Raw genomic sequence first — 234,554 nt, forward strand, 5'->3', positions numbered from 1 at the left:
AGAGTACATCCATATACAAGCAGCAATACTCCTGTATTAGCAAAACCCTATTAAATGTTTAGGCTTAAGCTATCAAGTTTCCCTGTCAGTGTTTATCTGACTTCTGAAGTTATCTTTACCAAAAAAAAAAAAAAAAATCATAAATAAGCCTTCGCACTTACCTTTGCAAAGAGCTCAAATGTGCTGCACACTCAGTACAGGCAGTGCTTTCTTCACCGTATGGAGAGCCTGACCAGAAAAGTACGTCTCCTAGAGATTGCTAGTGTCACTCAGAAGCTCAAGCACTTTTCAGAACAAGGTAATCAACATTCTTTCTACACACTGACTTTCTGGTCACTGATCTCACCTGTTGATTTAGGTGTAATTCCCCATCTCCAGAGGCATTACTCCAGGTTTACACCAAGATAACAGATGAGAGTATGCACACCTTCCCTGACCAGAGCGCAAAACAACATGTAAATCCAGAATTTGTCCAGGTTTGTGGAGATGCTCTACCTCAATACCAATGCAGTCCTAAGCAGAACATGATGCATTTCACAGTCATTCCCCATCACCTCAATTTCCCGTTACCTCCTCACAGCAGAACCCAGTCCTCTGTTTATGCATGTGCAAGCATGGATGGCCATAGGGGAGCTAAGGAGACAGCACATCCTCTCCCCAACTGCTGGAGCAGGAGTCTCCAACACATTCCCACGGGATCCATGACCATGGTCGAGGTGGGGCTGTGCCCACCCCTGCTTACGTGACCAGCAAGAGAGAGGAGGCTGCAGGGCCCTCCAGCTCCTAGGGCCAGCAAAGCAGGGATGGGGGCACAGACAGTGCAATTCAGGTCTAGGTTTTGACTCTGAACAGAATCACACAGAATCTAGGTTGGAAAAGACCTTGAAGATCATCCAGTCCAACCATCAACCTCACACTGACCTTTCTCAACTCCACCAGATCCCTCAGCGCTGGGTCAACCCGACTCTTAAACCCCTCCAGGGATGGGGACTCCACCCCTGCCCTGGGCAGCCCATTCCAACGCCCAACAACCCCTTCTGCAAAGAAATGCTTCCTAATATCCAGTCTAAACCTTCCCTGGCACAACTTGAGGCCATTCCCTCTTGTCCTATCGCCTGTTCCTTGGTTCAAGAGGCTCATCCCCAGCTCTTCAGGTAGCTGTAGAGGGCGATGAGGTCTCCCCTCAGCCTCCTCTTCTCCAGACTAAACAACCCCAGTTCCCTCAGCTGCTCCTTGTATGTGTGCTCCAGACCCTGCACCAGATTCGTTGCCTTTCTTTGTCTCTTTTGTAGTGAGGGGCCCAAAACTGAACCCAGTCATCGAGGTGCGGCCTCACCAGTGCTGAGTACAGGGGTGAGATCCCTTCCCTGTCCCTGCTGGCCACGCTATTGCTGACACAAACCAGGATGTCATTGGCCTTCTTGGCCACCCGGGCACACTGCTGGCTCCTGTTCAGCTGGCTGTCAATCAACACCCCCAGGTCCCTCTCTGACTGGCAGCTCTCCAGCCACTCCTCCCCAAGCCTGGAGCCCTGCTGGGGGTTGTTGTGGCCCAAGTGCAGAACCCTCCCAAGTTGGGACATGTTTGGATCTGGGGCTTTGGACCAGGCTGTTCTAGGGACTGGAGAAACCTCTGAGTGTCTGAGCAATATTCAGACTTCTCCAGGAGATGCTGGAGTCATTCAGAGGAGGGAATCAGTCCAAGATAATTAGTACCAGTCAAGATGAGAAAGGATCAGCACTGATCCATATGCACCAGTGATTAATATTTAACAGCAGTGAATGATGCATAGGTTGGAATGTGATCAGATAAAAAATGTCCCAGAGTGAGTAAGTTTTGCGGAAAACCATGTGGAAATTTCTCATTAACATATTATCCAAAAGAGAGGAGGAAATACCTTTGAAGTTTTTTTTCTGACTGATTGTGCAGCTTGACTCTGAACCTCTACTATGAAGTATTTAGGTAGCATCCAAGCTTCTTGAAAGCATCCTACCAGTTATTTTGCTCTTCTTCCTCCCTCTTACCTTGTTTTCTTGTATTTACAGAACTATCTTTCTTAGAGTTAAAATTTATTACACTGAATGGTGGGGCTGTTTTTGTCATTCTCATTCCTACAGAGCGGTTAGCTTGAGCATATTATAGGCACTAAGAGGCTTTTCAGCAGTTACATTGTATGCCAGATCATGCACAGCTCTCAGGACTTACCAAGAGTGACTTCTCTTGTGGCTTTGCCAGCTACTTGCTCTAAGTAGTGCTTATGGTATTATAAAAGGCTATACCGTGCCCCGCTCCAGCACTTTTCAGGCTGCACAGGGGTAATTCAGGTCTTCCATTACCGTTCAGCTTTTCTGTCTTTATTTCTCAGTCACTGTCACTGTCCTGGTTTGTTGATGGCTGGTTTTGCTGAAATGCTGTTTTCTTTCCATTTAGTCAAAGAATTTGAAGCCATGGACTGTCTCTGGTACCACATCTAGAATCAACCTAAGACTCTAGGATATAACAGTTTATTTTTAAACCTCCTCACAGTCATAACAGCTCTCCGAAATCTGGTGTTTGGGGTTTGTTCTCCCCCCACCTCACTCCCCATCCTGAGATTAAGCAAACTGTTTGAATACCTCTGAAATGAATGGTGAACTAAAAGACTGTAATGATTGACTCTCAAAAGCTTATAAAAGGCAAGATCAAATCCTAGCACTTCCTCTGCGAAGGAATAGCTGATTGATTTCTACAACTGACTTTGGCTTTTTCCTCAGCCAGGACATGGAAAAGAACTTTCAGTGGTTGAAGAGTTTTACAGAGAGAGAAATTGAGTATTCCCTTTGCTTTAATATAAAATGCTTTCTAAATATTATTCAAAGACATATATTTTTCTGATGTATAATAAAATGTGATGCTGCTTTCTTAACCTTTTGAATGACTTTTTTTAAGTCACACTTCAGTATTGCACCACAGCATAAGCATGCTTCATAAATAGAAAAGATTAAGCAATTTTGAAAATAATCTTTAAGCAATAAGAATGGATTATTTGGAAGGAGAATAGAGAGGACTTGTTTTAGAGATCACTTCATTGGCCATTCCCTGTATATTGGTCTCAAAAGCTACACGAATTAATTCTCTTAAATAAAGCCTTGAACCAAAAGAGCAGAAAACCTAAGAGCATAAATGGCTCCAGTGAAAGCTGAAGAGAATACTCTGCAGTTGCAGTGTGTAACAAAACTCATACTATCCATGTGCAGACACATGGAGGGAGACCTGCAATGAATATCCTATATCTCACTACAGTGGCATGATCTTCCTGGCTGGCAGGAAGAGGAAACATTGTACAACTGTAGAAAGTGAAGCCAGGACATGTGATGAGATAGATGAAAGTAAGTACCTCTGGGGAAAAAAAAAAAAAAAAAAGCAGTGAGTCAAAGTTTTTAAAGACCAGGTACAAGATAGTGATTTTGATTATTTAAGCCAGAAATTTCTCATGCAGAGACTCTGATCTTTCCTGCACAGCAGCTGTGAAGCACAATAGATTGGGAAGGGTCATTTCGTACACCATGGCATGGACACTATGGCAGGCAGAGGTGCCGCCGCAGCCATGATGAACGTTGCTCTCCAAAACCCAGCAGCAGTAGGAGGAGGACTAAGCAGGAATATGTTATTCCTCCTATGCTATGCATTTCATTATTTTGTCTTCCCTAATAGAAACTGTTATGTGGCAGTATTTGTTGTGCATGATTTCGATAATTTGCTGAAAGTCAGCCAATCTAAATGTTCCTATGTGCCTAATTGTTTAAAAGATTAGGCACATCTGAAATGGATGGAAAAAAGATCTGCTCGAGTCTATATTATTTTTTTTACAGAGAATTTATAGTAGATTTCTCTTTGCTTTGTTTAGGCAGCATTGGGACTAAATCGAAAAAATATTTGGATTTTTGCTGTTTGGAGCTTCCTGTGCTCTGGAGTAGTTGGGCATAATCATATTAAACACAAAGAAGAAATAATGCTATCAGGCTGCAGGAAGAATGAGAATGAGATATTTCTTGCTTCTAAAAGAACAGCAAGATAATTGCTTTTCTGTAAAAAACATGCTTATCCAGAGCCGTATATGCTGTCTTTGGAAGAGGAAGGTCAGCCTGCTCTTCCCATTGCACAGCCCTTCTCCCCAGAAGTGGAATTTCTGGGGCAGCACAGCGGGGTTCAGCTACCAACTCTGGCAGCACAGGACCACTAGAGAGTTGCATTCCCTCATCCCTGCTGCACAGGAGAGCAGCAGAAATTGCACATTACTGGCACAATTCCTGTTGCGTGACATAAGCTCATTTTCCTTTAATTTACAAGCTGCTTAGCATGCCCTTTTTTTCCTCTGGTGCTGTGGCTCCGAAGGGATGTGGATCTGCTCAGCAACAGGGAGGCAATACCCAAGCCAGGCTGAAGTGCTCCCCTCAGAGCTGGAACCGACCAAGGCTACAAGTGGCCCCAGAGCCTGGGCTGTAGCTGGGAAGGGACGCCCGTGTTTCTGAACTCTTGGACGTCACTGCTGTTTGCAAAGTAGGTTGCTCCATATGTGCCTTAGCTAGGATGCAACTATTCCCCCATCACACTTGCACTCACATTTTTACATTTTTTTTAGCCCCTCCAGGTGGAGAGGATCTCAAGTTTCTAAATCTTCAAAGACTTGAAATAGCAATGATTGTTTATGAGCTAAATAGACAGTTACTAGGTTTTCTTGACAGAAACCAATCTCATTCTCCACCTTTCTGAATAAAGTGGCTGCAACTTAGGATTTGAAGATTCAGAGGACATAGCAAGTTTTCAGAAGCTGGTTTCAACCTCACGCCCAAGCATTTTATTTCAGGATCTGTATCCCAAAGGAGGATCGAGAGGTGTCTCCTGGGAGCCTGGCAGCAGCATGCTGACACTGACAATCTCAGACGCTGCCAGGCTGCTCTTTGCAAGCGTGTGAATCTCAGCTACGTGCTGCAGAGACTCCTGGGTTGTGACTCTGTCCCAGCTGTGCCATACGTGTCACCTCAGGCCATGGGGCCAACAGCCTGCTACATTCACCTGTTCCCTGATTTTCTGAGTTCTGGAGTTAGAGGCTGGCAGCTGGAACTGAAAAGCCTTTCCCTTTTATGGAGAAATTTGTCTTTGATTTTCATCCAAAATCTGAACAAACTCAGTTTTGAAATATTAAAAGCATCACAGAATGAGATGACTATTCTCTGCTAGGCTCCAGCCCGATCTCTGACCTGTCAGAGTCTATCCAGATTTGGATCAGATCCACAAAATGCCATCAAGCAGATTCTTCCTATTAAGTTTTGGATCAGATCTTTTGCAAAAATCTAGATTTTACCCATAGTAAAGCACTGGAGTTGTAGAAATCACAGAACATTTCTATAACAGTAATGATAAAATATGAGCATGTTGTTTGTCTTCCATAGATACCTTAAACAAATTTAAAAAGGAGGAGATTTTTTCACATCTTCATTACTGTTTGTAGTCTTAATTCAGATTGGTCAATGTTATGAAAAGGATACAGAGCCATTTATCTGTTTTTGCTAAGAAACTCTTGCAGAAGAATAAGCAATCTTTAAGGAATCATCTTTGAAAAGAAGCAAGCAGATGAAGAAAACATGTAAAGGAATGCCATTAAATACTAATATTGTGTCGGTGGAACTGTCAGACACCCTGAAACTTCAAATCTTTTAGCTCTGTTGCCCTCAATATAACCATCAAGAAAATCATATATTTCACAAGGGCCTGATTCTCCATTCATGCAGTCTGTTGCAGAGCAGGATGCCTTCCTCTTCAGTGACTGGAATTGCAAGTAGCTTTAGTGAAAAAAGAGCCAAGCCCCATGAACAGAAACAGACGCCTGATAAATGTGCATTCCTATAAAATATTGAGGCAGTCAACATAGTCACTTGGAGTATTCCTGCTTTTAAGAAGCTGAGCAGATAGCCAACATGTATGGCATCCATCAGGTCCTGGCAAGTAGTTACGCATATGGATGCCAGTAGGTAGGTAGAATAAATTCACAGCTCGCATCGTCACCATATTTTTCCTTCAAAATCTTCTGCTTCCAATTGCCAAGGCACTGTCTGCCCTTCTCAAAGCGCTGCGGCTGGAAAGGGAAAACAGCTCAGAAAGAAAGCTGTGCTGCCAAAAGGGAAAGGTGGCTGCAGGTGAGCCCTGGCTGTCTCCCAGCACGCCTGGCAGCCCACAGCCAGTCTGCCCGGCTGCATCACCCAGCACACCATATGCTCATTAACAGGGCAACCACAGAGAACAAAACACCAGCCATACGGATGTCCTGCCCTTCTCCTCCCTCCATGCAAGGTCCCAGGTAACTGCAATGAGCACTAATGCACACTGAGAGGCAGGTAAAGAGGCTAAGCAGACACAGGTCCTAGTTCCCCTTTCATCTACAGCTGGCATCAGCAGCTTGTTGCGTATTTATACAGTCTTCTGAGATACAAGCCAGAGCCTCAGCAGGGCCAGAGATCTGTTTTGCACAGTACAGGAAGGCCGTGGGAGAAAACTGGGTTCAAGGTTTCCACAAGCCAACTTCTTGCTGTGTTTTAAACAACCACTACTGGCACATGTGGTCTTTAACATACATAAATAGGAATTCTTCTCAATGCAGTTTTCATATTGTTCCTTAAAAGCTTTTTTCTTCCATTTGCCCATGTTTAATTGAACTAAAACCAATTTAAGAGGCAGTTGGACTAGATGATCATTGTAGGTTCCTTATGGCTGAAAATATTCTAGTCTAGTCTAGTCTAAACCAGTTCTTAGTTCATCTTAGACTAGAGTGTATGGATATCACATCATATCTGTTTTGGGAGAAAAATACTTCTCTCCTCCCATTCCTTACCTCCCTGTCTGCTTCCTCTGGTGATTGCACACAAGATGTCTTTTACATTATTTCCACTGAAACCTGCACTGATTTAGGAGCTGGTCCCCTATTACAGTGGAGAGGATGCCTGGAGCTGATAAACCTCTCCATCTTCTTCTGCAGGGGATGAAGAATAATCCAATGTCTAAGACACAGACTTGGAGTTCAGGGAAGATATTAAGTTCCTTGATCCTCTGCACATTCCCATTCTGACCTTGGCCAAGTGATTTCCTTTCCCATGGGGAAGGACTTTAAAAAGTGAAGGTGTGGCACAAATTCACACCCTTCTGGCTGTCATTCCTCATCCACCTGGAGTCTGCCATCTGCATAGCTGTCCCTGACACAGGGCATACAGAGCACTTGGAGTATCCAGCTAAACATTCAACTATAAGTGTTGTCAGAGCCTCTATGAATAGCGACCTAATCCTCTGTTTAAAGAAGGGTGCACCCTTGCAGCACCACAGTTGTTGAGTGCCAAATCTGAACCAATGAAGTCAGCAGTGAGCTAAAACTGTACCGAGCCTCCCCTGCAAAGCAGGGGTAGGCAAACTCATGATAAGTGAGCTGCTCGTTTCACAGCAAACTGAATTTTTGCTATGAATTTCTGTTGGGCAGAAGATTGAAAAAATACAATTCTAGGTAAAGTTTAAAATTAAAGTTCAAAACATGGTATAACCCAATAATTAATACATTAGAACATGTTTTAAGACTATATGACCAGCATTAGTCTCCAATCAAATGGTACTTCAGATGCTACAGAGAGAGAAGAGGGTCTAATCTGTCCACACTAAAAGCTTTGGAAAATACCAACACAAACCACAATGTAGGTCAAAAAAATGGAGGAACTCTCTGCCCACAGGGAGGTAGGAGAATAAAAGAAAGTATGGGAAGAAAGAACTTAAAATGCCTGCATCCCTGTTCTCTTTTCTATGGAAGAAGTTGTATCTCAAGTAATGAATACACTCTGTCTTTTGGCGATGAGCAGCAGAGTGGAAGTACAGATTTACAACAGAGGTGGAAAGCCATTAGATGAATTGCAGGACTTTTTATTGCCAATTACAATTTCGTGGCAGGGTTATTATTTATTAAATATAGAAGCAGCCAGTTGAATTCTAACTGCTCTTAGGCTTAATTCTACTTATAAAAAGGCTGAAGAAATACAGAAGTAGAGGAAAAATCCTTTGCAGTAGCAGCCGTGCTTCTGACTGCTTGCACATGGACACACACACACAGGCATATAGAGAAATAAAAAAAAGCCACTGTATGGAGGGGAACGAGTTACAATTTCCCTTTAATAAAGCCTAAGGTAGAGTAAAATAAATGTACTGCACTGCTACCACTAACAAGCACCCAAAGAACAGTTTGAAGAGTGTAACTTCCTCAATTATTGAAGCTCAGAAAAAGACACACTTCACCCACTGCTCTCTCCTCCAAAAGCAGCGTGCAGACAGAAAAAAAAAAAACATTAGCAGGTGAAACGTGTCCCAGATGTGTGGGGGGTCAGAAGATAGTATTGGTCATAATAGGCAATTGTGTCCCAGGTCATTTCCCTAAAGGAGGATGATGTATATTTTCAGACAGCAAGAGGGATGAGTTATTCAAATCCCAGCAGCTTTGTGCCAGCATTTACTTTGAATTCACTGGATTGCAGAGCAGGGAAAAAGGAGACAGACCAGAGAGAAGTGAAAAAATACTCACCAAAGAAACTGTCAGCTTCATCAGAGAGCTGGTGTGGATAAAGTCTTTATTCCTTTGTTCATGCTGATACATGTCACTGCATATTGCCACAAGCGGTGTGTTTAATAAAATACATTGGCCAGAACAGCAATCCAGATCTGGTACACTATACAACAATTTATTTTTTTTTTTCCAGTGGTAGACAAATAATACAGAAAAATACTCTCCTGCAAGCCAGTTCTTGCTAGACTAGAATACAGACATAAATTACTTAATCTGGTGTCATTCAAATCTTCATTTCCAAAATACCATAGTCTTTTGCCCAATACATTTTTCAGGTATAATTTTTTTTTTATATTATCTGGAATTCTTTAAAATATCAAAGGCAGCACATCATTGCTCCTGATCACATTATGAAACATATTTTCATTAAAATATGGGGAAATTGACTGCTATCATTTCAATTTCTGCACAAATAAAACCATTTGATTATGGTTCTGATTCAGTGAAGTAAGACGAGTAAAACAGAACTGCTCCACATGTTGACTTGGAAGCAGAAGCGGTAGTTCAAAGAAATAGTGTTGTCTAAAGAAAAATAAAAAATTTAGCAACTGACATCAGGGTTTGGATACACTTGATGTAATTCACATACCCTGTCGACTGAACATACAGAAAATTGTAACTAGGCAAATCAACTCAGTCCAGTATTTTTGTGTTCTGACATTTTAATAGAGTTTTGTGGCTCTTAGACCACCAGTATTTCAATAAGATGTGCACAATGATTTGGATATTTTATGTTAATGCTTCTTTGCTCACCATTGTAAAGGTATTATGATACAAATTCTCCGAAAAATGTGAAAGCTTGTTGTTTTCAGCACGGGTGTAATTAATTACACAGCTGATCACGTTACACTTAGGCAGTCTTTGCTACCTAGCTGGGGACGACTGCTCTGGCTGCAGCAAGTTATGGACAGGCTGTGCCAGATCTTCATGAAAATAAGTAAACTCATCTCTCTTCAGCTCACAGGTTGTGCCCAAGCTGATGATCTGGCTTGATGACTCTGCTTGGGAGTAAGTTATTAATTTCTTCTCATTAGTGATTATATGCTTATATGTATAAGCAGAGCTGATTTACTGTTTATACAGATGAAACATCTCCATTAGGTAGGAGAAAAATTTCCAGTCCTTGTCCAAACATACCTCTGAAACAGGTCATGTTCTTGTAATAAAGTTATACAGGAGTGCAAACAGCTTCCAGTGCATAACAGTGGTGTGGGCGGAATTCATAAGATAGCTAATACAATACCTAATTTGTAAAGTCGTTAGAAAAAATTAGAAACAAAGCTGTGGGAGATATTTTTTGCCCCTGCTGCCCAGAGTCAAGTTTTCAGAACTTTTAAAAAGACCAAAATTGTTGAAGTGTTCCTTAGTTTTTCTCTTTGGAAGAGAAAGAAAATTTGAAGGCAAAAAAAAAAAAATGTTATGCATCCACATGTGCATAAAATAAGGGAGAGATCAGAGGAAGGAAAAGCAAAACTTCTATACACTTGAAGCATTCATAGTTTTTGTAGCACAGTTTGCTTTAGGAGAAAATAATGTTTTCTGTGGTTATGAACATGCAAACTGATTCTAGACTTTATATGAACTGCTGCTTGGGGATTAGATGAGGATTTAATATCTCAGGAAAAGGATTAATTAAAGTCTCTCTTCTTTGGGAAGGTGATGAGCAAAATAATTTCATATGTATACAGAGCTTTTGATTTATTTCTCTACAGAAATAAAACGAATATGATGATTTCTCCTTTCATATCTTTTTTCTTTTAAAAGAATTAATCATTTTAGAATTTTTTCATAGCAGTTGCTGCAGGGATTTTAACATGCTTTCGAAATGTCAAAAGGAGTTGCATCATGGGAGCCTCCTTTAGAAAACTTTGAAAATCTATTTTTAGGAGCTAAGCAAATACTGCTTAAACATCATTAAGAATTGTGCTTTTGTTTCATTTTTTCCCATGCTTAACAGTGAAATTGGTTAGGAAGTTTACTGTCTAGCTGATAGACCTAACTGCACTTTCCATTTCCATGATTGTCTCCTGAAAGGTGTTACCACTCTTCATGAAAGGTCTTGATTATCATCAAAAACCTGAAGAGTACATATACATGACCCTTTTTTTGGTAACATTTTTCTGGATTTGACTTTTGTGATCTAATTTTTTTCTAATGCAAGCAGACATTTACCATGAAAAATACGTTTTTTCAAAAAAAATCCAACGATACATCAAATATATTTTCAGTAGGTTTTTTCTTTTGTCCATCTTTACTGGTTAATTCTAGGAATTCCCTGCTAGATTCTTTCAGACTCAAGTGCAATTTGGATTGTTTCATTGTTAATGCACAGCTGTTATTACCCGATCAGATTATTTGCTGAATCTAGTAAGAATGATGATATAAGAACAATGTGATGTTTTTGGACATGGCTGTAATTTCATTTCACCTGTAATAATGTGTGGGATTGACAATGTCCTATATTTTAAAAACTCTGGAACAAGATTAGTGCCTAACTTTATTTAACTTATTTATGTGCCCTGCACCTTTATTGTCTTCAGCAAACCAAAACCAACAGAAGCTCCTGTTATTTGCATTGCAACATTTGCCAAAAAAATATTGAAATTTATCCAAAAGCAAGTATATTATTAGTGTCTGCTTTAAAGCATGGCTCACGGGTGAACTGGTATCTCCCTTGTTTGATAATTCAAGTTTTTGTGCTTACTTTTTAAGCAAAGACCCTGGAAAGATCATCCAAAGTCAGATATTCTAGATAGTTAGAGCTCATTTTCTGATGCTCGGATTTGGTCCACATATTGAAATTCCACTGTGATGACAACGTATTTACCATCAGTCAAAGTCCTGAGCAATTACAAGAAGAATATCTACCTCTCATTTTCACAGTAGGATTTGTTTTAGGAAAGTACTGTTTACACACTCTATCTAGCTGAATTATATGCCCATTTGCAGGTTAAGTGGAACACTTTTATATGAATTGCTGTGGCTGCTCTGAATGCACAGCTGCAATGTGCAAGTGTCCAACATGTTTCAGTTAACTGAAGGCATATGCAAAAGATTTTTATCCTGCAATACTTACAATTTAAGGGAATGCTAAAAGTAGGGATAGACACTGATAGGCTGCTGAGAAGGATGTGTTTACTAATTTGCACTGATTTCTAATATATGTTGACTGGTTTTGTGGCACTCATGAAATAAAAAAGCAAGAATTTATTTCTGTGTTTATTCACTGCCCCTCTGTGCAGTTTCAGCTGTCCACACTGCTGATGTTTAAATGACTGAATGAATGAAAGAATGAAAGAAAATCAGTCTTTTTAGTAATAACAGAGAAATAATACAGAAAATCTTCTTTCATTAATCTGCATTTTCCATTCTGAAGATCTTAATACATGGTTTTCTAAGATGCATTTCCTGTTATCAGTCATCTTGCTATCAACCATCTGTCACCACAGCTAGCAGCAGGCACTACAAATAGCATCTGACCTTTAGTGAAATCTGTTCAGGTAAAATGCCTTTCACCAACTTCTGTTTAATTTACACGAAGATGTGAATATAAGAATCTATGCTAAATCAGAGAAGAGTATGAAATTATATTTGCAGACCTTAGCAGCTGGTGTTTTTGAGAACTCAGATGAAAATCCAACTAATCTGGCCCTGCCTCAGGGTCTGAAAGTCTGGAAATGGCTTTCACCACATTGTATCAGGAATGACACAAATTAGAGCATCTCATGGGAAACCTGCTGGTGCCTGGCTCCCTCTATTCTCTTTCTCCACAAAGCACCAATCCATGACAGTTTCTGTGGAAAAAAAATAATAAAATCCATTATTTGTTTCATGATAAAAATGACAGCAGACATATCTGTATTCCCTCCAGCACTGATATGAAAGTCTAAAAGAAATATTTTACTGAGCAAATGGCATTAAAAAAAAAAAAATCCATTTTAACCATCCAGAAAAAAATTACAATTCTTAACATTTTTGTCAAAATTATTTGACTACAAACTAATTAGTTTTACTCTAAACAAGCAATTTTGTTTCAAGAATAACTTTTATTACACTTGTGAATATTATACTCTTGTAATACCTTCCCTTTTATGAGGATTTCAATACCAGCAATCCTTAAATTGCACCCATTTTTTGGATTAAATATCTGGCACATTTTATACATAAATTTATATTATGCATATATATATACACATACATCTCTCTCTCTCTCTCTCTCTCTTTCTCAAATGAGTAGACTTTTAAATTGCTCAGGCCAAATTTCAGAGCTTCCCACATATTCTTTGACACCCAAGAAATAGATAAGGGAACGCAGAGTTAGTTTGCAATAAAAAAAGAAATAGTCCATGCAATCAATGCATATCCCATACCAGAAGGTAAGAAGTAATGGATGGCAAACTGGGAGTAGTATCTAGATAAAGCAATCAAGAATGAAGGCTCTAATGAAGAACTTTACAACCTTTCCTGTACAGCCTCTCCCCATAAAAGCCTGGGACCTCAATTGGAGTTTCATGCCTTCCATCTGGCTCATTTCTTCAGTCCCCAAAAGCAAGATGTCTAAGGCAAAGGCTTTTCAACTTCTGCTACTCTTTTTGATGAACATCTCTGTCCCTTGCTCAGGTGGCTGAGATCTCTGTCCTGAAGCACAGCACAGGTAAGAACAAAAAAAGCAGGTAGTATTCCTACTGATAAGCACACTCAAGGCACTAGGAAATAGCATAACAGGGACCAACACCTCTTGGATTGAGTGGAGCACAATATTGGGCTATCTGGTCTACTGATTTAAGCACCACTCAACTTTAAGTATTTGCCTGAACTTTATAAGGCAATCTTAGCCCGTAAGTTTATTATAGATCTTTTCCAAGGAGTTCAAGAAAGGATCGATGGCCTCCAATTTTACAGTCACTGCCATGGTCCTGTAAAATAAATATGGATTAACTGTCCCAGATTAAATATTTAATGTAATAAAATGCTTTTTTAAAGGTATGGAAGTGTGACTTGGTCATGCATTTTAATGATACTTTAAAAAAGTCATGTCAGCATCTAATTTGTTCTGTTCAAATCCTAACATTCTCCAAAGATAAATCTCTTCTGTTTGAAGAAGGTTAAGGTAGTCAAGGGAGGAGATCAAATAATTAGGAATAGGTGAATTTAAAATCACTGTTTCAGGCTGTCAAATAGATTAGAGTTCAAAGACTGAACAGTAAATTCTACAGACATATATAATATATATGTACAATTTCTCATTCCATTTTTGTAAATGAGGGAAAAAAAAAAGAAGAATGTATGTTTTATTAATTCATCCCAGACTCTCTAGATACTCAGTATTAGGTCAGCAATTACATTAAATAAATTATAGTAGATCTTTGGGGTACCTGTACGAAACTAACAGGAGACTGTATTGCATCACAGCATACCCATAGCGTAGTCTAGCTGAGACTGGGTACATGTATCACCTTTTATACCTCTTCACCTACGCTACTTTTTGGACCTATGACAAAAAACAATGGGGAGAGGAGCTGTGAGCTCGCTGATGCAGTGAAATGAAAATTGAAAATTTCAGCTTTGTTGCTTCAGGTCAGGTAAGAGTTTTTTTAGTTTAATTAAGCGTAGATGTATCTGTAATGTTTCAACACTTGCAAAATTATGAAAATTAAATCTTCCACGGGGAAAGTGCTGAAGTTGTAATTTCTCTGACTTTTTATTTCAGTGGAAACTCTTTACTAAGTAGAATACTACTTGTGAAAGCAAAAAGACATAAGGCTTTAAAGCACCGGCCTCTTACTCATTCTTAGTGGTTTGCCTGCAGTTGAACCCGGATTTCAATTGCATGGCATCTTTTAGGAGCACCACCCTTCAGCTCAGGACAGAGGCAGAATATTTTTTCTCCTCCTCTCTGTTCCTGGTAGCAGCCAAGCTGGTGGGTAAGAGCTGGATAACGAAGAAGGGAGCATCCTCCTGCCTTCCTCACCTGGGCTCAGCTCCTTTGCTCACAGTGTAGAAGGGTTCACCTTCAGTCCTGGGTGTCCCCTGAGAGGTTCATGTTTTCCAGATAAGGGAACAGAGTGGTGTAGGGTTAGGAGCATACTTTGAGTGGCAGGTAGGTTAAAGCTTTGACCACCATCTGTGGCATAAACATAGTGTCTGGGATTTTAAACACTTTTTTACAGCATAGACCATTAAACCACATTGGGCTGTCCCTCCTGAATGCTATAAAGAGGATAAATAATGTGTTTGGCTATCTGTGGTTTCTGTGCCTTTATTGCCATCTTTCAAATGGAAGAGTTAACCTGACAATTTAACACCAACAATTAAAATGAAAGAGGTGAGCAACAGTTAAGTTCACAGCATGGACCACCTTGAAGACCACCCAAGGTAATACATGCTAGAGCTTATGAAGTGACCACGCCGCCGGAGTGGCCATGTCCTGACGATGTACTTACCTCCATAACAACACCTCACTAATGAATGCATTGCATCTGATTGTTGCTGAAAGGGTTTCAGTTACAGCATGGCAGACTCTCTTGGGATGTGAAACTTGCTTGTGAGTCTGAGCAAACCAAATCCTCTTGAGGAGGTGTATAGCCAGGCTTGTCCTGGTGTATCCCATGTATCTGTGCAGTGGGGAAAAGGCAGCACTGTGTGACTTTAAAATGAAACATCACACCCCTTGGCACCTAACTTTCTTCCAGAGACAAAACCAAATGTGAATTTTATCCCCAGCTCACAGTGAAAGCTCAATTTGATCCCCAGCCTGAAGAGACAAGACTAAATTTCATTTGCACACAATCATTGTCCCATAACTGCATTAAAAAAATCAATAACACAGCTGTTCTGCGGTGTGCCTTTTTTGCAAGGTACATCGATGCTACCAAAACCAATGGCTTTCCCAGAAGCACACTGCCACAGTCAGGTATAAGAAACCTTGAATAAGGCAGCTTGTGAGCGGTTGATCAGATTCTAGCATTTTGCAGTATTGTAACACTTTTTTCCTCAAATAGCTTTTCAAAGATGACTTTAACTCCATGCATTCTCTGAAAATAAAGCACACAGTACAAGGCCTAGGCTTTAAAAGGCCTATGTGTGAGGCATCATGCTTGTTTCCAAACTCAGGTGGAAGTTTGAGGACAAAGAGATTTTAAAATCCAGCTAAACTTTTATGGGTTGCCTTGCAGAGATAATAGGGGCTTGACAGAGCATCAGTGACAGCAGGGAGGATCCTGAGGAAGAGCTGGTATTCCATGACTCTTACCACAAGAACCTGCGAAAAAGAGAAATTAAAAGTAACTGTGCTGATGTTTAAAAATCAGCAACAGCACTTGTCTAGGCAAACTCCAGTGTCCCTAGCAGGAGCCCCACATGTTGCACGTTGGAACCAGCAGAAAATTCCCTACAGATGTAGGAGGCAGCACGGTGGGTTTCTCAAGGTGATTACAGGTGACTGACACACCAGTTCTGCCCACATGTTTCTGGCAAAAAGTTGGAGGAAGGACACAACTGACAAATTACATAAAGCTCACCACAATATTAGTCACACTACTGCACAGTTCTCCCATATCATTGAATTTTCCACTGTCTCATAACCATGAGCATACCTACACCTTCAAGTATTCCCAGCTGCTGCACAGACACATTTCATGAGCTTACCTTGAAATGGAGAAAGCTAAAAAGCAGGATTTCTAGCTGACAGTCTTTCTTCCCTTCACTCCCACAATCCCTATCCTTCCACTTCGCCTTTCTAAACTTTTGTACAAACTGACAAGCTAAAGTTCTGAAAGGTCTCTTCTCTGAGCAGCTGTCTGTTGAGAGCCAAAAATTCATGAGCTTTCGGTTTCCTAACCTCAGAGATGCTGCCAGCTCTGGTGTGGTTCTGCAGGAACTGCCTGGGATTCAGAAAAAACACACCAAGCATGATGTGTGTGAGATCCAGTACTTCAAATAAATAACTGCCTTTTGATAAAAGAGAACCCTGTCTCCTACTTTACCAGCAGCTGTTTTTTCAATTTCTGCCTCTCAGTTAGTAATGATCCTTTTTATGGTCCATAACATGTCAATGCCATAAAAGGCAGCGTCTCCTAAATCAGGGGTTTACTGGCAACATCAGCTCATCTATAGATCCTTCTCAGTGCAGTGATAAACCAACTTTGTCAGTGCAGTTATGAATTCACAGGAGGACTTAAGCTTTGCACCTCTATTCTCCACCACCCTGTGTGACACCCAGGCAGGTAGGCTCCATATGTAGTCAGAAGAGTTAGGTGCTTAGAGCAAAGATCCTGGAAGTTGACAAGTAGAATGAGGGGAACACTGGAACTAAAAGGAAACAGTGTTGCTTAAACCCCAGCTACATTTACAAATACAGATTTCTCAGCTGCAAGAACCTTAACCTTTACAGCCTCTCCTTTAGCTGTAGGTAGGCATCACAGCATTTCTACCTACCAAGATGAGTTCTCCATTTACAGAAGCTGTGTAATACACAGGAGCAAAGCAAGACAAGCCCATCATGTCATCAGTAAAAGGTCCAAACTTTTAAAGTCTGAAGCATTTGAAGCTATAAAGCAGCTGTCCTCTTCAGTGTTTTCAAATAGCTATTGCATCCATTCTTACTCAATAACACCTCTTCCCTTAGCAAAGGAGGAAAAAATAATGCCAGTGAATAGAAGTTATATGATATATAACGTGAACGTTATTAAGTACCTTATTTAAGCATTAATTTTTAACCTTCGCAAACATAGTGACAACATACAATGATATTTTCTGCAGGCAGCTGTTCTTTCATACTCACACCACAGCATTATTTATAGCAACAGTGCACATCTGAACAACAAAGGAGCATGAAAGGTAGCGATGAAGGATGCATTGTAACAAGTAATAAATCAGACAACCTTGAATTGTTGAATGGTAAAGAAAAGGAAGCCGACTGAAAATAACATTGTGGTTTAGTAAAAACCCTTTAAAATGTGCTTAGCATTAAGCACATATTTGTATCTTCCTTAAGTAGTTAAATCAAAGTTTTTATTCAGAATTAAGTATGTTTTTAACTGCTCTGCTGAGTCAGGATCTAAAGGAGAATGACCTTTATGATGATTTCCATCCAAGTCTACAGGATAAACAGTTTTCAGGGAAATTGATAAAGCCATCAAAACACATAGGTGCATCTCAGTTGATAACAAATATCACTGACAGAATAAACTCTATTAGCATTCATTTCAGACTGAATTAGTGGCATTCCTGTAAGCATTCATTTTTCACCTTCCACTAAAGTGTTTGTGCTCATGAAAAACTACTTTAGGAGGCTTGAATACATCTAGGAGTTGTTACAGGTAAACCTTCCTTCTTTACCCATAATTTTCATGCAACACTAGGGCAACAACTCGGGAAACTTAGGAATGAAACACTGAATTCATAATTTTCATATATGTGGGATTATTTAATACCTGTGTGTGAATGCATATGTATTACCTTAAATAACAATTTAAACATTTATGTAAAGAAATCTCCACATTCAGCACTTTAATTTAAAAAGTGCTGTTCATCAGGACATTAAGATTTGCTTTTTCCAATATTTATAATAATTATTTTATTCAAATAATTGATTTTTCACTGATTTAATATAAAAAACTGTTTTTATTTTAAATAAAAGTGAGTAAAAGTGACCAAAAGCTTAGGGTATGTGGCCTACACAAAGACATGAAAGAACTGTTTAATCCAGAGAGGAAATGCGTGAAGAAAGACATGGAACTAGTCTTCAAATCCATCTACATGGGATGGGACAAGACATGATGGACATAAACTGCAGTAAGGATTTTAAGGTAGACATTAGGAATAAAAATAATCTCTAATTGTAAGGCAAGAGAAATCTCTGAGACAATTTGTCTGGGGATATAATGGAAGACCATCCCGGGGACTCTTCTAGTTTGGTTAATGAAACATCCATCAAGAAGGGTTTAGAAATAAATTTCTCTTGCTACGTGGGTAGAAGACAGATGTCTTGACATGCAGTTCATCTGTATTTTTTCTAATTCTAGGATAAAAGCTAAGTAGAAAGTATTAGAGAAAAAGAGAATGGAATAGAAATCATTGTAGCTTCCCCATGCCAGACTGAAGTGTTAGATGCTACATTGTTCTTGTACAGTCGTACAGTTCCCCTCCATGATGCACACATTTTTATCACCTTGGCAGTAGCAATCAGCTGCCTAGATGCCCTAATGTCTACAAAACCCCCCACAGGGCTGGCACAGCCTGAGGCGTTTCCCACAGATAACAGACATCTACAGCCACTAGGTAATTTCCATTTATTAAGATAAATGCAAACACACCTTCTCTCTCTTAGTGGAAGTTTGACCTTTGCTCAAGAGGGACCATAGATTTCATTCCCATTTTCATATACATACATGCTTCGCCTTAGCAAAACTAGCTCCTGATATTAGTCTTTGGTGATGTAAGGTAATGTATCTGACCATGGCAAGCAATCTTTGATAAAAGCAGAGAGCACTAAATTTGTTTCAGCCCGAGTCTATAATAATGTCACAGTGTCGTTGCAATGAAAGCCATTTGACTCATGGTCTCTCTTTAAATACTGAGAATCTGAGCAGCTGCAGAGGTCAGCATCGAAGTTAGTCATAAAATGAGTTTCAAACTCAGTTATGCAATGAATGTGAGCATATAGCCTTCTTTGCACAGAAATAAAGCAGAACTTTATGAATCAAATGAGAAATGGCCAGAAGGGGAAAACCGTTTTCTAGTCTTTGATGTAAGTCACTGGTCTTTTTCAGTTTGAAGACTCCATAAAAGTTTTCCAGTGAAGCTGTGTATTGTCTTCAGTGAATTTAAGCCTCTGCTGATGGTTTTGCTTTGCTTAGTACTCCCACTGATCCCTTAGAAGTTGAAAAATACAGACATACGTGAATTCCCTTATCCCAGTGAAGTTTAAAAGGGAATAAAAATGATGTTATTCACAAGCCTGCCTGAAAACTTTTGTAATGGCTTAACTATTCTGGTTGCAATTAAGGAAACTGCATCCTGCTTTGTGTAAATAATCATAGCGAACAATCTTTTCCCCTCAAAGACATGACACCAAAGGATGTAAGAACATGAGTATTGCAGAGAAGATGAGATTTCTGTTAATGGTTTCTCCACTGTCTTCATACTAAATTAATTTCAGAAGGCTTTTACCCTACCATTCCAATATTAACTGAAGTCAATGATATTGATACAAGCAAGGAATAAAAACCAACTAGTTGCGGTTTTAGCATGTTTTCAGTGTTCTGTGAACAAATAGCTGAAGACCAATAAATACTGGCCAGTTTTGCACATCTGCTCTATACTAGGTACTTCTCTAGTTAACTCATTAGAACTGCAATTCCAACTAGCTCAATTTTAAAAATATGTCAACAAAGTTTGCTTAATTCAGTGTGTGAATCTGTAGGATTTTGGCCACCAATGCCTGGAACCTTGTCTGGAAATAATCCAGTGCAGCATTCAGAAGGGCTTTTGCAACAACCAGTAAAGCCCACAGTTCAAGTATCAGACATTATCTCTCCGCCAGTTGGTGCTTTGATCAGTCCATTACACTGAAGCTACAGAAGTGATGTAAAACACAGCCAGGACTGCATGGTAGCTATTTTAACAGCTGCACAAAACAACACACTGCAAAGAGAAGACAATGAGATTTGCTGTATCCTCATCTGGGGTTTTTAACAACCCATTTACTATTTATGCCAGGCTGTAAAAATTATCTGTGCTTGGCAGTCCTAACAAGATTGAAATTATCTAGGTAAAGTGACACTGTTCTCAGCAGTTGACCTTCCTGCAAGTATGGCATACCTGATGCATCCTGATTCTAATTTAATAAATAGTGGTTTATTTTCCACTAGGAAAAATGTTACAATAACTCTCTCCAAATATATCTCAGGATACATTTTATATATGGTGCTATTTTATTTAAATGTCACAACCTATGTACATATATGATTTTTTTCATCCAGAATCAGCACAGAAATATTAGAGATTGTTATAGAAGTATTTCATTTTTAGAGGGAATATTGTTGATAGCAAAAATATGATGGGCTACTAATCCTTATTTATTGAATTTCTCTGTCTTGCACTGAAGGGGACACGCTTTCCTAACCTCTCTTCCCTCTTCAGGGATTCATTTCAAATTTACTTAGTTTAGAGCTTTTCCATTCACATAGTGGGTCGGAATCTCAATTGAACAAACCTCCAGGTTCATATCCAAGCCATAAATTCTACTGTTAAATCCTCCATCTTCCAATCTGTGTTTTATGCTACAGCAAATCATCTTCATAACCACTTTCTTTCCTCCTTTGAAAAAAAAAAAAAAAATAAAATAAAAGCAGCTATTTTAATCCATGGCACCATCTAGGTCTTTTCTGTTTAAGTAAACTGCCCCATTCTTCTTCTGGGTCTTTTCATGAGTAGGATGTGGGGACTCTTTTTTTCTTACTTACAGCTCGTGGGAGATCTAGGATGAAAACATGAATTATCTTCTAACAACAAAAAAAAATTAAATGGCCTTCTGAAATCTACGGAAAACCTCCCACAAATTCAGTAGGGTGACAATTTCATCCACTAAAGAACAGCAGGTTTTCTAGTACTGGCTCATATCCATGAACAGTCATGGGTTTTAGACATTCATATGCTTCTTCACATCTCCATGTACATATTATTTTAACTTAAATCAGTAACAGGAACTGGTCAGGGAAATATTAATTTTCCATGCCAGAAACCAAAAAAACCCACCATTAAAATATTTGGAAGCAACATTTATACTAGTTAATGCACTTTTTATGGCAATGACTGTGCATGTCACAGCTTCCCTCTGCTACCTTCACCTGGTACAGTTACTGCACAGGAATAATATAATGCCTGCTCTGATGATACAGGGAATCCATTCTGTCTATACTTAGACAATTGTAAAAGGCATCCTTGTTGAATGACCTGCTGTCTCACTTGTTTTTTTGTAAGATTGCATACTCTGAAGCCCATTAAAGACCTTTATATACTGCTGCATTGGCATCCATTATCCTTAGTGTGGGCACATCCCACACAGAAACATCTTGGCATGGATATCACACAGTCCTAACTTCTAACCCTTGTCCTGCCATAATGTAATTCTCACACTGTACTGGGTCTGGCTGAGCCAGAATTGTTGTTCCCCTATAGCAGCCCCCACGGTGCTGTGTTTTATGCTGGGAGCTGGCAGGGTGTTGGCAGCACCCTGGTGTTGTGGCTGCTGCTGAGCAGTGCTTACACAGCACCAAGGATCTTTCCAACATTTTCCCCCTGCAGTGGGACGGGGTGGGCAAGATCTTGGGAGGGGACGCAACCAGGACAGCTGACCCCAACTGACCAAAGGATATTCCAGACCATAGGACGTCTGCTCAGTATAAAGCTGGGAGAAAGGAGGAAGGGAATGGGGTCACCCTTGGTCCTCTGAGGCAACCACTACATGTGTTGGAGCCCTGCTGCCTGAGGAGGCCCGACATCACATCTTCATGAGAAGCAGAGAATAAATCTGTTTGCTTTTTTTTTTGCTTCCGCGCGCAGACCTTTGCTTCACTTTGCTTATATTAAAACTGCTTTTATTTTACCCACAAGGGTCAGTCTATCTTATTTTCTTTCCCCTCTTTGCCCTGTTGAGAAAACAAGGGGAAAGGAGAGGAAGTGATAGAGCGACTTGGTGGATACCTGACATTTAGTCAAAGTCAAACCACTACAACACAGTTGCTAGTGGTGAAAGACAGTTTTCCAGGAGAGCAGTACAAGCAAGCAGGTACAGGTTTTTGACTGGGGAAACACAATTTCAGTAGCATTTTGGTTTCCCCAGAACTCACATCAATAGTAGAGATCTTCATTCAAGAACTTACATTTGCCATGAAACTCAATAACAGTGCTGTTACATCACCAATATATTGTGCAGTTTTCTGTCAGTGTGTAATTGCCATCATAATAAGCAATCATCTGATTACAAAATATCACATACTGTCAATTAAAAAAAAAAATCCAACCTTTTGAGATATTTTCGTAGCATTTTTAAAATTGGTTTTATTTTGCAATAGATTTTTACACATTCCTGAGATTTTTTCTCTGCCTATATGTGTAGTCAGTGTGAAACTTTTCACACCTTTCCCAAAGAACAAAATGTATTGTTATTCAGCTTCCATTTGCTATTTTGTTTGCCTTTCCTTTCTGAATAGGCAGAGAGAGAGTAAGAAAGAGCACAATGAAAACAATATTGACAGAAAAAGCACTATATTTTCAAAATAGAACTGCATTTCTGCCATTTAAAAAAATACATAGTCATAATTTTAAAATTTAATCTAAATCTGACATCACAAAACACTATCTTTTAAGTAGTCTTCCTGACCGATTCTTTTTAATGAGTTTCTTCAGAAGCTTGTAACTGGAAAACTGTTTTAAAGTAAACCTGTATAGGAACACTCTCCTGCAGCGGAGAAACAAAAAATACCCACATGGATTTTGTATAATTACATTACATTTTCAGTATTTTTTCAAACAAAGGCTTGTTCCACCAGCTCTGTTGGGTTAAGAACATATTCAAGAAGCATCTTTTACTTTCAGGTTTTTACTGTTGACTTAGTTTTGGAGGCATTTTAGTTTCCCATTCTTTTTCTCATGTCATTCCTAGTTCAGTTGGGCGGGGTGGGGGGGTGGAAACACATTTCTTTAAACTACTGTTTCACAGCAATTGTCCTTTTTCCATTATTTTATTTACCGAGTATCTTCATAAAGTCAAGCACTCAGAAGTTAATTGCAGATATTAATTCTTTAAAAAAAAAAAAAAAAAAAAAAAGCAACTCTATTTTCTAAGTTAAGCTGACATACCCAACTTACCTTGGGGTAAACCAAGCAAAACTCAGGAAATTCTGAGACTTCAGTCCCTCAGACTGAACCATCAGATTTCCAGTTCCCTAAGTGCTTTGCTCAATCCTGCTTCTAATACAAGGCAACGTTTTTTAATGAATGAGTAATAGGAATGACTTTCAGAAAACTTCAACTCAGTAGCCTTGTCATTGTGACTTTGGCTTCATGTAGTTGTAGAGCTTTAGACTTAGCTGCTTAAAAGTTGATATTCTCATTAAATGTTTAAGGTACATGCAGAGCATTCAAGCCGCACCATATTGTCATGCAGCTTTAGCTTAGTTAATTGTAACTGAAACAATGTTTTATTAAACTCTTATATAGTTTTCCCATTTGGTAAATCAAATGCAATAATAAATGTTTTGTCATTATTCTCTCCTTTTCCACTTCCTCCAAATTCACTGAAATAAATTAAACAGTCAGTAGGTACTTTATTTATATGTTCATCCAATGGCACAAGAAAGAAATGTTAACACTCCGCACTCCTTGATACATTTCAACTTCAGGTCTCCTCTTTTAGCTCTCAACTCTACTAAATGGTTTTCAAACGTTTTCAAATGAGGATTGATTGAGAGGCAAGGGACCCCTTCTCTTCCTCTCATGGAAGGTGTTGGGTATTTCGTTCCTCTGCCCATTTATTTTAAATCTCTGACATGGACACCCTCAGCTGCTGAAACTGTCACCACTTAAAGTTCCTGGGTTTTATCTCCTCTTTTGTTCAAGAAGACATGTTTTTAGTAAAGCCCCAAATGCCACACTGATCCAACCTGAAGTGACACATGTAACTCATTTGTCCTTTCAAAAAGCTCATTCCCTCCAACAGCAGAGAGACAGAAGGGTGCATCGTTCCAACAGCCTTCCCAGGGCTGTTTCTATATACTCTGCCCAGAGAGTATTCTGACAGGACTTGTGGCCCATGGTGGTCCCACCATACAGGAACAATCCATTCCTGAAGGAATGGACCCTGTGTAAAGGATCCATGCTGGAGCAGTTCCTGACAAACTACAGCCTGTGAGAAGGACCCACATTGGAACAGTTCATGAAGGACGGTGTCCTGTAGGTGGGACCCCATGCTGGAGCAGGTGAAACATTTGAGGAGGAAGACACAGTAGACGGAAGAGTTAGCAACTGACCACAATTCCCATTCCCCATCCACATGTGCCACTTGGGGAATGGGGGCAGAGGGAAGTGGAAGAGTCAGGAATAAAGTTGACCCTGGGAAGAATGGCATGGGGAGTGGGGGGATGGTGGTTGTAGTTTATTTCTCACTATCCTCCTCTGTTATTAATTGGCAATAAATTAAATTACTACTCCAAAAGTCAAGTCTGGTTTACCCATGACAGTAATCCTTGTCCTTATCTTGCCCTATGAGCATTTTAATCATATTCTCTCCTGTTCTGCTCAGGATGGGGAATAAGGAAGCATCTTGGTGGGCAACTGGCAGCCAGTCAAGGTCAATCCACCACAGGTAGAGAGAGATGTGGAGGGGTAGTGGAGGGATCCTGCTTTACCTGGAAAGTCACCTAGAGATGCATGGGACTCCTTTTGTACTTTTTGCTCTGAGCAGTGTCTGGCAAAGCTGCAATGTGCTGGTGGGTCTTTTAAGACTTAGCTTGCTTGCTGTTCATTTCTTTTAAAAAGATATAATCTAAGCAAACTGGTCTGAAACAAAAATGGGCAAGTTAATTGAACAAGCTTTTGGAACAAACAGGTAAAGATCATCTATTCCTGGTCAGCATTCTTTTTTTTTTTTTCTTTTCAATTTCTTTATTCATCTATGAGTGTCCCTTAACACCAAGAGAAATATTTGGCTCCCCACCTGTGATGGAAAGGAAAAATTCCTGGAAGGCAGCAAAAGCACCAGCTCCTTCCTGACAGAGTTTGTGTAATACAGTGCCTTGTGCACTGCAGAGAGGCATAATAAACCCAGATGTACTAAGAATTTCATGGCCTTGAAAGAGAAGCAAGAGTCCTCCCTGTGTTATGACAAGTATTTTTGGAAAAGAAATATAGTAAAATAGCCTTTAATTTTGTGAGAAGCAGCTGCACTTAAATTTTACAAGGAATTTGGTAGAGGCCACAGATATGATCTCTGTCTCACACATTGGTCGGCATGATTGAAGGGATGCAGGCTGGACTAGCCAGAAGGTGTGCTGCACTCTTACTTAATGTGTGTTCCTGTTGCCAAGCAACATAAATTCAGTGCAATAGTAAAATACAGTCATAAGTCAACAGCTCCCCTCTAGCTAGCCATCAATCTTGAAATAAGTTGCTGAGATGCAAACACAACCTTTTCATCATTTCTCTACAATGGAATATGACTTTATTCCTCCTATTTTCCTCTCCTTCTCTTCCCACCCTACTATGGACAGAAGAGTGTGACAAAAACGTCTGCTCGTCTGTCATCATTTCTTTAACACTAGATGGTCTGACATCTTTTCTTTAACACTAAGTCAACAGCTACTACTCTCAGTCCAATGTTTTAGCATGTTGCTCCCTAAGGAGCTGGGAGAACCTGGAGCCAAGCCTTCCAAGAGAGCTGGATGTGTCCAAGACATTAAGACCCTACAACTTCATTAATATCAGCTGTGGAAAGCACTGGTGTCACTACAGAGGACCCACAAAGGAGAATGCTGTTTTCTGCTGGAATGATTCTCTTTTCCTGGGCAACACCAGGCCACCCCACATATACACAAAGGCATCCACACTCAGAAGCTACCAAAATGCCTCGTACAGCCACTAAAATGCATGAACAATCTATTGCACATGATTACTTCTGCCTGGCCAAAGACAAAAGGGAACACAGGAGAACACTATAGCAAATACAGTATGGTATTTAGCAATTATTTTTTAAGGAGACATACATATCATGCCTTAAGATTTATAGAAAAGATTGCACTAATTTTAACTTTGAAAAATAAAGGAATAACATCTCCCTCTTATTTTAAATGCATCATTTTTAGGGGCAAGAGAACACTCTGCAACAACACATTTATGCCTTCTGGTCTTGAGGAAAAATGTTCAATCAGTAAAATTTGTCTTCCCTTAATTTTTGTTGGTGGTAATGACTGTTGTCACTGTTTTTATACATCTCGAGACTTAGTAATTTCAGCATTTAGTCAAAGTTTAAAGTCCTAATAGTATAGGGTAACTTATCTTGCATGATACTGATTTGTAAACACTTAGAGTGACTGAATCTAGGAGAGGACACAGGAGGTCATTTGCTGCACTTTTTGTAGTAATGACTATGAAATACAAAGAAGTGACCATGAAATACAAAGCTTGTAGTAGCCTTCTAGCATATGGATTTAACCAAGAATGTGTTGTTCAAGGAAGAAGTTACTTAGAATTTGAAAGAAAGACAAGTGCAGCAGATTTCCTAGGTTGATGTATTTGAGCATCTTCACACGGGGCAGACTGCTGCCCTGGTACCCTCACTAAATTTATTTCTTTACTTTGGCACCGTCATATCTCAAAAAACATTCCTGGGGAATGTTTTTTTTTCTATTCTCTCCCTGACTGCAGCTCAACTATTGCTGTAACATACACTGCAAGTATAATTTTATGAATTAACTAGAGGCAGGAGAGATGCCTGCTTACATTTTCACAGAACTGAATTAAGTGTAGCAATGTGTTTTTTGAAAAATAACGGTAAGAGGTCTGAGATGCTGCACAGTAGTCTTGATCTGTGCATGGTCCTTCCACTTCAAGACCCAGTGCTCTACCCAAGATTTCTCCTACCCTTGCATAGCCAAGGAAGTGGATTGAGCAAAAAATGCTCTCCATGCCCTCCTCACTGCCCCCCAAATGGCAAAGGATGGCCATGTGCTTTCTTACATCACCCCTATTCCGTTTGTCATTTCTAGCATAACTATATAAAGTACTCTTAACCAGGTGTTATTAAAGAAAAAACAAAAAGCAAATAAAACGAAGAAAAAAAAACCCCAAACACTAAAAGCCACTTTCAAGCTTAAAATAGCTTTGAGGGGGTTTTTTAATGTATCTTAGAAGTTCTTCCCTACACACGCACACAGTTTCTTTCTAGTTTGAATTTGGTAGATCTGCTGTGGCTCAAACAAAAACATGCATTCCCACTGATTTTCTGCTTTAACTCCTTGCTGGATAGTAAGCTCAGGAGCATTTGATAGCAACTTCTAATGCCATGACACACTGAGCCCAGGATAAAGAGTTAGTCTTTAATTTCAGCAGCCTTACCAAGGTTATCTCAGGTGAGCAACCACCTCCTCTCTAGGCATGTGGGAGCCCTGCAGTCAGCTTGCTCAGTGCCGTGTAAAACTGAGGCGCTCCAAACTCACCACTTACTCAGCCATGCAGAATCCTACCTGCTATGTTAGTAGCATATATCCAGGTTTGCTGCCTAAATAGCCCTCATTTTCACCTTCCTCAAAGGGCAGTCTAAACTCACTCCAACAGCCTGCTCACAGAGGTGTCTATAGCTGTACAGCACATCAATACCTGAAATGCTGGGGTTTCAACCCCAAGCCCCAAATTAAGGTTGTCATAGGGGTGATTCCCACAGCCCTTCCCAAAGGGGGGGTGAGTTTGCCTTTAGGCTTCCCTCCAGGGTGCAGCCGGCCTAGCAGACAGAGCCATTGGGTAAAAGAGCCCCAGGTGTCTGCGTTCAGTAACCAAGGGTCAGGTGTCCCACTGAGGGATAAAAGCTGGGACCACTTGCAGGCAGGGGCAGTGTCTGTCTGTGAGGTGGATGCCCTGTGCAGAGTTCCCTGTTGGGGAAGGACCTCCTGCCTCCCTGGGACTGGGCTCCAGTCAGGTCTGGCCTTTGTAAACCCAGGCTGTGTAGAGATTCGGTATGTGGCTTCCTTGGTCTTATGTGTTTGGCTTGTTGACTCGGTTGTCTCCCGTCCCTTCTATGGGAGACTGCATTTCACCATTTATTCCACCCATTGTTGGTCGTGCGGTGTCGTTGTTGGGGTCAGTGGGATTGATGTCAATTATGTATATTCTGACTTGTTTGTACCCTCAGTGCTCACCCATGTACTGACCCTTTTGTATCAAATACAATTTGGTTACTGGTTCATCTTTATGCTGGTTGTGTCTTTTATGCTAGGCCTGATAATTGGCAAAACAAAGCCCCAAAGGGACCTGGGGTCCCATGAGCACAGAGGATGGAAAGAGAGGGAGCACACAGCATTTGACCTGCTGAGTACCCACAAACACTCACCCTTATCTGTCCCCCTGGCCTTGGCAAGCCTGCATGCCCTTGTTGTTGGGACACCTTGCAGAAGCTTCCCTAGGCAATGCACTTGACAACTCTGCTGCAATATTCTTCCTGGCCCAAAGGTGCTTGGCATAGCCCCCACCTTTTCCCAGATGGATTTTCCTCCAGCTGTTCCCTCCTCTCTCTGGCTCCTCCAGCAACCTTCTGGGAATACACTCTCTCAGGGCACTTCTGCCCTCCTGCCTCAGGGCATGTCACCCAGACACAAGACCACTGCAATATAACACTAATATTGACAAAGTTCAACAGCTGCATTGGCTCTACTGGGACCTGCTGAAGTCCTGCACTATACTCCCCTGGACCAATACTAGACAAAACTTTGCGTGTTTTTGTTTGGTTTTTTTACAAGGCGTGCTGCTCATTAAAATTTCCACATGATCACTTTACTGAGCAATTTTAATCAAAGGAGTGCTTTCATTAGCAAGTTTACTGAATTGGTATGTGTTGTGCTTAATTCATTCAAATCTTATCTGTGAGCAATGTAACATGTTAGACTGTATTTCCTCTAGTGTCAGAGGTAAAGGCTATTACCCTGCTTCAAATAGTTATTTATCAACCCTTTCCATGTACTGATCATGGAAAGACCTCTCCAATATAGATTAATATTGTACAGCCTTCTCTACACTGTACCTGTGTTTTGAGTTATTCTTCCCTTAAGGCACTTAGAGTGCAAGACACTGCAGATATCCTGGGGGGCAAGGAAAGCCATCTTTTACAGTAGTCTACTTTTATTAAACTAAATGGGTGTGAAGTTCTCCTTTTTAATGTATGTCTCTTCCACACTGCCTCTTGGTGCTCTGAAGTCCTTGGAGTCATGGAAACTGCCTAACGGGGGCTGTTCCACAAGTGCTTACCCACTAGCCACAATTAGTAGACTAATTATCTGTTTCTCTCTCACTGGCAAGGGATCTCACATCCTCAATTCCCCTTTAACCACAGTCTTCCCTCAAGACTATCTTCACCTGTAAGACCTTTTCTGGACAACGTCTAGCATGTTTAGTTGATCAAACAACACCTAGGAGGGTCCAGCTGTAGCCACCCAAGAGAGAAGCCAGATCACAACTCCTGTCTGCATATACTTAGTCAAATCTTCAAACACTGCATCCTATACTTTCCCATTAGTTAAAAAGTTTTGTTTTATTAAACACACCATCAAGCCTCAGCCATTACTACCAGCATGTGTTCAACTTAAACCATGTGTCTTCAATTGCTATATTTGGCCATTTCCAGCCTTCACATCCACAGTGCACAATACTGCAGGCATCTCGCATAGAATGCTTGCTTTTCTGACAGGCTGCAAAACCTCGGTTGTTAGTCTATCTGCCTGTTCACCAGTTGCACTCCTGACAGTCATGCTCCATTACCTCATCCATATTGCTATAATAATTAGCCTTCCTGTTTACAGGCACACGTAGCATTGTTACAGCATGTACATATCTCAAGCAAAATTCCAGGCAAGTAAAAACGGGTGCAATATATCCAAACCTAATGTACAGGCAAGAGCATAATAATCATTTGACCTCTGTATCGGATAATGTGCTTCTATCAGTAAAGAATACAACACTGCCTTTAAATCGATGGTATTTGACATTTACATGATCCTAAGGAATAAGCCAAATTTATTTACTTATTTATTTATAAAAATACCTGCTTTTACATGAGTTGAACTTTCCCTTTGTTTTCTTTAGCATGTTTCAATAGCTCTGTATCAGAACATAGTACTTGAAGAGACATCCTGAAGGATCATTGTACCCTGTTCCCTCCTCCTGCAGGCACAACACCATTCCTTTCATGAAACGTTTTCCAGTTCTGATTTAGACATGGGATTTTTGCCCCCACTACTATCAGAAAACTGATCCAGAACCTCATGCTTCTGATTGTTGGGAAATAAGTTTATTCATGGATTTTAAATTTTCATTTGTTCATGTGCCACTATTGTCACTTCTCTTAGATTTGTCCTTCTGACTGGGAAGTTAGGACTCTCAAGTATTTAGAGCCATCATGTTGCCCCAAGTTTTTGTCTCATTTAGCTAACCAAACAATGCTCTTTTAACGTTCTCTACACGGACATTAGGCTCCCTGTTCCCCTCATCACCTTTATGACTGTCCCACTCTGACTTTGTCTTTCAAGAGGAAAGACTGGAAGTTTACACGGTTGTCCAGATAAGGTCTTACATTGTCTCATCCCGTTTACTCAAGCTCCTTTCCTGTCTTTGCTGAAAAGCGATCCCTGAAACTACATTAATTATCTTAGTTGCTTTTTTCCCCAGCTAACTTCACCTTTTTCAAGTCACCATAGGATGACTGAACCACGAAAATTTTCTGCATGAGATCCTGGCTTCACAGGTGTCATTAGCAAACCCCTGCTGAATTTACAGTAGGGAAATTATTTCACATTCTGAATCCTGATTGGTGGCTTCAGCTTCCTTCTACCACCTGGACCACAACACACAAGGATCACATCTTCCGTAATCATGCACAAAACTCCATCAAGCTTAGCACAAAAACATTCATCCACCTTTGCATCCCATTCACCTCCCTCAGCTCTTACATGTTTGAAAGATTATTCTTCACATCTATTCACATTCAGCTGGGGAAAAAACCCTACAGTATAAAACAGATGAAAGCTTCTGTCAAGAAATGCTGGTAGGTGTTTGAGCTTGTGCTTCTGCTCCACAGGAAAAGACAATTAATGCTGATCCATTTTCTTCTGGATCACCGTTCCATAAGGCCCCCTTGGCAATTTCATTTCAGAAACAGCATCACAGAAAACATAAGCCCTAATTTTCTTCCTCTGGCAAATTTCATTAAATGCAGATTCTCTTTCCCATGTGTCTTAAGAAATTCCTTCAGTTTTCACATGCCCTTAATGATACTTGAATAAAAACTGTAAGTGTGCTTTCAAGCAACCCATCTGTGTGGGCTGCTAGACTGCAGCAGATCGGCCTTTTTAGAAACCCCAATACACACAGTGGGTTTTACCACCAGTTAAATAAACTACTTGAGCCATAACTGGACATTCAGCTTGGGAAAAATATTACCTTTGTCAGCACTGTGTTAAGAAATAAATGTGAGTCCTCTGTAGTGCTTTCAGATTTGTGGAGCATCTCCCTACTTACTAGAAATCCAGGACAGACTGGGAAACATTACAAGTGTGTCTATGTTAGCCCTTCAGTTTAGATCAAGAATGCCCTTTTGAAGTGAACCTCCCGAATGTCTCCACTTACCATGTTTTGGTCCACATGGCTGAGAGTCCTGGGGAACACAAACTAGATGTCTTTGAAATGAAATTTATCTGAAAGAAGCTTTCCGTGACTGCCCCTATGGCACTCCAGTCGCTGATGGACATGGACTCCACAGGACTAGACTAGACTAATCCAAAGCAAATCCCCCTGAAATGTGTGCATCTTGGATGTGTGGTCTGCAGTGCCAGCGGTTTTGCTCTACAGATCTACTCATACCGGTCCACTGTACTTACTGATGCAGGCGGACAGCCCAGGTCAACGCAGCTGTCACGCTTCTCAGGCTCCTCCTTCTACTGCTTAGTTTCATTGCTGTGAACTTTCAGAAGTTTCAGGGTTGGAATTCAGCTATACCTCAAAACATTAGGATATTTCTTCAAACACACCTAAGCCTCTCAAGGCAGCAAAACAAGGCTAAAAATATTGTATATATTTACTCACTTCCCAGAAATGTGGTGTTTCTGCTGGAGGTAACATAATGCAGACTCTCCTGCAGTTTGAGTAATTCTTCTTCCATGCCTGGCCGGAAACCAGTGAGGAAAATGAATAAACACAAGGCAATAAACCAGAAATAACTAACATCCCTCAATCATCTAAAACATGACTCTTTGACTAGAATGAATCATAATACCCAGTGAAGTTAGAGATGCATAAGCCCACTCATGTTCTGGCCTAGTTGAAAAATACACGGCCGTGAACTGTTAAAGATCAGCCTGAAGTCTTCAAATGCTGAGAAGACTGTGTCTATTTAAGTCAGCCAATTCACTTATAGATAACTCTGAGCATCCTTTTGGGTAGTGCTGTGTCACTTTTTGGATTGCAAGGCACTGAAGGATGAATGTATGGTCTGGTAGGTGTAACATCATGGCAGAGATCAATGAGCAGCAATTTCTGGGGTGAAGCAGTACAGCAGTTTAGCAGTATACAGCAAAAAGGAACAGCTGGGAGCAAGCAGTACAGACTGATAATCCTTAGAAGAAAGACTCAGACAGGCAGCATTGTAAGGCACTTTTAATACCAACAATGTGCCAAATTCAAAACAGAAGTAAGGGCTTATTCATTTAAGCAAGGGAATACAAATATAACCACATAGAAGCAGCTCACCAGTATTATTTCATCCTGTCCTGTCACATATACACAGACAGACTATGGCTACGTGCATCTATTCCCTGCCAAGAATGGTCTCCAAGGAGAGATTACCATGTGCTATCATCATGAAATGCATTAATTTGATCAAGGGAAGTTATTAATAGTGGCCAACATCTTTAGCAAATTTCAGCCTTGTTTACTGCCAGTATGTTATCCACAAACATACATAAAGTCCAAACTACTGGTGGCTCTGTGAGTCTTGCTAACATTAGAGCTGCTGCCAGGACCTTGAAGGTATGGACAGGCCTTTGTGTCCCTGCCCAGCCTCTCCTAGGGAAAGCTCTGCCCCTACCTATGGCCCTGGACCCCATTTTACCCCATGCCCCAGCGTGCAACAGTGCCATCCTCCAGGTCCCCACAGCCATGCCCTGCCTGGCCATGGGACCTGCCAATCCTGTTCCCCAGCCATGGGCTGATGTCCTAGCCTGACCTCAGCCCATCCGCAGCCCCACAGAAGTGCCTGATGCCCCAGGCTGGAACCCCTGTGATGCCCCAGCCCTGGTGAGCAGCTGCCCTGGCAGCACATTGGGACCACTGCTGCATCCAGCACTCGTCACTCACAGCCGGGGACTCGCTCCAGATGGCTCATACAGACAACTTCTTCTCCCTCTCAGGGTCGTCCATGAATACTGCTGCTATAAATGCATTGCTAGCATCTTTGCAAGATTACTTGCACAGCAGGGCATGTGTCCCTTTGTGCAGCATGTGATAAACTTTCCTAAAATAGCTGCGCTAAAAATAAATGCATGGATTTATTTACAAAACAATGAAGACAGAAATAAAAACATAACAAGTCAAATTCAAGGCACTGGGTCCAACCAAATATCATCCAGCTAAAAATAAATATCCAAAAGACTGAAAAAATAAAAATGTCTCTTTCACATCTCAGAAGCCACTGTATAAAGACAAGGGAGAGAGGAAAGCTTTCCACAAATGAAATTTGGATTTCAGCCTGAGGAACCTGTAGGAAACTAGATACTTCTGTTTTCCCTGTTCGGCCTGAGCTACCTGGGAACAATCTAATTCTCCAAGAAGCACTGCCAAATGTTGAGAATTAGGTCCTTCTAAAATGTCATTCTAAATGCAACCCACATCATTCAGAAAGCACTCATCAGTTCTGAAAATCCTAGTTTTTATCCGTGAACTTAACAACAGTAACACCTAGGGGACTCAAGCAAAGTTTCCCTCTGGATGGCAGAGCTATTAATTTAGTGATTTTTTTAATGGATGCCTAATCTTTTTTCAACTAATAACATAAGAGTGGCCATGAGTAGTTCCAGGACATGGTGAGACACAGTGGACACCAAATAACACTACTAAAATGGTGGCTCAGTAAAAGCTGTCCATTTGTATTTATTTTGAATAAAAGGAAGGATGTCTACCAGAATGCTGCACATGAGCTTTGCTACAAAGTCTGCAGTAGGACACACTCCAAGAAAACATATATGTTAGGATCAAATTATCAGGTTCAGTAAGTGGTGAAACAGATTGAACACATTAAAAGACTTTTAGGGAATCAAAGCCCAGCTAGCCTGCATTCAGTTCCCTCTCAAAATTCATATTTAGCCAATGCTCTTCACAATTCTGCTGTCATAATTGGTATATATAACCAGGGAAAAAAAATTATAGGTAGGTCTTTATGAGAAGATATTTCTAAACTGCCTAGTATCAAATTACAGTGTTTGTGTGAAAGAAACAAGGAGACTTTCCCCATGCCAGGTCAGCAACGTCAGCACAGAGGTGGCGGAATGTCCATGGACAACTAGGATCTGTTGGAGACACCATCTTTGACGTGTCGCTTGGCTTTCTCCTCCACCACCCCGCCTCCTGCCTGCTTTTCTCAGGGAGTTCCTAGCAGTATCCCCAAATGATATATCCATCAGCCTGTTTTGAAGGCAAGAATATAAGCTGTTCTTTGAACTGACACTATCTGGCAGCATTATAGTAACTGAAAAGGAGTCTTTAAATGGAAAGAGGAGAAACATTTTATGAAAGACTTGTCTCCAAATTAATAATGTCTGCACTAAAAAGCATACAAAAAAGAGAGAAAGTTAGCTTAAACCAGAACTGTATCCTGGGGAAAGTGTGCCAGTCTGCCTTAACAACCCTGTGCAGCTCCTGTGAAGCCATTCCCAACTGGATAAGAACCAGGCACAAGCAACAAGAGAAAACGTTCTTTTCCCATATCCCTCCTTGTCCCTCTCCAACCTCCAAGCCAACCCATAGGAGTGCAGAGAGACCTGCATAGCACCCAGCAGCCTGGCCTCCTCCTGCCTGGGGGATGAGGAGGGAGCAGTGTCATACCAATTCCCTCTTCCCCTTGCCTTCCCTTTGGCAGGGAGTACCGATGCTCTGGTGCTCTGGAGCGGTAGGAGGCGGGAGGTTCCCAAGTCGCAGTGCCAGCTAGCACTGCCTTTCATATGGGCCCTGTCCTACGGGCTCAGGGTGTCGGCGGGGTGTGCAAACTGGTGCTTGGGAAAGAGTACATCGGTCAAGCAAGGAGAACTGGCCCTATGGCATACTGGCCCTATGGCATTTAGTGCACTCACATTCACATCAAATTTTACAAATGTTTCAGGATTTAGAGAAGGAGAATTCACTCACCCAAGGCAGGATATCACAGACTCCATACCTAAGCTTTGGATCAAGTAGTGGAAAGAAACAGTTTCTCAGAGATTACCAATCTCTCTGTGTTTGATTCATTATTTTTTAAACCCACATTGAGGAGAGCTCTTAAAAATGTATGTCTCAGTCTTTGTCACAAGCCCCCACAATGAACATGACGAGAGTGATTTCCTCTTCCTATACAAAGTGTCATTAACAATGAAGAAAAATCTGCAAAGATTTAGTGTGCCAAACACAACATATTCTGTCCAAGAACAGAGTTGTATAAGAGTACAAATTAACTTTGATGTTACCTTGGGCAATAATAGTAAGATACTTTATAGAAAGCCATACGATCATACAGTTTATGTTCTCTGCATGCAAGGATCAATTACATTTGCAGAAGTTACGTGAACAGGGGAATACATGGAGGTATACAACTTCCTTGTTCATATTCTCCATAATCACTCATGCCCCTGTCATAACCCAGTCCATGAAATTAATAAACTGAAAGAAAGAAGGACTGATTTAGCATTATATAATTTTACAGTCAACCAACAATATACTGCACTTGGGATTCATCTTCACTGGAAGTGGCGGACATTCCACAATGAAGCTAGATTAAGGAAAATATAAAATGTTATTGCTTCAGGCTTGTCTTCACTGTTCTATTAACACCAGGAACAATCCTGCCACTACTGCTACAGTAACTACAACTCATGCCTATCCACCAAGATCCAAATCTCCATTTAAACTCTGCCTTGCAAATCCTTCAGACAGGTACAGGAAAAGCAAGCTGATAAACTTGCAGGACCAGAGGAACAGCCCATGGCTTGTGTTAGATCAGCTGCTGATTCAAGTATTCTGTCTTTTAAATATTCCTTCAAAATGTAGCCCTTCCTCACAAGTCAGAGCATCTCAAGTACAGTAAGTGCAGGATCAGGTGCAGTCAGATGAGCCCTGTTCAGCATCCCTCCAAGCACTGGGACTGCAAGCAAAGCTCACCTTGAATGAGATGAACAACCATCAAAAAAACTACTTATTCCTACTCTAAGCTCTGGTAAAAGTATCTGACTAGAAGGCAGATAACCAGTTTGTATGTTATTCTTTCTGTTAAAAGACATCATTTTTAAGCTAATAGGCAAGAGTTAAAGACAAATCTTTAGGCTTATAGCCCCAATGAAAGAAAAGTCAATACATGCAAATACAGGATTTAAATCTGCCATATTAACTGAAGACTTTAAATATTAATCCACCTATCTCAGTGTAGTTTTTACTAGTACAATAGTCTTCTCTATCCCCAAACTGGTATTTATGAGTCAGTAGGTAACCAAGGGATACCATTCAAAGGAATCTGTTCCAAGGAGATGAATACATTGTTGGTTCCTAATCTTGATTACCAGTGATGCGCTTCTGTGAGACTGCATTCATACATGGGAGAAACAGTTGGTTTGCTCTCCTCTGGGTAGTTTTGTCTGTTTGCCCAAAGGTAGGATACACACTCCGTAGAAGATTAAAAGTGATACAGATGAATGCAAAGATATTATAAGGGTAGAGGTAAAGCTTCAGGCAGGTATGACCTACCTAAATCACCCCCTCAGACAGCCAGGAAAGAGGGGCAGAAGGCTAAACGTACATCTGCAACAGCAAGTAATGTGAACCATGGGGGTGGACCTGTGCAGTGAAACACTTGGTGCTGAGAACCTGATTTCCAGCTTCACTGTAGTGGCTGAAGTGCTACACTCCAGCACATCTTCCACCTTATTTTCCTCTTAAAACAGTACATCTCATGAGCTGAGACCACTCCATGGTACAAAACAAAGCACAGTAAGTATGGGCAACCAGAAGGTTCATTTCAAACCCGCATTCTGATCCAAACAAAAGCATTAATCTAAGTACGTGTTCTGTGTTTAATTGATGTTACCAAAATGCAGCTTTAGTCCATGATACACAGTGTGACTGGGAAGAAAGTGTAGAGGAGAGAGAGGATGAAAAAGAGGAATCCACTTAAAAGTCTGGCCAACTTGAAATCTTTCTGCCAAGAACTGAAGAACTAATCAAACAGGTCGTAATGGTACCATATATCTTTTCTTCCACTGAGCTGACCAACATTTGTTTCTTGTCATTTATTACATTGACTATTGGTTATGCTTTATATAGAAAAATCACACCTGATTTCAAGCATTTGAATACTGTTGGGGCATATCTGGCAAGGAATAAGATTACTTTTGGTAATCACACTACAGAAAAGGGACATCTAATTCTCCACCAGGAAGAAGAGCTTTTAAATTTCAAGATGACATTGGAATGAGAGCAAAAGGACACAAAATGGCAGCAAGTAAGCAGAGTCTGGAAAAACAAGAGATTTTTAATTTTGGGGGTATTGGAAATGCAAAACTAGTTTCCAGCAGAAATCAGGAGACAGATTTTCGGGAGGAAATTGCTAGATGTTGCTGCCTACAATGCTGGACTACCACCAGAAAGTCCCTCTCAATTCCATAAAGACCGCATCAAATCCTAAAGTTGGTAGAAGCCACGAGGGACCATTCACCCCCTGTGCAGAAGGAAGCGAACTTTCTGCTCTCACAGCACAAGGGTGGTAGGTTTGCATCCTGTCTGGATGAGCATTAGGGACACTCAAAGCAGCAGCACTAGACAGAAGTAAGGCTCCACATCTCAAAAGTCATTGCCTGCACTCTTCTTTGGCATCTAGATAGAGGATCATGTGCTCAACTCTAATTTTGGATATACATCTCTTACTACACAGTTTATTGCTCCAGCTTGCCAAGCAGCAAAGATTACAGTCTTTGGGAATGATGCTATTACCCTGTGAACATGCAAATGCCTTTTCTTATAAACTGTAAACTACCTGCTTGATTTTAGACCAGCTTCCTCTTAATGTGAGAACATACCAGATCAGTGTTCTGCACTATTTCACAGTGTGTTCAAGCAATACTGTCTGAAAATTAATTCATCTCCAGTGTCCCACTTGTTTTCATATGCACAGATTCTCAAGTTTTAACTGTATGGAAAGCTACTAACTACTGCATATGTATACATAAAAAACCTACCTGTTATTAATGATCTGTTGCAGTGTTGCTTTGGAAATAGAAAGAGATGCCCTTGTGCTTGGAATTAAGGAGAGGCTCTGGACTGTTGTTATGGAAATGTGTTGCACTTCTTGTAAATGCCAATTATATAAAAACAAAAAGAAAGCCAAAAAAGTAGAAAAATGTTTTCTGCATTGTAGTATTTCAAAGGGATATACTGACAGTCCCTGTGAGATAACAGATAAAAAGAGCAAGCCAAGAATAGCTAATTGCTACATTTGGTCTGTAGTAAATGTCAGAAAGGAATCAAAACACAAAAGGCATCAGCAAAACCATCACAAGCTTCTACTCTTGCTACCTTTCTTTTCAAAACTGCTCCTTTTTTCTTAAAATCTTGGTTTAATTCAACTATTGCATACACACACACACTGGCACATGGAGGCCAGATTTCTGTGCTTTGGTCAAGACAAAAACTGTAAAATTTTATTAATATTACTCATATTTTGTTTTATTTAAAACCAATTTTTTTCCTTAGCAATAAATGGGTCTTGTATTATTTTTCAAGTGCATACTAGGACAGGCTTTGAAGAATTACACAATTTTGAAACAAAATATTGCAATGCTTTGATTTAAAAAGATCTACAGTTCTTCTGCTTTCATTTTTCTTTTTGCTTATGGCTAAAAGTATTCATTGACTTCTGCACAAATGCTTTCAGACAGCCTGAAAGTACATTTCTTTTAAAAAGAAAAGGCTATTTGTTCCAAAATTTTCACCAAACTCCATACAGATACATTCAGTGCTAATACAACTAATACAACAGACCTTGCCACCCCTTTGGGAACACATCTTGCACCCATGGCAACCTAGCAACTAAGTTATTAGCTACAGTGATAACAATATTTCAGTCCCTCTCTTCTCTATTTTAGAGAAGAAGGAAATTTTTGAGATCAAAATCTGGCATGTGGCTTCAGAGTCACATCAGAACAACATAAGTAATCAAAGAAATCATTACCATCATGGTTATGATCTCATTAGTTACCATTATCAACATGCTGTTTGTAACTATTTACATTATTATTCAGCTATATGTTGATGCTTGTCTCAATTTCAGATTTCAGTATTTTTCTGCATCTCCTGTTTTGAAAAGAATTAAAACTGACATAATGCACATAATTTCCTATGTATGCTCACGTTTTAGTCTTTCAGTACAGTTTGCTTTTAACTACCTTTCCTCCCCACTTCCGTAACTGCTTATAATTTATCATTTGAAAAAACACTTATGCTTTTAAGAAGACATAGCGTTTACTGGCATCATTATCAGCACAGCTTTTTGTCTAGCATTAAAATTCATATTTACAGCCCAACATTTGTTTTACTCTCTGCAGTAGCGGAAATACCATATGCAAGGGAGCTCCCCGGGGAGCAAAAAGGATGTGTCTGTGTTGTTGTGTGTGAGCGTAAAATGAACCGTGAATATGGGTGAGCACAGGCAAACTTCTCCTGGTCTCTGTTACAGGGATATCCAGCCCTCTCTACCCGCTTTGGCTGGCAATGTGTCTCTTTCCACTGATTACCTATTCTTGCTCCTGATCCATACACAGCTGGGCCCATATATTTGTGGCACAGAGCTCACCATGTAATGGTGACTCTTTGCTAGTAGCTTCATGCACTGGGGAATCTCAAAATACCCTCCAAGGAGGAGATGTTGGACCAGCAAAGAGGGGTAAGGTGCCTACAGTCTTGTGCCAGCTCAGGTGCTTGGGCAGAACCCTGGTGCCACGTCCTGTGCCCCATGTGCTGGGCCACATTACCCAGTGTTCCCTTCAGGCCACTGAGAGGAGACTTTTCAAACCGGAGGTTCACTCCTCCTCTGACAGCAGCCCTAAAGCTCGGGTGCTCCTTGCAGTGGTCTCAGAATGAACTCTGGTGTTTGGTGTTTAGTGCTATGATACACACTTCCCTGCCTCCTCCCTCACACTTATGCATTTGCATAATTCCAGCCTTTATCTCTAAAACAGTTATTCTTTTGATGAACTAGAAAATCCTACTTTTCCAGATTGGCTACTCAATGTGAATGCCATAAGACCAGTAAAAGGTCAAAGGCATCAATACAATCTACAGATCATTTTAATGTCAAATCAGTCTTGTAATGCTTAAATAATGAAGCCTCATTTTCAATAGTGACATTGTAGCAGATGTGTAAAGGCCCTCCTGTGCCTCACATATGTTTCTATCAGGTGTCTTCGAAATAAGGAGTCACATAAGACTCATTAAAAATAATTGGAGTTGAACATATAACTAATTTTGAAAAAATTTCCAGGTACCTACCTGTATCTTTAAGCACCTAAATACCTTTAAAATCTGGGCTGAAGTGAACACAAGCCAGTCACATTTCCTGCCAAGCACCATTTTTATTTTTAATTAAAGTGATGCTATTTCTGTTGATACCATCGGTCCTTTCAGTGACCAAATGCCAGGAACAGCAAGTTCTAAATTAGTGCTGTGAAGTGTGATGGAGCAGCACCAAAAACTTGCCTAATGAAAACTCACCCCAACCCAATGCCTTCGGGTCATACTGCAAGCAGTAAAGAAGGCAGAGATATCAGACCTTTCCCCCCACCTCATTACCCTTCCTGCAGCGGTCCTGCAATATTCTGGGGTGTCATCTGAACCCAAACCCACAGCCCACTGTCTTATAAGCTACTGATTGTCTACTTCTAATGTCTGAAGTGGGGCAGATTGCCTGGATTCCACTGACAATCTTATTAATTGTGTCTGTGCATCTAGTTATCATCACTGACACACACCTTAAGGTTTTTGGATCAAATTACAGAAGGATGATTTGAGAAAGGCAGTTTACTTCTAATTTGCCTACGCTCAATTACACCAGCATATAGCCTTGACAAAGGAAGAGGAAAATCTTTTTTGGGAGGCAGATTTGCATTTATTTCTAAAGATCAAAAACCACCTTGCTGCAACAAGGTTTCAGTGAGGTTGCTTGTAACACCTGAGTGACGGTAACACGTCCCCAGGGCTATACTAATTTCTAGAGGCCCATCTTTCTAGGTAGACCCAGAAGCATGCAGACAGCGCACAATGCTCTTATTACTTCACTTTAAAAGATCCTGAATACAAATTAATTAAGAGAAAGAAATAATAATTGGTTGCTTGAAACTAGTAGGCTAATCACATTGTTTAGGAAGGAAAGAGAAGAAAGTTTTAATTTTCCTTTAAGAAGGAGCCAAGAGCTCAGCTTGTAGGTATCTTCTGCCCATGGCAGCTACTGCTCCCAAAAAGTTGTCACTCTCCTCCCCATCCCTGACACCAAGCGAACACTACTATTTTTCATAAGCAAAGAGTTCAACACCAAACAATTCCATGTGGCTCAAAAACTTGGCAAATGCAAGAACAAAAATGACCACAATATTCTTACTTCAGGACAGTTACCAACAATATGGTGCTGTGGGGGTTAGATGCACACACCCAGGTTAAAGCTTAGCTTTCTCACTGCAGAACTGTTGAGGATAGTCTAGCTGGGAAAGGATCAGCCCAGTGAGTCCTGCCTAAGAAGTATTAAGAGTCTCCAGTATTTGCAAAGCTCTACTAGCTAATAAAAAGCTTTGAGGCTGTACTCTTAAAAAAAAAATAAATCTCAGCCTTTGGAAGTGGATTTGCTAATAAGTAGGTTCAGATTTATTCTCTGAACTTCCCAATCAACTTCATCTTCTTGCAGTGAGAAAAATTCAAAACTAACCCAGTATCTATCCCTTGACCCTAGTTTTCTTACCTTTGCTGTGAATAGCCTTCCCTGGTTAGGCCATGAATTTTGTGATCAGTAAAGCATATACCACAGTGTAAGCTGCAATGCAAAACAAAGCATGAATTCACCATATTCAGAAAAAGAAACATATAAACTGAACATATGTTTCCTTTCAAAGACTTAGCAGTTTATTTGACTACCTCTGCATTTACCTTGGCTTTTACAAATCATCTGTCCAAGACATTCCAGTGCACATAGCTCACAGCCTTTAGCTCACACTTCTTGGAGAGATGTATAAACTATCTCCCTTTCACAAGCGGGAGAGCAACATACAGACAACGTATTCTTGTGCTGCACAACAGAAACCTGCAGCATATCAGGGAACCAAATGAAGATCTTCATTGTGCCGTGTAACTACACTATGGCACATCCACACCTCTGCTTGTACAGATTTCCTGCTTGTACAGATCTATGCTTAAAAACTCTTAGTCTCTTCTTTTACCCCACAGGCCTCAAGACTTCCCCTCTTCCACTGCTGACACTCCTGCTTTACACCAGTGATAGGTATGTTCACAACTCTCCTGTCATAACTAAATTATTCCCAAAGAAACTTCTCCTATAATATTTTAGCTTGAAATTTGTTGCTTTGAGAGTGAAAGAAGGGCCTATGTACTCCAAAGTCCTTTCCACTTTTTTTTCTCTTCACCTGTTCATACCTAACTTTCTTAGGGCCTTCAGGACTGCAATGTAACCACTACTCGCTACAGTGTCTTCTATTGGGAGAAAAAGTTTGACCTGAAACAAATGTTGAGATACAGAAAGTGAACTGCAGAAAGAAAAATAAGTCTGGAGTTGAACTCAATGTTTGTTCCTTCACATCTAAGGTGGCCTGAACCCAAATTTCCACATGAAAACACATGGAGAGAGCACCACTTAGCTGACAGAGACATGAGGGCTGAGTAAGCACTCTTTCCACGTCAGTTCTATATTTTAAATCCATCCCTGTTTTCCTGTCTGATAGCCCTGCTTCATCGTGTGGAAGTCTGCCGATTTGACCGAACTACTTATTTTGTGTCTTCATAGCCAAGGCCTTTTTGTGTCAGGATGACATTATCTCCAGAATTCTGTAAAGCAGCCTATCAGATTTACTGCTTTCAACTCTTATGTATTGTTGTTTAATATTTTCTCAGCCAAACAATCGAGCTACTTTCTTGCAGATATCCCAGCCAGGAAATCCAGACCTTACACTGTGATAAACTAGCACTTTAATGTATCAATAATACCTTAAAATGTTTTTTATTGTACAGTAAGAAAACTTTTGGAAAAAAGAAAATCTTACCCAGTGGAGTTCTCATCTCTGATAGTCTGCATTTGAAAGTACAGACTTTGCTGAATTGTATTAACCCCAAAAAATGGTGGTAATAATTGAATACTAATACCTCCGTTTAGATAAAGAGAGGGCAAGGCAAGAGCATTGAGCTGCAGGTATTTTTGTGATGGTGTTGCTGATGAGTTTATACAAACTCCTGTTTTGATTGCACTGATGAAAGTAGTGGTGTGAGTTCAAGAGAAACCCAAACAGAAAATCGTAAACATTCTTTTGTTGTATCATTCTTTGATGTAATATTGATTTTTTTCCACTAATGAGCTAAATGAAGTAGTTTCACTTGTTTCTCTTTTACTTTCAGCTAGGACAGATCTAGCCTAACAAGGCTTCACTTGAGGACAGAAGGAACTGAATAGGATAACATTTCCATTTCTAGGAAATGCTGGCTCCTGAGCAGAACAAATATTCATCCCGCTTAATTCTAGCCTGATAAGAAATTAAACCTCTAGATGAATAAAACCAGTCATTCAGCTGGTTTTCAGTAGAGAAAAAGTGAGTTTTATAGAAAATTTTTCCTCCTCTTCTAGGATGTATTGGATCACCCTTGAAATTGCCTTTCTCTGCCTAGACAAGGGAGAGAGTCTAGATGACACTCCAAACTGGACATATAGCTTTTAAGTGCTAAGGTGAAGATTAGTCTGTTCCTTGGATTCACAGTAACTCATTCCTGCCAGAACTGCTAAAGAAAGGAAAAACTATTGGGCATATGTCTCAGCAGCAGTGGTGGAAAAAAATGCGAGTGAAGATACCTACTAGAAGGAAGGCCACTTGACAGCTTGGCTACTTTCTTGTTTCATGACAATATTGATAGAGGGAGAGAAAAGAAAAATACTGTGGTCTGCTAAGCCAGAGAAAGAGCAGATATCTTGCTGTTGTCAAAAAGGAGAGCGTGAGATAAAGAGAGGGAGTGCTGAAATAAAGAGAGGAATCTGATGACAACATGCAAGCAGGGTTCGTAAAAAATACACATTTAAAAAACTTTAAAATTAATTCTAAACATTAAATACACGCACATTTCTGTTAATCTTTTCTTTTGCCCACAATGATGCAGCTGTTCCACTGAAGCAAATCATCTGTCAAAGAAAACAGGCTGTGGAAACCCTCTCCCAAAAGGCACATTTACATTCAGAAAAAAAGAGCTGAAGTCTAGCTGAAGTCTCCGACTAGGGGTCTGCCTCCCTAGTCTGAAGCAGCCATGGAGATCCAAGCGCTAAACCCAGACACTACGGGTGCCCACAAAGGCTGTCAGCATTTCTTAACTGCTCTGACAGCATGACTCCTTTCCCCTCATGCTTACAGCAAGAACAACTGCCACCAGAGAGGAGCTGCGCCAAAAAAATCCTGGGTTGACTGGCTCAGTCAACCTTACCTCCTCCTGTGATTTTAATCTCACACTTTTGCAAATTAAGCAGAATCCTCTTGATTTCAGCAGGGACCAGATGAACCCTATTTGAGAGAACAGTATCTGAGTGTTAAACATCTGCCTTTCCCAAGTTAGCTTGATAAAATATAAAAGACCGTATGGGCCATTTATTCAAGTAAAAAGTGTTTCTTTGGTTATAGATGTTGCAGCTGCCTCAAGACTACCTAGAAATTAACTGTTCAGAATTTCGATGACACTAATTAGCCCTCCAGAAAGAAAATGTGTAATCTACCACCATGACCATGAATGGGAGGCTTCAAGAAACAGCAATTTACACAGGGCTGCAGCTGCAAACATAAAAGCATGAGCTTATGTACAACACATGCGCTTCCCTACAACAAACAAACATTTGGGTTTTATATTTTAAGCCTTTGAACCTCGTGAAGACAAGAAGCAGAGAGAAACATCAAAACACCTTAGATAGCTCAAATTGTTGCAGCTAAATTGATTTCAAGCATCTGTTAAATTTGCTCTGAAATTACCTAATAATACATTGCATACTTAAAAATCGCAGCTGAAGTTTGGTCATCTCCTTCTCCTGATCTACATGGAGCCACTGAGCTATTTTTAAAAGCCCCTGTAGACTTTCAGAAGAGAATCGTGGCAAGTAGAGACAGGGAAGACCAGGACAGGAGTTCCCAGGGACTGTGACACAGCTGGGCCATGGACAGGTTTGTTCCACCGTTTTGTTTCCTTTTGGAAGTTCAAAGTTTCTGATCTTTTAGGCAGGTAGACATTTCAGTGAAAATATCTTTGTGCAATAATAAACAAGGCAGGGGTGGGGACCCCATAACCCTACATAATTTTGGAAGCCAGAACTCTGTCCACTGAATTGGGTGCTACAAAATCAGTAGTAGTGCTAAACCCTCATTATTTTTCAAGACATGATTTTTTTTTTTTTTTCACACAGAGCTCTGTAAAGTGGGAACATTTGGAAATGGTAAAATCTAGGAAAGGAGTGCAGTTGTTAGCCTCTGGTTCAGGTAATGATTTTAGGTCCTGCTCCCATTTTCAGACTTCAAATTTTAGCATAATTTTAAAAATTGGCATTTTACTTCACCTGTAATTGTGACTTTCATGTAATAACATGAATCCAGCTGCTAGAACTTTAAAAATAACATCAAGAAATACTACACCCAATACCACAAGACTAAATATTTTTTTAAAAGAGACCTAAATCAGTTTACCTTAGGCTACATCAGTTGGGTTCCTGATGCAGCACTGTACACAGCCCTATACACAGCACAGCTACTCTATCAATAGACTCCTCTGACCTTCAATCCCCAATCCTGGCCGAGTGGAGAAGCTGCTTGGTAAGAGTGCCCCAGACAAAATTTCCTCTTCAAAAGAAATGTCTTTTCTGGATATTAGCAACTTCATGACTGATCTACCTAGAAAACCTGCTTAATTAAGTTCCTGTGGCAAACACTGTATTGTTATCTAGTCCAGGAGGGACATTAAGATTGGATTATAATAAGCTGTCACAAAATCCTTTTTCCTGAACTCAGAAACTCCTGGCAGTTCTAGATCTTAAATCTAGTTTTACAAAGGAGTTTAAGAACATCTATATTTGAGTTAGTGTTCAACACACAAAATCCTCACCACTAGCATTTCAAATAAATTTAATGTAAAAATTAATTAAATCTGGCACCTTTATCTTCTTCATATAGAAGCCAAGCTAAGGAAGGTATTTAAATCAGCACGAATGCATCCGTTTAGGACTGATCCTTCCCATTATGTTATTGTTGCACCTAGGCAAACTGTTGGACTTCAGCAGAGTTAAATTAGTCTATGACTGATAATGCAAATTCCTTTCCAGAAGCTTCCAATACAAACAGTCTGGTGCTTGCCTTCCTATTCTCTACAGGTCTGTGTCATTCCTTGTCAGGGATTGCTACCCTGAATTGCTTTACTGCAAGGATTCAAAGTTCAAAGTGATAACGCTGAGCACAGGCAGATTTTCAAAACATGTAAAATCCACCTGAGAACTCAGTGTTTGACTCCTGTTAGTTCATTTGCTTCCTCAAACATTCAGGGCTGCATTTCCTTCTTTTCAGAGTTCAAGGCAGAAGTTAATTTAGCAAGAAATCAAGGCATTGCATTTCCTAGCTACTGCAAGCTAGAGTGGTGCCAGGCTGCTCTGAGTTGCACCAGAGGCAAGCACTGCTGGCCCCTCCTAGCAGCAGGGAGCTTGTCAAAAGTGATGAGAGCCACTTCTACATCGCTGCCCATCATGTGCAACATGTGTGTGCTGGCGTGTCTCCATCACAGTCCCTGGGTGATCCTCTGGTGATTATTGCTCACTCAGATGCTAGAGTTGCTCATACCACGTTTTCAGTCGAAGATGATTCAAGAGGAGGGGGCCTTAATCCTGCAATGCATTTCCCTGTAAGGTAGCAAAGGCCGCTTGCACTTTCATGCCATCTGGAAAAGGCTTCTGGAGAATGAGCATGACCTTGTACATTAATGATGGTTTGTAAGAACACTGAGCTGAGAAGTGTGAAAAGCACAGACACACGTGCATGTAAAACCATGCCTGCACTTCAGGCTTCAAAAAGATGGAGAGCATTTGATGTTTAACACAGGAAACTTCTAAGATTAAACAGCATTTCTTTAAAGAATGACCAAAAGAAGGAAGTAACAGATAGTAATGAAATGTTTCCAACTGTCTAAATAGTCTCCAGTATCCTCTCTTTGCACAACACTGTACAACGTGATATTTGCAAGCACTTCTAAAAACCTGAAGACACAGATTTTGAGACAGCAAACCTGGAAATACTAACAAACACTGTTAACTCCCCATTTTTCCCCTAGTTCATTCTGGTCAATTTTCTGATTACCCAAACCATATTTGGGGTTTGATGCATTTTGCATGCAAAGAAAGTCTCAATGGAGCTGGAAGCATGTTCACTTAATTGAATATGCCTAACAGATGTGACGCAGTGAGATAATGAATACACAATTGACAGATGTCTACGTTATGTACATACACATATTAGGAACCAGGGACACAGATTTCCTGCTATGGAAAACAGAAAGCTAGCTGCTCATTGGAGTTGCACTCAGTGTTGTTGCTGATCTGTTTTATTTAAGCTAATGACATAATCTGAGCCTAGGGAGAATTTGGGGGAAGTTCTAGACCACCAGCTGAACAAATTAATGCCATTAGGTACTCACTGCCACAGAAAAGGGCCTTTGCTTCCCTCTTTGGCCACACTGCTCTCCTGTTTCCCTTGCAGTGGTTCAGGGGCTCGCTGCACTCCTCCAGGCCAGGGTTCAGCAGGCAGCAGAGCAAGGGCAGGGGCTCCCTGATGCCAAAAAGGGAACAATGCTGCACCCCTTTATCACGCTGCAGCTCATCACCTCCTGTGCCTGCCCATATGGTCCCGCTTCATCCCTAGCCTCAACTCTGCCACTCCTCAGGCCCTTCCAAGAGCAAAATCAGCTCTTTACAATGGTGTGGCACATGGAACATGCCAGTCTGGCTGCAAACAGCAGTGATCACTTTTTATCACTCTTATTGTGTGCCAGTGAGCACTGATGGGGTGTTCTGCAATTAATGCCAGAAACAAAAGAACAGCACAAAGAGGGACTGACGGGGTGTCATTACAGGTGATGTTGGGAATAGAGTTTTGTCTGACAAGTGTTGCAAACCCAGCATTCCAGTCCCATATATCATTGTGCAAATTCAAATGCCATAGGAACCAGTCTCAGGCAATAACTGTAGATGAAAGTAGCATTTTAAACATCACCAACAATGCTGCAGGGTCCCGGCTAATTTCATACAAATTTAAAAGCTTAGATGAAAACTACCAAAGGGACTATGACTATCACAGTACCTGGTACTTACTTACTTCCCTACCAATTTCTAAACAATAGTGTTTTGATTCTTGCTGTGCAAAAATTATGTCCACAGACTGGTAGTCTGCACATCCTTTGGCTGTGTGCCAGTCTGGAACTTCCTCTGGGACTCATTGCAGGATTCAGAGCCTACACCAGTTAATTATGCCAATGTCAAAGGCATGAGAAACTTGGAGCTTCTCCTGAAGCACTGAATTTCAATTGAAATAAGAAACTAGCAAGAAATTCAATGTGGGAAAATAAAATTTAGTTCTGCATCTGTAGCAATCAAAGCTGAAGACTATGTGAACAGGGGCTGTGATGGGCTGGTCTCTTTCCCATATGCTTCATGAAGTGAATCTAACTTGATGCCACCCATGTCTGTCTCAGTACTCCCAAGTGCTCACAGCATCTATCAGCCTCACGAGGACCAGGTGCTCATCACCTTGCAGGACTGGATAGCCCCTATTTGAGAAGACACCTGAGAAAATGGGTGGCATGTTTCCTTTCATCTCAGACTGGATGCTTTCCATGTGCCTCGCAGAAGCCATGTAGAAAGAAGCACAGGAGATTCTGGAGCCATTTGTCATGTGGTTTCCAGTCCCCCAGCAGTGAAGGCAGTGAGGTGATATGCAGCCCTGGAAGAGCAAAACAGCGACTTCAGGGACTTCTTTGAGTCATATAGCCAACCCTACCACATCCAGGAAGGTAGCTCTGTGTTTCTCAAATAATAAAAACCAGGCACAGAATTCTGTAAGGATATATATAATCCCCCTAAACCAAGCAAAAAAACAAAAGAGCAGAAGCCAGAGGAAAAACACAGCCTCCTTTATCTTCAGGTGGGAAACTGCAGCAGAAAGTTATTAGACCTGTACCAGGACTTTCTCTGTTCAAAACTAAATCCGTAGCTTAGCTTCCTTCATGATGCAATCCTTCCCCACACCTGTCTGACTTGGAAGCCATGAATCCCAAGGAAAACCAAAACTAGCCAAAGGAAAGAGCTGTCAGTGGGTGAGTGAGAGGTACAGCAGGAATCCACGGATTTTAGTGCTTTCCCCATCTGGAGCACAAACGGAAGTTGCTATTACATGGCCCCATGGGAGGTAGGTGAGAAATGCAGTCTGTTCTTGATAACTCTGCTTCTGCCTCATGTCTGTGTCTTTTTGTCCTTTTACATCTGTGAGTTAGAGGGAGACATTGCTTTGTGGGTTTGTGGTCTTGGAAGATCCATCTCTGTAGAACATTCCTGTGGGACATCATGTTATCTGAAGGACCCACACTATCTAGGCATGGACAATACACTTACTCCACAGATTTACAGTGCTAAAGTGCCTGACATGCCAAACTGAGATTTTGGGGGATTGATGTCCTGTTTAATGACAGCATCACAGAGTGATTTAATGATATTAACTCTTGTGTTCCTACTGTGGTACTGTTTAATGTTCATCCATCCCCAAAGATCTCAGTCTGGCTTGTCAGGCACTGTAACATTGTAAATATGAGTAAGGCAATAATGACAGTAAAATACACAGACCCTGACTGTAGTAGTTAATCAACATTTGCATACATAACTGTCGTCTAAAATGTTTTTTGGATGTGTTCTGAGATTAGTAGAATGGAAAGATATAAACTTGCACTTTGTATAATTGTTTTCAAAGTTTGGTAGCATCAGGAATTAACATTCTGCAAAACTGCATATTAGTAACGGTTTCTCAAGTTAAAATTTGATGGTAAAACAATACTGCGTGTTAAAATGTAGATGCTGCAATAAAACATACATCAGCCTTCCCTGTTGCATTTCTAGAAGGGACTTCAACCATATTGCCATATTTGCAATATGTAATAGGGTTTCTCTAGTTAGCCAAGGATCATTAGAATTCTTTCTATAAGCAAAGGATTTGAACTAAAACAGTTCTAATTAGATGTTTGGTGAATGTGTGCAGTGTTAGAACAGTTACTGAGTATTAAAAACCTTATAATTAGGATTTTGCAGGTGATAAGCAAACATGCCTTAGGGCTTTCTGGAAAAGTCAAATGATAGTGAAGCATAGATAGATGACATTTTCTCTCTCAAAACTGTCCCAGTCTGACAAGAACCTGAGTCTTTAAAAGGTGTAGCCTAACTCATCTCCCGTTGAATTTGACAGGCAATAGGCAATCAAGACACCACCACAGAGAAAAAAAAAAGGTAAACTGGTAGCAGTCAGACTCACAAACAGTGAGATGCCACCCAGAAGTTGCCTGTAGTGGCTAGCAGTAAATAATGAGTGAGCTCAGAAACAATAATTTCCAAAACCCATCTGGTTTTGCACATGCAGCGCTGTAACAGCAGGTACCTTCCAGCTGTATTTCTTGGCAACCATTCAACTTGTCAACTGGAGGCTGTGGACCTGGTGCTAGAAGATCAATTAAAAAATACCGGCATGCTGTCAACTGCCAAATTTCTGTTGTCCGTTGTAAAAATCCACTCAACACAACTGTTTTTTCTATTTAAAATTCTATGTATTTTTTTAAAATCTACAGTAGCAGTGATTGGAAGGGAAGGAAGTGTAATTCAACAGCTACAGCATCCTTCCTCCTCACCCAATTCCTGCCTCTCCAATAAGCACAGACTTTCTACAGTTTAGGGTTTCTTATATTTCAGATTAAATATCCAATTACAGAAATCACAGATCTATGAAAGCAATAATTATCGTTACAGTTTTGCTACTGAGAGTACACGTTTATATGCGCTGATCACCCACTTCATAGATAATAATATAAAACACTCAAGTAGCTGATTGAAGGATACTACTTCTATATGAGCCAGATGCTGCTGGGCTTGCTGGTCCCACAGCCTGTGAGATGCTTTGAGACAGCTGCCTCTTTCATATAAGCCAAATGGCCTCATGTATTTGTGGACACACAGTGAAATGACCTTGCTAATCATCCCTGGCATCCTGCCCTTTCAGTACCCCGTGTTAGCCCTTTGGCATATAACACCATAGATATGACAGATATCTAATTTCTATGTCCCAGAACCAACAGAGGAAGGAATATATGCATTTTTAGTTGATGGCATGAGAGTTTAACTAAGATTATGGATGAGAGGAAAAGTCAGAAAAAGGGATTTTATACAAAGTTCTCACAATAAGAAGAGCAGTAGGGAGAATGCTTTTGCTGTAAAAATGCTACAGCTCTGATAAGCAATACTTTCCCACCTAAAAAGATGCATTCAATGCATACATCCTTTCTGCCTAGATATTATTATTGTTTCTTTCTCTTTCTCAGATATTAGGCTGCACAAAAATTAAAAGACATGGAAACTATGAAGACAAACTTTCACATCATACGTTGCTCCAAAGAACATCAGTCAGTCATATTAACCTAGTCAGACACACTAGAAGTTACCACCCCATTAACTGCCAATTAATAATCATCTGCATGACATTTTCATTGTGAAGGCAGGCTACAATCTATTTAATCCTCGCAAATATCAGAAAAAATAAAACACACCAAAAAAGTTTGTTTGAAGAGCAAGGAAATTGCAGGAAGAATAAAGAATTCACTCAAAAGTCAGAAGGAAATCCACATAGAATTACTTATAAGTGCCCTCCATTAAACTGATTTCTGGATATGAAAAGTTGGTACATGACAGACAACTTGGCTACTGAAAGTTTAGCAAAACACACAGAATTTTTTAACAGCTTAAGAACCAAGAGATGCTTAAAGTGATCAGTATTTCAGAACATTCAGATTTCCTTTTTCAACAAATCTCTTCTAGCTGGTGAACGAAAACCAGGAAAAAAAAAATGCATACGCTACAATGATTCACAAGGGTACAAGAAGGGCACCTGATTTACATCTCTTGTCTCCAGAAGCACTGAATGAAGCCTTGGCACCAAAGTCAAGAATAAAAATAGTGAAAAAGGTCGAGGGCAAAAGCAGACAGAGTATTCACTTTTCTTCGGAATTTTTATGTGTCAAATCACATGCACGATCTCTATTAACAAAAAGAAATCAAGCTCTGTTCATGAAGCATGTTAATACTTTAACCCTGTGAAACAGCTGTCAGTGAATGGGACAACAAATCACTGCAACTCACTGGTAGCAAAATTATTTCCTGATAAGATATATTTTTCACCCACATACTGCAATATTTTGGAAGCCACAACACAGCATTTCAATAAGCTGCTTGAGGGGAGGAAGCAATTCCCTAAAGATTGAAGTGCAGGTGTAATGCCAGAACAAAGAAATGAGCAAAAGAACATGGACTGGTTTGTGATTAGAAACAGCATTTCTTGAAGGATGTATAATAGAAAACCCTGAATGAATGTAATGAAAATTTGCATTATGGTTTATCATATTGATTCTTAATAATAATAATAGTAGTAGTAGTAGTAGTAGTAGTAGCAGTAGTAGTAGAAGTATCCAAGATAGAAGTGAATATATATTTGGCTCCAAGATCTTGTCAGAAGAGACACTTGTCTCTTCCCAGGTTTGCAAAATCCAGTGAAGCCTGTGGTGTTGCACAAGGAAAACTGTTAAAAAGTCAGCTTTTTTCAAGTATTATTAGATTAAATGTGCACAGGAGCACCCTCTGGCAATAAGGTCAATTCATGCAGAGCAGTCTGCATTTATACCCTTGATCTCTCCAATGCTCCAAAGCCAGGTAGCCCCATCTAACTGCCTAGTGAGAGCTAGCCTCTGGCCCTTGCTCAGAAATTGTTTGGGAGATCACTACTTGTCAACCATAGCTGTCAAGGATGTTCCTAATAATTTAACAGTACCACAGACAACCTACAGTGCCCAGGACTAATACCTGCCACTTTTCACTGGTAACCATCATCCTTCCTGCATAATCAGTGTCTGATTATGAAATAAATCTGCAACTTCTTGGTTAGATGGTATTTTTCTTAGAAGAGATGATCAGCAGTTTTAGAAGTATTAGTATAAACTCTATCACTGCTTTCACTAAAGGTCTCTTGTAGTTAATTTATGTCTCCAAAATTATGTTCATGATGCCTTTGAATACAGGGTAAAAATGCCTTCCATGGGCATTTTATCAATGTTTTAATAAATAGACTTTACATTATATAAAATAAACTTTACCTTATTTCTTCAATAAGATTTAATAATAAAGATGAAGTTTCAGCCCCTCTTCTTAAAGCGAATCTTGTGGATCTGCTTTGTTAATAAGGGATCAGCTAAGTTGACAGGAAATTCATAGCTTGCTCTGGAGAGGGGTTCTCCCATGGTTTGATGGCTAAGTTGGGCTAACCATTCCGCTGGTGAAGGGGGCTATCCAACCTGTCAACACCTTTAAAAGTCCCCATCACAATAACTCCTTCCTAACATAAATCACAGATGTTAGCAGCTACAAAGTCCTTAGATAGTAGATGGCTCTCACACTGAGAACTGCCCTTCCATGTCCAGCAGGTCTCATCCTCTCTGATCCTCATCCAGTTTTCTACATAGGGAACAAACAGCTGTGCTTACATACAGCATAACACAGTGCCTCTTCCGGGTGATATTTAACAGACATGTAATGAGAACCTCAACTTCAGTTCACGGGGGTGAGGGGAGTAATCCTGGGGCATGTCTTTACCTTCTATGAGAGGAGGTACTCATTCCTTTAATTGCCAAAGGTCCATATTAAAATTAATCATCCTCTGATCTGTTAACATCTTTCCCTCTTCAAACATGTCTAACAGAAAACAGGAGATGTAGTGCAGTAGTAATTTTTTTTCCTCCTTTAATAGTGATTTCTTTTATTCCAGACACTATTAGGGCAAGATGACAGTAATGGATTAGTTCAGTGAACACAGACAAGATTTTTATGTTTCCAATCAGTACATGGCAATACCCCAGTTTAACTATATGTTGCCTATTAAGTCACTGGTAAGCCATTTAGTCTTCTGGACAGACTCCAGAATTATTCTGCACTTAACATCTAAAACCACACCAATCAAAAATCTTCATTTTCCATCCCCTCTTAGTCTGAGCTCATTAACAGCCTTGTAGGATCGAGCTATCTCTGCTCCCATGATGAGCGAACACAGTCCTAACAGAATGATAAACTATACACCCTCCACATCTGGCATAATAAGCTGATCTAGCCCCAAGTACTGCCAGCAAACTCCTCCTAGGTAACTGAATTTGTTTTTGCAGCCAAGTTATCCATCATAAACTAAAACGTATTAGCTGGGGGCAGCGTTGTGCAGCACAATTCAATTGTGTTTTCTTACAGTCTCAGTGCTAATTGTACCTCAAGTCCTTGCAAGTAGTGAGCTTGAGCCAGACATGCTGGTGCTATGGACAAAACCCTTTCCAAGTGTAATGAAGAAAGAAAGACAGTCTGCTTCCACTTACTTCTCTTTGCATTCAAGTTTATATTACTAGCTCATAGAAACCCTTGAGCAAGAACTATTGCATTAGCTATCTTCTAATTAACACTTGCACGTGTCAAGAGTAACCATCAAAACCACTTAAGTTGCACATGCACGAACTTTGCGTTAGGCAAAAGGTAACTGTTCTTTTTCAGCTTTAGAGATTTCATGGAGACATCAAGTTGTGGAGCATGTGGCCCGCAAAATCCTATTTGTACACAGAAAAAAAGTGAAATGCCCTTTCCCCTTTCCTTTCAGCATGGTTACTTATACTGCCTTTCGGGTGCTTTACTAGCCTATTACTCTGCCCAAAAGAAAAAAAAAAAACCAACAACATCTAGACCTGATCACATATACATCCAGTTTATATGGCAATTCCTTTATTCTAGTAAATGTTCTACAAAGCAGCAGGGACTGAGCTATTGCCAGTAAACACAGAGGAAAGCTGCATGTCTCCCCTGTGTTATATATAATTATTCACTGCAAGAGGATCAGGCAGTAAAGACAGACTGGAGTACACCTAATCCTCATCTCATTGGTGTTAAATCTGCATCAACAAAGAAAAAAAATTGCAATTACAAATGACATAATAATTTCTTTACCTCTTGAGATAGGGAATTTGAGAATATAAATGCATGACCTTAATGGCCTTTCTGGTCTTGTATTGGGGCTGGGAGATTAGAAAGTACTTTTTCTCTCATTGTGCAAGAATACTCTTCCCTGTGTTGTTCAGGATGTGTCAGACACCTGTGAATGTTGCAGTTCTGTGCAAGACTTACAAATGCAGCACAGACAACACTGCCATCACCCTCTTCCTCCACTAGAAACAAGGGAAAACAACCTGAAACTGTTTGAAAAGCAGTGCGAATGTGTGCTTGAGAAATGTGCTCCTTCAGCACACCTGTTCATATTCTTCAGGGTTATCTTCTGAGATCCAAAGTCAGACAAGAAATGTTATTCAGAAGCAACATAAATTGGGAGTCTTAAGCCTGAGATTTCTTCTTTCGCATGAAAGGCAATGGTAATTTGATATATCTGTAGATTTTTTTTAGTACTCCTCTGGGAAAATTAATTTTTGTCACTTTGTTGCCATTATTTAAAGTACTGTTGGAGACCAAAGGAGATAGAGGAAAGGATCTAATGTGTATCTAAGATACATTTGCTGCTCCATCACCACACACAGCACAGATTATGCCTTTCACTACTGTCTATGGGGTATTTTACTATGCCTTAACTTTGTAAATTAAGACTGTCAGCTTGGTATTTGGCAGAATTTTACTGTTGTATTCTGTAAACTCCAAACTAAAGTGTCATGCCATAACAGACATCAGTCACCTTAAAAGGTTTATTTTAAACATATTAGCTTGTATGAGGTGAGAAGCAGGCCTCTGAGGTTCTCTACAAAGAAACTGCAGTGTGAGGGACAACATAATTGTGTGACAAAGGCAAACACATTATGCATGTTTCCAAGCAGCGATACCACAGTGTATCTGTGCCACACAGGTCCTCTGGCTGGGCAGGAGACTGCTTTGGCAGGAAGGCTTTGAAAAGTCTTTACAAAGATCAGCCAATGAAGAGAAGCATTTATGAAGGGCTACAGAGAATTCTGGTGGAGAGAAAAGAGCAGTCACTTGAATGTCTATGAGGCTGAAAGAAGAAAATTTTGCAAGCTGCTGGACTATTCAAACATTCACTAATACATACAATAATTGAGACTGCAATTTTTCTTCATCAAAATCATTACATTTAGAAAGAGTTTTTCATCCCATACCGGCTTCAAATCCATTTTTATTCAAAAGCATTCAAAACTTCAAGAAGACCATGACCAACAAATTATTGTTAGAACAGCAAGTCTCTTAAAGCAACCAAAAACCTTTAAAACATTCCTCCAGAAGGAAAGGTGGAAAACAGCAATGAAATCTGCTGGGAAAGAAGAAAGCAACAACAGCAGGAATTTTTAGTTTAAGCACAAAGCATCAGTGTTAAACATTTGATAAGTCTCATGGTTTTGTTCTGAAAATAGATGAGAGGGAGTGTTTTCGTGCATGACTAGTCCCACAGCAAATAAATTCATGCTTAAAAATATAGCTTATGCACAGATGGCTGCAGAACAATTACAACATATTAGTGCTTCTCATTGCGTATTAAAATTCTGACGTACTAGGAACTCCCTCTTCTCCCACTCTGAAGATTTCTGAGAGATTTTATTGCATCATTAGTTCCATAATTATGACATGGCTGTATTGTATTTAACCTCGTTTTATTTCTCCAAATACATAATAATTCTCTTTCTTTTTAACCAGTTTCTTTCATCTAACAAAGTTAGTCTTCTTGTACTGATAAGAAACTAAGGAGTCAGATGCCATCTGGCAATACAAGAGCCTGCTTGCTGTCCACATACATGATTCAGAATAAAAAAATAATTAAAAAAAAAAAAATTGAGAATAGCCAGGCTATTTATCTGCAATTTAAATGTCAGATATTTCAAGATGCCATACATTAATAGCAGCCTGTGGTTTTGGTACCATTCACTCAGCTTGACAAGGTATGCTCAGTCTGTAATGAGGACACACCAGATGCACTCCAAAAAGGATTCCACTCCTGAAAACAGATACGGTAATTCTGACAAAACACAGACCTGACACTCAGATTACAGTCCCTTCATCTCACATTGGATTTACAATCGGGCAACAATTACTGCCACAAGCAGGCTTGAATATATAGACTCATTTTCTCTTGTTCCCTTCTAGAACTGTGTGAAAAATAACACATTTCTTTTAATGCTATTATGCCGTTTAATTCTAGAATGCCTCACTTTTTGTGTCAAAATTTAGATTTAGTTACAAAAACATATGTTCAGTTATGGAATCCTTTTTTAAACCCAGTTTTCACTTATCAGGACTGTTCTGGGCACACAATCAATTTATGTCAGTGACTTTTTTACCATGTCTTGAAATTATAACTATGCCTAAGTGCTGGTTTCTCCACCTATCATGTTCTCTCCTTTTATGATTATAAGTCTTTGACATAGGAAAGATGTTATGAACATTTACAAAGTCACCTGGAAAATGGCATCCACTTCTACTTTTTTTGAAAGCTATGCTAATACAGTTTATTCTCCAAGACAGCATTATCAAATGGTGGTATGGTTTTGTAAAATTGAGTCATTTTAGATCAGATTTGGAAAAAAAAACACATTATTTGGCTATTTATACCCTCACCACAATACTGTATTCCTTCTCCCATTTCTCACGGAAGTTGAGCATTAAACTCACACTTGCATACCACTTGATACAGCTCTTTTCTAACCAAACTGGGTGTTGCCTGTTCACTCAGTCAGCTGAACCTGTGAGCAACCCAAACACCCCCTGCTAAGGTCTATATTCATATACCAGACTGTGATGTGCAACTTGTACATTGCAAAGTGCACAAATGAAACCACACTCTGAGGAGGCAGATCTGCCAGAGGAAAGACATAGACACCTCGTCAGCCTGAAAGAGCAGGCCAACAAGATCTGCAGGAGGTTTAACAAAGATAATTGCTAAATCCTGCACCTGGGATGCAGTAATTACACACAGCAGCAGAGGGGATGTCTGACTGCCTGGGGTGCAGCCTGGGAGGTGCTGATGGATGGCAACCTGAAAGCATTCCAGCAGTGCACCCTTGCAACAATGAAGGCATACCTTATCATGAGCTGCATCAATAAGGCTACAGCCAGCTAATCCAGGGCTGTGATTATTCCAGTCCATTTAACACCTGTTAGGGCATACCTCTAATACTGGGTCTAGGTTTGGTCTCCCCAATCAAGCAAGACACTAAAAAATTGGAGAGGGTCCACTGAAGGGCCACCGAGATGATGAGAGAGTTGGAGAACTTGACAGATGAAGAAAGATTGAAGAAACTTAGTTTGTTCAGCCTAGAGAAGGATCAGGGGGGATCTAATCACACTTTTCCAATACCTGAAACATAATTACAGAGGAGAGCTAGGAACTCCCTCCGCAAGGATGCACAGTGACAGAAAAGAAGCAATGGGTACAGATGGCTTTAGAAGAAATTCCATATGGATAAAGGAAAAAAAAAAATGTACCATGAAAAAAAAAACCCAACATTGGAATAGGTAGCCCTATGGGATCTCCCTTACTGGAAATACCAATAATTGACAAGGTCCTGGATAACTCAATTTAAGGCTCTGCCTTCAACATGAGGTTGTGCCATACAGTCCCCAGAGGTCCCTGCCAACCTGGACTTTTATATGTTCCTGCGATGCTATACATGTCTGCTGACTGGTCCATGTTCAACCCTGACAGAAGTAAACTTGAGGGATTAAAACTCTGCAAAGAAACAAGTGTCAGAAGCAAGAAGATGGTGCTCCCATCTCTAACCAGGAAGGTTAAGTTCTTTGGTATGAAGAAATGCTTATTGTTGCTATCTACAGAATTCAGTACCAGTAATTTGTGATACGGGTTTAGAAATGGACCACTAACTGTGTAAAAGTTGCCCACTTTCTCCCTTTCACAGCCTGTGAAAATCTGTGTCATGTCTACTGCTTTTGTGACTGCCATCTTCAAATTTTAGAGGTTTAGGATTGTTCTGAAACCAGTACAGGGTATGACATTTGGGGCCCCATCACCACCAGCAACAGAATGGCCACCCTGTCTGCCAGGCTGAGCATCGCACGAGTAGTACCACATTCCCTTCACCCTGCCTGCGTACTGCCAGAGACAGAAATCCTAAGAGAGAAAGAGAAGTTGGGGAGAGGTGAAGGGAAATAATTTAAACAGGTTAAAGAGATAGTTCCATACTAGTAAATCACTACTTACAGTTTCCCCTCTCTGCTAGGTGTAGAATAGTGGTCCAAAAAGTATAGAAGTCTGTCCTGTGAAATAATTTATTGCTGTTACTCAGGCTCAGCATTATACTAATAAAATTGTATTTCTGAGGCAGGGATTATAAAAAGAGAGAAAAAGAAAGAACAGAAAACACTCAAATTGGCACTATAGCTGTGGGCATGTAAGATTCACACTTCACACAACTAGCAAAAGAGGGAGGGTGGGGAAAGAAGTTGAAGGAGTGAAATAAAAATTGATTCACAAGAATAGCTCTTCCCAAATATGTTTACTATGACGTTTTCAACCAAGTGAAAAAAGAAGTATTGTGACAGCTACGCATATGCCTTCTCAACAGCGCTGCCCAGATGACTACCTGTACTAAGTTGTTCCTATTCAGTGCTCAAATTTTTACAGATCCTGTTTGGATGCATCACTTCTTCCCCTGACTGTATCTAGAGTGTAGGTACCCCACAGTGGATTGTTAGTTTTACCACAGGGGTGGATGCATATGTAACCATCGTAAATACTCAGGCATTACAGCCCCTGGATCTCTTCATAAATCTAGGCACTCTTTGGAAGCTGCCTAGTTTTTTCATCAACAGCATAGTAATATTTAGATGTTTGCTAAAAAAAAGAAAAAAAAAGAAAAAAATCAAAAGAAAATAAAGATTTCACCTGAGATATATTTTCTCCCTTCCAATTACAAGTTATTTCAAATCTAGAGAGAAGAAGAACCAAACATCTAACTGCCAACTGTTAATTCTAAATTCAGCTTAAAAAATCTGCTTCTGAAGATCAGGACAACACTTTTACAAACGAATCATATCCATGAAGAAAAAACCCTTACATCCCATCCCTAAGTTATTCCTGAGAGCAACTAAAGCTCATTTTATCATTGAAAATTCTGTTCAGTACAGTCTTTCAACAATGCAGTTATGTAAGTTACAAAGGAAACATCAGCTTTTCTTCAAAACCATTTTATCCAGAGTGTTTCCAGATCACGGAGAAACCCCCTGATTCCTGATTTAGTACATAACAGGGCTTTTGGAAGAGGCAGGAACCCAAACCTTTTCTTAGTGCCCAGATTTACATGAATGGTACTAATGCAATTTGTTCAGCATCTTCAGCGTTAAAACATTATCACTACTCCCTCTAGTGGGCGTCCTAAATATAGCAAATAATGTCTGCTGACTTCCAAAGAAAATATTTTATTATCGATAAAGTTACTCTGAATGTAAGCATGTAAGCATTGTCAGCCATCAGAAAACAGGGTGTTACTGAGCATCTTGGCACTTTTGAATTCCTTACAAGTTGCAGAGGACCAGCAACAACCAATACCAGACTTTTCCTGGAACTGGTAGGAGCAAGCCAGATACAGACAAACACTGTTCAATAAGAAACAGAACTTGCAGATTGCTGGTTTCCTTTGGATGTGCATCCATCCTGCATCCTGCACAGCCCTTCAGAAAGCCGTCAGTGCTCCTCTCCCTCGTGTGTCTGCACACACACACTCACTCCTCGCTGCCTTGGTCCCTCCCCAAAACCAGAGGCTGGGCTGCAGGAAGCATGTGCTTTGGCTTGCCTTTTGGTTTATTTTCTATTTTATTGGCATAACATGAAAAACAAAGAGAAGGATGGATAATATTAGAAGACCTCCAGTGCCAAAATCTGGGGGGTGGGAGATTTTAGGGGAAAAAATAGCCTTCTCCTACCCCCCAGATGAGTAGCAGGCACGATTCTTTGACCAGATTTACTATCATGGATGAAATTCTGACTGATTTAACTGACCAAAGTAAATAACAATATTCTTGCTGAAATCTTTGCTTTCTTGTTAAGAGCAAAAAATGAGGAAAGTGATGCAAAATTAGAATCATTACTTGGAAGCACAGTGTTGGTTTGTGTGATCATTTCACACACTGAGTCAAAAATTAGCTTCTTTTTCCTCCTCTAACAGGAAAAGAATCAGAAAAGTGTGCCGTGAACACAGAGAGGCCTTTTGCATATAAATCACTAACAGCTGAAGCAATGGCAGCAGTTATTTATGAATGCATTGCATTGTTCCTGTGCTTTGTAAAACTATGTCTTAGACCAGAGTTCTGTTGAAAACATCTTCCCAGCTGTTTGAATCGTTTGAAATGTCATCTCTAAAAGATGTTCAGTTTAAGAGGGTTTAATACATGCTTTTAGAATAGGAAAAATTATAGGCTACTTTTAAAAAAATAGCTATATCAAGAACATACTCATGTTCTTCTGTTTCGGGGGTAGCACGGCACTATCTCATTATAGAAAAACCACTTAAAACTAAAGCAGCATATTCAAGAAACTTACATGTCTGTGTGATCTTAGTATTCTAGATCCCTTTCAAAATTTTTTGGAAAAAAAAAAAGTCTAAATTTAGCGATCAGGAAACAATGTTGTTTCCTCTGGGCTGCTACTAGTCCCTTTTTTGCTTACCTTGCACCCATGTGCTCACCTTAAGGACTCTGCCTGTAGTAGTATTGTTTGCACAGCCATAGGCCCATTACAGATAAGATCGTAGGAGGGCACTGGTACTGGAACCTCTCTCATATTTCCTTTTTCTAAAAATGAGATGACAAAACTCTAAATATAGATATTATCTTCATTCCAGGTGAGCTGATAATGTGGCTGCCTCAGCCACAATTGCAAATATAAATGTAATCTTTTCCAGCGATCCTTAAGGAAAAAACAGCAGAATCTATCTGACCATGTAAAATGGGATGACACCAAAATTAAAATGTAAAACCAAAACACTTTGAAAGCTGATGAGCTTACACAGCAAATAATCAGGCATACAGGAGGAAGGGAAGATCTACCATGAACTGTTGAAGAAAACTGCTGTGTTTGTTTAGATTATATATAAATTGTAGGTAAAATGGCAAAACAGGAGATTAAAACCTTTAAGATAAACTGAGTAAGTAAACAGAAGAAAAAAAAAATCATAGGAACGAATGATTTTGAATGTGAATTATTTCTAAAATCAAATCCGGAGTCTTGCACTCTTTAATTATCCTAATTATCTAAGTATTTATCTTTCATTAGGTTTCAGACCATTACCATAACACCTAGATCTTATACTACAATTTATTGCTAAAAAGCATGTAAACTATCACCCTTTTGTACTAGTGCTTCTCACCTTCTGTTATGCAGGTACCTGCATATGTTGAGCTAGGAACAAGAAAACAGATGGGTTTTGAAAACCAGCCTTTTTAGTTCTGGCACGGTTCACTCTCCAGAGGATACAAGACCTGCTGCACCTCCAGCCTGCCAGGGGAAGGCACTGCTGCGTCCATGGCCAAAACTGGAGAGAGGACTTGGTATGATCATTTTCATGGTGTTCCAGCAACTGTGACACCAGAAGAGGGATATATTTAAACTTCCAACCAACGTGACTAAAAAATTCACCATAATCTAATAACAAAGATAATGGGATAGACCATTGAGAACCTTTTTCTAAACTGCATTTGTCCAAGCCATGAAAAGGTATTTGCCATTTAGCCTGCGCAGTCAAGATGCTAAGTTAGTGAAATGTTGTAAAACACATGTCAGCATGCTAACAAGTCTGAATGTCAAGAATCAAATAAAAATAGAACTGTTTCACGAGCAAAGTGGTGACATTTATAGCATATCTCACTAATTGCAGGCCATGGGGCTCTTTCATGAAGCTAAGTGTGGGAAATGCTAAGATAAATTTGAGGTCTTCAGTCACAGAAAACAAACTAAACAATCGTTAAGATATAAAGAAAAGTTTTATATATATATATATATATATATATGTGTGTGTGTGTATAGATTTTTACCTTTCCAAATGGATATTCTTCTTACTTTTTAAAGACACTGTAGTGGTTTGACCTTGGCTAAATGCCAGGTACCCACCAAGTCACTCTATCACTTCCCACCCTTCCCCCTTTTTTTCTCAACAGGGCAAAGAGGGGAAAGAAAATAAGACAGGGAAAAAAACAACCCTTGTGGGTAAGACAAAAACAGTTTTAATGTAAGCAAAGCAAAGAAAAGGTCTGCACAAGGAAGCAAAACAGATTTATTCTCTACTTCCCATTAACAGGCAATTTTAGGCTTTCTGAGGCAGCAGGGCTCCAATACGTGTGGTGGTTGCATCAGAGGACCAAGGGTGACACCTCCCCACTCTCCCACCTCCCCCCCCCTTCCTCCTCTTTTCCCAACTTTATACTGAGCAGACGTCATAGGATATGGAATATCCTTTGGTCAGTTGGGGTCAGCTGTCCTGGTTGTGTCCCCTCCCAAGATCTTGCCCACCCTGTCCCACTGTGGGGGGAAAATGTTGGAAAGAGCCTTGGTAAGCACTACTCAGCAGTAGCCACAACACCAGGATGCTATCAACACCCTGCCAGCTCCCAACATAAAACACAGCACCATGGGGGCTGCTATAGAGGAAAACCAATTCCAGCTCAGCCAGACCCAGTACAGACACCTATGCAGTTAAATTAAAGACTGAAATAATAATTAAAGCAACAAAACAGGGCACGGTCTCCATCAGGTTTTTTTAATTATTTTTTAAAATTCTTCTTCATGATCCAGGAATTCACAGTGAGGTGCAATCCAACCATATGCTGACGTCTGAAAAAGATGCCCTGGAAGGATTTCCCAACAAGCAGGACAAAAGGGTGGCTGGATATCAAGAACTGTGAGACAGTGTGCAGGTATCCAGGTCTCTGAAGCCCACAAGTAACAAATCACAGTCACTCAGAATTAACTCTGCACAAAAATGTGAAGCCACCATTAATTTCTTCTTCAGACAGTAACTGAGAAAAACACTCCATGAAATCAGTAGGAAACTGTCCTAAATTAAAGGGCTGAGTAATAAACTCAGGATTGAAAACCTGATCCACTAAAGAAAAGAATATCATGACCTGCCACTTACACAGAAATATGTAGAAAATACATATGTATATATATGTGTACACACACACACATATATATACGCTCACTCATAGCATTGGTCCTGGATGGAGACACTCCAGCGTAACCAGCATATATGCGTATATTGTGAAGGAATTAGCCAGCTTAATAACAGGCGAAAATAAAGCCTTTAAACCAGTATTTCTAAATGCTTTGTGCATTCTGCCGTAAAAGCTAGACGACTGTGTGTCAAAAAAATTTTCACGTTTAGGGATTTTTTTTAAAAACAGAAGATAATTCCCTTTATCAAAAAGGAGCATTTAATTTTGAAGAGATCTGCTTTTGGAAAGAGTATGTTGTTACAATGCTTTGCATATATTAATGCAAATCACAGATGCTAGTGAGAATTAAAGAACCTATTCCCAGAGAGATTAATCCAAAATGAAAATTTATTCTTCACTGTTAAATAGGCCATACTGGGTCCTTCTTTGTTGATCACAAATAAACTGTAACTCCAGTCTGTGAATTTCTTGTGTTCTTGTAACAGTGATGAGTGGTTTAATATTTAGGTGCTCTAGTTCTTCTAGGGAACACTTGTTATGTTTTCCTATGTACTACATATGTACACACCAACTGTACATATTCTAACAGCTTTATATCAAACAAGAACAACTTATAAGGAATGTTTTGTTTACAAGTGCAAGGAAGTCAGCCAAAACTTGAAAGACCAAGCTAACTAACTACAGCAGAGTTTAGCTAGTTACCGGTGTCATTCTTTTAGTTATTCTTCATGAGTTTAGTTGCCACTTCAGGCTATAATTTCTGGGACACCACTTTTCTCCACTGGTGGAGAGGGTCACTGTGTTGCTAAATGAGAGAAAACCTAAGCTAGCTCTGTAGGAGACTTTGCTGGAAGCATCATTACAGCTGAAGAAAAAAATGTGTAGCACAATGGTAAGAAGTACTGGAACATGATTTAGAGAAGTCATCCCTAACAGAGTCCCTTGACACTATCTTTATGCACATGCCTTTGGCAAAATAAGCAAACACAAAAATAAATGCATACATCATAACCATTTCATTCTGGAAAGCATTTTTTTTCTTCCATTTCAGCCATTTTATTGTTCATAGCAGTCCACCCTGCTGGAGGCTTTTAACTGACAATCAAATCAGTCCCATTTAAATGCTGCAGCATCCCTCCATCTCTACAGAAGCACTTACGCAAAATCTGTGCATCTGTATGACACAAACTTTTCCCCCTTCAGGAGAAGAAAATCCAGCAACTCACATCATGATATATATTCACAGTGACCCTGAGCTGAAAGAAAATGAGCACGTGTTGCAGCAGGTAGGTTTACAACTGCCAGTCAAAACACTCCAAAATTAAAACTGCATGTATACTATCTGTCTAGAAAGAGGATCAGACTTCTCCCCTGTGAGGCATCTGCCCAAACTCCAAATTTCAAATCTTCCAGCAGCAGAAACCCACAGAGATAGCTGGAAAAGCAGACTACAAGGCCTCTGAATACATGGGGAAATAAAATCTTACCAACCAAGAAAGAAGACTGAGTGTTATTCAACATAAGCAGAAATTTTTTAATATTAATTCCAGCTGAAAATTTGGGTAAAGGAGGCTTTGTTATAATTTCTTGCCAGGGCCTTCAGATAAAAACAGTTGAGCTCAACACGACAGAGGAATCCTAAGCAAGCTGGGAGAAACCGCTTGTATTTTCAGACCAGCAGGTGAAGATGAGCCCAGTAATTATTTTGCATGCCCTGATGGAGATTGCAGTAAAGCAGATCGCAATAATCAAGAGAGAAGATGATGAATTTTAGCTCTGAGGACAGGTGGGGAGAAAAAAGAAAAGCATTATTAGCACAGCAGGAAGAAGCAGTTTGTACGAAGAGACAGTGGAAATACAAAGTGCTTTGTACAGAGATACCAGTAAAACCAGCCCCCGTTGTTTCTCTGGGTGGATGTTCCTGCCAGCCTCAGAGGCCGCCACCCCAGAGCCCCCCACGTACCCTACCCACACCGCCACCCACTGAGGTGAGGGAGGCCTCCGCCTCCCTGGTGCAACAAGAGGTCCCACAATGGCCACGGCCCGGCAGGCAGGCCCCGACCGCCCTGGCCCTGGCCCCATGGGTGGCGTGAAACTCCTTACCTGGCACCCCGCGGTACCAGGGAACGCTCCATGGAGTGAGGAGGTGCTCAGCCAGCCGGAGGCTGTCAGGCTGCGCAGCCTTGATGCCATCTCCGAGCAGATGGTGGTGGGGCAGCTGCCACGCTGGAGCGACTCGCTGCGGATGTTGGAGTGCTCGGCCTTCCGCCAGGTGGTGGGGCCAGGGCCGGTGCAGGCCTGGCGGGCCACCGCCATGTGCCAGCCAATGTTGTGCACCGTCCCTGTGCTCTGCGCCATGTACCTGCGGTGCACCTTCGTCCTCCAGCGCTCCCGCTAAGGCAGGTCTGGGCCTCGCACCGCTGTGGGGGGAACTCCATGCCCTTGGTGTGTGGATGGGCACCATCACTGGTTACAGACAAGGGGAAACGGGTGTGCGCCTTGCCTGGGATGGCAGAGACACAAACTCCCCAGTCCATAGTGGGTCTAAACCACACTGACAACTCCTACCTTAAGATCACGATGAGAAGGGTGTTTCTGATTTACTGTGCTGTGTGTAGTATCCAGCGGCCCTTCAGCAGTCTTGCTGTGCTATGTGTATCATCCCTTCCTCTGCTGAAAGAATCCCTGGTGTGAAATGCTCACTGAATTGGGAGCTGCTTCTTCTTGAGATGTGGCCATCAGACAGTCCTCAAAGAAGACTTACAAGCTTGGTGTATAGCTGAGGATACAAACTTCAAAGTAGATTCCCTCAGCTTACCACCTTCAAAGCAAAATCCTTTTATGTATTCACCTCTTGTGAATGAGGACATTCACTAAAAAACCCTGCAAGAGTTAGGCCTTAATCTGTTAGTAGGTATTACTATTTTCCCCCTTTGGCTATTACCACTTGTTGAGAACTAATTGGTTTACAAAGAATTTAAATTGTCTGTTAGTATTCCGAGCAAAATCTCTTGATAGTTTACAGTTAATAAAGGCCGTTTGCATAGATACAGCCTTCAAAGTCCGCCATCTAAAATTTTATTTCTGTTGGGTTTTCTATCTAATAAGTAGAGGAATCCTTAAAACCAAATTCATGGAGGAACTGTCCTCTAAAAAACGCACTTTTACCCTACCCTAGTCAAACTTTCTGTACAATTATATGCATGGGTATGAAATTCTATGTGACTTGTTTACAGCTAATTAAAACAATTTGCAAAGAGTAATTTGCAAAGTTGTCACTTGCCTTCAAAATAAGCAAAAAAATTTAGTTTTTGTTTTAAATGCTATAAACAAACTATATACCTTTTTAGAAATGCACTATTTGTGTCCAACTAAAAAATGTTCTGGTTTATTTCCTGCTAGCGTAGGTAATTTATTAAAAGTATATACTATAGAGTACAAAATATACTGAAGAGTATATTTTGAAATTCTTTCCAAAAAATGTAGCTGCTGTTTAGTTTTAGTTAAACCTGACCATGCAGTTACAGGAGGAAATACATTTGTAGTCAATATTTCACATCACTCTGATAACATAATCATTATTCATTCTACTATGGAAATGAATATTCAGCGTTGCCTTAGCTTTTAGTCATTACTTGTAATAAACTTCAGAAAGCTCTTCTCAGGGTTTTACCCCAAATTGTGAAAAGCCTTTTGTCATGGTGTAGACCCAGCTGGCAACAAAGTACCATGCAGCCATCCACTCATTCCTTTCCCTACAGCGCTGGGAAGGAGAAAATTAATTAAAAGGATTTAGAATGGAGTTAAGGATACATTCCCCCATTATGGTCACAGGCAAAAGACAGACTCCTTGGGGGAAGAAAAAACCCCACTTTAATTCAAGACACTAACAACAACAACACTTAACAGACAGAATGGGACAGTGAGAAGCATTACCACATCTTAGAAACACCTCCCCTCATCCTCCCTACTTCCTGGGCTCAGTTTTGTTCCCGATCGCTCTACCTCCTCCCACAGCAGTGCAGGGGTAGGGGATGTGGTGTGCAGTCAGTCAGCTGCTTTCTTCCTCCAAGGTAGGGGGATTTCACTCTTCTGCATTCTTCCCCCTGCTCTATGTGGCGTCCCTTTCATGGGAGACAGTCCTCCATGTAGTCTCTCCACTGTGAGTCCTGCCCATGGGATACATTCTTGAGATGCTCCAGTGTGGGTCACCCCCACATGTTGCAGCCCTCCCAGCACCAAACTACAACCGTGGGGGCTGCTTCTTCCCACAGAGTCCTGGGGACCCTCCACAGGCTGCAGGTGAATCTCTGCTCTGATGGTGCCCTTCGGGGGGGGGGGGGCGGGGGGGGGCGGAGGAGCTGATATCTCACCACGGGATACAGGGCGACTCTGCTCCACCACACCTGCCCCACTTCCTCCTCCTTTCTTCCACTTACCTTGGTATTCACATAGATGTCCTTCTTGTAACTCCTCCTCACAACTCCAACTCTTTCTCCCAAGTTCCCCTTCTTAAAAACATTAGCGCACAGGTGCAGCCACAATCACTAATTGGCTCAGCCTTGGTGCAGAGATGGGTCTGACTTGAAGCTGGGGGAACTTTCGAGAAGTTTTTCACAGGGGCTTCCACTGTAGCCCCCTCCCCTGCTACCAAAACCCTGCCCCACAAACCCAGAACACCTTGTGTCCCTTCTTTCGGTAAGGGTTGATTTTCTAGACCATCTAGAACTAGACTTTCTAGACTGTCTGGTATAGGGTCAGGAGCTAAAATAGCTGAGTGTGGCTGCTGGGAAGTACTGCAATACAAGAATGAAAGAACTTGCTGTAGAATATATTTTTTATGGCTAATAAGCTAATATTTTTAATAAAAATATCATCTTTAGGAAGAATCTGTGGTTTGTGTTTTGCTTGTCCATGGTATAGCAGCAGGGTATTAAAAAGCAAATGGACATGTTAAAGAGAGTGACTTTGGAGCTGGATCTAAATGTCCTGATTCTGATTCAGGGCTGCTTATGGAAGCTGTGTGAAGTCAGTCCCACAGCCGTATAAGCTGAATCTGTCTATTAAGTTCTCATTAGACCAGTGTCCAGATCTGGCTCTCTTGAGCTACTTTAAAGGCAAATTCCTATCTGCTTTCCATCCAAATGGAATGCTGATCCTTAAACTAGGAAATGTCAGGAGTAAGTCAATGCTGCTTCAAGACTAGTCAATACTGCTTTACAGAAGTAATACTGATTTATGCAAATAGGTTATTTGACGCATAACTGATTTTTCTCAAAACCAGAAGCCTTCTCTTTTTGAGAAGTAATCTTGAAGACTGTTGATTTCTCTGCTGATAAATAATCACAAAGGAAGGGTCTGGAAAAGTTTCTTCTTAGTCTTTTCAGAAAGTACTGATACAAAGCTGTCATGTCTGTCTCACAGCGGACGCTACCATAGCATTGATCCAAGGCAGAACTGTGAGTTAGCTAGCTAGTCTTCCATCTTCCTACTCTCAGACTGAGTCACAGCCAGTAAACCCAAACCACAAAGTCACAGCGGTGGCAGCGGATGAGAGACCATGCAAAAGAAGGTGACAGATTGGGGCCTGGGGAAGCTAACCCTGTGCTTGGGAGGGTTGCAGGAGGCACAGGTGGAACATCAGAGCTCTGAAAATGTTGTTCTAATGATTCCTGAGAATAATGTACCTCTTTCAGGGAGAAGATCATTGTTTTGACAGATCAGGTCCATTTATGAGGTGTAGACAAGGCCCTACATGGTTTGTTGGTCAGCAATGAATGGAGCTGAAAGGCTATGTCAGGTCATGCGGGCTGGTAGGGTTTCCAGTGTTTCACTGGAGCTATGCTAGAAACACATTATGCAAACTTGTGCTACTAAGTGTCTAGTCTAAACACCTGATTTTTTTTTAGTTTAAGTATTAGTCCTTAAGCAGTTAGCCACAACAAGAAGCCTTTCTTCTTAGAAATTGGTTGTGTAGGTCACGTTTGACTGACCGGAGTAAGGAGTTACTGTTGATACTGTAGTCTTGTTTACACACAAATACAGCAGAAAGTAGTTTTTCTAAACACAATTCAGTGTGGACAAAGTCTTCCAGGAAGTCCCTGAGCACCACAAGCTTTTCCAACCTCTCTTCAATCTCACTCTGCCTTCTCTTGCTGTTCGCCCACTTTTGGACTCCTGTCACACACCACCGCAATGAAACCGGGTCCCCAGCCCCTGTCCTTGCTGCCAGTTTGCAAGGACCCATGACAGAGTTCCTTCTCAGACCTTAGTCATGCTACTCCATGCCTTAGGACAGTGATTTCTGTTGATCCAATTAACATTAAACAAAGATGTGTAATTGCCTTCCTGTTTTCTCTGAATAAGAAGTACATGGCATACCTGTTAGTGTCAGTGAGAGCTGAGCTTGGACGTAGATTGGATGGCAACCACCCACAGCCTTACAGGACACCTCAAGAGCCAGTTAAGTGTTCAAAGCAGTAGATGCAAGAATTTGTTTCTATATTATGTCTCCAAGTCCGCTGGAGTTTACACTTACTTTACTGATGTAAATCGCTTTCTTACAGTTTGATTATTGCAGTTCACAGTGGTAGAGATAAACCCAAAGATGAGAAATGGCAACTCTCAAGTCTTTAAAAGATACAGCACAGTATTGTCTGCTCCTGGGGACACTGTTATTATACCCAACTCCAAGTTACCATTTTCACTTTTGAGAAAATAGGGTAAACTTGTGAAATCTAACTATGTTTAGGCAAACATAACTGAGACCTACCTTCTAAATAACAAAACTCCTTTTATTCCTCCTTTCTAAATTTCACCTGCAGCCAAGCAGTTTTCCCTCTCACAGTGTCTGAACATACCTTTCCCTGGCTAAGGGGACAAGTTTTAGACTAGAAGTGGTGCTGCAACCTACCTTGGTTTCATCTTCCATATTTTTTTCACTGGAAACTTTGGCGCTCAATATACCTCCATTTAGATGGATGGCAGCTTTGAAATTTCCTAAATATGAAATTTTATAGCGCAAGTTCTGATCAGGTACTTGTAGATACAGCAGTAAAATTTGCTTCTTTCAGCTCCATTGGAGATTTGCTCAGTGTTTCTTCTAATGTTATTTTAGTCTTAACCACCCCTGAAGCAGGTCTGTGGAGGGCCAGATCTGCATTTCTCTTCAGCTTGCAGTAAGACATTACTTCCTGCCAGAAGTAGGCTGGAGGACTTTGGCTCGAGGTGTGACTCTCTCCTGATTACCTTGGGAAGACTCAAGGTAGAGAAACTGTCATTCTCCACACCAGAAAGGGATATTCTGATTTTGGGAGGAAAGGAGAAATTGCCTTCACCATTAAAGTGGACAATGCATTCTGCATCGTATGGTACAGTCATAATGATCCTACAGCTTCTGTACCTTCCCCCCATCATGCCTGCATACATATGTGACAAACATGTGCACACACATTTGGACTGATCTGTCCCTGTGCCCAAGAGCACACCCGTTTCAGGACTGGGTAAATCATGCTTTCTTACTGCATCCCATAAAAGATTTTTTTTCAGCCTGCTTTGGCATTTGCCCAGTACTCTGCAAAACAGGACTGATGAAAGGGGAGTAGGCATTTGTTACAGATTAATATATCAATGAATCTTTTTCCTACAGCTTTAGAATTGTAATGAAGTTGCAACTTAAGTGACACTCTGTCGCCCGAGTTTGTTTTAAAAAACTTTGAGATTAAACTTCACTTTCTCAGTGGCAAGCGAGTTAAAATGAGAGCAGTATTGATTATTGCCTCAGCAGTGCTGTGATCTGTTTGCCATGGCTTGTGGAGAATAGAAATTTAAACAAAGGGAGAAGGTGGGCCAACAGCTGCAGATGGTGGTTAAACAGACACTCAGTTGCACACAGGCTCCCAATGATCTTGGCTGCAATCGCTTGCTCCTCGGACTGTTCTTAGGATCATTAAACAGAGGCTCCTTTAATTGTCTGCTATAATGGTTTCAGAGAGAATTTGGCCATGTCTGTTTGTCTATACCTCAGATAAATTCAGATAATTTCCCACTGTCTGTAAACAATCGTGCTGTCATATGCCAGAGAGATGCATTCTTATTCCCTCTTCAGCTCCAGAGCAAGGAACAAGGGCCCTTTCACACAGCTTGCACATGTAAGGTCCTGGTAGATCTTCAGCCTCTTTGCTGAACTGGTGGCAGTTTTTTCACTCAGGTCTCGGGGGGTCTGAATTATTAATGGACCCCTCACCTTTGCTTTAAAAACTGGGCTCTGTCTTGGTTTAATCAGCAAAGCTGATGTTTTTTTTTTTCTCTATCTGGACTAGTAGGTCTGATTCATAACGCCTCATGGCACCATGTATTTTCAAAGTTAATCTGCTGAGGACCGTATTTGAAATCACTCTGGTTTTGAATCCTAGTAAATCTACTGCAGATGTGAGACTTCTATATCCAACTCCAACTGGCAGGTCATCGTGTGCATCCCTATGCAGATGTGGTGGAAAAGCATCCAATTCATGCGCTCAGGCTCTTAAAGGAGTCTTAACACCGGCACCAGGCCTGCAGCTGCATTAACTTGACTTAAAGGCTGGCTTGCCTTTAAAACTGCTGCAGGCAAGGATGAGGACTGCATCCCTCCCAGCTTCCCATAAGATGTATGGGTTCCCCATCCTATTCCACAGTGGCCAGTTGACTCAGTTCTAATAGGGAATCAAGTTTTGACACTAAATTAGAGAAACTGGGGCAGCATTGTGGCATGACTGGCTATTTAGCAGGCAAGCAGAGCATCTAAAAATGCTCCATTCTTTTTACATTCGTGCAACTCCAGAGATTTTTGGCCAATAGTGTGGGCATGAAAAGGTCTTCCCAGTGGGTTTTGCATGGTTGTCGCTACAGTTTACAGTCTGTGGATAAGCACCCTGCAGGGTTAAGGAGAGATCCAACAAGGCTGGGGTTGATATACCACTCCTGGTGTAAATGTTTGTATTCCTGCTGTTCATACCTTATCAATGTTTGTGCAGGAGGAATTTCCCTCTCTGAGATGTTCAGTGTGAGCCTTTTCATCAGTCATGAAATAAATGCGTTTCTATATAAAAAGAATTTATGCTTTTTGGAAAAAAAACCAGACCTCAGAATAAAGCTTAGTTAAAACTTTACTAAGAATGTCAGTAAAATCTCTTTAGCTTTCTGACTCATTGCCCCCCTTTCATATTATTCCCTTGGTTCACAGCAGCTTATGGTTCTATATAATGACAGCTACCTTATTAGAGATAAATCCTGAGGTTTTAACACTGCAGAATGTAAATAGCACCTCCGAGTCACAGCACCTTTCTTATCTTGCTAATAAGATACCAAGAGGGGAAACAGTGACGCAAGTTGTGGTTTAGTCCTGAGACCGGTCCCACCCACACTGGGAACCCGTCTCCCAGAGTCACGGCGCAGGCTCGTCTGTTGGTGCCAGCAGAAAAAAACCTTCTTTCACTGACAGTTCAGGAACATCAAACTAGGTCTCATCACACCACTTTCTTTGTATTCTTTTGTCCATGTGGAAAGTAGTACTTAGGACCTTGGATCTTTCCAATTACTTAAGTAAACCCTGATGAGGCTGGAAGGAAAGGGCAACAATCGAGAGAAACTATCCTGCTAGTGCCTAATTCCTTTCCAAATGTATAGTTCCTTATAACACACAGAGAGGCTGTTTTCAAAGAACTGTTGTTGTATTCCCATCCTTCAAACATTGTGCACATTGTGTATATTGAAGTAAGTCAGTCTGTTGGGGGCCTTCCATTCAAATTGCTGTTTTTTCAATTAGAAAAGAGCAGGAAGCATGATTAAAATTCAAATTGCCAGGCTTTTCTGTTTCACACATTGGTTATAAAGCATATTTGTTAAGCACCATCTGCTGTACATCCAGAAAATAGCAACCAAAATTGTTATTCTCTTTCCAGCTTTTAAATCAAATTAGAATTATTTAAATTCTGTCTACTATCAAATACATTATTTCAGCTCTGCAATGTTAAAACTGCATTTATATGGTCCTCCAATTGCATTATCTCTCTACATAGTTATATAGAGACCACAGACTGGGACAGACACTTTGGAGATAAACTGTGTTACAAAACACCATGTCCTAGAACAGAACAGTGGAAGAAGATGGGGAAATAATAGCGGTGTTGAGCCTGATTTCCAGATGTACCAAAGAAAACAGGATGACTACAGCCGAAGACAAAGCATTGTCTTTCAAGGGCAAATTTAAAGTGTTGTAACTGCAGAACACAATGATAAAAACAGAAGCTATGCATCAGTTAAAAATCCTAAATGGGGTTTATTAGCTTTACAGTATGGTTTAATTAGCAGAACAGTTACTACCAATACTCTGAAACATCACAACTCTGCTGATGGTGAACTGTAAGTGATGAAGAAAAGTACTCCAATTATTAGTCTGAATTAAGTGAATAGCCTGAAAGGCATAAATAAACCTAGAGATTGTTCAAAAGAAAACCAGACTTTTTCTCAGTCTCCATGTAAGGACTTTCTTCTATATTTCTCTTAAAGATTTTTCTCTTTGAGCATTTAAATGAAAAAAAAGTAGTATCAGAAGATGTCTAGCTCAGAACAGGGTGCTCAGGAGTGGGGAGGGACAGATTGCTGCTGTGATGCGCAAGCTACCAGCTGCCCAAATTAACAAGGTATCAGAAGTGGAGGAGCCTGAGCCTCAGAGGTGCTCTGCTGGAGCAACTTCTTCTCTTTTCCGTTCCTTCCTGAAGCCTTCCTTATTGTCATTGCAGCACATCTGCCCATCATTCCTTAAGAGAGCTTTGCATTTTGTACCTCTGCTTCCATCTCTGGATATTTATGGCCCAGCTGGATCTACCCAGCAGTGAATGTGGGTCTTGTAGGTTGGAGGCCATCACTAGCAGGACCCAGAAACCACATGTTGGAGAGGGCAGTGGGTGAGGCAGGGACTGCAGGAGGTGTTGTTTCAGGGGTTGAGACTGAATGTCATCCTGAAGGTGTGGATTGTAGCCTGGCCTTTTCCAAGGGCTTCCGGTGTAAAGTGGTACATCTTCATTATTTGTGTTGTTCACCTTTTGGTACTATGTCCTAGACACTTGGGGTCAGAGCACCCCAACTGTTCTGCTAGAGGTGCTCTTGGGACCTATACTCTGCTGCCATGCACAGTGCAAGTGCTCAGTCAGTCTGTAAAGCCCTTATGTTGGGCAAACAAAATGTTGACTGTTTTTGACCTTCATCTCACCAAGGGCCAAATGAAGTCTGGCAAGAGAGAAGTGAGGGTAAAGTCCATAACTGCACACTGCTTTGGAGAAGAATTAATATTGCAGCATTCTTGGTGAGGAGGGTGCATCCAAAATGAGTAGGAAAAATAATACAAAATAATTGTGACCACTGAGAGGTTATTTGGGATGAAAGTTATGTGTGACCATGTAAGTAGTCACCAGGTACACTAGCATGCAGGGCCTGATCACCCAGCCTTTGAAACACAGACTTTATCACCTCTGCATTGCTCTCACATCTCAGTAAGAGAACAAAGTCTGGTGAGACAACACGAACATTCAGTGTCTCACAATATTGAAGCAGCCTGTCACTGCGGGCTTCACATCAATATACTCAGTACAAACCAAGCAAAGAGTCCCACAGCTACAGAGCATGCAGAAACAGTCTTATGAATTTAAAGCAAAGTCCTGAATCTCTTACCTTCTGTGCTCTCCTCATGTCGGTCCAGGAAAGAGAAGTCCTCCAAACAAGGTCATCTTCTCGCTCAGTGCAGAGCAAGGCCTGCTCTCATCCCTGGCCTTTTGGGTTCAGGATCTACTTACCCTTTCAGAAGCAGGGCAGGTTCTTCTTTGCAAAAAAATAAAAATACTTGGCAATTGTGAGGTCTGATCTGCAGCCCAATGGACACTAACAGGAGCCTCACCCAAACACAGATCAGTGGATTTCTAACAAATTCATTGTTCCTAGTTTCTCTGATTTTTTTTAAAGCATTACCATTTCTGTTCCACCAGCGGGATAACTAAGGCAAATAGCAGTGAAGTGACTTGGTACAACATAAAGCAAGTCACTAGCTGAACAAAGGATCCCAAAATCCCAGCTCCCAAATCACAGGTAAATGTAAACAGTTTGCATGACTCCTCTCTTCCCTCCCAAGAAATAAAAGTATTTAATATCAGTTCTTAGGAGAACACAGCATCAATCATTGCATGAGAGACAGTCCTTTTCTGAGTCAGATCTTGCAGATCAGAACAGCAGTTTTCACTGATAGCTATGAAATGATCAGGCATCAATATTTATCTGCATGAAGATAATAAATATTAAGTTTATAAGGGAATAAATACTGTCTTTACAAACATACTCATCACAATCCTACTTTTACAAAATTATATTGGTACAATACTCTTGAGAAAACTGCATAGACACTCAAAGACATCATATGAAAGTTACTTCACAGTAACTGCAGTTCTGCAAGATACATTAAGCTACATAATAATTTTAAATTCAATAGCGGTATAAACTGAGACATACTGAAGGCAGAAATTTAGTAAAATTTTAAATAGATTTCATATCTACATGAAAGCATCTCAGGTGAAATCTGTTAAAACTTTAGCATGAGTAAGCAAAGCAGTTCTAAACATTAAAATGTAAACATTCTGCAGTGATGCTCTTGACACTACAGAGCATTCTCGTCAAATTGCATATAAAATATTTCAAGAAACCCACCCATACATTAATGGCTTCATATATGTGATACACACTCTAATTTTACCTCCAGCTTCTCTTCCTCTTGATCATTTGAAGGGTAACAGCTAATTATAATAATAATAATAAAAAAAATAGCACATCTTGTCTTTTAACACAAGTATTATTTTATGGGTTCCTCTAGAGTTATTCTTGATGCACACCAATATGAAGAAATATTGGGCTGTATATCAGATATGGTGGGGTTCAAACATCTGCATATTTACACCCCAAACTAGCAAACATTCAGATGCCTAAGATGGGGGAAATAATTTCCTTCAAACTCTACTGATTTATTTTGCTTCCTTCAAGACACAGTGAAACTTTAACTATAGAACTGCATCAACACATACACATTTCTGGGTTTGAATCTATATTCTGTAGAACCCGAACAGATTTTTTCTATGGGTTTTGAATCCCACTTAGCGATATTCATTAAAGAAGTTGAATACTGGCACTGAATATTAAAAAAAAATCTTTAGCTTCTAAATTCTCTTTTCTACATTGGTTTCTAAATTCACTCCTTTTTCCTTATTAATACAATTTATAAAAATTATTGTGAAAGTAACTTAAGTATAACAAATTACTTTTTTCCCCCCCTTCATTTATAAACTGTGATCTCTTGTAGCAAATTATTTATACTGATTTGGGCTGCAGATGCTTTTATTCTAATACAGTATTATCAAAGTTTTATAATGAACTATAGCTAGAAGCAATTAGAAGTCTAATAATTGAGGGCAGCCCACTGGGATTGTGGATTACTTACTTCCAAAACTATAAAGCGGGGATGGTCTCAGTACAATCTCAAACTGGTTTAAAGTTGGATAGCTAGCAACAGTTAACTCACTGAAATTGTTCCCTGCTTTTACCAGTGCAAAACATAAAAAATCAAGTCTAGTATGTCCTTTTCTTTTAACAATAACAAGAAATAAAATAGGGTAGGGAATTACAATGTAATGTAAGAAATTATTATGTTGACATTGAAAATCAATAGAAAAAATTTCTCCAATCTTCTACAGTCTTAAAACAAAAGGTTTCAAAAAGCCTTGACTTCCATGATGTTCTAGCAGTAGATAGCAGCATGATCATAAAATAGATCTATATATAGAAATCATGAATACGAAATATCATGAGGTTTAATATTGGATCCTGCCAGACGCTGAACTCTCTGGCCCTGACCCAGCAAACCATTTAAGCATGTGGTTAGAAGTCAGCATGTATGTTGCCCCATTGAAGCAAATGAGGTTATTCAAAGTTTGAGCACATAGTTAAGTGCTTTGAATGATTGGGTTATTAAAGTACCAACCACTTACTGCCAGAGTATAAGGCTAAATTACTGCTATGAGCAGGTTGTTGCATAGCTGTCCATTATGAGGCTTACATACCAGTCTTTGAAGCATGCTTTGAAGCATTTCATCACCACTGGATAAGAAAAAAATGTGGGTCTGTCTGGGCAGGAAATTCCTACATTCCCATCATTTCACTTTCATGTGCAAAACCAAATTATATTGATGCCCAGGTATAAGGATCACTTAGGGAAATACAAAGCACTCTCAATGATAATGGTTATTATACAATGCCACCCACCCCTCTCCCACCACACATACACACTCCATTAGAGCCAAATTCCTCCTGTTTGAAGGGCTAGCATTAACTCATCACTCACAACGAAAAGGGTAAAGTCATGCAAATAGCAAATGCTACATGTCATATTTAACATTGCTTAGAGTTTCTAAGATGCTAGTTGATGCTGAACAATGTTGCTGCCTGGTAAAAGTGGTGTTGTCAAAAAGAAAACTTGTGCCCTCTCAGTAGTAAGTAAAACTTGCAATTTTACCTCAAAGACAGGAACAAGGCTAGTTATAAAAGTGACAGGTGTAGACTGAGAAATTATGTGTGTTCACTGAAACACACATCCTGGACAAAACCAAACCAGGTTTGTTGTGTTAGCGGAAGCACGAGAACCAAATTCTGCAGACGTTTGCCACATCTCAGCCCGGGGAATGAGATCTCTTTCCTTAACTTTGGTGACTTCTACTGTGATTTAAGGGTTGTGAGAAAAGTAGGAATAGAAGATCATCACTTTAATTCTGGATTTCTATACTTACCAATATATACACCTGTTCTATTCAGATCTCAACATATGATTCTGCTGTGGTTGGTTTGGGTTTTTTTGGGTCGTTGGTGTTGGTTTTTTTTCTCAGGGAGTATAGAGGTACTTTGGCTTTGTCAGAGAACACCTTCAGTTTAGATCTTACCATTTAGATGGAAAATATCCACATAGAAAAAAAATCCTGTTACTACTTTCTCCTTTCTCATTTGCCTCTTATCTTTATTCTGCCATCCTGCCTCTGTTTCCTGACATCATTGTACCATCTTCATTCAAACACAGTGCCATGGCCATCTGAGGTATCCAAAACTACCTCGTGTTCGTAGGAGATCCTTATTTTGTTGTTATAGACTCTGGTGCTCAGTGTCATGGTGATTATTGCACTAGAAATACTAATCTGTGCAACAGCCTTTACACAGAGAGAGAAAAGGAATTCTGCAATGGCAGCACAGTTAGGCCTTTGTACTGAAAAACTTGCAGTTGTAGACTGAAAACGTTTCTATAAGGAAGCAGAAACATCTCTCTTGCCATGGGGCCTTCTAAAATGGTTAAACCAAGGACAGCAGAATAAGCATTTAATCAAAAATTGATTTACTTTATGTAAAGCTCCTGTTTGTCAAATCCTGAGACCTTGGCATAACACCCCCTTAGTCAGGACTGTTTCTGAAATACCTGAAACCTCACCATTTCAGTGCTAAATGCTGTTAACTGCCTCTCTTTCCAGCCTATCCGGCTGCAAATGCATGGGCTGCTATTCTCATATCCATTAGTTCTGATGTAATCTTGTCCACTTTTGACGAAGGCAAAAAAAAAGTATCCCTGTACGGTCACTCAAGATCGGTCCAGCTATTGCAAATGTCAGGTTCTGTCAGCAGGAAGCCAAGCAGTGTCAAACTGTATTTGAATCCTGTGTTCAAAAAAAGCAGAAAAGCCTCTGATGAGAAGAACTTTCTAAAGTTATCTACTGGAAACTACTTATGTGATGCAAGGAGAGGGTCAAATTTAGGTAGGATATTAAGAATCTTTTCTTTTTGCTTCAAGTGCATACCTTACTCTACAGAATAAAGGTGTTCTTGGAAGATGTGGGAGCACCTACAGAGTCTTGGGCTACAACTCAAACTGCTCTGGCTGTGGCCTGTCTCCATGGTTTATAAAACTCCATGTATATGACAAAAATAGACACAATTGAAAGTAAATGAGAGGAAAGTAAATGTATTTGACCTCCATGTCTGCCAACTAAAAGCTGACTTTGAAGCAATGATGATATGGGAGATATGGGACAGCCTGATGCAAAGCAGACTTGAGTAGACTGGTAAAATACCAGCTGACATTCCCCTGGTGATGTTCAGCATTTTAGAACATTTTCTATCTGCAAACTTAAAAAAGATGAATAAACCCAGGGCCTCATTTCCCCAGTGAAGTGCAGAATATTAAATGACTTGCCAGGGAATAAATAGCAGGTTAATGGCACAGCTATTGATCCAACTCTTTCCTTGATTCCATGATTTGGATTACAGGGCTGTTTCTCAGACTTTCCTTTTGGACCATTCTTTGGTTGGAACCTCTGCTCGTTCAAACATATTTCACCTTACAAATTGGCACGAAGTTCTATGCACAGATTGACATAAGCATAATCAAGACCAAAATTTACACCACCATCAGTTTTGCATGGTGAATATAGCATATTGATTATCAAACTTACGCTATTATTAAAAACACATTATTGCATACTAAACACAGTTAGCGTGCTAAAATTGGATTATCCATGAATTTTGTCAAAAATAAATCTCCAGTGATACACAGGAGGTTTCCAGCTCTAGTATCCTAGGGGTAATATTTCATGAGCCCTAGCATCCTAGGGGTAATATTTCATGAGCCAGGACAGCAGAATTAGAAAGAATGTTGCACTAAGGAGGAAGATGGGCTGCAACCCAAACTCTGTGAGGCCAGGGATAATGCTGTTATTGATGTTATTGGACTAGACTTTCAACTTTCGAATAGCCAGGAAGAAGAAAGGCAAACAGGAGGGTGGAGTGAGACAGTCCCAGCTGGGACTGATCTGGTCTGAATAGCTCAGCTGGGTGCAGGGTAACCACAGATGTAAAACCTGTGCCAAGTTGAAACTTAGGGGCAATTTCTAGAAGTTCTTTACCTTAGACTGTGCATGTGAACTGAGCAGATGATAGCCCTTACTGCTGCCTTGAAAACTGCAGAGTTTGGAGGAAAAAGCTCTACAGCACCGTAAGGGCACAATCACGCAGCTTATAGGTAAAACCGCCTTCCTTTCTTCCTCAGTCTACATCACTAAAGCAAAAAGCAGGGGTCTACTGTTAATTAGGCAGATGTGAAAAAGCTAAACTGAGGAATGAGTCCTCATTTTGAGATGACCTGTAGGTCAGGTTTCAAACTGAACCATTTTAAGTTGTAAAAATAGAGTTTGTCCTACAGATAGACTGAATCACCTCTTCACCTGGCATCAATTAAGCATTGCTTGAATGCGATCGGTGGACCGAGAGAGCTGGAGGTCTCTCACTTCACCTTTCACTCACCTTCATCAGCCAGAAGAAGCAAAGGGAAGACCAGTTTTATACACCGTTCATGTATGCAATTCGCTTTGTCTGTATTTTTCTTTTGGAAACACTGAGCGGTAAGATATGAAAAAAACTATCAGTAATGAAAACCTATCCTAATCTAGAGCTAGGCAAATAACCTTTTTAATGGTTTAGACCCCATATCCCAGCATTGAAATCTCACAGGCTGAAATGTTCTTCAGTCTAACTGATTCTTTAAATTATTTTAATGACTGTCATTTTGTATTTTAACTCCTTAGACCAATTGCAATTGTTCTAAACTTCAGCTTTCCCATACAATTATCACATGAGCCACATAAAACTCTTCTAGTTTCCTGCTCTGATGGGATCTGCACATTTGCAATTCTGCTTCCCAGTACACTTGTGTATGCAGCTTTGAAACCCTCTGCCAGTAAAACCAAATTATTTGATTGTTCCAAGAAAATGAACACAAAGGGGACATAAAAAGATCAAGCTGAGTTTATTTAAGATTCAGATGAATGTCCATGGAACACTCCTGGCATTATTTGCCCAGCTCTTTGTAACATTGTGGTGGTGCAGCATTTTGGATAGTGTGGTGCCTAAGACAACCAGGCTCACTCAGCATCCATCAATCCAGGATGGGATTGCAGAGGTTGTATAACCCAAGTGTGTTGCACCCACCCATTCACTGTAAACTCAGACCCTGTGAAACTTGCCGGAGAGTGCAGTATTAAAGGAGAAAATTGTTTAAATCATTACAATGTGCAATTTCGATGCAAGGCATAATGGAAGTAGCTGTGTGGGAGGATATTACTTCATTACAAACCTAAATCAGATGCCCAAAGATTTCTGTCATCTCCAGAGACCATTCCATCAGGCTCTACAAGAGGTTTTCCAGTGGAAGAAAAATAGCCCCCTCTCTCTTCAGGCTTGAGAAAGTCGTATGGCTTTTTTAACAGTTTCTAATGAAATCCTGTATTATTGCTTCTCCCCTGGGAGACTTCAAAAGTCATGCAAACTTCACAGAGCCCATATGTTCGTAAACCTCAAGAAAAGGACCAGTAAGGAAATAAATTGCAGTTCTCCAATTAGTATTTGACATTCTCTACTGTTTTTTTGGTGTGGTGAATTTGTCTTTCTTCTAAACCATGCTGATAAATTAAATGAGTTACTAAAACAGGCATTATTTCATGTTTTAAGGCACACTGAAATCAAACACTCCAATTCACAGTGGGATTTGCTTTCTGCATAATATTGGGGGAAATATGAAACAAATCCAGCAGTTTCGAACATGTTAAAGGGGCTAATATGTACATCAATATTTTCTTCAAGCTCCTTATTGTGTATTCACAGCTACTGCCAAACACAACAACAGAGACAGGGCATTAGGATATGAAATGGGAAGTGGTCAAATTTTCAAAGTGAGCTGCTGGGTGCCAAACACTTTTGAAAATCTGGCCCTTGACTCTTTGGTGCCGTTCCAGAAAGAAATATCTCTATGCTGGCAGTTGGCCAACCAGCTTTGGAAATCATTTTGCACAGTTATTTCAGTAAAGCATAAAAGCCGATCCCCAGCTTTCTCTGCCTGATTAAGCACTGTCACCAATCACTATGCAGCTCTAAGGTACGCATGAAATATTCCTAGATAAATCCTCCATCTCCAGAGAAATGTATTTCCTGTACAACTGTAAATCCAGGTTCTGTGTTGAAACTAATCCAGTCTGGCAGTGCTATGGCCCTAGAAAAGTTTCCTTGGAAACGACAAACTTATGCAATGGCGAAAGTCATCCAATCTTTTCATGCCACTATATTATATTAAAAACACCTGGTTTATTTATACAATGACTTACAGATCAGGGTCCTAGAAATAATAATACATAAACTTTATAGCAAAAAATATACATATAATAATTCATCCTTCTATGATATATAGAAATGATGTATATTTGTGTGTGTGAACATATATATAAATATATGGGTTGTACTTATGTTTAGGGCACTTGTGTATAGATATGTGTATCTACATACACACAGTATATATTTATATGTCTTTCTAGGTGCCATGTGTGTATACATAAATACACACATAAATACACACGCAGGAGCATATTTACACTCTGTGAGCAGACATGTACTTTGCAGAATCTTCACACAATCAGCTGGAGTCCTTCACTGGCTGTGAGCATCAAAGGGATCAGCGACCACCCACATTAGTGTCCGCAGGGAGAGAACGAATGTCATCGCTGTGGGCACAGGACTGGCTTGATGCATCTTCCTTTGTGAAGAACTAAATTTGCCGGACAGTGGCACCCTGCAACGCAGGGCTTGTTGCATGGGCCAATCTCATTCCAGTTGTCACATGTTTTGATGCACCCCGGACCACAGGTATCATAAACTGCACCGTGTTTACACTGGGTTGCTGAAAGAAAGTTAAAAGGAACAAAATATGCATATTACACAGAGTCTCACAGGGAAAGTTACATGTCTGTTTGCCTGCTTTCTACTAAAATATATCAAAAAGCACATTACCGTATGACGATCATCTAGAGGAAAAAATGCCTTGTAAAGAGATTCTACTACATTAAATGCAACACTACATCACAAATACAAAGGTAGCAAAGCCCCTAGCAGTCTTGAACTTCTCGAGAATTTTAACACAGTTGACGGTATACAAAGCTTTGGCAAGGTTTCTACCTATTAGCAGACCTATGCTTTATACTTAAGGCTTAACATTGTTTATTTGCTTGTTACAATGCCTTTTATCAAAGATTCCTGAAACATTTACAAGGACAGACAGTTAATACCAGTTCCACTCCTACAGAAAGAAGAAGAGTCATTCATCATGTCAGACTTTCTATTCCTAAGATTATACTTTCAATATTGCGTATTGCAACAAATCAAAACAATGCTGTTAATCCAGCAGCACAATTTTTAAAACAAACAAACAAAAAATTAATTATTTCCATGCTTTATGCTATTTTACCAAGAGATCACTGAGAATGAGGATTCTTGTACTTAATGATTCCAGTATCTGGTCATTGATTTATGTAGTTGACAGTTCAGTGCATTTCCAACATAAGAGACCACTGAGGGCTCAGCTAAAAGCACTATACCCCCTTCAGATCAATATTTACACTCTTTACATTTTATATTGTGCCTCTTTAGTATGGAGAATAATACATGGTTTGATAGCAAATACGAGTCTGTTATTCCTTCTAACGGCTGCACTGATGGCAAAAACAAATACTGCTAAAATAGTTTATAGATGGTAAGGGACTCTCAAGCATCCAGAATCATCTCTTGCCATTTACAGAGAGGTGGTTACATTAGGATTTCTTCCATTTTGAGAGAGGCTGAAGATCTAAATTTTTTAAAGAACCGTTCTGTTATGGACAGAAAAATGCTGGGTTTTTGTGAGGATTGGCCTTAGAGTGCCATTACAGTACTGTTATTATTCACAAAGAGAAAACAGGCAGAAATAAACTGATTAAATATGTATGAATGTATCACAGAGGATGGAAGTCTTAGTGCTAAGGCATCAGAAATTTACGGGGTTCCTCTTCACCAGTAACAAAGTGATCTTCAAAACAGCATCAGCTTCTTGCAGGTTTTACTCCTTATGCATTTTATGGCATTTATAATTATGTGAAAAGCAGCTCTCAAGAAGGAATTCTGGCAAGAATGCATACAAAGTTCTCAGGACACAGATATTAAATAAGCAAACAAAAAATGAGAAAAAATTGGATAGTACAGCAGCAAATGACCCTGAGGTTACAGAGAATAAACAGCTGAATATTAGATAGATATTAGATATTAGGTAGATATTATAGGGAAAAAGCTTTTTAGCTTTAAGCATGAGAAAGCACCGTAGCAAGCTACCTAAAAACTCTGTGAGACATCATTTTAGAACAGGCTGGAAAAAACATCTTTCAGCAATGTTCAAGATGATAGGCTTATTCTGCTTGTGGGCATAGATCTTTTGAGAACTTTTTTGCAGCTTTACATTTCTGTCTTGCTCTGCATGATAACTTTCATGCACATTGAAGAAGGAACAAACAAAAAGAATAACTAAAATGAAATTTAAATGGGAAATTTAGAAGGTGGGAAAAACTTGTAAGCAATATTGAACATACAGTAAAACGTTAGATTCACAACAAACTGCGCACTTACGTAGTGTGTTAAGAATAGAGATTGAATAAGAGGGGAAATGAAAATGTGCAGAGCTCCCAGGAGCTTTGCAAACAATGTATTAACTGTCTAGAAAAGTAGACCAAAATGTTCAAAGGCGGATAGTGATTGTCCACACACGACGTGAATTATCTTAAGGGGGCTGTTTACTAGAAGCTTCTGTCCCTCCTCTCTGAAAATGTTTCCCTTCAAAAGATCTCTAATTGACCAACCACAAACTGAAACATTAGACTTCAGTACATGCAATTTCCATATAGAAAGGTCTGTGAGCTTCAGTTTGTAGGCTGCACAGGTTTCATCCCACAAAGCTTTACTGTAGTAACAGCTGGACTGTTCATACCACCTGAGCTGTTTGGTGCCTCAGGTGGTGGGTTTGAGGAAAGTTGGCCAAGGTCTCCTTTTCACTTCCTCATCTCTGCCCCAGAGCAAATGAGAATATATTACAGCCTGTCCTCAGCAGCCATGGCATCTGTAAGTAGTCCCCAGCCCTGCTCTACCACACATGGATGTGGTATGTCAAAATACCTCCTTGTCCTTCAGCTGATGCCATGTAGAAGGTATAATGACTTTATTTTTTGCTGTAGGCAGTCTATAATGGCATTGTTAACTTGCTGTCAAGGGAAAAGTCGGGAAAGTACAATGGCTGGTGTTTAAGTTCCCTGGATGGCTTTTATTGTTAAGTGCTTCAGTTGTTAACATGTGGTGTGATTGATCCAGAACATTCCACTTCATCAACAGTTTAAAAAATAAAAATAAAGACATTCTGCAGTAGGCTTCCCAGGGACTGCTGAAATGAATCAGTACCATGTAAACATGGAAAACAGAAGTGATGCCTTTGCACCCGTCTTTTAAGGCAAATTCCTCTCTTAAAGAACTGAGCTCTGTTAGTAATAACTTCCTTAGTGCACTAGCAAAAAAAAAGTCAAAAACCCAACCCCAAAGTACAAAAGTTACTAATAATACTGCATTTTGCAACGTAACCAGTCCCAACAGGATTTTTCCACTCTTATTCTAGAACATGTGTTTGGCATGACAGATGTGAGCTTCCTCAGAACGCTTTCTGAGCTGGCAGGATGATAGCCAGCTCCAGTCCAGAAGCCATATAGTCACATAAATACAGCACTGTGCCTGAGCTAATAAACCCTGCCTAATAAGGCTATACAGTTTTCAGACCAGAGCTGGTTTATTCCAGCCAGTTTGGCAGTTTCACAGAGAAGGCTTGTATCTGTCTGCGCCTGTCTTTGTGGACATGGCCGTAATTATTTAGGAGAAATTTTTGTTCCCCAACACAAAAGCCAAAATACCTAACATGGAACTGCTGAATGATTCCCTTGGTGGATGATATCTGGTAAAACTGATTCCACAGAAATTTTTGAGCTAATATTTGTGCATCCGTGAATCATACTGCTGCTTCTGTTGGTGTTGGACAGTTTGAGCTTTCGAGGTGTTCTGTAGGACTTTCAAACTGAACATCACTCGTGCTGCTTGTAATTCGCATCTCCTTCTAACACAGTAGAAGGCAATAGATCCGGGCACTGACCTTCTAATGCTACATTTGTGTTAATCTTTTCAACTTTCAGTTTTTAATGAGTTTCCACTGAAAAGTCAGAATTGCCTTCTGGTATATATTCACACACAATAAAGCAATTAAAGAAAACCAACATATAACAGGGAAAAAGAGTAACTTTGGCCAGAAAATTCCACAGCAGAGAAGAGGGTACCAAGGCAAAAAGAGTCAAATCAGATATTTACTCATCCTCCTCTAGTTCAACCGATCACATAAGAAAGAAGAGAAAATTGTTCTGTTTTTATAAGGCTGTTGAAGCATGTCAGCACATCAGCGCTACCATGTGCACTTTGCACTTTATTATAGTCCATATCTGCTTTTTCTTCTTGCCTGTGTAGTCATGCCCATGGCAGGGAGTTATTGCCACCTGCCATCCTTGAGTCTTCTTTCTCTCAGTGCCCTCAGAAATTCAGTGTTAAATTACTATGGCCCAAGGCCTTTCACCACTTCAGTTTACTTAATTGCACTTTATAAACTGCTTGCTCAGCTTTGGGCTAAAAAAAAGTATCTTTTTTTTCTATCTCCTTTTCAAGCCTCTTCCTTCCATTTGTATCCTTTCTTTTCCCTCTCACATGTATCATTCTCTTTCTTCTTTCCCTCATGCTGGCTCTCCTGGTACTTTTTCTTCTCCTTCACACATGACATTTTTTCCTGTGCCCATGCTAATAGGTTACACTCCACACTACCTCCCATGGAAACCCATACTCCTTGCCAAACCCTCTCAGTTCCCGTGCAGGTCTCACCAATGCTTTCCTACCCTAACCATTTTCCTTACTCATTAGTGTCTTCTCGTCACCCCTCTGGTTAAATAACAGCTGACATTCCCCTTACCAAGCCAACCTCAAAGGAGAGCAAATCTTGAGCAGCAGTATTTTGTGGAAGACTTAGAAGAGGATATGCTGCTGCACTGGGGGAGGAGGAAGAGTATGTAGAGAACAGGACATGAAATTCAGCCTCCTGAGCATTCTGTTTGGCTGGCCCTCCAGACAACACAAGCTTTCTAAACATTATAAAAATGAGCTAAGCGTACAGCAGTCAGGGTAGAGGAACTGGCAACCACACAAGATCTGGTTTTATAACACACAAAAGAATAATTAAAACCTGACTTTACTAATAAGTATACTCCATTTTCATCAGAACACAGCTCTTCCAAGTATCCCACCAGCTATGAAATGTCAAGCAGGAAATGAAAGTCACAGAACGCTAAAGTTTTATTACAGATATATTGTTTCATATGCAGGAACTTTTATCCGTAATTAGGACACAATAATTGTAATTACAAGTTTTGGGGAGAAAAAAGTAAGTTAGAGATTAAACTTTTGATGTTGGCCACTGCTAACTTATGGAGCGCAGTTGATGCACTTTAATGCTTACTGTACGATTTACTGTAGAAGATGGTGCTACTTGTTTGACATTGGATCCTTAAGTAGGTGTTTTGAGGGTACTTGACCATATATAGGTTAACTATATTTTTTGCTTAACAAGATTTCCCTTTTCTGTCTAGAAGTCTGCACTGAGATTAAAAAACTCAGGTGGATTTGTACACTTCTTTCATTAGCTTTAATGGAAGATGTGTGTTTAAATTCCTTCATAATGTTCTCTCAAGGACTGTTTTTGCCTTAGAAATTTTTTCTTGTCTTTGGTAAAATGCCAGAAAAAATTGTGAAAAGAAGCCTCAATTAGTTAAGTCGTGATATGCCAACACTTGCATAAACTCCTTAAGGCAGGGACTGGAGTTTTTATTCTTTTTACAGCATCTGCCACAGCGAGGTCTCAGTCTGAAGTGCTTTGGTCAAAAAAAAAAAAAAAAAGTTAGGATACTTGTTTCATGGATCTGCTACCAGCTCAGTAGATTAAAATTACATATGTTTTTAGTGCTAAGACCACATCCCTGAATAGGGCTTTCACTTAGTGACACCCTGTTTACGTTGTTCTGTTCCTTTGTAAGAAAAAAAATGAGCCTTTTGGGAACAGTCAATCAAATGTAATTTGCTCTGTCACTCACCCATCCCTGCTATCATGCCTTCAACAGAAAAGGAAATTGAAGTTGAGAGAGGAGACCCTGAGCCGCGCACAACCACCAAAATGGACCACAGAGTAATAGTATCTCTTTGACCAGCACTGAGTATTCTTCTCTCATTTTTTTTCCCCAACTATTTTCGATTGCTTTACGTAAATCTGAATACATTTCCAGGAAAACCAATGCCATTATATAATGTCCTAAATTAATGAGACCATCACCAGGGGAAATATTCATCTGCAGTATTGTGTTTTACTTCAAGTGCCCATGACCACAGACCACCACTTCTCATGGAAACAATTACTCACAATTACTTGCAATTAATGTAATCCTGATCACACGAGGAATCTGGTCTGAGTACCAAAATTAATGCAGGTTTGAATTTTAATATTCCCATTAAACACATTCTATCTTCTTCCCATGTTGAACCTACAGTAATCATATAGGCATGTTGTCTCTGGAAGTATAACTGTGCTTTAACAGGAGGTCCAAGGAGTTTAAACTTTATCTGTAATCAACCGTTTACATATTCTGAAAGAAAAAGACATGTACTTCTTCCTGGAAGTACATAAAATTAAGACAGGTGGCATTAGAGGTGAAAACTTTTGCAGCAAAATAAGCATTTATAGTATCTAATAGTTGAAAATATTTCCTGGCAAGTTCTTTCTCCATAACTCAGAAAGCAATTTCCCTGCTGGTGCAGTCCCAGTCCTTTCTAGCTGGTTCATTTTTGATCCTCCTCCACCAGTTAATGTATAGTAGCCTATGCACAGACTTAAAAAGAAACAGTCCCAAAACGCTTACCTGCACAGTTCTGCTCCGGTACCCACTGGACTTTCAGCCCTTCCCTCTGACAGGCTCGGGTGTATGCAAGGAATGACTCGCAGTAGCAGTTTTTATGGACCGGGCACTCACACATATCTGTCACACAGGACCTGCAGAACAAAGCCCCAAAACAGATAAGCAAAGAAAGCTTTGGCAGGTATCTGTCTAAAGTTTGGAGTTGTTTACGTCCCAGTCACGTGGAGTTCAATGCCACAGAACTTAGCTAAATGGCAAGAAAGTTAAAGGCATCTCTGCTGTCACATCACAAGGGCTCATCTTTTTTGATGTGTTGTTCTGATGTAGAGAAGTCTCAAGAGCACCAGCGAGAGAACCATGAAGAAACAGGAAAGAAGATCCAAGAAACATCAGGCAGAGAAGACTGAGACCACAGTGGGAGATGGCAAACTCCATTTTTGCAATGATTTTGTAAGATAAAGGCTTCATTTGTATTCCCTGGAAAGTAGTAATTTAACAATTTTGCCAGTAATAATGGCAGCAGAGTTAAGTGGATGGCTTCTGCAGGTGATGAGCACATGCCTTTCCATGCAGTGGATAAGAAATGAAGTCTTCTCTCCAGGTTACCTCCAGCCTTTCCCTGCTTTGAAGGCCACAAAATAGCTATATGCCTGTTTTCTCAGCAGCATCACTACTAAATGCCAGACTTCAAGAGACTCCAAAGAAGCAGGGGTGATGCAGCATAACTGAGCAGTTCTCATGCTAGGAATCCCCCAGGCACTTGTTAATACCACCATCTTCTTCCATTGCATAAGATGGAATCATCACAAAACATGGCAGGGAGCAAAGCTGCTAACACAGCCCTAAGTGAAGCTGCTACTGCGTATGTCACCACTATATTTCAAGTTAGCTCATCCAGAATGTGTGCCCATTTGGCACAGACCTAAAATATAACTGGCAAGAGCTGGCGGATTTGCAGTCAGCAGTTTCTGCATATGCAAAATGTTTAGACACTTCTGCAAATGCAGCAATGCAAATTCAGAAATGTCGAGTATCTGCTGCTCCAAGTGGAATTATTAGAGGGCAGGGACAGGGTACAGGAAAGACATACTCTGCTCTCTGAAAATGATGCCCTCAGTTCCTCTGCTTTCCACTGGGGGTGCTTTGTGCATGTACCTTTGTGTCAATGGGCACAAGCCCCCTGCTCCATGAACATTCAGGGACTTCTCTGTTCCTGAGAGGACAAGGCAACATTTGTGAGAGGCACAAATCCTTCAGAAAGATCAAGGGCTGAAGTAAAAAATGACCTCTCCACATTAATTGCTCTTGTTGTCGATCAAAAATTCAATTGTCTGTATGAAAATGTTGGATATAGGCTTAATTTTCCAGAAACTTTCCCATAGCTGACTAGGTAATAGCTTGGATAAGGTGCAAGCACCTCAAATTACTCAGGAGCCGTAATGTCCTCACAATGGTTTAGAGTCACTTGGAACCCTTTATTCAAAACTTTCGAACACCGACAAGCTTGTTTCTGCATATCCAACAATGCCCCTTAAAGAGGAGTATTTCCTCTTGCCAAAGTCACTGGCTATTTCAATGACCATTTACACAGTTCTGCCCGACATTTTCATGAGCTTTTAATCATTTTACTCTCAGTGGACCCCCAACTTAAAACTACCTAAAAATTCACTGTGACAAAGAAGCAACGTAAGTGCTAATGTAAAAAGGTTACCTGTCCTGCATTTACCAATATATATGTACTGTGGAAAAAAAGAATTGCTTTGGATCAAATATATAACATGTTGGTATTTGCAGACCAGCAGTTTTCATTTGAAATAACTTTACCTTCTAGGGACAATGTAATTTTATTTCACTTAGTTCTGCGGTAGGTCCCTTTACATCTTTTCCAGTAACAGATGTTGCTGTACGGGTATCACAGCTGATAAGCCGCAAGGAACAGATTAGCACAACATCCTTGGCACTGTTTGATTTTGTTAGCTGATAAAAGACCGTGTATAAGCACAAAGGGTCACCTTTTTACGTGCCACACTAAATAACTTTACACTGCTTCCTTTGGACACAACATGTTGATCTTTTGCTGGCATCCCTGCTGCAGGCGCTGCTCTGTATACCCCACACCATTTGGGAGGTGTAGGTCTCATTTTACAGTGAAGTAAATGCTTGTTTGCTACTGTAGCAAATTATCACAAAGAGAGTCTGTAACAATCTCCACAGATAGAGTCCATGATCAAGAAAACATTTCATCATCTTTTTATTTCTGTTCTAGGCTCCTTTATCAATCACATTTTACGGCTCTCCACTCAGGTTTAGTTACTATTAATGCCCGTGGTGTTTAGAGATGCTTGCCAGTGCCAGGTTGGCTACATGTTCATCAACTCCCCGAGAAATTATAAAATCCTACATTTCCTTAGAAATTATAAAATCCTAAATCTGAGGTACTTCCTCTGCTTTTTAAAACATAAATACATTTTTTTACCGTTACTCAGAGCGGTATGTCACCTCCTGCACTGAGTCAATGCACCTACAGCTACCTCAGGTGTTGCAGCGTGTCAGCAAATATCCAGGCTCATAGCCATTCACCCAGTCTTTTTAATAATTACCATGTTTGTGGCAAGGCTAGCACTCACCCTGACAAAGCCTGAGCATGGTCTGGAGGATTAGGGAGGCCAGGGGACTGTTCCCAGGCAGCAGGAGGGCAGCCATGCTCTTTGAGGACGCGGAGAGTTTAGCCCCTACATACACGCAAGCGACGTTATGCCACTAACCCTTAGCACTGAAATGCTCTTGGACATCCAGACAGGCTCCAGAGTGAAACAGCTCCACTTTGGCTGGGATCAACACTATTTGCTACAGTGTCCAGCACGGGAGTCCACTAAAGGTAGCATGCCACGTGCAACGCAGACAATCCTCTGATTCATTACACACCTAATTGCTTGTGTAATTTTTATTTTCCTGGACTGTTTAATCCTGGTGACAGCTGCTGGGCTCAAGCCCTAGGCTTGTCTGAGGAGCAATCACCAGATTGTGGTGGTTTTATTAATGAATTACAATTGCTAATTATTTGTAAGGTTTAATTAATTCATTAATTAAGGTTAAATGAAAAATGAGAGTAAAGAAAACTGTCCACAGCTGCCAAGTCTGGTCAATCAAAATAAAACCTTTTTTTTTTTTTTTTCCTAAAGAAATCTCTTGCTGGCAAGTTTAATACATTAATATTAATTGTAGTTAGATGGATTGGCAGTCAGAGGAGAGGGGTCTTTTTATATCACTTCTGAAATCAGCAGGGAGCAGGTACATGGTTTGTTTGACAGCCACTGTGAGAATCAAAAGGCAGTTCTGGGAAAGGATGTGGAAGCAAAAGATGTCTGTCCTCCAGGGTCTGGCTAGTGAGGAGGAGCTGCCAATGGCCCACGGGCAAGCTTTGACTTTGGGTCTGTATATTTTTTTTCAAAATGTGTTTACTTCTTGCATTTAATTTCATTTCTTACAGCTACTGTTGTTACAGTTGTATTAGGGGGCTATTAAGAGATGCTTCACTAGGTAAATTTAGAAACTGATTCTTGTGTGCTGTCCTAATTCTTTCCCCTTGAAGAAATCTTTGGTATGCCCATAGCTTCTACTGATACATGAAAAAAATTACTCTCTGTTACCCCAGATTCTGCCTCCTCTTCATTCCTCCTTTGAGGAAAATAGATTCGGTGACACTAACTGCATGTATGCAGAGGTTTATCTGTAGTCTGATCAAACAACTGAAAAATACGCTTTTAGTAAAACTTTGGAATTATGCTGATATTGAAGTCATACTGACTCATTACCATACTGCACACTGAGACTTTGGGTCTTCCAAGGTATTGTGACTCTTTACCAAGACCAGAACATTTTCTTAAATGAAGTAAAAACATCACAAGCTTAAACATCAAAACATTTAGTCATACAGAAATAATTCCACAGTCATATAGAAATAATTCCACAGGAAGACTGCAGTGCAAGTTACTTATAAAATGAAGCCATTTTACCAGCTATGGAAATACACACAAGATACTTCAGGCAGCCTTAGCTCTGCCCTCAGTGAAATCATACAGAGATGCAATAATGTTGTGGTCCAAAAGAAAATTACATTTCTTTTAAGGACATATTTACATTTCTAAAAAATACTTGGCTGTGATAGTGCACTTTATCTGGAGTGCCTGATCCAAATAAGCACCAGAGCACAGCCAACCTCTCAGTCCTCAACTGGTACCGAGTGTCTCTCTCTGTGATTCCTTTTGATGTTGTCGATGCTGCCTGCAGGGTGTGTGTCAGAGATGGCGCTAATTGGGTGTGTATAATCACAAGCTATTGCAAGGGGAAATCCATGAAAGTGAAGGCATCCGGCAGCTGTGGGACACACCCTTGAAGGAGACAAATGCACACACACACTCTGCTGCCACATCTTCAAAGTGAACTGGATGAGTACACTCCTTCAGCAACAGCCCTTTTTCACATTAAACCATGGAAAGTCTCCAAGTCCCACAAAGGGCAAAGAACCGAGTCCTGTGCTACATGCACTATTAAAAAGAAGATGAAGAAAAGATCACAGCAACGAAGCCTACAGCCTTAGTCTGTGCCACGCGGGATTGAAATTGCAGATGTTCACTTGCTGAACATGAGCAGTTCCTTTTCCTCTGCAGTATGCACAAATCCAAAACTAGAACCAGTCATTTTACGAGGGACTATTTCTTTTTGCAATTTTTTTTTTTTTTCACATTTCATAACAGGAGTGTGAGACAGTGCATTTTTCAAACCTTTGGTACCTTCAAGAAGTGGTTCTATGCAGATGGAAAACACTAACATCTTCATCTTTCCACCAGTAGGTCTCAACAGACTTTAAAAAAACAATTAGAGATAGTGCATCACTACTACCCATTTTATGTATGTGAAGAAGCATGAGGCAGTGAAAGGGTTTGTCCTCTATACCTGGGATAAGCTGTATGCTTGTAAACTCTGAAGTCCGAAGGGTCATCTGCCCAGAGAGGAGGATTAATTTCCAGCTCCATCATCCTGTGAGACAGACTTCTTGGGATAAGTTCTTATTGCCAAATCAGCTTGTCCTAATTTAGCACTGGTGATGAAAATATCCGTAGTCTACACAACAGCCAGTTTGGATTCCCATAATCACACCAGAGTGCTCACAATTCAGCAGCAACCCTCAGGATTTATTTTTCCTGATCCAAATTAGACCTCCTTTCTCTTCCTTTACAGGAAAAATAAAAGCCAATGGCTTTTGTCAGTAGTTATGTTGTTACACAAGAGTTTGTTTGGGCTGTTTTTCCTACAGAGTTTCAGTGAGTTGCCATTATTTATGGCCCCAGCTAGAGAAGTCCAATGTATATATTCCAGTGTATAATGGAAAGGCTCATGCTATCACTATCACAAGCTCTCTCTTGTCTGCATGTGCATGTTTAATCTTACTGAAGTATTGAAGCATGGTATGTAGAGCTGGATGGCTTTTAATGGATTTGAGGTTTGAGATCAGAGGCTTGAGATCATTCTCTCTTTCTTCAGAATTTACAAACAGTAAAGCAAAAGCAGCAAATAACTCATGAGGAAGGTAATTTTGGAAGCTGCTGAAAATACAGAAGCTCTTACTTCCATTGAGTATTCGTTCAAAGCACTTGCCTGGGGAACAGATTGTTTCATCCAGCAGGCAGTCATTTTCAAGGATCATTTCTTCCAAGACCAGGTAACTATATCTGCACTCCCTCTGTGCTTTGCCCACACATTATAACAATGGTAACATTGCCTTAAATTGGGGATCTGATAAAGGCATTCATAAGGAAGTTAAATCATCAATGCCCTGACCGTTTTTTCTGGTAAGTGGGAAAAAGCCCAGAAAAAGTGGCAGGCAGCATACATGCACTTTGTACTGGAGACTCCCCCATGGTACAAGAACTCCCAGACTGCTGAACTGGCTCCAAAAAAAATCTAAAAATGTGGGAGCAGAAAGGGAACTCACAGCTCATCTTTGGTGAGCAGTGCATAGCAAATCTACTGCAGGCATATGCTTTCCATGGGGAAATCTCATTCCTATAAAGAGAGCATTGGCCATAATGCTTGAGAATATCACAGTTGTTTTTGGCAGATTGCAGAGGAGGAGTTTGCAGTAGTAGGCATTTGAATCACGCGTTCAAATTTCATCCTGATCCCTGATTTTTGTGCAACTTTGAGTCAGTCATGGACTGCATTGCCACACGGAGCCAAGCAGAAAGAAATTATAAAATATGCAACTCCACCAAAAGGCAGGAGCTGCAAGCAATCTAAGATTTCTAGGGCATAGCAGTCACGTTACGCACACATTGAAGAGTCCTAATTTAACTCTGAGTCCCATTGTTCCTGCTCCAGATATAGACTTGGCACTCAGAGATAATTAAACAGAATCACATAAGATATCCACATCCATCCCTGTCTTGCCAAGGCACCCTTCCAAAGCAGTTATTTAGAGGAGTTCAGTCAACTTGCAAAAAGGATGCTTTAAATGCAAGTGGTAATTATTGTTAGCAATTTCCAACATAGCAGAGACATACAGCAGTTCAATTTTGATTTCTTTGCATATCCAGATCCTTTAAAGAGTCACAACCCATATTTTTTTCTCACAGAGAGTAAGTAAAAATGGTATTTTCCAGACACTGAATAAATGAAGGTCTATGTAGACCTTTGAAAAAGCATACTGTGCTGCACAATATCACCACAAGCCTATACTACGTGCTGCTAAAAGTATTATCCAAAAGCCTTTGGATAAAGCCAGAAAGAGTGTTCTATATGTATTTTTAACCTTTATATAAGAGCATGCTGTGCCAGAATTGTGTTTTATTGCCTTAACCAACATTACCCACAAGAATATGGTAGAATGAACAATGAAAATTTCTGGAACATTTTCCAAAACTGCATAAAATTCAAGTTCTCAGGACAGCACTACCCTGACACCTATTTATAATCTCTCTGAATATGTAGTAGCAGTGGTAAAGGCACTTAAAAGGAGGGAAGGAGGAAGAACCAAATAAAGAATGAAACAGTACATCAACCTTCCCTATGTCTTTCTTCGGGATAATTCTCCTACTAATGTGTCAAGTAGGCTTTTTGTATCTTGTGCTTGGATCCTTACAAGCGTCTGTGGCTTTAAATGTTCGTTCTGGTCCTGAGAATGGAAAGGTTGGCTAAAATCCCTCCGTGGGGAAATAGCTGAACCATGACCATGAGGAAGACAATGAAGTCCCATGCTGGGCTCCAAGAAGCATCTGGTATGACTCAGAATATTTCCTAGAGCTGAAGGTTACAGTACAGTTGAGCAGCTGACTTGCCACCTTTAGAGAGAGTGGATTTTTGTTCAAGAAATTCCAGCGTAATAAGGAAATGCCACCCACAGCCCTGGAAGAGCTGACCCCTTGCACTCCCACTCACTTTCAGAAAGAGTTTTCACCTCCTCTTCTGTTTCACTTGTGCTGGGCCATGCAGAGTTTAATCTTTAAAGTCCTGGCATTTGAAATAAATATCTGTATACATGAGAAATCAAGTGGTTTGAGTTTGAGTTCATACGTAGCATACACCTTGAAGTGAAGTTAAAATACACTGTGCACATTACATACAAATTTGTATACGGAATTATTGGAATAAAGACAACATACAGCAAAGCTGCTTAACCCATTTCAAACAAGGGCCCAAACAAGGTACTGAAATATACCCACAAGAAAATGTTCTCTTTTACTTGCTTATCTGAGCAGTATACATACAATTTACTCCACCCTCTTTGGTGAGATTACTGCAAAAAGGATTTGGCTGCCTGTATGTTGTATGATCTGTGGTTTATATATCTGGCTGGAAAATGCAAGGGCCATAATAACTCTGATGTAGAACAGAGTTTCCAAACTCATTATAAAGAGTGCAATAAAAAGTTTGTACCAACAAAAAGATACAGAGGCAAAATTAGGGATATCACCTGGAACCTGGCACTGAAGGTTCAAAAGCTAGAACCTGGTTTCTGAAGACATATATTTCTTCAGTTAATTAATATCCACAGTCATCCACTTGCAAACATTTTTCACATAATTGGCAAAGATTACAGTAGTGGTATGTCTAATGCTACCTGATATGGCTTACCATGCATTTATGAAAAAAACTCTAGGTGCTCTATGGGTTTAATGTTCAGAAAGTCAACTCCTAAGGGATTTTCTACCAAAAATCTCATCTTTCATAGGCTCAGTAGCCTGAGGTCTACAGCCTATGTGCTCATCACTGATTTTCTATGGCAGAGAGTTTTGGCCAGATTGACCTACTTCATGTCTCCAGAACCCCATCATTTCCCCTCAGAAGATACAACGTAGAAAATTTCCTAAATTTCATAATTCCCTATTTAGAATTTCTTAAGGCAATAAGATTCCTTATTACAGACCCTGTTCTGGCATAATGCAGCTGTATTCAAACTAATTCAACTGACCACATTAGATCAAGTCTTTCTTATGAGAGGAAAAGAAATGGAGACTGTCTTAGTTGACCTTCTCAATATCCATACTAGTAGTCTACGTTTCCATTCACTGCATGTACTTGTTTAGCTTAGCACTTGCACTGCTAATGTGAATTTGCCTTACAACAGAGACTCTCCATTGTAATGGAATTTTCAGTGTTCTCTGGCAGAGTTACCATGGAAAATCCATCATTGTTTTGAGATTTTACATTATGCAATCAATATAAAATTTTATCTTTTTCCCCACATCTAGACTTGATTTTTAAAGAATCCACCCAGTCTCCAGTTCTTCAGGCACAAGTGGAGACTGAACTGTCATATCTTATCTAGAGAGAGGAAAAAACAGTCATTTCAGTTCAATTTCAGAAAGACAGACCTGTTTTAATATCAAACTTTATACCATTCAAGTGGCACTTTCAATCACCAGTTAAACTTTGTTATGTTTCACCCAGTGCAAATGAACATAGCATAGACTAAATGAATCTAATATGATAGCATCAACTTTCACTACAGTAGACAGAGAGCCCATTAGTGTAATCTGTGTGACAGTCCTCATCTGAGAAAATCCAGAGGTTTTTCAGGAGCTTATAAACATCCTAGATAGAACTTCAAAAATTATTGAGAGATCTTAAAGTCATGGCCCTATAGAAACATAAACCATGTAGATATACCAACAGCATACTGCCATAGTCATGAGGTAGACATATAAAATAGTACAAGATTTAAATCTTCTAAAATTAAAACGGATCACCTCATTCTGTCCACTGACAAAACATACGGTGGCCCTGCTATGCTATCTGTCATAGAAATATGTCATGTCCAATAACAAGCACAATGAGAACAGAAAGCAGGAAATATTTCCAAAGTGTAAATATAAACTGAAGTTATCTTCAGCTTTTGATGATGATTCACTGTATATATTTCCAAGGAGGTCTTGTGATATAATAATAAACAGGCTGGCTAGTTCAGAAACTCACATTCTTAAACTCTGCAGAGCCCACTCCCTGGCTTAACCCATATAAAATTAACTTCAATCAAGCATATTTTTCCTCTAGGTGGCTGCAGAGCATTTTAAAAGTTGCTGGCTTCAGATGGAATACGAAAGAGAGCAAGAGAAAGAGCAGACACAAGACTGCTACTTAGAAAACAGCTCTCTTCTTCATCTTCCTCCCTTTACAAACCAAGAGCCAAAATCTCATTTCAGCAAAGTCAGGTTCACTGACCATAGCATCTTCCAGCCTGTCACATGCTCACAGCACATTTCATCTCAGAGGTCTCTGCATTTGCTCTTCATCAGAGATAACTGTTAAAAATAAGACTTGCAAGGAATGGCATAAGAGCCAGATTACCTGAATTGAAAAATTAAAAAAACCACTCTGTTCCTGGTTATATGGCTTCCCGTGTGGTCCTGGCCCTGACGCAAACAAAGACACAGGCACCTAAAGCATGATTTAGGCAGGATTCAAACACCCAAATGCAAAACTGTGGTCTTGGCTTGGTTGCCCTGACCCCGAAGGCTGACCTTCTCATGCTGGGATACTTAGTTCCCAGCTTTACATTTCCTCGGGCACCTCTGCTTTTCCTCTGCACATTCTCAAGACCACGTGGGCATTGGTGGGCATAAGCCCAACTGGCACCCTGACAGTGAGGTCCTCCCCACCGAGGACGGCTGTCTTAAAACAGCAGCAGTGCTGCTGTCGCCAAGATTCAATAGACCAGGGGGAGAGGGTAAGCATAACAATTTGATAGTGATACAGGACTCAGCCAGGAGACAGAGACCTGGTTTCTGGTCTCTGGTCAGTTTAATTTAGCCTGCTACTTCACATGCAGAAAGCTTTGGATAAGAGATGCTCTGCATACTACCACAGTTCTTTAACATTCCTAAAGGCAAGATCTCAATTGCAAAACACTGTACAGAGCCTGAAAATACAGTGGATGAAATTCTGGCTCCAGTAAAATGGATGGGGATTTTCCTACTGACAACACAGGAGCCAAGACTCAGAACTGTCATCAGCCTTTTTTTGCAGTTCTGTACTTAAAGACTTTGAAGAATCCAGACTCTTTCAGGACACAACTAAACATTAAATTCAAGCTTCCTGAATTAAAATGCTGTGAATTAAAATTTCCTGTACTAGACATAGTGACTCCAGAACATATCAGCCTGGCCTGGGAGCCATAGGAATCCACATGGATGTTATAAAGTCAGAATGACCTAATTCTGGGTGAGGTGGGATGAGATGATATGAGCATACAGAGCCATGGTTTGTTCTTCGTGACAAACTTACCTTTCAGTGTATTGGTTTGGGCACGGTCATTTATCTGGCTAGATACAAAGACAGATCTGATGTGGATCAGCAGTCTTTAAAGAGAAATGCCGGTCACAAGCATGAGGAAATGCTCCCTATCACAGAATGATCATGAATTCTCCTGCTCATCTGTGGGTGATGCCCAATGGCAAAATTGCTAAGATAAATTCTGGGTTTTGTCTTGTATACAAAATCCTCAACATCTGAATTTGACTTTGCCTCTTTTTAATGGCTACACACACACACTCTATGGAGCAGATCAGTGACCAATGTTAGTCACACTGAGCACGCTGCCTGATGGAGCCACAAAGACATTCATTCTCTCTCCACCACTTTTCACTCCATAAAATCTTCCCTGACCTCCTCACAGAGGGAGCGGAGAGATATCAGAGCTGTACCAGTTTGTTAGGAAGCTTGCTGTCAAACTTGGCAATGGTTGCAAGCTACTTTAAACCTTTCTCACCAGCAAAGTTTGAGGGTAGAAATTGTCAGCACTGTGTGTGCCTTTCAGTGGTCAGGAAGAGGGAGGTGGCACAGCTGTGGTGAAGCAGCCCATACAGCACGTCTCCTGAAGAAGCCCAGCTGACGGGAGAGAGAAATCCCAAAGGCAATATGGAAGGAAAAGCTGTTGCTGGAGGTTACACAGGATTCATAGTCCATGTTCTCCATAGGTCTTTGGGAACCACAATGTTTACAATCCGTACCTCTGGGAGGCCACTGATCTCTTCTCTTTGAGGCGAGCATGTGGCACCCGCTCAGTAGTTTTTTGCTCCCATGGATCTTTCCACAGGTGGGGAGCCCAAGGGCCCATATGAAAGCATGAGCAGATTAGCTCTGTCAAAATAAAGATCCTGTTTTCATGCCAGTAAGAAAAAAAGGGAGGGAGCAGGGAAAGCATAAAATATAGCACATGATATACAGAAGGAAAATTGTTTTTTAATAGAATCTTTTCAAAGTTTTCCATTAAAATCTGGTCGCTTGCAGTGCAAGTTTTGGAATGCAACTCCCTCATCCCCTTAGGATGGTCTGCATTTTATTACGTTAGTAAGGAAGCCCAGCTTACTTCTAGCAGAGCTACTGTATGAAACGTTTCAATCTCAAGCCAAAGTGGCAGGAGTAAAAACCCCTCCTGATTGATTTTCAGCCGCTATTCTGGGGCCAGTGATTTAATGTGATTTTTATCTTGTGCAGAAGAAATTTTTGTTACCAAGCAATAATAAATCACAAACGATCACATCATAATGAACAAGATGATATGCACCCAAATGTTACCCATATGATGACTAGATTTCAGCTGACATACCTAACCAGAATGAGCAAACCAATATATCAGAAGAGGGGAGGAGGTATTGGTCATGAATCAGGGCAGATGAACTGAGTAATGAGAGAAGCTCTTCCTTCCCTCCCTCTTTCCTCCCTTCCCTCCCTGATCCCTCTCCCATTTCAGTGATGCAGAGCACATGAATATTAGAAATAGCTGCACTGAAATAAGAGGAATAACTGCAGTACCAGCAGTCCGGGATAAAAAAAGATGGGGATCTGGACAAGTGGCAGTACCGTAAATCTGTCCCCTCAGAACAGGTAACGCTGGGGAAGTAAGGTGGAGTAAATGCTGTTACACAGTATCTGTAGCAATTCTTACAGTTCAGAGACATTAGGGAGGCAGAATGAAAGCTATGCCTGCCAAGATGAACCCAGAGAAAGGATGAGACACTTTAGTAGTACCACAGGAGTGTAAAGAAACTTGTATATATCTGCACAAACTGTATCAGTTCTGCATATTAGAAGTAGCTATGGTCTCCAGGAATGGCATATAGAAGATTTCATGAGCACCGGCAAATTGTTACACACTTAAAACTCAGGGGAAATGACCAAGTCTTTAAGGTGCAATACACATCACAATGTAGCCAGGGTCTAGTCTTCTCAAGGTGTCTTACCTTCAGATCTGACTTTCCTGGGTAAGGACTGAGCTTTCTGCTTTGATTCATGATGAATTCTGCCAAAAGTGCTACAGAAGGTGATGTGATTTCTCCTTGCTCTCCTAAGTTATTTGTCTGGATGCAGTCAGCTTTAGGCCTCTGCTTTCTACAGTCTCTCCCACAGATATGTAGTCAGCACTCATTCCTATGAGTTGCAAGACGGTGGCTCTTGAACATGCTGTCGAGAGAGGCCTATTCTTCAAAATACTGCAGAAAAAACACTCCAGTATATTGTACCAAATTCCCTCTGTCTTCCATGTGAATCTTGTAAATATCTCTGTTAACCAGAACTGATATCATTCTGCTGTACTTTCCTATTTCTGTGTGTGTGCACATACAGATTTGCTCCTTTTCTACTCCTAGGTCAGTAATGCAATAGGCCACACATTGCACTTCAGGTTAGACAAAAGTCTTTTTTACTCAGTTGCCCTTGTATTGCATTGGATATCTTGCCATTTGCTGGAATTACAGAAAAGAAAAAAAAAAAAAAAGAGGAACTTAAATTTTAGCATTAGTTCAACAGGTTGATGAAATTGTATAGCACCTCCATGAAGATTTGAGCATGTTCAGCACATTCTATGCGGATGTCAGCTGCAGTCTCTCCACTTGTAAGGAAAGAATAGCACCATACATGCAGAAATTAGAATTTCATCTTGAAATCTTCTCAGATAGATTATATTATTGTGAATGGCAAGCCCAGCAGTTCTTAGAGATCATTTTATATAACAGTAGCAGCAGACGTGGAAAGGAAGAATCAAGACGCAACGAAGTTCTTGATCCCATCTGGGCAAAGAGTACAAAGGGAATCATCACGTCTGCATGAAGAGAGTGATGGTGATGGAGTATTAACAGAAGAGGCAGAGTCCCCAGAGTCAAACACTGTGGGAATGAGTAAAAGCCACAGAAGGAAATGGAAGCTAAAGAGAAAGGCCCACAGTAAATATCTGCAGATGCTGTTGTTTGCAATGAGGGCTGAACCAACAGGGACGTAGTCACACGCTCACATAGCATCTACTGCCCTTAAGAAAAAGAGAAAAAAACCCACCCAGCCTCACCGGTGGACGAATTTTCTTTTCAAGATCAAAAGTCAAGAAGCAATAAAATCTGTGTCAAAAAACATAGGCAGAGGAGGTTGTGCATGCTCACTCATGAACATCTGCACTAAGAAGCCACTTAAGTAACCATGCAACAGCATGGATGAAACATCTGCAGTGTGTAGACCACCAGCTGTGCAGTAATAATACTTTGAATATCCAGAGTGCCTTTCATCTGAATACTGCAAAGCATTTTCCAAACAAATTAAGCTTCACAACACCACTGTGAGCTTCTTATTTAATGGTAGGATTATTTCATCCTGCACCAAAATGCTGTTGCTGCCAGAATGAAAAGTAACACCTGTTTATCATCTCACAGAACTGTTGTACAATTTTCATGATGGGAAGTGACAAAAAAGGCTGTAGTTAAAGTGCAGGAAGACTCGAGGTGACAGAATTAAATGTTTAGAAATGAAACTCAGAAAAACAGAGTATTACCCCCTCTTTTTATGCAAACTGTCACATTAATTTTTATGCCCACATGCTGTTACTCTTTGGTCTTTATTTCACATTGGGAAGAAAGAACTTCCTCGGGTATATACTTGTAGGGATGTCTACAGATGTGCTCAGAAGTACAGAAAAATACCTTCTTGATTGTGTACACTCAATAAAATGTATTGCTGTGCACTGCAAATAGCTTTCCTTTGTACTCCTTCAGATCTGTTTTTATAAGACATCCTGATGATTATACTATAGCACTGCCTTCCAAGGCAGCATGCCATCTACTAAGTCCTAAAACAAATTTCTTGCTGTGTGTGCTTTCAACCCCACGGGGTACTCCATGTAAGCAGCATTCTGACCTGACTGTACTGAGTTAGTGAGATCCGACTGTACGTTTCTCAAGAGTAAGGAGAAAGGCTGGAGAACATAGCACTTGAAGATAGGAAATACTACATACTCCCCACAATGACTTAATTTCTCTGCTTCTTAATGCACCCACTTTTCAATCCCATTGAAATGTTAGTGGAGGAAGCAGTTTGATGGGGAATCTGTGCCAGCGAAGCAGGCTGGTGTTTTATAAAATGAAGCTTAGTACTAGCAGAACAATGTATGGTACTGTATGGGACAGCTAGGCAAACGTACATCTTTAAAACTTGAACTTTTTGAGGGCAGCAATGAGATTCTGATCTGTGCTTGACACTAGCATCCTAGGATCTTAACCTTTGAGTAAGGCTTTTGATGTTATGGTTAAATAAAAAACATATCTTGGACTTGGAAATGACTAATTGTATTTCTGAGAAATTGTTAAGGGTGTTTGGATATTAAGCAAATAGCTCTGGCTTTGGCTAAGAACTATATTTTAAGCATTTCTGCATTCACCATCTCTGAGCTGGTCACAGCTGGGCATGTGGTGGTTAACCTCAGGCCAACTTCTCCCTTCTCCCGAAAAGCTGGTTACAGGAGGACACAGCCTGGCTTGAGAAAAGAAGGCTCTTTCATGGTTAAGATTTTCCAGAAACACTTGGTGTTGGTATAACTCCAACCCTGTTGAAGCCCAGGGTAAAATTCTGTTTGTCTGTAATGCCAGGTATGGTTGGCCAGCACCAGCTGCTTTTGACGTCTCATCCTACACGACCAGCTCTGAAAAAGTTCCCTCATACTTACATACTGACTTTTCTCCAGAAAGAGCTGTTTCTTTTCTCCATGGATGCAACCAAACACATGTGCCAAGTTGCTCACTATCCCGCCAGGACTGACTACTTCATTTCAAATAAACCATAAAATGGCATGAATTACTTGGGGAGAATAAAATGTTCCCTTTCAGTACGTATGTTCATTAGTTTTTCTCTTGTACGCTGGTTTTGTCTGTTTGTTTCATATAGGATTTTCTTTAGCTATATTTCAAAATAGTGAATAGGAGGATTAAGTCTTAAAAAACAGAAGATCTCATTTTCAGTTCTATCACACATAGTATAAGCAGTACATCTACTTTTTGATATATGACCTTGAGCTGCCCACGCAGTCTGACCCATTTAGAACAACAGTAGTAAAGTGTGAGGAACTTTGACAGGTTTCTGTCCATAGAAGTGTCAACATTTGTTACCAACATCTATTTCCATTTTGATTTTCTGAGATCTTAACATTTGAATTGTACTGTGCGTTTCAGTTTGGATAAACCTCAGAGGGTAACAAAGCTGAGACCCAAGCTGCACACCAGCTCCAACTCATCAGTTGAAATGATAGCATTGCATTGTTTCCACAAGACAAGGAGAAGAACCGAAATCTCCATTTCCAGATCTGACATCTGTTCCAATTTAGTAACAAACTAACCTCACTCTCCATCCCCCATACGCATATCCACACATATGCACAATGGAACACTCAATTTTAAGGACATTTGCTTCTGGATCTGGATTCATGTTGGGCCACTTCTAGTTTCCAGACACAACCATAAATCAGTCTAGTTTCACTAGAAAGAGTGGAGATTCACAGAGAGCCCCAGGCAAGGATCTCTACCCAACTTTCCTAGCCCCAAATCTGGCTCTACGGTAATACATTATATTTGTTTTCAGCAGTGGAATAGTATCACACACAATCATAGCCTCACCAGTAACAATTTATGAGATTGTTCTCCCCAACCCTCCTACATCTGGTTCTTCACAGAGCTTGTACGCATCTCCAGAAATCACAAGAAAATCATGTCTTTTCCCAACTCTGCTTTGAACCCCCACTGTTTTAAAAATATGGTAGCAAGAGGAACAAGAAAAGCTGTGAAGGACAGCAAGGTTGAACCTCTGCTCTGGGGACACTGGAGCCCATGAGCCTGCCTGATCATGTGGCCCAACTCAGTCCCTTGGTGCTCAGCTGTGGAGCAGCTTAGCCCAGCAGCACCAAGGAGCTGGAGTCAAACTATCTTCCAGATAGGCAGCCAGTCCGTCGGTTTGGGAGGCTCGGCAGGGAGCCACAGTGGTCATAGTTAACTAACCTCAGGCCTTAACTCGACTGCTTTTGCGGTGATACCAAATAAAGGACTCCCCCTGCCCCCTTCTTGCCTCAGCTACCCCATACACTTCAGAAAGTGCTCTTCTCCCTTCTCTTTACATTCACGTAGAATCCAAAAGTTGAGGAAAACAGAAACACATTGCTGCTGTGCTCCAAAGATTGCAAACTGCAAGGCAGGGAGGGAGATGGTCACCCACAGACACATTGCTGTTTTGCACCATGAACTCCATGAGGGTGACAGCCAACCCACCACTTGGTCGTTTTTATGCCAGTCAGAAGCTGCAATGATAGCAAGCAGCCCTGAATGCCTGAGATCAGCAGGTAAGCCTCAGAAGCATCTCATTTTCCCATGGTCTGTTTTCATACTTCATTTCACACACAAGTACATGGGCAATTTAGAGCCTTGAAAGTGAATTCATAGCACAAATCAATGCACTGTAAAAAATATTTACAGCCCCAAAGCATAACTACATTCATGTGCTAATATAGTAAATGTTTTTAAAGTCAAAGTAGCTTGAAATGCCATTTTTCCCTATATGTTTCCTCCTAAGCTTGTGCAGTTTGTGTGCTTTTTAACTTGAAAAAAATCTGAAATTTTGCATTTGCAAAACATTGGCAGGGTGAGAGCCCTGGTATTAAAATCTCCTATTTAATAAGAAATGATTTGAAGCAATGTATTTCCAGAGTATTGACAATGATCCTGCTGTACGTGTGGAAAGACTCCAGCATCTTCACATAGCCTCTGTTGAGGATACTGCTTTGCTGCTAATTGTTTATTTAAATGTCTAATAACAGAGGGAAGTCACCATCTCATTGAATGCAACTTGTGTACTGCTCACTGAATGCAAACGGCTTTCAACCCCAGGCTCGATTCAAAACAGAGGCAGTTGTTAAATTATTTGCATTGATGGTCAGATCTCACATCTGTAGGGATGGAGGAATGAAATGATGCCAAGTCTTAGGTTTGTTCTTTGCAAGTTCAAGGCAGTGGGTAGATTCAACGAAGGAACCTCTACCTTCCCCTCAGGAAGTTACGGGGAGGCACAGAATGGTGACAATTTGGGAAGTGATTTGTCCCACCTAATACACAAGTCAGGTCTTCAGCAGGGGGAGGATGGCAGAGCTGGCTCTGACCCCATCTGCCGCCCTCCCCATCACTCTGCCTCACAAGGCACTTCTTCGCTATCGAGCCTATGCCTCACGCCGTCTCTGCGTGGTAGGCAAAGTCTCCCTCTCATTTTTTATTTTTACTTCCAGTATGTTCCTGAGGATGAACAAAATGTACAAATTTCATCCTGTGACCACAAAGTGATATATAAATCGTGTTTCTGGGATACACATGCTTTCTAGCGCTTCCTCTGATGCTGCCTGGAGCACTGCAGACATGTGCTATCTGGCCTTTCCAAATCCCAACCCTTCACAAGGGCAAGCGTAGGGCACAGTCTGCTGCATCTGACTTCCAAAAGCAGTGGGGAATATGGCTGCTATCATATTACTTGTCTAGTATTTACCAGATTTTCTAGACATACACTCTCCTGGCCCAAGGTCTTGGCTGTGTCATTTTAGATTAATCAGGCCTGAGCTATCCAGGTCAAAAATGGGGTCATGAGGGGTGACATTCAAAATTGAGAGTTTGTCTTGACAACAGAAGAAACAAGTGCTGTCCCATACTATAATCTGAAATAAAACGGCAGCATTTTTCCAGCAACTTTGTGAAAAATCTGTTAAACTGACTAGACTCCATCAGTCATGATGACAATCCCAGCACGTATTTTCTTTTTCCTGTTTTCTGTGCAATGAAGTGACCCAGAGATGTTTTTCCATTCATGAAACAAATAGGGAAATGTCAGGTTAAAGGCTGAAAAGAAGAACTTGGCTAGGAGCAACACTTCTTTAATGTTATAATTATTTCTAATTTCTGTTAATATTATTGTATTACCAAATGAAACAACTCTACTGTTTTACACATGCCCTGTGGTTCATTGCACGCAGTTGCACATTACTCTAGGGTAGACTTAAAACACACTTCTCTATTAATCCTGAATAGACACGTGAACCTGCACATACAATTTCCTGGGGTGGCCTCAAGCAAATCATCTCACCTGTAGTGAGACAGATGAAAACTCTGCCATTAAGGTCTGACCCTGAGCTGATGTAAAGTGGAGTAGAGCTATAGAAATTGCCATGCCACAGGGTTGTACTGACAGCACCCCCTGGAGCCAGCAACAACCAGCGATGTGTGGTCCTAGCTCTCTGCATGTACTGCACCACAAAGGGACAGTCCCTGTAAAGACATCCATTTACACAGTAACAGTCAAATTTCTCCATTTACATATCCCATTTGCATTGTCAGTCACACTCATCGTCTTATCTCCAGGGAACTTCCAACTCCTTCATATTCTGGTTGGAGTGCAAATTCCTACGACATGAAGCAAACACCTCTGGCCCCTGGAGCAGCCCTCTTCCCAGAAACCTACGTAGGAAAACCCATGGCACTCTAAAAGACCACATGGCAGAACTCAACCTGTTCATTCTAAATCCACTTTTATTACTGTTTCCAACCATCACGGAAATCACACAGCATGCAAGGCAGAAAATGCAGACACCAGAGATCAGCTAAGGGGCAAATACCTTTCACTTGTGAGTTGCAGATCAAGCACCCAGCTGCTGCCCTCAGCAGTGGACTCTCTCTGCAGATCACAGGGACTCTGAAATCTGGTGCTAACCTCACCGCTCCAGTAATCAAACTGAAAAAGGTGCCAAATCTAACCTCTACAGCCTGCTTCTCCAACTTGTCTTCCATAAAACACACTCCACAGCAACACTGCCATAAGCTCAACAGAGAACACTGCCATTAGAAAAGCGGCTGGGTTCATTGGAGACCTAAACCCAGCAGAGCAAGTCCCTTCACAAGCACATTTCTGCTCTCTGCCCACTAATTGGGCAACGAAGGCAAAGTGAAAACCCCAGCGCCGAGCCAATGGATAAGCCGCCAGGAAATTTCAAACTGCTCCAAGCATGACGGCCAACAGAAACCATGACGTAAAGTTCAGAAGAAGGTCACTGCTTCAAAATCTCTTTCTAAAGAGAGATTTTGTTATGTTTTTACTTCTGCAAGCATGCATCAATAAAGCTAGAGTACCAGAGGGAGGCAAAGAAGGGTGAATGTATAAAAAAGAGATGCAAAATAAATTTTAAAGTACTTTTTGCCTGGGTGGTTCAGGTGCATGTTTTCAGCCTTTGGTACAATGTGTGCATCTGCAAAACTCTGCACTGATGGGTATGGAAGTGATTTAAATGGCTGCCCATGTCCTGCACAGCTGATAACTCACCTGTACCTTAAGGTCCGTGGAGTTGGACCGACTCTATAGAAGCATCTGACAACCATTGAAAGGGTTCTCTCTGAATTTGGAGGCTTTACCTTGCATACTTACATATTAAGACTTTGGCTGACATTAAGACTATGACCCGGACGGGTTCATATGTGACACAGGGCAGAGCTGGGATGAAACCTCACACCTCCCATCCACCCAGCTCCAAAACACCAGCCACATCCTGGAGGTGTCAAAAATTTTTTATGCTTACTAAAAAACTTTGGAGATTCAAAATGAAAACCCTTGGCCTCCTGAAGAAAAGGGATTACTTCCTTGCAATGGGACTCTGGTGTCCTCCTGTGTCTGTGCTACAGCTGAGTATATCATCTCACTGCTTGCAGTTTTTCTATTTAATGTCATCATAACACAGAGAGATATTACATTAAAGTGGGTACTGCTCTCCTTCATTGGGACTGGATCACCTTTGTATTAAACAAGGAAAAAAAAAAACGAACACCTCCAGGTTTTCTGCCAAAAGCTGTGTACTCTGCCTTGACTCTAAGGTCCTCTAGGAGCTCTGCACAAGCTAAGACAACAGATTTAAGGTATTTTATCTTATGCAATTTGGATATAGACTTAGGTTTTTCAGAAATAAAATAGAAACATGACACCAGCTCCAGGTGTTTTCCTCTCTCCTCATGTTGTGTTTCATGGCAGCTTTCCATATTTGAAGGCTATCACACATGGAAACCCATATCTTATAACAACCCACAACCATTTATGTGACTTTCCAAATCAAGCCAACATAAGAACCGTGTGGACTCACAGAGACAGAAAGCAGGTTCAGAGATGATCCAAACAACCAGCGTGGCTACACTGCTGAGAGAGCTATCAGTCTAAAGGTCAATTCTAATCCCACTAGTTGTAAACACATAATCTGCTAACTGTGCTAAAGAGTTCTTGCTAGGCTGTCAAAATATTTGCCTATAATCTGTTGTGTAGTCCCCAGTGTGGACCACAGTAGGGTCCACTTCTCATGAGGTGATCGTGTGAAGCTTCTCTAAAGTATAGAGCAAAAACGTGCCACTGAGTGATTTCAGAAAAACCAACTCTCAATGGAAACCTAAGAGGAGAGACAGCAGATCTTCTCTCCCTCACGCCCACTACATGTGCACCTCCAATGTGAAGTCCTCTGATAAAGAATTAAATGACTTGTGGGTAGGAAATGACAAAGGGCAATTAAAATTATATTAAACTTTTTCATGGCTTCTCTCTGGTGTTTTCTGCAACACAAATGTCAGAAAATTAATTTGTTTACTGCCCACAGATGCAATGATAACCACAATTGCTTCCCAAGGAACATTCAGTACAGCAGAACTCCAGGTCCCTCTCTGCCACCACAGCATTTTTCCACAGAATCTACTGGGGACTGCACAAAGTGCCCTGCCTGAGCTCAGAGAGCCAGGCCTGCTATTAGTAGATGCGGAGAGAATCCACGCTATCTGCTAGAAAGAGACCAAGAGAGACATCATGCAAGCATGGGCTACAGCGCACCCTATGCCACTAAAGGCAAAACTCTTGCTTCTTCAATTAAATCAGTATTAAACTCATGATACTATTCCTGACTCAGAAATACTGCTGAAAGGAGCAGCAGGTTAACGAGATTAGCCATAGAGATGTTCCCACACACTGAACTACATGACTACGTCCTTACACGCATGTAAAAAAACTCGCACGAGGATTTTCACTGAAGCCCATCAGCCCATTCACACAAGCAGCTGCCTGTTGCTACAGATAAAATGCTTACCACATCGCAGCCTGGCCCACCGCGTGTTGAGCACATTCAAGTGAGAAGGCGAGTGATTTGTTCAGGCTACTTCCATTTTAGGGACAGGACTTTAACCTCAGTCATTTGCCTGGGCTGCTTCCATTACGTTTCCCTTTTCTGAGTGACTATCAAAGTTCTCAGAATAGCGGAAGATCTCCTCCTGGGCATCGCAGGAGCTTAGGATGTGTCAGATAAATGCATCAAAGAGGAGATTATTCCTGAATGCTAAAAACCCACTGGAAATATATATGACAGCCCCAAGGCAGTCTGACACTAGCATCCCTCAGCTGGGGCTGTTAGACAAACAGCTCATATTTTACTCCAAGTGAAAAAATCACACACATTATGGTTCTCTGACACTCTTTAATCTTAACACAGCTGTGAGCTTCTTTCAGCAGAGAAACCTTCTGGGTGAATGTGACCTTTGGATAAATCCTTGCATGTTCTCTGTGGTGGTATTTATTGTTACAGTCAGGCTAATGATTCACTTTGTGTACAGCCCTGGGAGGGATCTTTTTTCCAGCAGCCCCACAGACCTGTAAATGTATTCCTCCATCACTGTCACACCTGTACTGCAAAAGGGGAAAACAAAGGGTCAAGCAAAAAGAGAAGGTATTCTTTCACACTTCCACTTGGATTACTGCACAGAAAGACAGCATTCACGTTTAGAAGATATATAAGGGAACACTAAAAGTTTTTAATGTTGAGGCAACTGGCTTCTGGTAGACTCTGTAAGAAGTTATTACTGTTTTCTGGAAACACTAGCTACCAGGACATAATGCATTTTCCTGAGCCAAAAGGACAAGGCGTCACTGCGCTTGCAGAACATTCCCATTCAAAACAGGCAGTGGACGCTACAAGAGAGGAGGACAAAGCCAATACAAGCCTTGAAAACTAAACCACGCATGTCTTTGCCAGCTTTCAGAAATGCCATCAATCTTAAGATAAAGCTGGTTTGCTTGCAGTTGACACTCAGTATTACAAAATTGTTACTGCTTTTACTGCACGTAAGCACAGTAATCCTCTCTTGGTCATTCCACACTCAACTCACAACACAGTCCTTGTGCTGAGCCACTAAGAAGCCTGAATTTGGTCTGACCATGTAATCTGACAGGCTCCAAGCTGCCAAGGAAGAGAGGCGTTAAAAACTCCAGGGTGAGGAGCTCTCTGGGTCTGTTGAGTGTGTTATTGGGCTACTTCGTGAAATAAAATTTTGTCTAGAGACCTGAGAGCCGAACTAGCTCCACTCTCACCACCAACAAAAGGTGAATCAAAGAGTTGGTTCATGTTGAACTGGAAGACTTTCTCACATCTGAATGAAAAGCAGACTGAAGAATTTTATTAGTACCTTAAGCTTGAAAATGAAGGATGCTGCCAGCCTCGAGCCAGCATCTGCAAGAGATTAATTTCATAGAGACTGTTAAAAAAAGAGCAGTGTTCAGATCTTTAGCAATGTATATAATTCAGGCAACAGTCAGAAGCAGACAAAAATACACATGCTGTATATGTAGGAGGGATAGTCATGTAATATGTTGGTTTATGAGATCAGGCTCTGATCTCTGACTTTCCTAGCTCAAACTCTCTTCTTTCAGGCACCTGACGTTTTTAAATGATATAACTTTAAACACAAAATCAAGAGTAGTGGTGACATGGAATGAATTCAGCTACATTTTCTTGCTTCCCAGAAGCAGTCCACGTCACAGAAGTCACCAGATTGTTTGCAGTCATTCTGATACAGTCAAGGACTGGATAGATACAGGGATGATACCAACTCTGGACTTCAGCAAGCTGGAAACATAACAGTAGGACACTGCCAGAAGCTCCTGTTGCTGTGGTTCATATTGTACCCACTCAACACACAATGATCCCTCCCTTAGGCTACCAAACCAGCATATTCATTCACTCTTCATAACCCCAACAATTGTATGTCAAAAGGGCATACCCACAATTAAAAGGCCCTTTAAAGCAACACTGTAATGCTAATTTCTGTAGAGTATTGTAACAAACATTGTAACAAACATTGGAGTCACTCTGAAAGTCAAAGAAACGAGTGCCTATCCCTGGAAAAGGTTGCTATTGGATGTCTATACCATGCAACCTTCTGTTTTCAGTAAACACCCAGACTTGGTAGGCCTTAGGGGAAAAAAATCAAACTTAGTTTCCCCTCAGTCAGTATTGGTTCTCAAGTCAATAAATCTTAATATCGACCACAACATAGAAACCAGTAACTGTTTAATATCTTCTTCTGGGTTTTAATTATAAACACTGAGGAAATGTCAACTCCTGACTTCCTAGTCATATGGAAAAGCTTTTAAACATTCTGTATAGACCGCTGTCAATCAGGCCCATCACAGTTATGGAACTAAAACATATTCTACCAACAATTCTCTGAGCAAGTACACAGGATCTTTAACCTTGGCATGACTTTGAACCCAGTGCCTGCATCTGCTGCAAGGATGGTGAAGATAATAAATAGCATCTTTTTATTCTGCAAGAGTTATTATTTCCAGTGCCACAGTTAAATTTCCTCTGTCCATATAAAACTCTAACTTCCATAGATGGGGAATGTTGACAAAAATCCCTGTGGTATTGCATAACTGAAAAGCATTCCTGGCCAAGTATACTTTATCATTCGGAAAGAAATATGAACAGCACTGTGAGACAAAGAGAAACAAAACAGACAGGTGAAGAAAATTCCGGGGGGTACGAGACAGCACACTGTTTGCATGCAGCTGATAAAGAGAGCCACGCAGTGTGAATTTCTCATCTCAAAAACCAGATGGGAATCCTGGCCAGGGATATTGCCTGGCTACCCGGTAACACAGGCTATGGCTATGGCATAGATTATGCCAAGTCAGGCAGCAGTCTAGACATCTTGGGAGAAAGCACAGGCTCATGAGAGACTTATCCTGCCAGAGAAGTTTGTTCTCTCATTGCCTCTTTGCCACCGTGTTTTGTGTGATCTCACCCAGCTGTGCAGAGTATTCGTTTCACAGGTGCCTGCTAACTGTGTTCTTCATCTGCAGGGGATGGATGGACACCAGTTTGAAATTACTGTCTTAGAGGTCAAACTAACCAGAGGGACAAACTATCTGGAAATCCATACAGGTGAGTTAAAGGGGAGCTGGAAGATGAGCCAAATATCCCTTACTAATGGGCTGAAATATCTGGGTGCTGCATTTCAATTTTGTGCTTGTGGGTATTTTTGAAATCAGATATTCTCTGCCAATGGTTGCAGTGAAGATCTGGGCCTTCTGTATAGTGAGGAATCATGATGCAAATAGGGGGAATTACATATTTCAGATGCTGACAAAACACAGCTTAATTAATATATAGAATCTGAGGGCATGTTTACAATCTCAGTGGCAGATAAAATAGCCGCTTGTTTGTGGGATGTGTAGCTCTCTGATTACAGAACAACCTTCAACCTCTCCGAGTGATATATCGGTGATCCTTCTCTATATTGTCAGCAAATCATTTTTGCCTTTGGAAACAAGGCCAAGAAGTGTATTCCTCATGCCATGCAGTCTATAAGCCTTTTTTGAAAAAGTTTTCTGTACCCACAGCAAATCTTTAAATACTGAAAGTTTATGTCACCCTCTGAGGACACCTAGGACATCTATGATCTATGTCATCACCTTGCCATGATGAAAAATATCCCCCCGGAGAGTATGGATATTTTTTTCATGAATGATGGGATGAGAAAACTGTACAACAGAAGAGGACCATATAGACAGACAGATGAGCAGAATGACAAAAAAGGACTTTCAAGCCTCAATCAAATCCTTGATATCTGAAAACAGAGTATGGGGGCTTTCTTGCATATCAACTCTTCCCACTCCAAAAGCAAGTCCTTTATAATCTGTGCCTCAATCCATTACTATGTTTTGACTTGTTTTAAGGTTCTTACTTGCCAAATACACATTTCTGCATGGAGTATTAATGAGCTTGTCATCTAACTGGGCCTTACAGGAGCAGAGAAGATTTAGTACCTTCTTAAAAAGACCAGCAATGATTTCTTCTGAAAGTTTGAGAAGAATTTGTGCTTTGACAAGAATAAGACAATACACTTCTTGTGCATGTGAAACCTCTTAAATCCCATCAGAAGGACTTGAGCTTAAAGCCAGGAGCCAGGCACTTTCACATTTTAATCTCAAATCTGCTCTTGGCTTCCTGCGCAGCAAAGAACTCTTTCTTCATTTCAACAACTTTAAACCAGGGTGCAGTGAGAATTAAATGTTTACACTGCAATTTGAAAATTTAAAGTGCTAAGAAGGAGCACTTAGGAAATGAACTTTGTAAACTTTTTCCTTGCTGCCATAGTATCACCATCCTCAACAGCCTCTTACTTCATGTACTCATAGACTACATAACCTTAAGCACTCACTCTCTGTAAACTACATACCTCACTTGAGAGCTGATGTACAAAAATCAGCTGTCTGAATACCTTAACACTTACGACAGCTTCCTCTGGACTGATCATAAGAGAAATGACTTGTTATTAATTTTCACATGCTGGATTTATTTTAGCTTTTATGTTTCAGGAATATTATATAAACAGAATGTTAGTTGTAGGAGTACCCAGGAATGCAAGAAAACATATGGCTCCAACTCCCTTCAGTATTCCCAGCACATTCCCCACCAATTTTAATTTCAACTGGCTTAAGTGGGGGAGTCAGGGAGAGGCTTAAATGCTCTCATCCTCTGCATATCATGATGAAGAGGTGAAATCACAGCACCTGCTTTCACATTTCCAGAGCTCTCCATGTGGGTGAAACTATAACCCTACCACTCCCTTCGGGTGAGGAAGGCACTGTTTATGGTGTATTTTGGATACAGTGGCATTTTAGTTCTACCCCTGCCCCAGGATGGTACTGGTAATATCCAGCCTTGAGACCTCACCATATTTAGCCTAAGTCTAGGCCTGCTCTGACAAGTCCACCAGAGACAGAGTTAATTACAAGAGCAGAGCCACACACGTCTGTTGCTAAGAGGCATCTCAACAGTTTAAAGGGTGGGTGAACCTGACACACATACCCATGCATCCAGCCTGTGCCGTTCACCTTACCCAAGATTAGGTATTGTGATGGTAAATATTTGAGATGGGTAAATACATATTCCTGTGTAAACACAAGTACCTCCACCTATTCTTGCCTTAATTCCCATGAGTCTGCTCTTTGCTCTGCTGTTGCGATGCCCTAGTGTACAATAATCCTCAGGTGCCAAGATTTGCCATGGGGGAGGTGTGTGTGTGTGTGGGGGGGGGGGGTGTCAAGAGCTTTTGCTGTCATGTCCCAAGACCACATCAGCACTGGTCCTGCCACACATGGCTGTGTAGGACACATGTGCTCACAGTTTAAATTAGGGCTGTGCCTGCCTCTCATCATGCTGCCAGTGCCTGGTGCTCACTCTGCTGTTGCTCTTAGTTCTCTGCTGCCCAGGGAGTGAACATTTTGCAGGTTGAATGGCAGCAGTAGAGATCTTCCAAAATGGCCTGTATTGAGTAATTAACAGAAGTTAATTGCTTTACACACTAGCACTTTGCACATTTGAGAGAGCAAGTGTGGAGTATGGGACCTTCACATGCCTATTGACACATCAAGTCCTTATGAGGATGGACAGGAGAGCAGCAGATTTGCCTTTACCCCAGATTGCTACTTTATACTACAGACAGCTACTGAAAAACTGACATGATACAAAAGTCCCTGGAGATCTTGAAGACTAGGAACACCCCAGATTTTTTGGATGCCCTGTAAGATTTAGAAAATAACAACAAAACTGAAGGAAAAACCTTCAGCTATTAAAAAAACCACAAGAAAGCTTTCACAGTTAAATCTAACCCATATAAAGTCTCCAGGATGGACCCCTCACATGCAGCAAGTCAGCCCTCTGAACAACAGCGAGAGCAAGCTCGATAAGCTGCTCAGAGCTGTCAAAACCTTCCTAAGGCAAACTTTCTACAGAAAAGTTTTTTGTGCTGGTCACAGCTCACGTCCCGCTTTGTCTGGTTATCCTGCCAGAAGCATAAATGAACTCATAAGAATAACAGGAGGATTAGGTTAAGCTTATTTTTAAAACGTTTCCCACAAATTCGTCTCATTTGCCTGCTTATAAACACCCTCGTTCATCTTTGCTGTGTGTCTAATTAGGCAGGATATACTGCAGGTGGCTTAAAATAGGAGCTGAAATATAGTAGCTTTGCAGTTATGCATGTTAAAGGAAAGGTAATTAAAATTTCATGCTATGAGATGTAAACTGATCATCTCAGGGGCCTGAAAGGGATTTCTCCACCATATATGACATGGCACAGTTGGCCAGATACAGTCTGGGTGGGTTTCCTCTTCCTTGTAACACTTACTAGCTTCTGCCCAAGGCAGAATACGAGATCTGATGGGTTGGTTTCTTGAATTATTTATTCACGGAAATAGACGTATTACCATCAGCTAAGCATCTCTGGATTTTATTTAAAATCAATACTGCAATAAAGCTTAAAACATGAAAAGCTAAAATTAAATTAAAACAAACTAGCAAAGAAAGCCCTGCTGTGAACATGTCTTAGAGGTTAATTAACATGAGATTGAACAGAGGTCCTGGATTCTGTAGCAGCTGTAGTTAAAATTCTGTAATACCTGACAAAGACGTAGGGGGGTTTTCTCTAATGATGCTGATAACTTTTCTGAATAGCATCACTCCAAAAAATGGAATTTATTTTCACAGCTTAAAAGAATACCTCAGTGTAGCAAGTATTTTTGCTTTGGCAATGGATCAAATTGCACGAAATGGCAGGTGGTGTCTTTTAAAACATTTCCACAAGGAAGGATATCGGTCTGCTTTTCTACCAGTTCCTCCTCCCACTTGCTGTCCTCTTCTCTTTAAAAATCATGAGTTGTATTATATTACTGAAACATCAGGGGTCTTTTCCAGAATGTGAAAGGGCCCTTTCCAAAAAAATATTTATTAGTGTATGCAACAGGCATGTGCTTCTATTTTGTCATGACAGTCCTAGTGCACACTCATGCTTACTGTGAAATAGTGACATTTTAGGACTGCAGCTTTGATAAAGATATTTGAGATGGGGAACTCTATATTAAAGAAATTATGCCTAGGGCATGTTTAAAAGCTGTCAGATAAGCCTTGAAAAATGCAAGGGACAGCAGAATTAGCATTGCAGGCTTTCTCTACAAACTTCTTACAGCCAAAAAGAAAGAACCACCAGTGAACTCAAGTTAGCAAAACAGAGAAAGAATCTCTCAGTGGCCTGTGGACAGAAAAATTAGGTCTTCTGTATTGGAAAGCCACCCCTTAGATTCCCCCTAGGAAAAAAGTGGCAAGCAGACAGGATCTGAGAACCCCAATCTGAAGCGTTTTGTTTTGTCTATTCCAGTAAAGAATGGACCCGCTAACTCTGAACCAGTTGAAGCTCTCTTAAATTGTCTGTGGAACAGAAAATGGTGGGAAGGCTAACCAAGGATTACTAACTGATACAAGAGATTAGTGTAATAAACCTGCATGGGACAGAACAGACCTAATGATGAAAGCCTGTTGCCCAAATGTATATTCCCACTGACTTCAGTGAATCAGGATTTTATCCCATGACTCCAAGAAACTGTAGAAAACCAAACCAAACACCCTACCAAACCTCTGTTAAAGGTAATCTGGGAACAACAAGTTCTGAGAATGCAGTCCACATTGATGAATGAAAAGGACATTTATGGTATCCTGCTTTTCTGTTAGATGTATCCCCTTCTCCTCCCTTCCCCATAGTTACTACCATCATTCAGGATCATTTTTCTCTCAGTCAAACAGACCTTACATTTTCACATGCAGAGTCTCACATCTGTCAGACACTGGGCAATGACAAAGACAGTATTTGCTTATGAAACACCTGACTTGAATTTCATTGAGCCAGGTAATAAACAAGAAAGAAATGAAGTTTTACTAGGCAGAAGCAGGTTTTTGTAATAAGCCTCTATATACCTGCATGCACGATAATCACAAATTGAGTTCTTTCCTAGAAGCCTCTCACTGCACTTGCAACCAGTAGGAAATAACATCTCATTCAGTATAAAAGGACAGTGTCAGGTACAGTTGTGATCATGTAATTAAATAAGCAAAACAAACATATTCCAGACATGCCATCCTTTGAAGGAAAGGAAACTTCCCTAGGTTTTAATCACACAGTAGCACATTGCTTCATCTGGTTTTCCTATTAAAAAATCTTCCCTTGATTTTAAAAAAAAAAAAAAAATCATTAACTTGACATATAGGGAGGCACAAAGTGGGTCATCCTGGCAGCATGCACTGCTCAGCTGGATGCAAGCCATGGATGGTCCCAGGTGAATGGTGTCTGTCCAACACCACAGTCTTGTCAGATTTTGGAGCCCTCTCCACCCTCATCCATTCTCAATACCTCAACAGGAAAGGAGACATCTGTGAATCCTCTGGCACTGCTTCAGTGTTTTACAGCTGTAATAACCACTGATACAAAGAGAAGAATGTTTTCTAGCCCCAAATTCCTGAGGTACTTTTCTAAACAGACACAAGTGGATGGGGCTTGGTTCTGTGAAAAATACCCCACCAGGGGCAGGGGTGTGGGGAAAGATGAAGAGGGATCATGATCTGCAGATAATTGAGCTCAGCTTGGCTTCAGATTTATCTTTTCTGACCACTCAACCTATTTGTCCAAATCTAAACTTCTAATCCTTAAATCTAAACAGTATTTTTCTGGCAGTTTGCACTCACTCTTGGCTACATCAGATGAAAAACACTTCAAGGAGGAGTCTTAAAACAGTGGTGATCTATAGACTTATACACATGCGGCATTTTTTCAGTACTCGTTACCATCAGCATATAGGTAGCAAAGTTTGATGCTTGCTGCTAGAAATCACAAAGTGCATCAGACACTATGAAGTCCATTTTCTCCCATTTGCTAGCACTGTCAGTCACCAGCAGTGTTAAGTCACACTGCCTCTTACCTGTATGTAAGTGAGTGAGTTCACCACGGAATGACACAAGATGCACAGGCTGACATTTAGAAGTGGTTTGGAGAATAATGTCGATCTGTATAGGGGCATAAAATAAAGGCAGAAGGCAGCCCGGTCAGATATGCATGGAGAGTCTGTTCCCAAGCACCAGTGCTCTTGTAAGGGTTGGGAACACTGGTTCTCCCAGTGCCTATGCATTAGGCTTAGTCCTTTGTGCATTTCTTCAATGCAGATCTGCAAAAGATCACCTTGTTTAAGTAGAATGGCATAAAGCAGAGTATTTCTGTGCAGAAAGTCTGCATTATTAAGCACTTAACAATGCAAGCAACTAAAACTCCAGTGGTAACTTCAAATGAATGAAAGACTCAAAGAAGCTGAACAGAGCAGATTGGAAAGTGGAGCATCTAGCTCATAGGAAACTCAAGTCCTGGTGCAGATTTGCTTAAAAAAATACAATTATTATTTCAAATATTTTTAAATTCCTTTCTAACCAGAAGCCCCCTGGGTCGTACAGCTGTTCAGTGACAATTTACCCAAGAAGCTGAGTAAATTATTTCATCCTGAGCTCCTCTCTGTTGTGGTTACACTGCTGCTAGTCCCAGACTCAGGGCCAGCCGCAGGCAGGCTGACAGCGCGGGAACATCCCTACCTTAGCACGAGGGTGAGTGGGAGCAACAGCCCCTGCTCTGTGCCAGGTCTGCAAGGGGACCAGACATGGCTCAGTGCCATCGGTCCTTTTCTCAAACCAACAACACTGGATTGTCTTGAAGCAGGGGACAGGCCACCTCTGCCCTGGGGTGGGTAGAAAGACAGGTGTGGAGGCTGGTGCAGAAGCTGGAGTCTGGACAGGAGTCATCCTGCTGAGCAGCCAGAGCTACAGCCACCCTTTGGTTACACCACAGATGAGCCCTGGAGCAGCCCGGCCTCAGCTGGAGCAGCACAGGCAACTGCTGTGCCCACGTGCACAGCCACGGCCAGAAAACCTTGCAGGGAGAATTTTGCAATACGCACCCTTGGCAGCAAACAGAGGGCTCCAGAGATCCCAGTTCCACTCCCCCCTTTAAGACCTGAAATGGGCTTTTCTGAAGTCATTCTTCAGCCTACATTTCTTTTGCACCATCCTGCTGAGTGAACATAGAGGCATAACCACATGAATTTTACAGCTGTAGGACATCATTGTTAACAGGGAAAAAAACCTTCAAACCTTCTGCTTCAAAGCCACAAACTCTTGGTGCCCATCTTTTAAACAGAGGTCGTAATTAACTTAGCAATGCTACAGCTCACATGCTCTCTGCAGCCATTCATGGCATATCTGTCAAACTTAGTAACAGAGCTGATGGACTGCACAATATTGCAATTTATGCTCTAACAACAATATTTTCTCTAGTTAAGTGGAAATTTTTAGAAAAACTGCAAGACTGCAGCGGTTAACTGCATAAAGTTAATTGGTCAATTGAAATAGAAACTCATTAACTGATTAACTGAGAGATAAGATGGAGTAATGTCATCACAGTCACAAGGAACATTTAAGACAAGAATTGCAATAAAGCAGATTTGCAATTCCTGAATGTATTTGATTAACAGATTCAAACAAATGAGGCTATTACTATGTTAATTACTGCTTGCAGTAAAATACTGAATATGATTAAATTCAAGTGTTTGAGAGAAAAAAAAACATACCTCTTAGGACAATTACAAAAGAAAAATAGTAACTAATTACTTGGTATGCTGTTGTCTATCAAAAATGTAATAATAATAATAGCAACAATAACAAAAATATATAATAAAGATAGGAAGAATAATAACAATGAAAACACTTGCCTCAAGAGTTAGGAGCACACGTTTTTCAATCTCAAATGGGGAAATCTACTGCATGGCAAAAGCAAGACACTGAATATTTTTCCAAAGCTACAGCAGTAGCAAGAGTCTTGAGAAATGTCATTTATGAACTCAGCTATTATGAACTAGTCATTTATGAACTGAGATGCTGTGTAGGTATATTAGAGATGGGTGAAATACTGATATCACATTGATGTCACATTCCAAATCTGTTGGCAATTCCAAACTATTAAAGAAACCTACTAGAAAGTCATGGACATTAATGAGGGCAGGTGTTACTAGGAGTACTAGTCCTGTGCCTTCCTTTACAGCGTGCTCTGCAGCCCAACTCGTCCCTGTATCGAGGAGCATTGCTGTGCCTCTGTTTGGGGCCGCCTGCTCCTGTACCTCCCAAGGAGGCTCCCAAGAGGCATCAGCCATGGCCAAGCAAAGCAGGCGTGGGGGCACACTGGGGACCTGCCCCCCACACCATGTTTCTCCCTGGACTCACCAGGGCTGCAGTCACCTCCAGGCCCCTGCTCCATCACAGCTTGAAGATACACAATGAGATCATGAGGTAGGGCTTGGTGGGCACAGAAAGTTCTCCTCTCCTTCCTCAAGTCTCCTAAACTCCCCAAATCCTCATCCTGGAGCTTAAATAGTACCATAATATTTCTTGATAATGTGATAGAGCTTTTCTTGGTAACAGTAGCATGAAAAAATTGGATGCTATCACCTATTTTTAATGCTGCTTACATGCAAGAGCAGCTTCCCAAGTCTGAGTGCAAGCTTTATTGCAAACATGGTCAAAGTATCCCCTCTAAAAACCCGCTACCGAGTAACTTTGGTAACTTCTTTTCTCGACAAGGACTAATCCAGGATGCTTAGCTATACTAAAATATCAAAATAGACAAGCAGCAATGGTGATACTGTCACTGCTAATCTCTTCTTCACTCAGACGTCACCAAAATCTCCTAGAAATTCAAAATTGTTTCCCTGCTTAATGAACTTGCCTCCATAAGTTTCAACCCTAAGGGTTATTTTTAGAGCATTACTATTACTCATGAGTACTGAACAACTAGCAATGCATTAAAGACCAAAAAAAATACCAACCCAAACCTAAACAAAACAAACCACAATTAAAAGCCCATAAAACGTGTCTAGTTACAAAACAAAGAATTATGAGTGGTATAAAATTAGATGCAAAATTTTTAGTTTGCAGTCTGGACTCTTTCAAAATCCTTTCTTGTGCGCTTACATTGTGCCTTCTTCTACCATGTGCTTTGCAGAGAAACACGAGTCACCAAAGTCACAACATCAAAAAAAGGGTTAAGGGCAAGGTGCACAACCATTTCCCTCAAGGTGTTGCAGATATATCAAGGTCAAGCTCAGGAGTTAGCTGTTATTCACCCCACAACCATGCAGCCAGTTCTCTACTCTTTAAAACATTAACCATATCCTTTTTCACCTAACAATCATGACAACCTTGCTGTATATGTTTTTTGGATGGCTAACAAAAGGAGAAACTACAGCTGTAAAAAGAATAAGATTTAAAATGAATTTTAGACATCTTCACAGAAATCTCCTCAGTAACACAGTGTCAGACAAATGTTTGCAATGCATTGTTCACTGCCTTTTTTGGTATTTGGAGAAAACACACCCTAATTTGTAATGTTCCTGCTGAGTTTATTTCTATTTCTGAGAATTCTTATTAACAGCAGGTCACTAGCAGAGCAGCATAATGAAAATGAGGCAATGTTGATAATACAGGCAAGAATGACCAAGAAAGGTTAACTCTTGAGAATACAGTTTTTCAAATGGAAAAATTCCATAATACATAATGTTGGAGAGTAAAAACTGAGAAGTTATTCAATTCAAAGAGGAGATGAATAGAAAATTGAAAGAACCTGACCCTACCATTCTGCCTCTTCATTTCTCTTGCTGCTAGAAGCTTTTTCATAGTTAGAAAAGCAGAACTGGAAAAATTTTAGTTAAACCTATCCTGAAATTAGAAAACATTGACTAAATGCTTTTCTAAAAGACCTCAGAAAAAGATGTAAATGTTAATTTACATTCCTTTTAATGATAATTTAAATTTTCTGCAAAACTACATCACCAGCACTGGGTTTTCTGAAAAAATTTCATGACAAATGCTAACCTCTTAAGTACTCATATTTGTACTTCTATACATACATGCGCATGTGCACATATTTATACATGCAAAGATTTATGTTAGAAAGATTCCCAGAACTTTCTTGAATGTGTGTCCCATAAACATTACCTCCTTGCGGGAATTTCCTTGTATGTCAAATGTCCATGGTCATTGAACAAATTATTTGCTACAACTTTTGTCAGTTTTTAACAAGAAGTAGAATTCTACTAAATACCATTATTTAAGTATAAGTTATATTTTTTCTTTGATTCCTGTATTGGGAGCTGAGCATTCTATTATCTAGCAACATCTCAATGGAAGCAAATAAACCGCTACTTCTGACGGAATTTGATGGTCATTTCAACATAAAGTTTCCTTGTGGAAAAACAGACTTTTCTACAAAAGGATATAATAAAATTAAATACTTGTTTGATTTCCTTGTCTTTCCAGGACAAATAGAAGACATCATTTTAAAGAAACAGAAATGCTCTACAGTAATTCTTGTGTGAAAGCATGTAGAGATTTCTTTTCTGGCTGCTGTAGCCAAAATATAAATCATTTTCCACTGTGGTGTCAGGAAGTGTATTGCACTAAATTAATCACGAGCTACTTTAAAAAAGGGACAAAAAATCCACTGCAAAATGAAACAAATCTCTCTATGCCTGTTTTTCATTTGCATTGTCATCACTTACCTTAGAAGACGATGGAAGTGAGATGGGAATGTTGCTGAAATGCATTCAACAGACCCTGTGAGTGTGTGTTAGCATCTGTAGTGCTCTTTTCTGTGCCTCCAGACATTGGAAAAGATAAAGTATTATAACCTGCACACAATATAATCTTCAATCTTTGCCAGGCTCCTAGCACAGGGATACACTATAGCAAACTAAATGCAGAAGCACATAGACTACAAGCCAAGCTGTGTGTCTTCTTCTAGCACTTCCCAGCCCCAGACATATTCTGCTGGGGTAGATAAAAGTCTTTCTGTCTCATTATAAAAGAAGTGGAGAGGCAATTCATAAGGGAAACAGAGTCATTTCAGAAAGCTTTTCCTAATAAGCGCAATAGTTCAGCAGATGTGCACAAGTGGGGAAAGCTGGGAGCACAGAGATCAGGCAGCTCCATCCGCCATCATACAACTGTGACTCGGCTTGCTTTTATCTTTTATGTCAGGCAATCAAAAGAAAAGCCAATTTTATTTACTGAGCGAGGGGCAAATAAACTCATGCCAATTAAAGAACAGAAATTATGTCTCTGTGGTTTAGACTGGAAGCATTTTAAAGACAAAAAATCTCAAATAATTTACTCAGACAAGGCTTCTAGATCCTCATCTGTCTTCCTTTGCTCCCAGCACAGGATGGGCATGCACTGAACTTTTCGTTAACTCTCTCCTTTCAAACTCTCAAACCACGAAATACACTATCCAAGACGCACCAGTAATATTTAATATCCCTGCTTTAATAAAGCCATTTTCAGAATGCTTCTGGGAAGACACACTTCTCTGGACCATAAGCAATAGCAATTAAATCAGCCTCAACTTTACAGCTGACTCTGAAATCAAAAAGAGCCTACCAAAATGTTTTGAAGTCTCTTTCCGCTCTCTTTTCAGTCTCCAAAAGCACTTTTTCTCCAGGTGATCATAAGTCTGCCTGCCCTTCTCACTGCTGGCTGCTCAGGTCTTTATTAGCTCAAGACCATCTTCTGATTCCTGACTCAGAAAAGCTCACCATAATGTAACTCAGTCTGTGTATTAATTCTTAGCAAAAGCAGCTCAAAGCACGTGCTCAAATGCTACAGAAATTGGGCCAACTGTGTGGCTTTTCTCCTCACATAGTAACTTACTATGTGACTCTGCAGCAAGCCACACTTACCGGTAAAATGTGGTATAATCCACTGTTGAATGACAGCTCTGAAACTCCCATGCTTTGAGTTTCTGGCACTCCCGGTGAGCTCGGAGTTTCACCCTGACCGTCCCATGACAGAGCTCAGGCACAGGTTTTCTCTGTGGGCGGCTGCAGAACTCGTTGGACTCCACACGCCAGGATTCAGCAAAGTCGTCCACGTCAAATTTAAAATTCCCATCACCCCCAATCAGGTCATCTCGCTTGTGCCCATTGTAATTGCCACACAGACCACAGAGTTTGCCTTTCAGATGTGGCGCAGCCATGACTTCCACAAAACTGTCTCCATCCCATGAGATTTCCAAGCCTAATAAAGAGATGAAACAAAGAGGCACACACAAAAAAAAAAAAAAAAAAAAAAAAAAAGAGAAGAAATTGAGGATAACAAACTGTGCCTTATGTTTGTGAAACAGTGTTCATGGGAACCTAAACAAAGCCATTGGCTTCTTTCTGATAATGTTGTTAGATTTCTATATACCTCCCAGTAAGTGCCTCTGGCAAGTCTAGTGTTTCTTAAACCAGTCAATTACAATACACTTATGCCTGTCTCTATTTATTTTTGCTTCTCCTTGCTAATGAATGGGGCTATCCTGAAAAATCTGGAGCCAAGGCGTAACTACTCTTAACCGTGAAAGAGGGCTCTTGCAAAATTCTGCAAATTGAATGTGCTAGGGCAAATTTCTAGTTGATTTCGCAAGAGGCCTAGAATTTCAGTCGCTGTCACCCATTGCATGTTTTCCATCTTATGGAAAACATCCTTTTCTTGCCTGCAAAGGCACTACTGATCACTCATTTGGGTGAGTGATTTCAATTCAACTGTTCCAATACAAGTACCTTATTATGTGTGGGTAAAGAGACTTAAAAAGATGACCACAAAGATATGTCAGATGAATAAAACTGTTGTAAGAAGGCATTCTGAACTGGATTTAAATTGTTCATTCAAAAGGTGTTAATTACCAACCTTTTGAAGTTGTCTTCATAAGTCAGCAACACTGAGGAATGCTGATAAACATCCAACCTTCACCTAGTGACTGGAATGCAAGTGCTCTGCTACAATCTGTTTTACAGTAAGGTTTTGCACTTCTAGTACATCAAAATCAAAATTGCTCTCTGTGGGTGAAATCCATTTTATCTATCTGTACCCATCTAAAAGCTAGGTGTCTAGCTTAAGTGAGCTGTCTGGGCCCTCTCTTCGGTGGAGAGAAGTAGACAGCTCTAGGCCACAACATGGGTGTCTAATGCAGAGGGAATAAACTACCTTCTGAACGCCTTTCTGTTTCCAGTGATACTCTAGAGGGACCAGAGATCAGGTGGAGACTAAACTTCTAGTTTTTACCTGAGTGATTGTAAATTAAATTCATTTCATCCTTTGAGGAGTCAATACGCATCTCATAAGAGAAAGCAATTTTGGTATCATACAGGATAAAAACACCACCATGAATCACTGCTGGTTAACTTCTATCAAAAAATGGCCTTTCTTTTAATTATTTCCAATGTCTGACGAATGCTACTACTTCACATCTTTGCAGTAATTCTGCATCTGAAGATCGCAAATCATTTCGCTGACAATTTATTGCCATAAAGTACCTGTGTGCAGCAGTTAGTTAAGGATAAACACAGGAACATGCTTTTAAACAGGATAATCCAGATTTTTACCCTCTTTTCCCTGCCTGGCCAAGAATACTAAACATCACTCCACGGTGCAGGACCAGGGCTTCGCTCCAGCTTTCTACATTTGCTGTGTGGGCTGGCTTAGCACCACCCTTTCCTCTTGTAAATCAGTGCTTGTCACTATGTGATCCAAATCCTACCCTATCCTCATGTAAGTAATTAACATACCAGTGACTCACTTCAAAGCTGGAACCCTTCCTTCAGCAACATATCCCATTGTCTCCTATGACAATTCCTATCCGTGCTGCAGAGAAACAGGGTGAGGCTCAAATGGCAGTTATGGCTATAGAAGGGGTGTTTTGCCATCAGTACGTATTGTCCTGGCACTTGTGTGGTTTACATCATGTCACCAAGAGTCTGGGGAGCGATTCACCCAGGAAGGTTGTGCAGAAAATCCTGCATCAAAGATCACTACAGTTTACTGCATCACATTTTTCTTATCACTATAGGTTAGCAATGATAGCACAAATATGTCCTGAGCTGACCATGCCTGAAAGCAGTTTCAAATTGTCTAATAAACCCAGCATGGATAGGGCCACTGTGTCCGCCTCCAAAGGCACTTTACACCCAGCCAACTGAAAAATTGTGTAAGACTGCAATTGTTAACAAGGCCAGCACAGTGGCAAGGGGGAAAGCTGACTTTTAAGCTGCTTCATACATTATCTTTGCTGGACAAATTCGAATTCCAGCTGTCTTTGCTTCTGACAACGCTGAACAAAACAAAACATAGCTTGATTTGCAGACACCAGATTAATACTGCCGTGCTGGCATTTAGAAAAACCTTGCCATTAGCTTATAAACTAAGATTTCTTCAGACTTGAGAATCATATAAACTTTCTCAAAACTTGAAGCATCAAGATCCAAATTCTCAGACAGCTCTCTTCAGAAAATAACTCCAGTTTTTAAGGCAGTGTTCAACTTCTTCCCCAAACAAGCTCCCTCAGAAGCTGCTGACTTTAAGCAGGGTCACAAAAGACTGGCTAATGATTCTATCTTAATTTTCCTTTTACAACTTTTTTTTCTCAAGCCAAGACTTACTGACTTTCAGCGAAACCACTCATGTTCATTACAAAAGGTTAACTCTAAAATTATCCCGAGTATTTGTGTGTCCTTGGTGAGAGTTAAGTTAAAGTACTTGTTATATGATGCTCTGTGAACTCTAGGTATGCAGACAAGAATAATATAAAATTATGACTTTTCATCTCAGCATATAAAAATGCACATTTTTAAATCTAGAGACTCCGCTTTGATTACTGGATTTGATTCAAGAGACTCGCAGTTTAACTACCACAAAAGGAAGTACTTTCCTCTAGTTGGGTATTGTTTAATTACACTGCATTCTGCTGTAATTGCTCAGATGGAAGGGTAATTTCGAGCTTTGATGAACAGCCTAAAGGTTTCCATCCATAACAGAGTTTACTCCCTTTTGGGGTAACAAGGAAGGGTATTTACTTGTACGCACATTATAATTTTGTCAGAGCCTGATCGCACAGTGCAGTGTGTGCCTTTTAGTTTGTTCACAGGCAGAAAACTCAGTTGGTTTCTATAAACCAACAAGAGCTGTGACAGATGGGATTATGCTATGGAGTGATGTTTGAAATGGTCTCCTTGGCAGACAGAAATTGTTTGGAAAAGTATCTTAGTGCCTATACCCTTCTTTCCTTCACCCCCAAAATGGATGAGTTTCCCATTCCCTTGGACAAGGATCAGAATCCAAGAGATGTGAAGCCAAAGGATGCAGCATCTGTCCCATCTGGGGATGTTCAGAAAAGAAATATTCTCTGAGTTACTTTTTAGAGTTTTCCAATTTTCCCCTTTCTTTGAAGGATGATTAACCAACTTGTTACTTGATTTCTTAACTTGGCACACTATGTGCTCTACTGCATTTTAGAAAAATCCTTCTGGATTTATGCACATCACACACTGAGTTCCCCATGCTGGGAACTCCCATCAATTGTTCTGCATGATTTTTCATGGTAAAGGCATCCTCAAGAACTGGCAGACCACTCTTCCCTAAAGATTTAGTGGCAAAGCAGCACAGAAAACCTTAGCAAAGCAGCTTCATGCAAAAGATCAGTGCAGAAACAACAACAACAAAAATGCTCCTGCATAGATAAGTAACTTGAGCCCTGTGCCCCTCTGCTCTCTCGTCTTTTTAAACACACAAATTTTATCCAAGGACTCAACACGATCCCAAGCACACCCATGACAAAGTACCTGCAATTGCACAGCCAGAATTGCTGCTGCATGGCATCAAGGGCTACAGCTGGTGAGGAATTTAGCAACAAAACAGGTTTTCACTGGAAAATGCCAATTCATCAGAACTGAAATGCTTCAGGGAGACATATCGGATTCAATGAACTTCCAACACAGCACAGGCAAGGCTCCAAGCTGGTTTCCTGCCAGCTCGCCTGGTGGGCTGCCTGGAAGCCTGAATTCTCAGGGTATGCAACTCAGGACAGCCCTGCCATGCAGACTGCCCTTTAGCCAGGGACCACAAGGCTTCCTGAAGCTTTGGGCTCCCCTGTTTTATCCAGGGCTCAACTCCCAGCTCTGCAAAAGGAAAACCATAAGCCATGGGAATGCTGGCTGAGCTGTAAGCACCAGACCCCGCACTTCCCAGCCCAATTTTACTTTGAATTTTGCTTCTAGTGCACTGGTTTTGCTTATTTTTCATTACTTCCTCCCTCCCCCTATTTTTTCACCCTACAGTGGGAAAGCTTTTTTTTTTTTTTTTTTTTTAAAATCCATGTTTCATTCTGAAACAGAAAATTCTCCATTTTTTTTCCCCCAGCACCCAGAATTTCCTGTGGAACAAAAGGTTTGTCTTTAAACTAGTTCTGCTCAGCACATTCTTCCTCTCTACAGCTTCTCTGCTGCTTATCCTCTCCCAGCAAAATGGAGCCATGCCGTTCTGCTCCTTTCCAGGCCTTACATGCTGAGGAAAGGAGGACTTGGCCCATCATGCTTAGTTCAGCAAGAGAAATCTGATCCTGCTCTGTTAAGGGGAGGAATTATTTAGGCTATAATTTGCAGTGATTACACACTGTTTGGTATGTTGTCATATGCCATGTTTGCACTCCCTCTGCCAACACATGGACAAGGATGTGTGTAGTCATTTATTAGGCTTGCACTAGAGACAAATGGAATAGCAGCAGGATTAGCTGTCATTCATCTTCGATTGAAAGCCTTTCCTTGGCCTGTGGTTGGCTAATGAAATCCACATCGCCAGAATTCATAGTGTTCAGCTGGCTGCAAAGAGAAACCCTCAAGATGCTTTTAATTAGAAGTTGTGAATAATGGTCAACTTGTGTGAATTTTACAGACAGCCACAAAAATCTGCATTGCCACTTTGAGGAATGAGCCCAGAGCTGGGATCCGCATTATGCAGACTTACATTTCCAGGGGCTATATGAACAGGTGTCTAAATTCTCAGCTCAACAGTGGGTGCTAGTGTCCCCCTTGAAAAAAAAGATGCTAGATAATGAGTATGACTATGCATCATGCCTGTGACCATATCACTCCATAAGAAAGATTGGTTTCACTGCTTTCACATGGCATTTAATTGAATTAACAGTAAATAGTATTCTCACTGAAACAGTACTTCACTGTGTAAGTGAAATCTCTTAGGACTACAGTAGTACCTAACACATGCTAATGAGAAAGTTTTAAACTTCCCCTCAGTATTTACCTACGCAAGGATACTATAGTTTCAGAACAGTTTATCAAAGCAAATCTAAGTCCTCTAGTTTAACATTTTGACAATTAATGTATTTTCTAGGACTCAAAAGACCTGAAAGTCTGCTATCTCCCTTCCCTGTTTCTTCAAACAAGGTACCAGACTCTCTGAAGTTTCTGATTTCCTGTTGCTTCTGGTGCTATGGACTCTGTTCCTCCTAGACAAACTCTTACTTAAGCACAAAGCAAGCGCAACAAGATGGCACTGTACAGCAATCTAGGCCTTGGTTTTCAAAACAGGACCTCCATTTTTCCGGGCAGCTCCAGTGAAATGTTTCCATAATCTGACAATTTAAACTAATTCCAACCATTAACAACTATGATTTTAGATAATTGCTGACTTAGACTGTAAGGTATGTTGCTTCAACTGGGAAAAAACCTGAATGTTATGTTTAAGAACTGATCTCCTCTCTTCTTATCTGTAAGTATCAAACGATGACCGTGCATAAGCCAGTTTTAAGTTACTGAAAGTGAAAATCATGGCATATTTGTCTATGCAGGCAGTTAATTGTCAGCTGCAGAATGAAACACAGCTTAGCAAATGTTCTGCCAGAGACTTCAAACTCAGCTGGGATCTCTGTCTGCTTGTGGGCTGCAGGGATTTTGAAAGCACGTTGGGTTCCTCAGACCTCTAAAGAGTTATAACTACATTTATTACTTCTACCATGCTTTTATACTGACTGCTGTTCATGATGCACTTGAGAAGTTCACACACACACACACACGCACATACACACACACACTTGTCTTACCTGCTTTCGTTGTGACTTTCAGCAAATAGCCATCCAAATCGATCTGAAATTGCGGTGTCTCGCAAGGTAGTGAGATTCGGGTCCCATTCCACTTCACTGTGAGGTGCTGCTGGAGGCTGATAGTGCTTCTGCCCAACACAAGGTCCACTGACTTTGTCCAGGAGAAAGAACGGGTCCGGCGGGCATCGTTTTTTACCAGCACCTGAAAGGGCGAGGCAGAGGAGGAGCAGTCTTTCGTCAAAACGTACTGACATGTTCCCTGAAAGTTAAATGTCCGTCCATCAAAAGTGTTGTAGTGAGGGTCTCCAAATACAGTGCAAACTCCAGGCTCTGCAGGTGAGTGAGAAACAAAAGCACCATATCAGGATCAATCAAAGTCTGAAAAAAGCAGTTGATAAGAATTTAGAGCACACTGCTCTCACCTAATCTATCAGCCCTACAGGGCAGATTTGGCTGACGCCCAGTAGGAATATATATTTTTGAAAAACGGAAGCTTATGACTTTAGTAGAAGTCTTCCCCAAAGCAGGTGTTCATCAAAGGCCAATTGATCCCTGGTGCAGCATAGGAAGGCTAACCTGTAGCTAGGAACCAAAGACACATCTTCCACCTTACATGTATGTCCCTTAAACATAATGTACCACCCAAACAGTTTAGGTTATTACAATGCCTCTGAAATTTTTCAAATTATTTCCTTTCCAAAAAATACAAGCCCCACTCATGATATCAGAGCAGGCAGATCCCTGAGCTTGCAGAGCCCACATGTCTCTGGAGAGGTGTGACAGGAACCTTCCTACCTAGCTTCAGCTTTGCAAACATGAAAGGCCTAGTCTAAGCAGTTCATCCAGTCTCCATCTCACTGACAGAGAGAAACAGACATGATTAGAAAGTCTTTCATCTCACCAGTTTTAGGCATCTCTTCTAATACATGGGGAATTACTCTCTGGAGGAGCCTGTCCCTATGCTGCCAGCTCTGGGAGTACGAACAAGTATCTAAGGCTACAGGCATTCCTCTCAGACAGTTAAATTCCCGTGGGATAAGCTCTCACCCTTAAATTGTGTTGTGGGAGCAAAGCCTAATCCACTAACCGAAGCAGAATTCAAAACTACACATGCATATTTTCGAGGCTAATTTTAATGTCCCCAGTTAGGCAGAGCTGATCCCCTGAAATTAAGTCATCAAACCGCTTTAGCAGGACCTGGTTCTGTCCATATTTTACATAGACACACTTATAAATATTGTACATTTATAAACTAGGTACATTTATGTTTTTTCCCCAAATTAGTTGTATATCCAGAATCTTTATTCAGTGTTACAAGCTATCATATATGTTGTTTATACACAACTGAGTTGTGGTAGTCACTGTTATCATGGTACCAACTAAAAGTCAGTAGTACGTGACTAACGATGCAATGACTATGTAAGGGCATGGTATCATTACCAATCATTTGCAACATTATAAATGGAGGGAGATTTCTTATTGATGCTTGCAGCCATATGCTGGTCAGAAAAGTTGCAGCTCAAAGGCAGAACATTTCCACGCTCATGTCAGTGATGCTGTGTTACCCTGCAGTTACCCAGCAATTGATTGAATTGCCTCGCAATCAAAGAGAGCAGCACATTTATATGCATTGCAGCCTCCTGGTATAACAATAGGTCCTAACCACATCTCATTGCTGCTGTTCCTGGAAGAAGGAGTCTCGAGGCAGAAATGCACACTGCTACTGCCAGCTGGATACCCATGGGCTGAGGCTGCTTTTGAAAGATGATGCCTGTTTTAGGGGAAGAGAGTTTGGTGCAGTAACAAAATTTGACTCAATAATCAGAGAACTGTGAACAGCATCAATCAAAAAAAGAAAAAAAAAAACAACAAAAAAACAACAAAGGAGGGGAGAGTAACAAGGAACACAATTTATTCACTGAAAAAAAATTATCCAACTAACAATGGCTTGCCTGAAAAGGCAGCTAAAAAAAAGACAAATTCAAACCTACAAAAAAGAAGGAGACATGGATATTACGGAGAAGAGTCAGGGAACTCTTCAGTGGAGTACAATGCAGTTTTGACCGCAATACACCTTTCTCAGCAGGGTTTTTCAGCCTAGGCAGAATGCTATGCTAAAGCACCTGTGAGGTTTCTGGCATGTTTATAGCTGTAGTTAAAAAGCATCCAAGGATACCTACACAGAGACACAGAAAATGGGGCTGAAGGGGACCCCAGGAGACATTACCTTTTCCTTCTCCAGCTGTAATACAGAATCACCTGTACCTATGTTATTCCTGACAGACATTTATCTAACCTGCTCTTAAAGAGCAGTAGTAAAAGCAACTCCACAGCCACCTCCGGCAACATGTTGCAGTACTTGGCAGTCGTTACTGCAAGTAAGGTCTTCCTGAAGTCTAACTAGAGTCTCCCTCACCGCATGGTACAGTGCCATCACAGAGCTCTACCTGGGAGATTTGTACTTTACCCTCATCACATGCATGCTTCTTTAGCAAAGCCAGTACCTAGTCTTGGCATCATTATTATGCCTCTTTACTATGTCTGGCAACTAGGGACAAAGAATTTCAATTATTCAAGGATATCATGTTGACAGCTCCATTAAAAGTATAAATGAACCACATTTGATCAACAGCTCTTGAAATCAGGACCAACAGACTTTAAGCAGATCCTGAAAATCAAGACACTTAGATAAGAGAGTGCCTTTAAAAACATGCACTTCTGTGAGTCTTGTTCTTCTCATTGATGCCAGTGAGGATATCAATAACTGTTTTCCAAAGTCCATAAAAAGATTGATTGATTCTCCATAAATTGGAAGGAACCATATAGTTTTTAATCACCAATGTAATTTTTACCAATGGGAAAAAAATCCACAGATTTTATATTGACACCATCTGACTTTATCAATACTAAATCATATTTCTGATTTCCATATGTACTCATGTAATTACCTGCATTATGAATATCAAGATATATTCTATTACTTGCCTAGATTCTATTTCATTTTTTGGGGCTTTTTCTTTAAACATCATGACAACTTTTATAGAAACAAGGAAATTATCAACAAAAAAATCAGTCCAAACATAAGTGAAGATTTCAGAGGAGAGAACTGTTTTTTGTCTGCATTTCTAGAGGCCAAGAACATAGACATGTTATACATGTTATTAACTAACATATCGGGAGGGGGAGGCTCATTCTTTACCTAAGCAAGTGGCTAAGAAGCAAGACATGAGAGGAACAAACATAATTTAGAGATGTGCAAGTAAAATTGATAGTACCAATGGGATCCAAAAGAAATATTTATTTTTAATTTCTAATGTGTTATGCAGAGTAATGTTGTTTTATGTTATGTTACATCGTGTCACGTCATATGTCAACTTGATGCAGTGCAGTTAAAATAAAAAAGAATGTATTTTGGACTGGATAGCTGAATGTCTGATCCAAATTTTGCTGTTTTCTTTAATAACCAAGGAAATGGGGGAGGGAAAATCTACCTAAAAACAGACTGAATAATTGATTCTCTGATATCACAGTGTAAAACATTCTTGAAAGGTTTTCTAAAATTGTGGGTTTAAAAAAAAAAGTCCACACCCTGCAAGAGTGTGTGTGATAACTCAGGCACTGCCAATAAGAAGAACTGGCCAGCCTAGAAATAAACCTTAAATACCGGGTGTAACAAGACTGCAAAAGACAGGCAACATGAAAAGAGTTCCTGCCATTTTTAGGTTTTGGGTCGTTTACTTCCTTTTGGAGAATTTCAATCACATCATGTTTTATGGTTTGCTTCTTTTTTCCTTTTTTTTTTTTTTCCCTTCTGAAACAAACCAGTCTTTCTGCTTGGCTGTTTTTGAAACTTTTTGGAAGCACCAGTTCTCTAGTTAGGATCATATGTGGCTTGCTCCTCTGTTGGGATGTAATGAATGGAGAGGTGTTGTTGCATCACCAAAGCTACATTTCCCAGCGCTGGAGTAGGAATTTTGCTAGCTTGTGCTAACAAGACATAGGGTCATGGGTGAAGATCCTTCCCTTTTTTTCCTACAGAAAATTACTCCCAACTTATTGCAGATACTCATTGTCTCTATCAGGTGTATAGGGTAGAGTTAGAAAAGGGCAATTATACATGATACTTCGCCCTAAGACTCTACCAGCCTCCAACTATTTTCAGCTTAGGGATTTTCTAAGCTAGACATGATTTTACTTTATTTAATAGACTTCTGTGAATTTGTCCAGTCTTCTCTTGAACCAAAAAATGTTTTTAGCATTGACAAAATCCTTGGGCAAAGTAAATGAAGAATCACTGCCTCTTGCTTGTTTCAAACCTGCCATTCATGATCTTTGATGTCTTCTTTTGCTCATTTATGCATGCACATGAAGGCAAATATACCCATTCCCTCTCTGTCCCTGAAAAACAGAAATTTTTCAAAGGAGGACCCCAGAGCTATGTTCAGGATGCTGTGATTTTTAAAATGCCTTAGGCACTCAGCTCTGATTAAACATTATTGAGAGCTGGCTGCAAACACCTCTAAACCTCTTTTAGAAATCCTGCATTTAGAATCCCAAATCAGTATTCAAAACTTCTGGCTTTCATAAAAGCTTCTGGGAGCCCAGCAGTTTTCACATTTGTTTTTTAAGCAACTAAATATGGACTGCACACTTTTACATTTGACAATCTTAAACTACATGTGTGATTCATGCAGTTTGCTCAGGTCCCACCTAAAGCTCTACAGCTTACTTGCAAATTAGTAATAATAGTATTTAGGTGCTAAAGTGAATCCTATAGAATTCTTGGCATGCTTTCTTTGCACTTACAAATCACGTGCCAAATTCAAATGAAATCGTGACTTTCATTAGAAAAGGTAATGGGGAAGGTAACCGTGGGCCAGGAGCACTGTTTTTGAAAACATGTTTATCTTACAAAAAAGAAGCTGAAAAAGCAACAGCAAGGAAAGGACTATTTTAGCTTTTCCCAAGTTTGAACATATGCTCATAAGGGGGGAAAAAAAAGTTTATGAAATCACGACCTGTTTTGGCCAATACAGAGGTATAAAAGTCTGAAAGATAACTCATTTCTAGTAAGTAGTGTGCTGAGTAAAGGTAAGAACCACTTACTGAAATAAGTGATTGCCAAAAAGTACCTTTCTGTTGTCCAACCAATGCCCCCAGCCCCCTAGACAGTATTTAGCCTTTCTAGAGAGGCGAGATATATATATATACTGCTTGGTGGAGGCCAGACAGACAGTCAGGACACACATCCTGACCAGCCGGAGACCACGAGCATATTGGCTGGGCAATTAGCACACTTGTAGCTCCAGAGCAGCCATGGGATAGATTGTCTCTAGCTGGGTTTTTTATTTGGATATATTGGGAATATAAAGGAAATGGGACACAAATCCATAGGAAATCAGGCTCTGTTAGCTCTGGTGCTCGTGGAATAGCTTGTTTTATTTTTTCAGGAGATCAGAGCAGTCAATTGAAGTCCAAGATGTCCAGATGTCTGGTCACACTATTCTGGGCTTGTAGCTAGTTAAGAGTGGCCAAGAAAAATATAGTTTAAATTATAACTAAAATTGGTTTGGACACTTTCTAAGTAAGGATAAGGAGGAAAAAATACAAGTTTACCAGTTAAGGGTGTTCTGGTTGCACATCTATAATTCACAACGATCTCAGCTTTTTAAAAATAAAATGAAACTTTTGAATGCAATTAGCCCATATGCTGAATTAAGCCCTAAATCAAACAGAACACATTATTAACTTTTGAAAACTAGCTACAGAACACGCATAATAGAATTTCATTAGCTCTTCTGTAAAAAATGCATAGCCATAGAGTACTTTCCTCATAACTGCTGCATAGTGCAGCTTGATATAATACACATTACAAGGTGTGGTGTCAAAAACTCCACAGGAGTCTTTATGGTCTATTTCATAAATAAAATAGCTACTCCAATTTGTCCAAATACATATTTATATAGTAGACCATCACAGCTGAAACAGCTGAGGAGGTAAATCATGAACAGCATTCCACTATGAATAAACAATTGCAGTCTTTTTGTTGATGTATTTCTCCATGGCAAGTAAAGAACACAAGAAACAGGACCAGCAGGGGCCTGTGTGGTCCTTTAGTCCCATTCCCTGTTCTCACAGGTACCTACAATGCATAACCCCACTTTTTCATTTCTTTCTTTGTTTTTGGTTGTTTGGGGGTTTTTTTTTGTCTTGAAGACTCAGCACTTTTTTCCGTATTTCTATAAAAACACATAAAAAGAATGCAGGGCCAGGTGAAAGTATCAACCTTTACTCCTAAGGCTGGGCCCAAATACCCTTGAGTTTTGTTTAGCTCCATTGATCATTTTGTCAGTTAAAAAAGCTGCAGAATGATTTGTGATGAAAGAAATTTTCTGCCCCAAAAGAGGCCTTTACTGCAAAATTAATCATGTATACTCCTGTACCTAGATGATGGCAGTCCACTTTGAAAAGAACTTCATCCACAAAGCTTTACAATGACTTGGGTAAGGCTTTGTTAGGATTATTGATCATGATTAAAATATATCTCCATGGTTGCAGTAGGAAGCTTCCATACTGCATGCTGTAATTTCAGCAAGGCATATCAATTCTTTGTCAAGAACAAAGACTTAACCACCATTGCAAATTCCCATCTTTGTCTGGAGTTGAGAGCAGTCTGTTAATGTTATCTGAACTCAGGTTTAGGGTTTTCTTTTTTTAATATGAAAATGACCTTGGTCTAACATAGGATTACTAATTTATGGAATTGACGTCAGTGGTGATTTTTCTAAATCAAGCTCAAAAGAGTACATTTCATTACATTTTTACAGCAGCATAAACTAAACTGTTGAATTTTCCACTGGTATGACCACTGTGTTTAATTAGTGATAACTGTACGCCAGCCATGAAGCTTAAACAGCAACATGCCAAAACTAACCATAGTTAACTTCGGCAACAGTAGACAAAAGAGACTCTCCAGCCCTTTAGGAGACAAGGTACTTTTTCTCTCTGCAACAAACTGCTTTGAAAATAATCCTTTGATTATTTTTCATTTTTCAGTTTAAAGTGTATCCTTTAACAACGTGACTGTTTTTGACCCACTTCATAGAAATTGGCTGCATTTAAACTGTACTCAAAGCTCTCCTGTGTACAGTATGTTCTTGTACCTCCTATGTTGTTTTTACTTTGGAAAATTAATATCTGCTGGACCGCCAGAAATGTCTGGTGTGTTAATATGTGGAGAGAGGATCAACATGAGTGGGTGGGTGAGGGAAAGGGCTGTGCATGTACATCTTATCTCATCAGAAATTGGCTGAATTAGCAAAGTTTCTAATTACTATCTGAGCGAGTGATCATCACTGAAATCCTTTTGGCTTTTGCCTATCTTATGTCACAATAAGATTTACAGCACTTCTGACGCAAAGGTGGAATTAGTTCCTTTGCAAATGGTGGTAAAAAGCTAATGTTAAAATAGCTAGTGGTAGTCACCACTGCTGTATGACAGCGGGTATTAAAGCTCTTTGATTACATTACCCAATAAGCTGGGAATGGCTTTTTAATCATAGAAGCTTAGAATAACCTCAGCATCAGCTCTCCTCCAAATACAAAATGGGTCCATAGCGAGACTCCTCTCAAAAAGAAAAGGACCCCTCTTTTTATGTGCAAGAGGAGCATGCCACTGCGGGAAAGTGCAAAGAGACTCCCAGTCTCACGTACAGGCAGTGCAATGCAGATAGGACCCATAAGAAGAGGCTAAGGGAATAAAGTTAGTTATCCTGAAGGCCTTGGGGAGACCTAAGAGCAGTCTGCCAGTATCTAGAAGGAGGCTACTGGGAAGATGGAGTCAGGCTTTTTACTGATCTGCATGGCAGGAAGACAAACAACAATGGTCTACCCTTAATTTCACATGTCTTATAGTCATGACCATTCTGTTCTTATATCACCAATAAGTTCTGACTTTTTACATAACTGGTTCCTAAATGAGTTATTTCTACTGTGAAGAAATCTATTTTTTTGCCTCCCTCTCCCATGAACTGATTACCACAACTCATCATTCTCTGGCAGCATTTCTGAAGGAGTCACTGTACTGTCTTCTTTTTAACTGCTTACAGTAGAGGGTCTCCAGTGCTTTGAGGGAAAGGCTGGCCCCATTATTTTCCTCCCCCTCTCATGTTACAAAAGAACACATGAAAAAGGTTAAATGAGACTCAAACTTAAGAACAGAGGCAAGATAGAGATAGATACATTCATGATGCTAATGACATGTCATGTTCAAGCAGAGATCTATGCAAATTTCTTCTCCCTTGAAACTGAGCTAACATGAAATCAATTGCTGGTCAGTTGAATCCTCTCTCATTTCTCCCTCTGCTCAGTATTATTTCAAGTGTTTCTGAGGTTGCCACTTGTATTTAATTTCATTTTGATACTGAAACCTTGCAAACCAGATTTTATTGTAGGTTACATGTTTCAAAACAATTGAGCTGCAGAGTGGAAAAACGGGTATTTAGCATATGGAATTTGTGCAATCCAAGAGCACCCAGAACTGAGCTGAACAGCAAAACCAATATGACTTTAGACAAAAGAATAGGCAACAGTCTCCTTAAAAACCTGTTCCTTCTTTCAGAAGCCTTCCTATAAATCATAAAACCCCATTTTAGCAGTCTGTCCCTATTTGGTAAAACACTTAAACACGACCTGAAGGAAATACGCAATTGTATCCTGTTAACTTTAGTGAAGACAGGTCTCCCTGTTGACTTAACTAGGACAAGCTTAAAGATAAGTATTTGTGTAAGTGCTTTGCTGGCTAGGAGACAACACAAGTGATATCATAAGATGATCATTCTTGAAGTGAAGAGTAAAGGGATAAAAAGGTGATGGTTGAGCTAAACATCGTAGAGACAGAAGGAGAGCTTTCTATTGTGCTTTTCACTGCTGTCCCAGACTGTGTCTCAGATTTCTGCACACCTTTTTTAAACTCTCACAAATCATCTGCAAAGGTGTTGGATTATATATATGCATAGCTGGGCTGTTATTTACAGGTATAAAAGGTACCCAGTCCTAAAAGTTACGACACTATTCATTTGCTCATTTTATTGCCTACAAATTTCACAGGCCAACTATATCCTTCAAAAAGCAGCAGCTCACATTTGACAAAAATAGTGTTATTTGCAAAAAGTAAAATAAAATAAAAATTAAATACCCAGCCATTTTATTTTAAATTTACAGATTTATAGGAAGCAAAATCTGTGGCCAGCAATAATCACTTGCCCTTTAGCCTTCTTCTAACTAAAAGGCAGAAAAGCAAACATAATTCTACTATATTTATTTTCTCTGAAAGAATAAAAAAGAATTTAAAGAATGTGAAGAAAGAACTTACTTTCAGTGCAAATAGGACAGCATCCTTTTCTGTTCAGGATTTTACCCTAATTGGGAGAAAGACAGGCTGATTTAATGAAAGAGGTTTTGGAGCAGTGACTGTGTTATGTTGTAAGGCTGGATAAGCCTTTGAAAATAGTTCAAGTTGTGTTTGAACTCAATGCCCTGGTTACAGCTTCAAATATCAGGTGCTAAAAACAGACAGAACTATTCAAAGAGCTTCCTGGCAGTCATAAGAAATGAAATGCTAAAAGGGTTCTCTGTTACCACTTTTCTCTTTAGAGTGTGAGAGAATTTTGGACTCATGTATTCATTGGTATCTAAAGCAGACTAGTCATTGGGTTAACAAGATTGCTACCTCTTCCCCCACCTCCCAAAATATATACAACACATTTCCTATGCACACCCTTTTAGCTGCCACACAGAGGCAATCTACTCTGCACCCACCCCCACGCTCCCCCCAAATCATTAATTTTTCCTACAAAAAGGAAGGGAGGGAGGAAGGGAGGGAAGGAAGGGAAGGAAAGAAGGGAAGGAAGGAAGGAAGCAAGCAAGCAAGCAAGCAAGCACTGGTAGAGATCTAGTTTGGCCAGATTTCTTTCATGGCTAAATCTTGTGGTCTCTCTCACCAAAGCATATTAGCAATCATGAACCAATCTCCCCAGTGAAGTAAATGGACATGTATCCAAGGATGTGCAACATCTAAAAGCAAAAAATTTGCTCTAGACATAGTAACATGGACAAAAGGTTTGAATCTTTATTTACCACTCTGCTCAGGTCAATTTTATTTATGGTTGTGTCTCATACAAGGCTGGCTAGAAGCAGAAGGGTTGCTTCTGTGTACGTACATTCATGCTCCTTTTCAGACTTCATCAAATTAAAAGATGTTCTATCTGATTTTACTTAAATTCCCTAAAGCTAACTGCCAAGGTAGAGGATAAGCCTGGAAAATTTCAGACTGAATGATGTGTTTTTCCAAGCAAAAACTGGCATGGGTTATAACAGAACTTATGGCGATATTGGAGCTTACCCGCATTCCCATACAGGGCATATGAAGCTGTGCTGCTCCCCAGCACTGACCCTTTGCTCCAATAGTAGTTGAACACAGGGAAAGTCCCATTTGTGGAACCACTGCTCCTGTTCCCCACCAAGAAGGTGAGTAGGGAGCAGCCAGCAAGACCAAGCAAACAGAGCTGTGCTACTCTGCCCACTCAACAATGCAAAAAAGCTCATGAAAACAGACAAGAAATAGGTGGCAGGTCTATGCAGAGAGCGGGGAAGTGGGCACAGGCAGCAAGCCCTACTGCTGTCTGCCTTGCTTTCTGCCTACAGCTTCAACAATGTGCATGGGGAGAAATGAACTCCAAATATCTGCTGGCAGACTGGAGTGGAGCACGCTCTGTCCTGCGTGTGCTTGATGTACCCAGATGGCATGAATGAGAGCTTGGTGATGACTGCACTTGGGCTCATCATCCAAATAGCCCATCACAGAAATTCACTGTGTGCTTGTCTTTGAATGTGCAACTGCACGTGAACAGGCTTGAGGCACATCTGGACTTAAGAAAAGGGCTGGATCATAATTTCACTGGCAGTGTGGACAATGCTTAAATGTTTGTGTGGCCACCAGGCCCCAGAGCAAAGAGAATAGCCGAGGCCCAGGCTGCAACAGGGAGACCTACCAAGCACCTGCTAGGACAAAATCCCTTAAAGGATGAACCGTTAAAACTGTACAGAAATAGGGAGATTGGCAACATTTATTTGTACAAACGGAAGACTTGCAGCTGAATGCCACACACTGTACTGCACAGCCTTACCTCTCCATTTCAATAAAAGAGTTGAAATCATCAGCCGAGGTGGAAGTGGCAAGAATTCAAGTGAAATTGGAATCTCCAAAGGCAGCCTGCTGAGGCTGGTTACTTGAGCCACCATGTTGGCCCAAGATCCTGTTTTTGTCTTGTAGAATAAGGAAATCCATTATTGCTAACATGTGCTGCAAGAGTTCGTTAGCATTGAGGGTTCCCTTAGGAGTGGGCTAAGTGATGTGATCCCATTTTTCCCTATGAATATTTATAAGCAGACCACATTTGAGTCTATTTATTTTCTGGGATTTTTCTTCTTTTTTATGAGGTTTTCAATTTTATGTCTGAGGGTTTTATTTTCTATTTTTTTAAGGCAAGACTAATTGCGGGGGGGAAGGGGGTTGTTTGGTTGTGCAATAGCAACAGCTGTTGTTTTTTTGTGCCTCATTTGGCACTAGAGTAAAAACAGCAACTTTTTGTTTGTAATAATAACAGATGTGTATAACATTAAATGCAGTCTGTGCTAGAGATGGGAGAACGTGTTCTGAATAAATTTTCAACTCACTTGAAGTTCACGGGTTCAAAATTTACCCACAGAACCAAACTCTGCAAATGTCTTCACATGCCATGAATTTAATTCTATTAACTTTTGCACAGTCTTGGAGCACAGAAAAGGCTGTATGCTATAAAATTCATCAGGCTTTCCTCTAGCAGTACAAAAAGAGACATGTCCATGACCACTGACCATTACCACAGGCTTACAATGTTAGTGGGGAATGCAAAGGTGTAAGGAGAGAGGGCAAGGTGGAAAATGGCAAGGATGGGTAATCAGAAAGGAGATGGCACAAGGCAAGAAAGTGGCTGGAGCAGGGCTAGGGCAAGTGAATAGCAAATTAGGCAAGAAAAGGTCTAAAGGGTCTCTGAAACTCAGTCCTGCCAAGTGTTGAGCTTACTCCCTTGCTGTAAAGTATTTAAGCATGTGTTTAAGTTTAAGCACACATGGAGGGCCTACTAACTTCAGCAGGACTGGACACATGCTTAATAGCTTTGCTGGATGAGGGCCAGCATGTACCGCACCTTGCAGGATGTACCGCACCTCCAGGTAACAGAGAAGGAATATCCATGTGGAGTCAGCAGTCAGAAAGTAAGAAACAAAAACCACAAGCCACAGGGCTCACTAGAAGCCCAAAGAGGACTGATTTTACTGTAAATATGACAGGAGGGATTGAATTTGTGAGATATATTGCCTCTGCTACAGATGAAAAGAAGCTGAGGAAGACACTTCCTGTAATTACTGATACAGGATTAAATGCTGTGAAAGAATAAAAGAAACAGCAAAATGTGCCTAGCATATGAAGAAAATTAAAGAAATGGCAGAAACCATCTTCAGAAATATCAAAAATGTTGAATAATACAAATGGATGCACAGTATTGGAAATTTCTGCAGAATTACCACTTCGAAACCCATCCTTCTGAGAAATAACTAGCCAAAAATCTATGTTGATTGATTAAATAATATTCCATTGATTAAATAATATTCCAGCACCAAAAAAACCCATGCAAAAAGTATTAAGACTGCATGGTAGAGCACTTAAGTCAAGGAATAATATTGTAAATTCCTTGTGAATCTTCAATCCTTTCACACTCAGTTGTGTGTATCACAACACTGTTTAATGAGATAATTTTATGTGGCCTGACACTCTAAGGGACACTAAACAGCATTTTATTCCACAGCAGTCTTCAAGTGTCAGTAGAGACTGCTCACTGCCAGAAGTATTGTGAAGAGAGAAAAGAAATGGAGTTCACACCCCTACAGTTTGCAGAGACAGTAGTACAACTCTACGCATGATATCCACACTTTCAGAATCACTAACGTATCTGTGTCTTGAATAATGTGATGTGTTTACTTAATGTTTATAGATTTGTGACAGAATATCTCATCAAAGGGAGTGGAGCACAGATTAAAAGATTTAAATCCACTAGCATATATTATTTGCTTTAAAATTATTTGGTACCCACTTGGAATAGGAAAACAAATCTCACTCTGGAATTTACATTCTTTCTCCTACTTGTCCTTCCAATTTAGCTTGAAAGAGCAGAAACGTAACGTGTACCTGTGGAGGAGGGTGGGTTTGCATGCAGCTTGCTGTAGACTCCATTTTAAGGCAGGAAGCAGGCTGACTGGTTAGATACTAGAGGGAATGGTGCAGCTGGGTAACAAAGCTGGTATTTTCAGACCTAAGGAAATGGACCTTGTCTGAAGACTCAACTTGGAGGTCTATGGAAGTTTAGGACTTCACATTAACCTTGGAGCAGACTGTGTAGCAGCACTGAACAAGTTCATCAGTCAGTTGTTGCCACAGGACTTCTTGCTGCAGAATTTTTACCCACCACTATTTTCATTTTAGATCACCTTCAGATGATCATCTCAATGCACAAATTTATATACGGGTACTGCTGAAGTGGTGTATTTCCCTTAAGTTATATATTAAGCCATATTAGTTATTTGATCTCAGAAGCATCTTAAATGTTTGAAATGCATCAGCAAGGGAAAAATATAAATGAGATGCAGTGTGTGCTAAGTTCTGGGCCAACAAATAATTTGAAGAGACTGGAAGAGTCCAAGCTCTCACCTCCTGCTTATACTGTGAACGGTCTGAAGGGAGCAAACCTGACTGCCATGAGCCACATCAGGTTCCCAGAAAAGCAGCTCCATTTGTTCACACTTCTCAAAATGTATGGAACATCTCACGTGAGGCCCATTAACAGGAGAACTGCCCTCTGCAGTGAGTGCCAGAGTGACAGGAAAAGGATGTCCCCTCTTCTGAGGATGCAAGCATCACTCTTGCAGCTCACTGTCACAGCAGAACAGGGAGTGCCAAGGTACAGGCTCTCTATTCCACCACTGCTTCTGGCTGTCAAAAGTTCACACGTATAAAATTTTACAAACTAGAGTTTGTCATTTAAAATTTTATACCTAGGTGTCTGTGACTCATATTTTCCTCACTGGCTTCCAGGATGGAGAAGGAAACACTGAGAAGGTGTAATGCTAACGACTTGGCTCTCTTCTGCAGTTCTGTTCAACGATCTGCCCCTACATGAGGTGCTATTTAGAGCTCCCTCTTCTGAAAGCTTGAGTCATTAAAATAAAATAATTTGTCAGTGACAGAAATCCAAGAAACAAAGATTGACTTTAGCTCAAAGTTTCAAGTAATGCTAATTTTTGAAGCAATTAAGTTATGTTACAATTACACCACTCTTTTGGGTTCACTTCAGACTTTCAAATAAAAAATACTCAGGCTGCGACCATAGAGAAAGCAGCATGGCTCGATTGAAATAATTTGCTTAGCTTTGTCTAATTTACATTTTCAACCAAGTATTAAGCTTCATATGCACTGAGAAATGCAAATACAGCAATCTCCTGTGGCTTGCCATAACAATATACACAATCTTGAAATATTAACATAGTCATCTCCCCACTCTATAAAGCTATTAAATATATGGGAAAGAGATGTTCCAATGCAGATACCTGAGATAGAGAAAGTTAAAGGGAGGAGGAGAAAAGGAGCACAGAGTCTTCAGAGCAAGAACAGAGGCAGGAAGCAGTAGCACACTTGGGGAATGCCAGCCTAAATTAATTCACCAGAGGATCCCTTCTTTTCAGTCTCCATGCCCCACTGCCATGCACACACTTTCAGGAAACACTGAAAAAGATAATGGTGGAGAAAAAAAAAAGGAGAAGAAAGCTCTGTTCTTTTAAAAAACTCACATGAGGACAGCTGCTGACTGGAATGCACTGTTTCTTGCGACACTCTGTCTTGCCTTTCACACAAGCACAGATGGTGCAGTTCACAGAGGACCACATCTCTCCATCCTGAAGGAGGGAACATGATATAGTATCAGCTGGGGTGGCAACAGGAAGCTATTTCAGCAATGTATCATTGCACAAGAAAGGATGACTTTCCCTGTTGGCATTGTGTCATTGTTTAGTCTAAATTATTTTGAGGTGTCTGTCCATGGCCAGTCGGATTAAAGACAAAGATCAAATTCAGCAGGGTGTTCTTCCCCTTGGCCGTTTAGGTCAGAAATTAATTTTCTCAAGGCGAACCAAATCACATTTGCATTTTTCATTAGTGTCCTAATTATTTGCATCGTTTTCTCTCCAGTATGTGTCTGAGATGTGATCACACCTACCACAAATTTTCATTTAAGCTCACATAATTAGAAAAATCTGATTCACTGGGTTGAGTGATGTCTTTAAGTTGTTGCATGTGAAAGTATTTGATTAAGATGTCAGCATATAGTGAATTTATTCCCAGATGCAGCATCATTTTGACTTAGGGCAGGAATGGTGGAACAACGAAGTCTAATTTAGATTACTTACAGCACTTTCACAGATACTTGATCCGCTAAACATCTGAAAATGTTTAGAAGAGATACAGTGCTGAACTCCTCAAATGCAGAGCAGGTAAAACAGTTTATGTATGGCTCTTAGGTGCACAGTAAAATATGCCTCATGGTCTCATCCCCACTTACCTGGGAAGGACTGCTTGTGGAACTGCCCGACTCCTTTTTACACAGTGTTGCATCTGCCAAGAGTGGTTCCTAAAACATTCTGTCTCACCCACTTACAGTCTTGTGCTAGACTGCTTAGAGCCAAAATGTGCATGTTTTCTGTTTACAGGGCTGCTGTGAAGGAAGGGTGAAGATAGACCTGACAGGAACAGGCTGTCCAACCAGACAGCTGTGAACAATTACGTGCCCACCTCAACATGATGTTCTGACCAGAGAGAAAAACAGACTAAATCTGAAATGCCAAGGAGCCTAACTTATTCAGCACAGCATGCTTGGTCAACAGCTGTCTTTACCCTATTTTTTATTTCCAGGCCATGTTACGATTGCCTGGTTTTCTTGATGCAGCCCATGTTCTTGTAGGCTTCTAATGACTGCTCTCCAAGCATCTGCTAAGATTCCAGAATATATCACAGCCGACTGCATGCAGCTACCCTGACTTTTTGTCTCACAGCTGGTTTTTTACATGAGTGCAAAACCACATTTGCTGTGCCCATTCTACCTGTGTTTGACGATTAACTTCAACAGAGCAATGCTGGGTTTACCTTTTGGTACATGAGGCCAGAAATGGGTGTACTGTCTCATTATTTTTTCTTACTTCATATAATACTTGGTAATATAATAAAATCTTCACAAGAAGCAGAATATTTTAGTTGGGTGCCTAAGAAGCAGGCATTTGTTCCTGAAGCACAATAGCACCAGTGTGAAAGTGCCAATCAGATGGAGAATAGTCTCAGCGTACAGTAGGTTCACATGTAATTTCCAGAATAAACACTTCGGCTATGTACACAAAAGATGGAATAAATGGGAAGCAATTCTGGCTGAGCAAACCAAGTATTCACAAAGGATTTAACATTTGATCTGATTCAAGGGTCTCTTAATTCACAGATGGCCCATGAGGTGACAGAATCTTTTTCAGACACAGTGTGAAAAAAGCCGCACCACTTGGAAAAACAAGCATGGTCTCAGCAATAGCAGAAGCGTTCTGCAGGGAATCCCTTGTGACTTGAAAACTTTGGGTGAGAGTGCAGTAGGTAACAGTTATTACATGGCTATTCCAATATAAGATGTCAGGGGTGCTGTTTTTAGCAGAGACGTGAAATGTAGTAAATCAAGATGAGTAACTTTCAGCCAAGGCGAACTTCACAAAGGTCCTGTTGGCTCAGCTGTGGAAGAGACTCTTTGGCTCAGCAGATAAAGCCTACATACCACTCAGAATATGTTCTCCATGAATATCAGTGTTTGTTTGGGAAAGCAGAGCATTACTATCTCATACTAAAAATGCACTATTTGTCATGCGTCACTTCAAGAAGGAACTAATCTTTAACTGCTGTGTATGAGAAGAATTTACACAAACTCAGAAAAAAAAATAGCAGATGGCAAATTTTGCAAAGCTTTGCCTCTGAGTCATTTCATCACCAACCAGGATGGTGAGGATTCTGCTAAAAACCAAGCCACAATACTAACTTACAGTAAACTCATGCTGTTTCAGCTGTTACAATAGCATCTATTCTTATGCCACACCTGAAACTTTACCTGGAAGATCTTATTGCCAAACTTGCACACTTTCACTTCCTCGGGAGAGATATATGAGACACACTCCTTGCAGCAGTGGTCTTTGCTTTTATTGCATTCACCAGGAAGTATGCATCTCTTCTTACATATCACTGTTGAATCCTAGGTAAAACGGCAAAAGGAAATCATTAAATCGTCACCAAGATGTTTGTGCTCCTGTGTGTCCTTGCCATAACATTTCTGCTTGCTCAATCATTGCATTCACCCAAGCTATAGCCCAACTGCTTTGAATAGGTCAGCTCAGAGAAAATAAAAATTATTTATTGGATTAAGGGAATCTTTCATGGTCTGTGAAGCTAAAGATCAGCTTCTACTTCTGTTGGTCTGAAAAATCCTACTGATTTGGTGACACTTTCACTTTTTTGCCTAGGTGCAAAAGTGCAAGTGGCCACAGTAATGTTAGGGAACTAAAAAAATATCACTGTCCTTCAGCAGAGATGTGGTAATTCACCATTCAGAAGCTCCTCTTCCACTGTAATGTAAACTTCAAGAGGATCACATAGTCTGAGTAACCTAATTTTGCATCACACAGAATCGGGCATCATGGCTCAGCTGAGGCAGTTAGTAACTTTTTAACTTTCCTAGCACAACTGCAGGTGCTCTTCAGATCAGATTCTCAGGGACCACACAAGATGCCAAAGAAGAACAGTATCAGGGCTTACACTCCCACAGCCCTACCAATTACTGCTAAGTCAGACAAGCCACAGCACACAAGAGCAAAGCACTGTACACTTACCTTGCATGTACACATTGTGCAGTTGTCATAAATAAATGAGGATCCATTATCATACACGTTGCTGTGAAAGAGGCAGCTTCCAAATGGGAGGTCAAACACTTTCCTCTGCCCTGAATATAAATAAACAGTAATAGAAACAGAATGTGGTTGAAAAGATGCCATATTGTCAACAAAAATAGTAGGGCTTATTGTCACCAGACCAAATTCATGTGCAATGTGTCATTTGCTATGTGTTTCCATTTTGGTGTGAAAAAAATATGTACTTTTAACAGTTCACTGTTCTTCTAGCACACATTCATCTGTACAAATTCTACCATAGGAGGGAATATAAATATGATTTATGGGATGTTTATACTGGAAAAATCTTTCTTCTCCTTCTCATTATAAAGTGCAGAGTGCAGCTAAAGGAATAAGTAAGCACTGCAACTCCTAGGGTAGGTACACTTAAACTAGTTCAAACAGTCTTTAACTTAATGCAGTAAGTTATCAAATAAAGCAGCCTTAACTGATTTTAGCATACCTACCTCAGGGGTTCACAGCAGCCAAACTAAATCAATGCAGTGACATTGATGCAAAAAATATATAGGTGTTGTCCAGTCTCAATAAGATAGCTTGGTGTTGTTCACACAACGTTGCAAGAAATACAGGCATTTGCATAATTTATGAACAGAATGATGGCATCATAAGATATTAGTTTCCATAACCCATAAAATATTTGGGTTTCGTGAGAGCGAGGCAAGGGTTAGAGCACTATACAGGGAAGGCAGCATCAATATCAAAACCTCCCTGAAGTCCTGCGGTCCTGCAAGCACTTTCAGATCCAAGTTGCAACACACTTTGCGGTTCTGCAAGCTTCTCTTATTCCTCAGCTTCTTTCTTAGTAGGTTATTTTAAACAAGTGACCATTAGGATACATAAACATCAGCTCTTTACACAAACACTACACTTATCTTTCTGGTTTTGAATACCTTCCCCTCTTTACTTTTGGTGGCAGCCAACTAGTAAGTTCTTTATGAATGGCTGCCAGTCTCCCAGCTTATCATTTCTGAGGTCTGATGTTAAACAGGCATCAATTCCGGGGTAGGGAATGGCTACTGTAAACACATACAAGAAGTTACTAAGTACTAGGCCAACACTTTAGCTCTAAAACCACCAGGTCTTGGCACACTGTAATTCAATAATTCTTGATAAATGTAGAACAGTTTCAAAGACAAAGGTTTCATTTTTCTCTAATAGTGAGCAAAAGGATAAGCACACAACAAAATCCATTGGATTAGCCTTGAGTTTTTACAAATGTAATGTTAAAATAACTATTAAACGAAAGTTAAGAGATAATTGCTATTGTTCAGTTAGACACAATTTGAACATCTCTCTCTTGCAAATTAGCTACCTTGGATTAATCTGTATTTGGTTAACCAGCCATAGTCCTGCCTGTAACAACACTTCTACCTCTCTGTGTGGGGCTAGGACTTCAGTTGCATAACTCATGTCAACAAGTGAATGGAAGTCCAGTTCTCTCTCACACGCTCTTGCCATGCCTTGCAAACCACCCAGCACAATTCCAGGTGGCCAACCCAGTTCATATAGTTGGTAAAAAAAAACACTGACAAAGGAGCTACCGCTTTAAAAGATGTGGTGGTGAAGATATTGGCTTAATGGTTGACTTTGCTGGCTCATAACCACTAGTTAAACTAATAATTCAAGTCCCAGTAGAGTCCACAGCATTCTTCTAAGCTATATACGCCGAGCATCAGGAATTCAACTGCAGGGAGGTCCTCCACATGATACTTTAAAAACTATGCCTCATCATCCCTGAAAACATTTCTCTTTCCCAACTTCCATTCAGCGTGCTACACATCCCTCAGCTCTACCTCTGTTCCAAAACTTTCAGCATGTCCCTGTGAACTGACATTATCTATTCACAGGTATATGACATGCTTTACAGCAAAGACCGCATAAAAAGAAAAACATTATTACAAATGAACTCATTTTATAGACATTTCTAAGAGGGAAAAAAGAATGTAGAAAAATCCACATGAAGCAGTCAAAAATTAAAGCTGGGTTTTCAGTGCTTAGATCAAGGAGGAGAAGGCTCAGTTAGGAAAGGCATGGGGTGGAGAGCACAAGGGGAGTTCACAGAAGGAAAGGAAAAATGTCCTCAGCCAAAATAGAAGCTCAGTGTTTGGACTGTTCTCCTCTCCATTTCATTCCTCTACTGTATTACTCTCTGGTGTTGCGGTTAAACGTTTCAGGCAGGTATTTATCTATAGGACTTCTCAATTAACAAACAAATAAATAAATAAATTCAGGTTTGTTTCAAACAGTCAAAAATGTTAAGTATCATGAGGTGCTGAAACTCTCTATGGCTTGCTGCCACCAAGGCCAGACTTCTCTGTACCCCTAATCTAGCCCTGAAAACAAACTTTGGAAAGGAGTAAAGATATGGTCAAAGTGACAAAAAGTTTCTGTTGAAGAACGGGGAGTTATCAGCTCTGAAAATTTTTCAAACTTGGTTACAATCTCATAGAGCAAATTAAAGCTAATTTACTTGCAAGGATGCAAGTGCTCCTTGTTTATGAAATAGAGGGACAGAGGCTTGAGGAATGTTAACCTGTGGAATCTGTGGATACTGTAAGTGCAAAATAAGGACTCTCAAAAGTCCCTACCTTCCTTGGCATGACTTGGAAGAACTAGCCCTTCTTAGAGGCCTCTGACTTACTCCTTTAAAACGTGTTAGAAAGACGTAATTGAAAATATTCCTGGCTGAAACTGTGATTCCACCTTAATGCGGCAGACTCCTGGGCCCTTGGCCTCTCTGACAACAGCTTCTAAGAATGCAAGTTCAGTCCAGAAGTTTCCTCTGACCTGCATTTCCTCAAAAACAAGAATGCAAATGCACACTCGAACAAAAGTATGGGAGGGTGAGGCCTTTTTCTTGTTTCAGACTCCAACAAAACATTTCTTCCCACCTCAACCTCCTTTGTAAAACATGTGTAATGAAGGTGGGAAACATGTCTATATTTGTCTCCCTAAGCAAGCCAACTGGTCTACGCTCAAATGCTCTTCTGCGGCTGCTTGCTTAGTACTACCCATCACAAACCTACACACTGACCCCGAGTACCTGTTTAAACCTGTAGATTATAAACTCCACTGCGCAATACTGTCTCTTCCACCTCTCAGAATTTACCAGCATTATGAAATACTGGTATAAAAGATGCTACCCAGAAACATATTGTATTAATTTCAAAATTCCCAGGAAAAAAGACACTCACCTAAGCATTTGGGACAACACTGTCCAGCAGGAATGTGACTGAGGTGCTGGGGACACGAGAGAATGGGGCAGACTTCTTGGATGCACTGTGTCCTGCCACCCTGAAGGAAAATAGGCTTAGTTAAAAAAAAAAAATAAAGCAAAATGTCAAGTAGACATGCACACACTCACACAGACTGGTAACAAGTCTTGAAAAGCCTTATCCAAAGCAGTATTTGCCAACAGAAATTTCTGCCTGCATCAGGCATACAACGAACATGTACAACTGTCCTCTGACACTTTCTATATTGCTTGCAGAGACCTTGGATTATTAATATTTTTTTCATTCTCTCAAGCAATGAATGAAATGGTTGAAGAAACAGTGTCTTTCTATCTTATTTCTTGGTCTGGATATGAGAAAACCAGGGAGAATAAAATCATTATCCATGAACCTTTCCGGATGTTCAAAAAAGTTATTGAGCAATTTTTTACATTATTCTTCATCTCCTGTGCCATGCCCTTCTAGGCTTGTCTGGGACAGGGATTAAGTGCTGAAGCAAGATGAGAGCAGGTGTTCTTCTGCTATGTCCATGACCTCAGAAACCAAATAAGCCAAAATCACTTAAGAAAGCACATTCTTCTTAGTCTCCAAGTGCAACTATGCAAACCCAGAAGGTCTGCTTCAGAGAACTGAAAACCAAGAGGGTATATGAAATTTTGAGAATGAATGAGGCAAAAAGAAGAAAAAAAAAAGCAACCTGAACTGGATATATCCCGGTGTATTAATGAATATCAGAAAAAGAGAGGCAAAAAACACAGCAAAGACAAAAGCCCAGAATATATGTCTAAGATTAAGTCAGTCAAAGGAGATCTTTGTTTTTATTATGCTCTGTTGCCTGATTACTTCACCGTGCTTATAGAACACTGTGTTTAGCTCTGGACCCTCTACTAAACATGTGCTCCATACACTCATGAGAGGTCCGGGTTGTTAAACTTTAAAAATCAGTCCACCTTTGTCTTACCAAGAGAAGTCAACCCTTTACATCTAACTGTCCTGCCTTATTTATCACTCAGAGCTGCAGGCTCATCCCAATAATAAGCTTTGTGTTGCTGGATGCTGTGATGGAAGACTTATGAACAATCTCCTCCCACCTACATGCTAGATGCCTCTTGGGGCTCCCTGGGGAAAGATGGAAAAAGCTGTTCATTTTGAAGAGCTCTGTGTCTGAAATTATGGTATGCCATTCCACTCCTAATGGCCTCAGTGAATCATGTAAAAGCTTTTACGCACAGGCAGACCCGCATATACACTATTATACAGAAAATAACATACTGACTGTACCCCCATTCTATAATAAGTTTTCAGGCACTGAAGTCTAGCTGTCCCATGGGGCTACCAAAGCATCCTGAATGCACATGGCTAAGGACTGCTCATAATTCTTTCACTGAGGCATGCAGGAACACAGAGTTTATTGTAGACTGAAATGACTGCTCTAAATTAAGGGTCAGACCAGAAACTTGACAAAACTAAATGAATTCTTCACTGATGTTCCTTGTGATGCTCAGGGAATAGCCCTGTGAGAAGAGACACAGGTGCAGAATGAAAGAGAAAATACCGAAGAAGGGCTCTCCGAAGCAGTGCCGTCACTCAGCCCAGGGAAAAAGGCTAAAAGACAAAGTTCAAACTTCGGTGACAATTCGGCAAATGGGAAAATAGGGCATGGAGGCCTCATTCAGCCTGCCGACAGGATCAGGGATACATCCATGGAAGATAAAGCAATGCTCCAACACATGGTAGGCACTGGTCCTTTCTCGCAACCTTGCTTCTGTATTTAATACTCACATACCCTATGCCTCTGCAGAACTACTCTGGAGTCTTGTTCCTCTGACAGTCTGTATCAAAGCTCAGGCTGAGCACATTATTGAGACATTGATTTTGCAGCCTGTTGCATAGATTTATTTTTTAAAAAAAACCAAAATGCCATGGATAATACTGAATATTTCCCCATTTCAACCTTTTGTTTATGGTTCCTTTTTAACCTTTTGTACTGGCCCCTCCTCTGCACAAAACTAAGTCCAGTTGCATCTTTCTGTTTACCCCGCTGCTTCTCCTGCTTCCAGCTGTAATGCTGCTTTTTCTGACTTGCTGCTGTCCCAGACAGGCTCTTACAGGCTTGAATATCACACTAGGGTGCAAGTTCAAAAACAGTCTGAAACAAATCAACATGTACCATTTAAAGAAAGACTAATTCTACTTGCCCTACAGAGCTTAGAGAGATAGCTCATTGGGCACTATAAGAAAATGTCAAAACCTACAGAATATATTTCTATTTTCTTAAAAGCCTCAGACATCTCAATTCAAAACTCACAAAGCATTCAGAATATGAGTTTTCAAAGCAGGATTAGCTAGTCCTGCCAGTGCTTTAAATTGCATGGAATAGAGCCACATAGAAAAAAGTGCAACAAAAGTTCAGCAAAAAAATTAAGGGAAAAAATAACTCCAGAGAGCTGAAAGGCTGGCTCTGGATGGCCTAAGCCAGGGTGGGAACTGCACAGTAAACACCTTGCCTCCTCCACCTCCCAATTACATCTACAGCTTTTAGCTCACATTTCCCTGTTAAGCATAACATCTCCCAGGCAGCCAGAATATTCCAGGTCTGAAGCAACACCTTCCAGTAAAACCAAACCTGAATTGGAAGCCAGCACAGACCAATAAAGCACAAGTGACATCTGCTTCCTGTGAGAAATGCTATTCAAGAACTAGGCAAATAAACCCTTGAGCGATAGTTACATGAAGTCTTAATCAGGGGATGCTGCTGCAAGTCCACAGTGCTCTGGAGGTAACAGATTTTGTAAGAAATTTAGTCTACAATGAAAAGATTCACTTTCCACCTCAGAGACAAACAAAACCACTGTAACTCCTGCTGCCACCTCATATCTGCAAAACAAAGCAAGAGGCTCCCTGGCATCGGCTCAGAGGGTGGTATGGACTGAGGTCTTGTTTCATCTCAGCAGTGTTCTCAAGAGACAGAAGAGAGGGGAAGATGAAATTGCAATTTCTAACTCTCCCACGAGAGGTCCATCTTTGAGAAAGACAGATGAGTCTTTCCTAAAATGAAAGCACGGAGCTAGTCTAGCTACCCATCCATCCACTTCTGCTAAACCCCCACCTCGACTATGACATTTCACTGTTCAATAAGGAAGGAGAAACTTGGCAGAGTTGAGAGTGTAGTTTCTGGGCAGGCTACCCACGTGCCTGGTGCACGGCCTGTGTGCTAGGACAGACAGACAGAAAAACATCTGCAGAAAAAAAAAATGTCCATCCAAAAACTCCCCAAAGGTTGGGAGCCTGCTGTTATTAATCTCCAAGAGCCTTGGGCTTCATCTACCATGGGGGCGAGAAGAGTGACCACCTACAGCAGAGCTGCCCTTGTCCTAAGCAGGTTTTGAAAGCATTCATGAAATATTGGGAGGGCAGAGGTTTTCATAGTCCCAATTTGTTTGCTACTGATAATGGACATGTCTACACGTAATAATATTTTATATACATGTTATTTAATATTAAAGCTTAACTTCAGTATTATCAAGAATCATGTTTCTTGGGGGGATCTCATTTTCCATTTCACTTTCTGGCTTTATCTGTGCGCTTTAGTAAAGCTGTAAATCATGTAAAAAAGACACCTCCCTAGTTTTGCCCTATGTTCACCTTGTGCTTGAAAGACTCCACTAATTCTCCAATAGAAGTAAAATTTCCATTGATTTTGCAGAACATTTTGTCTAAGTGCTGCATTAGGGTTCAGTCCACAGGGGATTGTAGGCATTTATTTTTAACTTTCATTCTAGAAGAAGTGTGAAAGGTTTAATTTGCTACCAGTGAGGCTATCCTTACAGGGGAAAAAAATTATAAAGAATTATCAAAATTACATTTCTCTTAACTCCAAAATACATATTCCAGACATTTAGAGCAAGGTCAGATGCACACTGTAGCCTCAGCAGGGGTTGCTGTAAGAACTAAGACAGATGTTCAAGGTTTTCTCCAGCTATGAATAAAGATTTTATGCCACCAGAATGAAAAATACCTTTAAAAGTTCAACAGGGTCAGCTACTGAGCAAGACTCTCCCATACCAGTGGCAAGAGAAGCCACAACTGTATGACTGTTTGTCTTCAACCACTCTAGCACAGTGCAGGTTACTACAGCCACAAGGAACATATTAAGAGACATAATTTTTGTGACAGCAATGGCATGAAGGAAATGAATAGAAATTCCTTGACAAAGAGATAGACATATCATTTGAGATTCCGATAATGATGAGTATTACCATTTTGGAAAGAAAAGATTAAGGCATACCAGGACTCCTATTTCACTACACCACATTCGCTGTTGTGTATTAGACTTCCTATGTGAATTGGATAGTATATTGGCTCGCATACACATGTTGGTCACCAGGAGCTCTATCTGACATATTAACTAATGTGTGATTGTAAAGACTTCTGCTGCCTCCCAAACGTGTACTAAATACATAAAACAGGTCAACAATATGTACTATGCAAATATCTTCAAAACACCCCTGGAATCACATGACTGTAAACCCATATCTTGAGTTTACCGTCAGATGTATAGTCCCTGATATGTCATGTAAGCAGGCACAAAAGTGAGAGGATACTGTATTTAGAGTGCAGCTTTAATCTGGAAATAAAATAGGTGTTCGCTCCCAAATCAGATGAAAGAGACTCTGGTTCTTACAAGAATGCTAGTGCAGTATGTGGCAGACAGCCTCTGGGAATAACGTCACCCTTACACAGTATTTCAGGGTCCCTGAAACAGCCGTTGTGCAGTGAGAGTTCCCTAGAAGGGTCATGGGAGGGAGAAAGTTTTTAGGAAATGCGCAAAGTAGCAAAACAGTTGTCAGCATAAAAGCAAACAGCACATCAATCAGTTTAGCAGACAGACAAGCCAGAGCTTCCCACATCCCTGCAGCCTGATCTATTGTCTAGACTAGGATTTTAAAAACGCCTCTTTAGAACGTATTGGATTAAATTCAGAACAGTGAGATCTTGAGCTTTAGTTCAAAATAGCAGGTATTTATACTGCCTTTTGTGTGCTAGATTTTTAAACTCTGAATCTAGATCTCAAACCGTATTTGCTGAGGTATCTATCACTGCTATAGAAAGGCTTTAGAAAGCGGTCCTAGTGACAGTCTAAAGTGGTGTCCTAAGACTGCATGTGCAGCAAATGCTCTAAAGAACTCACCGTCATTTTAATACCAGGCCATGCAGGTTAGTGTGGATAAAAACCATTGTCTTACATATCTTAAAAATCACCTAAAATTTATACAGATTGGAAAGGGTAAACTGGAAGATTCTTATGAATAAATTTCTAGAGCAAACTCTGGGGCAAAGGCACAATTCTTAAAACCATCCTTTCCCACAGTTTTCTCTCAGTCTGATGCAAAGGCATTCCTTGACAAAGCCAAAAGAAGCCTAAAGAACTCCATCAATTGTTAGCAGGTAAAAGAGTTTTACTCTACCATCTCTCTCTCCACATGCACCCTGATGATACAAGTAGTTAGGTGTACTCTTTGTGTCATCAACAAGCTGTATTAATAAGAAAGTTCGATTAGTTGTCTCCAACTACTGTAAATTCATGTCCCTGATCTCCTAACAAATGCAAGTACTGTTGCAAAGTGTCACGGAGTTAGAACATCTTGACCTCAAACCAGGAACTGAAAAGCCTTCCACTTTTGAAAGTTAATTTGTATGTGGTTGTATCCAGCTGCTGAGGAATTAACTAAATTATTCATTAGTTAGTAATTTAGGGTAGGATGAAGCATCTAAATACTGTCATGCCTTCCATCAATCAAACACCATGTGTACAAAATGACTTGTGTAAGTGCTAATCCAATCCACTCCTGCCATCTATTCCACTTCTCAAAAGCCACATTTCCTTAGATTGCTTAGATGAAGAAAAGACATTTTCATTTTTCAGAGGGAAGTGGTGTGCTGTGTTTGCTGAAATATCACAGGATCCTCCTAGAGAGCATGCTGTTGCAAGGTATAGCTCTCCACTTTGAAATCAGATGGCTGGGGAGCTGCTGGTCCTGGATCTTTTAAGTTTCAAAACGCAATTTGCACTGACTCTCCTGTGGGAGGAGGTGGAGGACCAGGGTATTTACTGCCTTAGGTGAAAGGGAACATTCTGGAAAATAAATTCTTGGGTTGCACAGTAGCTTCCTTTAAGTATGCACAGGCAGAGACAATACTCTTAAAATTTCACAGTTGCGGGAAGAGCAGAAGGGCTCCTCGGGGAAGGTCACGCAGTGCTGTGCTCTCAGCCAAGGGACTCAGTGCAACCAGCACTTGGTCATATTTCTCCAGTCTAACAGCACTGTGCAGAAGTGTTGCTGGGATTATATTGCATCTGGCTTCACAATCCGGCTGAAATCAAATCGCTCACTGACCCAACAGCCTAGCTACAGAGTCTAGCAGCTGAACAGCCAGCAGCCCTCTCTCCTCCAGGGCTTACATGCTGAGCTCTTGGCTCTGTTGAAAGTGATGTTGTAAATAGCCCCTCTTCACTTGGAAGACTTGAAAGGTTTAAGCGCAGTGTGTACTTTTCCCCTTTGAGGCTGATTTCCTAAGGAAAGAAGGCTTATGCAGACACAAACCAGGGACACCTGTAGCTTGTGAATCCCTCATCAGCTCCAGCCCCAAATATCAAGGGATTCCTCTGAAAAAGGTAAATAGAGATAAAATAGCAAAAATCAAAGTGACATTAAGATCTCGAAGAATTTAAGTTCCTACAAATTTTGTCAAAACCAGACTGCTGTAGACAGTAGAGAGACCCCAGTTTCTTTGCCACAAAGAACACCAGAAAGCATCCTCCAGTGTTAGGTACCAGCTGGCTGTCCAGGGGCGTCTCCCAAACCTCCTGCCTTTTGCTTGGTGCTCATGTCACAGAGGTGCTGGAGGAAAGCTCAGATTATTGCAGTTAGGGCAGATAAAGGAGCAAGGGACACATATCTCTTAGAAACAGAGCTTCATTACTTCTGCTGCTCCTGGAATATCTCTATTCCTAGGTTAGCAGGGTCAATGGGACATAAGACAGGTCTGTCCCCCATACCTATTTCACCATTCCCATGGGACGAGGCATTTTTCTTCCTATCTTTCCCAGCCTTTTTTCTCCAGTACCTACACAGATTCATGATACCTGTGTTCCAGACTGGCCTGCAACTACCCTGAGTGCTGGATGCTTCTAGCTGGAGTCCACATACTTGTTCTGCCTTGAGAGCTGTCACTTTATTGATCCTTCTCCTGGACAGTTCAACAATGCAGGCTTTTTCCAGGGGTAGATCTGTTTCTCTCAACAAATCTCTCCTGCAAGCAGAAATAATGTGCCCAACGAACTATTCTGTCATTCATTAGGTATTCTAATGTCTCTAAAGTTACACGCAGAAGGCAGAGCTTTCAACTCTGTAATATAAGTGCCTATTCCTTTTTCTGCTAGTTGACAGTGCGTTAAAAAAATTCACATTACCTCTCTACAGCTCAGAGATGTGTGGATTCACACTGCTCCTCAAACACCTTTGTGGGCTGTTTAATTATCCCCGGCACTATTCCCAGCAACACAGCATCACTTCTCAGAATTGTTTTACCAGTGAGAGAGCATCTAAAAAGTTACCTTCGTTTTCTCAACCTTAATGGCAATGCTCAGTGCTGCACAGCGGGTTAGCTCTTGCTTTCAGCATGGAAATAATTGGGCAGCATCTTAAATCCATCTTTTCCCCTAGTCTGAATCCTCTCACATCACCTTCATCACTTGTTGCCATTTCACACACTTACTAATCAAACTCTTTCATGCTGCAGGTCTCAATAAACTGATTGTTGCTGCTGCACCTTATACAGTCCATGCTGGGTAGTAGTATCAAAAGGCTTCAGACTCCTGAAATTAAAACTAGTTCTTTATTAATGGAGAGCTACAGAAATGCCACAGCCACAGGTACCACTGCACAAACACTCCACCTATGGTGTTTCCTATAAACCAGACATCCTTCTATAGGCTATGCCTCCCCCACTAATCTCCTTGCCAGTTGCTGCACAGGGCACACTCAAACAGTGCCAAGACATCTCTCTGAACGCTGCCAGGGAAAACAGGGATAGGGATCTACCACCATACAGCACCACTATAGCACAATGCCTTTCTATAATGCTGGAGGATAGAAGACATACACCTGGTGGAAAAGGTGGATTTTAAGGCGGGATACAGGCAAGGACTGCATCAAACATCATACAAATCAGTGGGAGTCTTTCCACTGATTTTCAGTCTGCTTTGGATGACATTTTGAACAAAAGTCCCAGAAGTTGCTAAGGGCAATGGTGAAATGTGAGCCAAGATAACCACATAAGCAGGAATGGACCAGGAGGGCAGCCCCACACTGCGGAAAGGGGCAGAGCTTTCCACCACCCTGGGGGCAAAGAGCAGCAGCTTCGTGGGGACAGCAGAAGGGAAGCAAAGACATTGGCAAGGAAACAATTCTGGCATACCACTGCAGGAGAGAGTTCAGCTATTTGTGATTAATTCAGCTGTTACACCAGAGGTCTCCAGTGACTATGGAAGCTTTGCCATGAGCCACATGATTATTTATTTCTCTTCTAAAAAGAACTGTTTCTATGAAAAATTGCAATAAAACATGCTACGCTGGACACTGTCTATGGCCAGAAAAACTATTAAAAACACTAACAAGCTTCTTCAGCTTATTCATCTCCCATCCCAGACAATAAGAAAGTTAGGGTTAAATCCAAGGGACTTTCCTAACTTCAGTTATTAGAAGCAGAGCAGTAGCTCTGTAAAGCAGGTCCTGGCTTCTTGCAGCCATGACTTTTCCCCTGAATCAGTTGGAGTCTGCTCTGTTTTCATTGGCATCAAGAACACATGAAGCACAGTCCAGTGGGTGTACAGTTGTGTATACACCAGCAGTGCATTTGCATAAGGTTTCAACGTCCTAACCCTTGCAAAATGATAGTCACTGCCACAATGTCTTTACATAAATAGCACTTGCTTTTCATAAGATAAACTTGCACAAAGGTTTTCCTTTTTTTTTTTTTTCTCTTTGTGCAGCATAAGCTTTGTGATACTACCTTACAAGCTTTTCTTGCTATGTCCTACAGTAAACAGTACTCCTATAAACCCCCCACTCTGGCAGCTATTGGCAACTACCTTCACCCTCACTTCCAATTCCCACATTACAGTGTAGTACTGGCCTCCCTTCTGAGAACAGCTTTTCCTTCTGAACAGTCTGTTTGCAGAGATACACAGTTATTAAATCCCTCTAGTGTCCCCAGTGTGTTTCTTGCACACACAGAATACTAGTACCATTGTGGTCCTGAGAAAGGTGACAGTTCTGACTCTCACTTCATCATCATTCTTTAAAACACTTGGTCACAACACGAAACTCTACAGATGTATCCACACAGCTTTGCCCTAGAGCATTAGTTTTAAATAATTCGCCTTAAGTTATCTGCAGGACAAAATTGCAAGACTTGAGTGTATTAAATCTCCAAATGCCCAAATTCTGACATCTGGCATTTAGATACAAAATAAAGGCTTTCTTCTCAGTGGTGCAGATACTTTCCTGTAGACAATATGAACTTCATTTCATTGCATGGTTTGAAGCTTCATTTTTTGGAGGTGCAAATGTATAAACAAGGTCATGAATAAAACCATCTAGGGTTGTTCTTGGAAGAGGAAAAAAGTACACCATTTAGAAGAAGGTGCCTACACACCTGAATTTGGAAAAGTTATTACTAGATCAAAACCTGCCAGAATGGCCCACACCAAGTCACTGTTTCATTCAAAAGCAAAGAGAACAAATCTCCTTCAGTGATTCTGGGCAATGAGGTATTGGAGAGGTTGAGACTTAATCCTTCACCAGCTCTTTCTACAATTTATGGATGCCCTTGCCTGAAGGTTTGATGATAAAGCACACTGGTATCTGTAGAACATCCATGCAAAATAAATCATACTGCTGTAGTAGTAATAAGGATACTACTACTAGCTTTTTACAAGACCTTTATACATGCACGTACCGTCCTTAAATGTTATGCTCCACGTACACTGCTGAGGTAACCTCAGGAAATATAGGATTACATATGCACTGCTTCCTCAAAGCATCCATCAAAGGTTTTCATTAACAGGAGATCCTGTTTGTCCTAAGCACTCAGCAAAGAGAGTTAAAAATACACTCTAAAGTGTTATGCAGACTTCAGCAAGAGAAAGTGCTAAACTGCAGCTCATTCAGAGGATTTCTTGGAAATAAAGTTTTAGGAAAACTAGGCTATCTTTATGAAACCAGTAGGTTACAAAATTGTTCCTACAGTGAAAACACAGTGGTAGCTTCAGTCCGCCTGAATAGGTGTAGGATTAGACTCACTGAAGGCCAACAGTACTTCATCTATGGTAACATCCCTAACACCTCAGTGCACAATTCCACTACCTTGTTCAACCTAGAGCTGTCCCTCCCCAGAGATACAACTTGGCTTTACTCCAGGGTAGGGCACACTCCAATTTGTGATCAAGGGAAAGTAACATATTTTAGTCTTAAACACAAGCCTGAGCAAGCAGTGCTCAGGAATCTGTAGCTCTCCAGGAATAGCCTTGGGAAGCACTTTGATTAGGAATCATTTACAAGTTACAGTTCCTCCATCGCTTTCTCTTTCCTCCAGGGTAATGACTTACGGAAGCATCAGCAACAAATTCTGACATTTCCCAGTCCTGGCTAGCAAAACTGATAGGTGAATCACAGTCTCCCTCCCTCCTAGCTTGCAAACTATCTGCACACGCATGGGGAGAGGGTGGATGAAAACCTAAGAACTCCATGCCTCCTTCACATCCCTGCATGAGCCATGACATACACCCAGGTCTGCCCTGCCTTTTCTTCCATTTTTTTCCCAATAAAGTTCATATCCAGCTACTGTTGTTAATTTATGGGTGGGATCCTGTTGCTAATTACTTGCTTCTCATTGGCAGGAATGCATCTGTAAAAAGCTGATGCTCAGATCTATAAAGATCGTGGGTTCCTCAGGGACAGCCTAGGCATGACGTAGAACTTACAAAAATATGGGTTTAACCATTTAGGCACCTATAGCACGCCAGGGCTGGCTATATTTTGGCCAGATCAGCTCTTCTGGCACCTGCCTAAAGGCCTGATGCTGTTCTTGCTCTGGATCAGCACTACTGGGGCAAGCCAGCCAGCTTGACACTGATCTCTGAGCTAAGCTCACATGACATTCACAAACTGGATAGTCTATCTAAATTCTTTGTGAGGCCATTATACATAGGCCATTTTCAGGTCACAGTACATGGCCAACTTCACTCAAAAAGACTGCCAGAGGAGCTGGAAATGCTTGTATCTTCCTTTCCAGTAACATCCTGCTAATTGAAGCACTTCAGAATAGAGGCACAGCCTGAGGCAAAGGCACTCCATCATTCTCTCGATAAAGCAAGACCAAAAACTGTCAAAAAATGAAATGAGCCATATGAAACCATTAGGTTGTCTAGAAGGAAGGATTATGTTTCTAGAGCCTAATGAAGAGGGCACATACCCCAAAGGAAGAATTCACATTCTGGGACTTCACACAGGGAGATCTTTCTGCATTTCACATTTCAAAAAATACTTACATCATATTAAGAATGGAGGTCACACTACTTGCAATTGGAAATGCAAATTACAGTGCATTCTTATATTTGGCTTACGGCCTCATCATCAAAAGCCATTAGTAGTCCCTAAGAGCAAGCAAATAAAATTTGGGTTTGGTTGCAAGTGTAGGTCTCTCCCTGGCCCTGTTAAGTCTCCTTTGTACCTGTCTAATGATGTAAAATGGTCTTAAAATCAGTGTAAAGTGACTCATTAAAGATTCCCGTAGGAAACAGAATCATATATTTTATGCGTAGGATTTGTTGAACTACTGAAAAGAAGTTAATTAGCAAAGACATTTGAAAAAATGTGAATTATTTATATTGTAACCCTCATCCCACAGGCAGAGAACTTTGATAATTTACTTCTCAAAAAGTTCTTGTCTTTTTTTCCCCTATTTTTTTTTTTTAATATGCTCCTGAGATTACAATCCAGAACTCTCTCCTCAGCAAGTTTTCAACATTTGCAGTGTTCTCAGCTGCACGCACTTCCAGTTATTAACCTTTCCTCTGTTCACGCTGGCCTTGCAGGGAGGTTCTCTGATAATGTGAAGAAGTGTCATTTGAAATTATTTTAAAGCAGAGAACAGCTACACACTCCAACCTATTATTGTAAGTTAACACTAATGGCAGCTATACCTTTCAAAATGATACAATATTTTTTACTATTTAAAAAACAGACCCATCATATAAACCAGCTGCCATGTTTATTTAGATAAGTGCTCCTCCGGTCTTATAAGTGGAGGCTGATGACAGATGTGTTTTTAAGTCAAAAATATAAACTCTAGAAACGTCAGCATCTGCTTCTTTTCAGCCTAGCCTTACAGATTCACACGTCATTTTTCATCCACAAGGAGAGTTTCTTTTTTCTTACAGAGAATCTAAAAACACGAGTGTAAATTACTGGTCCCAAGGCCTGACAGTTTTATTAGCATGTCACTGGTGCTACACGTGCTAGGTCTGATTAGACATAAAGAGTGGCTGCTTTCCACGGCACGTTCCTCGTGGGACAAGGCTTGCACTTCCCCAACAGGAATTTTCCACCTTAGTGTTCTATTTCTGTGAATAGGTATTTGCTAAAGTTATGAGATGCCATACAGAAGTGCTGTATGTAGTTCCTGGGGTTACTAGAAAGAGATTAAAAAAACACAAAACAAAACTTTCTACTGAATTCAAGGAGTCCAGCCTTCTGGCTCACACAGCTAGCATGCTATAATTCATTTTAATGCATTTAGTACAGTAATTGTTCTTCTTTTAACCATGTACATAGTACGGTTAGTAGATAGAGCACATGAAGCCCTATATCTTACTCACTACATATATACAAAGAACATCTCCTACATCTTTACCCTACATGACAGAGGAGCTCTGCAGTACTCACATTGCCTCCCACAGAAACGCATGCCAAAAGAAAACATCACTCAAGGATAATTATGTACAATCAAACCATGAACAGATGTATGAACAAACGGCAATTAGAAGGTGGCTGCTAACCACCAGCAATTCAAGACAAAACAGATTCCAATTAATGACCAGTTAGAACAAATTAGAACTGTAAGAATGGACCACACTAGCTAAGAAGTCTCTCTGGGCAAAATTCATGTACATGTCACTAACCTGGGCCACCTCAGACATAGTGACTATCCAAGACATTTCATAGAATGACAGAATGGTTTGGGTTGGAAGGGACCTTAAAGATCATCTAGTTCCAACCCCCTGCCATGGGCAGGGACATCTTCCACTGGACCAGGTTGCTCAAAGCCCTGTCCACCCTGGTCTTGAACACTGCCAGGGAGGGGGCAGCCACAGCTTCTCTGGGAAACCTGTGCCAGTGTCCCACCTCCCTCACAGTAAAGAATTTATTCCTTATATCTAATCTAAATCTACCCTCTTTCAGTTTAAAACCATTACCCCTCATCCTATCACTACATCCCCTGATCAGGAGTCCCTCCCCATCTTTCCTGTAGCCCCTCTAAGTACTGGAAGGCCACTCTCTAAGGTCTCCCCGGAGCCTTCTCTTCTCCAGGCTGAACACCTCCAACTCTCTTAGCCTGTCCTCACAGGGGAGGTGCTCCAGCCCCCTGATCATCTTCATGCCCTCCTCTGGACTCGCTCCAAAAGGTCCACGTCCTCCTTATGTTGGAGGCCCCAAAGCTGAACACAGCACTGCAGGTGGGGTCTCACAAAAGTGGAGTAGGGGGGGAGAATCCCCTCCCTTGACCTGCTGGCCACACTTCTCTTGATGCAGCCCAGGATACAGTTGGCTTTCTGGGCTGCAAGTGCACACTGCTGGCTCACTGGCTCACAGTCAGTTTTTCATCTATTAATACCCCCAAGTCCTTCTCCTTAGGGCTGCTCTCAATCCACTCATTGCCCAGCTTGTATTTTTTCTTGGGATTGCTCCAACCCATGTGCAGGACCTTGCATTTGGCCTTGAACTCCATGAGGTTTGCACGGTCCCACCTCTCCAGCCTGTCCAGGTCCCTCTGGATGGCAAATCCCTTCACTCCAGCGTGTCGATCACATCACACAGCTTGGTGTCATCAGCAAACTTGCTGAGGGTGCACTCAATCCCACTGCCCATGTCACCAACAAAGATGTAAACAGCGCTGGTCCCAACACCAACCCCTGAGGAACGCCACGTGTCACTATTTTCATAGCACTGGCAGACATGATAAAGGATTTACCACTGGAGACCCATACCTTCCTGGCACAACGGTGAGCAGCCAGGTACGCTACTCAATGGCATGAAAATGCCCATGTTTGAATAACCAAAACCTGTTGTACCCTGAATGGTAGCTGTACTCCACAGCTGGCTATCTTTGCTTCAGACTATGCTCAGGCTGTTACACTAGACATTTTAGTGACAGTAAGACCTCTCCAGCATGGCTGCACAGGAAGGTGCTGACAAATCTCATTTCAACATTTTGAGCTGTCCAGAGATGAGAAATCATTCCTGGCTTGTCTGCAGGCCATACTGACCTCTTAGCATGGCACTGTACCTAGGTAATACATCCTAGAAAAGGCAGCCCAAGATCTGAGAACTTGAAGCTGCCCACATCCATTATAGGCCTGTATAAAGCTCTATCACTAAATGACTTAACAAAATTTTTTCCAGTTTTCCTTGGAGTGGGGCAGTGCAGATCTTCTCCTGTAAGAGTAAGTAATGTATTTACAAAGGTACAAACAATATGCCATGGGCTTTAAGCATAAGCCAAAAAGCCAAAAGACCAATTCTTGCCTGAGCAGCTTTATGATCTAAATAGAGCTAAGGAATGGGAAGCAGCTTAACAAAATTGCAACTGTGACCGTCCTGTAAGCTCTGTGATTTCTTTGTTTGCTTATATGCTTTCTACAATTTGTCCTGTCTTTGCTCCTTGGCAAAAACATACTTTTACAGATGGGGCTAAAAATAGCAATGGATAATAGAAACAGAGGACCGAAGAAGGTAAGTGTTGCCAAGTGAGCCTGCATGAGGTCTCTGCACTTGTGTCCAAGTTAAATTGATGTTAGAGTAGCCATTGCTAAGGGCTTTCTATTATTCTCTTTTCTGTGCTTGACAAGCACTTCTGTTATTGGTCACACTTAATATTCCCAAACTCTTAATTTTTAGGATCAATCAAGCATTTAATTTTTTTTTTTTAAATTATTGTGAGTGACATTAAGCTGGTGTTTTTCCAATAACACCAGGGGAGTCTGACTGGCAACTCCATTTTGTTTGTAATTCAAAGACTCTACAGGGACTTTATTTTCAAAATAATTTTATGATTTCGTTAGGAGAAAATGTTTTTTCTCTCATGCATTTTCAGATTGCAGAAAAAGAGGGGTTTGAATTTTTTGCAAGCGTGAGCACAACTCTGCCAAATCCTGTTCACTTTTAAGTCCTGGTTAGGATTTGCAAACCTATTTTGCAAAATATGCAAACATATTTTGAGTAGACAAAAAAGATTATTTTCAACTTTGGGACTTCCATTTCTCCCAAGGCTTCTGTAAAAATCATGCAGTAAGGTTCTCCAGATGGTAATCTGCAAGTTCAAACTGTCTTCTCTAGCACTAATAGGACTTATGCAAAGGGAAAAACAAACCAAATCTACTTAGCAGTCTACTCTGCTTTTCAAGGAAGGAACATTTAGCAGACATTTGCAGTGGTTGAGGGTGGCCACCAAATCCCGTGTGCCAGGCATTCTCTGGGTGGCATTAGCAAGAGATGAGTCCTAGGAGAAGCAGCATAGGGCTCTTGATTTGGCACAGCTATGATAAAGTTCATTCCTTACACATAAATGAAATAAAAGCAAAATAAGGATGAACAGAAATTCCTACTGGGAGCATCACAAAAAATAATGCCTATTCCTACCATGTCATTTAAGAAAGTGCATGTGCCAGAAGCAAGAGAATTGTCTTTCAAGTGAAGACACAGAAGAAAATGATTCACTCTCTAGATAACAACACCATGATCTGTGTGTGTGAGACCTTCCCCCTCAACTCACTTCTGGTTTAAATGATCTGGAGAAACCAAAATAAATGTAAAGAAAAAGGGATTGTTTTGCAGTTTCGTACTCCACCCAGCCTTTCTCCCAAATGTGGAACACTTGCTTAGAAAGGGCTCCTCTTCAAAGCTAAATGAAATCTTCTCTGTATTATCCCTTCCATCCGTAGTCCTCTCAAACTTTCTTAATTAATTTTACCACTGGTTTCAAAGAGCTTTCCAAGTTGGCTCAAATCCCTTTAGACTGTGTATCAGCATTAGCAACAGAAGATATATTACTACTCTCTCTTTTTGTTTTTCTCCCCCTCTTTCTAAAAGGAAGCAAGGAAGGATGATCAGTCACGTTATCACTCTAGAGTATGAGGCAACTACTGATCTGAAGCAAATTCTGGACTCCTTGTGTAATTTTTATACACACTACTACTTGATAGATGCTGTGTTTAGTTTTTCTTCCTGTAGGTTTTGGTGTTGGTTTTTTTTTTCCTTTTTTTCCTAGCAAATCCTAAAGGAATCAGTCTATTCCATAATAATCTCATTAAGTCGGGACAGGTCTGAATTATGTTTCTTTTTTCTTCCTTTCTTCCAGCTCTACTGCAAAGCTCAAGAAAATTTAACTTTATTTTTCAAAAGCATCAGAATTCTTATGTAAATACAATGGACTCTGAATAAGCAAGACTCAGGACAGAATATTTCTTAATGCAAGGATTTCTTCAGAAAGGTCCAGGAGCTTTCCAGAGTAGTCAGGTAATGTTTTACAGCCAAATTTACAACATAAGGTAATGCTAGTCTATAAAGGCAATTTGAAGACAGTGAAATAGCAGATCCCCATACCAAAGCTGAATTTAACAGAAATTATTTTAATGGATTCTTTTTCTTAAGTAATTATTCACTCTTTGTTCCTAAAAGAGTGAAAGACAGGGAGAAAAAAAACCCATACAGATGTCAGACACCCATAAAGAAGGATTCTTCTATTTTCGTGTAAATTCTTTGCAGACTGCACTATGCATTTGTCCCATTTGTAAATTAATTAAAAGAGAAAATGAAAAAGCACTTTTTTTTCCTCAGAGTAAAACCTTTCAGTTCTAAGCAGGGTTTCAGAGTGTTATTAGAGTGACATACAATGAAATAGATTATAGTTATTTTTAAATGCAGCAAAACAAGGAAAAAGAATTGCCTGCAATATATGTTGAATTACTAAAGCTCCTCTCCATCAAAAATTAGAAGAACTAAGAGCACCATAAAATCAACAGTTAACATTTTTAAAGCAACATTTCACTTGTGAAATTTCAGAAGGAAAAACAGTAGTTCCTCTCTTTTCTTGCTCCCACCAGTAATGCTCAAAAAGAAATCTGCAATTTCCACTTCTCCATGTTTCTAATTCACCAAGACTGTTTAAAACATAATTCTTTTATACGGAGCATTTCATCAGATTAAAGTAAAATAAATGGAATGGAAAGGATAGAAAACCCCAAGTAAACTCCTCTCTAAAAAATGTTTATTTGGACTTGAAATTTAAAAATCAAAAGAGTTGAACTGAGACACGCTGTTGGGAATCTGTTGTTAGGAATCTCCAGCACTGGCAAAAATTCCTCTCTGATTCATCCTTGCCACTTTTCTCTTAGTTTAAAAGAGAATTTCTAATGAACCCTTCTATTTTTCTGATCCCTGTTGGAAAACCAAAGGCCATAAAGACCCCTCACCACTGCAAACCTGGAAGGAAAAATTCTGCCTCCCATGCAGAATCCTGGGAGCACAGCTCACAGTGTCATGGTTTGAGTTCAGAGAGCAACCGAGCACCATGCAGCCACTCACTCCTCCCTTTCCCCCCAGCGCTGGGAAGAGGAAAATAAAGGCCCAGGAAATTGAGATAAGGACAGGGAAGGATGATCTCATCCATTATGGCACAGGCAAAAGACAGACTCATTAGGGGAAGAAAAAAAGAATATAAATTTAATTCCGACACTAACAACAACATGTAACAAAATAGGACCATGCGAAGCATTACCACATCCTGGAAACACCTTCCCCACCCCTCCCTGCTTCCCAGGCTCAGCTTTGCTCCCAAAATCTCTACCTCCTCCCCTCCAGCAGCACAGGGAACAGGGAATAAGGGGTGCGGTCAGTTCTGCCGCTTCTTCCACGTTGCGGGGGAACTCCTGGCATTCCTCCCCTGTTCCAGCACAGTCCCCCTCTCACAGGTGACAGTCCTCCACAAACTCTCCAACATGAGTCACTTCCACAGGTGCGTGGGTCACCCCTGTGTGTTGCAGCCCTCCCAGTACTAAACCGCAACAGCAGGGCCTTCTTCCCATGGGGTCCTGGCCCTCTTCGGGCACAGTCACCTGTCCTGGCGTGGGGCCCCACAGGCTGCAAATCAGCATCTGCTCCACCATAGACACCCATGGGTGGCGGGGGGGTGGCCCTGCCATCTCACCAGCTGCAGGGAGGGTCTGCTCCAGCAAACCCCCTCCCCCTTCTCCTACTTTCTTCCACTGACCTCAGTGTTCACACAGATGTTCTCCTCACAACTCCTCCTCAAAACTCCAACAACTCCTCCCAGGTTCCCCTTCCTAAATACGTTATCGCAGAGGTGCAGCCACCGTCACTAACTGGCTTTGCCTTGGCCAGAGGCGGGCCTGACTTGGAGCTGGGGGAGCTTCAAGAAGCTTCTCACAGGGGCCACTGCTGTAGCCCCCTCCCCTGCTATCAAAAACCCCCGTCACTCACTCAAACCAGGACACACAGAAAAACACAGGAGCAATGCAAAGTCACGTCTGCTGGTAAAGAACAACCATCTGAGCAGGAACACAGGGCTGTGCTAGCACTTCATGAACACTTAAAAGCTGAGATTCATCAAGATGACATGACTTAAACACCAACTACAATAGCGTGATTCTCTCCTTTTCCCTCAGTATCTGCACCTTTTCTCTCTTCCTCCTCATCTCTGGGGACTTGTGTTTTACACAGAAATATTTTTCTGCTGTAAATTGCCATTTTTATCTCATGTCACAGATCCAGTCTCCTCATTTGGCTTGTCTTCCCCCCACACAGTTGCACTACACACACTATGAAGCTGTTCATCCATCAGTGAGCCTGAGCGATCTGCAGCAGCACCATGTCTGGCAGCAGTATCACTGCAGGGCTCTTGCCGGTGGGCTCCCGGGGAGCTTTCCTCAGCAAAAGTACAGATGGGAACTGAGCCGCACACAGCTCTGCGAGCAACCCCAGCCAAGTCCTTCCACCGTAATGCCACACTAGACCTGTTTTCTTTCACTCACCTGCCTGTTCCCCAGGAGCTGAAGTAGGCAAGATGGCGTAGCTTCATGGAGGTCATTGAAATCTGTAGGTTTCATTAGAAAAATGCTTCCCCTGTACACAGAGGATTTCTGCTGGGCATCTCCAAACACCTACAGCAACAATCCAGAATCTGGTAACCTTCTGCCTAGTCTTTTCCAGGAGGCAGCTGCCCGCTCCATCAAGGGGAGGCTGAGAACAGGCAAGTTTGGATCACATGTCACTCGGGGAGAATTCACAATGTCAAACACTGCAAACAAAAACTGCTCCTCCAAGGCCCCATCACTACAAGGTCCTCCACACTCAGCACTGGACCACCTTAGGGTTTCCCAGCCAGGTTTGCTTTGAGTGCTGGAAGTAAGGAACAAACAAGAACATAATTTCAATTTTACAGAGGGGCCTAAGAAACAGAGTATAAGTTAGAAAAGGCCTGATTGAGATGTGTTACCTGAACAAGGCCTCCAGCAATTAAAAAACATAAGGACCATAAAGATGGTTTAAAACAACATTTACCTCATTTCTGACCAACACAAGGGAAAGGATAAATACGAATAAGGGCGGAAGTTGTGATTTTAAGACCACCAGCTGATGGTTGCCTTCCAGATCTTAGCGCTGCCAACTGGAGGCTATCCCATACTCAGAAGTTTGCCAAGAAGGACTCCATGAACTTCAGACAAAGGCACTCAGTTTATCTCAAAGCCACCTATATCTGACTGAACTTATGCAGCTGACTTTGCCTGAAGCCCATTTAGCAAGTGCTTCCTGGCTCCCTTCCACTGGCAGAGCTCAGGAGACAGGAACGTATGCAAGATGGGAATATCGAACATCTGGGGATGGTAACATCTTAACCAGCACAGCTGCCAGCAAAGTGAACATCTGTCTGTTGCCCAGGTCTCCCTTCACAAAGGGAAATGCTCTCTCCCACAGGCTCATCTGCGGACAATACAAGTATCTGCTCCCTCACGAAGTACTTTGTGGTTAAGTTTGTCTACAGTGTAAATTAGCCCATGCAATGGTGTGTGTTACCACAGCTAGATTGCTTTGGGTATCAAAACTAACGAGTATACTGCAGTGTCAAGCATACCTAACTTTTTTATTGCCAGTTTTAGTGTAAACGAGCCACAGTAAAACTGAGAGGAAACAGCACCGAGGAGAATACTCCCTAGGATTTTTTAGCATGACCAGTACTATATGTATGTTGGATAATAACGATGTGATTCCCTCAGATTATTTTGTAAAGAACATGACACATAGTTCGGTTCTTAATGTTTAAACTTTTTTCCACCCAGTAATTAAATAAGTTGTCAAGCAGCTCTCCCATACGCAGGCAAAGCCATTGTTTATGAACTGCCTGGGGCCTGCTCTGAAGCACCGCTGAGGATTTGGCAAGACTCTTAGACCCGGCTAACTGTGTCATGTACACTCCATCTGCGCTGACCCATGCATCATGCAGAAGAAAATGCTACCACAGTCAAAGGACGATTGTTAAGACATGGAGAATTCCAGATTGAGGAAATTTAGAGCCCTACAGCAGATCTTAAGTCTCATGCCAATCTCGCCTGAGAATGCAAACCACGTTACAGTGCTGCTACAGTGAGAGCAGTGTCAGGCGGGAGGGAAACGCTTACCACCCAGTGTTTATCAGGAATCTCTCTGGTCTGGAAATATCCTGTTCTCATGCCTCCCAGGCACTACTGGCTTCACCCAGCATGAAATCACCACTAACACTGCCTGTCTCTCACAGTAGTTTATTTCACTCCAAGGTGCAATCAATTCTTATTTTATTCCAACTCACACATTCCTACTGGTGATGTCTTCAGGTTCTCCTATTCTCATGACATCAACGAGACTGTCTTGCTCTTACTAGCCAACAAAGTTTACAAACTGTGTCTGGAGAGGGAATTCCTGCCTGAGAACACAAGAAGCCACTTCTCTCTCTGGCTGCTTCACTCCTATCAAATCCGGTTCAGCTTCCCAAGCAAATGCACTTCTGCTGGTTCACCTCCTGCCTGTTCCTGCCTCCCCTCGAGCTCAGTACGGCATAGCTCAGCGCATCTCTCAATTCCCTTTACACTATTGAAAATTACACAGAAATTGCGTGCTTTCTACAAACAGAGAAACACATTTGTCCTCTGCTTTTTTCTATGCTTGGTTAAATACATCTCTGCTATTGCTCCTTATGGTCTGTATTGCAGGAGGAGCAGCAGGGAAAAATGTAACTATTCCTTTACCAAAATCCTCAGTATAATGATTTGTTCTTCTAATATATTTCCTGTGTTTTGAGAATTTTCTGTGTTTTGGGGGGATGGTAAATAAATCCTGCAACTCACATGAGTGTTCTAGTTTTGACAGTTCTCAAGGATATCAGATTAATGGACAACGTTCAGTATCATGAAAATACCGTGCATGAAAAGGGAAAAGCCACACTCCCTGGGAAAATGTGTAGAGATTAAGTGTTGCAGCATGAAATGTATTTCGCTGCTATCCTGCTGGCTCTTTGCCTGCCTTCATGTGGGGAGAAAGGATAAGGTGTGAAGCTGGATCAAGCTTCCTCTTCTGTCTCCAACAGGACAAGCCACAACCAAGGAAAGAGCACTGCAAATAAGCCCTGCATACAGATGCTCTTCAAGAAATCAGGACAGGCAGTCCCAGTGGAAGGTAAACTCATACTTAAGCTTGGCTGGCCACATGTCCATTTTTTTCAGAGGCGTTACCAGTCCAGGAATATAGCTGTAGCTGAAGTCATATGGACTTTTCCCTACTTCCTAAAATTCTTCTTCATTAGGGCTATCACTAAAGTAACACCAAAAAAATCTCATTTTTAACAGCTACAAATAACATCTTCCACCATCGACAGTTAACATCAGAAAATTCAGATATAATTTTTAATTATGTACCTCTTGAAACTGGTCTATCTGCTAGGACATTTCCTTCAATGGGTGGAAATGCTCTGCTCACAGGATACAAAGTCTCAGAACTTGCCATGTTTGTCCAGCTATTTAACATTAGCCCAACATCTATCTGTACGTCACATTCTCTCCTCAAAACCGTAAGTGCTTTTGAAAGCCTGCCATATGCCAAGTTTTTCTCAGTTATTGTTGGTCACTGGAAGACATTTCTTCTTCTCCTAGTTTTTGGAACATCATCTCTATAAGTGACCCAAGAAGGTGCTGTGGAGGCAAACACTGCCATGCTCTGGCAACCTTGCAGTACTTCATTGGAGAGCTGGCACTTACCGAGAGCATCCCATTATCACAGCAAAAGGATCCCCCACTGTAGAGTAAACATGTGCCACATCACTCAGAACCAGCCTTTATCAGCAAGAGAAGACAAAGGTTAACAGAGTGTGTGTTTACTTAAGAGCACAAACTAGTAGTAGTGGAGTAAAGATAGAAAAAAAAATAACCCAAATGCACAATTAAGTCTTTAGTAAATAACAAATGATCCTCCCCAGCTGCCCCAACATCTCAGGCACCTTCACTTCTAAATTAGAACAGTCTCCCTCTGCCTCCTGAAGATAGACTCTGTATCTGGCCTCCACCTCTCCTCCTTCTACTGTGCCCTCTCAGAGGAGTGGGAAGGCCTAGAGCAAAACCTGTGACACTTCTGACTACATCCAAAGGTAAAACGCTTTCAACCCTCTGACTTCTTGTCACTGCGTGATGGGACTCTACAAAACGCTGCAGGGATTAAGTCAGTGTGGCCTACCCAAGGTTTTATAGTTTATATTTCTACTACGCTTTTTAATTACCACATTCCCGGGCTCAGAATCTTTTACAGTCATCCGAAGAAACTGTGGTAAAACTTTATATATTGTAGTTGGAGGAATATTAAACTAACACCATCTTATGGCAAGTGCTGGAGAGAAGCCACTTGCCCAGATGAACCTTTCTTCTGCCTCAGTCTGCAGATCCTTATGTCTGAACAAGCAGAGGATTCAGATACCAAAAGCACTTGAATAGGTTAATGTAGCAACATGTATAATGGAAAGGTGTCCATCAGAGTCCTAGTGTACACAAAGACACTGGTTAAGTAGGCCAAGACATTTCTTTTTAAACATTCAGTTGTGAGTGAATCAGTGATGACAAGAAAACAACCCTCTTGCCTCCCTGTTAGAAGTCAAGTGCATGGCAGCCAGGGTTGCCCCAACAGAAACCCAGGCTTCTTCCCAGGATTAGCAAGTCATTTGCTGTTAGAGGGAAAAGGAGACAAAGGATGTCTACTACAAAGGATGTCTGCTACACCATCCCCAGACCCTTCCCTTCAGGGATGAGGGAAACTAAACATGAATGGGCATAGATTGCTTCTCCTAAATTATAACAGTACTTTGCAAAGGCCCTCCTGATTATTTACAGCATGGGCTGGATCCTCTTGCTAGCTAACCTAAAAGAACAAGGGGAACAGATACCTGCTGGCCATGCTGCCACTTAGGTCTAAAAGAAGAACAACCATCACCTGAGAATCTATTTTCTGTTTACCGGTGTGGTTACAAACATCTCCACTCCCTTACTTCCTTCCTAGCCTTGCAAAAGAGTAAGTGTTAGCAAGTTTAAAGTTGCAGCTTAAATTTGTCCCCTGCATGCTGACTTCAGTGCTGATATGAACACTGACTAGCTAACTCATGCAGGACTGTGGCTACTGACCAGCCACCACCTCCTACGTAAAGCACCCTACTCGGTAACCCACTCGTCCTACGAGGCTGTCAGCTTGCACCACTGCGCGGCCGTGGTTTACACATCAAATTAGCCGAAGAGAAGGTAAATCAAGTGTGGATGAGCCTGCGGCAAGACTGCTACACGCTGTTAACTGCTGCAAGGAAGCAGAGAGGTGCACTGCATAGTGCTAGCTGCAGCGGCCGCTGGGGAGCCTGCTGTGTGCAAAGACATTTCAGAGCTCTTTACACATTCCGAGCTAATGACTGGTGATTTCATTTATCTTCATTCTGATAATAAATAACAACTCAAATTTAGTACTTGCAGCTGACTGGACTCCAACTCCATACCGCTTTTTTTAACTTTCCAGTGGAGAAAAACTGTCTACATTTCCTTCATTTGTATTCTCCTATCATTTTAACTCGGCTGAAAGCCCAAAGCCTTGTATTAATGCCTGTCATTGCAATATTGCAGATTTTTATCAATCTATATATGCAAAAGTTAATTTCAAAAAAAGCACTGTCACCAGAAATCAAATCCAACTGATTTACCCTGCTGACCCGAGCTCCATTACCACATAAATGATAAACAGATTATGGGGAGAGGCGAAAGCAGAGGAGCACTATTAAAGGCGGTCATTCAAATAAATACATACAAACACATATACAGTAATACCACCAGGTAGGAAGTCAGCTCAAACACAAAAAAAAGGTCAAGTGCTTTTGGGTTCTAGGGAATTACATTTAAATTGGGCTTTCACTGCATGTAGAAACAGAGCTGTTAGAATCTCCAAATATGGCTCTTATTAACCATCTGTTATTAAGATTCATTGTCCAGTTAGTCATAGTTGGCCATTTCTCTGCTTACTCGGGAACAGCCCATTAGGCTGCTTGTAGAACTTCCCAGCACCTTTCCAATGGTAGGTTATCTCCATGTGGACTAACTTTTGCTTTCTTATCACTCTGGATTAAAATTCACTTCCTGCAGCTCCGTGTACTGCAAGCGAGCACCCTTAGGCCAGGCTCAGCGGCAGGCAAGGCTAAACCTCTCCCCTCCCCACACTGCCCGGCGTTGCCCCACGGGTGGCTGCACCAGGCCCCGGGGATACTCTGGCGGCAGTTTCCTCTGCTTCTTGTGCACACCTTGGTGTGACACGTCAGGCCTGCTTAGGCCTGAGCCCACCAAGGCACGGCTGAGGTAACCCTGCCAAATCCCGACGTTAAGAAGATCGGCCATTTTAACTATTCGTTCTCCACCGAAGAGGCTTTAGCTCTCTGACTGCCTCCTCCTCACTTTATGGCTCCTGGTCGTTTTTCAAAAAGCTGCAGGTACAAAGCTATTTCCAAACGGGTTTGAAGGTGCCCGCCTAAGACAAGGGCCGTGCCGCCGGAGTAGGCCGCCTCCACCCGCGCCTGCCCCCCTTCCCCCCCCGCCGCCCCCCCCGCCCTCAGGCGCGCTCCGCCCCGCGGCCGCCAGGTGGCGCTGGGCAACGGCGCGGAGCAACCGCGCGCCCGGCGGGGCCGCGCCCGGCAGCGCCGCCACGCGGCGGGGCGGGAGCACCCACACCCCCCCCACACCCCCCCCCGCCGGGTGCGCGGGGACACGCGGGGACACGCGGGGACGCGCCCGTCAGCCCGAGCACTGACGCGCACAAACGCGTGCGCTGGCGCAAAGCCGCGCTCAGCCGTCACGCGCGAAGCATAAGCGCGCTCGTGCGCTCAGCTTCCTCCATTTCACTGGGAATGGACCGGTTTAAAAAAAAAATAAAAAAAATAAATTAAAAAAAAAAACCTCTCTTCCCCTGCCAATCATACTACTTTTTTTGCAATATGGCAAAACAATCCATTTAGACTAAATTTTCCACTCGGCCTCCAAGCCATTATGCAAGAGGTTACTGTAAAGTTTGCCAGTGTTTGCTCTTGAGTATCAAACCGGTAAGTTACAAACGCAGGACTGGGTCTATCCCTGAGTTCACACCGCCGATAGGAAGCTAATTAAACCAGGAAATCGTGGGCCGTGTGGGATTATGTGAAAAACAGCTTTGTTTTTCAAAATCTAGAGATCACACACAGCCATCTCCAAAGACAGCCGTCTGCTGATTTGACAGTGCTCTAGCAATAGGTGATAAAACTATGCAGTGGACATAATTACTTTATCATTTTTACAACACCCAACCCAGCTCCCAGATTCCGTTTGTTTTACGAACAGAGCTGTCTCAATTTTATCACAGAAAACCACATTCATTTTAATATTTGTAACCTTTGAAGTTCAGCATTGTTTAATTCCGATAAAAGGAGGAGACAGCGAGTTGAAATGAAACTGGGCTTGAAAGGGCTAGAACAAACTTCTTCCCTAGGGCCAGGGTTTCAAAGGCAGTGCTGCTAATTCTTTCTCACTAGAGCATGAGGTAGTGGTATTCAGCATCGTCTTATCTGAGGCTGTTTAGATTTTTGGAACCGAAAGCCAAAATTAAGAGCACAATCATCGTCATCTACCATGTTTGAAATTTTCCATCCTGTTTCTTTTCATTGCTTTTCTTTCTGCACTGAAATCTTTGAAACTGTGAGTCCTCAGAAAAAAACCCTGATTTAATTTCTCTCAACAGACTGGAGAGAAACATCTTGATTATATTTCATAGGGCTGACACGTCCTCATTCTGGTGTTCTGTCTGTTGAAGACAAATTGTCACACTCCTACACATTTTCAACGTATTGATTCCAATTTATTAAACCAGGAATTTTGCAAGCTATTATAGAAGACTAAATTTTACCCAAATTACTGTTCAGCATTGGAGAAATGGGGAAGTGGATTTTAATACATTCAATATTATACACTAGTCAGACATTGTGTGCTTAAATAATTTTTAATTAATAATATTAAGTTGTTATTTATTCTGTAGTTCAACCACAAATATGCTTGTTGGCATTCTAGATGTGCATATTTCAGGCTATTCTGACTGGGCATGTGTGGTATGTTACATTTTATTTTAGTTTTCCCTCCGTGGGCAAGTGTCATTCCTAGTCTTCCATCTGATAAAAGTTGATATGAATTTCAAATGAGATTTTAGAAATTATTTTTGTGAAAGCCTCTACTCCCAGTATGACTGGTTTACTTTGCTTAAAAGAGCACAAATACTATGTAAGTCCTGTACACCAGAAACTACTAATTCTTTTTTTTGCCTTTGCTTTCATCTGCCCACTTCCAGGACACATCTTATGCATGCTCCCCCACTTTAATAAACGTAAGTATTTAGAAAAATATAGAGTTCAAAATGAAGAAGAAATGAAGGAATTTGTGAGGAAGCTGGAAATTAGAGATTTTTATCTCTCTACCATCTGGCTACCCCTGGGTTTTTGTGGGTTAGCTGGCACCTTCCTTTGCTGTAGCAGCTCCAGGGTCCCAATGAGTTTGAGGCCTGCTTGCTCCCCTTGGAGCACCATGTGCTTTACACGTTGTTTTGTAACCACTACATCATGAAGGAAAAAATTATTCCCTAAGCATGACTTGGCTCCCCTCTGCTAAACCTTGTCACATCCTCTCTGTTTGAAACCCATTGCCCTACATGAAAAATCAGACAGGAATCAGAAATTTATTATAATCAGAGTATACTGGGCTTCTCACTAAAGTCTGAAAAGCAGTATCAGGGAACAAGCAAGCAAAAGCCAAGTCTACTTTGGGAACTTTGCCACCTCCTCTTTCCGTAAGTTTGAAGAAAGTCTGAGATAAAGGATTTCCCAGAGAGTGACAACAATGAGAGGCAGCCGGATAAGATATTTAGAAATAGAAACACAGGCACTCATGAAAACTGCAAAAAGTACTTTTGGTCATTAAATGTATTAATAGAATCCTTATTAGCCTCTTATCTGACTCAGAAAAGTTCTGCAAAAACAGTCTCAGGGGAGCAACAGCAAATGTGCTACACGGGTTGATGATATTTCTGTTGGTGTACAAGCTTGTTTCTGCTCCCTCCATCCCCCTGGGCCCTCGGATCAGCCTATAACTTACTTCTCATTTTATATAACTGCTTGCTGTTACCTCTGCCGCACTGAATACTCAGGAAGTGAGAATGTGTCCTCCAAACACCGTAAACGCTAAAGCTTCAAGCGATGCCGGTTTGAACAAAGCGTAAAACCCCACAGCCCATACTTCAGGAGGCAGAGCTATTACTGCTGACCACAAGGAATGTAACAACACCACAGGGAAAGAAAATGCCTCCCTGGCTTGGTTTCCACCAGGTGTCAACTTTTATGGGTCCTATTCCCATTTAGCTACTTTATAAAATGCTTGCTGTATTAGAGTCAGGTTCACTGTCAAAAAGACAAAATCATGGTAGCAGATGCTGTGCAAGTACTATGAAAAGAGTTTTTACATGTGCATGTCAACTACAAAGAGCAGTGGATAGTAGAAGACATAATAAACATCTCATTTTTCCCTCCCTGCATGTTCCCAGACATGTACATACCCATACTTAGTTAAGTGCAGCACTAAAAAACTTAGATGGGAGAGGAATGGTAATTGCAGGAACCTTGGGGAATTAAAAAAACTGACCTCAAAAGACAGAGAGCAGGGCAGTTCAGCTGGCTGCTGAAAGAATAAATAGTGCATCAGCAACTGAGATTGCTAGGAGGAATTGCTATTCAGCTGCATCCAGGAGAAGGAAAGTTATGCTGCAACAAGGAGAGGGGGCAGAGAACAGCACTGAAAAGCACAAAATCCTCAGACTTCTTGAAATCAATTATTTTTCACATACATTGTCTCATTTTCAAATTTTTGTTCAGCATGTTGAATACTTGCATGCAAGGCAGAGGATGGTAAAAGGAACAATACTCTCCTCATTGTTATGCTCTCAGAGCTGAGGCCAGCTCTGTTTTTCCCTGTGAAGAAAGATACTATTGGCAAGGGCACATTAGCTTCTGTCCTACTCTCAGAATACTCCTGGTACTGTGTTCTGGAGAAAGAAAAGAAAAAAAGGAAAAGAAACCACACAAAGCATGCAAGCTACTCAAATCCTTTTGGCCTCAGACGTCTCAAACATCAGATCTGAGCCTACTGGAAGTCTGGACTTTGCACTTTCAATTGCATTGGCTCTGACACCCAAGTAGGGGTGATAAAGAAAATTTCCATGTCAATGATTCTAGCACAAAATATTGAGTAATGCTACTAAACTCCAGTTTAAAAAAAAAAAAAAAGCAAACACCCCCCCACCCCCCCCATCTGCTTTCTGTAGAAAATCTCAATGCTTCGTTACAAAGCTTCTGGCAGAGAGCTGAAAACTTCTTGGGGTTTCAGTAAAGCTTGGGATTGTCAAGTTTAATGGTGTTCTAGTCATGTTTAGGACAGAAGTTTAGGTACTGTGGGAATACAACTTCCTGGAAGAAAGTTAAAACATCCAGGCAATTTGTAATCACTAGAGTTAGAAAGCATTTCAGAGGACTCACCTTTCATATTCAAGTACCTACAGTAGAAGCTGGGGGCTTACATCCCACTGCTGACTCTAACCCTGAGTTGCCTGCAAGGATTTCTTCATCTTTCCTTCCGACTGATGTACCCACAGCAGAGTGCAAAGGTGCTATGATAGTTTGGCTCCTAGTCAAATTTGATTTCTGACAGGTTAAAGGCAAAATAAGTAAATCACTGTCTCAAAGCACTTTTTTTTTCCTTTTCTGTTTCCCATGTTTATTTTGACAGCCAATGAATTATTCTGCCTATCCTTCTCTCAGCCTAAGAGGATGAGTTGTATAAAAAAGTTACCGCCTGTCACAGTCCTGAAAATAATTTACTGAGTAACATTTTCCTCCCCTTGACTATCCAATGTGTTTGACTCTTATCATTAAATAAGGCAACAAAAGTAATAAATATGTTCATTAACATTTAAAAAATTAATGGAATCCAAGGAGCTTCGACTAGCCTTTCTATATGACTGGTTTCGTGAAAGAAATGTTAATTTATCACATATCCCAGCTGGAGAATGGTTTATCAGACAGACTTGGAAACTTGCTCCCTTATCATCACAAAACGCTTCCAGGGCAGAAAATAAAAGCGATGCTGTAGGATGCAGTGGAAAGAGCAAGGAGAATTTAGGCAGACTCATAGCAAGTCAAGATGGAATTTGGCAATCACGCTAGAGCTCAACAGTAATTCAAACCTAATGATCCCAAGTTTTACTTTATGTCTTTTAGGAAGGACATTAAATATGAACAAAGTCAACAGCTACAGCATGATTAACTAAAAAAATACAGTACCCAAAGTGATACAGAGGTCAAATTTAGGAGAGAGGGGGAAAAAAACCCAAAGCCCCCCATGTAACAATGTATTGTCTCTAATCTTTAATTATTTTTTTTTTGCTTTTGAAAACCAGAGAGGAAAACAAGTAGGTGTTACACAGTTAATTAAGCTCGCTTGTGTAAATTAATTTAGCAGGATTGTGCATACTAAAACATCTTGTCTCAAGACACAGAGGGCTGTGTGCAAGTTTAAAATCATTAACTATTGTTATCCAATAAGAATCCCAAACCTGTGACATCCAAGTTTATTTAAACCGAAAAGGCAACAAACATGAAAGCCAAGCACTCCTACTCTTCTCAGCCTTTCCTTCATTGTAACACCAGCCAGAAGGTTCTTGGACTCTCCATAAAATGTTTGGCAAACAAAGGCTCTGTTAATTGACAAGCTATTGCTTTTACTGCTTCCTACCACAACTTGTGGGAATCTTTTAGACCCAAATCAATTCTGCACACAAGCGTTCCCACGAGATGCCACACGCGTTCCCATTTGAAGCCATTTACAAGAAGTGCTACAGCCATCTCACATAAAACCTTTGTCTTCACCCAGCACTTCTGAAATCACTCGCAACCCTTTCATCCCCTGCTGGCCAGCAGGTTTTTTTTATTTGTTTGTTTGCTTACTTTACCCAGGTTCTTTTTTTCTGTGGTCTTACTGCTTTGTTTTCCCTCCAAGATAGTTCCTTGCCTTTGCAAGGAGTGAGTTATAGCAGAGATGTTTGTAGTCTTCACTGCAGCCCAATACCAATAAAAAATAGTCCCCTCATCAGAAACTGCCTGTTAACAGCTCTGCTTTATTGTTAAAGCCCTGTGTACTTAATTCTTCTTTGTCAATAAGAACAATCAATCTCAGCCTGTTAATTAGGAAAAGTTTAAAGAGACAGCGGATGGACACCTGACAGCATAAGCTCTTTTTCTTTGCTCTCAAGAACAACAGCAACCTACATTTGAGGTATAAGCCTTTATTATCACCATTTAAAAGTGGTAAAAGTGCATTATTTTTTTCTTTATATGCTTTAGGAGTGCAAAATCCATCCTCCTCTGTGCATTCATTTACTTTCAATGATAGAAGTCCTACACGCTTTTTCTCTGTCCTGCAAGAGGTTGTTAATGCAATGCATGGTCAGGGGGTGTTGTTAATCAGCATTTACTTGGGCCCTTCAGGTACCCAGGAAGTTTTAAGTCTTTCATGGCTTCTAGTATTACTTAATTCATTAATTGTCACAATACCATCTTGGATCATTAAACTGGAAAGACAATCTCTGTCTAAACAAGAGCCTTACAAAGGCAGAGCTCCTTCGTCCACTCTGTTAGCATTTCCACCCTCCTTTTCCAGCAGGGAAAATTCCCCGTAGAAATCTGCCAAATCACACTTCTATCTTTCCTCACATTCTTCTTCCACACCCTCTTCTCCTGGGGACAGGAATACATGTCTTTATATAAAGCACAATGGGCACTCATCTTTGGTGGCCACAGATGCCACCTCAGAAATAGTAACAACTGGGTAGTGCTACCTCTGTGAAACGATGGAGAAGGAAGAACAGCTGGAGGTAGACAGACCCTTCTGACTGCACAGCCAGAGGAGCATGGACCATGCTGAAACATGGAAAGTAAATGTGAACTGAATTCTGAAGGGTAGGAGGGTGAGAAAAAGGCTCTGAGGAAGGAAGGGATATAAGAAAGATGCTGCGTGTTCTGAGCCCACGACCCTTAAAGGGTCATCTAGATCTTCAGGAAGCTGCTCAATACCTCTGCTCCCCTGCAAGTGTGCCCAAACTGGACATAGTCTCTCGCTGCACAGAAAGACTCCTTCGATCCTCACCAAAATTAAAACTATGACTAAGGGTTTCTGCAGCCGGAGCTGGGAACACACTCAGAGTAGGTGAGCTAGGAAGTTCTGCAGGTAGGAGAGATGCAGGATGAAATTCAAATATCCACAGAGAGAGACAATACCTTGCCACGGAAAGATGCTTTCTAAAGTCTGAGATTTGAAGTGTTTATAAATATGAATCATTTATACTGAATAATTACACTGAATTATGCCCACTTGTATTGCTATTCCAGAGTTTACTGTGTTTCAGAAAAACTGTGATTAATTTTATTTTTAACATTACTCCATGACTTCTATTAAAATTATTTTATCTTTTTGTCAGACACATTTTTGAGAAAACTTTTGCATTTTTTGAGAAAAATCAAAAAAGCGATTAAAAATGGCTATGCATGTCAATAAAAGAAAAAAAAAAAAAAGCACATTTTTTTTTAACCATTTTTAAAAAAACGCCCAAACTGAGTTTTTTTCAACTTTGACACTTCCAAAATTAAAGGAATTTAATATTTCAGATATGGTACCTGTAGTGTACCATCAACATGGAAGTGGGTATACTTTTTGAAGTCTGAATCAAATCAAATAAAGACATAATAAATAACAGGACAATGTCTATGTCTCTATGCTGCATTATTTTTCTTGCTGAAGTTCAGCACATACCGAGGCTTCTTCCACACCTAGCTGTACAGACATACTACTTCACCTACCTAGAAGTTTGTGTTTTTATTAGGCTAGTCAGAAAACTAAACTTTCTAGCATTGCCTTACTTTTGGGGGGTTCCCAGAGAGACCTGGTGAGCACCCCTCTATATCCCATTTCTGAACACTTACTGCTCTCGGTCTGCATCCACCCATTAAGCCAACCACTTCTACTTATGTCACTAACTTTGAGAAGGTGAATACTCCTCCTACTAAAACTCTTTGCTTTTTTGCCCCTGACTATAACTTTGTCTCCATTTCTTAGCCCAAGAAGTGAGGGGCAGACGGTGTCTGCTGGAGTTTGGAGGTGAATCAAAGCAGCTGGAGTACATGGAAATTTGGGAAGATCAGCATTTGGCACTGCACCGGGAATGGAAATTCGAACTTGGACATTGCTTCTGCTACCAGCCTTCACTGAGGATACATTTAACTGCAGGTTCCCCTGAGTTTCCCAGTAGGCAGGAGTAACTTCCCCCACAGTCCACTGTGGTGGGACCGTATTTCAGCAGCTCCCAGTATCTGTTAAAGCCAAGCCTTTAAAGCAGTATCAGGGTGCTTTATCACCCAGCAGACTGCAGGGGTGGGATGCATCTCAGCTATCTTCAGCCATCTCAGAGGCCAGGGAGCCAGGTAGGCTCCCCCTGTAGTTAGTGAAGGAAGATAGGCATCTGCAGAGAGTAATCCATCCCACCTCTCTCTCTCTCAATTAACTGAAGAGGAGCCCAGATAAGTAGTTCAGACCAGACACATTACTTCTGAATGGCTGGGGCTAGACAAGATGAATTCCACCCTCAGTGTCCAAAACAATAACATATGTATTTTCTCATTACTTATCGCAGTTACAACGCCTGTTACTCATTGATTTAGAAACAGATTTCCTCGGTGCGATTTCCTTTTCTTTGTGCAAAACTTTCATTATGCAGTTTTTGCACCCTAGCACTCAGGAATATAAGTGACAAGACATTTCCTGCACAGACCCACAAGTACACCTGCAGACCAGGAGCTCTGTGTGTCTTGAGTCCTTCTGAGCATGCCTGAGCAGCAGTGTAAAAGCCCCCAATGATGCAAAGGAGATTGAGCAGAGGCTGCTTTTAAATTCAGCTCTCGAAGAGCCCCACATCCCCATGCTCTGCTTCCAGCCGTTCGGGTTTCACTTGCTTTGAATCTTTTTGGAACAGCAGGTAAGAGGCCAGCACTGCTTTTCCAAAACGATGCTGCTTGGGGACCAAATGCACACGACCACCCTGCTGACAGTCATCCCCGTGACGTGCCTCCCTGCAGGACTGACAGACGGCACGACCCTTCCCGCTCCTGGCCATCCCAGCAATGCCGTAATCCAGCCTCCAACCATCTCTCCACAGGGGTGTGGAGGAAGGCAGGTCCTGGGCTGCAGCGTCTCCATAGTGCTACATGGTCTCAGCATGGTGGTACCTCGTACCGCCGCATGCCTCGCATGCCGAAACACGCAGCGCCCATGCTCTGGGTAACAGCGGAGTGAGTCAAAAGGGGCGAGTTATGAGTTTGGATACTACCATTTAAAGATAAGCTTCTCCATGGTTACCACTCATGCAAGGTCACTTTCCTGCCAAACCTCCTCTCCTCCCTCCCTGGCTCTCTCTCCTTCCCCTCCACTATTTTTTTTTCCAAACATGCTACATCAAAAGAGAAAATGAAAACATTTAAGATAATAACAGTCTGACTATTTTAATGCAGGCTGTAGGAAAGGAAACATGTAAGCCAAGTGCTCTCACTGTGCAAGCAGAAACACACTCTCGACCTCATAAAAGTAGTATCTGAGAAATAACACTTGATTAAAGCAGCCAGTCCTTCATTTAAGTAGGTGCTTATGGTAGGGAAAATATCCAAGGTTTCTCTACAACAGGCCACTGGCCTATCACGGAAAGCAGGAACAAGCCAGACAGATGAATTATTGCGAGACAGCTGGGTTTGAGCCGGGGTGAGAGGAGATCCCTATTATCCCGTCCACCTTTCTTACACAAATGCCTCTCCCCAGAGAAACCGAGTCATTAAAAGCCAGCTCATTCGCTCCTGACAGGCAATATGCATTGAGTGAGAGGTGATACATTTTCATTTTCACCAAGAAATCTTAGTCGCCCCAAGGAACAGCTCGCTTAGGAGAGTGGTAATGGAATACAGGGTCTTTCATCTCTGCCTCACTGCCGCGAGCGTGGCCTGGCTCAGTAGCAACCCAAAAGTTATTAGCTAATGGGTTGTTTCGGTGACCTTCATGAAATGAGTTTGGTGGGTTTGGTCCAGTTTTCAGCAGACAATAAATAGAACCACAAGTGGTACTGAACAGAAACCATATTAAGGAGTTGCGTGGATGGCAGGTAAGGACCAAGGGAATCACTCACTCGTAGTCATGCCATTGCTTTCCTACACTGCAGAGCCATGGAGCACAAGAGAAAGCCTTACAGTCAGCCAGCCTGCTCCAAGACAGTGATCCCCAGCTCCTAAGATCCCAGTTTTGTCCTCATTTGCACAAGCAGTGGGCGTTAAAAACAATTTTAAAAATCTTAACAATGATTTCATATTCTTTAGGAGCTCAGTAGAATCTAGTAGGCACCACTTTGAGCTGAAACTCATGAACTACCAAAGAGCTTTCCAAAGGCTGGGCCTCACAGTCCAGGCTTGCTGACGTGTGTTGCCTTTTAAGCACATCATTTTGCAACAGGAAAATACATCTTCTGTAACTAATTCTTCATCTCAATACATTTAGTGAGTGTGTGACAACCCTACCAGGTTTTGTTTCTGTGATTTGTTTCCCACCAGGAAAACAAATCACAGCCATCCCTCTCTACATTCTTCCTGTTCAATGCAGCCTGCAGTCCCAGCCTGAGTCACACTTGGGACAGTGATGGCCTGTCCCATCATTAGAAAAGCTTGCTCTCAAGTAAAATACAGAATTCACCCTGAAGTGAGAGTGGCCTGAATCCTTACACTACCCCCCACCTCGCCCCAAAATACCTTGGCAATATTTTGTGCCACTTCCTCTGCCACATTTCCACAAAAGGCTCACTAAATAGTTACAATCTGAAATCTCAGAAGGAATCTAATTTGGGGTGAGGAGCTACCTTTTATCTGTTAAAGCCTGCACAAGTTACAGCACATCAGACACAAGCCTGTTCCCATCACAACACATGACTAGATAGGTATCTTGAAATAAGACATTCACCAACAGCTAAGAGATTAACTGGGGACCCATTTCCAAAATATGGATATATATGGATATAAAGCAGGCAGCAAACCACTATCACAACCCTGAAGATGCCCCCATTATTTTCTTTGAATTCAAATTACGTAGGAATTAGCATGGGCCCAAATCCTGAAGGAAACAGGCAAGAGGGTAAAAAAAGGCATTTCAGAGAGAGGGAAGGGAGGTCAGGTGTGGCTTACGCCTAGATGGCATTTATTTTGCTGTTGGTAAGAGTCAGAATTAGAGCTGGACATTTTATAGAGATGTCATTAACATCCAAAACCATCACACTGTCTTTCTCAGAGGAGATTATTAAGCCCCTTGCTTGAGGCTTTAAATGTCTTACTATCAGTAGCTGATGCATTTCCTTCTCTAAGGTAGCTGAGACTGGTAACTGTCAAGGAAAGACCCTCAGGCCTGACACTATATTCTTGTATTTCTTTATATTGTTCTCCCCAAATATCTCCCACCACCTCTCATGCTCTTCTCGGCACAGTTGCTTTTGTTATTCAGGAAACAAAGGAAAGTTGATCAAGGAGGTACTGGCACACCAACAACTGGGCAATAGGAAATATCTGTACAGTACTTATGAAAGAGCAAAGCACAGTCTGAAAAGACTCAAGCATGTTTCCACAGACTTCTCAACCATTTAGACCTGCCTTCCCCTGAGGAACATGACTAAGGAAAGCTGGAGTGTAATGAAGCTGAAGTGAGAGGGGGACCCACCAAATACAGGGGGTGCTAATAATATTCCTCAGCCTGGGACCAGAGGCACTCAGCAGAGCAGGAGCACAGAGTGTATATCACTGTGACATGCAATGGCATATTTTCATTATTACAGGATTAAAACTTAAAAAAAAACACCAAACAAAATGACCCGAGCAACGTAATTCTCCACAGGATCAGTGATGATTTAGTGTATATTAATTTTGCAGATTAACAGGATTTTTTTTTTCCCACAAAAGAGTCCAAGTTCTCTGCAGCACCTTCATTAAATGTGTGTGTGTCTGTCTATGTATAAATACATATTAATTTTTTAATTATATCCTTCTCTCCTCCATTTTATTTTATTTTCATGATGCTGGAGAGCTGTGTCTGGTACTGACACAACTCTAAGCATTCTACTGAAATGCAAAGATCTCCAGCTTTGCATTTTGTGCTGATAACCAGATCATCAGTTGCAACAAAAGCAGTGATTTGAACTTCGCATTTTACTGGTCTCACAGATCAGACCAATAAAGTCAAAGTTATCTGCCCCAACCCATAGAGCATTATCTTTTAACTTAATGGAAGTGAAGGAAAAGCCTGTGCTCATTACCCAAAGGATGCAATTATTACTTCCTCTCTATATTGCTGCTAGTCAAGGATAAAATCCAGGATATGACCTTTTCATTAAGCGTCAGGCCAAAATCCACCTGGGACAGCCTAAGGAGGCTACCCTCATCCTTTCACTCAGTAATTCAGAGCAAAGGCTTTTGCCGCATACAGTTGAAAGGAATCCTTGTGAAAGATTGGTTAAGGAGTCATCTAATAAATGTTGATCAATAGATGAAACCCAAAAAGCTTTCTGTCTCTTCCTGCATGGTCCCATCACAAAAAAAGAGTCACAAACTTAATGCATCAACCCTCTCCCCAATATCCTTCTCTATCTGTGTACAGTGTAAAGTCACAAAAAAGATTATAAACTCAGAATATGAGTGATATACTGTATTAGTGTGGCAAAATCTTCAACAGAAACCTGAACTCCAAGAGAAGAATGCATAACAGTGTTGAATTCCTTATATTTTTGTTTTGTTATGGCAATAATAACATGCCTTTTGAAGTTCATACAGGGAGATACAATGCCAAAAGGCAAATACTTACAATACAAGAGCACTTGGTACATTTATTTCCTTCAGGCCTAAATTCTTCTCCTTCATTGTAAAGTCTCCCTTCAAATATACAGCCTGGAAAACAACATTTTAATAAGTTTAGCTCAGGATAGCACACTGCCTTTTCTCTATAATACACCCCACCACAGGACAATATGAAAAGTAAATTGTACCATCCTCTCTGATATAAATCACTTCAGAAGTATTTACAAAAGCCTTGAGAACCCCCAAACATCTTTTTGGGGAAAAAAAGCCTCCTTCTATAGCAGATAAATTTACACCAATGCAGTCAAGGCTAAGTCAGGTCTTCCATTAAAAGTTGCTTTGAAACACTTTTCTAAGCTGTTTGCTTTTTACTACTCACTCCCTGAGTTTACATTAGATGTTGGTAGAAATTATAACTAATTAGACTACAATAAACCCATTATATCTAAACTGGAGCAGTGCTTCCCTACAAAACCTCTGTTAAAATCAAATTAGCCTACAAAACCATGTTAACTTGCTACTGTGCTTCACAAAGGCAACACATTCCCACCCCTCTTCAAAAAGTGAGTCTCCTTTTTTAGGATTACTCTTACACTTCCCCTCCTAACAAAATCCCAGTCATCAGCCAGGCAAACCCAGCTGACAGACCATCTGAAAAATGATATAAATACATCTGTGGATATTGCCATAGGCTGTTGCCTATGCATCCTCTAGTCTGTATGTCCTCTGCTGAAAAATATTAAACAAGCTCTTCTTGTGTCACTTAGTGCATTGCGAGCCTCTGGCCCACATTTTAGTAACTTGTCAAGAATAAGGGAGAAGTTAGAAGCAACCTCCCAGGTAATGACAGCTATCATCAGAAATAGTTGCACATGCAGAGAGGCATCTTCCCATGAAATCTCACCTGGGCACACAGGACAACACATTCCCGTCAGTTTGGAAGGATTTTTGCAATGAACAACACACTGTACCTCCGACTCTACTATCACTCCTTCCTGAAAAAGAAGCAGATCAGACATGTTCATTGCTAGCACTGTGGTTGCTTTAACAAGCAAAAATCCACAATTACTAGCAGTACAATTAAAGCCTGGCACATGCTGTAGAGCACTGGATTTCAAAACCTTTTTGCTTTCTGTACCTGCTGCCTGGTATCAGGATTCAGTTTAATCCACAATCAAAAGATCCACTTGAGTCTCCCTGACTCCAGGCACAAGATTTGCCTGAAAATGCATCAGGCAAGAAACCAAGCACCTTCTTAGGAAAAGGAATCCTGCTTTATCAGGAATCCTTAGCCTCAGTAATCTGCCACACAGCTCTGGTGAAAACAGGCCAGACAGAAGGCATTCTAGTCCCTCTCCCCTTGGAGGAAAAGACTCAGAAAACAGATAAAAGCATCTTGTTCTGTAGAGGGGAGACGCTTATCTTTGATTCCGTGCCTGATAAGTATTAGTAAATTAACATTTCCTGTACTTCTTGTTGAAGAAGTCAAGAGTCCTCCTGAACAAATCTGGGTGTGAAGATCTGTGCACAAAAAGCTGCTACTTGTTTTTTTTCCCGCTTGCAGCTTTTCAGTCAGAGGCAAGGGAAACCTGTTTTTTAAATGTGTGGATCTAGGGTAAACAGGATCACCCACTTTTGCATTTAGACACTGAAACAGGCAATAAAGATTTTTTTTTTTAATCTATATATTTATTTTTTATTATAATATTTTTAAAATTTATATATTTTATCATAAAAAATGCTCATTTAATGTAGCTAGTAGTGATGAGTATCTAAATACACACTATGACTATCTTTTCATTAAGTGAAAAGATATAGAATACTGCTGCTCCAGCTTTATTCTTCTCAGTGTACTTGTCTTTAAAAATGTGGGTGGGTTTTCATAGAGCAGAAGTATCACAGAAGGAGAAAACCACTGAAACTCTCTTTTCCTATTTGTAGAAGCCCTTCATACTCATTCATCTCTCCTCTTTCCAATAGTTGTAATTCTTAGTAGCTGCCTGAGTGTTGTTATTAAAACCAGATCAAATTGTCAGCAAAAATGGCAGACCTATTCACAGACAGTAGCTAAAATTCCCTGCATAATTACTTGATTTGTGCCTGAAAATGAACAATCTAGCAAATGTTATGGCTGCAGATAAGCAAGCTACCAAAAATACCATTGTGTTAACAGCACAGGAGCCCAGGAAAAGATGCAGTTGTGGGTTTCTCTTAAAGAACATCCCAGGTAAAACACATGGACACATACACAAGTGTCCCATTACTAAAATAATAATTTATATCTCACAAAAGGCTTAGCATGCTGAAAAAAAGATTACTTATTTCAAGGTCAAGACAGCAGGAAATGGCACAGCTGTGTACCTCTCCTTCAGCAATGTTTGGGTATCACGGTACTCAAGGCATATAAAACCTATCCTTCTGAATGTTTGGTTATAGTTGGCCACATCTGAGTGCATTTAAGCTACTTTAAATGCAAAGTCCATATTGTGCTTTGGGTATCAAATATTGCAGGTTATTTGGATCGGATAAAAAAAGCCTCAGAATTTCATGGGAAAAACTCACAACTCAATTAGCACGATTCTGATGACATCCTTACCTGACACTGGTAGGTAACACAGGGATTGCTAGGGAGGTGCCATTTCATAGAGCTGTTGTACGTATTTCCTCCAAAACTGCAATCTAGAGGAAGAGAGAGAAGCATATCAGTTCAGCTGAACGCAATGATCTCGTGGGAGGCTGCTGCTGAGGCTCACAGAGCAACATCCTAAATGTGACCCATCCTCTCCCCTGGGTTAATAGAAGAGGTATTGCTGAGAGCTGGGACTGACAAGAAGGATCAAGTCCTGGGAGGGCTGGCAGCACCACCACCCTGGACATCTGCTGCTGATGCATGACTGGCCAAACTCCTTACTAACAATGGCTGACCAAGACAAACCAAAATCAGAAACAATTTACCTAAAAATGGATGTCAGTGGTTATTCTGCAGTCCATTCAGGAGCTGCTCAGCCACTCATGCACTGGAGTGGGGAGACAGAGAAGACAGGGTAAGAGAAGAGCTGGAAATGTTCATCATCCAGCTTGACCATGCTATCCTCATCCATTAACCAAAACTCCCGGGAGACCTCTTCAGCCAGCGCAGCTCAGCATGGATGAACTGACATCAGCAGAGCTACCCCTCCTTTTCAGTTTCATGACAGAAGGGATCAACATCCACACAAACTAAAAGCCATTAAGCTCTTCTGTGTGGGTGATGAATCTCTAAGTGGGACATTTTGGAGACTCACAGTGTTTGGTTTTATATGTCTTTGTGTGTTATATGACAACTTTGTTAACAGAAAATAGGTTGGTTTGCCCATGCACAGAATCAGCGTGCGTTTTTTGTGCAAAATTAAGTTTCACTGAGCCGTTTGGAAAAAAAAATCCCCAAAAAAACAAACATTAATTTTCACATTTTTAATTACATGTTCCTACTAGTTTCCCTTCCCACTCTTTGACTGTTTTCTGTTATTTTGCAAAAGGAAAACCAAAAAGGAACACAAAGAAAAGAATAAAGTAAATTTCCAGAAAATCAAAACTAGAAAACATGTATTAAGCAGAAATTAAATATTTGTTTTAAAATAGTTTATTAACACAAAATGGTTTCAATTAAAAATTAATTGTTTGGGGAGCCAAAGTGTTTCAGAAAAAAAAACTTTAGAAGCAACACATCCCTTGTTTTCTGCAGGAAAAATACCCATTTTCCATTTACTGCTCTGAGGTTTTTTTCCTAGTCTATTTTATTCAAAATGAGCTTGATCAAAGGGCTCATGAAACCAACAGGAGTCTTGCCAGAGACTTTGAAACACAGACATATACACAGAGTCACCAAGCACAAAACTACAGTCAAATGATGCCCACGGCACCATTCTCTTTCCACACTCTACCTCAGCAGGTACTCTAAGCCATTTTCTGCTGTGTAGGGTGCACTGTCCTGAACTGCTTTAGGCTATGTTTTATGCCCTTCTGAAAATAAAGACAAGCTATCAGCCCTACACCAGTAAATCTTTGAGTTCACTGTGTAAGAAAACTTGAGGGTAACAACTCTGAACTGCTGAGGAACTTAAAATCCCCACAAAATCATTTTGAATTAAATCCAAAATGTAAAGGAAACCTGATATATAAAGATCATTTACAAATGTGTTATTGCCTCCAGTTAAGATCTTAAATAACAGAAGACTTAAACTTCAGGATTTGAAGTATTCAGAAATTTTTCCAGGCTAAATACAGAGCAACACAGGAGAAATTTGCAGATACTTTGGCTATTTCACTTATCTAAGCTGAAACAGGTATGTTTTTAAGAGTAGATCAGTAGTCTAAGAGCTGGTGTGATAATTTAATCTTTGACAAATATTGAAAGGTACTAAGTATACATCTGAATCTCACTTTTTTTTTTTTTTTTAAGTAGCAATGCCTCTATGAAGTGGTTTTGAATAATAAAATGTTTAGATTCTCAGCATATTAAATACAGTCCTGTGTGAGCTCTCATACACGCAGGCCAACACGTCAAGTGAGGCGCATGAAGCTCCATACTCCTTTTATGCATTTTGAAGTCCCATTCTGGAAAATACTGAGCTAATCTTGTAGCACAGTCTCACTTACTGCTCAATGCAAACCCTGATGAGTGGCAGAGCCTGTTCAACGTGTTTCAGCATCCTCAAGCTGCAGAAGCCCAGGCCATACTGGCATATTGGTCCCAATCCAAGAAAGATTTACACGTGTGCTAGACACTCAACATGGGAACAAGCTGTGTTGTTAAATATCTGTGATGTGTTTTACCATATGGGTCTGGCACCTTCAGAACTGTGCAGAATCAAGGGCCAGGTTGGAAACTAGCAACTGCAAAATACCTTGCATATTTGCTCACCAATTATGTTCTTTAATTTAAAATGTTTCCTCTGTAAGAAAGCTAATGACCCAGGGTTAATCTGCATGCACAGATGTGCATATTAAACTGAAATTTTCAGTTGAAGGATTAGTTTGGTCAAGAAAGCATGAAGGTGGTGCATCTGTACAGTCACCAGTGCTCTCATTCGAAATACATACTCAAGCTATGCTGCAGAATCCTCTGCCCGCAGCACCAGACATTGTCCCAGTGGAAAGCAGCAAGGGGGGAGCTGCACTCCACCTGCCTGCAAGCCATCTCTGTCACTGATAACATGGTGCTGCCAGCGCTCGGGGATGGGCACACCAGAAGTAACCACAGCTGGGAGAGCTTGCAGGCAGCAAAAGGGAAATTTAGAACTGGATATCTGGATGGGAAAGTCTGCAGAGTCACCGGAGATACTAAGATCGCTCTCGAGCTTTGGCACAGTCCAGCAGGTTGAATAAGGGAGGCAGAGCAGCATTGTGCAAGCACCGATGCAAGGCACGGTGGGAGCTGGGTTTCAGCAGATGCTCAGTTGAGGAAAACAGCACAAAGGAAGAGGAGAGTTAGCCCTAACACAAGCAGGCTTGGTTGGTGAGAGCTGGGGGAAGGCTGAATGTCAGGCAAACTGAAGAGAGGGCATGAAAGGAAGTGCTTTACAATCTCTGGGTGAGATTTTAACCTGTCTCTGACCAGAGGTGTGCCCTGACACTCTGCCCTTTGGACGCCCCAGAGCTACACCTACCACTCTTCAAAAGAAAAAGAAACAAAGCCCACATACCGGCTAGTTTCTCTGAACCTCACTTTCAATGTACACATCTCTTAGCTGCCACATGCAAACATACACCCGGACTTTCCTAGCCCACCTCCTCGTAGCATGGAAGTTTACGAGCCTCACCTAAATTCAGCTGAGCGAAACCTGCCTCGCTCCGTATGCCAACTCAGTCGAGCCATTCTAGCTCACCATGGTTAAAGGTCCATCATATTTTGCTTGGAAAATAGCAGTCACTGAATATCTCATGTCTAAAGTCCCATATCTCAATTTCTACAACAGAGTATGGCAGAACATACTTCAAGTTCCTAAAAGCTGCTTTAATTCCCTTTGGAAATGCTATTACATTAACTTACTGTCTCCATCCACGATTTGAAAGGGAGAGCAGGAGAAAAGAATAAATCAAGATCAGAGCCCAGCCCAATTGCTTAAATGCCATCCACTTATTCTGCCTGAATAGATACATAAAACAAAACTTTAAAAGAAAGGGCTACAGAGGAGGTTTTCAAGAGGGTAACCGAAAAGCCTGAGAATATTCTAAGTACAGTATCTAAGTAACAGATCTAAGTAATCTACAATCTAAGGAACAGATTCAAGATTAATAGTTAAATTTGGTCCTGTGACATATACCCCTTAAGGAAAACCTTTAGCATTCCACATACAGAAGGAAGCTAAGTATCAGTGGTCTACATCAATTTTAATGGAGCTAAGGTGATTCATATCAGTCAAGGAGTGTGTCTTAATTTTTTAGTCCTTCATGCTTCTTTCTTTAAGAATAGCTGGTGTTTTATTAATGTAAAATATTAACTTCCAGTTAGTTGTAGGTTTTGTTCCTATTACCTGCTTCAACCCTAATAGTTCAGATAAGTCCTGGACAAACATGCAAGCTGAAAGTTGCTTATCTGAATCAAAACAAACCACTGACTACTTTGAAGTTGGTCAACTGTTGTGTATGCAGTGGAAACTGCTAATTACCTTCTAGTCACCTCATAAAAGCAAAATGATCCTCTAGACTTGAGTCATTTCTGCACAAAAAAAATACCTATAAAATAGTTAAATCACTTCTAATATACTAATCTAGCTATTTTGTTTCAATGTTGTGCATGCCTTACGTGAGCAACTTAGTTTCAAACATAATAAACCGACTTTTGGTTGATTTAATTTGGAAGAGAGCAATTTAATTCCAAAACAAGCATCCTCACACAGAATTGGACCAGAATAACAAAAGAGGTAAATTATAGCAGATTTTGTTATTGGCATGTGGACAAGTTGACAATCAGGAAGCCATTTGTCTTTCCAAATCCAGTAACCCTGTTAAATGACCCTTTTTTTTCTTCCCCAGATATCCCATCACAGAGCAGTATCATGAAGATAGGGAAATTGACTGTAAGAAACAGTCAAGTAGTGCTAAAGCTCAACCAGTGTCCTCAGGAGTTCATTAAAAACAAGCCTTTATTACTCAATTTGACATTGCCTAATAAGATTCCAGAAGAGATTTTTGCTTACTTTAGGCTAATGAGAATTTTATAGACAAGTCATTTCCTTATTCTCCCAAGAGAAAGTGATAGATTGGTGCACAATAGACTGGCTCCCCATACCTCATTTCTTCATCATCTTTCTTCTCCTATTAAGTCTTTTTCTTGCTTTCCCTCCACTTTCTATTTAAAAAAGTAACCTCTCTATTGGCATGGAAAATAAACATTAGGAAAAAGAAAACAGTCAGAAGACATGTTTTATTTAGTGTTTGATAAATTAATCCTCAGGGAGGTATCCAGGCATGCTAACACTAAATACCAGTTCTAGCCAAAAAAAAACAAAAAAACAAAACACCACAAACCAAAAACCCCAAACAAAGAAAAACCCTCAACCAATAACTTCCACATTCTGCAGTATTTCCCTGGCATGAAATCTGTTGGCCAGAATAAGAGAACTGTGAATCACACGTACACCTATTATAAAATATATTTTCACATGTCTTAATGATGGTAAAGCCATTGACAGCTACTAGAAAATTAAACTTTCTATTGGGTAACCCTGGTTTTCATTTGTCAACACAGAAGTGTGAAAATATAGACAAAATCTCCCATGCTTATTAAGTCTAACTCTAAACAGTGAAAATCCAAGTCTTTCCTCTCTGAGTACAATCAAACCTATTCACAGACGAGCCATCGCAATTACAATACCCAAGGGATGTGAGGCGCAGGGGCCATATAAAGGGCATAAAACACAGCAGAGTGAAGTGGCCATGGAGGTGAGCTGTGATGCGACTGCCCAGTTCACAGGCATGTGATGCAAAGCAGATCACATTGGCTGAGCAAATAGCAGCAGAGACAAAGACATCAACTCCTCCCAGTGATGTTTTTGCTGGCTGCACCCCACTAGAACTGAATTTCACCTTCTCAAATGTATATATAGGGGGAAAAAAGTACTTCTCCAGGGTCCATAAGAACCTCGTGATCCAAAATGCCATATAGTTAGAGTTGCCATTGAATCTTGAGCTGTTATTTGATATGCTTGCCAAGCCTGGCAGCTGGAGAACTGTGACCTCTCGTGGATACGGGGGGTGTCATGAAGGATGTTGCTTGGTGACACAATTACTTGCCATTTATACCCTGTTTCCTCACACCAGCAAAATCATTCATGATCAGTAGAGCTTACAGCTTCAAAATTAAATAAATTCTTGTTCCAGTATTAAGTGTCCTAAGATGTTTATCATGTTATTCCAGAGAGACACTGCATGTGAACATTTTGTGAAGCCTCCAGCCTGGTCTTCAGTTTCCTTTTACTTTGCTGCACTGGACACAGTGTCCACACACAAGGTACAAAAGTGCATTCACATATCACCACAGAGGTCTCATGCTATTTTCTAATACAAGTGTCCTGAATGAGTGTCTCTGTGATTGTAAAAGTCTGGGTAACTGATATTTGACTGCAAAAGTATTTATGACAACATAACAAGATGGTTCATTAAAAGCTTCTTACCTAAATGGAAAATTATATTAACAAAGGAAGTAAGAAAATCTGAAATTTGAGGCACTACTGAACAAACTGTACACCAGATATTCAAGGGATATGAAATGTATGTGCTAAGACCTTTGTAAGAAGATTTAACTCAAACAAAGAATGGAGAGGTAGAGACCTTTTCTTAGGCACAACCAGAAGTAATCAAAGCTAGCACCATGATGATACTGGATGATACTATCCTTAGTGGCTATACACCAGTGCTTCAAAATCCCTGCCTTTACTTGAAATAGAAAGCTAGAAATTGAATAAACTTTGAAACTGTACCACCAGCCTCAAGCAACAGGCCTCCTGGTGCAGAGCTGGAGCACATTACCAAGAGACTGAGAGGCAGTGAGAAAGGCCAAAAGAAAGGTTAAGACATGATTATGTCCCCAGAACGTCTCTTTCCATAACCAATCTCTGACAGATCCCAGGACTAGATTATTCAGATGAAGGTGAAAACAATTTTAGTAGGAAAATATATAATTATCTTTCCAGCGCATCCCCATCCATCTTTATTATATTGCACCCTTGTCTCGGAAAGCTTGCCTTAGAGCATGTGAGGATGGGCTGCAAGTTAGTGCCCCATCAGAGCCCCACGCGAAGGCCGCCCTGGTCAGTCTTACAGCAGGGCACCAAACTGGTATCGGGTATCTCATGCTAGGGGTGTCCACAGGCGAACAAAGTGACAAATGTATCCATGACTCCTGCAAGGTGTTAGTAGAGCAGCCAGAACACTGATAAACTCATGACCTCCCTCTAACTTCTGATGCAAGCCAGCCCTAATAGTTGAAATTGGCTGCAGTCCTCAACCATAATATTTGATATCCTTTCCAAGAAATGCACAATTAACTACAATAGGTTTGGATATTCAATATTCAGGGGAACTAGCGCTGCTGTTGCCTGGGCTGTGATTCCATTCTCTGGTAGACTCCAGATCAATGGAGCATAGCCTGTGAAGCTCTAAGATCATTAATTTTAAAAAAAATACCCCATAGTAACTCTCAAACGTTAATAAGGGCAGAAAAGCAAAACTGCACATGGAAAGTAAAAGAAACTTTACAACAAATTGTATCTGTTGTAACAAATACCCACCAATTTTGTTTTTGTGCATCCATAGATGATTCAGACTCTTAGGATAAGAAAGTAGAGTATGATGCACAATTTCAGAAATGCAAACTTTAGGCAGCCATGAGACCGTAATACCACTTCTTCAGAGAGCAAATACCTTATTACTAGAGGAGTAGAGAGCTCTATATCCAAGTGACAGGTCTCCATCCAACTAAATAAAAAAATGCTGCCAACTTTATTTCTATAATCTCAGTGATCTTGTGTGTTTTCATTAAACATATTAAATCAAGAGATGAAAAGTGGCCTTTTTATCCTATACTAAAGTAATAAGAGGGCTTAATTTTTTAATATTTTCAAAATGAATAGTATGCTAGAGGTATATAGCATGCTTTATAAACTACAGTAAGTATCTGTCAGAAGAATAATCTCACTGAAAATTTTCACTATTATACTTAGTTGTTTGCATTCTCCTTGCAGCAGGGAGCCATAGTCATGGCCCTACATTTCTCTGTTCCAGACTTTGCACAAACACACAGCAAGAGAGCCTTGACCCACTGACTTTGCCATCCAAGGTCCTATGGGCCTGAAGTCGAGAACAGTGTTAAAACACATTGCTAGTCTAGAGGATTAAAATCTTAAGTAAAGCCAAATCTTTTAATATGTTAGGGATAACATGTTGTTTCCACCACAGTGAAATTTCTGATTGCAAAAGCTATACTTGCTGCTGTTTCTTACTTTTTTGTTGACTAAGAAAAATGAAAAAAAAAAAAGCTAGAAATTAAGTAGCATACAAATAGCCAAATGGAAGCAAGGGACTTATGCTCAGCACACAACCTTTTGCAGGAAAAATTTTCTACCAAAAATTCAGTTCCTCCTGTATGCAAAGTTTTAAACACAGAAGTTCAGCTGGATGCACGATTGCAGGAGCATAGTATTTCTTCATTTCAGACTACTACTTCACTATCGGAGACACTCGGCCTACATACCCAGTCCTCATGCATTCCTCATAATAAAATAAAATATCCTGGCAGCAATGTCACAAATGACTAATGAGTGGTGGTTTCCTTCCTACACAAGTCAGTTCTGGAAACATACCCTTTGGTCTTGATATTATCCTCCTGATGTTGCACTCAAATGACAGCAGCTATTCATTCATTCATTCATTCATTCATTCATTTCTTCACAAGGTAGGAAGATGTGAAGCTATCAAAGAGAGCTGGCAAAAAGAGCTCATAAGGCCTTATTAAGCTTTTCTAGGCTTTGGGAATGAAGCCAAGGAAAAAGCCATCAGGTTCTGATGTCTTTTCTTCGTAACATTTTGCTCACGTTTAGATGAAATGCAACCAGTAAAGAAAAAAAAAATTTAAAAAAATCCCTGTTTCCCTTTTCCTGCTTGCATTCCCTATGGGCACTCTGGCAGCTTGACAAAATAGTAACTGAGAACAAGTGCTGCAGGGCCAAGTCCCGGCTGCAGCTGAGCTCTGCACGGGGAGTGCTGGGGAGCTGCTGGGACACCAAAGGGAGTAGCTGAAGTGCTGCGCAGCCAGGCTGGAGTTTGCACCCTTGAGTCCCCAAATATTCCCCACACGACACTCATTTCAGATTTTGCACAGCACAGAGTGGGAGCTTCAGCAGTGTTGGCAGCAGGAGGAGAGCAAGCAGCCTCCCCCAGGGGAGAGGTGGCTCCAGCAGCCTCTTCCCGTGGCACCCCAACAACCTGGTGACAGTGTGTGGTGTTGGGACTGCTGTAGTTATACTGGTGCATATTTTGCTTTACCTTTCAGAAAAAGCAGAAAAACTTATTCAGAACCTTTTTTTTTTTTTTTTTTTTTTTAAATCCTGAAATGTAAAGTTGTTCTTGCATCTTAAGCACATAGGAACTGCCATCTTAGATCAGACCAAACATCCTTCTAGCCAAGGATCTTCTATCTTGCAGCAGCCAATAACAGACACCCAGGAAAAAGTAACAAATACAGGGAAGGCTCCATAGCTCTACATTAGCCTCCAGAGGAGTGAGAATAAGCAGCCTATCTGGTATTGTTCCCTCAGTGGGAACACCATGAACTCACACAGAGGGATAACCAGGCATTCTGGTTTGTACCCTACCCCTTTCTTAATAAACCCAACATTGTTTTCCCTTTGGAGAGCTACTGGGGTTGGAGCTGATTCTGCCACTGAAGCATCTTTTATAACACCGAGAAAGAGCTGTTAATCAGTAATTTTCAACTCAGCCCAGTATTATATTTGTAAAGTTAGGACTGTTTTGTCCTGTGTGCACCCATTTACTCCCATCCACGTTAACGTCCTTTGCCATTTTGTCATCAGTTGTTCAGTGTCCTAAGAACCTTCTGCAACTCCTTGCAGGCAGCCTTTACTGCTCCTCCTTTACTACGCTAGAGGTCAGGTCATCATCAGCAAACTTTCTGTCCCACTTCACCCCTTTTCTAGATCATTTCTGAGCATGTTGACAAGTTGAGATCTTTGCTAGGATCCGCTGGTAAGCTTTTTCCATTATGAAAATAACCATTCATTATCACCACGTGTTAGTTTTGTTGGTGAGAAGAGTTTCTTTACAAACTCAGGGCTGCTTAGTTTCTTTTGTAGTTTTTGGTGAGGGATCTTGTTGGATGCCTATTAGTTGGATCTCTATGTCTATATACTTATTGGACCCCTGCATCTTTGTAAGATGTAATTCTTCCCCCTTATATCACAATTATCCCTGTGCCTCCTAATTTTATTTTTGAACAGTTTCTATTAATTTTTCCATTAGAGATGTCAGGCATACCAATCTGCAGATGCCAGGCTCAAGCCTATTAATAATGTTCTGTAGGTACTCATCCCAATTCAGGATAAAAAGAAAATCTTACAAGGAGTCTGAATGAAAATAATACATCAGAATTTTTTATTAAAATAATATCTGTATCCTCAACTTTGAAACATTAATCTTCCTTTAGTATAGAATCATTTTGTATGTATGCCTGCACATATATATATGTTTGTATATAAATTCTTCAGACCATTGACAAACTACACATCCCATTACGGAAAGGAAAAATCAACCTCCAGCCTAATCAAACCAATGCTTAGGAATCTTTTGCTATAAAGTTGACACTAAACACAATTTGACAAAATAAATAAATTACATTTAATTTATGTAAAAAGTGTAACTACAAATTCTTACTGTTTCAGTAATGATTAAATTTTTCCCAGTTAATTTCCTTTTTGTGTAAGTGTCAGACTTCTAGACAAATCCTCAAACTGAGGCTGCCAAACCTCTGCCAGAGTTGCAGCACAGAAGCAAACCATGAGCACAGCAGCTAACACACCTCTGCAACCATCCAGGAAAAACACACATCCATCATATATCTCTTCCGTCTGACTTTCAGTGTAATCTGTTTTCCTGCATTTGAATTTCCTCTGGGAAAGCAATAAATGCTTGCATTTCCCAACAATTTATCCTACCCTATCTCCTTTTCAAAACCACTCTATCACCACTGGGGAATTAAACAACAGAGAGGAATAAAGAAAGGTAAAGCTGTCTGAATCTGACATTCTCCACCTCATTGATTGCGTCAGCAGTCCCTCAACAAAATTAGTGTTTTAGAGCACACTACTTACTGTATTAATGTAAAAAAAGACTAGTTTTCAACTTCATCAACATGCACATTTTGCATGTGGATAAGCATGGTAGTTACATGCCATGCATGCTTACATATTTCATTTACCAATTTTTAAATATTTGATAATTATCTCATTCTAAAGATCTTGGATGATACAGTGTTAGCCAATAAATAAATGTATAATGTTCAGATTGTTGCCCATTTGGGCTTTAATAAAAATGTCCATGATATTATTATGTGATTCAGGAAATATTTAGTAAAATGAATAGAACTTGCTTGGTTTGTTTGTAGTACGAGGAGAAATAAAAATAGTCATGAATAATTACTCTGCTCTTTACTACTCAGAAGCATTACTCCTATTCTGTCCAACCACACAAAAAGTTTAATAATTCCTATGGACTGGTAACTATTAGCAGACTGATGTTGACCTAAAGTATTTCTGATAAAGTTATAAAAGGAGATCTCTCCTAAAAGACTGACAAAATACCAACCAAGTACAATAAAGAGACATTTCTAAAGGGCTGCCGCTGCACAAGAACTAATAATTACAGGATGAATATGTGAATTTATGCATCTCCACCAGCTTTGTAAACATATTTATTTTAATTATGGTTACTGCCCTTTTCTAGGCTCTGGTGACAGCCAAGTCCCAGCTGAGAAGCTCCCAACTTTGTCCTATTTCTGGCAACATAAATGTGAACTGACAACATTTTTAAAAGGGGGAAACAACAGGAGGAGAACCGCACCTTTGCAACGCTCACAGCAAGCGCCTCTCTGCTTAATGACGAGAGCACAGTCCTTGGAGAGCATCGGACACTTCTCCCTTTTGCATGTCACTTCCTTATTCTGGAAAAAAAAAAAAAAAAAATAGAGAAAAGCTATTGCAAGCAAACTAAATCCAGAGCTACCATTTCTTGCAATTCCAAAAATAAAATGTAAGGCTAGCAATCAGCTCTTTCACTTCAGGAGGGATCCTTGTGATTCCAAACACCTTTCTCCCCTTGAAGGAATACAGTAGGAAAAGAGTCTCAGAATTATCCAGGAGCCCAAGTAAATGGTGTTTAAACTCCCGTTAGACAGTAATCCATGACTGCTACCCATCATGGTACAGAAAACGTGCCCCAGTGAAGAAATCCACCTTACTTAAATGAACAACTAGCTACACCATGCACTTGTTAAAATATCCTTGGGGTCTTGAGGTGCTGCCCCATGAACCGCACAGCTAAGGAATCAATTCTGACAGTGACAAAAGGACAGACGGCTGAGGAAGAGGTGGCAAGCTCTGAGAAAACAAAACTCTCTGCCACTGATGAAAGTAATTTTTAGCTAGCATATTACCTAGCTACCCAGAGGTCCTTCAAAAAAGGCTCCTATATACTCTACTAGAAAAGAGACTACCATAATTGATCTTTCTCCCCAAAATGCTGAGAATCGATGAAACACAACAAACAGGCAGAATCACTCTACATTATAGTGTCATCTTTCTATGGCAAAAAGCCAGCGATGGCCAAGGCCAAAGAGCACACTGATCAAATTAAGGAATGTCAATAGAGGATGTGCAACGGGAGGCAGGAGAAACAGTCCATTTATAGCCTGCCTTGCCCCTGTGGTGTCAACCCTTTTGGTTATCCCTGCTTTTAAATAAGGGCAGAAAACAAATACTTTGGGTGTTTCTTTCAGTAAAATTTTGCTACTTGAAATTCCTGACTGAAAGTAGCCCTCTGAAGTCACCTCCACCTATAATTAGTAGCTCAGTTCATTAAGTGACACAGGTGGCCATCTACTAGATGCAAGCACCCACCTCACCCAATCTTATGACTTAATTAGAGACCAAAAAAATCAAAGGGCTACAAAAATGTAAATCATAAAACTAAAGGTAAGAATCTGTGCTTTCCAGTCTTTTTCTTTTGCTCCCTGTGGCTTATTGAAGGTGCTTGTGAAGGATAACACACAGCTTTTATTACACTCCAGCGCTTTGTCTAAAATCAGAGGTTTATTTTCTTCAGAGTCACTGCCTGATCTGATGGGAGCTATAAAGGCACTTCAATCTTATCAGTGTAAATGAGGACTGACTCTCACCAAGCCACTGTGAAATCAGCAAATGGGAATCAGACCCTAAAGCGCAGATGCAGTGACACAAACAACTACTGTAAAAAGCCAGGTCACTGCTAGTCACTGCCATATGCTGGCTGCTCTGCATCACTCCAGCATTGCAGAGCAACCATAAATGCAATTTAACTGGTGAGTTAAGCTGAATTTATGGCAGGTCTGTAGCTCTGGACTGGCACAAAGCAGCCACAGCACAGCGGTGCAACTGGCTCAACAACTTCTTTTGAGAGCGCAGGGCGAAATCTTGATTCCCTTTACGTGAACATAGTGCCCCCTGACTTTGCCTCCATAAAGCCTGTTGAAGGGCAGCAGAATCAAGTTTACCAAATCCACTACAAACAGTCTGTATTTTAAAGGGTTTTGCTATGATCTGATTCTCTTTAATGAGAGTTTGCTCAAGGAAAGATTTAATAAGTCTAGTGGCCCTGTTACCTTTATCCATGGGAAAATCTTCTGCATGGTGAAAGAGGGTTTAAAGGAAGGGAAAAATCCAGTTTAGAGTATGTTCCTTTGGAGAACATGATTTACCCAGCTGCAGCATGCATCGTGGACCTCTGCGAGATGCAAGGTGCGTGGTGCCCTTCTGGGCCAACATAGCTGGGCTGGACCCACATCAGGGGGCCTGGCAGGCAGCTACCTATTGGGCTCCCTCTCCAAAGGAAGAAATCATTATTGCAGAAGGCAGCAAGAGGGACAAGAATTAAAACCCAGTTCTGTATTTCTTTTTGTTCCCTGATTCCCCAGGGACTCCTGGGGCATATGTCTCATGCAACCCAGCTTTCCAAGCAGCTTCTTGCCCTCTCTCCTGAGCACCAGCTGCCTCCCTCTGCCCTCAAGTACATCCTGACATGGTGCTTCTTGTTGGCAATGTAAAATGTTCCTAAGGATGACCCAGACACACATATTTCAGACAGGATACTTGCTACTTACTGTTACTAAGTAAAAGCCTCCTGTTTGTCCCATATCACTTAAATCAGAAATCTCTGCCAATGACGAGTTTGGTATCATTGATCCAACTCAGGGGGGCAGCCAAATTTGAATCTTACTCTTCATCCCTTATCACCAGCAATGCTAGTGGCTCATCCCCAAACTCAGGACCTGCATTACAGGTGAGGATGGAAGTAACTGGAAAGAGAAAGCAAAACCGAGCCAGGCTGTATATCCTAGCAGCTAGAAGGTTTTCTGGGAGGGAAGATTTTGGAGTTCATGTCCTGGTGCCAAAGGCTGTTTTACATTAAGCAGTTCTTCCACATAAAGAACATTAGAGGCCCATGGTGCAGTGATGGAAACTGAAGGGTCCTTCCCCCTTGGCGAGTATCTTAAGTAGTGGGCTACAGATTCTATCTCCTTTCTCTAGCCCAGTAGAACTTGAACTACTCGCTGCTCAGCGGCCAAGCTTCTGCAGAAGAGGGGCTTGTTCCTCATGTCTCCAAAGCCACCAGTCCTGACAGTGAGGATGCTTAAAGGGAAAGTGGGAGATGAATCTTTGAAGTGCATCTGGACATGAAGGGCACCAAACCTGGATCATCATCTCAAAGGCGAGTTGTTACAGCATGATGCTAAAAGGTTGGCAGGAGATACCACACTCACGCACACCCCCTTCTTTTTTTTTTTCTCTTTTTTTTTTTTTTTTTTTCATAAAAGAGCAAGATCAGCTCTGCCCCTTGGAGGAGAAGCTGCATCCTCCTCCCTGTCTGTGTATCACAGGTAAGCAGAACTAATCTTTGCCAGCACAAGAAGGGCAGCTAAGCAGTTCAGTAGGGTGGGATTTGCAAAGTTTATGTTCCTCCTCTCTAGCTGGTATTACAGATGGCTCCAAAAGTTGCTGTTTCGGATGACACCCATCAGGGCTGGGCTGCTCTTTTAGGGTATGAGGTACAGCAACACTCAGGGCTGCAGTCCCCACCTCTCTTTTTGGGACTTTTTGCTGAACAAACATACAGTAGGTACCACAATTGCAACATATTGCCCTGGCATAGTTTTCACAGCAAAATCCCTCTTGTACTATGAAGAGATGAGTGTAGCTCCAGGGAAGCACATCGAAGTGTCTCTTACTGCTTCTAGGACCAGATTTAATCCCAAAATTCTTTCCAAAAATCCTGTTGTTTCAGCTCAAAGCTGCATTTTGTGGAAAACTAGGCCAGCAAATGTGGAGGAAAGGGTTAGTGTACCATGCTGAACAATCACAGGACAACAAAAGATAAAACAGGGCTGGTAAATCATTGTTTAGTCTGTTGCAGTCAGGCATTATCCAGTGCAGATCTCTTGGGCCCACTGGGTGTAAAGGTACAAAGATAAAACAAAGAGCAATTGTCGTCAGAAGCTTTTTTTGTTTTCCTTCACCCTATCACCCAAAACACTGCTACTGTCTATCTGCTTGTTTCTATTTTGTTGTCTTGTTCCCTCCCATTTCACAAGGGCAAAGCGGAGAGAGTGAGAGCAAACGGACTTCAGTGACAAATCCTTTCCTTCCAGATATGTCCCCTCCTAGCCCCAGTAATCATAACATTTCATTACTTGTCCCAGCCATACATTTTAAAAGTTGCTAAGTAGCTGCATGCAGGAGAGTTGTATTACTAAACCTCCGTGTTGTCAACAGCATCTCTTGAGTTGTTGAAAGCTCGCAGATACTTTGATTTTTGCTGTTCTTAAGAGAAAACTTCTTAGACAGCAACATTCAGAAGCCAACAGTTATGGGAGGGTAGGGGATTTTTTTTCCTTTTGTTTAAAGGACATGCACTCTGGCACTGAGAAGTGCGGAAGAGACACATGGCTCATAAATACATAAACCGTTCGCTAAATCAGAAACCTGGGAGTCAGTCAAATTCATAATAGGATCCCATGATTCATAATAAATAACTTTTAATTATAGTCCTGCGAAATAGTTATTTTAAACAGATGGTTTATAGATTCACATCTGGGATTTTTTTTTTTAATTTAGTGCTCAGGCACACACACAGAAAGGGAGAGAACCTCAGCTAAAGTTTTTATTAGTGTTGGAAAAATACGTATTTTTTTAAAAGAGGTCAGGCTGATCCAGAACAATGCTGCCACAGCTGATGCAACTCCCCAGTCAGCGCTCAGCTCGGCAAAGGGTTCATGCTGGAATCCCAGACTCCCTTGAAAAGGAAAATTTAGGGAAGTGCCGGAGGATCACCCCGGACTCCTCTCCTGCGCTCACTGAGACCAACTGCTGGAGAACTCATCTTTTAATGTGTTTGGAAAAAGATCATAAAGTTTTGTTGAGTGCCCACATTTCTCCCCTCTCCCATGCTTTGCTAGGGGGAACCAAAGGTCTCTTTAACTTGGCATGCAAAGGTGATGTCAAATTCCCATACAGGAGAGATACAATAACCAGATCTAATACCAGTGTTATTGCTTCATGTTACCTTTACTACAATGCCTCTCAACGCAATTTGTTCACCTTTACATACACCTCGTATTTTTACCTTCCATCAAAAAACTCCACACAAAAGAGCCCATTCTGGTGACAAAGTATATCAAACTAACAGCCTTAAACTCATGTGGTACAGTTAAACAGAATGCCAACATGAAAAGAAAAAAAAAAAAAAACAACAAACCAAACACTAAAAAAAAATCTGAATATTTGGCAGAGGTCTTAAAGAGGACATGTGCCAAACCACAGGTTGGAAGCTGCAGCCAACTTTCTACAGGGTTCCCCACTGGGCTCCTGCCGGCTCACAGCAGCCACCAGGAGGATGGCTCTTTTCAACCTGGATTTAGCTTGGAAAACGAAAAAAAAAAAAAAAAAAAAAGATTCTGATTCATTTCTTCAGGGCTGTACCAAGGAGTGCCTCCATCAGTGGTACCCCGAACCCACTGTTATGCTGGCATAGCTGGCTGCTGAAGGTCTTGCAGATGTGGGTTCTCAAGGGGCTATATTTCCATAGTGAGAGTCTTGTTTTGTTTGGTTTTTTTTCCCCTTTTTATTTATTGAAAATGCTTTTAGGAGGCTCACACTGCATTTCTGATATCCTGAGGTTATTAACTATTTATATTGAACAGCAAAAATGTCACTTAAACTTCCATTTAACCAAAAAAAGCTGTGGAGCGAAGAATAATAAAAGCAACAGAGACAGATTAGGTAGAAACATGAACTACCATTAATGGCTAATCCTGAAAACATGCATTTTTTACCATTATTCATCACAGTCCCACTAGTAATTCTGATAGGACTCCTCACCAAGTAGTTCAGAGAGTCTTTAAGTTTCTGCCAGGATCATTCACCAAAACAATAACGATTTTCAAACAATGGCAAAAGTTACCCATGGGGAATTTGGGATGCAGCTTTCAAATATGCACATATGACCTTAGAAGACAAAAAAAGCCAGGTAAAACTAATGAAACAAGTGCACTCAAGTCACATAAGCAACATCTCCACCACAAGGCACAGGGCAGGCTCAAACGCATCTCTCACGCTGCGTGCCATGACCCACACGTTCTCTGGCTACGCTGCTGGCTCTCTGTCTGATGCTGCACAGAGCCAGAGCATCCCCTCGAGTGCACACGGAGCCATGCTCAGTCCACGCAGGCCACAGGAGAAAAGGGTTAGGCCAGCACTGGCCCCAGGCTCTGTCCCTCAGCAAGGCCTGGGAGCACCAGGCTCCCAAGTGTGTGCCTGCACCTATGCTTACGTGCAGACAACCCCGATGTTGGGCCAACTTGAACTCAAGAACAGGCTCAGGCACGTGCATAACTCTTGGTCTAGACAAATCCTGAGGCACTTTCTGAAAATACTACCCTTGCTTCTTTGGCACTCCTGCCTGGAACTTACTGTCTCGGGTCCGACTTACAAACTTCTCTTTAATTGGCAGAGTTGATGCAGGCAAGCAAGCCCTACTAATACTGTGGGACTCCTGTCTTCCATGAGCATTTCTCTGCCTGAGCAAGAGACACACAGTTTGGCTTCAGGGAGGAGACACCACTCCCCAAGGAGAGAAGCATGCAGACATTTTGAACCACTGTCAATGGAGATGAGAAAAAGGTCTCATTTCCTTTGTTCCCCTCCAATTATCTGGGTTTTTTTTGTTTTTGTTTTTCCTTGCAAAAACAAATTTTGTGGTTATAATAACAAAAAAGATTTAGCACACTAGATATGTTTTTAAATTCAAGGTGGAAAAAAATATTTTCCTCTGAAACAATGCCTGTTCTCTGCAAAATGATGCAGTTCTCTCTGTTTACCCACATAAACCTACAAACACCAAGGCATATGCTTCACCTCACAGAGATAAAAGTCCTATTATTTTAAGTGTTTTTTCAGTTTCAATGGGACAACTTACAGGAGTGATGCCAAACATATCCTTCAGTACTTTCAGCATTAAGCTCTTGCCCATGGCACAACATGACTGTGATTTCAGCATGAATTGCGTTAGATGCAAATGACAGTATTTCATGAGGAAAAAAATATGCTAGTTCAGTCCACAGAGCCTCTGTGTCCTTTTTGAGCAAAGCACTCAGTAGCCTCTGATTTACCCCCTGTAATCTCTTTAGTTTATCTGGCCTCTCTGAGGGCAAGCAGGGAGGAGGCTGCAGCTCTCCCGGCAGTGGTGCTCAGCCAGCATCAGCCACCCCCTTCATAATTCGAGCTGTCCCCACTCCCTAGGAAAGATGATTAAAACAAAGGCCCTGCTGAAAGATGACACCAAATTTCACTGCGAACGGGTATTCCCCACTGCTGTGAGGAAGAGATGAGTATGTGCAAGTCATTCAGGACATATCACTCACAACCCCTTATAGACTGAAGAGACTTTTTTTTTAATGTTTTTTTTTTCCACTGTGCTTAATGATGTTCACCAGCATGAGGAAAGTGATGACCTCGGTAGCCTGATGCAATCCCAGTACTCCCTGACAGCAGCCCATTGCACTACTGATGAAAAGAAAGGGCTTTTTTCCTCTTACATTTGTTCGCATTAATGCAACTGCTAAGGCTGCATCTGGGGACAGGGTCCCATTACATCAGACATCATATAAGCACATGCAAGGAGCAAGATACATCCCTGCTCCAGTGAGCTTATCAACACAGCCAGACAAAGTGACCATAACTGCGGATTAGGTCAGCAAGAATAAGCAGTAAGAGACGTGGTCTTCACAGGGTCCCAGCAGTTTGTACTCTAGTCTGAAAAACTACCTATAGTAATCCAGAAGCCAGGTTTCAGGGAAGGGGTACACACTGGGGTACTTGTAGGATACCACACCTTTGCATTTCACAAGATGCATGCATTTAAAATTCATAGTTTTTTCTGTGAATTTTAAATCTGTTTTTAAACAAACAATAGACAAATTAAAGGTTTTTCTACTTTGTCAGTAAAGAATTCATATTAATTATCAGTCACCTAAATCTGATGCCAATACCTAAGAAAACAGTAGTCACAGGCAGTACCTGTTGATTTGAAGCTCAGGGTGCAAACTATATCCATGCTGCTGAAAAAGGTTACAGCTCACTGACCCAACCCTATGAGCTTATGACCTACCCCTTGCTGGGTGTTCCCAGTCACTCAGATCAGCCAGCAAAACTTTTTTGGATGATCACTGCCCAACTCCTTTTAAACTAAATGAGTGATCCTGAAAGAATGTTCCTCCCTAGCCTGGTTTACTCTAACTGAAGCTGATGGGTCAGAATTCATTCTCCCAGAGAAGTGATGATCAGCTGAGGCCATAAAATCTTCCATTATCTTAGCTTGATCCAGAAGCCACTCATACACAGCTGAAGTCTACAAATGTGGAACAGCATCGCTGTCCTGGGTGTATTAGCTCCTAGAGCACTCCACTCTGCTGACCTCTCTAAGTGCCATAGGATGACTTGTAGAAGGAGAAGTTTGCTCGTATCATCCCCAAGCCAAATTGGTCTGAAAACACTCTAAGTAAATTCTAGCCCAAAAAATTTTTGAGGGTGGCACTGATGAATTTCATAGAGAGTAAAGCAGATTGTGCCAAAGGTTTAAAATAAATTATTAAATCATTTGAATTCAACAAATTTTAGATTAATCCATGGTGTTATGTTTTGTCCCATCTCAAAAATTAACTCGGTCCCATCAAAAGAGTGTCCTAACAATACTCTTGTTTCTTAATTACTTCCATCCTGGTCCTATAGACTGTGTTCAGCTTATTTTCCAGCAGACATGGACAATGAGAGAAAAACAAAACCATGAAAACATTTTTTAAAAAGTAAATCAAAATCTGATTCCATCAGTTCAGAATTCCTATTTTTGGATATAACTTCATCTTCTATTACAGACTGAATACTGACTGACAGTAATTTTTCTTCTACTGATGTGAATTGAAATTTCAATGGACATGTATTTAAAAGAGGTGCATTGACTGTTGTTTTTATAAATGTAATTAAATCACATTTTGATGGGCCACATCTACAAATATATTATCCAAATAATAGTCACCTGTCATTGCATCTTTATTGCCTTCTCTGTCTGAAGCCTGTATACTCGACCCTTACACTGGAGGTTTAGGCAGTGGCAAATGCTCTAGTTTGGGGCTTGAGCCTGTTCTAAGAACTTTGAACAAAGCAGCCCTTGAGGCCATGTACTTCTTAAAGAGTTTAAAAAGCCCAACGGGCCTCCTAACTTACTCTGCAACAAGTCATATCCCATGAAGAAACTCACTCCTGTACAACACAAAAACAGGGCTAGATTAAAGAAAAGGGAAGAAAAAAAGCAAGGTCCCCTGCTGCTCTGTCTGGCCAGAATCATGTCTTTTACTGCCCATATCCTCTAAAGAAATGATGCTCTCATGATATATTACCCTAATACATCACCAAGTGACAGTTTTCTCATGATACTGTATCCTCAAAGATGTGATGCATGCCAGAAGAAGCAACAGGAGATCTCGGCTGGGGGAGGGAAGGGGAGGGGGGTTTATTTTCTTCCAAATTTTTAATCTACACTTTGTTTTTTTAATGTTATTGTCAGGAAAATCCCTGTCAATCCTAGCTTCATAATTCAGAGGACTCCTAGAAGTTTCACAGTAGTAGCACAGCTTTGAAACTGGAAAGCACCAAAAAAAAAAAAACCACCTCTCTTCATTTAATTGAAGCAAGTTTTGAAATAGGACCAAAACGCTTGAGGAACAACAACCAAATAAAAATAGTAGCCCAAAAGAAAGCAACAAGAGTCTGTTTTCTATTATAAAATTATTTAGGCAAGAGGCCTCCAGACACTGCTGTTTTAATGAACTTCCAAGAAAACTGAGTGCTGACCCCGCATTTGTTTTCTTACATGATCTTGCCTGTGCTACACAGTGGTATTAGGGGAAAAAAAAAAAAAAAAAAGAGGAGGTTATTCACAGTGGTCTGCAGAGAGAAGGCACAGCCCCCAGCCTGTCAGTCTCTCTAGAGAAGAGTGGGAAGAGACAAGGACCAAGAGCATTTCAGGCAGGACTCCTTGAAGGTGCAAGAGCTTTTGGGGTCTTTTAATGCTGCCTTCAACTCGCTGGGGCTCACTCCTTTTTCCTGTAACTGTTCTGCACTAGTAAAACCTCGGAGGGGCAGCTGGAAATCCTAACTCATGGACAGCTTGTGGCAGCAGTCACCCTCAAGCAGGCTTCATCCAGTTGATGCCAGGAAGAGAAGGCTCAAGGCCACGGGATAATTTAGTCAGAAAAACTTATGCCACAATGATGTTTCATTTGACACATCTCATTTCATATCTACTCAAAATTCTGATGGATGAAAAGCTTCCATCAGATACGAAGAAGGAAGGTGGAATAAGCCTTCCATTGTTGTGACCAACTGTATTGCCAAATTAAGTTAGACTGTGACTTTCAAAATTTCAGCCAACGCTGTAGCTCTTAGGAGAAGCAGCATATTTTGACTTGTGAATTAAGCAAAGGTGATATGGAAGTCATTGAGAGGAAACTAGAAGCCAAAGCTGTCAAAGTCATTTTCACAGTCCTTGAGATGACTTTGACTGTATTTTGTGGCCTGGCCCTCACTGCTTTTGGGTGAGATGTAGCAGCCCTCATGCACAGCAGTGATCACTTAGCCACATGACAATACCATTGCAGTCAATGAAACCACCCACGCGAGTTCAGAGGTTTGAGCTGAGCTCTTCAGCACAGACACATGCACAATGCCCTATGTACTGGGTAGACCCAGTTAATTAAACAGTTATTTTTAAATGTTGCTCTGGAAAGAAGTTTGCTGCCCAAAATAAGAAACTAATATTGCACAACCACTTCCTGCTTGAAAAATCCAGTGGTTAAAACATGTTTTTGCATAATCATAGCCCTGCAGGGACAGTTCTCACTTCTGAAAAGCAAATTCCCTTCTTTCTGTTTTGCACATGTACAAACAAACAGATTCTGGTATGTCCAAAGCTTGTGAACTTCAACTATAATAATACATTGAATAGAAGCCATACAAGCAGATTTTTCTTCCGCCTGTGTTACCTTCACTCCTTCCTTTCCCTTGCCCCACTTGCACTGCTGGAAGTAAAAAAAAAAAAAAATACCTGTTTCTGACAAGTAAATGGAGCTGACATTAGAGAGAAGCTCTAAGGTGAATGGGGTATGCGCAAGCCATTTGTCATCTTGACAAAGTGATTTTCAGTCACCAGTGGGACACTTTAAAGACATCTGAACGGTTGGCCTTGACCACCAGCATTTCTTATGGGTTATAAAGGGACCCATGGGACCAAGAACACAACCTGCTTTTGGAAGTGACTCCTGCAGTGATACCTCTTGATAGATGTAAAGGCAGTGTGATATATCAGGTGCCATTAAGATCTTTGCTAGCAGGTTATATTTACATACGTATGGAGCGCAGATAGCATCTTGTTAACCCAATTAATGAGACTCAAATGTCAGGAAAGGGATTATGCCTGGCTCAAAGTCCACAGCACTCACAAGGCAGCCAGAGATGATTTCATTGTGTGGGACAGCACTGTGCTCTTTGAAGAGCAAGAACTCAGGCAGCAACGCTACTACCTGGGTAGCCAGGGGGAAAACACAGGGGAGGTGGAAAGATGGTCTGAAATCCAAAGGTTTCACACCTTTAGCATAAGAAGGACTCCTGACGATGGGAGACTCAAGTGCCCTGTAAAAATGAGAACCTGGGGCTGGACCGAAGAAAACTAAAAAGTATCCACTTGAGGTCTTGGAAACTTAATTTTTTATTAACTGTACCTTCCTCTGCAATTAAAGAAAGCCCTCATTGCCAAGTCACAGCCTGATCTGGGTTGGAAGAGGAACAGCATTTCATCCAGCCTGTCCACACTGCTGCATTTTACACAGGCAATTGAAACACACTTCTCTAACCTAAAGGAAAGTGGGAAATTTCCTGACCAAGATGAGATCACTAATCTCTGCATCAATGACTCTCCATATACTTGACAATAAACTCCTTTTCTGTCACAGCCTCCAACTACCAAGCTGTATGACATAAGAGGAGGTGCTCCTGTCACGCGGGTCAGAGCAGTGAACCCTGAATGGCACAGCGTGAAGTACTTGGCTCCAAAACAGAGAGAGGGGTTTAGGGTAAGGCCTTGTGCTCAGGAACTCCTGTCAGCTCTCTCTCTGCTCAGCATGTTGGCTGAAAGAAATCCCAGTTCTGAGTGTCTTCTCAATGGAGGAGACAAGACAGTCAGCATGGGCTGCTTGGGCCAACAGCCCAACCTAAGCACTACTCAGTGTGTTAACCTAAATCCTTGGATGGTAAAAGTACCTTATGGCCACAGTGACAAGTTGTCCACAAACACACAGTAGTAATATTAAGTCTTCAGAAGATGCTTAAAAGCCTTTTAGACCTCTGGTTCCAGAGTCATACATAACTTTCCTGGAGTCACATCATATCCACATCCTCTCAGCTAAAGCTCTGTCTCACCTCGAATTTTTATGCTGCCTTCTATGTAAGAGGTATGCCCAGCAAACAGGCTGGAGTGGCCTACTCGTCTCTCCAGATGGCTGCCTTCCAGTGAACCTCCCTTTTATTGTAGGTGATTTGCTTTCTTTTTCCCTTTTTGGCTCCCACCTTGGTATGTTTCCATATGTAGGCTGGTTTAATTATGCCAAGAAACCTGATGACATCAAAGATACATTTTACACTAAAATTATTATATACAGTTTTAGGCACTGAACATGTACCCTTCGTGTAACAACAAGTACATAAAACTACTCAAATTTCTTACTATCGTGGCCTATAGTTTTAGATATTTTTTAATTTTCCACTTCAGATTGATTTTTGGGTCAAACAGTTTTTGCTTGAGGATTAGAAACTTTGCCAAGTTAAATTGGACCTTTACATCCATTTTTCCAGAAGCTATACAAATTGCACGCTTCTTCTGTTTCCTCCACATTTTCATGTTAAACAAGTCCTGGTTCAGTATCAGTGCACGATGCTGCATCTTAAATGTCCACATCAGCAAGTTTCTCCAGCAATGCTTAATGTGTTTAGATCATAGACAAACTATGCCTCAAGCATGTGTCTGTTAAAAAGCTTTCTTACACTACCACACCATCAACATTTGAATGTATAATGATTTTAATTGTCCAGCTTTTTTTATACGCTGCTTTTACCAACAACCCATCCACCAACCTTTGGTTTACAGGCTAAAAAGCTTGCATGCTTAGCATTCTGCCTGCCAACATACTTTTATTCATTTATTTCAATCAAAAGCATTTGCCAGATTGAATCACCAATGCACCCAACCAGTTAACTGGTCCAGCTCTCCCCAGAACTGAGTATTGGGGTAGGGAAGTGCTAAATATTAAAATGATCAGCTGTACACCGCCACATACAGGAAAAAAAAATATTCTCTGTCACAAGCAAAAGATCCACAGTCTCTCTGCAGTATGAGAGCCTGCTGCTCTTATCAGTATTTTAGGTCCCACAGGCAATCCTTCAGCTAATAGCCTTATCTCAAGCCCAGCCACCCTGCCTGGCTCCTTCCTACCACAATGATTTCCAAGCAGCACAACCTGAAGGTGTTTCACTAACTGGCGCAATCAGATCATAAACACCACGTAGCCTTAGAGCAGTCATTTATCAGCTCTTCCCCATCTCTCCCAAACCATGCCTCAACTGCACATCACCACCCAGAGAGAAAAAATGGGGGAGGAGACAACCTCAGGACAATCAAGGTCTGTTATTCTTCAGCCACTAATAAATCATAAGACAAACCAGAAAAACAGATGCAAATGTATGACTCTAGCTGGCCATCAGAATACTTTTTGATGCTTCCAAACCTTGGGGAAGACCCAGTTCCCATTGAAGACACAATATAATTGAACGTAAAGACATCAGGAACAGCTAAAAAAGCAAAACAAGAAAACAAAACCCAAACCACACGACTTCTTGCCTATATGATGTCAGAAACCTGATTTTCCTGGCCAAGGCTCTGTGACACATTGGCTTGCATCCCCCCCGGGGAAGGAGGAGTGCAGAGCTGCTGCTTCTATGCCCCAAGCAAGATCTTTAGCTACAAAAGAGGAGGTGAGCCATACCACGACCATCTGGAGAAAGGGGCAGCTGGCCCTGCAGCCAACAGAGTTGCCTGGAGTTACGCTGGGCACCCTAGCAGCCCAGGGCTGCGCAATACCTGGTTTTCGGTGTGAAGCAGAAATGGCAGTCTTCAGCTTCTCAAGTTTGGCACAGCTCTGGATATTGAAGCCAACACAGTGCTCAGCACAGAGAAATTTAAAAATTAAATGAGAACGTCTACACTGCTGAGGGATTTGCACTAAATATCTGATTTACAGGAAGTTTCAACACTGCAGGTTGGGGTTTATGCATATGTAAGACAGCATCGCTACCATGCGACTGACTGCAGATGTCCCATGTGAACTAGACCTGCTCTTGTGCACAATGCAATGTAATAATGCAAGCGTAGCTCTAAGGCAGAGTTAGAGATGATCTGATTCAATCTTTAATACTGAAGCTCTGCAAAATGGTTTACTTAAAAGAGGGGCTCAAAAAAACCTGGGGACTCATTTTGTCAGGGAAAACATCAGATCTTTTGCATCCTTTTTCTAAATGGTATTTTATCACATTTCTATCCTTTGTGCTCCCAAGAACAAAATAGATCTTGAAATCCAGTGCTATTTCATAGTACTGCCTTTTGCTGCAGCACTTAGCAGCACAAGCATACAATGCTTCCCTCTGAAAAATCTAAGATACAATACAGAAAATGAAAACTACAGCCAGGAGTCTGATGTGTAGAACAGATGAGGAAACAAGTAAAGAGCAGGCAAATCATATACAATGCATGAAGACATGTTATTTCTTCAGTGAGGTGGTGGTACACAGTCCTAGTTTAACAGCCCATTTTAGATCACTATCTAAAGCAAGTGGATTCCAGACACAGGGGGAAAATGGAAAAAAAAAAAAGCCAGAAAAAGTCTAATAACTAAACGGGAGAGGCAGACAAAAAGTATATGAAATCCAGGTCTCAGCGCACAAGGTCAGCTCCTGGGGATAACAAGGGATGGGGTCCATGCTGTACTTGGGCCTAGAGCTCAGCACTTGATTCAGCTGGATGCAAAACGCTGCACAGAGCTCAATCGGACAAGTGGTCAGACTAGGAATTTTTTAGCTGCAGCTTAATGCATAAGATGAAGATGCCAAGAGGCCTCAGAGGAAGTAATTACAGCAGTTATTAGGTACAATATGAGCAAGTACCGGTATGATAGTAATTTTAATAGTGGTATTACAGGTAAAAGCTTTTATGCAATATTGTTTTTTCTTCACAATGGCCTTTTATTTGACCATAAGCTCAATATAAAAAGATTGCATTTTCATTTGATTTTCTGGTTGTTGCTTAATATTTTTCTTCCCTCAAAAATTTCTATTAAAACATAATGGGGAAATAAAACCAGATATTTGGTGGGGAAAAAATATCTATTTTTATATAGCAGCACAAAGCAGAACAGCAGACATACTGACACTGTAAGCCATTCACTTACAGGACCATAATTCTTAAAAAGACCATTAACAACTCAATGGAAGAAACTTGAAAGCTAATAAAAACTATATACAGGTAACTGTATGCTTTTAAAATGACATTTTGATATTGGACCAGCTCTTTAATAATGTTTTTCTTATTGGCAATAAAAAAGTGCCTTAACTTAGACTGATCCATTTTGCACTTATTGTAGGCACAGTCAAAAGACATTTGCAACTTATATTACATTTTTCCATTTAGTTTATGGCATTTTTGTGCCCTTCATGTTTTTCTACATATTATTTATACATTTTAAAGATGTTCTTTTGTATTTCAGTTCTCTGATCCTTTAGTTATGCCAAGGAGAATCTCATGTCCATACTTGATGGATGGGACCTTCATCATCTTTACAGTGACATATCACCAGCTCTCTTCCAGGAGGGTTTTGCCAAGACCTATAATCAGTTCAGCACTGTGTTTGTATGTATGTTTGCTCAATGCAGCTGTCTCTATGTTAGAAATGTGCAAGTAGTGAACTCTTCACTATGCCATGTGGTCTGAGAACAACATGAAATAGCTCCTTCGAGCCTGCAGATTTCCAGACAGGCTCCATCATAAGCTGTCACACATGATGGTGCACCATGTCTCCGAACTAAATGTCACGATAAAGCACAGTGAACTGAAGGCAAACGTACTTGAGAAGGGATGTGCCACACTCTGAGGCACCTCTGGGATGTGAAGCAAAGTGCAGAAAGTGGACTTCAAAAGGTCCACAGATGGCCCAAACACAACACCCAGGTATACAATCCATACTCATTCCTCAGAGGAGAAAATGATGTGGGATTTGTTGCACATGGTACTACTTGGCCAGGGTGGTTATACCTGTATATGGTACTAAACTGACTTGAACATTGCCTCAGCACTGCTGTTGGAAACTTAAAAGGATCAAGCTAGAGTAATCATCTTCTACCATAGATAGTTTGTGCTTCATTCTCAGACAGGCCAAAGTCTCGTCTTACAGGTACTGCATGAATTAAGAACAAGTACAACTGAACCTACCTGGACCATCCTTCAGGAGAGCCTACCAGACCAATCACTGCCACAACAGGTAATTAACCAGCTCTGGGCTCTTGATTCTATTCACTTCTCACTTGCCAAACATCTTTAAAATATATATATACATATATATATATATATATATATATATATATGAACTATATCTATATATATTGTTCTTTGGTCTCCACAACAAAGCACATATGGGACACCCAGCTGCACCAGACATGGGGTTATGACTGGATTTTGTTTTCAAGGTTTGTTTTTGGGGTGTGGAGTGTTGGATTTTTTCATTTAAGAGATGGCATATACATCTGTATCTTTTTTAAACTGGATAAAAACTAATAAAGCTTTCATCATGTTGGAGAATGTTTGTGCTCCAGGAACCCTTCATAGACCAATCGAAACAACATTCTCTTCTGCAGTAATATGGGGGTGAAAACTACCAGTACACTACTGTGTCATAGGCTTTTTTGTCTCTTTGTTATTTTTGTGGGTGAAGAGAAAGCTGATTATATTATACAGTAATAAAGACCAAGAATATTTAAATTGAAAGAAGATGCAGTCTTGGTAGATTCTGTAGTTGATGTATGTAAACTATTGAAATTAAATTAAATAAAATAGGTATGGGAGAATTGTTTGATGATTTTTTTTTTTTTTTTAATATGCACTACTCCACTAAAAGTCATCTGGGCCACATTATACCTTGACGCAACAACAATTGAATCCTGATGTACTCAAACACTGCCATCTTCACTGAACATGTGTCAAACACTTGCTCTCAGGCTAGCTATGTGCTTTCAACTTGTGTACGGTACCCCAGAAATCAACTATGCTATAGGTAAAGAACCCCAGCAAATCAAGTAGCTTTCTCGCTTTAGTCTTCAATCAGGAGATGGAGTTTTTGGCGGGGGTGCAGGGAAGACCAAGGGTTGAGGTTATTTCCTCTGGGTTTTGGTTTGCTTGCACTTGGTTTTCACTACTCTGTTGGTTCAAGCTAGGTAGAACACTAGGCGTTATAACAATGAATTTAACATAATTTTTTATGAGCAAAGGTCAAATTCTACATTGCACATTCAGATTTAAAAGCGGAAATTTAAACTACAGAATGATGTTTCATGCTGAATAAAACTTACGCCAAGCAAAGCTCTGATTTCTAGTTTCCTGAGCTCCCGTCTCCAAACTTTTCTCAGGTTTCCAACACTTGGTTACACTTTCTGGCTCACATTTATTTCCTTCTGTTCTGGATTTAGGTGATAAAAGGTTGAGACATATGATTACCACTCTTCAGGTGCAGTTGGCAAGTTTGAGGCGCAGGCATGAGGGAAGGGGGGAGGAAAAAAGGTGGGGGAAATGGCACTGGTTTAGTTGTGGTTTGTCAAGATCACTACTGGCTTTTATCAGCTGTTTCTTGACACAACTCACTTTGTTCTAAAGTATTTTGGAAAAATAAAAAAAAATAATAAAAGACTTTTTCTCCCCACAAAGAACACACGGAAAATAAAACCCTTCATTCTCTTGAAAAAATAAAATAATAAAAAAAAAAAGCTCTTGCCGTGTGAACGCCACTGTTAGCTGAGGTATACTTATCTATTTTCTTGCAGTTCCTGGCTTCTCACCTGTCTCTTTCAGCTGGCATTTTTGGTACGTTCATTTTAAAACTACATATACCACTGGGCAATGGAAAGGTTATTCTTGGATCTCTGCTTGCTTCTGGCAAGGTGGTTCAGGGTCCATGCAGATCATGATAAATGAGCATGAGATGACATGGCTCTCCTCACCATCACTGGCACCACCGCCTGTCATCGTTGCCATTGCTGAGCTCATCTCACCTTCAAAAAACTCAGCACTCAGAAGTTTAATTCAGGCTAAGTTAATTCTGTGGCGGTTTTACGTTCTCATCCTATAATTATGCACAGGTTCTCATTTCACCTATTTCCGACAGACTGTAGCATTTTTATGTCTTTTCCACGCGTATATTGAAGTATATATTTCTTGAAAGCAAATGCCATAATATCAGGTGTGAGCCTACTTCTATTCTGAGTTTTAGATACCTTCCAGCCAAAAAGCTGTACCAACAAAAACTCTGCCGTACTTGATCATTTACCGTACTTGTACCAGAGTTGAACTTAAATATTGCATGTCTATTTTTTATGCCAACACCCATATAAAATAAATCTAATCAAAAGTTACCCCAATATTCCATTAATAGCATTTTCCCCTAACATTTTGAAATCCTCACATACAAGAAGTCCAAAACTTACCAAAATGTCATAAGTTTTCACATTTATGAAGTTTTGTTTCTGTTAACAGAAATGTACTCATGCCTCAACTACCCTCAGCCCAACACTTTCACATCTGAAATATAAAGATCTGAATCTGTCATACATGACATGTTTGGGTTCCTCAAACTGCACAAGGTGTGTGAAATGCTGCTATGGATTGAAATAAAGTCATTTTTCCACAGATGTAGGAGAACATTTTTAGATGAAAATTTAGTAGTTATAATGGCTTGCACTCTTACAGCATTTAATAACCGGAATAAAAGAATCAATTCCTCAAACTGAATCAATATAATTCCATTATGTATACCATCAAGACTATATAGTTTAACCTATAATCATAACTGCCAATTCAGACAAGTTCTTTTAAACCCAAACTTTTTTCAGTCAACTTCATTACCCACAGTTTCACTACTTTGATTTTCAGAAGCCAGCAGGATATGAGATTTTCTTACTATTGACCACTAAGCATAAAATAATTTCACACTCATATGTTCTCCAACATATTTTTTGGGGGACTGTCAAGGGCCATATCATTATCTGAAACAATAGTTTCCCTTTTTTTGACAAGACATTTTCTTCACAGTTGTGTTGAGTTAGTCCTTGTTACTGTCCATCACATACAGCATTTCCTTTCAGTTGTTCCACCTTCCACTGATACAGAGCTTGCTGCAGCTTAGAACATTTTCCATCCTTTAATCAGAAAAGTCTTTAATTATAACCATGGTTGCAATGGGATACTCAGCCATGGCGCTTCACAAGTGGGCTGTCCTGCACTTTTTACGTGACCTAGCTTCAAGAAAAACAATTTTCCAGTGCAATTTCTGTGTATCTGTTTTACCCATTAGCTCTAAGTACTAAGGATGCCAGTGCTTTCTCCAGTTTGTGTGTTTAACCGCGTATAAGGTGAATGCACGAGAAAGCAGGTACTTTCTGTTGCCTTCAGCCTGCTTTGCATTATTCCAGTATCTCAAACGCTATGGAAAGCCAGGTGGCACGGTAGCTTTTGGAGACAGCATATCTCGTCGGAGATACAGAACCACAGACATTCGAAATGGAAGTGGGCAGAAGACCAAAGCACACTAGCTCTAACAGCAGTTTGCAAATAGCAACAGCAAGTCATAAATCATAGCTCTCAAAACCTCTGGATCACAAAGTCAGTCTTAATTTGCCTTTGCCCATCCATGCCTCAGAACAAGCTCAGGAGAGCAGGCATACCAAAAACCTAGCATCTGTGCAGCCTGCCCCTTGTCAGCTAGACAAAAAAGAAAATGAGTGTGTTCATACTGTGACTATTCCACCCACGTCCACTTGTAAAGTGAAAGTGCATGAAGTGAGAAGGGATGGCTTTGTAGTCAAACCATTAGACCAGAAGTTAGGAGACCCGAGCTTTCATCACAGTCCTACAAGAAATTCCTTGTGGATAAACCACAATTCTTCTTTGATTTTGATGTTTTTTTCTCTAAAAAATAATAAAAATAGCCAAATCTTGCTGTCAGCTGTAATTAATTCATCCATGTTTATTAAGTGCTTGGAGATGATTAGTTGGACAGCAACGTACCATTGCTAGAGTGTTGCAATTGTAAAGGTTCCCATTGAAACTATTGTCCCATAGATGTTAAAAATGACTATTTTTATGGGCATTATTAAGACCATAAAGTAAAGACATATAAATTACAAGTTAGGGAACTCTCGATTTTAGCCATAGTTACTTGTTCAGCTGTACCGTTCTTGCATACAGAGCCATAGTGTACATTTACACACACACATACACGCTCTTAGTCTTACCTTTTTCCTTATATTAAGGGCAAGCATCAGTGCTGTTCTGTGCACTCCACCACATTTCAGCAAGTAGGAAAGTCCAAAACAGAGTAATCTCATGGTGGCTGCAGTGCCTTTTTATTAGAAAAGCATTACCGATACTTCAGAAGTGAATGACTTACCATGCACTATATATGAGGTCTCCAGCACATGTCCCCCAGTCTGAATTCCTGTACCACCACAACTTCTCTTTTCACATGTTACAGCAGATGCTCAAGAATGAACTCATCTTGTTTGGTAGCTAGACTTGTCTATCTCTAGGAGATCCCCACCAGCATCCCTTTCATATTCCAGATTCAGGGTTTTGTGTTACCAATAACTCTAAAGCAAGAGCTAGAAGCTTTATTAAAGCAGCACCCCCAGAAGCCAGTCTCTGCTCTATCATCTGCCTTGTTCCTGTTCACGTTCCTATCATGGAAATCAGTCCACCCTGTCTTCACCAAAACTTTTGGTTTTAGTCTTCCTACCAAGACTTCTCAGCGGTGTGTAAGGAAATGCATTGTAATGGCTCTTTGCAGTTTTTCTTGCATTACTGCAGCTTACTCATAACCTATGAGTTCCCAGTTTTTACCACATGTGCTCCTAGAGTACTACCTGTTGCTTTGCCCTCCCAGCTGATTTAGCCTGTCAAGAGAAAGCCGGAGATCTCTTTGCTTATGCTGCCTCCCTCTTTCCCCCTTGCTAGGATGCATCCCCATACTCCCCAGGACACAACCTGCAGAGTCAGTTCTGTCAAACATTCAGCATTTCAACCCCATCTCCTCTCATCTGTGAGATGGGGAAAGTCCTGGAAGGGAGTTATTTAGATATTCCTCTTCTTCCCAGAGCTGTTCAGATTTCTGTAACTTGTGCAGATATTTATGGCAACTTGCAGTCATGGAAACGTATCACTGCTAGAGGAGACCTGCCATAGACCAATCCAATATTTCAGTTACTCACTTTACTGGTGTTTTTAACACAAGTGCCCTCTGTTGAATTTTCTGTCCTCTCCTGGAAAGCAATTGCTTCCTTCCTGGAACAGCTGATTAAGCTCTCTTTTTAGTTGCTCACTTCTTACGATATGAACATCCATCAGGTTTGCCCTTGAAGAGTATGATCAGTCTTCCAGAGAAAGTTCCTCACTGAATTGCTTTTAAACAATCAATATTTCTAGTTGGATGTAAGGAAACCTGGTTCTCTTTTCCCTCCTGGTCACAAATCACCACATCGTTTCTTTTGTTTCTGCTCTCCCCAGACCTCTTAAAATTGATCTTTTCCCTTGTGGCAGGCCTGAACAAAGATTTCAGCAACAGGCCGTCCAATAAGTCACAGCATTAAAGTCAGTATCTCCAGACTGGTTTCCTTCTCCTCTACCAGGCCTCCCAACTTCCAATGGAAGAAACAGAGATCACATTTATCCTTTGGCAGAAATAAAACACAGAGTATCCAGTGCAGGTAACTGCAGTAACTCACTAGGCATCTGTACTCTTAAAACATAGTGTCCCCCTTGCATAGAAGGGAGCCAAATGCCTTCAGTTGCCATTTCACTACAGTAAGCCCTACAAACCGCAGAGATTTAGAGTTCTTACAACCAATGTTTTTTGCAGTTCTCCATGTTCATGCACTAAAAGGGTGCTCATTGATTCAATAAAGCCAAGGTCTAGAGAGATCTATGAGTATTTTACCCTGATGCATTATTGCCCTGATGCCCAAGACTGAACTTCTGCTCCTTCACAGATAAATTGCTTCCTCGCTGGTTAACACCAGCTTCCATTAGCAAGAGTGGTGGCAGACATATTTGGGAAGGTGATCCATGATAAAACACAGCTTTGTCTTTTTTTTCATTTTCCCTTTGATTTCTTTACTCACCACATCCCATGCTCCTCCTTTCCCCATCTCCCTCTACTCAGAAGAATCAATAACTTATTCTTCATCACTATTAGCTAAAAAGTTATCACTCTCACTTAAAATCTATTGAACCCAGTGCAGCAATATACATCAACCTCGGGATGCTCATGATCAGGGTCCTACAGTTGCCAAAATTGCCTTCTAAAAGGCAGTCTGAAACAATTCTTTAAGGCTTTTATAGGCTTATAATAATGCTGGATAATGCTAATAATTATTAATAGTGCTAATAGAAGGGGGGGAGGGGGTATCTTGATATTTCAGTCCTAAAGTAGAACACGTTCTGTACATTCAGCTATTCTGTAACTTCCAAGATGTAAAACATAGGGCTTTCTGGTCTATACTTTTCTTTGCATTCAACAGTAAATTAAGGTTTGTAGCTTTCTTTTAAATATATTGTAGGAAGTTTTATTTAGAACAACTGCTTTTCAGTATCTCCTAAGCCTTGGCTTGTCCAGCTGAACTGCTCCCAAAAATACTTAACTCCAAAGCAGAGTTACAAGGAAAGGGAATGTTTCTCCCCAAAATGTGTATCAGCTAGCAACATTATTAACCACTGAATTCCCAGCACAGCAGGCAGTGTCATCCTTGAAACAAAGCGCTCTGATGAAAGCATCACTTGTGCTTCCACTGTAGTCTTATTACAGCGTGCATAGTCACGTTACAGCCTTCACCTTGAACCCTTGTGCAGCTCCTCAGCCACTCATGTGCGAGACTAAGCACGTGGGAGCTCGAAGCAGCAGCGTTTCCAACCCTTACCTTCCACTCTCTTTGCTGAACTACACGCAAAGACTCGTGTGTGCACCCCAGCTTTGCGAAAACATTTCTCCCTCCAAATTCACGTGGTAAATGTGGTTTCACAATGTCGTATTAAAGTCATGTACAACTTTGTGCCCGAGAGTTTTAAAGTCAAAGAAATGATTGCCAGATCATGGATTGGATTACTTTCCATTAGCTCAGCTCTGAGATAACCTTGTGTTACATAAAGACGACAGAGGCACCCAAGATTTGATTATGTGAAATATTCCCCTCTCTGTGCGTTACTTTTAGTACAGGTCTGAATGTTCTTACTATCTGAAATCCAAACTTACCAGGCAAACACACATTATACAAGGGTTGTCTGTGATAAATGGTATCTGCAGAATTTCCCCTTCATTTTCACATTTTGCAACGGATCCTGAAATAGAAATAGAAATTTTAAAATACTGACATACTTCAATTCCCCCAGCTGGTTTTGGAAACTGTCCTCGTCGCACTTACGTTTAACCCTGCTCCATTCCTAGCCTTTGATTTTAAATCTTGCCTTAATTTGCGCAGTGTAAGCAAGCAAGGACATTCAGCATTTCTCTAAGATTCCAAAGGGAACTGGGAAATGACCGGCCTTTTACTGCCACACAAACCTAGACTTTCTTTGTGCCCCAGTTATAGCAAAGAAGGACGCTTTTTCTCTTCTCAGATGACGTGTGGAGAATAATGAGTACTCCATGCAAAGCAAGATACTTCTATAACGACAGATCCAGAGCTCAGTGAAACCAGCAGAAAGCTGTCCATTACACTCCGAGGACTTGGACCAGGAGTGCAGCACGAGCCCTAAACCGAGCATCCTTTCAACGCACCGCAGCCAACTGGCAAATGAGTCAAAATTAGCAGGCTGACTGTCAGACGGAATCGAATTAGAAATCCCTTTATGGCCCTCGCTGTGATTAGCTGGTATTCTGTCATGTTGGAATCACTTCTTGAAAGCTAATGGCTCCTCGCTCGCGCTAGAAATTGATTCGGCGTTTCCCTCCGTGCCCCAGCTATCAGGAAAACACAACCCTCGAGGGAAAGCGGGGGAAGAGAAGAGGGGGGAGGAATTGGGGAGGGGGGAAGCATGGTTCCCGCGTTCACCTGCCCCAGAGCACGCGGTGACACCTCCAGCCGTCCGCCCTTCCCGCGCTCCCGGCGCCAGGCAGCCCCGCGCAGCAGGTGGGCACCGCGCAGCCTGCGCGCCCGCTCCGCGCCCCCCCGCCCGCCGGCGCCCCTTACCTGTGAGCAGGGAGGAGGCCAGCGCCCCGGGGAGGCAGAGGGCGCCCAGCAGGACGGCGGCGGCGGCCGGGACGAGGCGCGGAGCCGCCGGCCAGCCCCCGCCGAGCCGGGGCATCGTCCCGGGGGTGCCGCCGGCCGCGGGGCAGCGTCCGGGACGCGCCGTCGGGTGGCGGAGCCCGGCCGCCGCCGGCACGGCCGCCCCAGCACCGACCCCCGGCGCCGGGGTGGGGAACAAGACGGGAGACAGTGGCCCGCCGGGGAGTCCCACCCCACGGCGGCACCGGGGGAGGGGACTGTGGGTGCGGGGATAGCAGCTGTCAGCGCCTGCCCCTCGGCCCCGCACCCCCTCTTTCCATCGCCCCCCTCCCCTGCCCGCATCCCTTCTTATACCTTCCTCTCCCCATAGTCCCTCCTCCGGCACCCCCCGGCCCCCATGCCTCCCTCCCCCCCGGCGCACACACGCACAGACAGGCTGCCAGCCCCAGACCCCGTTTCCCTGCCGGGAGATGCCCGGCCACTCCCTCCCTCGGCCCCGGCCCCGGCCCCGGCCCCGGCGAGCACCGCCCGGGCCGGCCGCGGCGTCGGGGGGCTGCGCCCGCGGCTGCTCGGCGGGTGGGGTGGGGGGAGAGGATCGAGGAGGAACGAAGAAGGAGAAGAAGAGGAGGACAAGGTAAAGAGGAGAAGGAGGGGAGGAAACGTGGATCCCCGGACAGGTCCGGGGCGGCGCAAACCCCGGTACCTGGGAGGAGAGCGGCGGCGCCGGCTGCCTCCGGCGGGCTCGTCCCCGGCTCCGCAGCCCGGCTTGTGGCAGTGCCATCTGTGCCTGCGGGCGGGCTTTGCCCGCCGTCAATGAGCAGGGAGAGGGAAGGAGGGGAGAGCGGGAGGGGATGCGGGACAGAGGCTGCCCGCGGGGGGACAGAGGCCGCCCGCAGGGAACGCCGCGGCGGGGCTCCGCTCCCCGGCTGCCCGCCCGGCCGGGGCCGCCGAGGTCCCCTCCCGCCTCCCCTCCGGCCCCTGTGCTGCCCCCTCTCTCACGGCAGCCGCAGCACAAACTCCCGCGGCCGCAGCCGGCCGCTTCCCGGGGCCGTTGCCCCCCGAAGGGAATTTCTCCCGCCCCCCCCCCCGCCCAGCCCCGGGGCAGCCTCTCCCCGTCGGGGCATCCCGGGGCCCGAGGGGCTGGGGAGCCGCAGGGCGGCAGCGACCGGGGCCGCGCTCTGCCCCCCGCCCGCCCCCCCCCGAGCCTGACCTGCCGTGCGGGTCCCTCGGCCCATCGCTGCCCGGCGGGCTGCAGCCTCTGCAGCTCCTCATTAACACTGGCCATTCGCAGGTCCAGGCATCGCTCTCCTAGGTGTAAACACGGGCAACAGTAGCTGCGGACATCACCGAAACCGAGCCTTTCCACACACAAATACAAGTAGGGTACGGCCCGGGCAGGATGACACGTGTGGTGTGTGGCTGGAGGTTTGTCTGTGACAAATCTTCCCAAGCCTGTTTTACAAATCTTCCTTCAAACTGATGTTTCACTTCGGGGAAGTGACGGCTCGCTGAAATAAACTAGTCTGAACAAACTGAAAAACGCTTTCGGATTTATACACGTTCTTATTTTCTTTCTTTGGAGGGGGTGGTGGATGTGAGCTGCTATTTCAAAAAAGCTTACGGTAGCGGCAAATCAGGTGCATGGCAGGCTGGTACCTACAGGACTACTTTAAACACATTTCACTTCCCGTGAAGATGCAAGACAATTAGATTTGCATGTTCATTTGAGGAACAAAACCCAAAAGCCAAGACCTCTGATAGCCTGCAGCTTTGTTCTATAATAAAAAGTAAGATTATGTACACCTCACTGCCAACACAATTTGTCACCTACTTTTATGGTAGGAAGCTGAAGTCCTAAAATAGCTAAAATTGCACCTATGATAGGGACTATGGAAAACTGATACTGGTAAACTTGTAGACAAGACTAGCAAAATCCCTCTCCATGAGAAAAGAAAGCCTGCTTTTTTCTTGTCTCCCAACATCAGTCTCTACAGGTTGAAGCTGCATAGGCAAATACAATTTAGATGCTATTAAAAGGGGTTTATATTCCTAAAAATAAAGGCGGGATATCAAATTTACTCCACATTGTGTAGAATACATAACAAACTCAGTACATAAATAGAATGTGTGTAGCCTGGATATATTTTTTTCTGGGAAATACCATCTTCACGATCTCCTGCATTTTAATCATAGATGAGTCCATAGAGCTACATATTACTATGCACTACTCCAGAAGAGATTTTCACGTGTCCAAATGTTTTTTCCATTGGAAAGATGTGCTGAATCTTTTGGCAAACTTGCTTTTTCTTCTCTATCTGTAGTCAGTGGCTATGTTTCCCTTTTCTGATTCCAATGCAGCCACAGCCTTCTAAAGCAACAACTGTAAGGAAAAAAA

At 41.1% G+C, this 234,554-nt stretch overlaps 1 protein-coding gene across 2 annotated transcripts; it reads right to left on the reverse strand.

The window, feature by feature from the left end:
* Nucleotides 1-83,355: 83,355 nt before the first annotated feature.
* BMPER (BMP binding endothelial regulator) lies at nucleotides 83,356-232,238 on the reverse strand. Of its 2 annotated transcripts, XM_074898158.1 has the most exons (15): nucleotides 232,124-232,238; nucleotides 231,187-231,272; nucleotides 207,783-207,882; nucleotides 196,264-196,346; nucleotides 194,572-194,662; nucleotides 193,675-193,757; nucleotides 155,691-155,790; nucleotides 152,419-152,528; nucleotides 151,644-151,784; nucleotides 149,305-149,409; nucleotides 143,738-143,783; nucleotides 134,365-134,694; nucleotides 128,174-128,510; nucleotides 91,394-91,524; nucleotides 83,356-85,233 (listed from the first exon to the last, which is right to left on the reverse strand). In XM_074898158.1, exons 1-15 carry the CDS (start codon nucleotides 232,236-232,238, stop codon nucleotides 85,052-85,054), a joined length of 2,040 nt encoding a protein of 679 aa, XP_074754259.1. In that variant the 3' UTR covers nucleotides 83,356-85,051. The 2 variants fall into 2 exon arrangements, with proteins under 2 accessions (XP_074754259.1, XP_074754260.1); XM_074898159.1 differs by lacking the exons at nucleotides 143,738-143,783; nucleotides 232,124-232,238 and having other exon boundaries at nucleotides 134,365-134,566; nucleotides 231,187-231,239.
* Nucleotides 232,239-234,554: the final 2,316 nt, after the last annotated feature.

Source organism: Athene noctua, chromosome 2, assembly GCF_965140245.1.
Source record: "Athene noctua chromosome 2, bAthNoc1.hap1.1, whole genome shotgun sequence".
NCBI classification, from domain to species: domain Eukaryota; kingdom Metazoa; phylum Chordata; class Aves; order Strigiformes; family Strigidae; genus Athene; species Athene noctua.

Coding starts and splice junctions, on each gene's coding strand:
- BMPER (XM_074898158.1), bottom strand. CDS start 232,238: ATGCCCCGGCTCGGCGGGGGCTGGCCGGCGGCTCCGCGCCTCGTCCCG. Junction 196,347..207,782: donor TTGCTGTGAGCGTTGCAAAG/GTGCGGTTCTCC, acceptor CTCTTCCTCTAG/ATTGCAGTTTTGGAGGAAAT. Junction 155,791..193,674: donor GTACCAAGTGCTCTTGTATT/GTAAGTATTTGC, acceptor ATTTTCCTTCAG/GGTGGCAGGACACAGTGCAT.